Source organism: Haemaphysalis longicornis, unplaced genomic scaffold (genome assembly GCF_048455015.1).
Source record: "Haemaphysalis longicornis isolate Haplotype H1 unplaced genomic scaffold, Haemaphysalis longicornis Haplotype H1 scaffold_1, whole genome shotgun sequence".
Lineage (NCBI taxonomy): Eukaryota > Metazoa > Arthropoda > Arachnida > Ixodida > Ixodidae > Haemaphysalis > Haemaphysalis longicornis.
This window is the reverse complement of record NW_027526203.1, coordinates 166265165-166553522: the sequence shown is the minus strand read 5'-3', so window position 1 is coordinate 166553522 and position 288358 is coordinate 166265165. Positions and strand designations below refer to the sequence as shown.

Here is a 288358-nt window from a genome sequence, read left to right as displayed (position 1 = left end):
AGATGAGATCAAGAAGTTTGCGGGGATAAATTGGTCACAGTTGGCGCAGGACGGAGGTAATTGGAGAATAATGGGAGAGGCCTTTGCCCTGCAGTGGGCGTAGATAGACTGGTGGTGATGATGATGATGATGATGCATGCGGAAGTCAATTTCGAGGATCTCCTCCACTGGAAGCTCGAGTAGAGGAAGGATTCAGAATACCAGGGTTAGCCTTCTTGGACCACGCAGCCGTTTCTTACGGCAAAATATATGGGTGCAGTTCAGAACCTCGACAAATGGAGGTATGTTTATCGGTGCTTCATCTCGAAGCCTTCTTCTAATGGAATAAATACCAACCATGAAGACAGTCTAGTCCCAACTTAAGGTTTACACCTAATCACTCAATTCGTGTGGTTTTTTCTACTTGAAGACACTATGAAACAAGCTATGGACGCTAGAGTAGTATTAAGCTGAATATGCTGCCATGTATTTACCCGAAGTCTCGGAAAATGGCAAAGCGACGTAAGCTCAAGGGTTCCTTTCTTACCGGCAAACATCATGCTGAAAACTTAGCGGCGTTGCAGGTACCGCATTATACGAAGAAACATGCATGGGATTCATAATGAAAACTTTACATCTTAATTTTCTCTCTGTGCGTGTGTGTGTATACCTGCGAAACGATGCGGTTGTTCAGGTTCACTCCAGTGCAATCGAGATAGCAATTCAGGACGCCCATAAAGCAAATATGCCGGATGACATGCATACGTACAATATTACCGGCAGTCTGCCGTGGCATCGCACCAAGCAAGCCTGACGTTCACCATGGCCACTTGCCAAAGAGAAAGACACATCCACAACGAATGCGGATTTTGCATCAGCGTGGCCATGTTAATGCATTAGAGCTATTAGATGTCTGTATCAAAGCCAGCCACAAAGAAATAAAACTTCGCACAAGCATATGAACTTCGATGCAAATGTTTGACATTGCTTTCTGCATCCCTCAAATGTATGCGCGGTTGTTATATCACCCGGTGCCGTCGTCGTAGCCCGTGAAAACCTGCCCAACCCACGCTGGTATTTTACCACTATGAAGTACATACCATACTGTTCGCGTTTCATTTGTTACTGTCTGTACTCGTACAAAGAGGGGGAATGCCAGAGTAGGCAATGCTGGCATTAGGCGTGTTGAGCTCGAACCCTGTGTACTCACCTCGGCTGAATGGCCAGTGCGGCGTTTTCGAAGCTCGTGCCGACGGGGGCCGTCGCAGTGTCCTCGGCACGCTCGCCGACGAGGAAATACACGGCGCTTTTCCCGTGCTGGGCGCCGCGAGCCCACGTGTCGCGGATGGCGATGCGTTCGGGCGTGTGGTCCGGCGGCGAGCACACCACTACGGCCAGGAAGCTCGGGCACGGCGAGCGTGGCAGCGCGAGGAAGGCACCCGGGACTTCTACGAGCGGGCGCAGGTCCGGCGCCGCCGTGGGTGCCTTGGGCGAATCCTCCTCCCAGTGCATTCTGTTCGACCGCGCACGTTATGACGAAAAACTGAAAACTTTTCGGGACAAAAAACTGACTTCGCTAAAAGAGGTACTTTGTTAAAAGTGGGATAACTTGCCTCCCTTACACTGCAGTTGGGACGATGAAAACTTCGAGCAAGCGGCAATTCGAATAAAGCGATTTTGTAAAATGAGGGTTCACTGCAGCTCGGTTTTCACTAGGATCACTAGGGCGAGGCCTGTAACGCGGAGTCCTCGCACACGTTTTTAGCTTCCCTGGTGTTAGCGTTGACTAAAGTACACGGTTTTTCCGTTAGTGCTTCCTTAAGTTATAGAATTACAAACGCTACGGCCATTGTCCGTTCATTATCTGTGAGACCATGACAAGCTGTGCGTGATAGTCTTCGCAGAAAATTTGTTCGACATATATCAGGTATGATAAGGTATTGCGAGATACCTTTTGACTATTCCTTCGGAATAAGAAAGCGAGGGAATATTTTATTTGAAATTGCTGACTCGTCACTTGGAAAGACGAATGCCGAACCAATCTGGTACTATAAAAAGTGTGCTGAAAGCCTTTCAGAATAATACAGCACGTAAGATAAGAATAGTTTGACAACAGCTCATACCTTACGTCTAATGCGGGGGCCCGTGAATCTGGCTACTGCGAATTACATGCGATCGAAGTGCGGTACAGTTATAATCAAATTTACTGTTAAAATAAATTATTCGGTGCGATGTATTTACGCCTTTTTAAAGCAAAAAGGAAGTGTATTAACCAGATTTCAGAGCGCATCTGCATATGGCTAGGAGGAAGGAAACTCCGGCAGTCCCTTGTACGCAGACAACTGCTCCGGCGCAACCTCATGCGCATGCGCGAAAAAAAAAAAAACATGTTGGAGAGGAGTTAGAAGTAAGGAAAGAAAGATTGCCCGTGTTTGTAAATGACGTAGCTACTCTCGCATCTCCCGACACTGGTAACTAGGAATGGCGGATCAGAGTGAGTGGAAGTCTCTACCAGCACAGCGCCCTCGCAGCGAGATGCTGAATGAAGCACAGCTCAAGCGACAACGTAGGGCAGGAACAGCGGCGGTGAGGGCGGAGCAGTGTCAACGTGGCGACGGTAAACACCGGCCTCACGTTAGTTCGAAGTTGGTAGGCCACGCTTCATACGTAAAGCACCGGTCACACGTTATGGCTTCGCCGGTTCAACATCTGTACGGAGAGCTCGGGTGCAGAATTTTCTTTTTACTTCAGGCTGCGGTTGGGGTAACACGGCCCCGATAAAACCACTGACGTGTCGACGGCGGTACGGCCACGTGGGAGTTAAGGGCTTCAACGGACCCTGCGACACTTCTTTCAACCTTTTTTTTTTCGAAATCTTAAATGCTTGCAGAACGTGGTCAACCAACAGATCAGTACTTAGATGAAGATGTCGCAAAGTACCTCAGCCAAAAATGCTGCTAGGTGCCCATCAGCTTTAAACTTGATAGAAAGTTTTTCTCTCTTTTCGTGTCATGGCGTTCTACGACCGCTGGAATTAGGCCATTACGGCGATGTAGCGGCTACTGGCCGGTTTTCCTCCAGTTGCAGCAATGAACGCATTCGGTAGCCACATTAAAAAGAAAGCCACAGAAGATAAGCGGAAAGGGACTCTGCAACACTTTCGATAAACGATTTCACTCTTTCCTTCGCGTCTGGAAGCACTGCGAAAACTACACCACTGCGTTGTTTGCTCGTCGCAGCAGATCCACCTTCCCTTTCTACTTTTCTTTTGTGGCTTTTTTTATCAATTGGCTATCGAGGGCGTTTATTACTACGACGAAAGGAAAGCCGGCCAATAGCCGCAACATCGCTCTAATGACATAATTCGAGCGATTGGTTGATTGATTGATTGATTGATTGATTGATTGATTGATTGATTGATTGATTGATTGATTGATTGATTGATTGATTGATTGATTGATTGATTGATTGATTGATTGATTGTAGGGTTTAACGCCCCGACACAACGCAGGCGATGAGGTGCGCCGTAGTGGAGGGCTCGGGATTTATTTTGACCACCTAGGGATCTTTAACGTGCGCCGAAATCTCGTACACACGGGCGATTTTTCTTTTCGCCTCCATCAGAAAAGCGGACGCCGCGGCCGGGAAGCGAACCCGCGAACTCGTGCTCAGCAGCGCAACGCCTTAGCCACTGAGCCACTGCGGCGGGTAATTCTAGCTGTCGAAGATTGTGGAGATCCGGAAAGAGAGAAAAACCGTTTTAGAAATATTCTGTTATCTGATGGGCATCGAGCAGAAATGTTTGGCTGAGGCACTTTGCGAATTCGTATTCCAAGCACTGGGTGTGTTGGTTGATTACGTTCTGAAAGCCTTTAATATTTAGAAAAAAAAGTTGAGAAAAGTGTTGCAGGATCGCGTTCGTTCAGCATGACTAGAACGCGCCCACTGCGATAGTCCGTGTAACTACACCAGCGATTACCTTCCTGATGTGTCAGGTTGTTAGCTTCACGTTTTCGGAGGGACCGATATTTCTGGTTTATGAAATGCTGCCATGAGGAATTCTGCTTTAACATCGGCAACACACGGGCACGCTTGAGACCGCAACGGACTATGCGAATCCCCTCGCTCAAACCGTGCCTCTTTTCCATTGCTCTTGAAAAATAATGAGCATCCACAGGACGCGTTTGGGGCAGGTAGGCTGTTGTTCTACATTCAGTGTTGTGTATTCTACTTGTGGTATTTTCGTGCATGGTGGCGGTTGGTTGCGGGCTGGCAGTCACACTTTTCCAGTTTTGTACAAACAGCCCTGTGGGCAGGGTTATAAAACCCGGAGACAGCCTGTTAAGGTCCTTTTTTTGTTAGGCGACGGACAGCCTCCTCACTCGAGTAACGACTCGAGTGAGGAGGCTGTCCATCGTGTTTTTTTTTTGTTTTCGCACCCTTTTCCACTGGGCAGGATACAACACTACTGCCACCATTTTTCTTTAGAGAGAGAAGATGCCTCTTTAAGGGGTCTGAGATACACCGAGAAGATCACCCGGTACAGCCATCCACTTGACCAGAGCAAGGCCATAAGTTAGAATAAGCTGGTATGGGGCAATTTGGATTACGCGACTTGCACCCCACTTGTATCGCAAGCGTCAGGTGTTCAAACATGAACGAAGTGAGGGCAGTGTTTATTAAAGATAAGATGAACTAGAAGAGAAGAGCACGAAGGTCGGAAGCATCTACCACGAGAAATGTATTTCAGTCTGTATGTGCAGCAATAGTATGCCTGGGTATAATGTATACATGGTACCGGGGATGTGCGTCCGGTTCCACTTCGCCGAGCCCACTCCGCCTAGATGGCTGCGCAGCACGATCAGGGCCGAACCGGTCGGAACTGACCAGAGTTCACACTCACCTGTCTGCCAGCATTTCGTACAGCATCAGCGACGTTAGGCTGAACCAGACTGCTATGAAGATACGCCGCAACACAGCGACCAACAGTGTGCCCATGAAGAGTTCCCCACGCAGGCCAGCTGAAAACGCTTGTTGTTGTTGTTGTTGTTGTTCCTTTGAATATTGGCGCATACCCAATCAGGGGATCGGCCAAACATCAGTCGTTAATTCGAATGAGATTCAAAGGAAATTAGAAAATTAGAATGATTCTAAGAAAAATATAAAAATTTGGAAGCTTTTCTTGTGTTGGAGGAATTGAGTTTGGAATTTGGTTAATATTGAAACAAAAAAAGGAAATAAGTAAATAAATAATTAAATAAAGAAAAATAAGAAGAGGAGGAAGAAGAAGGAGGGAGAGGAGGAGAATTAAAAAAAAAAATTAGAAATGGATGCTTGTGGAGGGCTTGTGCCCCGATCCTCTTCTTTCTGTAACACCGCGCGTGTGAGCTCCCTGCAGTGCTTCGGAGATTGACAATCCGACGCAGCAGCAATGCTCATGTTCTAAAAGCGACAAAGGCAACTAAATTGAACAAACATGTTTTTGCTGATTAATATTTTTATTGCTTTGGGTTTTATAACAACATTGTTTCCACTTTTTTCTTTTTATTTCCCTTTCACGTGTCTCGTGCGGTTGCCGTACCTATGTTCTACGTGGATGTTACTTCAATCTTTCCAAGCCATGGCCAATGTTCCTCCAGGAGTAGGCACTGTTTAGGAAGCAGAGCGCGAACAGAAGAGCTGCCTAAAGCTGTCGAAGTATACGGTTTGACAGGTTACCAAGGCCGTTTAGAGCGACCAAGGGGCATTGGTAGTCAGATCTTTAGAGCGACGTTTTTTTGTTATATTCTTTTTACTTACGTTACTTTTAAGATTCATGTATTTTAGGAGAGAAGATTTACACAGCGATGATGAATCTTTCCCAGCTGGTACGAGGTGATTCCTCTTCCACCGCACCATCATTATCATCAAATACCAGCTTCATCAATGGTGCGACCATAGAGTTTCATACTAATATATACTAGAGGGAAATCTGGCACTGCATTCGCGTGCCGCCGTGGGCGGCGCCATTGCAGCTAGCGACGTTCCTCACCTTCTTGGCTTGGTTAGCCACATGGCTTCTTTTTCGTCTCGAAGCCAAAAGGGGTAACATTGTTTTTCTGTTCATCTTCCATGAAGCTTCTAAATAATCCCTGGCAAATCAATCTTTATGGAGCTTTTATTTTTTAATAACAGAACAAATTCGATTAATTTTCTGCAGTAATATTGTTTCATTTTTGCAGCCAAAGCCAACTTTTCAGCCTGTTCGTGAGCCATGCCAAGAACAAGTGGAACGTGCCTGCCCGATACATGACGGCACGCTCACCGAAGCGCGGCTCCCCTAGACGGTGGCGCCACATTTCCCTCTAGTGTATATTAGTATGAAACTCTATGGGTGCGACATTCCGCTCCCAGATTGGCACAAGCCCGGCATTTCCGGTGCGGGGCAGAACATTAATTAAACGTGTTGACATGCTGAGCACCCTCCTAAACCAATTAAAAATGATTAAATCACTCTTATTTACGAAAACAATGCGTAGATTCGACTAAGAGAACAATTTACAAAAGAAAGGAATCACGGGTCTTACGAAAAAGTTTAGAATTGCATGGGCTAGAGCCCTGGCCGTTTGCGCTGAAACCCGCGATTTTACCTCCAGGCTACACAGGCGGGAGCGCTGAGCCGGTTTAGCAGCTGCCTAAAGGAATAGAAGGAATGTTCCAAACGAGTCGACCCAGTATATGGCGCGGCATGCGCACATGATGTGCCGGGCTTGCACTTATCTTGGAAAGGAATGCCGCCACCGTGGTGGCTCAGTGGCTACTTCGCACTGCCACGGATCACTTCGTCGAAGGTTTGATTCACTGTCGTTGCGACTGCTATTTGGAGTAAAATGGCGCAAATACCATGCCACGTTCGGTGTTAACTGTGAACGTAAGACTTAATGTGCCGATATCACATACACGACACGTGTTGAACCAACACGCAATTTTGACAGTGCAAACTTTTTGCTGTCGTTTGTACCAGGCATGTCCCCTCTCTAAGTCGTGAACCCCCGCTGCCAGATCTTGTCGGCGTGGCATTTTCAATTCTGCATTTTCTCTCTCAGGTTCGGGCCAACGCGGATGATCTCTACCTTCATGTCCAGGAGATTTTCGACGGCGTTCTGGCCTGTTATAAAGACAGTGATGCCCAAGCCTCAGCTTCCACCTCTTAGCTGACCTGGGCCTTGAATCACTGACTGGGTAATAAAGAGAGAGTTTCTCTCTCTCTCTCTATCTCTCTCTCTCGCTCTTTCACACACACACTCACACACACACACACGCACGGAGAGATCATAGTTGTTCGTGTCACCACCATGCTTGCTTCCGTACTCGTACAGTCGCAGATAAAATATCGGCGCCTCACGTGATAATGGGGGCTACTGGCACTGTAACTTTACCAACGCTTCGTTTGGCCGTGAATTTTTCAAACTTCCAATTTTAGATGCGAAGCATCTCTTGCTCTCGGCTCCGTCGTCCGTCTTCCGTCGTCCGACCATCCGCACCTCTCCCCCTACACTATAAAAAAAGAAATAGTTAGCGGCACCTGGTTTTGATCTCACGACTCTCTGGCCGCAACGGTAGGTACGTGGTGCTCTTCCCACTGCGCTACAAAACCGAGACAGGAGCAAGTGCTACGAACGCGCCTTATGTCCTTGACTCATTCAAACTACGTCAAGAAGCTACTGATACAACGAAGGCACGTCAAGCTGAACGTCAACGGAAACGACGAACTGAAAACTTTAGAGGACGATGTTGAATTTCCCGTGGGAAAGCTGTGGCGGGAAGCGCCACGCGCCTTGCAGCTCAACCAGAGAAGAGGCCGAAGAGGGCGGGCAGCGGGGTAGGAGCGTGAGTACGCAATAAAGAAAGACGAGAACCAGGAGGTGTTCGATCAGGTAACGCCGGTGTCGGTCTCTTCGCTGTCTCTACATTTCTCTACATTTCTCTGTCTGTACATGGGGGTTCACACTGAGGTCCCATTCGTGCTCCGATAAATGAAACAAAAGAACGGCAACACAATGGAACCTACACGGAACCCCTATGATTCTTCGCATCCTCCTCATGGTTCCCCACGGGAAGATGGTGTAATTTTTTCATGAACCCAATACTCGAGCAAGCTCATGCCGCGTCCGCGTTACTTGAACAGGACAAAGAGCGACATCTGGCCAATACCCAGGTGCCTAGTTACTATGGTAACGCGCTGGACTGACTCTGCTGAATTCGCCGGGGGAGCCGCCAATTAGCACCAGGTGATTCTGCGTACCATCAATGTGGTCCCTAAGCATAGTCCAGCCGCCAAACTTCAAGCCGCGGTTTCTCTCCCCCCGCTTGAAAGCATCATCCAGGGACAGACCATCACGTCAGCTTTAAACAACCACCTTACGCAGTAAGGTCTTCAGATCATTCCATGGGATGCTGAGTTACCGCTATCAGCATCCACCCTCCCATCCCCATTGCCTCCATGGTAATAAAACCTCTTCACTGACTCCACAGTGCCTGGTCCCATACATGGTATGGGACCAGGCTGGGACGATGCGCCAGCATCATAGCCGTTGCCTCTCTTTCTCAAAACAAGCGCTCAGAAGAAATAGACGTTTTCAGCGATGCTAGCCCCAATTCATCCTACATCGGCACCGCCTGATAATCCCCTGAACTCTTTCTGATTTCTGACTCCAACACCCTTCATAATCCTCATGCAACACCCCTTAAAGCTTAGTTCTACGCCATCATGCACGCTTTAGATTTACTCATGCGAGATACCACCTCCAGCATTCCGTCTCGCATATCATTCTCTCTGACTCATTTTAAGCCCTTCAGATTATCAGGCAACCCTCTTCAACACATCCCCTTGTTCATCAAACCTTAAACTGGCTGTCGGCCCTCCTCCAAACAGCAGTTAACACTCGCATCGACTGCATGCTTGGGTCGGGAACGTTTTCTGGCCCCAGGCTTCCTTCTTTGCCGGAGGACCAGGAAGCCCATATGGCTGCGCAGTGAAGTTTGTGCTAACACATCTCTACTGCTTTCCTCTCGACAAGGCATCCCCCTTCATCCTCAACATCACCCCCTACTTCGTTCTCCCCACCTCCTCCGGTGATGCACTTGTTCACTACAAAAAATGCAAAAATACCCGGTTCGAACCCCTCACTCCACCGCCCCCGCCGTTTAAAATACCTTCCTCTCTCCGCACGATCTGCGGTAGTTTTTAACAAGTTCCTAGCCGATGACTCCCATTCCTGTGTAGCACTCCGCAAATGGTACGCCCGCGGCGGCCGCTTTTCTGATGGAGGCGAAAAGCAAAAACGCCCGTGTGTGCGAGATTTCGGCGCACATTAAAGATCCCCAGGTGGTAAAAAATAATCCGGAGCCCTCCACTACGGGGTGCCTCATCAGCTGCATTTTGTTGGCGCGTTAAACCCTGCAGTCAATCAAAGCAAATGCTATACGCCTTTCTCGACACCGAAATATCCTTACTGCTTCTCCCAAACAGCAAATATCCCGCCTCTTGTCTGGTGCTGTCCCGAATTCTTTCAATACCTTACTTCTTACACCCCCTCATGATCCCATTTCCCCTAGCGACCCACATTTTTAGGCAATAACCGACTGACCCTCATCGCTCATCTTTCATTAAAAGCGCCATAGCTACTCCTGCATAACATCTGGCCGTCAACATCGCATTCTTCGACTACTCAAGCACCTTTTGCAAGTTTCTGCGGCACGAACCTCCGCTCTTCAAGGCGACTACTGCCTACAATGTGCTATACCACCCCTCCCTCCTTCTAACTGGACTAGAGCCATCGTAAGCAATAAAAGTTGCAACAACCAATTAGCGCACGCCGCGACTGGCCACGTCATTAGTAGAAACTACAATGTGTGTGTATGTGGCGCTCGCGTTGACATCGCCATCATCTTGAGGCCCTTCCTCACCTATCCGCGATGAACAGTCCCTCGTATCAGTGACGCCATGGTTCCACAGTTCAAAATATAAAGTGGCGGCTCATCCTTCTGCTCACATCAGTGCGGGATGATAAGGACTGTCATCCCGCATCCTATCAGAGGCAGTGGTCGGTGGATAAAGCATAATGTCACGCCGTTGTCTCTCCACAGGAACGGGAACACGGTAACGTGGAACGACGGTCCTTGCGCGGGTGAAGGGCAAAAGTGTCTGTCTGCTGAAGTCCTCATTCTGGTGAGGGGTTATTTATGAGTACACCAGTGGGTCAGACCTTTTCAGTTTACAAACCAGTCTATGGAAAATGTATTACTTTTTAGACAGGACGCTATCGGCCCTACTAAGAAAGCTTTCGCTTTAATAAAGTGTTGTCGCGTAGATATTAGGATAACCTCCTTCTTGGGGCGTGTACCACAAGGGATGTCTGACGGCATCGTGCAACCCCCCGGGTGAGGGTACGTGCCATGTGCGGTAGGCAGGGACTGAAGACGACGGGGTTAACGTACCCGTATCTTGCGCTCGCGTGCCTGAGTTAATCAGCCATCTTCGCTGAGACCAGCCGCCCGCGTACCCCTGCTACCTGGCCTCACCAGCTAAGCGCCACACCTAATAAATAGGTGCATTGCCACCCTGTTTTTACTCCTCCGTGTACGAAGAAGCAACGGTATAACATTGAGAATATCATTACTGATAAGTCTTTGAGGGCTTTCCTTGTAAACAAAACAAATACATTAGCCGATCTCCAAGACCACGACGGATTGACGCTCAGAAGTACAGGCTACTGTAAAGTTTGCAACTTGTCAGGAACTGGAGTGCGAAAGAAAATTTATGAGGCAGAATGGAGGTGGGAGGGATGGACAGGGGCACTAACTGTGGCTAACATCAAATAACTAACTACCCATATTCGTTTTGATTTTGCAAGCTCCAAAGCAAGACTTCGATGTCGGTTCTCACACGACAGTGAGGAATTTGCTATTTCCACGGGGGAAAATGAACAAGACAACTGGAAGGTCGTGTAGAGTACCGCACGGCACCGCGAAGTTTTACAGCGTAGCTGGTTGAGCTAGGCTCTGACCGAAATGGCGCTTGTCTATGAAGTCACGTCCACAAAGAATAGTACGCGCTCGCTCGCGAGCTATTGGAAAATGCTGTTCAGCTCTCCATCTAATATAGGTACCTTTGGAAAAATATGACTAAAAAAACCGCTGAGACGACAATATTCTTCCGCCAAGTTTTATTTTATTGTCATAATTAGTTTACGCGAACGTTACAAAACTGCCGCCTGCTGTCAATACATAGCCGTATACAGCTGTAATTCCTGTTTACAGCTGTACAGCTAACAGCTGTAACTCCTCTTTTATCGAAACTATGCCGAAACAAATTACCTGACAACTGGTTGCGAAGACGAATTTATCCTTACGCCGGCTTTAATTCACTTTTAATAATGACTCAGTTAACAGGGAAGTTGCAAAAGTTAGAGACTTCCTGTCTGCTGTCAGTACATAGCCGTCTACAGAGGCAGCGTGTTTACAGAAAAGAGCTGTAACGCTGGTTTTGTCGAAACTGTCCAGAAATAAATTGTATCATGCAGAAATATACTGAATCAGTTCTAAGGAAATTATGTGTCTGTTTTTATTCGCTCAATATAGTAAATCACCGCACATAACTCAACGTGGTTAGCATTTACGAATACAACTTCGCTGGTCTTCCATGTTCACAGTAGTGGGAAGGCAGCATTCTTTTTGTTTTAAAGGTGAATTTATTCCGTTCCCGCACTTTTATTTATGTTTTATGCTTGCGTTCTTATCTGAGATTCTCTCTTTATTACATAACTTTTCCTTATTGTCCAGTCACCGTTCACCCTCCAGCGATGTTAAATCCTGCATACACCGTTATTGGGCAGCAATTGTGCCTTCTCATGTCGTTTTAAAAACATTTCGGGAGAAAAAAAATTAAGATTAAAAGCCCTAGTAAAGCTTCTGTCCTCGTGTTTCGGTGGTCTTTATGGGCATACGAAACTACTGAAACGACCACTGAAGCACATTCAGGAACACGCACGCAATTGACACAAATGCTGCTGCGGCCGGCTCTAAGTATTTGCGTGAATGCGTGAATGCTAACTCTTTAATGTAAGGCGCTACCTTCAGGCATGGAAGCCACCGGTAAGGCACAACTCCTGCGGCTTTCTCTTCTCAGCGTCGCCCAACTTTTCCGCGCCCTTTCTGCTGGTGTGCTTAATTTAACGATAATGAATGCATGGAATCGCAAAGAAGTACGGAATTACGTTGGCTATGCGCGATTGCGAGCGCGTGGCGTGGTGCAGAAGTCTGCTAGGTTTCGACGCAACCACCATGCTAAAAAAAGAGACTGACAAACTCGTGCTCAGGCAAAACTGCGAAGTAGGCGCAACAGATGGGGCAATTGACGCAGTCTCTAACAGGGCCGAACGCGGCGCGTTGTTGTTCTCATCCTGTTTGCTGTTCTTCTCGTTGATCTCGAAAGATTCGTTGTTCTCTTTGTGCAACGTACAAATGATAAGACTAAACTAATGCATTGTCTGCTAAAGTCCTACATCCGCCGAAACCGTGGAAGGGCTGCCAACATTGTTTTTCATCTTTGCACCTGGCTTGACGCTTTCCCCATCGACTACTACACTCTCGTAACTGGGTGTGAATATGTATTCACGGCGAAGTCGCGGCATCTAAAAGAGAACTAAGTTGGGCGCCATCCCAATGAACTAGCTTTGTTACTTGCACGTGCACAGTCAATGAACTATATTTTATACTTCGTCAGCTTTAATTCAAGGCCGCTCGCCTAAACATACGTCTTCGTAGGCGCAAAATGCCACCAGTCGTCTAAATGTCCTCTTAACAAGTCCGACATGACGAAATGCTGGTATTACAGTCGAGCGCAGAAGAGGCGTTTGGAGGGATTCTTGGACATCGTCATGTTCATTAACAGTTCTTGGCGTACGCTTGACGTTCCGCAGCCGTTCCCCGGTTGCCACCTCCGGTCAGGTAACCATAAAGGTAGCATCGAGAGAGGCAGCTACATGTGAGGAACCACGTAGCAGTAGGGAGAAAATAGCCTTGGAAGCACAATTCGCCGAAAGACTTTTTGTTCGCTAATGTGCACGTTCGTCGACTTGGTTGACAGTGCTGGTGCCCCGCGGTGCGGGGCACTCCTGAGATTCCGTGGTTAGCCACGCGCTGGCGTCAGCAGGACCAAGTCGTACCAGACACCACTCTTTCCCTCGTCGTCTTCGTACCTGACCAGTCGGAAGTTCCGCACCACCAGGCAACCGAAGACGATCCAGACAGCCACAGCCAGCACGAGAAGCACCCTGGTACGGAAACGCGCCATCAGTTGTCTCGAGATGAACACCAGATCTCGCGGCGACGCGAGGATATCGTGTAGTCGTACAGTGCCGCTGCGCCGCCCATTAATTACAGCGATGGCGATAGATATTCCGGGAAAGGGGGCATAACTACTGAAAGCAACTAACCATTGATCATGATGATAATTGCATGAGAATGAAAATCAGTGATTTTTTTGCTAAAGATTGCCCTACGGCACAAGAAAATGTTTTCATAGGTACAACACTGCACCCGTAATGCGTAAAAATCCAAGAAGAGACCGGTGCTGGGGCCCCCATATCCAGCGCTTGAGATCTGGGGGTCTGCCAGGATGGAGCCCTGTGCCTCGAAGGTGTTGCGTTAGGCGTCTCTAAGGCCTGGGCAATTCCACAGCAGATGTTCAACGTCAGCATCTCACGCAGGAAGCACACAGAAGGGACAAGTGTCCGCAAACGGCGTGTGATAGCGGGCAGGCCAAGCACGTGTAACTTCTGGGGATAACCTCACCCCCAACCCAACCCGAAGCCTCCGCAGCACGACCTCCTCACAACGAGCGAGCGAGCGAGCGAGCGAGCGAGAGAGAGAGAGAGAGAGAGAGAGAGAGAGAGAGAGAGAGAGAGAGAGAGAGAGAGAGAGAGAGAGAGAGAGAGAGAGAGAGAGAGAGAGATGAAACGTTTATTTGAAATGAAAGGTCTTGGTTGAACTAGGGTAGGTTCCCTCCTTCCAGGGCCCTGTTTCCTCTGCCCCAGTCTTGGCCCTAAAGATCAGATACTTCTGAACCCCAGGGTCAGAGCTGGCCAGAGCTGCCTCCCATAGCTCATATAACTTGGTGTTGGTGTTTACTGAGGGCCATATAGTACGAGAACCCCAGGATACATGGAATAGGGTGGATATTTCACCGCACTTATTACATGCGTTTGAGAATTTCTAGGGGAATATCTTCGATAGCCTGAGGATGTTGCGATAGGTGTCCGTCTGTATTTGTCTGAGAGACTGATGCTCTGCAGCTGTTAAGCTTTTATCTGGTGGAGGAAAGAGAGCTCTGGCTTTTCTTTGAATGTTGAGTCGCTCACCAAAGGTATTGGGGAGAGGGGTGAGTAAGCAAGGACTACTGGTTGAGCGGTTAGTAAGTTCTCGCGCAGCTCAGTCTGCTCTTTCATTACCCTCAAGCTCCTCATGTCCCGGTGTCCAAATGATATTTTGGAACTTACACGCAGCTTGGTCTGCTCTTTCATTACCTTCAAGCTCCTCATGTCCCGGTGTCCAAATGATATTTTGGAACTTAGTGATATTTAGAGGCAAAATTTTGTGAGCCTTTTGTGGATTGGGCCATTTATAATGTTTTGTACGGTTTTCTTATAGTCCGTAATTATTTGGAGGCTTTTTTCTTGGAATTCTGCAAAACACGTTTACTCTCTCTCTCTCTACCTTACGGCCAATAGAAGGGCGCCAGTTTCGGCCTCCTCTGTGCTGGTGTTCGTTACAACGAGCGAGCCCACTGGGGAGGTTAGTTCCACGCGGTGGAAGTAAAGCACGCGTGGCACGACGGAGGGTTTCCTTTTCCACCAGCAGTTCTTCTATCGTAGATACTGGAAGAAATGGTAGTGGCTGTGGGATGTCCCTGTGACAGGCGCGATCCGCCGCTGTGTGGGCAGAAAGCATGTCCTGGCGAATCCACGAAACGCGGACAGGGCATAGATAAGTGTCCATAATCTCGTGAATGCGTGCGGCCAGCTTGTACAACGCGCAACGCGTCGCAAAACCCGAATCGCTACCGTTGAGACCGTGTAAAGTAGTCAAAGTCGATGCAAGCGCCTGAAGGCCATCCCTAATGGCAGTAGGTTCTGCTAGTAGGCTTGGGAGTGCACGGAGTGACTCGTACGCGCAGCTTTGATTTAGGGCAGGGTAGGAGGGACACGTCAAGGCCGCGGTAACTAAGCAGTCGTATGCCCCGGCGTCCACAAAAGCCTGGACAACCAGCGGTTGCGTCTCAAGCGCCTAGTCAGGGACATGAAGGACGGCATGTGGAGGCTGGTGAAGGCCCGAAGTACGAACGTGTAGCCTTGTCAGAGGCTTGTTGTCCGTCACCTGATAGAACAGCCAGAGCGGCTTTGCGGCGGAAAAGGCTGGCATCGTATTCGGCGGCTGGCCCATGTACACGACGAGAGCTGCTGCTTCTGGAACCAGTCCACGCTGATGAATGAGTTCATCTGGCGCGTTTAGCTGGGCTTTTGCTTGGAGCTGTGGAATTAGTGTTACTCGGTGGAGGCCAGTAATAGTGCTAATGGTGGCCCTCTTAATAGCCTCCAGCCGGTCCCAGTCCCATTGCGTCATGTGCTGGAACTGTGCCTGGTACACGAGCCTTGGCTGCAGTACGGAGCCCACTAGGAGGCGGACAATCATCCAGCGGGCCCCGCCAGACTTCTGGGAGATGCAGCGAACAAGGTGGAGCATTTGTCCGGCTTTCTGTCGAGCAGATCGGAGCCGCTGAGCCGCTGAACCTGAAGCCGATATCTCCAATCCCAGAACCCGAAGGTGTCCAATAGCGGGAATGGCGGGCCCATTCAGCTGCACTGCGATCGGAGATAATGCAAGGGAGCGACGGCCCCAAGCGTTTGCGACTGGAAGCGCAGCAGTCTTCTCTTGAGAGAGGGTAAGGCCCGCATACTCGCACCATTTCTGGCAGTCTGTTAAGGCTTGCTGGAGGCACTCTGCTTGCCGGGACAGGTCTGTATGAACTGACCATACAGTAATGTCATCCGCGTACATGAGGAAATACAAGTCTTGGGTGGTGGAAAGGTGCCAAGCTAGCGGCAACAAGACAATGTTAAAAAGTAGCGGAGACAGAACAGTGGCTTGTGGTACGCCGCGTACTGGTGTAAACGAGCCGAAGCTTCCACCATTGATGCGTATAGAAAAAGACCGATGTTGAACAAAGTGTCGGATAAAGTCACAGACTTTGTCTGGGAGGCCAAGACAATTTAGGATTTGTAATATTGCATCGTTGTCATACTCCCTGCACATGTCCATAGCTAGTTCAGTCCTCACACGGCAAGAACGGCCTCCCACCAAGACCATAGATGACAAGTATTACAAGCCATCTTCAGTACCAAGATGAGGCCTGAATCCGATTTGCGCCGGGTGATACCATTGAAAAGTATCAAACCACCACTGAAGACATGTGGCAAGCATCCGCTCTAACAGATTGAACAGCGTAGCTGTCAAAGCGATTGGCCGTAAGTTGTGAAGTTCGCGCGGTGGGTTCCCGAGCTTTGGTATTGGAAGAATATCAGCCCGAAGCAAGGATTCAGGGAGTTGACCAGATAGCCACACCTGATTTACGGAGTCCAGAAGCATCGTGAGAACTGGGTCAATATCTTTGTATACCTCTTAAGTAATGCCATCGGGACCTGCAGCAATCCTCAGTTTAGCTCGATCGATCGCCGCCAAGAATTCAGCCATTGTGAACGGCAACTGAATTCCAGAAATGGCATCATGAGCTGGCGGTAAGCCCACACTGCTCGGAAGGGGGAACGGAACCGGCATTGCCACTGCACAGCATCCAAGGCAGGAAACAAGGCCCTGGCAACGCCGGGGGCCAATTGTGCGGGATCCTTGTTTGATGCAAGGCAAGGATTGGCTGCTGCTTCCGGAGGGCGACTACCATATTCCATGGCGCGAAAGGTGCGCCAGACATACGCCGCAGAAGATGACGGACCAAGATAAGCGCCCCAGTCAATCCAGCGCTGCCTGGATAGTCTTTTCTCGTGCCGTCTAGCAGCAGCGGTGAGGCGCTGATACTGCAGCTTGGCAGGTATCGACGAAGGGTCCCGGGTGGCAGTTACTTCAGCTTGTTTACGTTTGGCCCAGAGATTCAGGAGACCAGAATCAGGCTTTGGGCGGGTCTCCTTCACCCGCTTAGAGGGATAGGGTTTTTAAGGAAACCGAGATAGAACGTGATTCAAAACTGCGCTTTTCAGAACAAAATCAACTTCATTAAAGTTTCTTGAACTTCGAATTTGAATCGAAAATTTGGTTTAATATGTCGAAGGTACACCGGGACAAGGATTTATGAGGCAGTTAAATCCCATGTAAAACGTGCACCAAAATCTTGGGTGTATTTGTTAAGATTGGATTTACCCACCGAAATTGAAATAATTCCTGAATTGTCGTTCAGGCCTGGCGCAGGCGCAGGCAGGCAGGCAGGCGCGCGCGCACGCACGCACGCACGCACGCACGCACGCACGCACGCACGCACGCACGCACGCACGCACGCACGCACACACGCACGCACGCACGCATGCACAGGGCTATCGAGATACTTGTTATATTAGGAGCTGCATATCGCCTTTAAAGTACGTGGATAAGAATTATTCGACCCACAAAAACAAAAAAGTATAGAGATTATAATCCAGGAGATTTTTCAGTCTGTGAAGATGAATGGCCAGCGAAGCTGTATGGACATACCGCAAACCTTTGACTGCCAATTAATTTGGAGAGCAGAGAACAGTGCCACTAACTGTGGGAATGTATCTAATGACTATGCAAGAGACGGAATCTTAATTTGCGGTATACATATACATATCCCCTGACACCCCAAAGCGGACATCGATAAGTCGTTTTCACGCACTTTGCATGGTCTAAATGTGATGAACACTTTCCGGTGTTAGTCGTCGGTGGCTTCAATGCGAATGGCGCCAAGCCAAGCGATAAGCGGTTCATTTAGTTCATGTTGGAAGAGTTTAGACCGGAGGAGGCCGGCATTCCTATTTTGCCTATAGCCTTCATTAATATTTGGTCAATTCCCGGTACATAAGTGGGTATGAGCCTTTACACTGTTCTGTTTGTTTACCACTTATTCAAGAGGTCGCGGCTACGAAATATTGTAACAGCAGACATCTATGGCTTTAGTACCCTCAGCCTTTTTCCCTCCAGTCGTGCCAAGAAATAAAATTCATGTTGAATGGAAGAAAACTGAAACGTCTGTTTGTGCAATTACTGAGAAACGTGTGCGCCCCCGTGGCCTAATGGATAAGGCATCGGTCTCCTAAACCGGGGATTGTGGGTTCGAGTCCCACCGGGGGTGAGCAGGAATTTTTTTTTTTGCTCTTGACATTTCCACGCTTTGAGATCATAACCCTACGGCTTTTAGGGAGCCGAGAGAAGAGCGCCTCCGTGTGCTTATGATTCTGATTACGGTCACAGTGAGTTGAGGACGCAGATGTCGAGCGCTGTTGAAGGTGCAGTTTGCGGCGCGGTGGGGCGGTGATAGCAAAAATCAGATTGCTGAATTTGAAGTTTATCAAGTCATTCCGACCCAATTGCCAACTGGCTTTACCGCTACCCTTTTTCTCATGCTGACCCAATTGCAAGGCAATACCGTAGCCAGGACTCCAGAGACACGCTGGTTCTTTTGGGGCTGCGTCCAGATGTTCTAGCACTAGGTGCGTACCAAATTAATCAAATGTGGGTGGCAACGTTGGCAATAAAATGTGGATGGCAACGTGGCAACAACGACGGTGTGAATAAGTTGGTGGCCACCATAGGCGTACTGTGCCGGAATATCGGTGCTTCGTGGACGGAATAAGAACAAGACAGGAGGGGAAACGACACTCCCTACGGCAGCCAGACAACGTCGCAAGCTCTTGGCGTAGGTTATGTTGCCGGAATCTATTGCGGGAGAAGAGAGAGCGCGGTCGCCGCAATCGGTATTTCACTGCGCAGCCGCGGAATCAATTTTGGCCACTATCATTTCGTCCATCAGGTTCCAATACCCTCATCTTCGCTGTAGCAGCTACGAAGCTTTATAGTTCGCGTTGGTTTTCATTGTGACATTATCTGGTCGCTCCCCCAAGCTTGCCTCAATGGGCCGTTAGCCTCCTGTATATATTCTTGCTCCGTGGTCTCTTGGTACACCCCGGTAACTACTTAAGACGTTCGTTTGAACTTACACCGGTTCTTGTGAAACGTTCCGAACAACGACGTAAACGGGGGTATCGATAAGAAAGTGCCGAGCACTGGGCTAGGCCGAGAGAGACTCGAGAACACGCACCGTGTCGTTGAAGCTTAAAGCTGGGGTCTATATCGAAAACGTGCCCCACCAGTTCGATGTCGCTGCGGACATTGTCATTGCTTTACTATGTAGGACATTGCGCCTGCATTCCTTACTGAAAAGGTTCGATGAGAATGTCATGGGCCGCAATGCACCGTGTGTCGCTGGTACGGGCACAACGAAAGCGCGTGATTGAAAACATACGGAAGTGTTGCAGGGCCCTTGGGGAGCAACGATATTTCGCACCAGCTCATGGCGAGGTGGACGCCGAGGAAGCCGCCAACAGTGGAGGTTGGGAGCCGGAAACCATGACAATTACCATAACACGCAAAACTGGTGATGGAATTTCTGAGGAAACAAACTGGAGCTGAGGTGCACGGTCAGGATGCTCTACAAACAGTCGGAGGGACGAAGCCCAACAGTATCCGGAAAAACCTTCGGTTCAAGAAATGTGCTACCCTGTTCTGCGGGCCTTTCTCCCTTCAAGGAGAATGCCGAAGCCGTGAACATTACCAATACTGATAATACCAGGAGCATACCGAAGCGGCAGCATCAACACAGTGCCGGCCAGGCCATAACCACTCAATTGCCCAGGTCTAAACTACACCGGCGGCACTTTGACCGTATACTCCACGCATCGAAGTACCGCTAGAGTGGGACGATACGCTACAAACATTTGCCTGCTGGAAGAACCTTTACAGAGAGGTAAGTGCTACGTTCCTACATACAGGGGCCACGGCTCTGTCCTGTTTGTGGGTAATGACGGCACCGTAGGCGAGCACAAATACGTTAAAAGGAAACCCGCGAAGGGGGTGGTCATCGCTCACCGCGAGAGTTTCGGCGCAGACCACGTAACAAGAGCGTCAGGCGGCTCTGAATTTCTCACTGCTGGAAAGGCGACGACGGCGACAAGAAGCGGGCTCGCCCGCAACTCTGAAAAAAGAGTGATGATACGAAAGGAAAAACTGCAGCGGGCTCATAGATGGCCTCCCATGGTATCGTTTAAATGTTTCGCTTTTACAGCTACTGTAAAGCCACGGCTCAAAGAGGAAGGATTAAGCATACCTTAGAACATAACCTGTAGCATAGGCTGAAAGCCCGAGACCATCGACCAAATTTTTCTACACGGCTCGGACAGTGTTTCACTGGGACATCCTGCAGCGCAGTGTAACAAAATCAAGGAGGCTCACATTAACTCGTAAGACTTGAAGGCAGCGAAGCTGTACGCAACCTTCACAACCATCACGAAAGTGTAAGTCCACGATTGAAGCCGACTTGTTTCTTCTTCGCGACCGTAACTACATTTACTCCATCTTTGTTGCCAGACGAGCGAACGCAACGCGCACACTTAAACTAGGCGAGCAGGTGCAATGTGTACTCTATCACGTGTTCTATGTCGAGCAGGTGGCATGATTCCTCTCCCCGCCGTCACGGCCCAGTGAGAAAGCCGTTTGACTCTCGGGTAGTAATTCACGGTCGTAGCCTAGTGGGTAAGACGGCTGACTCTTCCTTCATTGATCAACCAGACACAGGTTGGTGTCCCGCCAGTTCCAATGATTTCTTTTCTTTATTGTTATACGGAGTTTGTGAAACGCCGGATTCAATAAATTGCTAAACAGCTTCGCTGTTAAATGGATTTGCCCGCAGATCTCTTGGAATTTGTTCCCGTTTTGTAGGAGACAAGGGGTGTGCTTTATGACATGTTTCTGTCTATCACTATGCACAGCTCATTGCCCACGAGGACGGCTGACAGGAATGCCGACCCCAGCGAGCGCCCTGCCTTAAATTATCTTATTGAAAGCAGGGCATATATACCATAAGTATACAGGACTCTAAGTGAATCACCTGAATGGCTTCTGTGCCACAATTAGTTCTGAAAAGGGGTTACTTCCTCCGTACGCTTTGATGACCGTAAAGCTTCAATCTCCGAGCACTCGTTATATGGGCTCGTCATATTCTCTATTGCGGAACACGAAGGTGCTCTGTCCTCAGTTCAGGAAGCGTCCTATCCAAACCCAGACGGGTTCAGTCATGAGGTATATGCAATCTAGGTGTCAATGCGTAGCGGCGGCTCCCTACAATGTTCAACCGTTCCTGGTAGCCTGGTTGACTTACACCAGAGTGGAAATGTGCTCCATCGTGCCAGTTTTAAATCCTGGCGAAGACACCACACATATCGATTTTGTAATGGCCTATTGCACTTCTCAGCTGCTTTGACAAGCTAATTAGGGAATATGGCACTGGTGCGCTTAGATTAAGATCAGACTGAAAGAAGCGTTTATTCATCGCATGTCTGCCTTCCTCACGGAACAGGTCAGGATTGACAATATGATAGCCCTTGCGAGTCGACACATGCGAAGCACACAAAGATTCGACGGCACATAACCATCGCAGCCATCATTGATATCAAATCTGCGTATGACTGGGTGCTCTATTGGCCTATTCGCATAGCAATAGGATCTGCAGGAATTTCTGGACGATGTACAACTGGATGTTTGATTACCTTCATCTACATGTCTGTAGCAGATGGAAAGACATCCCTGCATACGTCATCAACTGTGTCCCTCCTCGGGGCGTAGTGAGCCCGACTCTTTTTCACATTTCCGTGGCCGGCCTTGACAGATGCCTCCCGCAATTATTAGAAATATACGTGTACGCATATGACATCTCATCATGGGCTCAGACATTAAAGGCGTGCACTCCGCCTCAGGTTTGCGCTTGCAGTAAGCTAGATTGTGAAATTTTTCGGGAGATCTGTATTCAATATCCCGACAAAATACAGCGTGATTGCCACCACGAAGCAGAATGCCACCAACTACCAGCTAACAGGCGCGTATGGCTACCTTACGATAATAACACAAGCTTCTCGGTGTCATCTTCCACTGACATCTGACAGAAAATCGCCTATCCGCAGATTTAAAGAGAAGCTACCATAACTAGGCATGCACAGTAACTCCTCGGGAATTCGGTCTCCAATAATTCAAAAATCCGGATAATTCGTTGTTTCTACTTCCTCCCTTCAAAAATGTCCCGGATCTATGGACGCGGACGTTTGTTGTTTCAACGAAAATTTACGCGCGCACCACTCAAAAATCGCACAGACCCTTTCTCGAAACGTGAGCCGCCACGTGCCGCCCTTCACTCATCTCCGCTCCCCCCCGTGCAGTAGGGAAGATGCAAGCGTACATCGCGGGCCGTAAACTGCCTTACTCTCATGTCGGCGGCCGGCAAGCTCATGGAAAGCACTGTCCTGGCCCACCTGCAGTGGATAGCTGACGAGCGCGACGTCTTCCCAAAGCAGCACAGTGGTTTCCGGCGGCACTGCTGCACCGCTGGCTTACTGGGGGACGTCGTCTCCCTGTTGGAGCAGGCGCTCCACGACGACGAGGTGGCCTACCTCGTCTTCCTTGACATTAGTTAGACGTTCAACTCTGTCCCCCACATCCCCATCCTGGAATCCTTGGATGGGATGGTCGTCGTGGGACATCTGAGAAGGTATATACGGGTGTTTCAGTCTGGCCGGACCCTTCGGGTAAAGGTCGGCAGGGCGACCAGTAGCCCACGAGACGTCCGCTCTGGGGTGTCCCAGGGGTGCGTGCTGAGCCCGTTCCTGTTCAACTTGGTGCTCTCTCCCCGGCCAGACTGCCTTCCCGCTGGGCTCCGGTATCCAGTGGGAGTTGCAGGCTACGCGGACGACGTCGCAATCTGGATGCACGGGCCAACAAGACAGCTGTCCAAGGTGAAGGCGTGCCTCCAGGAGGTGCTGCGGGTGGTCGCAGACTTCCTGAGAAGCCGTGGCCTGCAGCTCTCCGAGACCAAGACAAAGGCCATGCTGTACCACCCACGCGGCTACGAGACACGCAGTTAATGCTTGCGGGAATGAAGCAGAAACGAAACGAATATGCTAGACATCAGTGATGCTGCACTCACCCTTGTTCAAGGATATATTTCACACTGAAAAACTGCGTGATTGGCGCCTGCTGCTACTACACGGCCCCAGAATTCACAAACGTAACTGAGTATCACTTTTGCTTTTTGATACTTTTCGGTGCCTTAACGCGTTTCAAGAACCAAACTTCTGCTGAAAGGGCGCTTTTTTCGCGAACTTCATGCTCTTTCCTGCGGTGAAAATTGTTGAAGGGATGTTAGCTGGGACACTGTTCCGGGCGGTGACGTTCTTCTTTCTTGCCGGCGGAGACGGCATTTAAAATTGCGTGCTTGTCTTGAAAAGACAAATATTTTCGTATTCAGGTACCAGAACTCATCACCCAGGAACCAATACCACAGAAATCATGGGACACACGCGACTACACGCCGACAGGTAGGCCTATAGCACCTAACCGACGCCGCACTCACACGTGGAAACGCACGAGATTGCGGTGCGGGCGAAATTCGCTAAATTACTGCATTTCGCCATCCGATTTTTCAGAAAAAAGGGCAGGAAACCTTGACTCATCAGGGTAGCGAATTCGTTACATCCAGGTTAATCGTCGCAACTCCTTCGTTACATAGAGGTCGCCAACACATGCGCTTCAATGAAGGTGGAAATGGGGAATTGAAAAACTTCGTTAAATCCAGGAATTCGTTACATAGAGGTTCGTTACATCCAGGTTTAACTGTACCTCCGAATGACTAGAAAGAAACACCCTTTGGAATTTACTTATTGTATTAGTGACCAACCGCTAAAGCAAGTATATGAACACAAATATCTCGGCGTAACATTAACCAGTACTTTAAGTTGGAACTAGCACATTACTAACATATGCGCTGCAGCTTTCCGAAACTTTGTTTATTACGACACAAACTCAAGGATGCTCCATCTCAAGTTAAATACTTAGCGTATACTTCAATAATTAGACCGAAACTCGAATATGCTTGCGTTATTTGGGATCCCCACATGAAAACCAATATCTATTGCCTCGAGAGAATTCAAAGAAGAGCCATCCGCTTTATTTATGGTATGTACGGGCGAACAGACTCCGTTTCTGCCCTCATGGAAAGACATGGTATCCCAACATTAGAATCCCGACGTAAATCAGTTCGGCTAAAATTACTCTATCAATTAGTTATCCGGAAGCTCTTATTTGATTACAGCCCCTAAATTAGTCTCCTGGCAACACGGCGCGGTCGTAATTTACATGCTCTTGCCTTAACTCCATATTTCGCCAAAACTAATCTTTTCAAATTTTCGTTTTTTCCACGCACGATCAGTGAGTGGAACACGCTACCGCTTGCCGCCCTTCTTTCGACAGATTCTATCGACGCGCATGTCTTCATGGGGACGTGAAAATGATTTGCTGTTGTCTTACCCACTGTTTCATTGTGTTGTTGCATTGCTTTACTTCAGTGACATGTTTCTCTTCCACACCCCCCCCTTTTTTTTCAAAATGCAAGTCATGTAATCCCGCTTAAATTGGTTGTTGTATGTATGTGATGTTAGGATTGATGCCTTTTCATATTCGTTTTTTTCCTGTTTATTGCCTGTACCACTCCTGCTTGGGCTTCATGCCTGCAGTATCTTGTAAATAAATAAATAAATAAATAAATCACCACCTGGCACCGGACGAGCTCTTCGCAACAGAACCACGCTCCCGGGTATTCGTAGCAAGCGGTCAACACCAACAAAGCTATCCATAAGGAGGTTGGTGGCCTGCTGCAGGACGAGACGACCGACCTCCTGAGCTCTACACAGACGGGTCCGTACAACGGTACATGGGCAGAGCTGGAGCCGCCAGCACGGCCATGGAGCTTGGCACCAATCGAGTGTACTGCCTGCCTTTCCCCACCTTCTCCACTCATGCAGAGCTGGCCGAGCTGTACCTTGCTGCAGACCTGCTCCTGGAGAAGGGCAACCAGATTCAGGGGCCGTCACCACCACCGACTTCAGGCTCGCTCTCTTGCGGCTGCGAGCGGCGGGACAGCCATCGAGCTCCAGCGGCTACGTGGAGCGGTCGTTGGCTGCGAAGCTTCACCTGGTTGAGTCCCGTGTTTGTGACCGACGGCTACACTAGTTGCCATCTCATGTCGGCATCATCGGCAATGAAGTGGCTGACGCCCTGACCAGAGGTGCTTGTCGCCAGGAGGGGATCCCTGCTTGTCGCGACCTCAAGCCCTTCGACGCCGCACAACCCATCCTGGCGCGGGAGGTGGAGACGACGCACCCGGTTTCCAGGGTCATCAGCGGCCAAGCTCCACAGGTCCTGCCTGGCCGCATTAGCAGGGACGCCCGCTCCATACTCCTCCGCATGCGGCTCGATTGCTGCAATGTGGCAGCCCGCTTGCACCGTTAAGGCCGCCGGTCGTCGCCCACATGTGCTGACTGTCCAGTGCCCGAGGCCCCGGAGCACCTGCTGTGCTTCAGACGCCAGCACGACGCCCCGAGAGCAGAGCTTGGGGCCGCACTCAAGCGTCTTGGGCTGCCCAACCACACCCTGATGGACCTTCTTTTCCCGACGGGCCCCAACTCCATCAGGCGGGAGGCATTCCGACTTGTCCTGGCCTTCTTCGAGGTTACCGACCTCATCAAACGGCTGTAGCCCAATGCCTGCTGGCCATCCTTACGCACTCTTTATCTCTTTCTTTCTCTCCCTCTTTCTCTGTCCCCATTTGTTCTAACCTATCGCCCTTCATTTCCCCTCTCCCCTTCCCTCGGACTGGGCTGCATGCTGAACTCCCAAATGAGTTCAAAATATCCCCAGTCCATTCCTTTTCCGCTTTCTATTTCAATAAATCCCTTACGTTACCTTACTGTAAACAGCCGGGGCGGGTCCTACTGTGTAAGAAGGTAGGAATGCTCTCGCTGTTCAGGAATATTTCTGCTATGATGCTCAATGCAATACTCTTACTCTGCACGGATTGTCGCACGTCCCAACACTTGTTCTTTACGCCCAGCTATCCGCCAGAAGACAAACTAGCATCACCGACTTCCCCGCAAAGTAAAGGGCTAATCGACCAGATTTAGGAGAAATCCCCAAGGTGGAGTAAGTTTCTGTGAAGGAAAGTTTGACATCCACCTAAATGCAGCCATACGGCAACAAAGGAAAGCTATACAGCTTTCTCAGAAACTTCGCAGTTGAAGAAAAATTCGTCCTGGTCCAGGATTTGAACCCGGGACCACTGCTTATGGCTGCATTTGCACTTGCCGTATGGCTGCATTTAGGTGGATGTCAAACTTTCCTTCACAGAAACTTACTCCACCTTGGGGATTTCTCCTAAATCTGGTCGATTAACACCTGTCCTTCACTTCGAGTTGTTGATCAATTCGCTTTCGCGCTACTAACGACTAGCCTCCTGGTTAGCTCAGTTGGTAGAGCGACTGCTCCGGTTAAGCAGTGGTCCCGGGTTCGAATCCTGGACCAGGACGAATTTTTCTTCAACTGCGAAGTTTCTGAGAAAGCTGTATAGCTTTCCTTTGTTGCCGTATGGCTGCATTTAGGTGGATGTCAAACTTTCCTTCAAAGTAAAGGGCTGCATGAAAGATGGGTAACTGAGCTGTTTTTACTGTTCATTCGATAATTAGGAATTCTGAAAATTCGTACATTTTTTACTCCCTAGATATCCGGATTAACGAGCTTTCACTGTATTTACGGCATGTTCCACAACAGCCCTAATGGATGGTGCGTCAGCTCTCTTTCAAGGTTATATGGCGCACTTTCCTATGACCTACTCCACTGCAACCTCAGTTCCTCGACTCCTCTATCTGAAGAAAATTTAAATCCTAGAGGGACTGCAGGGCGAAATAATACAAATCTGTCTTCATGTTCCGAAGAGTACCTCTACAGTAGGCACCATAAAAGAGAGCAGAAAACTTCCGTTCTCCGATTAGCAGACAATGAAACTACTTCGCACGTGACTGGACGCTGCGGCAAAGCAGTGTGAGTATCCTCTAACTGCCGTTTATGCCTTCGTGGTGTAGCAGAGCCTGCCTCTCCTCCTTCCGTCCGTGGATACTCCCTAGAAATGCTGTGCCTGGTTTTAGGTGGGAGGCATGCATACCGGCGTCGGTTCTAAATTTCTTCGCCTTGGAACACATTACCAACTATGGAGCGCACACTCACGTGTACTCTAATGGCTGAGTGACGGCTACATGACCGGCGGCAGCGAACTGGATCCCTTTGGCGTACACTACTGTCAGCGCTCGACTTAGCTTCAAGACATCTACGGCAGCTGGTGAGCTGGCCAGACTTCGCGCCGCTGTACAATATATTTTAAAGCAACCAGCCAATCAGTCGGCCGTCTTCACAGATTCCCGATCACCACTCGAGAGCTTGATATCGCTAGCAGTACAGCACATGACCTGGGAAATAATTTTTCTGCCACCTACAAGCAATACAAAGTGGGCACAGCGAGGAATTGCAGTGGCTTCCTGCCCACTGCGGAGCCTCCGGCCACATTGTAGCGGACAAAGTGGCCTTGTCTGCCCACAGCTTCTATTTTTAAGCGCTGTCAACCTCATTCACGACAAAAGATGCGGCAGTATTCGCAACTTTGATGGCCTGGAAAACACAACTATCCGTGCTGTCTGATGCAATACAGCAGTACGCACCTCTGCATCTCATCGACCCTAATTCAGCTTCGGGATGTCACCTAAGCTTTGCAAGCGTGAGGACGTCATCACACATTGACGGCGGTCGAATCGGGGTTTCACGGGCAGGACATAACCTGCGCGAAATCCAGCAGGAATATTCACCCTATTTTACAAATGCGACGCACGAAATATATCGAGCATGTCTTATGTGTGGGCTCAAAGGAACTGGGGCCCACGCAGACACTCGTATCATCTTAGGGCAGGCCGCTTAATGAGGCATTGATCTCAGGATTGTTTTGGGTCCTTGGTCGAGTCCTAGTCACGATACACGGGCAACGAAAGCTCTTTGGTGTTTCTGTGTAGTACAGGACTGGACAGATTTTGTGACAAAACATTGTAGATGTAATGAAGAATGTTGTAATGTTATCACTTTGTCCTGTCTTTTCTCTCGACATCTGGCGTAGCAAGCGAGACACAACGGCTCGGATAACATCATCGTCACCATTAAAGCCATTCACTTTCTTCTTCTTTGGATGCCTGCCATTTCTTGATGACCTTGTTGCACTTCATATATTTAAACCTGTGTCATCGCGAAGGTGATGAAGTCATTTAATATCATGAAACCCGTGTGTCCATGGACTTTACCTAGGATAATTGAAAATTTTAAAAATGACTTTTCGGCACGTAGGAACCGTCTGCCCCCGTGGCCTAATGGATAAGGCATCGGTCTCCTGAACCGGGGATTGTGGGTTCGAGTCCCACCGGGGGTGTAGTGTTTTTTTTTTTTGCTTCGCTCCTAATTCTTTTGCGGTGGTAGGAGAAACAACATTTCCGGGCTTGGAGACTAACCCTACGGTTTTTCGGGAGCCAGGAGCCACGCGCCTCTGTTGGCTAAAATTTCCACTACTGCAACAACACTGAACGAACGCGGTATCATGAGCTCTGATGCAGCGGCGATAGCGGACCTCCTTCGCGCGTAAGATGGGAACGAAGGACAGCTAGTACCAAGTTATTTTGCATCAACTGCCGACAAGTGCCATTGCTTTGAATACAGTTTTTCTTCACGGCAACGTGAAAGCCAAAGCGTTCCGCGTCGAGGATTTCAGGGGCATGCTCACCTGTGCTGGTATGCTCTCCGATGTGATTCCACGGAGTAGTACCACATCGATGGTGTGTGGGGGCGGTGACCTTCAAGAGTGCCGAGGTTACAAAAAAAGTCGCTGCAGGGGGAGAGGTAGTGAGGGGCGCCGTTGTGTATTGGTATACCACAGGACCAGGTCAGGCTGAAGTTGTTGCTGCCCGGTGTTGACGATGAAGAGGTCCGAAATGCACTTCTACGTTTGGCAGACATTGAAGTTGCCGAGAAATCATGGCGTGTTCTGGGAGTCCATGACGAGGGAAGGGGTTTACGACGTGGGCGGTGACGCTGGCGATGAAGACAGAAGTGAAAGTGGAGGACTTGACTCCTCTAATTCGCATGGCCAGCGAGTGGAGTGAAAGTGGAGGATTTCACTCCTATAATTCGCATGCCGCCTCTAAGTAGCGGCGGGCAGGGTGATGCAATGCTGGCGCTGTCTGGGAACAGGTAATGTACGCAAAAAGGGCAAAGTTCTCCGCTTTTCGAGGGGCCATAGTTTCGACCATTCAATCGCGCAATGCGTTCGCATGTGCGCAAACATTCACAGTGTCTATCGGCCGCCAAAAACTTACCGAGCACCTGCTGGATGTGGTCAAGGTGGAAGCAGCAGTTCAGGACACGGGACCTTAGGCAACAGCGGCGGCGACTGCAAGCACAGCAGTTCTCCCTCAAAGCTTCGAGGCAAGGGCCCAAGAAGACCAGGCCGCAGTGGAAAGAGGATTCCAAAATCCAGATGGCTGAGGATAGTGAGCTTCCACTACGAAACGGTCAGGAGGTGATGGAAAACGCCGCGTAAGTCGACACTGGACGCACCGCCGAGCGTTGTGTTGATATGTCGGACAAAGAATGTGGCAGGTGACGAACTGACTGCAGCCAGCAGCGATAAGCCACTCATAAGTTGAACTTGGTACAAATGGCGTTGTTCAAGCCGCGAACAAGCTTTTGCCACGACCGGGTGACCATAGGGACAACGTCTGCGTAGCAACCTCGGCCAGAGCCCTCAGCTGTGGTTGGAGGTAACTGGCATAGTCCTCAAGGAAGAAGGCAACAACTATGCGACTGGCTTTCAACCTTCATTCGTGAGTGCTACTGGGGGGGATATTTAATAGCAACGTTAAATATCAGGGTGCAGACGGCAAGTCCAAAGAGAAGCCATATCTACCGACTCCTAACAGAAGAAACATTGACATGTTAGATGCTCAGGCGACGAAGGTCGATGGAGAGGAGGCTACAAAGGGCATGTTGCTTTGTTTCAAGTCTAGGTATTACAATGATAAATTATGGGGTTTGACGTACCGAAGATACACCTGGCCCGGCTATGAGGCGCGCCGTATTTGGGGTCTCCGGGTGAATTTGGAGCCCATGGGGGTCTTTAACGTGCGCCGAAACATCAACCCACGGGCACTCTTGCTTTTCTCCTCCATCTAAAAAGCATCCACCGCGGCCAGGATAGAAGAGGAGACGACGCTTCGCTTTCAAAAGCACCTTCAATACGTACCTCAAGGACAATCTATTTTGAAGTAGGAAACATTAAACTGCACTTTCAATGCGGACACAATTCCACCTACTATTGCACCCTGGGAGCGGCCGGCCTTGGGCCACCTCAGAGGCCAACCCATTTCTCGGCGTAACCGCGCCGTGCAGGAACAACATGTTCGCACTGTCGCCAACGACAAATCTCAGGATGAAATCGACATTCTCACCGACGCCGCAATGAACGGCACAACAGCCTGGACCTGCCTGGACCTGCTTGTACCTGCTCTGACATCCCCCAGATGAATGGCTCTAGCAACATCACAAACGGATACGGCCTCACTAATGAAGTCAAGCCTTTCGGAATCCGCGCCGCCACTCAGGCCACACAAAATGCGTCCTCATTTATCACCACCAACACGTCCCGCGTCATCACTGACTCCAATGTCGCTCTACGAGAATGGAATAGGAACTTCTCACCCAATTCTACGGCCACCCGAGATCGCACTAACGATGGCTTCGAGATCTGGACTCCTGCTCGCACACATGGAGAGGACGGAAACCAGTCGGTGCATAATGCTGTCCGGGAGTGTTTACACAATCCCCCCATAGTTCTCGCGTCCACCCCGGAACAACCCTACCCACAACAGACATGCGAACTGGACTGGCAGCAAAAATACCGTCGAATTATGAACCTAAGCCGGCAACGGCTTTCCGACGCCTTACGACCTGGTTTTCTTGCTCCGCTGCAGTCCTTGCCATTGCAAGAACAGGAGAAATTTTCGCAAATAACGCCTACGTTGACTCGGCCTACACTCCGGATGCCACCTCCAAGTGGACAACACCCAGGCACCCTAATAGTCCTCGGTGCCCCTACTGTGGCAATAACAACACACCCAACCTTTTCCATCTCATCTGGGAATGTTCAGCTCACTCAACTGACCACGGCCAGTTCCTCACGGTGCAAGTACGCCCGACGACTTCTGCAGAACACGTTCAGTATGTCAGAAACAACCCCCAAATCTTACAGCAACTTACAGAATTCGTTCCAAAAACAGGTCTCTATAAAGTAGTATGATGGCGGATCGTCACCACCTCTTTAGATTACTTCTGAAGCGCACCTTTTGTGGCTTTCGAATGGCTCCTTACGGATACCCTGATGATCATGGTCTCAGACCACAACCATGCGTATGGTACCCCTATGGGCGTAACCAGACATAACGTGCTTAAGTGAACGCTCAAAGTGCAGTGAAAAAGCTTTATATGAACGATCTTCATACCCTTGTTCCTATATCCCACAACAGAGTCTCTTGGCCTCCTCCTTCTAATAAAGTAATCGATTCCATTCCATTGCTAAAGCCACTGCGTGTGCTAGGGACGGTCAGCGGTCACCGCGAGGAACGCGATTACGAGCGCTCGGCCTTTTAGATGCAGAGCATCTGATTCACTCGCCTTGTCCCTCCGGCGTCGTCGTCCTCGTCGTCGTCGGCGTTGTCCGCTCCTCCCCCATTCTCCTCGCCGCACCAGCTGCGCTCTCCTCCGCTCACCCCCTCTCCTCTCCGATAGCGAACACTCTCTCGCGAGGGGCATTGGATTGGATTGGATTGGCTTGGCTTGGCTTGGATTGGATTGGATTTGGATTGGATTGGATTAAAGTGGATTGTGTTGGATTGTGTTGCGTCATAGCCGCGGCACGTTGCGTCATAGCCGCGGCACACGCGCTGGGGCCGGCGCATGTGCAGTACTCTCTTTTCCGCGGTTTCCCCTCCTTCGGGCGCACTGCGCATATAACCGGTGTGCCGTTCTCCGGCGAAGCAACATCCACGCTTGGCTCAAACACCTAGAGTCCACGCCGCTTTACAAGTACGCCAACGTCGTCATCAACTGGGACCGGCTTACGCAGTCCCGTCAACGTTATGCGCGCTATAAAACGCGGTCCCTTCGCCGCTCCGCCTATGCGTCGCATCTACACAGGGGTTCCCGCGAGGGGAGGTGGGAGTTTTTCTTGGTATTATTAACGCGTTCCGCGTTCCGCGCCTCACATTACGGTCAGCTACAACAGCTCCGCTGTTAAAATATTCATTAGGGCAAGTCGCCACGCCCTGGCGGGTTAAGCCCAGCATTTTCTAACCCGTTCAGGTACGATATCACGCCCGTTCTGATGAATAGGTATCATGCAGAGTATGATATTAAAAAACTATCTCCATCATTTATTTATTTATTTATTTTCTTTATTATTTATTTATTAAATACTGCAGGCTTAGAAAGCCCAAGCAGGAGTGGCAAGAGAAGTATAAGTAAAACTCTACACAAGCCACTTTGCGGAGATGTAAAGTGAAAAGAAATACAAAAACTTGTACGACATCCTGCCCTGCGAAAGTGGATGTCCAGCGAAGCTGTTGTAAACCGGAACGCCTGCTGATGGGGAGGGTATGAAACGTCCCTCGTTGACTCTGCGGGCTTGTCGCTTGCACTGGGCTTCTCTGGCGGCAAATGCTGGGCCCTGACGCATGCGCTCGGTGTCTTGGGGGACAACTGCTGGGTCCTGCCTAGCCTCACGCATGCGCTAGCCGTGAAATGACGTCAAAGCAGCCTCCTCCCTTTCGAGGGCAGCTGCAAACCTAATCTTTAACAGCACACATTAGGGGAGGGAGGATTCCCATTGACCACTGGCACCTTATCATCCATCGTGCAGTTTCGATGCCTGCGTTGTGATTTTTTTTGTAAATGGCTAGGATCCAGCAGATCGTCTCCGGTCCCAGAGCGATGTAGACAGGAATCGCTAGCGAGCGTAGCGCCACGTTTCGGAGCGCACTCAAATCCCCGGAAGCGTAAAACTGCGCCCCACACCACCAGGGCATAGAAAAAAAACATACAAAATTGAAAAGGTCCTAGGGCCTTCATATTTTAATACAAGACGGCTTATATTTCGTTCAAAAAACTGGCTGGTGATTACGATACTCCCTAATGCGAAATTTGGGCGCAGCTGTTCGGGCAGCTCGTTTAGCAGCCGCGGCAGACGACGCAGTTCAACCCAAGTAACGTTGGTTCAACCAGTTGCGTAGCTCATTGCTCAGTAAGAACTGGCTGAGATCGCATGTGCGCGTTCCACAACATCCGCTTCAGGTGCGCACGACCGGTTGCGTCACTCGCAGTCAGCACTCACTCCTGATGGCTGCCGTGCGCTGCGGCCGCACTCACTCGTGGGTTCTCTCGACGGTGAGCCTCTGCGGCGGCGGTGGCAAGTGCGTCTCAGGAAGGGACCGCGAACTGCGTCTCAAAATTGCATGGTCCACAGTGAAGTTATAAATATTGTGGACTACTTGTTCACTGTCACTACATATGGGATGCCACGGGAGGGAAACGGGCAGCCCCATGCTTGTCCACGCGAACAAAACTCTGGTTCGTCAAACGTTCTTTCAGTTAATTAACCAGAAACTATGCTCAATGGCAAATTACAAACAAACGTGTTTTGCTTCGTGCACCCCTTGGACTACGACCCAGTCAAAGCTCACGTTGAGGCTCGGCACCGCAGCTTTGCTGGCCATCCTTCTTCACAGAGTGGAAGGGCACTAAATTTTTTGTTACACGAAGACTGAGCTTTATGCTGCACGCCTGCCTAGCCTGACGCATTCGCTCGGCGTCTTGGACGATAAATGCTGGGTCCTGCCCGGATTTCTGCCACGAGAAACTGAAACTTGAAAAGTCGTACCGGTCAATTTTACTAACTTACATATGCTACAAATCTTTATGAGGGCTCTTGAAAAGAGACTACACAGTGTGGTTCAGGAAATAGTGCAGAATCGTGCTTCAAATATGCGGAATTAGAGGCGGAACATTTTTTCCTGACATTTGTAAGGCGAGCTGTATACTCGAGTGCTGCGACGCCGTGTAGACTGGTGTGGCAGACATGCAGAAAGATCCGAAAAAGGACTATGACTGTGTCACACGTCACACGAGATAATGTTGTAATTTTATCGTGGGATCCGTTGTTAGCGGAGGCGTCGCCCCGGCGTAGCGGAATTGCACTACGCGGTGGATCGTGAACAAGAGCTTGACTGAATTTACGGTTTAACGTGCCAATGCTACATCCAGGCTATCAGGCGCACCGTAGTGGAGGGCTCCGGATTTCTTTTGACCACCTGGGGACCCTTCACGTGAACAAGAAATTAATCGCCGCAATTGAGGTGCAACGTTCAATGCGCCGGGGGTTCCCCTCAGTCGCATAATGTTTTGCATATACATCAAAGGTCCGTCTAGGTGTATTATCTGACATCATGCTAACGAACGATTCAGTCTGCATGAATCAGACGACACTTTTGGCTAATGCAGATGGCGTTGCTGTTTTTTGTATGTATGTACAGAGAAAGTGTTTAGGTGGTAGCTGAGACAGTTTCGCGGGGTAAAAGGTAGTTTTGTGAATTCGGGGAAGTGCCTGGAATGTTGGCATGGTGAAGGGATACCAACCCCCACAGCCTTCATTAATGTTACGTAGGACACCACTCCTGCATTGTGCTGGGAGCCAAACTAGGATACTACCCGGACAGCGAGCTATACAGTCAAACCCGGTTATAACGAACTGTAGTATGCACCACGATTAGTTCGATATATCCAATAGTTCGATATAGCCGAACCCATCTATAACGAATTTTTTGTTAAGAGTGCGCAATACGCGGGATCTCCCGTGCCATTCCCACAGAGAGAAACAAACGCATAAATTATGCTATTACATCACACAAAACAATCCATTTATTGCATGCACTAAAGCTACTTTCCGCCTTAACTGTCTATTTCACAAAAGAGCGTTGATTTTTGTTTTCACTTTCGTTTTGGCGGGGGCGTCGTTTGCTCCAGTTCAAGTCCGTGCCCTTCAATACCGAAGTAATATTGGCAGAGCACACCGACTGGCGAAACCGCTTCATTCACCTTCATTAAAGCACCGAAGAGACTAAGGATGCCCATTGGGACATTTTCAGTCTATGCAGTGGTTTCAGCAGCCCCAGCTGCCATGACATCAGTGGCGCTGTCTTTGCCTGAGGGGCTCACAGTGACGGCAAAGTCGACGTTGACACTCAGGAAATCCTCAAAGGACACTCCTTTCGGCACAGCCTCTGGAAGGTTGGCGAGCTCTTCGTGCTGTTCGCCAATGATGCCTTCTTGGTCCTGACTCGCTGACTGGATGTGCTCCGTCGTGAATCCCGTGCATCGAAAACAATTAGGGAAGGTATCTGGCATCACGTCGCTCCATGCGAGGCTCAACATCTGAAACATGGCCAGTCAGCATCTCAATCGCCGCTCCGAGACCATGGATTTCGGTGGCAATTATAGCCTCGCCGAGTTCGGTATATCCGATGTGAACTTCGTTATAAGGAATATGCTTCGCATGCATTTTCGTAACGGATTTGCTTTTGTTCGATATTTAGCATAATTCGTTCTATCCGGGTTTCGCTACAATCGGGTTTGACTGTATACTGGTGCAGTCATACGCGGGCCCCGAGGGAAAAGGCGGGGAAAAGTAAATGTGCTTGGCTCTCACTGTTTTCCATTTTGTGTTGCAAAGATCTGTTATGCTGTGCACTCAGTGCATTTTTTCGTAGGTTATATAAAGGGACATCTTGCAGGGTATATGTAATATTTCGGGGACCTGTTCGTTTTCCAACGTTTTGCGCTTCAATGACCCGTAAAGCCTCTAAAGTTTACCTTCGCTCGGAAAAGCTGTTTAAAGTTTTAGGAAACTTTCTTTTTAGTACCAAGTCGGTCTTGCGCCATTAAACTCTAAACATCATCATCATCTTTTTAGTACCATCCTAATTGTTTTGGCGCTGTCGAAGAGACGTTCCCGGGATTCGATGCCTACCGTACTGGGCGCCCCCGTGGGCTAATGGATAAGGCATCGGTCTCCTAAGCCGGGGATTGTGGGTTGGAGTCCCACCGGGGGTGAACGAGTCTTTTGTTGTTTTTTTTTTGCTCCCCACCTGAGTTTTTTGTCTATGTAAAGAGGAGGTGGAGGAGGAATAAACTTTATTGAACAGCAGGGCCCCCGCCCAGTGAGTGAAGACCTCAGTCCAGGATCCCTTGGAATAGATTTACCGGTCTTCTTCGCTTTCTCCACCAACGTTTGCTGGTCGGAGAGGTCAGGGCTGGTCAGCATCTCCACCCACTGCTGAAAGGAGGGATTGGGGTTTGGTGTGAGTTCCGGCGTGGGGGGGGGGCACTCCCGAACGATGTGGTATAGGGGGCCTGTCTGCGGGCAGTATTTGCAGTTGGCAGTGTATTGTGTCGGGTACATGGCGTGAAGTAGGCTGTTGTGAGGATAAGTGTTTGTTTCAAGGCAAGTCGCAGCCTGGGTATCCCGGAATAAGGATGCCATCCACCGGGCGAGTGCCCTGCCATCAGCACTTATGCTCAATAAATGTTTATTCTCCTTCTCCTCAAGTCTTCGTAGCCCGGTGGCGCCTTTGGCTAGTCGGTGGTCCGGCGCTGGGTATTTGCGACGAGCCTGTCTGTAGTGTGACAATATTTCTGCGTATGTGTGAAGAGGCATATGGACTTTGGAAATGAATCTCTCTATTGGTTTGGTTCCCTCTCTGATACGGCCCGATGTGAATGTTCTCGGGTTGCGGCGTTGTCGACTTCGTTTCCTTCAAGGGTGGTGTGTCCGGGTGACCATACGATTTCTATGCTTGGTAATTGGGGGTGTCGTGGCAGTATGTGCAGTGCGGGTTTTGAAATACTTTGTTAGGATGGTCGCTGCCGAAAGTTCTTTTCCTGTTGCGTCGGTTACACTGGCTGCGTGAGCCGGCTGGTCCTGGTCCTGGTCTGTGTTCCTGGTGGTCGGCAGGTGCTGGTGCCGTTTGCGGATGTATCCTGTTCGAGCTTGCTTTGTTGTATTCGGGGTAAGTACTACGGGGGATGAGTGCTACCCGTATATTCTGTCGGATGATGGGTGGGATGCGTGTTTTCTGGTCCTGCTTAGAAGGAACGGGGTAGCCAAGCTGAGACGAAGGGAAGCGGCCGGCGGTGGTCAGGCGTATTCGGCGGGATCGGGGAGTCTGATGGGCCTCACGTGTTTCTTCCCGGGTGTTAAATATTCCTAGTTGGAGGAGTTTCTCTGTCGAGGTTCTCGGGGGGAGTCCGAGGGCTGTTTTGAATGCTTGTCCTATTAGAACATTGCGCTTGGAAATTGAGCGGGTTTCAGACTTCGATAGGGTGCTCCATGAGCAATTCGACTTATGAGAATAGCCTGTATCATGCGGATACTATCCTTTTCTTTCAGCCCTGAGCCTCTTTGGCAAATCCTGTGTATGAGCTGCATTATTTAGGTAACAGTGCGCTGCAGTGGTAATATGGTCTGCGTAAAGAAATTTTATTTCCGCGCCGGGAGTTGGGGACGTAAATCTTCGAAAGTTTCCCTTCGCTCGGAAAAGGTGTTCAAAGCTTCAGAAAACTTTCTTTTTAGTACCCTCCTAATTGTTTTGGTGCGGTCGAATAGACGTTTCCGGGATTTCGGCCTCACTGTAAGCACCCCCGTGGCCTAATGGATAAGGCATCGGTCTCCTAAACCGGGGATTGTGGGTTCGAGTCCCACCGGGGGTGAGCGTTTTTTTTGCGCCCCACCCGAGTTTTTTGTCTGTGTACAGAAATAAAATTTCTTTACACGGACGCCGCTAGTTCACGAGCCCGGACGCGCGCACACCCGTTTTCTATGATTTATTTTCTTACAGCGAAGTCTGCATGCGCAGAACAACAAGATCGTTTCAAGCAGCAGTTCGGGCTGGCTTTGCGTCCCCGGTAGCAGTTCTTCTGTTTGGGACCGTAAAAATCAGGAATGGCTGCTCATCTGCCGTCAGGACCATCTGGCCACAACACGAGATTTTTTTTTGCACGCGGACGTCAAAGGAAGGCCGTACAAGGTAAATTTCCGTTCCACGCTGGTTAGTCTGGCGCTTTTTATTAATGTTGTCGGCTTGGAGGTGTACCATATGGACCATGTCTGGGTGGTGACGTTTAAGGACGCTAAAGGAGCGATGGAAGTTGTTGTTGCTACACAACCTCAAGTCAAAGGACGTCTGTTCCTCACCGTCAATCCCGCAATCTAGGACGCCCGTTTAAACCTCTAAAAGCTTTCAGACGAAGAAGTGCAAGGATGTTGGATTTCACGGGAAAAACTCGGAAATGGCCAGGGATTGATGACGTCTGCCAGGCTGCACTGCATGCAGTCTCTGCACAGGCTTCCCTGCAATGCGCCGCGACACGCCTGGCCGCTGCCCTGCAGAAGTAAGGTGCCACGATGACCCACGTGGACGACCTCCCCCGTGGACGACTTCCCCCTCCAGGTATGCGTCACCGCCGTGATGTCGTTTGTCGTGATGCACAGGGGGTGTCGTCAGTCGTGGTGCTGTCTTCGCTGCCGCCGGAAAGGTCAAATTTGCGCGAGTGCTGGTTTTTCGGCTGCGCACTTTGTGGTCGCTTTGGCCACGGCAAAGACCAGTGTGGGCGGGCGTACGCGAACGTCGTCGTACGAGTGGAGGACGACCGCCAGTCGGGGTCCGTAGTTGAAGCAGAGGACGCCTTGGCAAGGTAGGAGACGACGAGCCGCTCAACGGGTATGCTCTCCATGAGTTAGACTTGCTTGGCGCGGCGTCTGAGATTGCGCCCGACGTAACCATGACTACTGACGACGTGCTTTGAGCCCTGCGACATACTGCAGTGGTTAATAGTGTCTGTGATGCGGATGCTACCAACCTCGAAGGAGGAAAGGCGGTCTGCGTGGACCTTGAGGATAGCGGGGAGGAAGAAGCCATCCCCTTAGTCAGCAAGATACCTCTTAAAGATGAGCTTCCAGGCGTGCGCAGAAGCGCGTTCAGAAGCACATGGCCACGCTTGCCAAAAACCGCTGGGCCCAGTTTTGTTCTAAATTAGATCCACGCAAGCCACTGACACGCATATGGCAGGTATTCCGCAGCCTGAGAGCCCCACCCAGTCAGATTCACCCATTTTCTTCAGTAGCCCTCAAGCGTGGAGTCAGTGAAGTAGACGTCGCAGAAGAATTTTGCATAAAAGTCAGTACTCCCCAGAGCCCTTCTCTGATTCCCGCGCAGCTGACCGAGTGGCTTCCTACCACGAATGCTGTGATGATGGATGAGCCCTTTACCATCAATGAGCTATCTGCAGCGTTAAAATCTGTTAATTTGTCCACCTCGCCTGGGCCTGATGGAGTTAGCTATTCGGCTCTGCGACATCTCGGCAACAAGGCTCTTCTGCGGTTGCTGAGTATATACAACGCATCGTGGCAGACTGGCTGTGTTGAGGCAAGCTGCAAAATTGCCCGACTGGTACCGGTTCTCAAGCCGGGAAAATGTCCCACAGACATAAACTCTTACCGACCAATTGCTCTATTAAGCTGCATTGGTAAGGTAATGGAAAAAATGGTACTACAGCGGCTTGTCTGGGACCTCGAAAACAGGAATGTCTACCCGCCAGAGATGTCAGGATTCAGGCAAGGAAGGAGCAGCATTGACAATGTGATCGCCTTGGTAACAGATGTTCGTGCACAAAAGGCTGCGAAAAGGTTCACCATTGCTGTCTTCCTAGACATAAAGGCAGCATTTGACAGTGTTTCCCACGAAGCAATTAGAAGGGAGGTGGCCTTTATAGGACTTCGAGGCCGAATGCAAGCCTGGATCGGTGATTACCTAAAGTATCGGTATGTCTACATGACAACCAAAGACGGTGACACGACACGACATGCCATCACGCAGGGTGTCCCACAAGGTGGTGTTCTGAGCCCGACACTGTTCAGTATATGCCTCATCCGCATCACAAAGGTACTACCTCAAGGAATTCACATCTCGGTGTATGCTGATGACATCTGCATCTGGGCTTCGGGCAGGAACCGCAGACACATACGAGCAAAAGTGCAGAAGGCTCTGTTCGCCATTGAAAAATACCTCGGCAGCTGCGGGCTGCTTCTGTCTCCTGAGAAGTGCGCTGCCATGGCTTTCACCAAGCGCGATGTATCTCGATACCCACTGGAGATACACGGCGTGCAGATACCCTATGTTTGCAATCACAAATTTCTAGGCATTACAATTGACCGTTCGTTGTCCTGGGCTCCCCATATCAGGCGGCTAAAGGAGCGACTCCTTTCGTTCGTTCACGTTTTGCGGATGATGACAGGAAGCACCTGGGGCTGCTCAGTGTCAGCACTCTTGCGACTCTACAAAGCGCTTTTCGTAGGCCTCTTGCGATATAGCCTTCCAGCTTTACATGCTGTGTCCAGGACGAACTTGAAGGTTCTGGAAGGCTTGCAAGCTCGAGCACTGCGAACATGCCTGGGCCTTCCAAAATGCACTTCCACGATAGGAACCTTATGTGAGGCAAGGTGCTTTTCTGCGACCACTCTCCGTTCACAAGAATTGCTCCGTACTGGCCTTCGACATGTTTCTCGATGCTTTGCTCATCCACTGGCTGCCGCTTCTGCATCTCGCGTGGTGCACGTCCTGCCATCTAATTACCTCCGACCCAAGCTGCCTGCTACTCCACCGTGGTTGTACGCGGCATGGGCTGTGTGCACCACTGTACCTGGAATAGGCAAAAAGTCGTCTATGCCAGCATCTGCCTTGACATATTTCGTCTTGGAGCATATCCAAACCCGTTATCCAGACCACATCCAAGTGTACACGAATGGATCCGTGGCTTCGGCGTCTTCGGCAATCGGCGTATGGATTCCGTCAGCGGGACGGTCCATTAAAGAAAAGCTCAGCCACAGAACATCCTCCACGGCAACTGAGCTAGCAGCTGTTAGAGCAGCACTTCTTTACATAAGCGGAAGACCCGCTCGGCGGTGGGTAATTCTTTCCGATTCCCGTCCAGCCTTGCAACTACTAAATAAGCCGCCTGATTGTCGCAATCAACTTGTCTGCGATATGAACGATATATTTTCTAGTGCGGTGCGCGAAGGACATGAAATTTTCCTTCAGTGGATACCAGGTCATTCTGGTATAACGGGCAACAAGATCTCCGATGCGGTCGCCAGAGAAGCCCACGACCTCAACTTCACCGTTGGAATCCCGTTTTCCAACGAGGATAGCAAAGCAGCTGCAATCGACCTAGGATGGCAACTCCAGCTGCCGGCTTGGCAGGATCCTCTGAGCAGCTATGCGCCTCTTCATGCTATAGACCCTCAGTGCGATTTCCCCTATCCACGGGGTCTGCCAAAGCGCACTGAAGGCGTGTTACACCGGCTGCGACTTAATGTTGCATACACCCGAAGCTTCTTGTTTAAGCTGGGCTGGGTAGAGTCGCCATTGTGTACAGTGTGCTCTACTACCGACACCATCAGGCACATTTTAAGCCACTGCTCGCGATATGCCACTCAGCAGGCAACAGCGTCGAAGGCACTTGTGCGACTACGACGCGGAGGTACTCTAGAACTTTCACACTTCCTTGGACCCTGGCAAAATCGTGAGGAGGCAGTGCTCGGTACAAAAACACTGCTTACTTTTCTTGCGGAAACAGGGCTGGAAGAGGTTCTGTGAACTCTCTGAGCATGTACAATTTGTATATGTGTGCATTTCTCCTCTTACTCCCCTTTCTTTCTTTCCTTTTCTTTTTCTGTCTATTTTTCGCTGTCACCTCACTTTATTCACCCCATCTGGAGTAGCAAGCCCTACCGTTAGTGGGGCTGACCTCTTCAGCTTTCATTAAAGGCTTTCTCTCTCTCTCTCTTAAAGATGGGAACAACGTTGACAGCGGCGTGCTGGGCACCGTGGTATTACCGACGAAGGCGACCTCGTATGTTTGGCGTGCATTCTTTTGCGCAACCTCAATGTACCTCCGGATCGCAACAAAAACTGAGGCTGCGTTCCAATTCGTGGACAGCTTGGTAGGTTGGTGAGGCGGCTCACAACGCTAACGCAGCTCAGCCGCAACTAGGCCTAACGTGACGCTTTGAGGCCTAACGTTGTCAACCAGTACCAATTATAATATTACTTATTGTCCTCACCACACTTAAAGTCGCGTCTACCATTTGACGTATAGATTAACTTCGAAGCTCCGGCACTGCGCCGCATACCCGACAGTTGCTGTCGCTAAACTAGCAAAGGGATACATGCCTATAGAGCTACACATGCCTGCAGTGGAGTACTAGTGGACAAAGCTTCAAAAGTAGGAATGTATGCTGCGGCAAAGGCGTTGCTACAGGCGCGTGTGGGTCATGCACGAAAACACCAACCAATCAATCTTAATTACCTAATCGTCGGCCACAAGAAACTTGTGCCGGTACTGTGAATCCTGTGTGCGTACTCCCAAGCCTAGCAAAGGGTTACGTGCACACAGAGAAGTCAATACGCTTGGCATTGGACAACACATTACAGTGGAACCCCGATAATACGACTTTCAAGGGACCGCGAGAAAGCGTCGTATGACCGGGGTGTCGTACGACCGGGGTGTAGGTAAATGCCGGCATAGTAGACGGTCTCACGCGACAGGTGAGCAAAGAACTTATTTAAACTACTATATCTAGCGCCTTCTCGCGTGATTTCCGAACCTTTAGCTGAATTCGCAAGTTAAAAATATTAGCCCCATCTTCCCGAAGGGAACGCTGAGTAGATGCGGAGCATCTCGGGGTTCCGTTGTGTTTCCGTTGTGTTCGTAGAACTTCATCGGAAGAACGGAGTGAAGTGGAGTCAACCGCAGCAAGCGCTGAACTGAACGCGCGGAGCACGCTACCCGATTTACATTCAAGGTTGAACGAGAGGAGACGAGAGGAGGAGAGATGCGCAAGCGCCGAGCATTCGCGCCGACGAAGCTCAGGGTCCGCCGCTTGCTTCAAGCGTTTGCGCTCATCGTCGCGTGCGCTTCGCTGCGCAGCTTTGTCTTCAGTGGACGTAGCGTTGCTATTAGTTTGTGGGGTGGTGCTGACGCTTGCTTGCTCCAACCCACTAACTGACGGGACTGTTGCTTCCATCACACTTCATCGGAAGAACGGAGTGAAGTGGAGTCAACCGCAGCAAGCGCTGAACTGAACGCGCGCAGCGCGCTATCCGATTTACATTCAAGGTTGAAGGAGAGGAGACGAGAGGAGGAGAGATGCGCAAGCGCCGAGCATGTGCCGCCAAAGCAGAAGCTAGAACGCGGGAGAAGCGAAAGCGGAGTGCACGCAGCTGGTACGAGAGAAGAAGTGGCGGGAGTATCGCGCAGCCGTGGGAGAGAGGGAAGGAGGAGAGTTGCGCATATGCAGTGTGAGTGCGGACGCCGACGCGGGACATGCCCAGACTATAAGATGCTCCGCATCTAAAAGGCAACTCCTATGTTGTGCCCCACTCCCATCTATGGCGTCTAGCTAGCCCGCCAGCCAAGCGCCGCGCGCTACGCGACACCTGTGACGTCCGGCGCTATTTATAGCCCGCCAGCCCCACGTCTTGCGCGCGTGAGATGAAACCGACGTGGTCGAGCAAATTGAGAGGAAAAAAAGCGAGTGCGAAACTGCCAAGGCCAAGCGAAACGAACGATAGTACGAGGCACAGATGAAAAAATTGGCCCACCTCCCCTCGCGGGAACCCTGGTGTGATGCGACGCTGAGGGGGGTTCAAGCGCAAAGGGAGAGCAACCGTCGACCGAAAGGCCGCCGGAAAGCGGCACACCGATTATATGCGCAGCGCGCCCGAAGGAGAGGAGACCGCGGAAGAGAGAGTACTGCACATGCGCCGGCGCAAGTGCGTCTGCCGCGGCTATGACGCAACACAATCCAACACAATCCACTTTAATCCAATCCAATCCAAATCCAATCCAATCCAATCGGTCTTGCTACAGTGACTTGCTGCGGCGGCCAGCGATTGACCCAAAATGGCCAACGCATGCGTGCCTCCACCCTTGCGGCGGACGTGCGTGAATTGAGACACTGTACCAAAGAAAGGAGCGGAGTGACAACGCGGCTCTGAAAGACACTGATAAGCAGAGAGCAGAGATATCGGTCGTCGCCGTGGGGTTGCGTCGTATGTGTTTTCGCGTTTGTCGGCGGCACCACGTGAGTTTCAAATTCGGTCCACCTGCCACCTGATTGATTGATTGATTGATTGATTGATTGATTGTAGGGTTTAACGCGCCGACGCAACGCAGGCGATGAGGCGCGCCGTAGTGGAGGGCTCCGGATTAATTTTGACCACCTGGGGATCTTTATCGTGCGCCGAAATCTCGTACACACGGCCGTTTTTGCTTTTCGCCTCCATCAGAAAAGCGGCCGCCGCGGCCGGGAATCGAACCCGTGACCTCGTGCTCAGCAGCGCAAGCCTGCCACCTGAACTTAGACTTCTCGCGGTTGGCGCGTTGACGTACTGCTGCCGCATGGGGCCGTCTAAGGTTATCTCCTGCTCACGAGTGCCCGCGTGCTTGCTTGTGTCCCTTTAGCAAGTGGTCTGGCCCGCCTGTAGACCTTTGCACATCAAGCAGCGTCAAACGGGGGTTAAGAATAACTAAGGTCGTTACAAGGCGGCGAAGCGGTGTAAAATGTGGGAAAAACGCAGGTTTATCCGCTCCAGGGTCCGTCGTATGAAGCGGACCTCGTGCCCCCTAGCGTCGTATCATCGGGGGTTTTAATGCATTGTTTCTATGGGGAGTTTGCCGGGACCACAGTTATCCGTCGTAAGAAGCGGGTCGTCGTAAGTCCGGGGGACGTAACATCGGGGCTCCACTGAATAGGCAGTAAAGTGTGGCCCTTGTAGTCCGGTCAGCCAAACCGTTTATTCGAGTATTTATAGAACGCGCAGCGCGCGTGCGTCTAACCCGCGCTCACGAAGTTAAACTAACTTATAACAGCAGACCTGTTTAAACTTCAACTTGGTCCATTGGCGTTAGCAAAACAAATACCAAGAAAAAACCGGCGCGAGGCGCCCGGCACGCCCTTGGCGCAGTGGCTTTAGCAAAGAAATACCGATCGTACGCCAGCGTGCGCCTCGTGAGGAGCGCTGGGCGTCGTCCAGGTTTGCGGGTGTGCTTGCGCAACGTGAGGAGTACCCGCCTTCTTCGTTGTCGTCGTGCAGTGACGGGCACGCCACGGGTTCGCCGCGCCGAAGACGACGACGGCGAATCTCCAAGTCATCCATTCACAATCCACGCCTGCAGACGGCCACTGGACTAGCTGACGAAGAAGTGAAGGTCTACAGAGGTGAGGACGCCCTACAACAGGATTTGCCCTACGCGACTGTGCCGTTGGAAGGCGACGACGAAAGGGATGACGATTGCTACTGAATAAAACACTGTACATATATTAATGATCTTTGCTTTACAGTGCCGTCCAAAACGGCTTTGTACTACTGGGATACGCTGTCAGTGTGGGGAGAAGCTAGGTGGACCCTCAGCTCTGCTGTTTCTTAAGCCTTGCACTGTTAGTGCAAGCTGCACCATTTTTTTTTCGCTCCCCACTCAAATATCGTTTTGGGTGTGCCTGTGGGAGTACGCTGTTTCCGGAACTGAGGACACCACCCACACACATATATGTATATATTTGGCTCAATAAAATGTTTGCGTCCTTCTTGCTGCAGAAGAACTGGAATTTCCATGGTTGAAGACTAATCCTGCGATTTTTTTCCGGGTTTCGGGAGGCGTGCCACGTGCCGGTGGGAGGGGCCTGGATACTTGCGCCAATAGAAAGAAGCGTGCCTGTGGCGTTGGTTTCAATCAGTTTTGAAAGAGTTCGGAACAGTCAGCTTGACCGCGCAGAGACAATTTGTACTCCCGTGTTCATCCACATTGGCAGCTCCTCTCCCGACTGAGCAACTTAGTTTGCGCCTTTAGTTCGTTTTGGCGACCCGTAACAGGCTGTCTATGGGGCATAGTGGGGCTACCTACAACCCTTCACGGCCATGTTGTCGCTCCCGGCCGCCCCGCGCTCCACGCCGCTGGTGGGCTTTCTTGCGCACGGCGCGTTTTCGGGAGCAGGAAACGTTCCATGCACTTCGCGCTTAAGTGAATGATCAGTTTGGGTTGCCGGTGTGCTCGTCATGCGCATGCGCATTGTGATCAGATTTAGGGAATTATACCAAATTGATAACCTCATTGGCGGTTTTAGTTGTACCACTATTCAAATATCTGAAAATAGCAAATGTGTTGTTTACGGTTCAAGTTGACGGAATCATTTCTAGTTTGTAAACACAAGAAGCTAGACCAGAACTTTTGGGCGGTGAACTACGTCTATAGTTAGTGAATAAGTTACAAGAATACCTTCAGTGTCTGCGCAGCTGCATGGCACAAATGGCTGTGGTAACGGCATGCTCGGTTTTAACGAAAGTTGCCACACGCCCACTACGTGAGCATATCTCGGGGTAGAGAATGTGCAGTAGCCAGGATTAACCGTATTTCTGCCTGCTTACAGCGACGCAGCGGTCACGTCGAATGCTTGCTAGTTTGGTATGTTTTGCGTAAGATTTGTGATTCGCAAGTCAAGGTATTTTTCTGACAATCCAGACATTGAAATCAAAGTTTTAGGAGTGTGAACTTCCAGAAACTTTTTCAGCCCACTCGCAACCGCCGCCATAGATTGGTGCGCAAGTATTAAAGCCCTCTCTCCATGCCCGATGGCGGCTTTTTTTCTCATTGGGTACGCACGTAATACTTTTTTTTTAAATTTTAATCTTTGTGATAGGCTGGTGTGCATTATCTTGATTAACGCTAGTTTCCACTAGTGGTGCTCAGTTGTTGCGGACTGTTTAGTGGCAGCTACAATGTTGCTGCGGAATCGAAAGCACTATGGTTGACCTCCCCCAACCTAATTTTTTTTTTTTTTTTTGCTGGTCATCGGAATACTTCAATTCTCCCATTCGATAAGCTTTCCACAATATCGCCACTTGCGTAACCAGGCGTTGGATCTTTTTGCAAGTTTCCAATTCCCACTTTGATAGCAAGCTCCCCAAAGAATGCGCGTCTAAGAAGAACACCATTCTTCTCTTTGCCCGCTGACGCCTTAACAGCGCCGTGTGTGCCTTTTCTTTGGCCCCCAGGTATTCTGTAGAACGTTGTTCTAAGGAACCTCATCATTCAAAACTTTCAAAACGGTGTGGATTGCTTACGTAGATCTTTTGAAATCTAATAGCACTTAGGGGCTACAACTTTATTACATTGAATTGCAAAAACGTGCCACGTACCGTTAAACCGTCATCATTTTCAGCAGCGCGAAAGGAGGAGACGAGACAGAGAACACACAGGACCAGCGTTGACTAACAACTCCCAGCGCTGTTAGTCAGAAGTCAGTTGTTAGTCATTTATTAGTCTGCACTGGCCCTGTGTATTCTCCGTCTCGTCTCGTCCTTTCGCGCTGTCAAAAATGATGCCGAATCAGGTGTCCCAGATTTCCCTCCTGTTACCGTTAAACCGACTGAATGAGATCGTGCACTGCGAGGATCAGTGGTGGCCAGAAGCAGCGGCTTTTTCAAATGCGCCCAAGAAGATATTCCCCAATTTAATTTTTGTCAACGGCAACAACAGCTGCCATACGCTTATAGATCATAGTCGGGAAACGGTATCCTTCAAGGGAATCCTCTCAATCAGAAAGTCATTTAAAATGAGTGGGAAGGAAGAGTACCTTGTAACTAGGAAAACAACGTTTTCCGGGATATATGACGTCGCTTACAGCCGTACACAAAGCCCAATTTCAAGAAATGGGGAAGCCACACTGTATTGTTTCCTGGCAACCACTTGCCATTTCTGCACGCCAAAACAGTTTTCTTAAAACGGTTGCCGATAAGCTTTGATTTGGTTAGCTTCTAGGCTATTTGCACCTCCACGTTCTTTTCTGCCTTAACACAAACCGGTTAAGGCTTTCCAGACAATTTAACGACCCATTTGTTCTTTTATACGCAAACGTGAACTAACATATCAAGATAAGCTAAATTTTCCAACCTAACTATGCAAGGCCGAATCATGCACTAAATATTCAGTAGCCTCGCGTTTTCTTTTCAAACCGGTGTTTTGATTATGCTAATGACGTGTCCTGTCGCATACCACCTCCTTCAGTTCAGCAAAGGTGGTTGAAAACAACGAGGACACTTCGGAGAAGCGAAATGATGCTTTGGGTCTGCTTACAAGTTCGTGCTGTCACGAAGGATTCCAGCGCTCGGCCGCAGCTACTCCCATTACTGTCTTTAAATATCTTTATAAAGGCAATACAGGCGACATACAGGTAAATTATTGCGCCCAACTGTCGTCACCCAAGTACCTGTGTGGATGCGTAACATTAGTCGACAAAATGACTTATTAGGCCGCTTACAGTCGCGCTGTTCGACACGTCTTGTTCTTCACGCAGAAAGCTGTCGTTCAGTTCTTCTTTTCCTGGTGGTTCCTTGTCGATGGTCAGCGCTTTTTCGTGTTGAGTGGGATCTTCTGCCGGCAAACTGCATTTCCTGCTAGCAGGAGCGAACAGTATTTGAAGGGTCGGGTTTTGGCTGTCTTCTTATTCTTTTCTTTTCGTTCTTCTTTTTCGACTCGCGTCAAGATGACTTCTTTCGTATTGTCTACCGGCTGAATTTCCCACAGGAAGAATCCGCCCATGCAAATTATAACAATTTTGGCGTCGCGCGGCAGCCACTTTTGTGCGCGAAGTCAGCGTAATTCTTGTGTTTTGCTCTTTCGTGCGATGAAGCTCCACCCTTTTCCAAGTACATAGGCTTGTTCTAGTTCTTGGTTTCCTGTTTTTTCACTCTTAGATGTTCCACCTCAGTAAAGTTGTTTAAGTTATTTTCGGCTCCTAGGTAACGAACCTTGTCATATAAGAGTGATTACTTACTCACGCAGTTGTTCTTCGATCTTCATTTCATCTGCATACCCCGGATTCTTGCAGCAACGACGTCTTCCAGATCCCATGTGTAAATCAGAATAGATAGGTGGAAGCTGGGGTAAGAAGCTATTTTATAGAAGTGTCCCTTCCGTGAACAATTAATTTTTTTAATTAGTTGAAAGCCACTGAGGGTACAAGTATTAAATAAAGCGTCTACAGAATCCCTCCTTAGAAGTATGGGTCGTCACAACAGGGAAAACAAACGACTACAAAAATATTTTACTGTATTAAAATACGTTTCAGGTCCCCCATTGTTGCCCAACCATGTGAACAAGGTTACCGTGAGGGAGCAGAAATGTCTATTAGTTCAGCAATATGGCTTGGTCAACGTTTTAATTCTCTGTTGTCATAAACTAGCTAGCAGACCAGCCGCAGTGATGTCGCTTAATTAGTGGATCGTTTAGGAACCTGGTAAAACCGGTTTAAAACGAAATGCAGAACTTAGCTGTACCATTTTTAAAGAAGTCTTGTCTGTGGCTGCATTGGGCAGTTTAGGCCATGAAATTCGTTATTTAAGTATTTAAGTAAGGAACATCTGCGTATTTTTAATGCGCAAAAGAGCAGAAAACATTGCGGACGCCTCACCGACTAGTTTCAATTGCGTCATTTTTGCAATGGGGTTTTCGTTATTCCAGCATTCAAACTTTGATTGTCACTCATTTCATGGGGATTATTGACTTTTCTTATGGAGCAGACTTAAGGTTAAACGCGGTAACAATCCGTATATGTGGCCTCGCGGACTGGCCATTGTGACGTCCTAGCCGACGCCAGCACATCGGCGGGAAATATGAGTCAAGTGCGGCGACACTCTCGAACACTCTTCTTCTCGTTTAAATGCCTGTAAATTGGTTGAAAAAAAGTAAATAGGCCCATGCGTTCTAGTTGGACAATGTTTAAAATTCACTTTAAATTTCTTTAAGGAACGGGAATCACCTTTTGCTAGTAAGAGTCAGTACTAGGTAGAATTTCAGAGTTTGAAGACAACCACAAATATACAGACAAATCCATTTTGCTTTCTCTGAATCTGCGTCGTTTCATCAACCGCCATTCAAGGTTTCAGGCCGTGTAAATTGGCAGCACAACTCAGTTTGAGACTTATTTTGTAGGTAACAGATATGTTTAAACTGCGCAGGAATGGGCTAGATGATGTGCTGTTTCCCCCTCCAAGGTGTGACAATGGCTACGAATAATGAAATGAGAGCCACCTTTTGGGCATATTCTTACCTTTTATTTGACAACACTCAAGTTAAGTGGGGGAAGGTGACCGATTTCCAGGGCGTTGAAAGGCGCAAGGACAAACAAGAGAAAGCAAATAGCAATCTTTATTATAGCTTTCAAGGAACACCGGAAGCGAGACAAAACCTGCGGCGCGGTGCCATTTCTGTGCACGTCCGGTGTTCTAACGTACGCTGTAACACAACTTGCGAACAAAAACAAATGAAACCAACCTTGAACAGAACTAAAAACATTCCACGCTATTTCTAAGTGGAATTAAGCTAAAAACAAAGATTACAGCGTTACGAACTTAACTTCGGCCATCTTTTAATGGCCAATAAAACATTCATACCGAAAGTGGCGGCTAACACAAAAGCTCACAGTGTGTCCTAGCCCCAAAACAATAATATACGTATATCTGGACACGTATTATCAAGTCTCTTAACAATTCAGTGTGATGTTTCAACATTTAAGAAACTATCGCACGAAATAAACAATAATAGATACCGCCGTTGAAAGTTCCATACAGGTTGGACAATGCAGGATACCTATAGCTCACCTAGAGAAACTTTTAACGTAGAAATAAAAACATAACATTAATTTACAAATCGAATGCACAAGGCCCCCATGGCTATCGTGTCGCAACCGTAGGCTGCGAGCAAGTGAAAAGAACTGCTGTCTGTGTTCAGGGCAGAGCATAACCGTACTCTGGGATACAACGCTGACGCTTTCAATGCCGCATGGAAAATGCCCGGGACGAATGAGGAGTTCGATCCCGCCTCTTCGTGTGCAGCGTCGCGAGCGATGGAACCGAGACGATCACCAAATGACCAGGTGCGGAGCGATGTCTCCAACCCAGCGTCCAGGCCACAGACGAAAATGCGGATTGTCAAATGGGCGCCTCGATACTACAAAAACTCCGAAAAAATAGCCTGAAAAACGGCTAACTACATCTTAGGCAAGCGCGTTGAAGGGATTACTTTTCGCTTATGCAGGCCCTATTGCAATTACTTCCCTTGAGGCGCCTCAAACGAACCGTAAACGTCATGTTTGGTTCACCATTTTTGTGGCGCTTGCAGAGTGAAATTTTTATACAATAACAGTGCCGCGTCACTTCGTCGTACCCTCTCCCTCCAGAAATTAGGAAATGTCTGCGGATCGCTCATCTGACAACGCAATTGCGTTTCTGCGACCCCCTTTCCGTTTCTTGTCCGAATAAAACCACGAGAAAAGGGAAAATCAAGCCACCTGTTGATTTTCCCAAATTGTCCTCACTCTGCGAGCTGCACCCGCCTACGCTGCCTTGCCACCATCGCCTCGAGGGCTTTCCCAACGACTCCTATTCGCAACTGTTAGGCAAACGTAGGCAGATCGAACCTACAAACCTGTTGAGGTTGGTGTGCGCTATATAGCTAAGGCTTTAAGAATAATTCCGGCATGAAAGCCTGCTGTGCTATTCAGAGACGCCAAATACCCCCTTCATGCGCCCGGCCATACGAAGCACAGAAACATCGGCAGCGTCTACAGTGACTCTTTGGCTGGTGCCTGCTGTTCAGCAGCCTAGCGAATACAAGCCTTTACCTGCTGATAGGAGCAACAGATAAGCGCACCTATGCTTGAAGCAGCTTTTGTTACCAAGGCTGTCATCTGGCATCGCTCTACCTGCATGGTTGTAATTTTCAGGTCAAATGACTTGAGCAATTATTTGATTATGAGGTTTAACGCGCCGACGCTACACAGGCTATGAGGCGCGGCGTAGTGGAAGGCTCCGGATTAATTTGGACCACCTGGGGATCTTTAACATGCGCGAAAATCTCGAACACATGGGCGTTTCGCTTTTGGCCTCCACCAGAAAAGCGGCCGCCGCGGTCGGGAATCGAACAGGTATCCATGGGTTCAGCAGCACAACGCCTTAGCCACTGAGCCACCACGGCGGGTTGAGGCCAAATGATATCAGAACTCGTGAACCTCTAAGTCGGGATGATCTTGGCACTCGGCGTCATCGTGCGAATACCGTCTCCAGTCTGCTGTAGCGAAGAAAAAGCACCGAAGCGTTCATCTACCGCCGAACATTCTCGGCGTCCTTTGAACACTTGGTCGTGCTTCATGGGCCTCAAAATTCCCATGCAGGCACAAAATTGCCGTAGAGCAGCAGCCAGTCTAGAACAGGAACGAAGCAATTACGTTGCTTTCACCTACGATTAGGATACGTTTGTGAATGTACCAGAACATGAATAAATTAAAAGAAGACAAGTGGCACAACAAGCGTGCGTTGCAAAGACTAAAAACACTCCCGCAGGGAATAGACTAACAGCAAAACTAAAGGCATTCGGGAAGACAGTTGTGAGGCGTATTCAAGCAAGCCCTCTCTGACAAGCATGTGTGTTCTCAGTTTTTTGTAAACAAATTGCCTGCAATAAAAAATAGGAAAACACAAGCGAACACGTCACTGCGTCGGCAGTCTTCCTTCTCAGTTGCCGCAACGTAGAAATGTTTAGCTATGTATACTAAACAGGCCTGGCGAAAAGTGAAGGTCAGGGAGCAGCCGTGCACGCAAAATCAGCTGCACGAAGCTATATGAGCCGAGAACTGAGCAGCGCTAACAGATCTCGCCATTCTAGGGGTACAAAATATATTGCGTAAAAGATAATAAAAGAAAAGCTTGAGTAAAAGCGCCGGGTGTGGCAAGTTGTTCGCAAAGAGAGAGAAACAAGCTGAGACAGATAATAGGCAGCAACAGCAAGGTGGCTTTTAAAAAAAAGGCCCAGATTTCGTGGTACATCGCAGCCTTACAGTGACGTCAGGGGGATGACACTCTTAATAAAGGTCTCTTACATGAGTACAAAAATGGTGACTCTCCGAAATAACAGCAGGAATGTTCTCGTCCTCGAGAGTATCGTATCCGGAATGTTGAAGACCAATGTTTTACGAATATTGAGAAATGTCACCTCGGGTCAATGGCTTCTCGAAAAAAATGAGAGTCGTGGTAGCATTCATGAGAACGGAATACATTAACAGCGGATCAACAAGAACGGGGCAGGAATAGAAGGAGAACACTCGCGCTCAGTCGCCTTTTCTTCGTCCTTGTCTTACGCTGTCACTACCATATCTTAAGTCATACCGACTGAATCAGCTGCGAACTGCGTTCAGCTTCTGAGGATTCGTCAGCGCCTTCTTCTGCTAACACGATTTTTCGTGCGTGACCTACCGTTTCGTCTCTCCTTTATACTTCCTGTCACTCGAAGAGTGCCGCAAAAAATAATGTCTCTGGCTACGAACGTTCAACGAACCCATTTCACTTACGTTTGTATCTGATGAAGAGTTAAGCTTTTTTTTTTGGCCACAAGTTCATTCACACAGTAGGACCATTTCGTTTCTCCTGCAGCGTTGTAAACCAATGTTCCTAATCGACCTTGCGTAGTTCAGGCAGTGACTTGATGCATAAAGCATCTAAAAAAACGTTTTTACGTCACTTCCCTGGAATATTAACCTAATATGGTCAGTCGCAGAAGCCTCGGTAAAGCGGTTAGCGAAAACCTTCAAGATGAGAACACTGGAGAGATATTTTCTTTTTCTTAGGCAGCTTTAACCTGTGTCGAGGGATAGCAAGCCGCTTCGAGAGATTTCTGTGCATGGCAAGCTCAGTGGTTTTCACGACTGCTGGCATAGATTCTACCCTGACTCCTCAGTGGTGGTGGTGGTGGTGGTGGTGGTGGTGATACATTTATTCAAGTGAAAGTGAAGCGTAAAAAATACAGACGCACAAAAAACAAATAAACACCGGCCTACACCAATATAGAGCTGTATCAAGCAATTAAATTATTGGAAAGGCTTAATAACTCCTTTAGTGGCAAAATGCGATCATTATGCGTATTAAATTGACTCGAACTTAGTTGTTCATTTCAACAGACGCCGTTCTTTAGTTTAGCCCGTTCTGATAAATATTGGCCTCCGCATTTTTTGGCCATGGCTGTACTTCAAGAGCACGGTGTTCAGCACGTTGGTTCGTAAAGATCCCACGCCTTAATCGTGGGAGAACAACGAACTTAAAATAAATTGGTGGCGTTTAAAAGAACAACCATAAGAACAATGCAGCTATGATCAGGTCATAGATGCCCATGGAGTCATGTGGGCTGACTGAGACACGACCGTTCGTCGGCGGGTTGCATGTGTACTCACGGATGAAACACAGCGAGGATGCGTGTTTCAGTACGGGTTGTCGTGTCGGAATCTAGTTAATGAGAAGATGCCGCATTCCGCATTATGAAGCTGTCGGCGCTTGGATTCCTTTCCTGGCGTGACACAAACGCTCGAAGTCTACCACTCGTTCTTAGTCGGGCAGCTCGTTCCGAGTCATCCTTAAAAGAAAAGGATGCGCAGCGCGCACTTTTGGAAGCTCCCTCTCTGTAGTCCTACTCAAACTTTCAAGGCTCAGGCACCAAGAAAGGTTTAAGCATAAGACCGATGTCCAGAAAAAATTAGCGACCATGAATGTAATTACAGATAATGATCTATTCGGGCAGCAAATTAGCGAGGACTAGCTGTTGATTTTACGATAAAATAACAGGCCGAACATTCACTGATCCGCAGCACTAAAAAACCCGGCGACACCAAATATCTTACGTCCTAAATCCTACGTTCTACGTCTTAAAATATCCTACGTCTTAAAATCGAGTGGGGATATTTGCGTCACCTGCTTTCTTTGTTTTGTTTTACTACATTGCTGGGGACGTTTGCCCCAGGCGAATGTTGCAAACGCGGTAATTTTTAGACTGAAAAATTCTAGCGTTAAATAGCCAGGATCCGTAGAAGTTTTTATCAAGGATTGCTCAACTTTAAAGTTTACAAACACGCGTTTGCCAATTTGTTGTGTATTGCTGAGAAGCCAGCTATACGTGTCTGTGCAAGCCCAATTTCAGTTTTTTAATGCATCCAGTGGAAGAAACTATCGCGCACTGCGTTCCTTGAATAGATGGCGCGAAAGCCAAGTTCTCCGCGCCGTTTCCTGCGTACTCAGTGCAATACTACAACACTAAGGAGCCTGATATTATAATATACGAATGTATGAAGAAACGCGACCAGGGTAGCTGGTAGAATTTTGGGCTGAGTTTTTTGTACACGGCGATAATCTTATTTATGTTATTCTGCTTGCTTATCTTATTTGTGTTATTCTGCTTGCTTATGCTTATTTATGTTATTCGGCTTGTTTGTTTTACAGAGAAGACCTTCCGTAGCTTCAATTGGCCCATGAGGGGCAAATGCTATGCCTCAAAACTTCCTGTCTTAATAACATGTGGCGCCCCCTCGAGCCATAAGTGAAAAACTGTCCGGTAGAGGGAACTGGTACAAAAATAACCGCACGCGCGTCTGCGATGCCGGCAGCTTCGTAAGTGATGGTACCTATTCACAGAGGAAAATCAAAAAAATCTGACGGGCTCTGACACTGGAGCAATATGACATATTTCCACCCAACCGCGTACGCTTTGCGCTCAGTCGCTTCCACGGTGTTGTCACGAGGACGCCGTGTTTTCTACCACAATGCAGGAAGTGACAGAAGATGCAGTGGCGGGTGTTATGGAAAAGTCGCGTTTTTTTTTTTTTTTGATAAGGGCTTTTCCTGTGTGTCTCGCAGTCCCGCGCACTTTGATAGGCTTGCAAGTTTTTCCCACTGTACGAGCCGGGTACCAGAAACACTTGTATTGGCAGCTCTAAAACCGTTCATTTCAAGAACGAAATGCATAGCTTGTAAATTATACGGTCTTGTCGTGCTTACAGCGCTAAAGAAACCAAAACGAAGTGCTTCTGCAATACTGGATTCCCCAACGGCAGGCTTCCTGCAGCACTATAACGATCGCAGCGCCACCTGTTTTCTCAGCGCCGATGAGCGTAGAGGCAGTGCTCAGTTACCACGGCTGCGTCTTTAGTCACCGGGAATAGAGTGCCCCTCTAAGTGCAGTACCCCGCCTTTAATTTGGGATTTCCAACGCTACAGACAAACTCTTAAATCCAGATTCGGCTTTCGCTCCTGGGGTAATTACAACGTCATAGCAACACGACAGGTATTACTACATTTTTCGACGACCACAAAAATGTAGGTTTTTTGCACAACGACTTAACGCTACCGTTATGCAGACCATTTCTCGAGCGGATATGGGGACTCAGATATTTGATGGTAACATTACTAGCACAATAGACGCGCAACAACCGAGTGAATATGTTTTTGTATGGATCTATGCCACAAGCGGAGTATGAGCTCCGAGCGTTTACTTGACCCGAGTGTTCAACTGTTGCGATCGCGTACTACCAACCAGGAGATCATGTGAAACGTTGGCGGGTTCGTCAGTTGTCGTACACTTCAACGAGTGTGCACTTACCACTTACTTGCAGTCCGCAGAAATTCCGATACTCCCACGCCCATATGCAAATGCCACGCGATGTGTAAGGTCATGCGACTGATACGGGAATGGCATCATCGCTTCCCTCGTACACCCATTGCGTCAGCAAAACCTTTGGCCCAGTTCGTGAGTGCTAATATGAAACTCTCGTTATTTTCTTTGGTTTTGGGCGGTTTAAACAGAGCTTTACGTTTAACTAAAGCATACAACAGCAGCAGTTCAATGGGTAATACTGATCGACAACTTTATTATACGTGTAATAAAAATAAGATGAGTAAAAGCTTATTGAGGAAATCATGTGGGTTAGAAAAATGATGGCACTAATCGAATCGTCTGTTTTCTTGTGAGAAAAAAGAAAGAAAGTCACCCATTTCTACCGTGTTAGGAACATCTTTTATGCGCGTCTCTACATCTGAACTTTTTCTATTCTGGGGGACTACGCGTTTTATATTGACTGGTTTTCCATCACACTGAATTTCACCGTCTCTGAGCCCGGTTCAGCTTTGAGAGAACACCATAACCAGTGTTTACAAGCTAAGATGTGAAAATTGCTTGTTCTATTTTATTCGAAAATTTTCTTACATCGAATATTGTTCGCCTTGCGCCTATAAAATATCAACCCAGCATTCCCATTCCTTTAGATGATCCGAACTTTGCTGAAATTTAGTTTCTTTGCTTGAATTTGCTGTGGAGTACTCAGGGATCAGCGCTGTCCAATATATTATATTAAGAAGCGAAGTAGAGCTTAAGATTATCTTTCTAACGTGACTCGGCCGCTAAAAGAAAGAGATTACCCATTTACTATAAAGCAGGTTCATTGTGGACGGGACTTGTGAAAGTATGAACTCAAGAGAAGCATATGAGCAGTTTTTTGTTTTCGAACGTGTCAAATCCACAAACTGGAAGTAAGTCAGATAATACAGTAGTGAAAACAAAAAGTCCGAAGAGTTGAAACTTGGCCTGGTTGGAGCATATCTTAGCAAGAAAAGGGCAGCGCAATAGACGGAACGGACTGGACAGGAGAGAAACATATGCCCCTTCCTTACAAACAAAAACTCGGCAACCTTCTCCTATAAAAGTGGTTGCAACGAAGTAGGCCATATAACTCCCGGCAAACGTGCACTCAAATCCTATTTCGTATCGAAAATGGGCCAGATCCTTTTGTGGCACGAGTCAAAATGAGCCAAAACCATTTTCCCAATGGAAGGGAGCCTTTGGCGTTACGTTATGTAAGAAACATGAAAGCCTCCTTGTGAGATCCCTCCTATCAGCCCGAATCAAGACTCTGGAAATAGTAAATAAATAACTGGTAATTAATTATTTGCTTCAATTCTACATTACTTGTGCCTCTAAACATCCCCTAGCAGACATGAAAAATATCATGCAATAGGTTTGACAGCGCTGCATTTAGGAACGGAATTAAAGTTGCGCTTTTTTTTTCGCCAATTCTGTTTAGGTGGATTTGACTCATTTTCAAAAAAAAAAAAAAAAAAAAAAACTCCTCACTTTTTGTTCCTGCGTCAGTGCTGATCGGAAACAAAAGAGAAAGGTCTTCATGGTTAGTAAAAGAAATGTATTTTGATACACAACAACGCTCCAAAAATGACTAGACATTCTGCGCCTTACAACCAGCCCAAATTAAAAATTTCTGCGCTGTTTTTCTTAAATTTCATTTCTTTTCTCTCACCGCGGCTGTCGTTACTATTGGGAACACGTGTACACTAGACGAGTGGTAAGGGACCCAAAGAACCTTTTTGTCTCGCGGCGGTGGCTTGGATCTGTTTTGCCACTGTACATTTATGCGCGGAATTAAACACCGCCTATACACATAAAGCCCTGGGGTGGAAGTGCAGTTACTGACAGTGAATAAATTTCTCCGCGCCTCCTTCGTAGCGTAAACCGCTGGCCGAAGCTCCCGTTAGATTATAATCGGGTGGACGACCGATTTGATGCACAAAAACCGGTCACAAAAACGATCACTCTAAACTCTGATTTAGCCTTTGATTGATTGATTGATTGATTGATTGATTGATTGATTGATTGATTGATTGATTTGGCTTAGTTGAATTTGCCTTAGCAACAGCCCAAGTTAGCCATAGCTAGGTATCAGGAAACTACTGTTACAGCCGGTGTTTTGGCTAGACTGCGGAGCGCGGTGGCCTCGAGCTTAGATAAGCAGACTGTAGTGATGTCCACATGGTAGCTTTTACGGCCTCGTTACACTCAGTAACTGGACTTTCGGGGCGAACTGGAGCCACTCACCTTCGTTTGTGTCCTATCCAACATGGCTAAGTACGACGGAATCATCTGACGCTGCATTAAATATAGCGCTTGTTCCACTGTTAGCAATTCGAAATGAAAAGTAAAGCGGAAATACTGAGAGCGGCCGACGTATACGGGGCAACCACTGCGTGAGGCTGTTAAGCGTGAATAGGCTACTCCTGGCGTCAAATTGCACCATGCACTCAGTTCTGCACATTCCAAGGAGCAAGTCAGGAGGTTCCTTCCTGAGCTGCAGCTGGCAGCGGGTGTGCGGAAGATGTCAAGTCGAATCTCCCAGACACAATTACCTGTGAACGCTTACGAAACAAGCCACCAGTTGAAGCACAGAGATATTACGGAAGGAAAACATGGGCTGGTGAGAAATGGTGTAAACAGACAGCGAAAGGGCCGAAGTTTTTGGCGTCAGCAGTGACCATAAAGAAAAAATAAAACGGAACGTGAACCAACAACCTCTTGCGTGACAATTTCCAAGTGGAATGAGAGACTAGGTGCAAGATAGAGGGAGCATGGCATCGGTGCAATGTAGACCGCCGAGCTGGAAAGGGATCACCTCCATTCCAGTCGCCTGGTGTGCGAGTTGCCTTAAAGCCCCATCTTGCAATGGGGAGTGTTATTATTACGAGAATTTGGTCGCAACGGCCTTGTCTAGAGGGGTCGAGGCTGTGTTCCATATGGCGTGCTTCGGGCATCCATTGCAGAGCCAGTAAATCGCTCAAAGTGGTTAATTCGCATCTATCGTACATCCTTGGTGGTAGCAGGCGTAGGGTGATTGGGAAATGTCGTTTGGGGGCAATATTTTTCGAGATCTGATGAAGAATTCGTAGCCATGGACTACAAAATGACATTTAAATGGTAAAGGCTGCATAAAGGCATTCTGTAGCCAGGTCCCGTCCGGTGCGGGTTCCCACGCGAAAGTGTTGTGCTACAGTATTCGGCGGGAGCATAGTGCAGGGCAGTCGATGAGTGTGCACGGCGGCGGTGCTCGTGGCAGGGTGTGCGCAGGTCACCGGACGGCTGCCTCTTGCGGCGCCGAGCCAGGCCCCGCATACCGCCAGCCCAGGTATGGCGCTCGTAACGACCTGTACACCCAGGGCTTGGCGCGGGGCGATCCTTTCTCGCGGAAGGTCACTCGCTTCGGTATCACCAAATTCCTCCGGTCAGCCGGTAGTTGGTTCGCTGCTGCCTGCGGGAAAGGGAAGAAGAACCGACGGAAATAAATCGTAAAGCAAGCGCCGATTCCCAGAGGCCGAAATATGGCATATTGTGTATACGACCGACCAACCGCAGCCGCCACATTTTAAAGCCACTCCTGCGTAAGGGAGGGGTGTTTGGGGGACACCCGGTGAATTGGGATGTCACAAATATATTTACCATGGATGTATGAAAGACGTTCGAAACGGAAGTTTCGAATTTCTAATTTTGAAAAGATTGATTGATTGATTGATTGATTGATTGATTGATTGATTGATTGATTGATTGATTGATTGATTGATTGATTGATTGATTGATTGATTGATTGATTGATTGATTGATTGATTGATTGATTGATTGATTGATTGATTGATTGATTGATTGATTGATTGATTGATTGATTGATTGATTGATTGATTGTAGGGTTTAACGTGCCGACGCAACGTAGTCGATGAGGCACGCCGTAGTGGAGGGCTCTGTATTAATTTTGACCATCTGGGGATACTTAACGTGCGCCGAAATCCGCAGCCCCGTTTTAGTTGTTAATCGAACAGCCATCGAACCCGAAGGGCTGGAAAAACTGCGAACTGCGCGTAGTCAGATGCTGCCAAAAAGAAAATTTAAGCACGAATCGATAATGCCGCAAGGCGAAGTATACTTTTGGGCAATATAGCGCGGAAGCAACCGAATTTCTGCAAACTGCAGCTAAATATTTGTTCCAGTAAGCAACTTGTCGCAAGACTGTTGAATTTCCTCCTGGGCATTGGCTTTGTCTTCGTGACCTACATAGTCGGATCGGATAGCATATTCATGAATAGGATACAAATACCCTTCTGGAATTTTTAGTAATAAACACGGTCATACATTGCGGGGCACTGATTCAGTGCAGCATGTTGTTGGGCTAGTAGGTGCTTCATCTTATAAGCAGAAAAACTGCGCGTGTCCTGCGCCCGTACTGTCCCTTTTTCCCTAGTCCTGTCTTTTATGTGCAGTTTTTCTACTTATACGGGCACCGATTGTAAAAGCAGATGAACCAAGCTATAGTGCCTCTGATTTTGTTATTGTCAAGAACGTGCTTTAAATTCCACGCTATGTGTAAGGCCCTCACATTTAGGCTAAGAGGAGGGAACACTTGATGCAGTTGCAGATTTCCGCAGGTTCGCTTCTCCGAGTTTGTTCCCTCGGCTGACCTTTTTTACGTCCGTGTTCCGGCTGTCCCTCGGCTGCCAGCCCATGTGGGCGGTTATAAAGACTGAAAAATGAGTACAATCATGAGCAAATAAAACGCAAACATGAAAATATGAACCAGGACATGCAAAATTGCAAAAATACTGTTCGCTAAGGCCCAATAATTGCGCAATATGGCTATATTTGGGAAGGCCCATTTCCCGACTTTGCTTTTGCAACTTTTCCAGGCGTCGTTTGACTTGCGTGCAAAGAAACCGCGATATTTCTGCATTCTGGTTCATATATTTGTGTCCTCGCTTCATTTGCTCATGACTGTACCTTCGCAGAGCAGCCCTCGGTCACAAAATACGCGTACAGTGCGCTCTACCTAGTGACCACACAGGGGACAGGTATTCTTGCAATTTATTATATGGTAATGCCTCACCGAATAATGTGCGGTTGTTTAGGCGGCCACTGCTGTCCCCGTTATTATATGGATAGCGCAAGCATGCGTTGCTGCGGTCGTGTGCGCGAGTGAGCGGTTATGTATGTGCGATAACGTTTTCCCGTGGGTACTGGCTTGAATTTGGCCTCACTGCATGGACAGATTCACTGTGCTGTTTGCAGATTTAACAATCTAGCCACAGCTCACCTAATTCTATCGGGAATCCACTGGTTCACAGCTCTAACTCATTGTCAAACAAAACATTAACCCTTTCACCTGAAAACGGCAGGTTATATGCTTTGAGAATGACGTGCACTGCAAGACCGGCTTCCGGTTGGCTCAATGTCAATCCGAAGTAAAGAAAGTAAAATTTGTCCAAGAAACATGGTTGGTGGGTAAGGCGGCGCGAACTACACTCGGGAACGAGTTAAGAACGGCAATAGCATTTGTACGGTATCACTTCGCTTACTAAGCGACGGATCCGGATCTCAACGGGCGCGGGCGTTTCAAGAGGAGATTGCTATGAATGCGTGATATCGCCTGCCTTTTCTCCCGTAGTTTGTTTGTCGTCGCTGCGCTCATTTATAGGCATATTAAGTAAAAAAAAATCACGGAAACGGCTCGTGCCACGTTCAAAATACTCCCAGTAACGCACTACTTGCGCCGCGCACAGTGACATCGGGATGCGGTGATAAGGCACAGCGGCAACTTCCGTTGCGCTGTGCCGCTGAGGCTAGAGGAGGTTGCTTGCGAACTCAGAGCTTTGTAGGGAAGTATTCACAAAATGATGGGGTATGCGTGGTCTGCGGAAAAGAAAGAGAAACTATGGGGCACAGAATGCGAGGGTATCTATCCAAATCTACATGATGGAAATATTCAGCTTCCAGAAGCCCTAGGATTTAAGGGTAGCACAGAGGAAGTTAACTTGAAGGCTGTCGGGGCGACGAAAAGAAGATTAGAAAACTGGTGGACGAAAAGCAGAGAAGGGAATATTGCCTAGGACAGTTACCACCTGTAACAGGGGAAAAAATGTATTTTGTGCGTAATACGTTTTTTGTGCCTGCCCTAAGCAGAGCTACTTAACAAGAGTATAAAACGTAGGTTATTGGTCCTTTTTGGTAAGATGACACGTCATCACCCCGCTACAAAGGGGAACCAATAACAAAAACCATCCTCATCATCGTCATCAATCATCGTTGCCGTTCTTAACTGGTACCGGAGTATATTGTCAAAAACGCATGCCCCGACATGGTATCCACCATTCAGGCTGGGAAAGATGATATGGCCGCCAGCAGACCCCGTATACACACCAACCTGGACCTGGCCTCGGCGCGTCGCTTCGCCCGCGGGCGGCGCCCTCCACTTGGGCCACCCGCCTCCGGCGATGAGCCGGGCGCTGGCGTCCCCACTCCTCGGAGCGGGAGGTCGGTAGTACTGCAGGAACCACTCCGGCAGGTCCAGCTTCTGCAGGGCCTGCTGCACGCGTCTGCTGGCCTCGGTAGTGGTCAAGCCTCGACCGCCGCACTCGCCGCTCAGACCGGGGACCGGAGAGCGCATCAGAGCTGCGGAAGACGAAACCCTGACCCGGGACTCCGAGTCGGCGAACGCTGGCCGCGAAGGGAGCTCGCGGCCCACTCGTGGGCAGCCGGGCTGCTCTCGGGCTGACGCTGTGGGCGTCGGCAGCCGTCGGCTGTGCTGCGCTACCGGCACGGCAGCGGGGATGCCCTGGACCTGAGTGCGAGAACGAGAAGAATGTCAAGAACGGCGCAGGCCGGATGCCTCAGTGATGTGCAGAAATGCGATAAGATTGACAGAGAACGTCATCGGGGCGCATGTCAATTCTATCCATTGTCAGAATTGGCCCTAAAACAATTGCCGCACTGATCGCGATTCATGTGGCGGAAAATGAAAGACTAGGGCAAACGCACACCCATATCGAGTAATCGAGTTGGACAATTGAAACCCACATTTCAATTCGTCTCTTGACCAACTCGTTTTTTTTCTGCGGCAAGGGGAACTTCATTATGTGTTTGTCTGGGTTGGGGGGGGGGGGGTAATAAGAAATACATACAAGCGCAAAGATTAAGAGAAAAGCCCCAGCGCTTAGTTACGGCTGCTCAAAGTGAAATTCTATACCTATTACTTTTCCAGTGCGGGAATTACTGAGCCTCATTCTTGCGCAGATAACGACCACAAGGGGTAGGGAATCAGTAGCCACCCCGAAAACCGCACATACTATGCTCTCATGATGTGACATTTTCAGGATTACCACCTGGCACGACGTTTAAAGGCACTGATACATTTGTTCGGGTCTGCTTCCTGAATGGTCATTCAGGAACCGTGTTCCTGAATGACCAGTCGCTGCGCCCAATTGACGAAGGCTGAGGCGCTACATGTGATTTGACACAAAAGTGTCATCATTCGTTGTGACATCATGCAATGAAAAACGTGATGGTTGTATGCAGGGACCCCACTGGGCAAACTACATATTGCTACCCATTTTGGCTATAAAGGAACGGAAATTCAGACGTAAATATAGAGCCAGCTGTGCAGAGGGACATACGGACAAAATTAAGGGCTCTTACTATAATGGGGTATGAGGCGCAGTGCGGATACAGTCGCATCGGACCGGTATCGGGCCTATTTCTGTCACTGTGGACCCCATGTGGCCCTTCAGACACCCAGATCGAGGTTCGGCATTAAAAAAAAACACGTTTATCATTAAAAAAAAAGGTGCCGCGGAAAATTATTTTTCTTCTCACGAAAATATAAATAGAATTTCCGAAATACGTTATTAAAACAACAATTTTCTTGTACGTTACGACATTCAAAATAACATCTCATTTTGATCGCCCTGATTGGTGAAATTGTAGTACTCAAAAGTACAGTAGCCTAGGTATAGGCCGCCGTCCAAGGTACGTGTCCAACCCCCCCCCCCCCCCTTAATGAGACCACACTATCGGTTTCTGCATTCCCTGATGCCTTTTTTTTTTCAATGCGAAGGCATTCTTACGCCGGTTTCTCCGGTATCTATCCGTGCGTCTGTCCCTTTGCAACACGACACGCTCCCCAGGTATGCATGCACCGTGTGTGGTACTTAGTAAAAAGGGCGTTGTTTAATAAAACGCCCTTTTAAATTGCGCCCAAGTCACACATACATATGGGTGTCTGTACGGAGATGAGAACCTGGATAAAATGCTTACGCCTTACCTGACACTCGGGAGTGTCTACATTTTTTTCTGTGCAGTATTTAAAGACGTATTTTTCGGACACTTCGCCGCGTCAAGGGCCTTACCAATATTCCTATTTCTGGCATGCATCATGTGTTTTCTGATATTTCGGGAGTCATTACATTTTTTACCCAAAAAATCTGCAAGAAAACCGGAGGTGGGGTGGGTGGGGGCAGTGCGAGATATGTCTTGCTACACACTTCCCGGGTAACCTCCGTGCCTACAATGGCACGTAACGCGGCTGGATATATAGCCCGCTGTCGTTGGAACTTCCCAAAATCAGGGCGCCGTTGCAGGAAAACTCGGACAGCTGGTTAGGCTTCCTTTATGAACACAATTGAGCGTTAATGAGCCACAGCTGGTCGCTAGCACGAATCCGGAGTCTACGACGCTGCTATACAATAGCTGCAAGCCAAACGTTCGCAACTTGCGGATGATGGAAGCAATTGAAACAGAAACATTTCAGAGTGTTCAAAGACAGAAAGTGCATTCTTAACGCTCCGTCCACATTCACGGCCGTATCTAAATTAACTTTGCATTTTCAGCTAGCAAGTAAGCATATGTTAGTAAGCCCTGTCCAACAGAGTGATTCACTAGGAGGCGCGTAGCAGTTAAGGGGCACGTTTTGAGCTACAAGAGTTTGCTTAAAAGGCCTCATTCTAACGCATGATTTTAAAGCGTTACAGCACTGAAAGCTGTTGCTTATTGATTTCTCTGCTTACGGGTAAGTAAATGGACAGCGGTAAGCGGAAGTGAGCGCTGTGTGGAGTTTCACTACCCACGGCGAATGCTTAGAGCGAAGTTGAAATTCCTGACGTTTCTGCTTCGTTACCAGTGTCAACGGTGGCAGAAAAGCTGTGATCTTGCGTGTTCTGGCCACACGAAGGTGGAGCGCAACAAAAGGTCGTGTATATACATGATTTTCGCACATTTTAAACAGCTCAAACTGGCCTAAAATAATTTGAGGCCCTCCAGAGAAGGTATCCATGCTGTTCCGTGATCGTTCATAGACATGCTATCCCCCCTCTTCCCTGCACCGGTTACCTGCAGTGCAATCGTCGCACAGTTATGCCGTACAAATCATCCCCGAGGTGAAACGTAAGACCAGTATTTTATTAAAGACATACTGGTAAAATGTTTCTCTGAGCAATACGAGCTAGTTGGAAGCGGTCAGGAAATTGTTTCTCGTATTTCGTTCTGAACGTATCGTCCCAATGTACGACGGGAGGGGGAGCATGGCATTCACGCATTTTATCGATGGATGTGCTTGATTATGTCTTGTTTAGCAGTCGGGGTAAAATATTCGCTCCCTTACAATCAGACCCCCCCGCCAGCCTCCTGCCTCTCTCCTCAAATATTTCTTCGCAACATTTGCCTCAGCACTCACAAAAAGACGTTTCACTTTTCTGTTCCCGGTAATGCTGATGACGACGGAGGAAGAATGGAGCCTCAAGAACCAAACCCCAGTGATTAAAGCGGTTTGACTAAAGTCGTCGGGGCAAGATTACCATTCGTGCTATTTGATGAACTAACCGTCGTCGCACAGCAAACGTCACGTGAATACTGCAGGCACACGGGGTCCAAAGAAAAATGTGTGCATATGGCGAGCGAATTAAAAGGCATTTCATTCATTTAACACGATCGCCTTCCTTCCAGCAGGCATGTTTACATCACCGCAATCAGAGTGAAAATCACGCTCACGCATCAGTAATACCTGAGCTACACGGCCATTTCAACGGCCTTGTCGTGCCAAATTTGCTTTCGGTCGAATGCCCGTTCTGAATCTATAGGGTGCACTTGTGGGCCAGCGTTCAATTGTCAATTTCAAATTGCCGTGTAGCACAGGCATAAAACATTTCCAATCGCCACCAAGCGTGAGCCCGCAAAACAGCATTGACCTTGAGAACTCTGAAGAGGCGCGACGCGCGATAACTGCATTTCGGCTCTGTCCTATGCGTGCCTGCAGTACGTTCACGCCCTGCCCCTACTTGGTTCTCCCCCTGTCACGCGATTCCCCATCGCACCCATCCTCGCTCTTTCGTCCCCAAATAACTCCACCTCCGGAACACACTTCCGACGCACCCTACACGAGCGAGCAATAGAGTGGGCGTAGAAGGCGAAAGTGCGAGTTCTGCTGCGCGCGGAATTACCCGGATAGCGCACGCGTGGCATATTTCGAGCGCATGACTTACTGGTGCGTCGCCTCTCTTCCTTCCTTTACCACTACCGTGCCTGCTCTGGGCGCGCGCACACACACACTACACTCCCGGCGTCGGTCTCCCCAGAAGCGCACCTTGTCGCGCCTGGCGTAATCACGAGTCTCATTCTCGTGCGGCCGACTCGCTCACGCTCCGTCGCGCCGTCGTCGCCGCCAAAACGAAAACGAAAGCAAAACTCTCCGCTTTTCCTTTTACGCCGCGCTCACTTTTTGCTCTTTAGCTTCCTCCGCTTCCTTGTTTCGGTTCGCATTTTCTAACTATTTCGAACCAAAAGAAGCGACAGGCCGACGGCGTCGCGGCGCCAGTTCCGTCAGCGTTTCAGTGACTGTATGCGCTCTCGCCGGCTCACCATTTTGAAGGGGCTGTCACGACGGCCGACGGCTCGTGGAGCAGTGACGAGCCGAAAGCTCGCTGCCAACTTTTCGCCGGCTGCCCGAGTGCTTTGGTGGCGGGACATCGTGCATATGCGCTTCGCCTATTGCCGGTCCCTATTCAAAGCCCTGTATCGTCTATTTACGCCGCGGGGTTGCCTACAATCAGACGTATTTCGGAATGAGATAAGGCAAAAACGAATTTCGCTGCCACAATTCGGCCATATCATATAGGCTGTTCTTGCTCTCCTCTGTCGTTCCTGAAATGCGTTTAATTGTCACTTCAGTTCACTCGATTAAAAATGGATCTTTGTACCCGTTTTAACGCCCAGATAAGGTGGCAGCCCTGATAAAAAGCCGGTGCAACGCCAAATAATTGCCACCAGCCGCGTCGAGGGAGTGCTTGATAATGTTATCTGTAGTGACTGACCTCTCGCTCGTTTGATTTTCGTAGGTACGATTCAAGGACGTGTGACAACCAGCTAGCTGTTTGTAAGAGCTGTCGCGAACGCTGTCACGCCTCTACGCTCTAATATATATCTACAAAGTGCCAGTGGGGCGATGTGGATAGGGAAACAAGTTTTTTTTTTTAATCTGCAACTGTGTTTTCCAACGCAATTAAAAATGTTTTGAGCTACTTGTGCTTTATTCTTGAATTGTTATGAAAATTGCCGATGCTGTTTTACTTTCCTCTTTCAACATTCGTGTCGGGAAGTCCTGTATGGATTCAAAGAATGTTGCACACTAAAAAATAAAGTGCTAGTGGATTTCCCAAGAAAAAAATAATACTGTTGTTACTTGGCAGCAGGACAAATTACATTTCGTTTTTCGTCGTCATATCCATGACAATATTAACCAAACTAATACGAGAGCAAGTTCGCACTAGACCAGAAATAAATAACTCGTGAACTACGTGCTCATTTCGAACATTTGATTGCATTAATGGCCATTGAACGACGAAGGCGAAACAAAAAGGCGCTAGAGGAAACCGTAAATGTATATTCACACCGATATAGGCCACCTTGGAAGATCCCATCATCACGGACTCATCATGGACAGCAGCTGCTCAAGCATACACTTCCAAATACACTAAATCACTTGCACAGACAGGACGTTGACATTCTGACTGTTAATGATGCCCGCATATTGGATATGTTTTTGTAGGTGTTTTGCTTGTAGATTTTCACTGTTTTAATTATTTTGTATAATCGTTTTTTCAATGTACATCGTAAGTGACCGTAAATTGCTGTGTCGTCATTGCTGTCATTGCCGCGTCGGCGGACGGTGCCCTGTAAAGCTGCATTGTTGCAGCTTTTTCGCCGTCCGCTTTTTTCACCTGTGTAAAAACATTCGTGGAAATAAAACTTTGATTGATTGATTGATTGATTGATTGATTGATTGATTGATTGATTGATTGATTGATTGATTGATTGATTGATTGATTGATTGATTGATTGATTGAACAATGTACTCCCTCTATTTTCGACTAAATGGAGATTGTTGCGGTAAGTATAGTGCCTGGCTATGGATGCGGCCTGTATTCCCGCAGATTTCATTGTACTCACGTAGCGAAAGCCGCACATTCGCAGGAGTTCGCGGAATCTGTGTGAAGTTGGGCGTACAGGCCGCTGGGAAGGCATGCATGCATGCCACCCGAGTTCCACCTTCTCCAGCGGATTGGTTCCCACCAGAATTACTATCTTGTACACCTGCCTGTAATTTGTGCCTGTAATGGTAGCTACGTCCACATGCCAGAATTTGATGCAGTGGGGAATTATGCGTAAAATTTCGTGTAGCTGTCGATTGGGCGCGTCATTTCTCCAGTGCATGATTCCTTGTCTCCTTATTTTAGAGTTCTGTATTATACCCTGGCCTGTATTCGTTATTTGCAGGCGTGTCTGCCCAATCAATCAATCAATCAATCAATCAATCAATCAATCAATCAATCAATCAATCAATCAATCAATCAATCAATCAATCAATCAATCAATCAATCAATCAATCAATCAATCAATCAATCAATCAATCAATCAATCAATCAATTGATAAATTAACAATTCGTTAATTAAACCTTTTATAATCGATCCACATAACAAGTGTAATAAACCCTTCTACATAACATAGTATACGCTGAGAAAAAGTGCCTTAATCTGTAGGAACAACCGCCCAACTGCAAGCGTTCAAAGACCAGGAAATAGAGAGGAGACTTACAAAGAACTCTTTGAAGACATATGCGAGCGATGTACGGGCAGATAATCACCCACAGCAAGAGCGAAAAGTTCCCGATTAGAAAGTTAGTAAGACAAGGAGGCCCCGTCCTGCCAAAATTACTTTCAGCATGTCTGGAGCGGGCATCCAGGGAGCTTGGGGGGGACAAGGCATGATTATAGATAAATGGGGAATATATGAGCCATTTCAGATATGCGGACCACATAGTCTTGTTCAAAAGTCTAGAGAACACCAGCAAAAATTCTTTACGCTCCTGTACTCAGAAGGCGTGGTTGTAGTATTTATGATAAATGTGAGTAAATCGAAAGTCAGGCTAAATAAGCATGCAGGAAGCACCCTCTTCAGCCTGAGTAACAAAATGCTAGAGCATTAGGACGAAAATAACTTTCTTGGATGGATTGTCAGTGCTGATCTAAGCCACGGGAAGGAAATCCAACACAGAGTAGGCATGGACTGGGTTGCACTGGGCAAGCACTTTTGAATAGTGAATAGTAGGGTACCTCTATCACTAAAAAAATGGTGCACATATAATGTGTATTGCCAGTGGAGACATAAAAGGCAGATATTTGGAGCCTTAATAAACACCTGGAAAGAAAACTTAGGACAGCTAAATGAACCATGGGACGAAGGATGGAGGGGTAACTGTGGAACAGGAAGTGGCCGTCTTGAATGAGGGAAAAAAACGCGTGTAGAAGGTATCACAGTTCAAACTGAAGAATATAGTTAAAAGTTACATACAAATTCAAATTCATGTTTAAAAAAGAAATGATCTTGGGTTGGGCATGTGATGCGGCGAGTTGGCAGCGGGTGGACTCATAGACTAACAGGGTGGCTATCGAGAGACGGTACTAGAAGTAGGGAACGCAATTATTTCGGGAGATGGAAGAATTAAGAAAATTAGGGGTGAATAAAGGACTCGGGAGAGCACTGGGCTGGAATAGCTGCAGATAGTCCGCGGCCGGACTTTGATAGTCCACGCCGGCACTGACGACGACGATGATGATCATGATGATGATGTGCAAAGGTTTTCGCCTAGTTCGCTTGTTAAATGGATTACGTTAAATACACCTGTGGATTTCCAGGAACCTGTCCAAACCGGGGGCTCCAGCTACCCCAATGAACGCTAGTTTGGGGCAAAGTATTCATTGCGTAAGGCACGCATGTAATGGAAACTGTGCAGCAAACGCCGGGTGAGCTAGCCCGCGCCCCGTGGGCTATTCTGCACGATTAGGCCATAGAAAAGTTGTCCAACAACGCATTCCTGGGTTACTACTGTTTAATAGAAGCAAAATAGGGAAATTAGAAAGGGCGTTCAGTGTGAGCCGGTTACCATAAAGCTAATTCCGTCATAAACTGTGACGGATGCGCAGAGGAAAGTTGGCTTTTAGTAAACCGCACCAGGGCAATGAAAATAGCTTTAATGTCAGAAATTATTGTTCAAAACCGCCGAATTACAACGTACAGCTTCATCAGAGGTTCTGAAAAAAAAAAAAAAAACCCTCACCGTCTCACCGTCGCTCTGCATTTACGTAGTACGCCAACTACCGGCAAGACGCTCTAATAATTGTTAAAGCAACGAGCTTTATCGATTACAAGCTCTGTGCACAAGAAGAAATTATGGCCTATCCTCAGAAACTAATTGCTTGTAACGAAGATATCAACTGTACAATTCATATAGTGCATGTTGTCCAAGATGAAGCCTCTAATGTTTGTAGCGAACGCCTCTGTTTTTCAGGGCAATGCGTGGGATCGAATAATTTTGGCCACACTTCAGGCGCTCCGGTCTCGGAGACCTAGGTACACGAAGGTAGCGTTCAAGTTCTTGACCATATTGCTGATAATAGGAAGTTTTAGTTTCACGTGCGTGCAGAGTTCCCGTATGCAAACGTGAAAAGTATACGTAGCCCACAGGCATGTAGTTTGAAACCCTTTTAGTTACACGTACACGACGCACTCCGCGCGTAGGGCGTTTGGATGCACGCAATGCACGCGCTCTCAGCCCATAGTCGCGCGTTACTCCTATCGCCATCTACGAAGTGACACAGATACTGCTCGTAATCTCGCGAGCCCGTTGCTGTGACAACGACAAACGCTACTTCGTTAGTCTTAACAGCAGAAAAATCGCTCTGTTATCTGATAAACAAAAGCTGTTTGTTGATTAAAAGTTTAGTTGAGGGTTGGAAAGTGCAAACTGAAGGCGAAATCAACAGCTTAGAACAAGACATCGCACCGAGGCAGTAGCGACTGTTACGATTGAGCCCGCCGTTGGGCTTCGTTTCAATACTCCTCGGCTGTTCGGAGAAGTCTCCACTACGTGCGCCTTTCGGACAAGCCCCACCGTGTCGGTGACTCATGATTTCACGTCTCGACAAGCCCGGGTCAGACGCTTCGCTTTCGGCGCATTTCAAACTTCGACGGCTACCGGCGAAGCACGTCTCAACGCGCTTCAAGGACACAGAGGCCCCGCGATCGCAGCGGAGTCCTCCTCTCTTCCCTCTCTCGGGCTCAGAGTGCGCCGCTGCTACCGACTGCTCACGAACTCTGGAAAGAGTGTGGTGTGTGTCTGTGACGTTCGTGGCATGTGCACAATCTATAGGGAACGCTGTTTTGACCGTTGACCCTTTTGGGTATAAATACGACCCCCGCAAGCGCTATAACCCATTCCTGTTTGAGCAGTGAATCATTGCTGTCACTCTGCTCGAGTCCTGTACTGTTACCTCGCCCGTCGGGGCATTGTTCTTTGGCTTCGGCTCATCTCTCGCTATGAAGTAAACAGTTACGTTAGCCTACGGCTTCTGGACTTCTTCACGGCTGCAACAGCGGCTACCCGCTCGCTTCACACCACGCTACCAAACGTGTGTCGGAGGCGCGACAGAGCTCGGCTTGGGTCGGCCCACACGGTGGCAACACGATGAAGCTGTTTTCGCTGCGAAGTGGGAGGGCAGGGCGCCGCCGCCTTATTGGTCAACTCTACGTACGTAAGCAACGTGAACACCGCAACGTAAAAATTGGAATCTCACGTACGTCCGTGAGACTTACGTAGGCCATTTGCGTTCTGAGCATGTTCTGCGGACGTGGAGCTTCTACGTACGTGGAACTAAGACTATCTAATCAAAGAAGATGTTCTTCACATCTAGGGAGCAGCACAATGTGGGAGTTCAAATCCAATGTAAAAGATTTACCAGATAGCAATACCTAGTCTCAGGAGGTAAAATAGGGAGTCGAGGTGTCCAGATGAAGCGAGAGTTGATGTAGAGTGGGTGAGACAATGTCGCGAACAGAATATTTTCGTTTAACTTCTGTAAACAGAGGCGTAGGCTCGAAGTTCGGAGATGCTGCGTAACGCCAAATTGTGCCCTGTGTTGGCCAATCTATCAGCGATTTCATTCCCTGCGATGCCCACGTGACCGGGGATCTTCTGTACTTTTCCGCTTACGTGCAACAAAAAGCTCCACTGTATTTAGGAAGGTGGTTATTTGGTCGCTCCGTGATGGGGAACGAGAAACAATGCTTCCACGGTAGCTTGAGAACCAGAATAAGTAACAAAACCACGGATGTGTTCACTGCCGCTCATTGGAGGTGCGCCCGTCCACTTCAAGTGTTAGGAATAGTTCTTCCCTCTGCTGGGTAACGGAAGCTGCGGGCAACGTCGGGCACATTCCTTCGCAAGCCGAACGGCCGTGCTCGCGGCACCATATAGAATTGCTGAGGAACTTTTTAACCAGTTTGACAGAGCACCGTTTTGCTGCTGTCTGAATGGGCTCGTGGTGAAAGTATATCCCCGCAGCTCTGACCGAGGTGGCGTTTCGACTGGACGAATACGGGAGCAGGCCGGGCCCGGACTGCGAGCACAAAGAAGCCGCAGCGGGGCTTATCACAGTGGATGGCTCAGCGCCAGGCACGAGCCGTCCACTGCCACCCACACGTGACCCCTGTAATGTGAGATTAAGCCACAATAGGCGCGTCAACAGGGGGATTTTACGCGTGAAATGAAAGGACAGATCAGGTGACTCTGACGCGTCAAGGACAACAATGTGGGCTTGCGCACGGAGTGGGAACGCTAGAAAAACACAGCACTGCTCTCAGCTGCTTTCAACCAGGCATTGTACGCGCACGCACCTACGCCATGGACGGCGTAGGGTAGTAGTTCGGCGGCATTATTTTCGTGTGTAGAAATAGCAATTTTGCCACGTTTGAAAGGAAGAAATTGAAAAAAAAAAATGCGTCCCAGGTGGAACCCAAAATAACAATCTTCGGATTATGTGTGTGATTTTTTACCAACACGGCTACCTCATTATTATAAGTCTAACTGCATCTTACGCTTGAGGATGGTAGCCGGTGCCGCTCCGACATCTGGAAGTGCAGAAGGCTTTCCTTTTTATCCCCCCCCCCTCCTCCACCTCCCCCTTGCGTGAGTTGAGCGTCAACGACTTGTTAGGAGCAGTGGACTAGCGGTCTTGGTGGTGCTGGAGGTAGCGCTCTTATGCTACCTGTAACACCAAAACTGCCAGAACCGCGGCTCTCGTTATGCATGTAATTTATAGGGATTGGGAATGAGAGGCTCTTTGTATGAACGCAGGAAAGAAATCTCATTTGCAATTTCGCAATTTGCTGTTCGTGTGCAAATGGGAATTTCGAGATGTTTGAAGCATAAAATGTAGAGAAAACGTGCTCCCACGTGAACGCAGGACCTTCGAAATACGCGTCCGACAGTTTACAAATCCCACCCCCCCTCCCTCTCACGCACACACACACACGCGCACATGGATTTCCAACCGGCGTCCAGGGGCCCAATTCTCTAAACCGAGAGGCCGTCGTTCTGAAACGACGTGTTAGCGCCAAGCAAATGCAGGTGTTCTCGAGTTGGTGCCGTCGCTTTGAGGGGCCCAGAAGGACAAAAATCCCTGAGGGGAGCACTGTAACAAGGGCGCAAAGCGACATGGTGTCACTTTGCGCTCTTGTTACAGTGCTCCCCTTATTGATTTTTGTTCTTCTGGTCCCCTCAAAGTGCCGCCCCAACCCGAGAACACCTGTATTTGCCTGACGCTACCATGTCGTTTCAAAACGACAGCCTCTCGTTTTAGAGAATTGGGTCCGAGAAATACCTTGTTCAGAATATATATACATATAAGAGGCAAAACTTTGAACAAGGTAGTACCTTAGTTTGGTGCCAAGGCTTCGACACAAAGACTTGCCTTGTCAGGGTAAGGCAAGTTTTCTTGTCAAAACGTTGTGACTGAATGCCTGAAAACAAAGCAAACTCGCAAAGAACGCGGGAAGTACAAAAAGTAAAAAGTCGGACAGACAGTGAAACAACCGCAAAAAGGTTTACGTACTTATTGGCCAGCAGTCGACAGGCCGTCATCAGAGTCAGATAAAAACTGTATGTTACACCGATTGTATCGTACTCTAAAGGTCAGCCCACTGGCCGATACGTAAACTTTGTTGTTCTTTCAACGTCTGTCCGACTTTTTACTGATTACATGTGTGTGTGTGTGGGTGCGTGTGCATGTGCGTGCGTGTGCCCTTGCGTCTGTGTGTGTGCATGTGCAGATGTGTTTCTTCATTCCTGTTGCAGTGTGATGACTAAACATGTGATTTTATGTCGGTCACTTCATTTATGTTAACAGCAATGCTAAAAGAAGAATGCATTTTAACCTAACAAACAAGAACGTGTGTAGTTGCCTATAAATTCTCCGATGAGAACAAAAATATCAGTATAAAGAAAAAAGTCATGGAAAGTACGCTGAACAAAGAAAAACGGGAACTCTGAAACCTAGTCATACCAAATGAATTTTCACTGCGCATAATAACGTAGGTAGTAAGTCTAGTTTGATCTCGAGCAAGTTGCGCCTATAGGTGGAAGGACGAGCGTCAAAGGAAGGTATAAATGATTTCCAGCGTAACAAATCGAACACAGGTTTAAGCAAAACTTTCGGTAAAAATGGTCATTAAACGTTAGTGCCGAATTGAGGTTCCAAGGATGGACGCATGTACCCCACCATGCACTTATTTATTGTAAGATTTCGGGCAATTCGTAAAAATATAGTTTGAATATTAGAGCATGAACTACGTCGATGGTGACCTACAAAAGCTAATGCCATGATCACGCTAGTGCTGGGTGCCTTGGCGAACTCTTCACTACATGTGCAATCACCCACCATTGCGATAGCATCTGGCGTAGCATATCGACCACGATGACGGACCGACCTCTCCACGGCCCCAATTCAACAATGCTGTTGGCCCATAAGATATCAACGTTATTCGAGTTTGTTCTAGTAACGTTGGAAAAAACGGTGCACGATTGACCGGCGCCCGTGCGCTGTTGCATGGTTCCCTGCGACAAAGAAAGAGCGCCACGCCGCCTGCTAATCACAGATTCTTCGTACGGGCGAACAGCTTTGCGAATGTGGGCCCAGGTGATTCAGATATTTTCCAGTCACAGGCAATACTATGTTTGCAGATATATATATATATATATATATATATATATATATATATATATATATATATATATATATATATATATATATATATATATCAGGGTGTCGAACCGAAAAAAATACCGGTTCGGTTACGGTTCGGGTTCGGGTGAAATAATTTCGTTCCGGTTCAGTTCCGGTTCGACAAAATCACGTACCGAACCGGTTCGCGAACCGGTTCGGGAGCTTGAACCGGTTCGCGAACCGGTTCGATTAGTTGAATTATCACTAAAATTAGAAAAAAAACATTTACTAGTTTAAAACGACCGTCAAATCAAAACACAAACTGACATTCAAAATGGTGCTGCTCCCCAAGGGCAGTGGCGCAATTGCAAAGGAAACTTTAAACAATTAGGAGATATTAGAAAAACACATGAAGTGGCGACGATTTACCACCTTCTTTATCGCTCAGACTTTCTGTTGTCCTAGCAACTATTCATAAAGCCAACGCCAAGAGATATGATGGTGGGATATATTTTCTGTCCTTTCCTTTTTTGTTGAAATCGCAATTGTCGCTATGCAATCGCCCATCACGCTAACCTTGAGGCCTTAAATTTAGTCCTGCGTACGGGCGTGTTCAAATACCAGCGCTTAATAACAATGGCGCACATTTTTTATATTTGTAACAAAACAGAAAAATTCTACAACAGGCACATAAATACTACCAATGAATTATATTATTTGGTAACCCTGAATAATTTGTTAGCTGTCACCTTATCGAATGTGTTAGCCACACTTTTGTTAAAAGTAAGCTTTAGTTACGCTCAGTCACTGCATTATTGCTCTGACCACTGCAATTCCTTTTGCGATACCGAAAGTGTGCATTACAATCAGTATGTCATCGTACCGCCTGAACCCCTACCATCGTTCCGTGTGCTACATTGCGGAATCTTATAACAGGTAATGCGGTTACAAAATGAAAGGGAAATTTGACACGTGGAGCATGAGATGGGACTTTTTGGGTAGACGCTCTTTAATTCGTCCACAGCAGTACTCCCCTCCGGAACGAGTAGCAGTAGAAGCAATGTAGCGAGTTGGGCAAACGGCTTAGCAAACAGCTTAGCCACTGAGCAGCTCCTGCGGTCACACTTGTCAAGTATTAATAATTTGCAGGTGTCGGACCTTTTCAACAAATTATGAAATGCAAAAAGTTTGCACACATCGGGTGTGAGCTTTCGCTGTTGCGCAGTGGAGCACTCCTGCAGCCTGATTTCTCCAATGAAGTCGCAGCTAGGGAAGGGCAAAGTCGTTTTATATCACCTGCAAGCTGCCGAGAATGACATTTCGTTTGGTCAGCTTGCACTACGCTCGCGCCTCCAGCAGCAACAGACCAATGCTACATTGGTGCTCATTCATTTCCCCTGTTGTTACATAAAGCGTGATAGTGTTCAATTGTCTGGAGGGGAAAGTGCGCGAGCAAGTACGAAGTTGATGGTACGGGAAAGAAAAAAAGGCCTGAATTGCATTGACTGTGCAATATCAACAACAGAGGGTCGAACCGTTTCGGCATGAACCGGTAACCGTTATTTCTTTTTCCGGTTCAGTTCCGGTTCGGGTTCAGCGTGCTGAAAAAATAACGGTTCGGGTTCGGGTTCAGTTCCGGAAAAAATACCGGTTCGGTTCCGGTTTTCGGTTCGGTTCGGTTCCGGTTCGACACCCTGAATTATATATATGTATTGATAGATAGATAGAGTCTGGAAACATAAAAACTCACACAGAGCGCGAAAAAATTAGGTAATTAGAGACAGAGACACACGAGAAAAACATTAGAAAGTAAAAATAAAAGATTACTGACGTTTCAAGAAGAGGACTTAATTTCTTCAGGAAGGAAGGAAGAAAGGAAGTCCTCTTCCTAAAACGTCAGCAAACTTTTATTTTTATATTCTAATGTTTTTCTCGTGTGTCTCTGTCTCTACTTACCTTATATATATATATATATATATATATATATATATATATATATATATATATATATATATATATATATATATATATATATATATATATATATATATATAGGGAGTAGTCGAGAACGTCTACAGCCTGTCATGAGCGGATAACCGGCGGGAAGCCCTCTTATGCTACCTAGGCATCAAGGCTGCCAGAACCGAGGCCCTCGCTAGGCTTTCGCAGAATAATATAGATAGGAATTGAGGGGCTCACTGAGGAAATATAGAAAGATAGGTCGGCAGTCTAAAACGCCAATGGAGGCATAGGGTGTTGTTAAGCTCTTTTTTTTACTACGGTTAATGACGTTAACATTTTTTTAAATATACGAAAGAAAGAAAGAAAGCCTTGATGCCTAGGTAGCATAAGAGGGCTTCCCGCCGGTTATCCGCTCATGACAGGCTGTAGACGTTCGAGTCACGCCCCGGGGGTTGAAAAGAAGGTCCCCTTCTCCCCGTGCAGTCAGAGTGGCGCTGGCTACCACCCTCAAGTGTCAGATACAGTTCTGGTAAATATAAATACCCCAGAAAGTGAAGGAGAACACAGTCGCCCAGATAGCCGAATTGGTAAGGCATTCTAGATCTGATCGAAAGGCGTGGGTTCGGTCCCCACTCTGGGCGCGTGTTTTTCTTTCTTTCTTTCTTTCGTATATTTAAAAAAATGTTAACGTCATTAACCGTAGTAAAAAAAAGAGCCTAACAACACCCCTATGCCTCCTTTGGCGTTTTAGACTGCCGAACTATCTTTCTATATATATATATATATATATATATATATATATATATATATATATATATATATATATATATATATATATATATATATATATATATATATATAGTTGCAGCCGTTATTTCCAGTACTATTTGGTACTGCGCTCCTCCTGTCTCTTATTTTCGTTGTTCCGTCCGTATGCGCCGTTTTTTGTATAAGTACTATTTGGCTTTTTTATAGTGCCGAAGAATGAGGTCTAAATAAATGAAAATGCAATTCAGGAAAAAAATCCGCCGTTTTTCCGGAAGGCGGAAATCGAATATAACTAAATCAGACTGACAACACGCAACGCGTTGAAATGAGTTTGAAGCGACGTTTAGAAGCCTTGGGCACTGTACCTAGAATTATTTCTATAGGTGGCTGAACAAGTTCAATGTGCCAAGCTGAGTTTAAATTTTTAAGTGACTTTCTGAACCAAGAGAGCCAAGTGGGTTTCTGAAAGAAACTGACGTGATGGCGAAGAAGAAAGGAAATAAGACACGTGTGCACGGCTACCATGCCATGGACCCAAACAGAGATCTACGTTTGTTGCCGTGATTGTAGTCGTTTGTGTGTGGCTGGCGTTGGCCGTGAGCGATGGCCAGCGTCGATCTTGGGGGCGTGTCCGTTTGCTAATGCAGACAAAGCATAGAGCTAAAGCGCCTCCCCGTGCTGCCCTCTACTTTGAGACGGCGGCTGGATAAGTTATCCCTGTAGGAACTGGTGTGACAAAACGGACGGTCATCGCAATGCGGAGATGACGGATAATGGTACCCATGGAGGCGTCGTAGTCGGACGAATGTGGAAAGTGACTGTGAGAGGGTAGGCTGGCTGGCCTCGACGACAGCGGGCTTGGGGCAGTAAACTGAAAACTCATTGCCGTGCTCGTTAACGCGAACGGCAAATGTCTTGTCGCACCGTGAAATGACGATATAGGGGCCGCAGTATGCGGTGCGCGTGTTTGGAATGGACGTCGGGTACTGCCGACGCGTATGAAAACGTATTGCCTGTCAAGAAGACTGGGGAGAGTAAAGCCAAGTTAGTGGAACAGTGCCTGGGTGGTCGTGAACGGATATAAGTGTGACTAACCGGTCTAAGTCATTTCCGTAGGGGCCAGGGGGGGGAGGGTGTCTCAGGGTATGGAGGAACCAGGAAGTCAGCCGGTAAAACGCAACAACGTGCCGTAGGCCATGTGAAGTGCGATGCAACCAATATCTTCTTTGATGGCTGTACTCAACCCGAACACCACAAGAAGGTGAGTGATCCATCTATCAAGTGTTTCTTGTGGCATCAGCGAGGCCATTAACAGACAATAAAATCCTCCGACCATGCTGTGAGCTTGAGGACGTTAGGCAGTTGCTTTTAGATGGGTAACAGCAAGTATAAATAAAGTGAATAATATTAAAAACTGGTAAATAGAGAACAATAGTAAAGATGTGGTAAACGAAGTTTGTTTGCTTATTTATTTATTTATTTATGTATTTAGTTAATTAGTTAGTTAGTTATTTCGGAATACGGCCAATCCTTTTTCGAGATTTTCGCAGGAAGGGCATGGGAAAAACACACAATAAAAGCATCCGTAAACTTTACATCGTTTTGAATTCGCGTTACATGCATGGTTGCTTACCAATCGCTAAGAATACTTTGGCGTGTAATTTCGAGTTTCTCGATAGGGTAAACAAGGCAGTAATACAATTCAGGTACAAGCATATCACCGCATGCAGTGTACAAGGCGTCAAACAATAAAAAAATTTATATCAATCTATTTTTGCAAAAATGATTTCGCTAATGGTATGTTAGGGTTCCGAACGGAAGTATTCTTCAACGAGGGATGAAAATTTATTCAAAGAATAGATGTTAGTAATATAGGCTGCTAGGCTGTTCCGTTCTTTTGTTGTTGATGGAAAGAATGATTGTTTGAAACAGACCATTCGGAATGAGTATTCTTCTAGAGTTTCGGGGTTCTGCTTACGTATAGATCTTGATTGTTCGACTGTGACGTATTTGGAGGTGTCGATGTTGGCTTGGTTATGGCGTAACTGGTACATCAACCGCAGGCGTGCTAGATTTGCAGCGTAAGCTTACGCTGCAAAGCAGATATTCACGTAATCTGCTTTCTCAAGCCTTTCTGTTGGCGAATCCGTTTGTTTAAACTTGTTAAAAATTAATCGCACGGCTTTTCTGTGAACGCCTTCTAGTTTCGCAATATGGGTTTTTGTGTACGGGAGCCAAACAATGTTCGCATATTCAAGAATAGATCTCCCGTGCGTGTTTGAGGCTTACAATTTAGTTTCAGAAGTAGGTAGTCGTAGGCATTGTCTCAGAAAGCATAATCGTTTCAAAGCGGTTGATGTAAAATAAGTATTATGATTATCTCATCTGAGATCACTGGTGATGGTGAGGCCAAGGTACTCGTGATTACCGTAATTACCCGATTCTAACGCGCACCCGATTTTCCAGGCAAGAAACCGAAAAAACTTGCACCTAACGTGCAAGGAACTTTGTGAGCAAGAAAAACGAATGCGAGAGAAACGGGCGATTTATTTCCCGAAGTAATTTCACTCATCTCACATCTCGTCGCTCTCCGAGAGCTCCTTGTCGCCTTCCGCTGACCGCAACATCTCGTCATCGGTGCCGTCAAGCGCGTTCGCGATGCCACACTTCTGAACGAACGTTCAACTATGTTCGATGGGATCGTGGCCCACACCCCGCACGCCCATCCCGCGAGCTTCTCCAGAGGCGTACGCTTCAGCCAACCACACGTGAATGCGTGGGAGCCGCTCGTAAGCCGTGGAAGCGGCGCACCTTCATTGCCGCTGCTGCCATTGCTGTTATTAAGCGCGCAAGTGGAATAATATGACGATTTATGTGAACGCCGATAGTAAAGCCTAGGCGCCTAGATCCGAAAAATTGTTGCTAAAAGCTTTGGCGCCATCTTGAGATGGCGATGGCGATGGGTGGAACAAAATTTCAGCTGTTTCGCCAGTTTCGGTTTCGTATCCGATTCTAACGCGCATGCGATTTTTCGGCTTATTTTTCCGGAAAAAAGGTGCGCGTTAGAATCGGGTAATTACGGTACTTGCTCTAGGAAGGGGGTTGATATTAATGCTGTATGAAAACTTTGACCATTTCTTTTTTTTTGCTTTGTATTAATGCGGATTGTTTACAGACAGTAAAATTTGCCAATCAGAAGACCAGTTTAATGCTGTTTCTAAGGCTTTATAGATGGCAAGATTATCTTCTTGAGAGTTTTTCATGAGAAATTGTACACTCATCCGCAAAAAGTGTGACGTTGACGTGGGTCTGACAGGGTAAGTCAATGATAAAAATTATAAATAAGATCGGAGCAAGAACATAGCCCTGTGGAACACCTGATGTTACCGAAACTGTTGTCGATACTTGGCGATGAAAATGAACTAATCGTGTATGACCGGTAAGTTAGTTTTTGATCCACTGTGCAGTTAAGATGAAGCGGTAGCCCTTACATGTTGCTAGTGGTCTGGCCAGGTCGGTGTGGATTGTTGAGAACATAGAGTCTGTTAAGGGGAAAGTAGTTAAAGGTGATGTGGCTGGGCGACAGACCTTGCAATGCTGGTAGGCGAGATAGGCACGGGCCCAGTCACGCACCTGTGTATACATTCATGCCCAGCCAGGCGTACCTTTCTAAAACGAAATGCTTTTAACGCGTGACCCTTACGATGAGATATGGTGCATAGCGTGAAAAGCAGGAAGGCACGGCAGTTAGCACCATGAGACCGAGGAAACATCCCAGCGCGCGTCACTGAATCAGGAAAGACGACGTTAGCTGAAAGCAGGCGCTTTTCGAAAGACGGAAAGTACGGATCTAGTCACCATCCCTTGGAATTAAGCAAACTCCTGCAGGCTGAATAGGGCCGAGAGTGTTGGGCAAAATGTTGTTGGGACCCTTGACGGACTTGCTAAGACGTGCTTTTGCCAATGTCCGAATTTCTGCTAGAAGGCAATCATCATCATCATCATATCATAATCATCATCACCATCCTATCTACGCCCACTGCAGGGCAAAGGCCTTTCCCATTAATCTCCAATTATCCCGGTCCTGTGCGAACTGCGACAAATTTATCCCCGCAAACTTCTTGATTTCATCTTCCCATCTAACTTTCTGCCGCCCCCTGCCACGCTTGCCTTCTCTAGGTATCCACTCTGTTACCCTTAATGACCAACGGTTATCTTGCCTTCGCATTAAATGCCCGGCCTGCACCCATTTCTTCTTCATAATTTCTACTAATATACCCCTAACACGCGTTTGTTCCCTGACCCACTCCGCTCTCTTCTTGTTCCTTAATGTTACACCTATCATCTTCCGTTCCATTGCTCGCTGAGTCGTCCACGGTTTAAGTTGAACCCTCTTAGTGAGCCTCCAAATTTCTGCCCCATAAGTGAGTACCGGTAAGATGCAGCTGTCATGCACTTTCTTCTTCAGGGACAATGGTAGGCTGACATTCATTATCTGAGAATGCCTGCCGAATACATTCCACCCGATTCTTATCCTTCTTAATATCTCTGTCTTATGGTTGGGATCCGGGGTCACTACTTGGCCTAAGTAGATATATTCCCTTACCTCTTGCTCTGCCTCGCCACATATCTCAAACCGGTGTGCTGTCCCGAGGTTATTGATCACTACTTTAGTTTTCTGCATATTCATTTTCAGGCCCACGGTTCTACTCTGTTTGTCCAGTGCGGTAAGCATGCTTTGCAATTCGTCCCCCGAGTTAATTAGCAAGGCAACGTCATCTGCAAATCTGAGGTTACTGAGGTATTCTCCGTTAACCCTTACCCCCACCTGTTCCCAATCCAATTCTCTGAATACTTCTTGTAAACATGCTGTGAATAGCATTGGAGAGATTGTGTCGCCTTGTGTGACAGCCCTTTCTTATAGGTATTTTACTGCTCGCCTTATGGAGGGTGATGGTAGCTGTGGCCCCACTGTAAATATCATCTAGTATTCTTACATAATACTCGTCTGCACCCTGGTTCCGTAATGATTGAATGACTGCTGAGGTTTCGACAGAGTCAAATGCTTTCTCATAGTCTATGAAGGCAATATATAGGGGTTCAGTATACTTCGCGTACTTCTCTATCACCTGATTGATCGTGTGAATATGATCTATTGTTGAATAGCCTTTACGAAACCCTGCTCGTTCTTTAGGTTGACTGAAATCTAAGGTAGCAAAAATTCTGTTAGCGATTACCTCTGTAAATACCTTGTAAACGACTGACAGTAAGCTGATCGGCCTGTAATTTTTCAATTCGTTTATGTCACCTTTCTTTTGAGTTAGGATGATGTTCGCGTTCTTCCAAGATTCCGGTACACTCGCGGTCATTAGGCATTGCCTGTACAGGTTTGCCAGTTTTACTAGTACAATTTGCCGTCATCCTTCAAGAGGTCTGCTGTTATCTGATATTTCAAAGCCTTTCTTAGTTTTTTATCCTTACTGGTGAGATGTTTAACTCCTCTGAACTATTTTCTCTTTCGGCATTATCCTGGATGTCCCGGCTACTGTACATATCTTTGTAGAACTCCGCGGCTACTATGACTATTTTATCCCTATTTGTGATGACATTGCCTTGCTTGTCTTTAAGTGCATACATCTGATTTCTCCCCACGCCTAGACGCCGCCTCACTTCTTTCAGGCTGCCTCCGTTCTTTACAGCATATTTGATCCTCTCCCTGTTATACTTCCGTATGTGAGCTGTCTTACCCTTATTGATTAACTTCGAAAGCTCCGCTGGTTCTATTCTGTCAGCTGGGGTGGAGATTGTCATGCTTTGCCGTTTCCTAATTAGATCTTTTGTCTCTTGGGAAATTTTACCAACCGATGGACGGAAAGCAATGCTGTTTGAATATTTACACCGGCGTATATGTGCAAATCAGTTTTGGTGCTGGTACTCGGGGTTTGAAGCGTAGCCACTAGCCTCGGATGAGAGTGGCTGAGCCCCTACCTCGTTATTCCTTAATCACCAGGCCTACACCGCTCTTGTGTGAGTATTTATGGAATGGTCTAAAGTGTTTTTCTTCAAATTCATTCCCAGCGAAAAGGCATATTGCGCGGCGATGCGGCCTACTTTCCAATTGGCAACTTTCTCACGCCGTGCAAATGGGAGCCCATTTGAGACAGCCTGTGAGAGCTAGGAAAACCCGAAATGAGGAAAATGCGAGTGAAACAGCCGCACTGAGAAATTTCCCTACAACTTTCACGAGGCGGGCAAGGTTCGCCGCAAGGTTCGCTGCACAACTTCGTGCGCCTTTCGTACAGATACCTCAGAAGTTCTTAACCAAGTCTCTCTTCGTTAATTATGTCCCGCGTGCATATACAGAGTGTCTATTTGTAGCTGCAACACGTTTTTATGAAGGCTGTCCGCAATGAGGACGAGTACTGTTTGTTAACCTCAAAAGTAACTTTCGATTCGACAGTGCACGTGAACTGACGCTTTGCCTGCACAGGACCACCTTTCAAGACAAAGGCGTGGACAATGATGGTGTGGCTTCAACGCTCATCACACGATCTACATTAAAAATTCATATCCAAGACATGGGACGTCCAAGTCAGCTTTTGAACGGTGTGCGACTTCCATCGTTTTTCAACTCCTCACGATTGGCAGACACCTGGAGAGTTCCATTTATTTGTCGTAATTTATCCACAGGGAAGTTGTAAAGGTTAGAGATTCCCGTCTGCTGTCGATGCATGGCCGTCTACGGAAGGAGTATGGTTACAGAAAGTGACTGTAACTCTTCTATTACAAGTATCCCGAAACAAATTATATGAGAGTTAACCGCTAACGCCTCCTTAACGCGGAGTTTCCTCTACTTTTCATAATTGTGTATTTCATAAAGAAGTTGTAAATATTTTGGAATTCCTGTCTACTGTCAATACATGGGAATCTATGGTGAACGGAGAGCCCCATGTTTCTCCGTTAGAATATAACCCTACTTCTTCCAAGTTTCCTTCCGCTCATTAGCTAGAAAGGATCCTCAATCGCAAATTACAAACAAACGTGTTTTCACCAAGGTATAAGCTTGGCCGTGTTGGTCCACGTCTTTCTCGCGCCCTTCAAAGAAGAAAAACGTGTTTTTGTTTCGTGCACTCCTTAGACTGCGCCCAGCTTCGCTAATCCTCCTCCTTCACAGACTGGAAGGGCACTGGAGTTCTTTTTGTGTGTGTCATGTATTACGCGAGGCTTCGCCACTGGCACTATTTGCAGCTTTGTTCGCAATGATTCGTCGAAAAGTGGCGTTTTGGAGAAGCAGAACCAGAAGTGTGTTTCTGTTTTCGAGTACTACGATATCACCAAAAACGGGATTTGTTGTGCGACATCCGAAATTGCAAGAGCCTTACGCACCAGTCGTTTAATGTCGCAGCTTACAGTCCATTTTAATGCATGAGCATTCTTTCGTGACCCCCCACAAACTACTCCCATGTAAAAGAGTCAATGTCCCACTTGAGTAGCACTGGGGTGTATCCACCTCTTTCTCTCAACTGTCTTTTGGGCTGCTTTATTTTCCCGTCATGCATAAAAAAATCATTGCTTAAAGGCGTTAGGGCCCCTTCATATTTTCATACAAGACCACTTTTATTGTCCCAGGAAAGATGTCTTCTCCAGCTATGTATTTTTTGGGTCAGACAGACAGACAGACAGACAGACTATGCTCACACACAAACTTGTGACATCATCTACTTTTGTGCATTTAGTCACTCATGTCAATTTTTTTTTCATCAGCTCATTTTTATCGTGAACCATTTATGTGCAAGTCTTATGGTGTGTAACCAATAGCTTGATTGGCAGCTGGATAGCGTAGATGCACCTTCTGATTACATTCATGAACTAAGTTAAGTGTGGACTAAAGTAGACCACGCTTCTGAGCTCACATATACATTGATGTCAGGTTTGTCTGCAGACACACCGCAACAGCCCATTGATGCTACCGCTTTAAGGGCATGTTGCTTGAAGTTGAACAGCGTAGGGACGGGACTAAGAGCAGAGGCGACAAACACGGGCGCTGGTTTGTCCAGCGCCCGTGTTTGTCGCCTCTGCTCTTAGTCCCGTCTCTGCGCTGTTCAACTTCATGCGATGAACCAACTAGCCCAGTTACAAACCCTCCGGCATGTTGCTATCACAGGACCCAAATTCCACCAGTCGAATGGTGTGGCGGTGCAAGCGGAAGTTTATGTCCTGCGCAGTGACTGCGATCGTGGTTATTGAGGCACTTTAGAGCGATAACTATAAGTAAGATGCAAGGAATAGAAGAAAGGGGGAATATGACCGATTCACTGCAGAATATAATTGCCATCTGCCCCTTGCCCCAGTTTCTGTTGCGACAAATTCAAGCCCCGCATTCCAACGAAAAACTAGAAAAGATAATTTGGTGACGATAGACTCGGGAACTAAGGTGAATACTATAGAGTAAGGCAGCCCCTCCACTTGCAATGCAACTCACCTTCCTTGCACGGTGGACAGGGAAATGTATTCTCAGGGGTACATTCCGAACATGCGGATAACGCGGAGGCGTAAACGAACGTCTAAGTGTTCGCAGTAGGTGCGTTCCTTCAAGCAACGTCAGCGTCAACGGCTAGAGAAATGACAAGGTGCTTCGCCACACGTCCGAAGTGGCCGGAAGGCACTGAATAGCGGAGAGGAATAATCCTGGTCGTTGTCATGAAGCAGGAAGCTGCTGTGATGATCGGAGATGAATTCTCAAGCAGCTGACCAATTAGAGAAGAAATGAAGGACGGCTGTGATTAGGAAGAAGTGAAAGACGTGCCGGAGAGAAAGAATATGACTACCGAATCCGTAACAAGGGAAGACAAGACGAATAAGTCTGAAAGAAGCATTTGCGGAAGGGCCAGGCCTGAAGCTACCTAGATTAGAGAGAAAGCAACGACAGTGAGGGAAAAAATATAGTGCCTGCGGTAATAAAGTGACCTCACCCCGCCCCTTCTTCGCGAACGGCCGTGTGGGACCAGAGAAGGATTCGCATTGCCAGGAATTTCCCGGCGCACTTCTTTTGTCTGGTGCGCCAAGCGAGGCGAGACGGGGCTTCGTACGGAGAGCACACGCTCGGATCACAAGAGCGGGCCACAAAAAGAACGGCATGCATGTGGCGTTGTTTGACCACCACCGCACTTCTTTGTGGGGTCCGCGCAGAACAAGGGGGCCGTAAAAGAAAGAAAGGACGCCGTGCATAACACGAGGTGGCTGCGTGAAAAGCCACGCGCGCGCGTGCCACGGCCAACGACCCGAGAGGTGTGCGCCTCACGTCCGCAGGTTGCTGCTCTACTTTTGTTCCATGCTGCGGTTATGAGGACGTGGCTTGGAAGAGGCGTAATGGCTGCCCCTTGTCAAGGCCCTTGCGGCATGCTGGTATGTTCTGAGAGGCGTCATTAGAAGAAATCCCGAACCGTTTCGCTGAGAACCCGACGATAGGCCACCATGAGGCAGGCAGCTTGGCTTAGTACTTAGAACAATTGTTCAGTTTTTGACGTGATGTAGTTGTTTCGGAATGCACCCGATATTTCTGCTAAGCGTAAAACGGCAGCCATAACAACAAGAAAAAAAGGACAGATCATTAAGGGCCGGTGATGGGGGGGGGGGGGGGAGGGGGCGACAATATCCATCTCGTTAAAGAGATGGACGTTGAGTCGTTTACCTAATGACAATGCACATTCACGCTCATGGACGTCAATACTTTTTTCACGCTGACACGTTTTATCTCTCTAGCAAGCACATGGTTCCAGATACCAATAAAGATTGATCTCTCTCCCTAAATAAATAAATAAATAAATAAGTAAATAAATAAATAAATAAAAGGAAAACTGCAACCACAATTGTTGCCAACGTTTCACCAAAGACACTTCGCCCTGACGAAGGGTGACGAAGGCAAGTCTCTTTGTTGCTTTGTTGAAACATTGGAAACCGTCGAGGTCGCTGCGTTGCTCAAAGTCCTTTCTTCTGTTCCCTACAATCTTTCAAGTTTTATTTGCTCCCGATATATATATATATATATATATATATATATATATATATATATATATATATATATATATATATATATATATATACAGAAACAAGGGTTGGCAGTCAAGAAAACATCGGAAAGAAAAGGGGATAATGTGGTCGGTCATAGAAACAGATAAAGAATTTGCAAAGACAGAAAGAAAGTGGAGAAAAAATGCCCGCCGGGTGGGCTCCGAACCTGCGACTTCCAGAATACGCGTCTGGTGCGATGACCACTACGCTACAGAGGGGGCTATTTTCCCCTCCACTGTCTGGGGTATTTATGTTTCCTGCGCTTGGTGATGGTAGTGTGTGTATATATATATATATATATATATATATATATATATATATATATATATATATATATATATATATATATATATATATATATATATATATATATATATATATATATATATATATATATACAGTCGAACACGCATATATCGAACAGTCTGAACATCCCCTTCGAAATCCCATGCAAAAGCATAGTGCTGTTGTACACGTGTATCGAGCTCGCGATCACGGGCATATCCGACATAGCGAACGCTGCGCCGCAAGTTACCACTTGTCGCAACTTTGAAGAGCTCTGTGTGCAGAGCTTATCCTAGCAAAAAAGCAAAATATTCACACAGGCACAGACATTACACTGACAATGCCACCTTCTCCCTCAAACTGAACAACTCCCCGCGCTGCAACTTTTCACGCTCACATCTTTAACCATGCACAGAAGCACAAAGGGCCTCAGTATCTCCTGGGCCACAGCGATTAAATACCCTTGCTGCTAGTCTTTCTCTCTTCCCTGACCTTCAGTGCTTTGGAATCATAGATCGTAAATGCAACAATTCCGTTCCAACGCGCTCCCTGGGAGTCGAAGTAGCGCTATCGCGTCGTATGACATCTACGTACCCATACGTAGTACATGTCACCTGCAACTTTTTCGCATCTCCAGGAATGCGTGCACACAACATCGACAGCTTGCGGGGCGCTGAAAAAACGATCGGCACATCGTGCTTCCTCGCCACCTTCTTAAGGTTACCTGTCACCTTGTGGTAGTACGGTACCACCTCGGGCCTTGTGGCGCCCTTTGGCTTTATTTCTCCCTCCCCCTGACTTTTACTTTCTGCAGCAGGGACCCCGCAGTCGCCACCAGAATGGTATCCAGATAACCTGACGACCGGAATTTTTGTATCTGTTGATGATGAAAACTGGTGAGGAAGGGGGGGGGGGGCACATGGTCGCAAGCCTTTTGGAGGGCGTACCCTAAACATAGCGGAGCAATTTATCGCTTTACAGTTTTCCAATGGGCCGAATTGAACGGAAGCAACGGTTTGCGGGAGCGTGGGTTATAAGCCTAGCGTACATGAGATTGCGGGAAAGAAAGTTTATGATCGAAAGACTGCAAGTGCGCTTCGGCAGGAAGCTCGTGACAAGGACAAAGACAAGTCTCGTCCAATCTCATTAAAAGTGTCTAACTCGTCATTGAAACCAACACCAAAACCGCTAAAATCCTTCTTCTTAAGAACAACTAAGAATCATCTACAATCCAAACCCCTTAAGCCATTTGTTTTCATTAAGAGCACTGTCCAGGTGTGTCTACAGCCGACAAAAATATTGCAAAGCACCGGCACCACACATGACCCAATGCAGATACTGCTTTTCTGAACGTATAGCTTGCTGCCGAAGCACACGACGGTAGCCCCTCAATAAAACTCCAAGAGGGACATGATGTCATCCGCACATATTCCCCGCACCATTTTGAGACGGTATATCTCCATTCTCTTCAATGCCTCTCTTACAGGTACAAATAATTTGTTGTGCGGGATGGAGTAAAAAAGGTCTTCCACCCCCACCGAAAATAAATACCGTGTGGAATAATGGTCACGCAGTAAGTCAATCATATCGAGCGAAATTCTTGCTGACGATATCAAGAGCGAATAGCGAGATAGCAAAAGCGAATTTCTTTGACTTTTTAGGGAACAGAGCGAAAAACTTGGACAGAGAGAGGCAAACAGACACGAGCGCTCTCTGTCCAAGTCTCTCTGTGTCCAAGTTTTTCGCATGTTTCTTAAGTTGTCATGTGTACCCACCTAGCCCAAAGTCAAGCTTTAGTACAAATTTCTTGAAATCGCTCACAAGTGATCGACGTGTGCACCTTCCTGTGCACCGCGCAGTGTGTGGGTGTGTGCCTTTATTTTATGAGTTGAAGGTGCTGGGCCGCAGGGGAGATACTGTGGTTCGCAAACTTTTGGAGGCCTATCATATAATAAAACTCCCACCTCCCCTCGCGGGAACCCCTGTGTAGATGCGACGCATAGGCGGAGCGGCGAAGGGACCGCGTTTTATAGCGCGAATAACGTTGAGGGGACTGCGTAGGCCGGTCCCAGTCGATGACGACGTTGGCGTACTTGTAAAGCGGCGTGGACTCTAGGTGTTTCAGCCAAGCGTGGATGTTGCTTCGCCGGAGAACGGCACACCGGTTATATGCGCAGCGCGCCCGAAGGAGAGGAAACCGCGGAAGAGAGAGTACTGCACATGCGCCGGCCCCAGCGCGTCTGCCGCGGCTATGACGCAACGTTCCGCGGCTATGACGCAACACAATCCACTTTAATCCAATCCAATCCAATCCAATCCAATCCAATCCAATCCAAGCCAAGCCAAGCCAAGCCAAGCCAATCCAATCCAATCCAATCCAATCCAATTCAATGCCCCGCGCGAGAGAGTGTTCGCTATCGGAGAGGAGAGGGGGTGAGCGGCGGAGAGCGCAGCTGGCGCGGCAAGGAGAATGGGGGAGGGGCGGACAACGGCGACGACGACGGTGACGACGACGCCGGAGGGACAAGGCGAGTGAATCAGATGCTCTGCATCGAAAAAAGGAGGGGCACAGATTGTGTCGGAGTCGACCTCGGTGTGTTTGCGGGAGAGGGAGTTTCGCCTGTTATGCCGTAAATCCTGGCCCGAGTGGTGGAGGCCCTGCATCCAGATGCTCGTGTGGTCAGTGGTCAGGCCCCACGGGTCCTGCCCGGACGCATCAGCCGAGACACCCGTCGCTCGTGCTTCGCCTGCGGCTTAATTGCTGCAACGTGGGAGCCCGCCTGCACCACCAGGGCCGCCGGGCGTCCCCCACCTGCGCCGACTGCCCAGAGCCCGAGACGCTCGAGCACTTACTGTGCTCTTGCCGCCAGCACGACACCGCAAGGGAGGAACTCCGGGCCGCACTCCAGCGACTCGGTGCACCAAGCCACAAGCTGGGAGACTTCCCGTTCCCCACGAGATCGGACGCCTTACGACGGGAGGTCTTCCAGCACCTCCTCAACTTCCTGGTTGTGACAGGACTGGTGCAGCGTTTGTAGCCGTTGAGCCTCGGAAGAGACGAACGCGACATAGACTGTGCCCCACTCTCTTCCTTCCTTCCTCTTTCTCTCGTCCTATCCTTTGAAACCCCCCTTCCCTTCCCTGGACTTGGTTGTATGAGGGTGAACTCCCCGACTGAGTTCAACAATATCCCCAGTTCGTTTCTCTTCCCTGCCTTCTTAATAAATCCCCACCACCACCCATCAGTAGCAATGCATGTTGCTTGCTCTTCGGGTGGTTTGTGCGCAGGCGCGCCTGTGATGTACCGGCATTCATATGCTAGAAGTGTTTCGAAATAAAGTAGTTGGTAGTGGGAGCTTGTCCAGTCTACTTGTGTTTCTCTATCCTCGTCCATTGCGCTCTTCTTGCAATGGACCAACTCGCCCAACAAAGCATTTTATGAATATGTCGTTCCTTCGCGGAGTGAAAAAAATTCTGCAGAAATTCCGAAAATTGTCTACTAAATATTTAGCATTCTTATTCCGCTTGTCTTGAGTGTGAGTTCTTTACAGCCAAATTTCTTGGTTTTTATACATCCTGTTTGACCAATTATCTCCATTTACGCTAGTATAACGATTATATGTAAAACTTTTGCGAAATCTGCATTATTGTGGAAATGCAAGGCCTTGTACCGTTTGCTATTTCCTGTAATATTTTTATGTTTTTCCTCTTTTTTAATTTTTCCAAATTTTGTTGGACCATTTATCTTGGTTTACGCTATTATAACGATTACATTTATAACTTTCGCGAAACGCTATAGAGTGCCTTCCGACGGCACTCTAGCTGATCGTTGCAGTCACGGCTCGAATGCCGTCCGACGACATTAGAATATTTAACACTAGGCTAGGACCGGCCAGAGCGTCTGTCGTTGTAGTGTAGAGGATCCGTCTTGGCTTCTTAATCCTAAGGACGGTAGTTGGTGACCGGCTGTTGCCTCGGTTTCTTTTAAATGCAGAGCATTTCAGTAACTCACGATGTCACCCGCGTTGACGTCCGTAGTCGTAGTCCGCACCCCTGGACGTCCGCACCCCTCCCCCTACACTATATAAAAAAAAAATACTATCCGGCGCCTGGTTTCGATCCCTCGACCCTGCGGGCGGAACGCAATGTACATGGTGCTCTACCCACTGCGCCACAAAGCCGACACAGAATGGGAGGCTACGAACGCGCCTTATATCCTTGACTCATTCAAACTACGTCAAGAAGCTGCTGATACAACGCATTCACTACCACCAACTCCCCAAACACTAAACGTTAATGCAATACACCCACCCCCTATGCGACGCATTTACTCGAGTCCCCCTCGCGGGGAGATGGGCCCATTTTTTTTCATCTTTAATATAATTTTTATGCCTTGGGTTAATTTTGGTGTTTTAAATGCTTTCTTTGTGTGCGTGTTAGGTTATGTTATGTTATGTTTAGGTTAGGTTGGCCAGCTTTACGCTATCTAGAGCGATGTAGTGCCAAACGCGGCAATTTTGTCACAAAACGCCGGTAGACGTAGATGTTGTGGAGCGCTTATAATACTGTCGAACGGCACTCTACACACGGCCTTCGCGAAATCTGCAGTATTGTGGAAATCCAGGGCGTTACACGGTTCGCCATTTTCCGTAATTGTTTTTAATATTTTTCTTATTTTTCTAGTTTTCCAACATTTCGTTCAACTAATTATCTGCATTTACGCTATTAAAACAATCACAGGTGGAACTTTCGCGAAATCTCCATTACTGTGTAAATGCAGGACGTTATACGGTTGGCCATGTTCCGTAATTTGTTTCATATTTGTCTAATTGTCTTATCTTATCTTATCTTAATTATCTCCATTTACGCTATCAGATCGATTACATGTGCAACGTTTGCGAAATCTGCATTATTGTGGAAATGCAGAGCGTTACACATTTCGCCCTTTTCTTTATTTTTTTATATTTGGGTTATTTCTTTGTTTTTCGAAATTTCGTGCGAGCAGTTATCTCCCGTTACGCTATTACAACGATTGCAACCTAAACTTTCACGATATCAGCATTTTTGCAAAAATTCAGGGCGTTACAGGGTCCTGGCTATGGTGGTACTCGGCTACAATATACATGACCCCGCAGCTTCGAAACGGCTGCCAGAGATGCGCTAACCTCGTGCAAGCGGCGGAATCTCGTAACACCGCGAACGTTCGCTTAGTTTCAACGGCAGTTCCTATACCAGCGCCACTGCAAACCCAAATCGGAGTCATCGTAGTAGGTATCGACGGCAATGGTTCGCTTTCGCAAACGCGCTAAAACGGTCCGGGTGCTTCGCCTCGTGCACGCAAGGAGCCGCGAACCCTTCTCACTGCGCCAATCTCCTCGTAAAACGCCGATCGGCCCCTCGATCGTGCAGCGGCGTAGTGCGGCCGCGGTAGGAGAAATCGTGACCGCGAGCTCGTTTGCCCAGCCTCCCCCCGCCACTCGATCCCATTCTCTTGCGCGCGCGCCTTGCGAGACGCAGTAGCCGAGCACATAGCCGGGCGAGCGTGTTTTGCATAGCACTCCACAGACGCATAAACATCTAACCGCCATTGTGTCGGAGCATTCGGCCGCAGCTGCTGACGTGGCCTTGAAAGCAGAAAAAGTAAAGACGAGGGGAAACAAGAGCGGGCAGAAGATCGGTGGTAAACACACGAGGAAAAGGAGAATAATAAAGCGGCGCGCGTTTCCTCCTTCCTTTTGCACTTTTCTTCGTGCCATCGAAATGGCGCGCGCTCCCTCCCATCTTCTCCGCCCAGATGCAATTTCCACTCCCATTTATTTCTGGCTGTTTTTGCTTTCTCCAAGCAACGGCCGGAGAAGGAGCGCTTGTATGTATACGCTATCTCGCGATCGCTATCATTGTCTCCGTTCTCTCCCCAAGAATGCAGCCCGGAACGTCTTTCTTTTCGCTGCTCGCATCTCTTCTTCCCTGCGCAGCCGTTGCGTCGCAGGGGGCTCGCACCTTGTTTGATCAACGATGGCCCCCCTCGTGCGCGTGTACCACCGCATCGAGACTGCACGCGCGATCCGACGTCTCGAAAATGCGGAGTTGTTGTTTGGTCTTTCACGCAATTGATCGAGCACCAGCTACGCATATTGCACGCGTAAAAACGCTTGGTGCTGAATAGCTTGAGTTTGGAGGGGCTCAACTGAAATACACAGCCGAATCGGTTTAACAGGGCCGTCGCTTGCTGGTACGCTTTCTCCGCTGTTTCATTCACCGTTTAAAATTGTCCCTATAGTGTTCGAAGTTAGCGCCGAATCTACATATAAACTCCTGGTGCCTACAACGTGCCAAGTTAACACACAGGCGGCGCCGAGTCTATGGTTCTATCAAGCGCCACTCGTCGACACTCGACAGACTGGCACTCGTCCTGTAAAAAAGATCCACACGTATGAGAACCGTAAATAACATATACACACAGCACTGGAGATTGCCATGAGTGTAGGTAATAAAGACGCTCACGAAATATCCCCCCCTCCCGTTCCACACGCTACGCCAAGCATGGCCAGCCTAGGTACGTAGACTGCATTTATTTATTTATTTGAAGTGCTCACCAACAGCACAGGGCCTTCTCGGGTGATGCACCGCATACATAGGTACAAAGAATACGAACAGGCAACATACATAGATGCATGGATACAAGGCATACAAACAGTACAAATATGGGCAGCGTATAAATCAAAAATTGGTAAGTGTGGAAGTGCAGATAGATATATACAAAAGTGTAGTGTTATCGAAGCAGACCAAACATTTTTGAACGGTAAAGGCTCGGAGGACGTGTCTGGAGTATGCACAGGAGAACACGTACGAACATGGGCATGGTAGCGCTGTATGTGAGGAAACACGAGAGCAGGGAGAGAAGTGCAGGAGCGACCTCTCCACAGCATGCGTATTCAAAATATCATACATTTCAGAGAGCGCTTAAACAGTACCAAATCGCTGCAAAAAACGTCTATAGGAGATAGAAACAGACTGTTATAGGGGAGTTGGCACCGGCTGGCTGGTGCCAAACTCATTGATCTGTCAACATCAAAGCATCCATGCGGCCGTAGTGGTCTGCTTGGCACTCGCAGATGGACAGAGCTTACGAGGCAAGGGCAGTCGAACTTCGAGTGAATACAATTAAACAGAAAAGCCAGGTCGCGCCTGGAGCGCCTCGCTGATAGCTCATCTAAATTCAAGATCTTCAGAAGCCCACCGTGCTCATATCGGCTCATAGGTGAGTGGCGAGAAAATACGGTTCTAGTAAAGCGCTTCTGAATCCTTTCTAGTCGAAGGGAGGACGAAGGGCTTAAAGAATTCCAAATTGCACTAGCAAAGTCGAGCTTGGGCAAAATGAGAGCGCGATACAGTGAAACAAAGCATGATCGGTCGGTGAAATCCCTGGTCGCGCGGGAAATTACGCCAAGCGTACAGAGACAGGAGTTGGTCAGATAGTTCACATGCGCGTTAAAGAGCAGTTTCGCATCCATCATTACGCCCAAATCGCGCACTGCGGTAGCGCGTTTTACAGGTTCACCGAGCAGCAAGTACGTAAAAGTGAGCGGGGAAGACTTGCGAGTGTATGATATTACGATGGTTTTCGAGAGGTTAAGTTTTAAATAGTTGCAGTCACACCATGCAGAAACTGCGTTGATGTCATTTTGCAGCAGTACACGATCGTAAGGTGAAGAAATAGTGCGATAGAGCTTCATATCGTCGGCATACTGGGAGAGCGAACAGTGCTTAATAGCGGGGTGTATGTCATTAACAAAAATGTTAAAAAGGAGAGGGACCAGTGTCGAGCCTTGGGGCACCCCTGAGGTCATCGGGAAAGGCCGGGAAGAAGCGCCTTCGTAACTAACACAATTGGACCTGCCTCTTAAGTAGCTGCCGAACCACTGGCAGAACTCAAGGGAAAGACCGTATGCGGACAATTTGCGAAGTAGTAGATCGTGATTAACAATGTCGAAGGCCTTGCTACAGTCAAAATATACTCTATCTACTTGTTGGCGAGACAGTACTGGAGGGCCGATGTCGTTTAGAAAACAGGCAAGAATTGAATCTACCGACCTTCCGGGCATGAAGCCGTGTTGGCTGAAATGAATTAGTGGATGCATAGCTGATAAAAGGTATCGATGCAAGACCTTTTCGAAGACTTTGGAAAATGAAGGCAGAAGAGAGATTGGCCTATAGTTTGCTGGGATTGTGGCGCTTCCGGATTTGTGCAAAGGGAAGATGGAACCAATTTTCCAGTCAGTTGGAAAATGTTGCTCAACGAGTGACATACGTATGATGTGACAGAGCAAAGGGGCAAAAACAGTGCAACAACCCTTCACGATGAAGCAAGGGATGCTGTCAGAACCTGCCGACTTTTTCGATGGGAGTTTGCGGATGGCGGACACAACATCGTTTTCGGTTACGTTGGGGATTGGCAATACAGGACCGTGAGAATCGAAATCCAGTTCGCTGCCGCTGTCGTGAGAGGTCGAGTATGTCGAAGAAAAATGACGTGCGAAAAGTTCACACACGCCTTCAGGGTCAGACACAATCTTGTCACCATGCTTAAATCGCCGCCACGGCGTACATTCTCTTACTGACTTACCCTGTCGTGGGCGCGAGCTCATTGGCGTCCTGCGCTCCTCACAAGCGCGTTTCTGGCTTATGTCAGCACGTTCAGAAAATGGCTGCAATGGTAGGAGCCATGCCCTCCTACGTTTATTATTCCTGCTCAGTCATATTCCTGCTCAGTCATTTGTGGCACCTTTAATTTGTAATTTTCTAGAGCTGAGAGCCTTTCGAGAGCAGATACGTATTTTTTGCGCCAATAGAATTTCAATTGCGAGAGCAGCCCTGCATTGCCCACGGACTAAAAAAGACCACAACAGTTTCTCGTGCATGAGCGCTGCCACCCCTCGTTGCCACAAGCGCCGCTTGCCCAGAGGCCGTACTCCCATAAAGTGGAGCTGACCCCGCTTGGCTACCACATTGATATCTACACCCTAGGACAGTCCTGTTGTTCAGTGTCAACACAATGCAATGTATTTATTAATCCATGCAGCCAACAATAAAATTGCGGCGAATGACAGTGTAGAGCGGATGGTTTGACTCAAAAGTTGGAACTGCGCTGTGGCATCACGCAGTGCAAGCGTGACGTCCTGCAGAGCCCACGGCCACACGCAGACCACATTTTTGAGTGAAATGGTATGCACGCTGCATCCGTTTGTCCATTTTCATGCGTTGGCGCCATGAATTGGTCCCTTCGGGTGCATTGTAGGGAAGCTGAACCACGGCATTGCCTTAGTCGCGAACTTTTAATTTCTTAGGTCGCGACTTTGTAGTGTACCTTACAGCTCTTTTGTAATGCCTTTGTATCTGCGTTGTAGGAGTAATTACTCCTACAACGCAGATAAGCTCTCAAAGGTAATTTTATTACGAAATTCATAAATATTTACTATGGATTTGGTGTTTTGTTGGCCAACGACCGTGCAAGAAAGAGCGTTCAGTGTAAGAAATGACTCATGAACTATGAAAATATACATTTTTCAGCAATGAATGCCGCATTGCGTGTTCTTCACTGAGTGCACACAGCTCCATAGGCCAGGGGTTCCTTATCTCATGGTCCAACAAGCCTACTCATTTATAGCGTTCAACGAAATCGGGTCATTGAGACGCAACTCGCAGCCGGAAAATGTCGTACCCCAAATGTTCATTCATGCTCAAAAATTCAACTCGGTATACAACAGGAGTAGACGACGAACATACCTGCGTTGCTTAATGTAAATTGTTGCAGCGCAGCGCAGCCCTGCTACCGGGCAACTGAAGCATGGCTTCACCTCGGAGATGTATGATTTCGTTGAAATATGTCTGACAATTACAAAATGCTTTACTGTTTCCGTTCCTTTTCGTTGAGAATAAGCCGCTGCACAACCAGGGCATTTGCCCGTTGAACATTCTTACATTTTGTATTCGTAATGTAGAGAAAGCGGGTCGACCCTCGACCGTCGACAGGGGGGTCAATCCTCCTTCAGATTTTCTGATTGTTTTTCTTGCACGTATCCACTGTTTGTTTCAGGCGCGCTACCGGCAGTCTTGCGCCCCGTCCCTTTCACTCCCAAAGGTGTCGTTTCCTGCAAATGGCGTCACACACTTTCAATTGGCAGCGTGTGCGTAAGCATCGTTCTTGACAGCGGAACAGTCGGGTAATTCTTCAATAGGCAGGTCATTCGGCAATTCTTCGAGTGATTCACCGTCACTATGGATGGAAGACCCCATCGGTCTGGCTAGGCTGTGGGCGAGCGCCTGTGGTGCTTTGCACACTTCCGCACTTTTTTTGTACAAGAACAACCCCTTGCTGTATCCCCAAATGGGGTAGGCAGTTGGGGTAATCCCTAAACACTCTTGTTGTCGAACCTTTTCTTTCAGCCACCCACCCTCCCTTGAGACCCATTTTCAGGATGTGTCTAGTGCAGCAGCATGGCGTGCTGTTGGGACCCAGTCGTACATGTACAGCCTTGGACGAATGAAATGCGAACACGAAAATATAAACCAGAACACACAAACTGGGCTATTTATTTCGATGCAAGTCAAATTGACGCATCGCTTAATTACAGTAACAAAGTTTGGAAAGGTGGCTTTCCAAATATACCAATAGTGGGCCATTATTGCACCTTGATGAACAGCATTTTTCAATTTTGCGTGTTGTGCTTGATATTTTCGTGCTGGAATTTCATTTGTCCATCCCTGTACATCCCCATGAGCCGCCTTCTGTCTGCAGAGCCACTTGGGATTTCATGAAAAGTGAGTCCCGGTACTGTGTTTTTTCGAGTTCGATTCACACAATGGCCCATAGCATGGTGACATGATGATCCTCAAGGCCCCAGAGAGCATATGAGCAAAAAAAAAAGGTAAACATCATGGGCCGTTCCAATATTTGAACGTGAATAGCCAGAGAAGCTTTTTAGCTCACGACAATGAGATGACGCAAAATTTAAGCGAAAGGTGTAAGCGTTAACGGCGTTAACGGGGGTCATCCCTTAGGAGGGTACATACATGCAGGCACACACTTTTGTTTTGTCTCTATGATCTTGAAAATGGTGGCTATTGATAGCTGATCTACTCAAGATACCCATATAAGTGATGAAACGCATGAGCTTGATGTACAAGCTATGTTTCAAGCTCCGTGCGACTTTGGTGGAGACCGCGGGCTAATAGCCCACCTACTAGGACGTTTGTTTTCCAACACCTTGTGCTTCAAAAACATGTGGTGTCTCGGGAGTTTTTGTTCGCGGACGCAAAAAATACAGAGGACCGAAGTCATTTAAGCTCCGCTTAAAGCATCGCTTCATGGTCGCAGAACGTACCAACGTCCGGTAGAAGTTGTTCGTCGAACAAAACTATCGTCTGGTAACGTCTCTACCGCGTCGGTAATGTAGCGCGAGGTCGAAAACCGCGAGCAAGCAATGTATGAGAACTGGGGATCTCTAGTGGACAACGCCGGCATACGACGACAGCGCTTTTAGCATGAGTGGGTGGGCAGACATTGTTAAAATACGCGACATGTAGAAGCAGACCGGCAGGTCTCCTTCACCTGACCTTTAATAGCAGAGCGTCGGAACACCATGCTACGGCAGAGCGGCGAAAACACTGTTTGCTCCAATTCCCGCCTGCCGAGGCTCGAACTTCGAACGCTCTAGGGAGAACGTGGAACGCAGTTTCAACCCTTGGATAATGCCCTAGATAAAACCGGCGATAAAACGTACCAGGAAGCGGCTCCAGGTGGAACTGCGAACACTCGGTGCCCGAGGTATATTACATAGAGGGGTCTTTCGTGAGGAAAACGGTGACGAGCGAGCATATATAACCTGTTCTCCAAAGACGCGCGTATACGCACAAAACATCGACAACTACGACGTAAAACGTTGCTCTCGCCAAATCCTTTAAACGTACACAAAAGTGTGAAAACAAGTTGGCCTATTTCTGTAAATTAGAGTTTCGTGAATACAAATATTACCATGTCCATTTTTCTTCCTTTTCAATTCTGCGGGTTTAAAAAGTATTAAGTTTAACATTCTAAGTCAGTTTTCCTTAAATCAGGGTTCAGTAAGGTAATGATAACTCGCACTTTAGCTCGACGTTTCTTAATTCAATCAGATTTGAATGTGTCGCCGGGTAGAAAGGTGCGTATTTATTACGCCAGTAAATTCTCCATTTAATTCGATTTCCATGTTTAGCCTGGCCGGCGAATATGATGCTTCGTTCTTTTTTCTAATTTTTAAATAGAGAGGAAGAAAACTGTCACACGACACGGAGAACAGAGGGGACTACGCTCCCTCACAATTGCGTTTATTCTGCACAAAACGTTGGAGTATGTGTCAGGCACCCTATTACGACATCCTTCTTAATTAAACAATATCCAAACACTCTATCTCACTACCACGAAAACATGGCAGTTTGTCGCGGACACACTTATCACCTTCCTTTCTATTAGTTCCTTGCAGGGCCCGCCTCCATAAATTCGGCGGGGACCACGGGATAAAAAGTTTTCCTCACCGAACGCCACTCCTCTCAGTGACATTGGGCCCGAGTGAAGTAAGCCCCGCGATAGCACAGTTCCTCCTTTTAATTTGAGGTGATCCGGCGGCTGGCAGGCAAAGAGGTCACCCAGTTTTGTTGTGCGCCCTGGTTGCATCCTAAGCTCCAAATTAGGGCTTACTTAGTTAATGCGTGGTTTCCGCACTTCACGGATGGAGACGTGTAATCTTAAACTGGCAAGAGACTCCACGCTCCCGAGCACACCAAATGGCAGATGCTTTGATGTGGTCCTCAGTCGGCGTGGTCTGAATAGAAGTCTATGGTATCTTTACATATTTATTTTTGGTCATGAAGCCTCTATAACACAACGTGCGTGCAGTCAAATCTGTAATTACAGGCTGGTGCGTTGCTCGGAACTCTGTGGTTGCCTGCGTGAACTGTACGGTGCACCCTCGCACGATGACCGCTCATTCGCTAGGGAACCATGCATAGGCAAGTGCCTTCGTGTAACGGCGAGGTTAGTTAGCGACCCCCTAGTGGATACCTCTACCCCCTCAAAGGGGCACTATCATGGTGGGGCACCTTGCGTGTTGCCTAAGTGTTGCAAAATTATCTCTATTTTTTTCTGAAAAAGGCTACAGTCAGGTAAAATAAAAAAGAAGCAATGTAAAAATGTTAAGAAATGCTGGTGCACAGTGTTATGTAAATGCTACAATCGATAAAAAACAAAATTTTCTGTAAACCGTTAGAAAAGATAAATATTAAAACAACGTCTGGCTAACGCCGTGGAGATTGTTCCATAATTTTATCGCAGTGGGAAGACCCAGAAATTGTGCTCAGCTGTAGCCAACGGTACGCTTGAAACTTAGGGCGGCGTGCAATCCGTTGGATATGCCTCGAGCGGTTTCGAGTATCTCCAAAGAATGGCAACAGAAGAGCAAGTTTTTACGAATTTGAGCGAATTGTCATTCTTTTAGTTACAACAATGAAATGACGACTGTATTCTCGCGAGACGATACGGCGGGTTCGGTTCTGTATCGCTTCAATCCTGCAAATTAAATATTGTTCATACTGGGACCAGATTGTTTTTACTAGAACTGGTATCGTCCGTGTGTTAGGCTAGCTTGTGCATGTTAGTCCGCAAATTCGTAGATTTATTAGAAATGATCGAATTCTGGAGGTTCTGCACAGATATTGATGTCCGCGCACCAGAAAAGTCCGGGGGTTGGAGGAACGCCGAAATACAACACGAAATTTGACACCAGTATGTTATTTATGACGCAAGCAAAGTTAGAATTGTTTCATACAGGGCTGAAAGAGGTTAACCTGCATTTAGATCGGCTAGGTGACATACGCCACATGTGGCCGTAATTTGAAACTTGGTTGGCATCATTTTGAAGAAAAATGTGATCTTCACCAGTTTCCAGTGCGCGCTATATGATGCAATGATGCGCGAACAATGGCGTGCAAAATTTTATGGGACGGGGCCACTCACGGATGTAAATCGAGTACAGAAGAGGCTCAGATACGGTAACCTCAGATGTAACAAAAGAAACACAGCAACGTGAGAAGGAAAGTTTGTTAACAATAGTAAACCTCTTGTCAAGTACGGCTTTTAAATGAGGCTAATTACGCTGAACCGTCACGAAAAATTCCGGGGAAGGCGGCATGAGCGACTTCGCTTTAGAACAAGCAAGTTGAAGAAGCTCTGTTACGCTGCTCGCTCGGCCACGAACGCCGCGGAATCTCCACTCGCTCTCGGGGCATCACGGGTGAAATGCGAGCCGCATTTTAGTTCGCCATTAGCTCTCTTATCAAGCGCAGGGCATGCCCATGGCACCCTGGTAGCTAGCGGCAAGTCGTGCGGCCCGCTAGGTTATTTTTCTTCATCCCTGTCTTCTTTCCGCTCCCCACCGAACGCGTTTTCTCGGCGACGCTCGCGGTTGCTATTATATTCGGCCCCATTAGCTCTTTTTTTTTTCCCATTCTCTTTATCTGGGGAAAGGACGAGGTGCAAACCTGCAGGGAGGGGAGCAAAAAGAATAAGAGGCAAAGCTCACGGGTCCTCGCGTGCCTGAAATGACTGTTGGCTCTTTATAACCACTGGAGAGGAGCGAGCGTACCAGTTCACGATACGTTCTCATTTTGGTCGCGCAAAAACGGCGCTCGCACAAAACGTCTCAATCTATTCCTTTTACCGATCTTGCTTTTTTGAAGGACCACGACGGGGATCAGACATTCGCGTGGCTGGGCGCGGCAGTTATGGGTCCCATGAGTGGCCTTTCTTTCGAGACGCGGGGACGGAAGTGTCCGTTTATTGCGCTTCTTATTTTGTACTTTTTGCGGGGGAAAATGTACAAAAGAAAAAAAATATATCCCGCAACGAGAGAGAGAGAGAGAGAAAAAGCGTCGTCCGCGCGGTGACCATTAACCTCTGCCGCCTCGGAGGTCCGTTCCCGGCGAGGGAGGTCAGCAGTCGGCGCGCGGGGACACAAGCACCAAACCGCCGCATGCGTGGGCCTATTCCCTTCGGGAAAGACGAATTTACCGCACATCTTGCGGCTGTTTAGCGAAGGAGAGAGAGGGACGGGTGGAGAGGCCAGCAGAGAGGACCTGGAGGTGGTTTTTGGCGGGCGAAGCGTTTTAGCTTTTCAGGCAATGATGAAGCCATTGTTGTCCGCAGGCGACGACATCTCGACCCCCTCCCTGGCCACCCCTTTTTAACGTAGCGCCAAGACGCAGTGTAAGGGTCAACGTGACGAGGTCCCACTGAGTCGTGTTGCCGGCGCTCGGTGGGGCCGCAGCCTTGCTATGGTGCGCGGGACCCCCGTGAACTTTAGGCCGTGGCGCCGGCCAGTCAAGAGCGTTTCGCGCGCCCACTTTATTTATTTCCTTTTCGTACGTGAGTTTAGAGAAAGATGCGAGATGCGGGCAGTGATGACCGCGCCATCCGCGCCTTTATTTCCCCTCCAGCACTACTCCGTTCCGGCTGCGCCTTCTGCGAGCCTGCGGATGGCTGTCACCTCGCCGCGGGGTTAAAAGGTGATGGGCGAAGTGCGGGCAATGGCGGTGAGGGAGGCACGCTAGCATTAGCGACAATCGTCCAAGAGTCCGGGGCCACGTGTGCCTGCGACGCGACCCGGTGCGGCAGCTGTTAGACAAACATGGGTGACTGTCTTTTTTTGGACTGCTTCCCATGCGCTCAGAAGACTGGGCTCACTGACGAGATCGACCAGGCGATTGGGCCAGTTGTACTAGCACGATCCGGTGGGATAGGTGAGCTGCTCTGAGGCAACTGTATGCTGTGAGTTTGCACAATATTGGCCTAAGCACCTCACGCCTTTACCCACGTGAAGTATCACCACACAATTCAAACATCACATCGAAAGCGCATAAGCACGTGGTTATTTTGTTTTAAGGGGCAGAAAAACAGGGGGCGCAATTTTGTTTTGCTTTCAAGAAGTATATTTCTCAAAGCCGTCCAGGTTAGCGCTGGTCTTGGGACGGGGAAAAGGAGAGGAAACAGGTGGGAGGGCCGTGTCATGAGAATATTCGATGACACATCGTCGATCTCTAGTAAATTTTATAAGGCCCATTTGTAAAACTTCGCTCACGCGACACCACAAATGGCCATATAGTAAAGAAAAACTGTAAGTAAAAGTTTGGAAGATACTCCATAAAATCCCAATGCGGAATGAATTTGAGTAACTGTAATGCTCCCCATTCCTCCGCCTCTTCGAGATCAATCAGAATTCCCGCTATATTCAGAGGAATCGTCTTCAGTTGGAGAGTGTTGAGCAGATTCTTTATATGGGCCTGACTATTATACGCCCCCTTTCTGACAATGCCACATAGCTGGAAGTTCCCGCTGCGTTGAATTTGAAGAGAGCTACTTATGCTTCCAAGACTCACCTGCTCTTCATGTATAGTTGTAGTGTTCTTGAAGCCCTGTTGCATATGTTTAATGCCATTTCCACCAAAAGTCCATCGTACCATACTTGAAAGTCAATTTCAATAAAGTTTTCATAAGAATGCCGCAACGAATTGAATGTTTCAATTCAATACGAGCCAAACACGAGGTTACCTTTCGAAAATTGGTCAGATCCGCCGCCTAATTTTCAATTACCTGTGGCCGTAACCTTCGCCTAGCTGACATGTAAAACATTTCATATGATAGCTTTTAGATCGTTGCATTTAGGACCTGTAACAAACTTTCACTTCTGTCTCAAATTCTGTTCAGGTGGATTTGACCCATCTCGAAAGAAACCTGCTCATACAGGGTAGAGTAAAGGGATCCGCTTAGAAAGTGAAGAAAATGTAGATGAAAGATCTGCCACTGTTGCAATTGCCGCGCCGAAAACGTACCACCAACGCTGGTGCTACGGTCGTGCTGGCTCTTGAGGATGAGTCTCGATTGATTGACTGGTTGATTGTGGGGGCTTAACGCGCCGACGCAACGCAGGTGATGAGGCGCGCCGTAGTGGAGGGCTCCGGATTAATTTTGACCACCTGGGGATCTTTAACGTGCGCCGAAATCTCGTACACACGGGAGTTTTTGCTTTTCGCCTCCAGCATAAAAGCGGCCGCCGTGGCCGGGAATCGAACCCGCGACCTTAGCCACTGAGCCACCGCGGCGGGTTCTCGATGTGTCTCGATGAGCATGAGTCTCGACGGAAACGATTAAGCGACGAGGAGAGGTTGTGAGCCGTCCACCACGATTCCGAACCCCGGGAGGTGGCTGGGCGAGCACTCAAGCGTATGAGCGGGTACTGACTAGCGAGAGCTTGCAGTTGACGGCACCGCGCAGCAGAGCGCCCATCGCGAGAGGTCAGAGGCCACGGCTGAGGCCACGTGACCGGCTAATACCGCACATTGGAATCCCCCGCGAGCGGACGAAAGGTAAACATGTCGCCACAATTCGGCGGTGACGACCAAACTCATTGTGCACGAATTAGACGCCACTTGCCGCGTGGTACATATCCGAGCGGCGAGTGCGACTGCCGCGGTTGTGTAAGGCCATGCCCATTATTTGCTTGTTTTGTTTTCTGTGAAGAACTGCCTATTCAAGATTGCAGGGTGTATCCGCCCGCACTGCAGCTCACACAGATACCACTGAGTCTTACCTGGATACTAAGAAAAAGCTTCCGTGTCTCTATAAGCGCACCGTATACGCATAGCCAAGAGCGGTGCACACTGCGTACCCAGGCGCTTAGGCATACACAGCAATAGGTTAACCGGCCTTTTGAGATAACGTCGGAAGAAGCACCTCGAAAGAAAGAAACCAGAAAGGAAGAAAATGAATAAGAACCATAAATACTAGGCGAAGAGCCGAAGAAGAATATAGGCTCGGTAGAACATGTCACATTTTGAGGGAGATTTAGTAAAGCAACATCAAAACACAACCTCATGCGAATGTTGCGCTCTCTACTAGCGCGGTCGGCCCCGGTGGAGGAGTACTTCTGGAGCAGTTACAACAAGCGGTACGCAGGTGCATCTGCGAAACATTTTATTCACATCTCACGGGCGACGTGTGCAACGGTAATTTAATTTCAACTCAACCTTCCAAAGCACCTACAGACATTTAGCTTTGGTAAGGGCACCCTCCTAGAAATTTCCGTTTTTTTTTTCTTTTTTGTTTCCTAAGGTCAGCGCATAGTGCCACTGCAACGCCTTTCGCTTTTTGACGAATATTTCATTGTTTTTTGACCTCCCAGCTTCACCTGTTCCCCCCCACCCCGGCAGCTTCAACACGGGCCCCCACCCCCCGCTGCCCTGGTGACGTCACTGATGGCATGTAGTCTCATTGTCTGCTCGCGTTTGGGGCTCGTGTGATTTATTAACGAGGCGTCACTAAGAGGGATCAGGTGGCGCGGTTGAAAAGACAATACAGTGCACCACGAAGGGTAAGGGTCCTCACAGCTACTCAGACTGAGTCGGCGTGCGAGAGAGGGGTGATCCATATGAAAAAAGGATAAGAAAAACGGAGCGCGAAATTGTATACCACCATGCCGGAGACAAAAGAGCGCCACTCTTTCGGCCAGCGAGCAGCGCAACGCTGTGCACAACAGAAGCCGGCAGGTGTCAAAGGTTGCCCGTGCCAGCGCTGGCACGGTCACTCGGTTCGCACGTGACCTGGAACCAGCGTGTAGAGGGGTAAGCTGCAGAAACTCATTGTCTCACCGTTACGTCGTAACCTTTTGTCGGACAGGTTACGCTCACGGGAGGGGTTGTGCCCAAAGGGCGCGAACAGCGCGCTGCCTTCGGACGGCACGTGCAGGAGGGAGTCGCGGGGGTCGCGGGGGTCACTGCAGCTACGAACGGACCTCGGACACGCTGTGACGACGTGGACGCAGTGCTCTAGCACGCACTCACTGCGGAGCGCCCGAACATTAGGAATGATTTCTGCCGGGGAACTTCGGGGAATAAAGCCCCATCAATAACTGGCGGCGTCGTGTGTCGCTGAGTCGATGCCACATCTTTCATAACCCGCAGGCCGATGTTGGTGTGGCGAACATCAGTCATGCATACCAACTCGTTAAGGAACGCCAGCGTCACTCACGCGGCTACCATAGCGAACCATTCAATTTCCTACTTGCTCGAGCCCGCGGCTGTGCAACAATAGGCGCGTTGCCGGCACCTCGTGCGAAGTGAGGTGAACGGGTTGCACTGCGAGTTACTTGCTGGTTATGAACCTGTCAGTGATAAAGGCCCAGTGGCCGCTTCTATACAATGTAACTGCAAAAGACAGGCTTGTCGTCCTCAGTAAGGGAAAGAGCAGAGTTTATCAATGGAGAAATACTATATTCGAGAAATGCTACACTATATTCGGCGTTCAACGCGACGAAGCGTGGGCGATGCGACCCGCCGTATTGGACGGCTGTGTGTTAAGTTATACCAGCGGAGGCCAATTCTCACACCAGCTGACACCTCGTACACGCGAGCGCTTATGCTTTATACTCACAATAGAAAAAAAACGACCCCATTGAAAATTGAATCGCTTGGTGTTGACCAGTGCAACACCTTAGCCACTGTACCAGTAAGCAGTAATACTGCAACTTAAAAAAAATCTTATAAAGTCTTGACAAACGTGTGACAGGTTAACGACGACTAAACAGCTCGCTGCTATTCTTCTGCTGTCATGAATAGCAAGCGTCGTATTGGTTCAGCCTGGGATGCATGGTTTGTCTAAAAAATCAATTTCGCCTAAACGTCCGGAATGCGGCCACAGCATTGCTAAAAAATCTGTCTGAGATAACAATGACCTTTCTCTCGCCGGTGCTTATTAGCCAGGTCACGCGCTCAAACAACGAGCAGACAAAATAGCTCGCGCTGAAGTGTGTAATGAATATACGTCGCAAGTGTCGGATTGCTATCCGCTCGCAAAAGACACTGAGACAGGTTAAAGAGGTACACGCAGTAATCGGAGACGCGAGAGAGAAGCAAAGAAACGCGCTGCATTCACGCGCCAACCATTTACGAGCAGCTCCGTACAGCCATTTCATCGAAAGCGGCCGATCTGCGCAACGAGACGCCCTGGCTATTAACAGATGCCTGCCAGCCGAGCGTGACTGCACAGCCGTGCGCGCAGGTACTGCGTCTCTGAGCGCAGCTCGGCTCTTCGCCCTGCGCTTGCTTTTTGCTCGCTGGTCTGTTTGCTCTGCCAGTTCATCGTCGCTCAGTGCACCCGATTCACTCGGCGGCGGCGGCCCGCCCTTGGACAGCGTGGATGATTCATTGTTCCGATTGCGCGGTTCGTCCCCCGCTCGCGTGCGTGCGGCTCCAACAATGACGCGAGTCACGCGGACACTGAGCGCTGAGGACGTTCCTCGTGAGGCAGCCCTCCGCTATAAAGGCCCGCTGTCCATTTGAGGGCCGCGACACACGAGGTCGTCGTCTCTGGGGCCATTCTCCGTCGGCCCAACACCGAGCCAAACGAGGCGGCAGCAGCGAGTCAAAAGCGGAGTCCAGCGGCAACGAGCCAAACGAGGCTCTCTTTTGTCTCGCCATTTGCGTCGAACGCGCTGAGCGGCGCTCTATAAGCGGTGCGCCCTTTCGATCACTCCGCTGTTTTGTTGTGGCAGCGCTGCAGCGAGGCGTCGTCGTTCATTGTGCTCCGGCGTCGTCGTGACGCCCTGCGTGGCGCGGCTGAGACTGGGGCGGGCGTAGCGCCAGGCGACGCTGGGCGCGCTTTGCATTCTGCCGAGCGCCGGTCCTACGATGCATCCATCCTATCACACGCACCCAATGTCGAAAGAGAAAGGGTGGGAGACACCGCGAGCTGCAGCCGACTAACTCCGCATCGAGATGCATTTTTAACCACATCGTACAAACACAGAGCGGATGTCTGGAAACCATGCCAGCGAAGGGGGCCACCGTTGTCCCGCTAAGAAAATGCCTTTTCCCGAAATAGTAGCACTATTTGTACAGCCATATTTTCAGCAGACTGCACTGCTCTTTCGGCAGTTTCGCTGCCAAGAAAAGCGAATGGCATAAAGTAGTCGGGTTGTTGTCTCACAAGAATGTCCTTCGCAAGTATCCACTCGTCCGTCCCTCCCGAACAAGCTACCACTCGCCATTTCCATGCATTTTGCTGCAGCTACTATTTTATATTATACAATTGTTTTTTGACCATCGTTTGACAACGTGATTTATCGTGACGACATGAGACGACGACAGGAAACCCCGAAAGCCCGAGTCCCTGAGGTGCTTCGCCCCTAAAAGTTGAAGTAGCGGTCTCAGCGAGTGTGGGCCGGGGATCGCGCACCGCGAAAGGGAAACAGCAGCGCCAGAGGAGGGTGTGCCGCTGCCACACGTGCAATGCAAGCAGCCTTGAGAGGTGGAGGTACCGACTGGGGCAAACAGATGACTCCTGGCGATGGCGAGCGAGTGGAACGAGCCTCGGAGGGCGCTGGTCAAGTGGTGGCGGGCGGGGCCGCAAAGTTCAACACAAAGTTCAACAGCAGATGAACCGAAGGCCCAACTAGGCTTTCGCGTTCACATTCTTAGAAAGTTCTTCTAAGCAGTGGACCTGTTACTTTTGAGCTTCCAGCCGTAGTATTTAGCTTATAAACATGGCATCATTTAACATTAAATCAATACAGATCACATAACAAATAAAAGTGACCAATAACTTGACTAAAAGGACAATCACATGTACAATATGTGTGACACGCCTCGTTGGAGATGATTAGAACATCGTTTTTGAGCATGTAACATTTTTTTGCGGTCATTCCTTCCCAAAATACGTCAAGAATAGAAGAGCCCTTCAACAAGGATGTAGCACCTACTTACGAGAATCGTTCGTCTTGTGGATCATTGGCCAACATGGCTTTCAATAACGCTTTGTTGACAAGTTTACACTCGCTGCATTTTATTTTATAACAGTGATGCTGTTAGTGCGTCGCTGTCACTTGTGACTTGCCCATGTGCATCATTGGTCAATCCCGACTCAGGGGGTTAACCAATGACCACAGCTATTTGATAGAAGTTCAAGTTAACTGCTGCTCAGAAGCAGTTCACAGATGATTCAGCGATTTCTTACTAATGTGAAGCACCAACTACGCAGGGATGAACTTCTTGCTTGTCTACATAGATGACGGTCTCTAAAAATTCCACCTTCAAAATTGGCAATGCCCATTCGAGCCCTACTCATCTTATTGGGGAGGGTTTGAAATGACAGCAGTAACTTCAGTAATAGTAACAACAGTTAGTACAGTAACCACAGTAGCAGTAACAGCTCCTATCAGAGGCAAAAGTAAAAATTAGTGGTTCCAAGAATCGCTCACTGTCGCAAAAGATTCCTGCTCCCAGAGAGGTAGTGACGCTTCTCTACCGTCAGCAGCTAGTGAACGCAAATAAACGCCTATCCTGCGTAGTTCAGTGCACACGTAACCACTAAGGGGGATGGGCCAGTGACAATAAAATGAAGGTCAGTTTTGCTAGGCCACACACTACACTTTTAGATGCGGAGTACCTTAGGACCGAACAATGTCCATCCGCGTCCGCGCGCTTAGCATTTACAATCGCAAAAAAATCACACCGGCTACGGCAGGATTCGAGCCTGCGTCTGGTAGACCAGACAGAGTTAGTGCCAGTCGTCTTACCCATTGGGCTACAACAGTTTTTTTTTGTATTTATTGCCTGTCTTTGAAATTCGCAACAGATTACATCTCAGCATTGCAAATATGTACACATACAAGAGGTGTAGTTGCCAGCCACTACAGGGCTGACTTTGTCCATTTAAAATGCCCTCATATTGATTAGTTGCTCTATTTGCGGCAGCCAATCAGGTAGTTCCCGGTGGAACTTAATAACTTCAACAAATCGCCCAATGCTCTCTTTGAAATACTCCCTTGCACATCGCGCATCAACATCATTGTACAACCTTGCTGTACGAGAGCGCCATATACCAATGAGACCCAGTGCCGTGACTAAATCGTAAGCCACTCAATCCTCATTGTCTATTGCAAGGAAACGTATACCGTGAGGATCTAGTGGAAAATCTCTGTGTAATGTCCTCTGTAGCACTTCCCAAAAATATACTCCCTCCCAACAATGCAAAAATACATGATCTATTGTCTCGGGGGACTTACAACTAAAACAATCTGTCCCCCATGGTACGAATAACCCCCTTTCTTCCATAAACGTTCGTACTAATAATGTTCCTGTATGTAACCTAAACATAAAGGATGTGACCCCTGGTTGAATCTGCATTTTTTTAACCCTCTTAAGCACATCGCTACCGGCCCTTCCAAAGTACATAGCCCTGTACATGGGAACAGGGAACACAACATCGACAATATTATGGTACAATTTCTTACGCGCAACTGTACTTAAATACCCTTATGAAAATCTTGCGTTTAAAAACTTTACGCTGGCCACGACCTTCTTAAAATATCCAAAGATACCTCCCGTCATGTATTCAGTCGTAATCACAAAATCGGGGAGAACCCTGCCTAGCCTTAATTGACACACTGTACGAAGAAAAGGGTCCCTTACTTCTCTCAAAAAAAGAAATCTATTTACTAGTTGTCGCACAAATAAATGCTCTAGCCCCAGTCCTCCATCTTTCACACGCCTAAAAAGGTTGTTACGACTGCACCTCTCCCAATTCGAGGCCCAAACAAAAACAGCGAACACTCTATGCAACTTTTGCACGTTCGTGCGTGAGCAGTGCAACCCCTGCATCACATACCACAGTTTGCATACTAAGAACAAATTACACACGGTCGCCCTAGCAAACGTGGACAAATAAGCCCCTTTCCATTTGTCCGCTTTCGCGCGAGCTTCTTTTGTCTGTTCTCGCCAATATGGTCCGCTATCCCTATAAAACTGTAGGGGGGCTCCCAGATACCTAACTGGGGTTGTTGTCCAGGCTACGTTGGCAAAAACGCTGGGGGTGGATTGCATTCGCCATGGCAGAAACCAAGACATTTTCCCCAATTTACTAGGCTTCCAGTTGTGGTACTGAACCGTTTTGTGACCTGGACTACTCTATAAATGCTCTCTTTGTTTTCACAGAACACAGCAATGTCATCCGCATAAGACAGCAGTTTCACTTCGGTCTCCAGGAGGCGGAATCCACGAATCTCTATGTCTTTTTGGATACGCAAACACAAAGTGTCAATGTAAATAGAAAAAAATAGTGGGCTAAGTGGGCATCCCTGGCGCACCGAGCGTTGCACGTCAATGGGCGCTCCCAATGTCTTATTCACCACTAACCGCGTAGTGCAATTTCGGTACGACAGAACCACCCCATCTTTGATAACAGAACCTACATTGATATAATCCAGTATACAAAGCAACACTTCATGTGACACACAATCAAAAGCCTTCTCGAGATCCAGCTGAAGAACCGCGACACCTACTTTTGCGGCATCGCTACACTCAAGCACGCACATGGCCTTGTGAATGTTAGTACATATAGATCTTCCTCGTATACCGCAGGTTTGATGAGAGCCTACTATTTTATGGACCACTCCCTGGAGTCTACTTGCTAATATTTTCATAAAAATGTTATAATCAACATTCGTGAGTGAAATGGGCCTGTATGAAGTCACTTGTTGAAGTTTTTCCCCATCCTCTGTTTTTGGGATTAATATCATGTGAGCGGATCCATAAGAAGGTGGCAGGACATTCAAATTAAACGCTTGATTGAAAACGGCTGTTAGAACCGTAGCTATTTCACTTTTAAATTCTTTGTAGAATGCCGCACTTAAACCGTCCGGCCCTGGAGACTTCCCCGGGTTTAAATTGTCAATAGCCTCTTCAACTTCTCTTACTGTTATTGGCTGCTGTAACAGCTCCTTCGTTTCGTCATCCAGTCTTGGCATGTTGCCAAGGAATTCTTACTTGAAGTTTTCCATATCAACTTCCCGGAAAGCGAAAAGCGATTTGTAGTACTCGAGAACGCTCGCTCAATGTGGTTGTTATCGTCTGATGTAACGCCATTCCAATGAATCTCGCTTATATGGTTCCGACTAGCGTGCGCCTTCTCCAACCCCAAAGCTCTCTTTGTAGGCCTTTCACCCGCTATCACCTGTTCTGCTCTTGCTCGCACTAGCGCTCCTTGATAGCGTTCCTCATCTATTATTTATAGTTTTTGTTTTGTTTGTCTTATGTCGTCTCTGTAAGCCCCCGGCTGTTTGCATTCTTGTTCTGTTAATGTTTGCAGCAAAGCTCGTAGCGATGTTTCCTTCTTATTTTGTTCGTGCTTTATGCAGCTGCCCCTTTCGATAGCTTTAATTTTGACAGCTTATTTAGTTAGTTCCCACATTGCCGCCGCCGTATTTTGGCCGTCCTGTTCAATTTTACTAAGTTTGTCCGTGACTAAGCTAGTGAAAGAATCGTCTTTTAAAAGCTTTGCATTTAACTTCTATAGGTCCCATGTGAAACTATTACTCCGTTTTTTGCACCCAATCCTACACTTGACCATACAATGGTCAGAAAAGGACATTGGTCAGAAAAGGACATTGGCAGAACACTGTAGTTGCGGCACTTCAGAACCAGTTCTAAAGTTATGTATATCCGGTCCAGCCGGGCGTGGCTTGTACCCTGGAAGTGGGTGTATTGTACGCTTCTAGCTCCCTCCATACATTCAGCAACATCCTCCATCCCGTATTTTATGAGCTAGCACCCGAGAGTCAAACGGCTTACTCCCTCGACTGTAACGGTGGGGAGTACCCTAGGACCTCCAAATGTCCGTCCGCGTCCATCCTTGCGCACACCACCATCAAGCGAAAATCAGGCGAAATTCAATTTGAGCCGTGAGTTGCAGTTTCATTTAGGGAATAATCAAGGTGCAACCCACGGCTCAAATCGAATGACGGTCGGGGCGCAAATCGGACGTCACTCGGGGTGCAACTTCGACACCAGGGTGCAACTTGTGGGACCAGGAGCATTGACCATCTGCTCCGGGGGGAGTAGTAGGAGTTGGCGTACACTCCCCCTGCCCGCACCCGCTTCCATGTGGTGTCCCACGGGCAACGTCGGCGCTCACGAGCCCGACGGCTAAAGGGGTGCGTGGCAACCGGCCTAAGTGGCCGTGTGGTGGAAACAAGGGTTTCAATGTGTCAGGAGCGCCGGGCCAACTCAGCTCGGCGTCCAACCACCATACACCCGGGGTGCGGGTAATCCCGGACTTGACAACCACTTTGGCCTAGCCGGGGTGGCCACGGACTTTTTTTTATTTCGAGTCCCCGTACTCTGTACCCTCGCCATCATCCACGGAGTGGAGATGCTGCCATTTTTCACACCCTTTTTGGCCAAAAAGGGTGTAAAAATCTTGTCCCATGGCAGACACCTTTAAATGCTGTTTTGGCTAAAAGTGATGTAAATATAAAAACTTGGTGTGCTTGTGAACACCGTAACTTAGGGGTGTACGTCTGCTTAACAACAACAAAAAAAAGGGTGTGCGCCACGCAGCTACGCGTGACAATGCTGATGGGCTTTATGACAGATTCAACACGCACATGTCACACTTGGACCATAAATGAATTCGGAAAAAAAAACACCAGGATTCACGGGGAGAGCGGGTACATATTGCCACGGGGAACAGGTTATTAGAAAGGACATCACAGGACATGCAAAGGAAAGGACCCTATGCGAAAAGGACAATTAATTCCCCTTAAGGGGCACGCACCGTATCTGTGTGGGAAATTTCCCACTACCATCTCAGCTGAACATCGACGAAGGAGAACAAGCGTCATACTGGTTTGGAGCGCGAGATCCACCTAGACCTCCGAGCTGCGATTCTCTCCTACAGCCACTGCTTGTAAATAATTTGTAAATAGATTACTTGTGTGCGCAACTTGCAAATAGCGTGCCGTTCTTCTTACAACTGCATCTGCTCTTTTTTGCTTTTATAGCCAGCAGAGAAAATTCCTCTGATAGAGTTGGTTGTCTTGGCACAAAAATTAAATATTTTAGCTTGAATTTTAAAATTTTTCATAGTAATTTCAGTACATACAAGCCAGCATGCGAATTTCCAAAAACTTTCTAACCATGATGCGGAGTGGGAAAAGTGCTGTAGTTATTATGTTCAATAAGCCACGGAATTTCATTAAATACCAAACACCTTTCCTTCAACACCCTCCAAGAGGGGTCTTCATTATTTCATCACCCTTTTTGCCACATGGGTGCAAAGCTACAAATTAGGTTGTTATAACCCAAGAAAAATGGTGTAAAAAACATGCAAACTTGGAGATCTTTTCTACCCTTTTACAGGGGTGGACTTGAACGTTTTATACGAGCGGCTGGATTTGTAGTACCTCACGGTGTTTAAAACGATATGACTTGGCATAATTTATTAACAGCGGGGCTACCTAAGCTGGAGCTTGGTCCGGTGGCGTTAGCAAAAAATACCAGGAAAAAAACTGCGCTGCCAGTAAAGGGTGCACCATGGAAGATAGGATATTATAACAAGTGACGATGGCTTTATCGCCATTTTAAAGGTGATAGTCTTTTTGGGGTACTAAAAGGCAAAAAATAGGGTGCAGCTTTCACTAGTGGGGCAAGACTGGAGAAACAGCGGAGCTGGGGGTCGACCTAGCTTCCCTCCCCCCCGGGTCCCGCCGTCAGTGTGGGGGACTGACCAGAACGGCTTTGTAAAATCCGCCTAAACTTGGCCTCACGTTTAAGCCTTTAGCCTTGACTTGCAAAAGCATTACAAAACTTAACAAAGCTTAGAAATGTCTAGCAAAACCTAGCAAAACTTGACCAACCCGGTAGAAGTTGGGTCGACCCCCAGCTCTGCTGTTTCTTTTGCAATTGAACACCCATTTCACACCCTTTCAACACCCTACAGAAAACCGAGGGTGTTGCGGTCCGTCAACACCCTTTTTGCCACACAAAAAGGGTGCAAAGCTACAAATTACGATGTTGGAACCTAAGAAAAAGGGCGTAATGACTCTTCAACTCCTTTATTCCACTTACGCTACACCTTTTTTAGGCGATAAGGGTGTAAAATGTTCAGTGTGCATCCTTTGATCACGGATCAATGTCAATAATTTTCCCGGTTTGTTTCTTTCTTCTTTTCCTTTCTTTTAAATGCGACGCATCTCTTTAACTCGCCTTGTCCCTCCGGCGTCTTCCGTCGTCCGTAGTCCGCCTCCCTCCCCCATTCTCCTCGCCGCGCCAGCTGCGCGCTAACGCCGCTCTCACCACAGCGCCATCTGCGTGTTAGCGCTCGCTCCCGTCGCCGTGCCAGCTGTGCGTCAGCGCGCGATAGCGCTCGGTTAAACATCGAACACATGCGCATGCGCTGCTCTCTCTAATTCCCCTCACCGTTAACGCGCGGTACATATAAACGCGGTAACTGCGCCGCTCCGCTCAGTCGTTCCGCCGCTCCGATGACATCCGATGACCCCCGATGATTTGAATGGAGACTAACAGGCCTGCTATCGCGATGGTCGGCGCAACCGTACGTAATATAATGGAAACAACAACAAATTGACACGCTAAATGGAAACAACATAACGGAAACACAACGGAAACCCCACGATGCGTCGCATCTACCCGTGGGTCCCCTCGCGGGAAGATGGTGTAAATTTTTGTCTTTGTTTGTTTTTCTTTCTTTCTAAATCAATACAGATCACATGACAAATAAAGTTACAAATAACTTGACTAAAATGACAGTCAGATGTGTAATATATTTTTGTCATTTTTTCAGGTTGTGACGTTAGCAATTTATGGCAACCTGGTAAATCTCCAGTACCGAACATGAATATATCATAACCAGCAGACGTACTCTAATATACCTGTAGAAAGACGAATGAAACAGGGAAACAACGATAACGGTGGAGCTAGTGCTGTAATTTCGTTTTTTTTTTTACAGAACTCTGGTTGCAAGCACCTTCAGCAAAACTAGCTTGTGCTTCAAAAGAGTGTAAGATAAATTCCCTCCGGAATTCCGAATACGGAACAACAAAACCCTGGGAATGCGCGCTGCAGTAAACCCATTTTTATAAATGAACTTGCCCTGCGTGTGAAACTCTCAATAAACAAAAATTATTTAAGCTGAAGAAATTGTATTTTCCTGTTTCTGTTCCTTACACTTGAGATTATTTCACTACTTTGACTTGATGCACTTCGTTGTAGAAATTACTTTCACAGAGAGTTACGCTGCTATCAAACCCCACAGATTCATGGCAGGTTTTAAAAAAAACTGTGTTTTTCCAAAATTTGCAAAGTCGTTCAAAATTTTGCTGGGTTTCTTTTAGGGCTCAACTTTTGCCTGCTGTAATTTTGAAAAATACGTAGCTAGATGGGTTTGATGGCGCGGAAATTTATCTTGTACTGCCTCCAAATAATTACAATGAAATTGTTTTCGAAGGTACGTTATTATTCAGTTTTAAATCAGTAAACATAATATTCCCCTCTTTATGGTTAGTTGTGTAAAAGCAAAATATGTTCCCCGCCTTTCCGAAAACTATATATCAGATATCTTGGAAACTTCCGTCTTCACTTAGGCGCAAACCGCGTTCAGGCGGTAATATTAAGGACTAGAGCTAATAGGTTAGGTATTGATTAAAAGTTCCGAAATATTACCAGTTTGCAGGAGTGTTTAAAAACTATATTCAGTAATTGAATTAACGGACACTGTACCGGCTCATAGATGAGCACTGCCGTTTGGAGTCGCGCAATTTCTAGCTGTGCCACTACGGAGGCCCCAGAAGGTTTTATCGGGTCCGCGGGCTGGGGTTTAGAGACTATCGCGAAGGCGAATTTGTAGCCATTAGTGGGACGTTTAAAGCAGCGGGATGTTCGCGGTTTGTTTGATTGGTATCGCATGACAACAGAGGCATTTTTTATCATATAACCTGCCGTTCATGTATAAACATGAAAAGGTTGGTTAAATTTAATATATGGTAAACTAATCAAATCATTTTAACCACGAAGAGGAGTCGACACTAGTCGCCTATAAGTGGCGGTAAGCACTGTTTATTCCACATTTGACGGTTGTGTGCATTTATACACAGAACGATGCTAAAAGACTTATTCACCAACCTGACTGCATGAAATAAACACTACATTTAAAGGCGAAGGGATAAAATAATATTAATACAGCCTGTAACTAGCGGACATACACTTGTAAAGCATAGGAACTTATCCAGGAAAGCAGGATTTGTTTGGCAAATCCTTTTTTTTTTCGTCTTTCGTTTTAATGCTATGGAAATAAATACGGATTTCGAGGAAAAACCGCGCTAATGAAGAAGAAAAAAAACGCCTCCTGCGATACTTACGTCCTCCTTCAGGAATTTATCATGGCTACCGGAAGACTTATACGCTAGCTGATTCGTACAATCATTTATCTGGCCCCACCCCTAAGGAGCGTAGCTTTTTTATCCGTCACTAATTTCCACTTATAAAGAACACTTTTTTAAATAATTAGACAAACCTCAAGCCATGGCCAATCCTCCTGAGTGGGTACACGCCATTACCAAATAGAAAAGAAGAAGAAGAGGAAGAAGAGTGCACCCATACGGTTCTCCTCGATAATACGACGATACTTAGAAAGTACATGCAGCCGGCTAAACCTCCCGCTGTCTGCTGCAGTTATTTTGTCATTCGGGGCGAAGGAACTGGGATTCTGCCACGGGGATCTTTGCAGTGCGTTGCACTCATTCATCCTGGAATCAGGCCGTCTGCCGTGCTAGATGTCATTTAGCCCTACTAGATTCCCTTGTCAAGTATATGCGCGCCCAGCTCATTGTTTCGTCTGCGCTACTTTATTCGTGTTTCTTACTTCCAATTTTCATTAAATGGTGCTCGGTTTTACCTTTTTTTATTTCTTACTCTAATCTCCTTACTCTTCTCTAGTTATCTACTGCTAATCCATCCTAATATTTAAATATTTTTCTTTCCCTACAAAAATGACATAATTTCTTTCGGTAAGGCGCCCATTTCCTGGCCAATCCCCCTGAGTGGGTACGCGCCATTTTACTGGAACCACCAACACCACTACGCTGCCACGCACGGGCACGCGGAGAACGGGGCGAGGTAAAGACAACGAAGTGGTCGGCCCGACGCGAACGCCTGCTCCGAAGCACCCCTCCTCTCTATGCTCTGGCGCATTCCCCGAGGACCACGGCAGGCCGTCAACGGTGCCCCTACAAGCTGTTCTGAGCTCAGGTATGGCGACAAGCGACGACGATGGCCCGTCGGACGACGGCAGCGCCTACCGCGCTTGCTCAGCCGCTGTGCCTCACCGAAGCAAGATGTGCATCCTGTGCCAGAACACCTTGGCCATACCTAAGCTGCCGAACAGTCGGCGTACCTTCTGCCATCCGTGCCTCGAGAAGAAACGCTCAAGGAACAATTTGCAGTGCCACCAGGGCTGGGCTGGGCCCCAGTAGGGCACCGCTACGCCTCCATCAAGCCACGCCGCCTCCGACATCATGGCAACTGCCTGGCGTACTTGATGTTGCCAGCCTCGGCTGCACGGGTTTCAACGATCGAACAGTTCTTCTTGGACTGCGCCGGTTTGCTATGCCTCAGCGGAGGGATGGCCCATGAGCTTGTGCGTCTTTCTTTCGATACAGGCGGGTGGTCATTCTGGGTGGTGAATGCTTCTGCTACAGGACAAGAAGCCCGCAGTCTGCTCCGCCAACCACTTGGAGGCCTCGTGCTATTCCTGCTGCACGACCCACCGGTGTGAGCCAGGGCACGTTCAGCAGCAGCTCTTGGCGTTTTTCTTCTTGCCTTATTTCTTCTATTTTATAGTTTATTAAATATTCGAGGGAACTTTTTTCCCCAACATTTGTGTTTCATTTGATCTGAAGTTTTGAAGTTAGAAATATTCAATACAAGTACTGAATATACCTAGGCGCACAAGTATCGTACTACACCGGGAGGAGCATTTTTTCCGTAAAGTTACTTCCCCTGTCTTGAGTTTTCTTTTGTTTTTTCTTGCTCGCGCGCCTAGGTTTATTACGACGCTTCCTCGGCCTCAAGCTTCGAATGTTCGTTTACAGCTGTAAATAATAGCGTAACCTGTAGATTATCTTGCTTTCACCATGTTTAATCTAAGTTAAAGCATCCTTTCTTTTGGGTTCTAGCTGCTCGCATTCGTAGTGCGTGTGTGCATGTTTGGGATGCCTAACTTTATATATTAGGGCATTAATGCGGGCGCTTAGAGTTACGCATCGAATATCACACCATTGCATAACGTTCACAGCTTCACAATTTTGTAGAAAAGTGTTTCGTCTAGAAGTTGGCCCTACCAGATACTTGCCAAATGGTATCAATTCCGGGGTGCATTAGGGAAAGTTGGGAACCATTTTAGAACGAAAGCACTATTACTCCACCTGTGCCGACTCCGCGGGAAATTCATGAAGCTGGTTTCGTGGAGACTCATTAATGATTAATCCTCTTTTGTGAAGAGAATTTTCCAGTTAATAACTCGTTTGGCTAAGGTAGATGCGCAGCAGACGCAGGGGGCGCCTCGGTATGCGACGGTTCGATGTTACGCTTAATGTCCTATCTTGTGGCCTCACGTACTGAACCGGTACCCGTAGCTCGACCTACAATCAATATGACATTGCTTGGCGCGGTGTTTAGCTTCAATTTAAGGGTTATCTAACCTTAAGCCTAAACAGAGGACGTAAGACCTAACTTCACACTTTGCGGGCTCACGCGAAAAAAAGTAACCGTTGGAGAAAGTATTCATAGTACTCGTTTACGCCTTGCTGCGAGTATCGTTTCACGTTGTAAGACATCAAATCCGAACCTAAGGTCTAGGCGGGCGTGTACCCGACATTTGCTGCTGTTATTTTAGCAAAGTGATGCATACCCAGAATTTAGCGCATACCTGCAGAGGGGAATTAACCAATGCTTCATAATAAATATGGACCCGTTCCACGATTAGGACGATGATGATGACGATGATGATGACGAAAGCATTCTTTTTTAATCTAGAATTGGCGGTCGGTCCCCCTATTTCGGAAGTTCGTTGTTACTTCCGCTTTTACCCTTGCGATTAGCCCCTGCTAAACTTTTGGGTCTACGCTAGACAGCATTTCCTTCCACTGCTCCATCGTCGGGTCTTTGATCTTATGTATTTTTGCGTTCTTTTTGGCAAGCCCATACCACGTTGTATACGCAAGCCTCCATGCCACAGTGTACGCATTGAGGCTTATTGACGTCCGGCAATATTGCGTGCTTTTGGGACTTGAGTACGTGTTTGTTTGTTTTTTACTTCTCGTCCAGTTATTTATCACGTGGCGCGTGCTCCCTTCTACCTAGCCTGTAGTACTGCAGAAAAAAGTTCAAACCCTCTCAGTCTAACGACGGCATTAGTTAACACGCGAAGCTTTCTTCCATGCGAAAATCAAATGGCGAAGTGCCAAAGTCAAAGCCGCTGCAATCAAAGTCAAAGCGCCAACGCTCAACGTGCAAACCACCTGACAGTCAAAATCCAAGTGTCCACGATCAAAGTGCAAACTGCCTGCGAGTCAAAGTCCAAACTCAGATAACCGCAAACGAATCCCTCACAAGAGAGCTGAGCTCCTCTCTACCCCCCCCCCCCCCCAATCCATTGAAGTATTTATACCATCGTCGTCGCCCAAAATCCAAACTGCCCAAGTCCAAAGCCAAAGTTCACTTTACCTCAGCCAAAGTCCAAAGCCAACGCCCGCCGCGCAACGAACCCAAATGAACTGCTGACCGATCCGAATGCGATAATGACGCAGCCTGGTAGACATCGGCCTCATAACGCGAGCGTGTCAGGGGTTCAATTCCAACCACGGGAACCATTTTCTTCTTGTGTCGTCCTCGTCGTCATAATAATAATAATAATAATAATAATAATAATAATAATAATAATAATAATAATAATAATAATAATAATAATAATAATAATAATAATAATAATAATAATAATAATAATAATAATCATGTGCCCTCCCATCAATAGCGGTCCCAGAGATTGGTTTTTTTAAGTGCGAATGCACTTTATAAGCGACCCTGAATTCCGTTGACCGCCGTCCGTCCACATAGCAACAGCTGCGGGTGCGCGCGCTCCTCGTCTTCCTTGGCAACGGGGGGAGATGGCACATACCCACGTGGGGGATTGGCCAGGAATCTCCTCGTCTTCCTTGGCAACGGGGGGAGATGGGCGTGCGCTGCCTGGCCGCTGACATGGCACATACCCACGTGGGGGATTGGCCAGGAATCGGGCGTGAGAAGGGCTAATGCACCCGCTTAAAGGTCTACTGACACGAAATTTCAAAGCTGAGGTCCGCTCTAGCAATCAAGTACAACGACAACACAAATAGGTGTCTGTGCATGGCACATACCCACGTGGGGGATTGGCCAGGAATCGGGCGTGAGGAGGGCTAATGCACCCGCTTAAAGGAGTACTGACACGAAATTTCAAAGCTGAGATCCGCTCTAGCAATCAAGTACAACGACAACACAAATAGGTGTCTGTGAATAAATGCATCTTTCTTTCTTTGTAGTTGTGTGTGTGTGTGATCTCTCTTTCGCGAACATTACCGAACCGCGCAAATTCAACTCCTGCATTCGCACTTTCACATTCTTCCCCTCGGGGAAATGCGGGGAAATTTTTTTTTTTTTTGGGGGGGGGGCGAATTTTCTTTTGGGGGGGTGGTGGTTGGGGGGTGTGAATAAAGAACCGCTCCCCTCCTTGCACGAGTTCTGCGGAGGGGTTGCTAACCATGCCGGCGTGGGCGCGTATGCGGTGTAACCCGCTTGCGCACAAATCACTTAGCGGCACATTGGTTTTGGCGCCCCTTAGGCGGTGCAACGGCTGGCTCGAGCCCGCATTTCTGACGGTTGCAACACGTTTGCGACCTCGAACAAGTGGGATGCTTAAAAAAAACAAAAATAAGAAGCTGAGGACCTCTTCCGGGGGCCGATCGCCCCCCCCCCCCCCCCTTACCCCCTGAAACCGCCACTGCCTCCCATTGTGGAAAGTTACCTTTCCGGCAATGCGTTTTGGTTACGACACGCCATCACTGAGACCAAGAAAGCTTCACTTTAATATCTCAATAAGTGGCCAGCATGTTTGGGTAGCTGTGCTCATCCGTTTGTTGGGGTGCCCGGGTAGGAGTGCTCGGGCTGCGGCTCCGTATCCTGAATACTTACTGTGGAGCCTAGCAAAGTGTTGCCCACATTTGCCCACGTGCCCACGTACTCATAGTGAGGTATTGGACAGCGTTGTATGGGCACGAAGGTATGCTGCATTCGCAAGATATTTAGTGGTCCGCGCATTCAAACCATCTTAAGCCTCATCTGAGTCTAATGTTGAATGTATACGAGTTTTATTACGTGGGAATATTTTGTAATGAAGGTGTCAGTTTTTATTCTCGTCCCTATACACGATGCCACCCAAGTGGTTTCCCATGCTAAGTGCGAATGTGGTTTGCGACCCTGCCAACTTTCCACCTCCCATCACGGCGATGTTACGCAAGCCTGTGGCACGTACAGTCATGGACAAATGAAATGCGAGCACGAAAGTATAAAGCTGAACACGCAAAATTTAAAAATGCTGCTCGTGGAAGTCCAATAATGGCGCGCTATTGGTATATTTGGAAAGCCACGTTTCCCAACTTTGTTATTGTAATTCAGCGATGCGTCAACTTGACTTGGATGAAAACAGATCACACTATTTATGTGTTTTGGTTCATATTTTCATGATTGCGTTTCATTTGTCCATGACGGTACAACCGTGCCTTGCTGGGCTCGAATCTCGCGCCCCATATATAATCCTGGCTTGTCCAGAGTTGTCACTAACAGTTTGGAACAATCAGGAATGCCATGTTGGGCTTGTTCGCGTGTATTTTTTAATAATTGCCTGCCGGGTCCCACCCAGCGGGCATTTAAGATCCCACCCGGCGGGCATTTAAAAAATGCCCGCCGGGTGGGATCCGAACCCACGACCTCCAGAATACCGGTCAGGTGCGATAACCACTACGCTACTGGCGGGGCCGTTTCCCCAGCACTTTCTCGGGTATTTATGTTAAGGTATTTTTGTTTCCTGCACTTGGGGGTGGTAGCCAGCGCCACTCGGACTACTCGGGGTGAAGGGGACCTTCTTTTATAACCCCCGGGCCGTGACTCGAGTGTCTACGACATGTCGAGAGTGGTCGACCAGCGTTGAACCCTCTTAAGCTCCCTTTGGCACCAAGACTGCCAGAACAGAGGCCCTCGCTAAGCATGTAGCGAATCAGAAGATGGGAAATGAGGGGCTCCGTGAAATAAGACAGTCGTGGGTTCGGATCCCACCCGGCGGGCATTTTTTCACCACTTTCTTTTCGACTAAAAAAATTCTTCATCTCTTTCTATGACCCACCACAACCTCCCCTTTGCTTTCCGAGGTTTTCTTGACTACCAACCCTTATTTTCTGTCTTATTTCATGGAGCCCCTCATTTCCCATCTTCTGATTCGCTATATATATATATATATATATATATATATATATATATAGGACAGAAAATAAGCTCGGAAAGCAAAGGGGAGGTTGTGGTGGGTCATAGAAACAGATGAATTTTTTGAGTAAGAAAGAAAGAGGGTTCAACGCTGGTAGACCACTCTTGACATGTCGTAGACACTCGAGTCACGGCCCGGGGGTTAAAAAGAAGGTCCCCTTCACCCCGAGTAGTCCGAGTGGCGCTGGCTACCACCCTCAAGTGCAGGAAACAAAAAAATACCTTAACATAAATACCCGAGAAAGGGGTGGGGAAACAGCCCCGCCGGTAGCGTAGTGGTTACCGCACCAGACCGGTATTCTGGAGGTCGTGGGTTCGGATTCCACCTGGCGGGCATTTTTTCTCCACTTTCTTTCTTTCCAAATTCTTTATCTGTTTCAATGACCAACCACATCCTCCCCATTGCTTTCCGAGGTTTTCTTTACTGCCAACTCTTATTTCTGTGTTATTTTCAACGAGCCTCTCATTTCTCATTTTCTGTTTCGCTATATATATATATATATATATATATATATATATATATATATATATATATATATATATATATATATATATATATATATATATATATATATATATATATATATATATATAATGACGATATGTAACCATCCGCCAGCGGTTAGCCTTGCCCCTGATGTTATCCCACTTGCGCACAAGGCGCTGCGTTATGCGTGCTGACAGCGGCGCGAGACGGGCAGTTTCGCAATCGATGGGCCTGATCGCGCGTTCCTTCTCGGCGCACGCGCGCAGTCCGTGCTGCGGCATGCTCAAGGAGCTTCCACTTCTCCTGCTTCGCTCTTGTTCCTACTCTTCGGTAGCCAGCGGATCTTGAAACAGGTTTCGATTGCTATCGGCGCCATTGTTGACCCTTCGGGGGAGCGGCCCGACATCAGAGCGGTCCTGGCGATCTATCGCGCCGCGCTAAAGGGCGGCCCGCTCGTTGAGGGTCCGTGCGAACGCCTGCGCCTCTCGTTCATGCGGGGGCCAATTTCATGCTTCGCGGACTCGATACCAGAGACAGCAGGGGCGTATGCAGATGAGCACGGCTGATTCCGTTTGAAATGTAAACTCCACTATGATCGACCCTGTGGCTGCGCAGCGCAGTTCCGGATCAATTTAGAACACAGCGGGCGCTCCTTCGCGCGGAGTAAAACGCAGAGTCGAGGACGGATCGTCGAGCCTCCCGTCGAGACCAAGGTCACTAGCAGCTGAAGCCTTGCTCGTACACGGCCTGTGACGTTACGCTGGTTGGGAAACCGGGGGATTAGCTTGGGAAAGGGGATCATTCGGACGAACAGTCCGTATGCGGCCACCCGCTTTCCTGACGCCCAGCGGGGCAATGGTTCAATGAAAACTCGAGGCTTCCGGCAGCCACGAAGTGTTTATTATGAGCGAACAGCTTTGCGAACCTGGTGTTGAATAGAATGATTTAGTTACATCAAAATGGATTCTGCCAGGGTGGGAGCAAGCCGTAAGACAGTGTCGTACGTAGGTCGGGGGTGGGGTGAGAAGGGTGGCAGCTGCGGCCCGTCCCGAAATTTTCGATGTCAGAAGGTGGGTAAATCGGGGAGAATGAAAACAGATCACAGTGCACAATCTCTGCCTAGCATCAAATGAAGAGTACTGATGACTACTGTTGTGTCGCAGACTCGGCACTACGCCTAAACGGCTTGGATGCTTACTTTCAACCCGACGATAATCCGTTTTTGCAATGCCTCTGAAGAGGCGGAGGAATAAACATTTATTTAAGCAACAGGGTGTGGTGTCGGGGATATGTCCCCAGCCTCCCATGTCCAGAAGGGCGCCAGCCTGTGCCGAATCCAGCGCTCGTTGCACCAGGGCTCGTTGAATCTCCGGTGCCGAGCTGCTCAGCGCAGACTGACGGGCTGACGTCACGCGGGCGGGGCGAGACGAGGTGGTACATTGTAAGGGGTGATTTGCAGTGTTGCCTGTCGGGTGGAAAGAGTAATGGTGGGATTTTCGAGAGGACTGTGTGTTTGTAAAATGTGCCTCTTTGCAGCCTTCGGAGTATGCATGCATGCTTCGTAATTGGGGAGTGAGGGTATGGAGGAGGACATAAAAAAAAAAAATCTGCCAAACAATACGAAGGTCCCGTAGAGCACGCTCACCGCAGCTTGATGTTTGGAATTGAAGTTTTAATTGGTTTCGTCTTTAATTTCTATTTTTTCTCCTTTCATGTTCTCTTTCTCTCTTTGTGGGGGTTGCCCTTTCCTCCACCCCAAAAATAAATCCTGCGTACGCCACGGCAATAAGGCGTTCCAAAACAATGGATAGACGCTTGCCGTAGCTGTGTTTTTGTAATCTAATGAGTGTGCTTGTATGCAAGTAATGGGCGCCTAAGTTGTCCCAAGGTGAGGATGATGTACCAAAACCAGGCTTAGCGCCAACTTTGAAAACCAGTGGCTACACCATTGCCGGTGCGCATTCCCTGGGCTTGGACACGTGGAGCTAAGTCCCCAGTACACCTTGACCGCAGTTTACTCTGATAGCATTCGGAAGAACGCCAGAGCCCTGCAACTGTCGTAGTATCATTGAGGGACAGCAATGCCTCCTCGCTCAGACTTCCACCACGGCCTATAGTTGTTTTGGAACGTGAATCGGTGCAAATATCCTACGTCATTGCTTAGAACCGCTACGCCACTTACAGCAGTAGTACGACGCGTTCAGTGCGAGGCCTCTGTTAGAGGACGGAAACCTATCTGCGCCTTCTGTCGAGGTCCTCCGCTCCGACCGCCTTCTAATCAGCCTTGGTTGTTCGCAGTGTCAGCAGCCTTTGCTGTGCCTACAGGCCGGTTGCGGGTTGCTTGACTTACGATACAGAAAGTTAATGCCTGCTTGCGCAACAAAATCTGGTATGGAAAGACGAATTGTGTTCAGCGATATTATTCAAAGTACTCCGATATTTCGTCAACAAAAATAGATCTCACAACTCGGGTGTGTTGTGGTTGTTAATTACGGGATAACAGGAAACAAATATTGTTTATTTATTCTCGCAACCCATGCAGCCAGTCATGACGGCCACTGGGTGGGGGGGGGGGGGGGGGCAAGAATAGAGAAGACATTTAAAATATAGCATGGGTGTTCTATGTGCGCTCCCTAATCGACATCTCGGCTCACAGCGGTACATAGATAGAAATGACTCATCCTGCACACGGCGTAACGCAGAATGGGAGGAAAAGTGTTGTCGAAAGCCACTCGTTGAATCTTGGATGGTTAGCGAAAATCGGCACCCAGCAACAGATTGATTGATTGATTGATTGATTGATTGATTGATTGATTGATTGATTGATCGATCGATTGTGCAGTTTAACGTGCCGAGGCAGGCGCGCCGTATTGGAGGGCTCCGGATTAAATTTGACCACGTGGGGATCTTTAACGTGTGCCGAAATCTCAAACATACAGGCATTTTCACTTTTTCCTCTCCATCAGAAAAGCGGCAGCAGCGCCCGGGAATCGAAACCGCTTCCTTGGTCACCCAGCAACAGCATACATCTTTAGTACAAAAGCGGCAAAAGAAAAGAAGAAATTTCCGCCGACGCTCAGCGAGCATTTCCACTGTTCCGTGCGACAGCATTTAAAAAACACAAAACGGTGAGAACTTTCTACTTAACTGAGGAATCCCATCTTCTGCCGTTCTTTCAAGTTTTTTACAAGGGCAAAAAAACAAAAACGCTTATTTTCGTGTTCGGCAACACATAATTAAAGCCAGCATTTCTAATTTTACATGACATGTACTGCCTATAAATGACATTTTATATGATATGTACTGCTTTTATCAAGCCGAACAGAACATGCGCCGAGCGAGACCCAACAAGTCGACCAAAGCTTAGGGCAGAGGGGCATGTATACAGAACTTCATTGGAACATGCCAAAACTGCCCTCCCTCCTCCCACCAACACACCCAAGAAAAAAAAAAAGGGATAGCGAGAACATGAAAGGAGAAAAAGGCAAACAAAACAACATTCAACAAACCAAAAATCAGTACTATTCCACTCTGTGAAGGTGGATGACCAGTACAGAGGTATGCAGTGCGTGACGTCGCCAGCCAAAGAGGCACACAGGCTTTTTTCAGTAGTTTATGATTTCGTTCGAACAGTTGGCAAAGCGCTTGTCCGCAACACTAGAGCAGCCTGCTCCAGACTGCATGGGCTACATCTGCTGATAACGACTGGTTTGAGACCGGCAGCATGTGACATGCATGTGCGGCGTAATGAACGCGCTTGCCGCATCTTTCCTCGCTCTGCTCTTCGTCTTGGCTGCGACATCTGTGCTTGCAGTAGGAAGCGCTGTCTGCGGAGCCGGGCCGGTACAGAGAGAGAGAGAGAGAGAGAGAGAGAGAGAGAGAGAGAGAGAGAGAGAGAGAGAGAGAGAGAGAGAGAGAGAGAGAGAGAGAGAGAGAGAGAGAGAGAGAGAGAGAGAGAATACAACTATTTAGTTGCCAACTGGAGCTCCTAGGCGTTGGCCAGGGGCCCCTGGGCTCTGCCAGCGTGTCCGGCTAGTTAGACGGCCGGGCCGGGAAACAAAATATAACCCGCCTCAGCGCGCCCTGCTCGAATTCTTGGCCTGCATCCCCTTTGATGCGCAGCCAGTTGTTGCGTCATCGTCCTGCTAATCGGCGTGCACCGAGCACAGATTTCTGCCCAGGGCCTGGCTGCTTCTTCCGTCAAGCGAATACCATGGAATTCTTGGCATTCTACTAGCTGTCATTATGCTCATTTATTAACGCACAAACAGCGTCAGCAATGGTTTACGAGGATTGTTGTTGCTGTTTCTACCAGCAAAAAAAAAACAAAACTCTGGGATTGGAATTGCCCCTTAAAACTCTCTTGTGTCTATCTATAAACACGTCGGAAAACCGGAGAAAAAATATGAGAAAATGTGGCATATATATCCACGACAAACAAAAATTAGTGGGTCTTTGTTTAATTATTTGCGCGTCCAAGTAACACTATTTTCATCCCAGGATCCTTGAAGGCGGCAAGTCCTGGCCCTGAACGCGGATTGTGCGCGTTATGCAGCATACACATTCCGCTCTAAACATCCGTTATCTACACCTGACCAGAATGGGAGCCCTCTACGCGCGCGAACAGGCATGGACACACGCCCACAAAAGCGCCGACAGGACGGGCTGTTTCATAAACGACACCAAGAGCTGTAGCCGAACGTGGCTATGAGAGCGTACGTCTAATTAGGCCGTAGTAATCCTAACCTTCGCGCAAGATTTAAGGGGGTGTCACGGTGCGTAAGGGAAACAGGTACACACGGAGAAGGCGGGAAAAGGTTGAAGCTGCCATGTGATCTAGTATTACTACCCCTCCAGGATCTACGACCCCCCCCCCCTCCCCCCCCCCTTCCCCAACTGCAACCACTACCCCCCAATGCTCTTTCTATTCTTCTTTAGGCCTTTCCTCTGTCCACTCCAGCTAGAGATCCGCATTCTATCCTGTGCCCTCCAGACCACTGCAGCTGCAGCCCGGTGAGTGATTCTGCCTGTAATCGCTACCTCCGGGCGAGATTAGGGCATGTGCGACCGGCCGCGCAGATTGAGTTGAAGTGCCTTGGGCGAGTGGCTCGCAGATTTCTGTCGACCCTCATCTGAACAGACACCCATTTAGCAATGCTGCCAACGTTGCCACGAGATCTGGTTTGTAGACAAGCAAAGGAATCGCTGTAGCAGAAGGAGAACTATAAGAGAACTCGTTGGGCGCACCTCTAATTTAATCGGCAAAAACAACGGAATTGGGATTAACGTTCTCAGTACTAACGTGTGGCGTTTGGCTCGGGCAGGCGAAACTGGTAGGAGAGACAATGTATTTTTTTCCCCCAAGCGACAGCCCCCCATGAATATGTATCTTTTCGTACGCGGAAAAGCATCCGGTAATGAATTGTTTTAAGGAGCTTTCTGAGTCAATATTACCGCTTGTTCGATTTTTCCGATCAGCCTTCCGATCAGTGGAATTCGAAAACATTAAGCACTACTGAAGTAGTCGCCTCGTGCTATAAGGGCTTTTCTCTGTAACAGCATGGGTTTTGTTCTGTGCTATAAGGGCTTTTCTCTGTAACAGCATGGGTTTTGTTCCTAGATGTTTAAAGTTTCATTCATTATAATTGAATTACGAACTCACTGTTTATACTCAAGTCCATGGTTCATCTTCATCACATACACTGGAGCGACCAATTTCATGGCGCGAACACACAAAGAAGTCCCCGTAGGGCGTCTTCACCACAACGCTCCAGAACGACCAAGCTAAATGGCCACGTTTGCAAACTTGACGAGTGATTATTCCCAGGACATTGCGAAATGCAAACCGCCATGCATGCCTTGTGCCTACGCACATTTTGTTTTAAATTTAAATCATATGTTGGGCCTCCTCATTTGTCGATTATGCGCGCTCTATCACTTCGACTGGTCATTCTCGAGCACTGTGGTGAAGACGACCTACGACGAATTCGGTGAATGACGGTGCCCAGTATACGATTCGACTCAAATATGCGCTGTGACAGCACGCAACGCAAACATGGCTTTGAACGTTTGCACAGCGCAAATCACATTCTGAGTGAAATTGCAGGCATGCTGCTGTCATTCGCCGAGTGTACTGCGATGGACGCACGCATTTTTTTTTACTCAAGTGCCTTGTGGTAAAGCTTAACCACGGGATTTCCTCGACTTGAAGAAATGTGTAAAGCATCTTTTACCCCCTCCCCCCCCCCTTTTTTTCCACCAGCAACACTGCCGTTAGACACGTTCCTTCTCCCCTTAGAGCCTAAAAGCACTTCGAAAGCTATGGTGCTTGCGGTATAAAGCGGCACTGCACATTTTGTCCGTCGTAGGAATTACGTCTTCGAGTCTCTGCTTTGCTTTTGATCAATTTTTTTTTTAGGTGACTGTCCAATGAGTTCATGGCTGCATCTGAAAGGAGGCAGCAGCGGAATAACTGAGGTATGGATTTACGGATGTCGCTCAAGCATGGAAAGAATACCCAGATCGAGAAATGGGGAAAATATTTTGAACCTTTTTTTTTATTTACCTTACGTGCAGAGTATTTGGCCAAGGGCCCCCAGGCGGTCAAATTAATATGGAGCCCTCCACTACGGCGCGCGCGTCATAGCCCAGGTTAAATTCCGCAATCAATTAGCAATATTTGGCGACCTAATCAATGAAGTGGACGCACTTGTTGTCTACGTGCTAGGAGTATTAAGGATTTTGATAAAAAGTTGGAGAAAATGTTGCAGGAGGCATTTAAGGGTTTTGGGACAAAACGGGAACCCAATGCTACCCCCCTTCCCTCCCCCCCCCCCCCTGCACACACACATAAAAAAAAAGCAACAACGTTATTGGTGGGTGTTTTACGATTGAGAATAATTTAGAGGACTGTCGCGAAATTCATGTCCCTCCTTGACGGGTTTTCTTGCCGCTCGCCATTTTCGGGCCGAGAGGAGCCGTACCGCGTAGCGGAGGAATGTTCTCGCCGCCATTGTCGCACCCGGGTCGGCTGGCCATGTGTTTCGGGGAGAGAGTTGGGCGAGAGTGCCGCGGCCTGCAGAAGGCTGCGCCCCGGGAATTCTTGGAAGACGCGCGGCCCGGTGGACTGTGTGCGCGGTGCAGTGCGGGGTTTCCAGGGAGAATGGGCTGAGAACTGGTGGTGGCCGGACGTACGGCCGGGACGCGGCGTCGGCCTTGAGGGCTGTGCTGGGGAGGCCGAGCGACGACGGCGGTGAACTTCGGGCCCCCGAAGATTCCTCAAGGAGGCGACCGTGCGCGGCCGGAGTTCACCCAAATTGCGTCGCTGATCAGCGGTGCCCTACCACAGACGACCGACAGCCTCCGTCACCCCGGCGAGACCATCAGCCGGACCGCAGCTAAGATGTTCTCCCCTTCTCCATCTTTCTTCGGACTCTTCCTATTCATCTTCTGTGTTGTATTTCCCTAAGCGGACTGCACGGGCTTATCCGCCTCCTTCAGTGCACCACGCGGTATGTGTTTCTAGCGGGCCTATTGTTAGTAGTTGGGGGAAGCCTCCAACCCCGCCTATTGTATACTCTACTGTCCCCTTCATTTACTGTCGTCTTCTCCTCGGGCTCGTAACGGCGTGTACTTTTTCTTTCATTGTAATTAATGTACTTCGTGTCGGTGTCTAGGCAGCTCTGACCCCAACGGGGTGCCAACTGCAGTGTGTATTAACTCGTCAACCCTCCTGTCTGTCTGTTTCGAATTTCTTGTGAATGTGAAGTAAATGCCCGTTGTTTTGAAACTGTTTTCCCGTGCCCCGTCTCGTGCCTCACGCCAGCGGCCAATCAGGCGTGGACCTATCGCCGGTTAGCAGGTCCGAACCACATTCTCGAATTCGCACGTAAGGGGAGTTGTTTGTCGCTCCTCCCGTCCGAGCCATCGGCCACTAAATTATTACTTCGCTCAATTCTGTGACAAGGACTTCGTACGAAGGGGACGATGTTTTAAAAAAGATTAAAAGATTAAACACATAAAAACGGGTGAAAATTCTTTCGAAACACTGTTGTCGCTGAGCACTCCCAAGTGACTCCCGAAAGCTGTAGCTGGCATATAAGCAAGCCGTTGTTATGAATAGCCTGTTTTGGATTACTTAGACCGCCTAAATCGATTGAATATGTTTGTAACAATGCTCAAGGTTTGCATTATAGCCTTCGCGCTTGAACGTTTGGATTGGATTGGAAAACGTTCATTGAGCATAAAAGTGGGTGGCTTTCAACGATGGCATTATAAAAGGAAATATGATTGTATATATTTACAATACTGCTCCCAAGCTTTAGTACTTACATATGGCCCCCACACATCAGGATTAAGCGGTAATTTTCCCGGCGCTGTTGTAAAATATTGCAGGTGTGGAAGCGGTTGGCTTCATCTAGCGTAAAACGTACTGATTAGGTGGCTAAGACCAACTTACGCTAAAGTCAGGGCCTAACACGCGTTCGAGGATAGTCGCTCGAGTGCATAAAAAGTTTTCTGCAGCATGCCGGTCAGCTAACCAGCCGGCTTCCGCCCACGTGGAACTCGTTAATTTTCTGTCCTTCGCTCTAACCCTCAAATTTCCCACCGCTTACCATCCTGAACCAAAGGGAACGCAAGCGATGGTGTTTCGGTACCGCCCGGAGATAATCACGACGTGTCCGAGGCCGGCCAGCAGGAGGACCCGTGCTCCCGCTGTTTCTGATTCAGGACAGGTCCGCTTCGGCCGGAGAAAAACAAGCTCAAGAGGGCAGGAAGCTCACCGATAACCGCACTATAATCGCAAATTTGAATCTACACGGCCATATTCCTCGCCACTGCGCGTTACACGACCACGCTTTTCTTTCTATACCGCCCGTTGGCTTATGGAACCGCTACATCACGCTTCCCTCCTGCCGCCGCCCCGCTGGCGCTCGTGGGGCCGCGGCCGTACTAAAATCGCGCCTACTGTTATTGCTCTTTTTCTTGGGAAATCGTGGTGACCTGAAAAACCGCGGTTGACCCTACGTTTCGCTTCATTTCCTCCTCCGGCGCCGCATTGTCCTTCCTAACGGCGCCAGAAAAAAAGAGTTGGCGTCCTCTTCGCGGTTGTGGGTGACGCTTGACTTTCAGAGTTGGTATAGCAGTTTTATATTTGCGGTCTCATTGAAGTGTGCGCTTTTCTGGTAAGCACCCATAAACCGAACTGCCGGGGCGATACTTCCTTCGGGATGTACAACCACTCCCCCTGCAAACGGAATGGGGCTGCACTAGGAGGGCAGCTTATGGCGAGCGCGGGGGTGTACTTGGTGTGGGGCCTCATTCTCCATCTTCTATTATTTTTCACCGCTCCTTTCAGCCGAGGTATGATAGCTTTTAGAGGACCCCCCCCAGAAGTTTGCCTTCGTATCTGTTTAAGTAGGACACCCTCCAAATACGCACGGAAGAGGTGTAGTTGAAACTGCTTAAAAATATCTGCCCATTTCTTCTGAATTCGGTAGTCCGACCGTCCCTGCCACATTGTCCCATTCAGTCTCACTCAAAACCGCGCACAGAATCTCGTAAACTTCATGCAAGCAACAAACTGGCAGGTTCCACTACAAAAGACGGAAAAGAAGGAATGAAGGATAAATAAATAAATAAATAAATAAATAAATAAATAAATAAATAAATAAATAAATAAATAAATAAATAAATAAATAAATAAATAAATAAACACAAAGGACAGAAAGAAAGAATGGAAGGAAGGAAGGAGGGAAAGAAAAATAAAGCAGGAATTGAAAAAAAGAAAGAAAAAGATAATAAATAAAATGAAAGAAAGGAAGGAAGGAAGGAAGAGCGGGAGGCAAAAAGATAATGCGAGAAATGAAGTAAAAAAAGCAACAAGGAAAGAAAGAATACTCTAAAGTAACAATGCGCGGGAAAATACCCGTCACATATTGAAGCACGGTGTCTATGCAATTGAATCCCTCGAAATAAAAACAACAAAAAATATCTCCACAGCGTGTGTTTGCCTTTCCGAAATTTTAAGATTCGATGAATGTATAAACCGAATTTAAGTATGTTAACTGTGGGTTCATTCATTTAGGGTACTTCCTTTCCGAAAAAAACTCCATTTGGTCATGTAGTTCTTTGCCGCCGCGCAATATTTATACGAATCGCGTTAAATCCAATTTATACCAGATGATTTCCATTCATCTTATATTAGGGGTCACGACATATGGCTGTAATTAGGCTGAAAGAAGAACAACCATTTGATACACAAAGCTTGGAAGCAATCCTAAGTTTATACAGAAAATGTAAGCAACAATTCTTTCGACGTCAGGAACAAAATCCTTTATTTGATTCACGGCCCTAATTGACTCCCGTAAAAGTAAGGTTCACGTGTGCATGCTCAGGGAGAGTTGCGAGGACAGCGCAGCAGAAAGCTCAGACGGAATGAATAAAAAGTTTGATTCACAAGAAGCACTCCCCTGCCATTGCTCTCAGCAATGAAACGAAGCAGCCACGCTTCCGTTTTTCGCATCCTTCTTCATCCGTCATTAGTTTCTTTTTTGCGTGAAAAAATCCACCATAACACTAAAGTGGCTCTCAGACGTAACATGGCTAAAGACAACGTCTTTGGCTCTGTCAAGTGGCACAAACATGGGGTCACTATTTAAGACGAGAACCTGCATCATGCAATTCTAGGTTGCCTAGCCACAAATCATTTACTTTTTCGCTCAAAATTCCCTTATTTAGTGCACAACTTCATGAAGCCATCAAACTGCCGTATTTATGCCTTCATACATAAAAGAGTAGCGCAGATGGATGCACCCAACAGGTGACACAACAACGCAAAAAAAATCGCGCTCCTTTGACGCTGCTTTGACGCTGCTTTGACGCTGCCGACGAATAAGGGTTTCTGCAGGCAAATTCCCCGATCCCTCCGACCCAGCGGACTAAAGCGTGTAATAGCATGGGCTGTAATGGCTCAATCACGATGGGGAAAAAAGTGGCGGTTAATTTTTCCCCGCATCGGCCATCGCGGTGCAACATACCACGGAGGAGAACACGCGGTCTAAGAGGGTATACACGTAACGACTCGGGCGGGAAAATTTGATCACCGCTGAAGTTTTTGTGCTATTTTCAATGTAACGTGTGTACGTGACGGCCGGAAAACGTGTCGTCATTTTCCTGCGTTGGCGTGGGCTCTCTCGGCCGGTTTCACGGAGCTCCAAACCATGCTGCCGTTGCTAGTGCGTGCGTACTGCTTCCTGAATGAGTGCGCACATCGCGAAACCTGGAAGCAATGCTCGCACCATCAAACCCATTCTCGTCCGCACAAGGAGATCCAGTCTGTAGGTGCCGCTGTTTTCACCTCGGAACGAATCTGCTTGCACGCACTGTTAACATCTGCATTGCAGATTCCGACCGACTCGATGAACCCAGGACGCTCAGCGCCCATGTAGACGAAGATTCTGCCCTTCGCGTGGCATTACTGGCCGATAGACCGAAATATACAAAGAAGGAAGGAAGTTGCGTCTGGGGGAATAAACCGAAAGATAAGCTAGTCTGTTGTCGCTGCGCAGGCGTCTTTCTTTTCTGTTCCCGGCACTGATCGGCAAAGCGCGAGGGCGTGAAGGCCCCAAGAGTAATGAGGCACCGTTGCGGCTGGTCACGTAATTCCACCCACAAGTTGCGTGCACCAGCCTGGAGGATGCGGCAGTTTTTCACAAGGAACGGACAAACGAAAGCGGCTTGATAATGCAGCAAACTAGTAACCGTTATGCACGGAGAGCGCACAGAGCCGATGTTGGAAGTAAACGGTCACACGTAACTCTGAGTGCTGTCGGCTCTTCTCCCTAATGTGTGTGTCGTACGAAGTATGTGTTAATCCTTCCGCTGTTATTTAAATTCGCCTGTGTGAAAGGAATTGGGCCTGTATACGACACCGGCTATCATTGCTTAGTACTTTATTTCGTCATATCGCGGTCCATCCTTCTAGGGCTCGGGGGGAAGTGCCCAAAGGGTCCTAAGAGGACACGAAGGCAAGTGTCCACTCACTGGACGAGAAATCCTTCGGAGTACTATGAAGCTGATATGACCTTTTTTGCGCCTAAAAGGGAAGTATCCGAACAAGGTGGAAATCAAGCAGCCTAGAACTATTCACCTGCGTTTAATTATCCCCACAATTAACCCGCTTACACTTTGCCGCTCAGTGGCGATCGGCCATTGCGGCAAAGATCGTCTCCCTTACTAATGAGACGCGCACAACATTTAAAGTCAAAGCTTGAAGACGTCGCATCGTCACTCCCGGACTCCGGCAAGCCCACCTAATAATTATTAATCTCTAGCCTTTTCAGTAGTTATTCTGCTCGTCGTGATGAAACAGCATGTAAGGCAGGCTGACTCCGCTGTTTGCGACTGAGAGATTCAGAAGCTGTTAACACATTGCCATTTTCACGTACGAACTTTAAATGGCGCAAGTGGGTCACTTGAGGCAACGAAAGCCACACCTTTTAATGGACGATCGAACTGAAGGCGGTACACTTTGCTAAGAGACAACATCTAGGCCGCGATCGGCGTTCTGCTCTTGCCGCTGTAATCCTATTACTGGCCCTGTGATACAGCTTCAAAATAAAGTACACCTCATCACGCCCTTAAAGAAAAGGGAATTTTACGAATTTCACAGCGACGTTTCACTAAGTGGCCGAAACAAACGGCTTCTTTGGGCCCGAAAAACAGGTGGAAGTCCCCTAACAAGGCACGCAACCACTTCCATGGCCCCTCACCACATGTTAGTACTCACTCTACACTAAAATAGGTTTGAGCGTTACCACGGGTATATTAAGTAGCCGTGGCTTCACGTCAAGGTATTACGTCGATCATTACGGGGGTCATATGAAATGACGAGTGCAACCTGTACCTTCCAACTCCGTGTTTTAGTGCCAACCGGGAGTTTGATTAAGGGCTAATATAGGGAAACAATTGGAAGTCACTGAGGATGATTGAAAATCAACGCTCGATTCTAGAGGCTCTGTATTGACAACACTGTATTATTGACCTCCAACGTCAACCTGAAACTTTCTCCGCAAATATTTCAGCGCACATTTGCAATCAAGCCCTATTGCCCGCTTTGAAAAATCAACTCCCAAATTATAAAGCTTCACAGGCCGCAAAAGTTGGCAGAAATTACAATGAAACTTGGGATAAGAAGGTACAATAAAATAGTCTGAGGACTGCCATGCACATCATCATTACAGAGAGTATTCAACGACTGACAGCCAAAAGGTGTGTGTGTGTGTGTGTGTGTGTGTGTGTGTGTGTGTGTGTGTGTGTGTGTGTGTGTGCGTGTGTGTGTGCGTGTGTGCGTGTGTGTGTGCGTGTGTGCGTGTGTGCGTGCGTGCGTGCGTGCGTGCGTGCGTGCGTGCGTTCCTTCGCAGGTGTGTTTGTGTTTTTAGCGTGACTCTGAGGCTTTGAGGGAGGGGGGAATGGGGTGCAGCGGTTCTGCAATAGAGTGACTGGGCGCTTTCACAGCCCCCTCTGTCCACTATTGGGGCAGCAGAGGAGTAAGCTGGGGGCGCCGTATGGCCCGCCGTGTGCGCACCAAGGCGTTCGCTGCACGCAAAGAGAGCCGCGGCGAGACGGAAGGTATCGTCACTCGTGCGCGCGGAAGCTGATAGGGGTCCCCGCTTGCCGCCTGCTCACGATTCATGCGTTTTCTCGCTGCATCGTGATGGAGTTCGAAGGTCGCCGAAAAGGAGCCCGGGGGTGCTCCGCGCTGCGCCACCGCTCCTGTCGCCGCTCAGGTGAGCAAGGGGCGCTATTACGTGGCTGCGCCGCATAAGAAAGCAGGGTCCCCAGCGCGTGACCCTATCTTTCGAGAGCACGCTCTAGCAGCGGGTGCGATGCCGCTGGGACCACCTCGTCGTCGCCGTGGCCGTCTGGTGCGCAATCGGAAGCATGGCCCTAGCTTATTCGTCCCGAGCGATGGCCTAATATGTGCCTCCAGTGTGAAGCCCATGCACGGTGCACATATTTATGATGACCACGCAGACAAATCTACGATCTCACTTCTGAGCCAGTCAGTGCCTCCCTGGCTTCAGACTTATCCCTTCCATGGTGCCTGCAAAGCCACCTTCGCTTGCGGTGGTTTGGGTTCGTCTTCTGAACCGGGAGGGGAGTGAAGGCATGCTGGCGACACGGCTCTGGGCTACTGTGCTTCAGCGGCATTATCTCCGCTACGTGTAGAAACAGCGAGGAAGACATGTAGAAAACACGTAGAAAACGTGTAGAAAAAAATGTCTCTAGAAAACGCTTAGAAACATTTCCCCGCAAGCCCCATCGCCGAGCTCCTCTGGTTGGAGCACTCTGACAGCACCCGCTACTTCCTCTTTATAAGACACGGGACCTTAGTAATCCTTTATAATTATACCCATATCCGCGAGACTGCAAAAACCACCCTCCACAGAATTCCCGGGTTCGAACGATTCCTCTCGCAAATACGATTATAGTCTATGTTCCAGCGTCTCCACACAGCGTATACATAAGGAAACACAATCAGCGACTCCGCATCATGCGGCTTCATTAATCGGAGATGCGGTTACTGAACACTTGCCGGCACGCGGGCGAATGACAGCTTATAATGCATCCACAGAGCCACACGGTGAGCTTCGAATATGCGCCTCCAAAATTCTAGTGCCTCTAAAACATGTGCAAAAAATAAGGATGGCAAAGTATGCAGTGGCTGGTGTGTTGCTGGGCCATTGGGCATGCACGTCTAGATGTTCGGAAGACTCCACGGCCGAGAATGGAATCCGCTGCACACTGGCCCATGCTGTGAAATCGGCCGCCTAATTTATTCCCGTTGGAATAAACACTCATATGCGAGGTTAATACTACGTTAGATATGCACCTATCAATTGCAGAACAAGAAGAGGATTAAGCTACTTAAATGTGCGCAACCAGTCTTGATTAAGCCACAGCCAATGCGAAACGGAGCACAGTTCAAGCAGCATGCCGGGACGGACGCTGCTTCAGTTGGAGCTCATCAGTCGCATGCCACGACGCCCTGAGGTAATCTTCATTTTTCCTGCGTCCAACTGCGCCGCGGACCTAACCACGATCGGTGATCACGACTTTCCTCCAAGAAGCGTCGCAGTGGCATCTGATCGCCCTGCCTTCTGCGCAGGCATTCTGCGCGGGCCGAATATACCGGACTACTTGTCTGGCGGCTTTGCATGTATACCAGGAAGACGTACAGGATAAACGGCCAGTCTCGCATTTGTCAGATTCTCTTTTTCTCCCTATCATTTTACCGAGCGATTCGGGCGGGAAAGGTTGCGTTAATTGCTGCTGAATTTCCCGCTTTGCGACGCCTATATATATATATACGCGAGCACAGGTACGCCCGCGACGCACGTGGGCCGTCCGGATCGCGCATGACTGAAGCCGTGGCATGCAGCCGCTGCCGTGTAAAGGGTACACGTTCACAGGCAGATAGGCCGTTTGCTGGGTCTCGTTCCGGGCTCGGATTTTTGTTATCTTAGCTGGCTCTCGGGGTGGTTTCTGCCACAATTTTTAACCTGGTGTAGGCAAAGATTCCAAAGGGCCGCTCAGGTAGAAAAGCTGTGACGGAGGGAGGAGCGGGACTTTTGAGAAAGAACAAGGGTCCCGTTACTGGGCGTAGTAACAATGGTCGAGGAAAAACCAGAAAAGCGGAGGAAAGAAAATTCGTTGTGCAGTTTAGAGCCGTTTGATACGGGCATTCCTAGGTTCGGAGGTTTGTAAGCACGCAACTGCAAACAACAATGTAAGGTTTCAGTAGCTCCACCGTGCAAAAGCGCCGACCCAACCGGCATCTGGCGGGAACCCCGGTATGCCATTTATGCCGGTATGCCGGTATTCCGGTACGTCACTTGGAAGATATACCATTTAGCTCAGGAGGGGCTCATCACTTCTCCCCGCATGCATTGCGTAGGTGAAATGTTTTTCGTGTGTTTTAAACGGTTTTCGGGATACAACGAATACATGGCACTATCTATGGCCAAAGTTCGATTGCGCTTGTATATGTTTCTTGACAACAATCACCGCAACGAGGGTGGCGTTTGGTATCAAGTCTGGGAAACATAATGAGCAAACTGGCAGAGAGAGAAAGATGCCGAGTCATGCTCTTCCCTTCACTGCCCTTGTGGTTGCCTGACGCGGATTTCAGCTGCGTAGCAAGGGCAAGCAAAAAGCTCCGGCGTAGGTTATCGGCTGCTGTGCACCATATCATCGGTTCGATTCTTAGCCGCGGCCGCAGTACTCTGATAAGGGCCATACACAAAAATAGTCAACTTACCCCGTCAAGTCCACTTCGGGCGACTCAAAATTTCGTAAACTGGAGAGCTTTTTCCACATACCAAGCTGAGGTCGTATAGGCTATGTATTTGTCGCCGCTTACCTCGAATTTCTTTCGGTGTTCTGCCTACAAATCCGACAGCATAAGGTTCCGAGAATCGCCATCTTTTGCACATGACCGCGGCGTAGGTGATTGGAGAGGTGATAACCGTCGCGTCAAGGCAGAAGCTGAGAAAATACATGGGCAGCAAGCAACTGGTTCAAGCTTCATTCCAAAGCTCCGTTCCCCGCTCCCCTCTTCGCTATTGCCCCTTCCCCTTCTTGAGTCCTCTCACATCGCATTCTTGAGGAGTGGAAATGAGAGAGGGTGGCGTTGAAAGTAAGACATGCTGCAGAGCATGCACCGTAGATGCTTCTTTGTGAAATGTTGCCTACACCGCTGAAAGGGACGGAGCTTGGAGTTAAAAACGCACCCTAGGGGGGGGGGGGGGGCACAGTCAAACACGCCGTCAGGAGGGTGGCTTTGGAAAACAAGGACTATGTTGCTTTTCGGTCTACACATTTGTTCCCTCCTTCCCCTTTTTATCATACGATTTTCCTGGCGGTTTTGTGTTCACGTCACGTTAGTTAGTTACTTAGTTGGTTAGTTAGTTGGTTCACGTCGCGTTAGTTAGTTAGTTAGTTCTTTTCTGAAGTGTTAATCGTCCAAGCTGAACAAAACAAAATGACGCAGGAACGCTTTAGGTAACGCCCCACCGACCCTTTTGTCCCCTCTTCCGCTCTTCGACTCGGCGAAACAACGCCTCCAGCCGTTCTACCTGCTGAGTGCCGCACATCTCGAAATCTGTTCGGGGACTAATCCGGTTAATCCAATTAGAAGGAGGGAAGGGGGGGGGGGGGGAGTCGCCCCTTAGCACGAATGGTGCTGTAGGTGCTTCAAAGCTCCTGAATACAATTCAAGTATCCTCGTGCAATGAGGTGCACGAAGACACTTCAAGATGAATTCCTGGCGCCAGATATGATTGCCAAAAAACAAACTCAGACACTGTGTAAAGCAATGTGACTTGTAGTGATTAACAACCCCATTTTTTTAGTCAAATAAAATATTGCCGGCTCGCAAATCCCTTGAAAGCCGGGTACGTGAAACAATATTTTGATTTTAAATTGACCTCAACTTTGCTTCGGCACAAAGCAGATTGGCTATTGTTGGAGGGCCTGTAAAAGTAAAATATGCCGTAAAGTTCCGGGATAATGCCCTCCCCAGAAATACCGCCCACCCCCTTCAGGGGAGAAATATTCAGTTTACTAAAAGACCCCAAAGGTCGCCGACCCCTTCAAATCGATGGCTTCAGCGCCGATGAGTGAGAAAAATAAACGCGACTCATCTATTTATGTGTTGATGCGGTCACTTACATGTCCGTCCCGCACTTGAGCCCAAAAAATCGCCCATCTCGTGTTTTTTTTTTATATATATATCTTCGCAATATACGTTGGCGGTGCGGCCACTTTTTTCTAGTTTTTCGCACCTGAACTTTACGGTAGTCGAAAGACACTGCACCGGTTTCTTTTAAAATGTTTTGTTTCAGTTTTGCTGCACTCAAAAACCCGGTTGGCTCGAATTTGTTTCTTGTTTTTGCCACTTCGAGTTAACAGGATTTTAAGGCACTCATATTTAGAACTTGTGGAAGAGCCACAGGTAATCCCCCCTCCCCCCACATTTTTCACAAGGGGAAAGAGAAAAAAAGAAACTTTGCAACTCTTTTTTTTTTTTTTTTGTACACGGTGTAAACGCCCTCGTACTGCAACCGCAAGGACGGCCGAATACGGCTCATCTCTTAACCCCTTCGGCGTTGGCGGCCCCACGGCGCTTCAGTCCCGCCGCTACAGATGAGGTTCCCACGGAGCCTGTTATAGCTGTGCTTCGAACGCCCCTTCCCCGCCTGGCGTACACAGCTATGGAGGCTGCACGCTGTGTTTCGGCCGGCGAAAACCCCCTGCTCTTACAACTTCCTGCCCGAGAAAGAGAACGGGGAATCGGGCCCGCCCAATTCATAGCACGGCAGGAGTCGCTCCCGGTGATGGCAGCAGTCCGAGCAAGCTGCCGTAGAATCCATTACGTCTTTACGACCAATTAGGCCTGAGAAGCCAACACCACTTAGAAAGCAGACGTCAGTACGGTGTGTGTGTGTGTGTGTGTGTGTGTGTGTGTGTGTGTGTGTGTGTGTGTGTGTGTGTGTGTGTGTGTGTGTGTGTGTGTGTGTGTGTGTGTGTGTGTGTGTGTGTGTGTGTGTGTGTGTGTGTGTGTGTGTGTGTGTGTGTGTGTGTGTGTGTGTGTGTGTGTGTGTGTGTGTGTGTGTGTGTGTGTGTGTGTGTGTGTGTGTGTGTGTGTGTGTGTGTGTGTGTGTGTGTGTGTGTGTGTGTGTGTGTGTGTGTGTGTGTGTGTGTGTGTGTGTGTGTGTGTGTGTGTGTGTGTGTGTGTGTGTGTGTGTGTGTGTGTGTGTGTGTGTGTGTGTGTGTGTGTGTGTGTGTGTGTGTGTGTGTGTGTGTGTGTGTGTGTGTGTGTGTGTGTGTGTGTGTGTGTGTGTGTGTGTGTGTGTGTGTGTGTGTGTGTGTGTGTGTGTGTGTGTGTGTGTGTGTGTGTGTGTGTGTGTGTGTGTGTGTGTGTGTGTGTGTGTGTGTGTGTGTGTGTGTGTGTGTGTGTGTGTGTGTGTGTGTGTGTGTGTGTGTGTGTGTGTGTGTGTGTGTGTGTGTGTGTGTGTGTGTGTGTGTGTGTGTGTGTGTGTGTGTGTGTGTGTGTGTGTGTGTGTGTGTGTGTGTGTGTGTGTGTGTGTGTGTGTGTGTGTGTGTGTGTGTGTGTGTGTGTGTGTGTGTGTGTGTGTGTGTGTGTGTGTGTGTGTGTGTGTGTGTGTGTGTGTGTGTGTGTGTGTGTGTGTGTGTGTGTGTGTGTGTGTGTGTGTGTGTGTGTGTGTGTGTGTGTGTGTGTGTGTGTGTGTGTGTGTGTGTGTGTGTGTGTGTGTGTGTGTGTGTGTGTGTGTGTGTGTGTGTGTGTGTGTGTGTGTGTGTGTGTGTGTGTGTGTGTGTGTGTGTGTGTGTGTGTGTGTGTGTGTGTGTGTGTGTGTGTGTGTGTGTGTGTGTGTGTGTGTGTGTGTGTGTGTGTGTGTGTGTGTGTGTGTGTGTGTGTGTGTGTGTGTGTGTGTGTGTGTGTGTGTGTGTGTGTGTGTGTGTGTGTGTGTGTGTGTGTGTGTGTGTGTGTGTGTGTGTGTGTGTGTGTGTGTGTGTGTGTGTGTGTGTGTGTGTGTGTGTGTGTGTGTGTGTGTGTGTGTGTGTGTGTGTGTGTGTGTGTGTGTGTGTGTGTGTGTGTGTGTGTGTGTGTGTGTGTGTGTGTGTGTGTGTGTGTGTGTGTGTGTGTGTGTGTGTGTGTGTGTGTGTGTGTGTGTGTGTGTGTGTGTGTGTGTGTGTGTGTGTGTGTGTGTGTGTGTGTGTGTGTGTGTGTGTGTGTGTGTGTGTGTGTGTGTGTGTGTGTGTGTGTGTGTGTGTGTGTGTGTGTGTGTGTGTGTGTGTGTGTGTGTGTGTGTGTGTGTGTGTGTGTGTGTGTGTGTGTGTGTGTGTGTGTGTGTGTGTGTGTGTGTGTGTGTGTGTGTGTGTGTGTGTGTGTGTGTGTGTGTGTGTGTGTGTGTGTGTGTGTGTGTGTGTGTGTGTGTGTGTGTGTGTGTGTGTGTGTGTGTGTGTGTGTGTGTGTGTGTGTGTGTGTGTGTGTGTGTGTGTGTGTGTGTGTGTGTGTGTGTGTGTGTGTGTGTGTGTGTGTGTGTGTGTGTGTGTGTGTGTGTGTGTGTGTGTGTGTGTGTGTGTGTGTGTGTGTGTGTGTGTGTGTGTGTGTGTGTGTGTGTGTGTGTGTGTGTGTGTGTGTGTGTGTGTGTGTGTGTGTGTGTGTGTGTGTGTGTGTGTGTGTGTGTGTGTGTGTGTGTGTGTGTGTGTGTGTGTGTGTGTGTGTGTGTGTGTGTGTGTGTGTGTGTGTGTGTGTGTGTGTGTGTGTGTGTGTGTGTGTGTGTGTGTGTGTGTGTGTGTGTGTGTGTGTGTGTGTGTGTGTGTGTGTGTGTGTGTGTGTGTGTGTGTGTGTGTGTGTGTGTGTGTGTGTGTGTGTGTGTGTGTGTGTGTGTGTGTGTGTGTGTGTGTGTGTGTGTGTGTGTGTGTGTGTGTGTGTGTGTGTGTGTGTGTGTGTGTGTGTGTGTGTGTGTGTGTGTGTGTGTGTGTGTGTGTGTGTGTGTGTGTGTGTGTGTGTGTGTGTGTGTGTGTGTGTGTGTGTGTGTGTGTGTGTGTGTGTGTGTGTGTGTGTGTGTGTGTGTGTGTGTGTGTGTGTGTGTGTGTGTGTGTGTGTGTGTGTGTGTGTGTGTGTGTGTGTGTGTGTGTGTGTGTGTGTGTGTGTGTGTGTGTGTGTGTGTGTGTGTGTGTGTGTGTGTGTGTGTGTGTGTGTGTGTGTGTGTGTGTGTGTGTGTGTGTGTGTGTGTGTGTGTGTGTGTGTGTGTGTGTGTGTGTGTGTGTGTGTGTGTGTGTGTGTGTGTGTGTGTGTGTGTGTGTGTGTGTGTGTGTGTGTGTGTGTGTGTGTGTGTGTGTGTGTGTGTGTGTGTGTGTGTGTGTGTGTGTGTGTGTGTGTGTGTGTGTGTGTGTGTGTGTGTGTGTGTGTGTGTGTGTGTGTGTGTGTGTGTGTGTGTGTGTGTGTGTGTGTGTGTGTGTGTGTGTGTGTGTGTGTGTGTGTGTGTGTGTGTGTGTGTGTGTGTGTGTGTGTGTGTGTGTGTGTGTGTGTGTGTGTGTGTGTGTGTGTGTGTGTGTGTGTGTGTGTGTGTGTGTGTGTGTGTGTGTGTGTGTGTGTGTGTGTGTGTGTGTGTGTGTGTGTGTGTGTGTGTGTGTGTGTGTGTGTGTGTGTGTGTGTGTGTGTGTGTGTGTGTGTGTGTGTGTGTGTGTGTGTGTGTGTGTGTGTGTGTGTGTGTGTGTGTGTGTGTGTGTGTGTGTGTGTGTGTGTGTGTGTGTGTGTGTGTGTGTGTGTGTGTGTGTGTGTGTGTGTGTGTGTGTGTGTGTGTGTGTGTGTGTGTGTGTGTGTGTGTGTGTGTGTGTGTGTGTGTGTGTGTGTGTGTGTGTGTGTGTGTGTGTGTGTGTGTGTGTGTGTGTGTGTGTGTGTGTGTGTGTGTGTGTGTGTGTGTGTGTGTGTGTGTGTGTGTGTGTGTGTGTGTGTGTGTGTGTGTGTGTGTGTGTGTGTGTGTGTGTGTGTGTGTGTGTGTGTGTGTGTGTGTGTGTGTGTGTGTGTGTGTGTGTGTGTGTGTGTGTGTGTGTGTGTGTGTGTGTGTGTGTGTGTGTGTGTGTGTGTGTGTGTGTGTGTGTGTGTGTGTGTGTGTGTGTGTGTGTGTGTGTGTGTGTGTGTGTGTGTGTGTGTGTGTGTGTGTGTGTGTGTGTGTGTGTGTGTGTGTGTGTGTGTGTGTGTGTGTGTGTGTGTGTGTGTGTGTGTGTGTGTGTGTGTGTGTGTGTGTGTGTGTGTGTGTGTGTGTGTGTGTGTGTGTGTGTGTGTGTGTGTGTGTGTGTGTGTGTGTGTGTGTGTGTGTGTGTGTGTGTGTGTGTGTGTGTGTGTGTGTGTGTGTGTGTGTGTGTGTGTGTGTGTGTGTGTGTGTGTGTGTGTGTGTGTGTGTGTGTGTGTGTGTGTGTGTGTGTGTGTGTGTGTGTGTGTGTGTGTGTGTGTGTGTGTGTGTGTGTGTGTGTGTGTGTGTGTGTGTGTGTGTGTGTGTGTGTGTGTGTGTGTGTGTGTGTGTGTGTGTGTGTGTGTGTGTGTGTGTGTGTGTGTGTGTGTGTGTGTGTGTGTGTGTGTGTGTGTGTGTGTGTGTGTGTGTGTGTGTGTGTGTGTGTGTGTGTGTGTGTGTGTGTGTGTGTGTGTGTGTGTGTGTGTGTGTGTGTGTGTGTGTGTGTGTGTGTGTGTGTGTGTGTGTGTGTGTGTGTGTGTGTGTGTGTGTGTGTGTGTGTGTGTGTGTGTGTGTGTGTGTGTGTGTGTGTGTGTGTGTGTGTGTGTGTGTGTGTGTGTGTGTGTGTGTGTGTGTGTGTGTGTGTGTGTGTGTGTGTGTGTGTGTGTGTGTGTGTGTGTGTGTGTGTGTGTGTGTGTGTGTGTGTGTGTGTGTGTGTGTGTGTGTGTGTGTGTGTGTGTGTGTGTGTGTGTGTGTGTGTGTGTGTGTGTGTGTGTGTGTGTGTGTGTGTGTGTGTGTGTGTGTGTGTGTGTGTGTGTGCACCCCGACAAATTGCGTCCACGACGCGTGGAGAGAGTATGGGAGGGCGTTATCGCTTCCGCGGGTGCGGCGAGACAACCTTGACCCGCCTGGGCTGAAGTGATCCGGAACGAGATTAATTCCCCCAGATTGGCCGGCCGACTGATCGTTCGCCTCCGTGCCGGCTGTGTGCTCGAGCATGCATTGTACAGCCGCGGGCGCTGCTGTTCTGACGAGGGGGATGCGTGCACCATCTCGCGCCCATCGCGTCGGCGCTTGCGTGCACAACGGACGGTGGGTGCTGAGAGCTTTCTTTGCGCGCGAAGCAGGCCCGTTACGGCGGTTAGGATGTCTTCATGCGGCCGAGGAAGGCGAGTGGTATATGCCCATGTCGCGTCTTTTGCTAAGAGGCACCTGCATCATATCCATGCCTGCAGCGAGCGGTGTGAAAGGCCGCCATCTACGGCGTTGTGTCATATTCAGAGTTTGAAAGTTCGAATTGAGATTTTTCGCACCTGTGCTACATCTGAGCTGTGGTGCAGCGTACTAGGATGGTATGAAGTATATTGTAGTGAGCTTATGGGAACGTTTCTAGGACTGATAAGAAGGAATTGAGTGTGTGCCCGTCTCCGCTGCTTTTTCCTCTATTTTAGTTGCTATCTCTCTAACCTACTTAAATCCCTTTCCCAATGAAACTACCGTATGAATCCGGGTTCTGCACTTGGTTAACCTTCGAACATTTGCTTTACCCTTTACCCTTACAGCTCCAGTTCGTTCAAGCAGTTTCTTTCGCTCACTCATCTCCTCCAAGAGTAGTTTAGGGTTAGCCAAATTTATTAAATTATGAACGTGCAGATATTTTTTTATCGCCACCATCAGCGAAAACCGAGTAGCTACATCCTTTAATCGTACCCTTAATATTCTGTGGAATACTCCCAACTGAGCCTCCCGAAAGGATATGCTTACTAAACTTAGAAGCTGTCGTTTCTGTCAACGACCGATACTAACATGCATGAACGCCTGCATATGGGGGCACTTCGAGGTGCACGTCACAATAAAACCAGCGACACAATGTTGGTACATTGTATGCACTACTCGCTTCATACCTGTGCCAAAAAGGCACAATGATGCGGGATATTGGTATGTACATCGTATTTGTGGCCCCTTCAATGACCTTCATGCATTACGTATGCAGGTAATGAAAGCTGCAGTAAACAATGCACGTTGGGAAAGCACGGACCATGGCCGACAGCTCGATCCAACGTGCATTGTTTCCCCATTCACTGATATAAATCGCGGAAGCAGTTACTAAGTACTTGGAGGTTTCCTTGCTTTGTCAGCGCTTCACTGGAGCCATTATCTGAGGGACATCGAATTAACTCATTAGCTACTGACCCCGTGTACAGGCCCCTCTGGATGACGACAATGTGTTGCCGTGTCGATGTGTTGTTATTGCACCGTCTACTTAACATCGAGCGTGGTGTGTACTTCCTTCTTGAAGGGTGTTGCAAAGCCACGCAACTTGCAAAAAATTCAAAAGAAAAAAAGGTCGTTATAACACTAGATAACGTTTTCTGCACCATGTTACCGCACCAAAGTTCAGATTTCATAAAAGTGTACGTGAAGTCATGTATCTCGCTTCTTTATGCTGCCTTCATCCTACGAGGCTATCGTGAGAGTATGTTCGCCTCGGCTAGAGTATAATGCCATTCAAAAACACGGTGTCTAGTGTGCCCTGTGACAACCCTATTGCTTGGAGTACTATCCGACGGTGCCGCAAGCGTACGTTCTAGTGCCGTCCGACGGCTATTTAACTGAGCGTTGGAGGGCCCCGTTCCAGACGACGTTGCGAGTATACGTCGCAGGCTCATATACCTTCGCGCATGTTCAGGTACCATCCGACGGCTCCGTTTATACGCCCGTCCCGCGAGAACAAGCTGTGATTAATGTGAAAGTTGGGTTAGCTGGTCCCTCGTTAAATGAGGCATAATTGCTTAGCGCAAATAGGCCGCAGCGCAAGAAAAAACAAGGGCTGGCGCTAGTGCGAATTATCTTCTTGTGCTCCCGTCTTTTTGCGCTGAGTAATTGTGGACAAGCTGCAGGACGCCGGTCCAGTCTGAAGTACTGTTATTTGCGGCGCACCGTCTTCCGTTGCGCTGTTGGCGTTGAGTCCGCACACTTGGTCCGAAAATGAGTAGCGACCTCCGAAGTCCCAATGTCATTATGAAGGTCGGGGACAAGTTTATCACGCTCTAGAAACCCCTTTTCACGGGTATAGAGAAGACGATTTCGTGCAATTTTTGGAAGCGGGTTGTTAGAACAGCGTCGAAAAAAAAAAAAAGCATGGTCTTGCAAGGTATGTTTTCGTGATTTTTTTTTTTTCAATTCGCGCACACATCACTCGCGGCAGCGTTGAGGGTCTAAAATCATACCCCTCACGATCCCCCCAACTAATGTTTGCGCATAACAAAAGTTTCTTCACGGAGAATTTTTCTCGCCTTTTTTAGCCCTCTGGTAACAGGGCAGATTTAAAACAGAATTGATGTTGTCGACGCAACCCACGACACCCAGTAGCATATACCGTGCCATAGGTAGCCATTCATGGTCATTCGCTTTTCCTCCAGTGCCAGGTGAGCTCACCCAGCCGTTCTGCCTTAGACATGTGATCGACTTTACCACGGCACGAATTGTATGCCCTTCTCTAGATGCCCAGTGTTTCATTGCTACCAACTAGATTATCAACACGGCCCGTAGCGAAGAACGTGCGCGCACGCAGCCGCTCCGTGTCGATCCACAGCCCCTGCCCGCAGAGAAACGCGGACGTGTAACAGGTCATCAAAAGGCGACCACTGAGCTTGCCAAAGATGCTGTACGCCATGTCCAGCGAACCGCCCATCTCAAGTTCGCTAACATGCAGCCTAACGAGCCGGCTTGTCCACCTCAAAGACGCTTCATCAGTTTGCGAAAAGCTAATGAGGGGACTCCACTTCACATTAACGAGGCGGCGCGGTCCAGCGGCGCTGTAACTACTAGTTAACGAATGCGAGGATGAATGAGTTTATTCCGAAAGATGATGACCTATGCCTCGTGTAGTCGAGGGGGAAAGGGGGAATAACATCCAGTGTGAGGGTTTCTTAAACTGGTCAGCGTCTTAAACAGTTGGCCGCCGTCGCAGTGGACACTAGTAACGCGTCTGAGTGTAAGACGGTCAGAGTGTGACGAGGCACAGCGAAAACGAGCGAAGACATGGCAGCGGGTGCGGCGTGATGACGCCTGTGGTTATAGTGCTCGTGAGATCTAGTCACAACGGGGATGCCTCGAGTTTCCCATTCCCCTAGTTGTCGAAAAAAAAGAAGAATGAATGAATGAATGAATGAAAAGTTTATCGTCGTCAGGAAATAAAGGTATGATGTGGAAAGCGTATCAAAGTGTGAAATACTTCTGCGAGACCAACAACCGGAGCTCAAATTCCCAGCGGAGACGTGTGGTCGTCCCTCATATTTTAAGGCGAAAGCATGTGACTTCATGGTTTGCTGGAATGCGTTGTGAGGTACAATAAACCAGTGGCACATAAAATGGGAGCGCGAGCCAAGGGGTGCGTGCCGGGGAATTGAAAAAGAAGGGCCCCGGAGGGTACTGAGAAAGGGCGAAGGGCCGCAGAACATTCTGGACGCGCCTTGTGTACGTCGCCGCGTGGTCTCAGAGCTCCAATCCACATTCCTATGGATGGCGACGCAATAGGCCCATGGGCGGGGAAGACCGAGAATGTACACCATGGCGGAAGAAACTAGAAGCTATCTAAATGCCACTCATCGTAACCGCCGCTGGGAGGAAGCGGCAATGGATGAAGCTGCGGTAGCGGCCCGACGAGAGCAACTTGAAAGTCCAACAGAAAATTTATAACAGCAGATCAACAGATGGCCCAACTAAGCTTCCGCCTTCACACTCTTAGAAAGTTGTAAGCACAACCCACAACTTTTATTCCTGGGGGGGAGGGGGGGGGAGAGATAAACGTTTAGGCTATAAGTGGGTCTCTATGTCTTACCTTTCGCCATCACATAGACCTACCATGTTTGCCAACTCTGCACGATGTCTAGCAGGTCCATGCCAACGAATATCAAGCAGTGCAAATACTTTCAAATATCGTTAGTGGATTGGCCTAAAGTTCTTCAAATGAATCCTTGTGACTGAACAGCCTTAATAATGGATGATTATTTTTCACTTTCACCCAAACTGGAGCTTTAGTTGTGGGACCAGACTGAGGCAGCTTCGGCGTCACTGATGTAGCTACAAAGAATGGTTATTACTTTTGCAAGGTGTTCTTGAGAATCCTGACATATATATATATATATATATATATATATATATATATATATATATATATATATATATATATATATATATATATATATATATATATATATATATATATATATATATATATATAGTTTGGACCCCTGGACACGAGTCCCTCGCCAGAAATGAGGTGGCGCACGCCGCTGCCCGAATACACACATCTTCCCGGATACACACCCGAATACACACCCTCCGAAGAGAGTGACGACCAGAAGAAGACCCCTCACACACTCAATGATTGTAATGCTGTAAGCTCGCCCCGAAGGGTGCCGTTCCTGTATCGTCACTGTTCATCTCTCGTCATTCAGTAAAGCAGTTAAGTTTGGCATTAAGGTCTTTGTCGTCAACACCAAGGCAGCTGTTTTTACTCGCCGCTCTTACACCCCACTACCACTACATGATGGAGTTGATGGAGCCCGGTTTGAGGACACCTTCGCCAATGTAACACTAGGCAGTTCACAGACGATGAGAGGTGTCGTTGGTACAGTGTGGCATCTGAACAGGCCCTCTGCTTTTAGTTTGCACTAGTTTCGGCAGGCTCCCTGTGTCATATGGTGATGTTTCGAAGAAGCGTCGAGCCGCGGATGCATCTTGCCCTATAAACGCGTGCCTACATGGTTTACGGGCGCTCATTTCAGAACAGGGCGATCCAGCATAATGTTTTTTCGTCTGCTGACCCCCGAGTGTAATTTTGTATTATCTACCGGGCTTCTTTCGTAGAATGTTCGTGAAATTTAAGCCATATTGGCTTGTCCACGGCGGTGACCCATATCTGAGGTATGATATGGCAAGCATAACTGGCGTGCTGCCAGGTATGAGCGCTCTGCTATATGGTGTAAGCGCATAAAACCGATTTACATCATAGTGTATAGTCACAGCATGACCATCTGAGGAAACGCTGCTTACGGAGACACTGTTAGTAAATTTCAGAGCAGTGGAATTACAATCAGCTTCACGCATATGCCGGTTTCGCGATGCTGGTTTTAAAGCAAAGCTTTTTACCTCTACCCCCCAAGGGTTCTTTCGCGACCGTTGGTGTGACCAGAAAACTCCCGCGAACAAATAAAAGAACTTACTGGCGCCGCCAGGAATCGAACCCGGAACTAATAGAGTACCAAAGTGAGAGCCCGTTGTCTTACCGATTAAGCTACGAGCCCACGCGGAGACGGGGAAGGGAGGTGGTGCATTCACCAAGCGCATCTACGGGTTTACCCCCTGATTTCTCAATGAATGCCACGTGATAGCGTCACGTGACCTCTCGCGCCACTGTGCGCTCCGCCCACGGCACGTCTACCGGCCCTGCGCACGCCTTGCGGGTGTGCTAGAAATTACAAAAATAAGGACTCTCACAACAATGCATGGCATCTCACTTCTAGTACGCCAATGTCCTAAAGCCTGTGGCCTCCAGTGTTCACGTAAAAAATCACAGCTCCTTGTCGTCCGCCCTCACACCAAACGACATATCAAGGAACACATTCAAATACTCCTTGATGGCTAGCACAGAATGCAACTCCGCTTGATGTACTCCCGGACTCTTGGCGACAAGAACTAAGGATTCTCCCTTTGCTTAAAAATATGAACCCCTCACACGACAGGGGTCGCCGACAAGGACGGGCTCAAGCGCTCGATCCCATCCTCGGTGGGGATCATGAAGTTGTCTACACAGACGCCTCACAACATCGACAGCAGCAGTACGCCATCATCGTGGCTGCCTCCAGAACCAACCTCCTTGCGTGTGCCTCACTCAAGACCCAAGACATGACGGCAGCAGAAGAGGCAGCCATCTCCTTGGCTCTCACTCAAACAGAGGATCGGAAGGTAGTCACCGCTTCCTAAAGCCTACCGGCATTACCAGTCGGGTTGGGTGATCCGACTTGCACTGCGTGGGTTAAAAACCCACTCTTCAAACAGTTCAATTCAGCTCATCTGGACACCTGCTCACGCTTCAATGGAGGGCACCGAACACGCCCACCAACAAGCCTGCGCTTTTGCCCCCCGTGCTATGGAGCTGCACGATGACAGTCACCTGCTTGACTCGTTCAGGGACATAACACAGCATTACCTCCATCAGAGACAGACCCTACCTTAGCCTTACCCTGAACATTCCAGAGAACAACAAACTACCCTGCGGCTCATACAATCCGGCTCCTTCCCACACACGACGCGTCTTTACTTAATGCACCCGAATCGCTACGTCACTGAATGTAAATTTTGCTCAGAAGTAGGAACACTCCGCCACATAACCGGGGTGTGCGACTTTAGCCCTGAGCACCCTCCTCTCTTTCCGTCAACTACCCAGCCCAACACTACCCAACAAGAGCAATGGGAGATACTGCTGTCCAGCCCCTCTCCGCCTACCCAGCTTCAGCTGGTGGACAGGCGGCGCGCACTGCATATGGGCTCCAGTGAAGAAGGAACCACTCCCATGGGCCGCACACTGGGCCGTTCAGAAATCTGAGTAGAAGTATTTCCTCCTCCTTCTCCTCCTCCGTCTCTGCCAACGATCTCGTCGCCTCCGTCCGCGGCGGCAGAGGCGGAGAAGTGAGATCGTCTAACACCGGGTTTGAGCTTCCTTTAATTTTATAAAAAAAAGCTTCCACTCATGTGCTACACCAATACAACTCATCCAACCACCGTTCATACATCATGTATTGATTTAACCCTTACCAAGAATATCTCTTTGAAGTAACAACGGGTGTGGTTAAGTGCATTTCACTTCTCTCTGGTTTCACTATTTGTAGAACGACGTGGGGGAATTTAAGTGACGCCGCATGGGTAATCGTTGTAGGTGCCCTTTACAGCTTTGCTTTCCAACCACATTCACATGGTGGATTGGTCAGATTTTTTTAAACATGTACCTGGTACTTATATAGACCGAATGTACCAAACTAAGATCCCGTAAGAAATTTTTACACTCGTAAATACAACACATTTGCGAACAGAGTAGGTGCTGCACATAAATAGGTATTTCCAACGCCCACAAACGGTAAATCTCAGTCGTGAACGTTCCCCAAATGCAACGGTGACAGTGGGGAGCGGGTCGGAGCGTCCCGCGGCTGCTTTCGAAACGGGCCGCTAGGGGGATTTCGGTGGGGTCCCTACAGGCAGCGCTCGAGGCGTATAGTTTACAAGATATATCTGAAAGTCATCTGCCCTACAGTAAGCCCACCGCACATATCCAGTGCCCGATTTCTTTTCTCTTTTTTTTTTGCCTTTCGAATCGAGAACATTGCGATGTATCATACCGAATATAGAACTTGAAAAATCATGATCTCTGCATGGTGCACAGACTTCTCCCCAGGTCATCTCCTTTTTGGCGATTGTCTGTTATGTTTTTTTTTGTAGGAGCATGGGAATAGAAATATTTCTTTTGCTCCAAGAAATGACCTGCTTTTTGTTTCTTGTTATCATTTAAATAACAAGTCTTCTTAAGCCTTCAACTAATATAAATATTCTCTAATTTCTGCCTCATCCAACCCCCGAAAAAAAAACCCCGAAACCTCAGCGAATATTAGGATGTGTTCACGAAGGGCTAGACGAGTTGTATCAGTGTGACCTGTCGAGTAGTTCACGAGTTCAGCCCCGCCGTACACCGTACATTAAGCCGTACACTGAAGCGTGAATCGACCGAACACGCGTCCGCTTTGAAAGCACCACGGCTTCACCGTGTGCTGCGTGTAACTTTCTGCCCGCGGAACCTGAGCGCACTTATAATAGGCGAATAATGAACCGTCCTGCAATTCTGATCCGGAACATGCTGTTTTTGTGCGTGCAGTTTTTGCCAAATTGTTATTTTTGCTTTTATTAAAAATATATATATATAAAACGCACCAACCAACTCAGTACACTTCATTGCAAGAGAAAGATGCGCCGAAAGCACCGCCTCACGCTTGAGAACGGCCCATTAGCGACGCTCTCACGGCTTCGCACTGTACGCAGCGATTCCGGTTGCTGACGAAGAGGGGAGCACCGACGATCTGCATGAACCCGTGCTCAACGACGATTTCTATCGCAGTTAACGTCAGAAACAAAGTGAGGGCATAGGGCCCCATAAACAAGAAGGGGCACGTTAAACTTCCTGTGTAGATCTATTGATCCACCTCATGTTTCAAAACAAAGCGGAGAGACTGCATCGGTCGCCGCCGCGATGCCTACACTTCGGGAAGCGCCGGAAACGGAGCGGTTGTCGCTTTCGTACTGCGCACAGCGTCATTTTTGTTGTTACGTCCATTTTGTTGCGTCTTGTTGCCGTCACGTTGCTCGAGCGAGTTCTTTGTTATTGTTGTTGATGTTGATGTAGCTGTTGGTATTAATATTATGCGCTTTTGATTTTTTAACGGCAGTCACTGCCGGCACCAGCGCAACCACATGTTTCTGCCGTAGGCCTGTGAACTACGTCGGTGACACTTCCATAAACTTGTCATCTTGTGTGATGCTTCGGTTTCTAAGTCTCCTTATTTGGGTACGCACGCAACATTTAAAAACGTATGTTTGGTTAAATGCCATGTAAATTTGGCTGTATAAAAAGGCGGCCCCATACGAATAGAACCGCGAATCATGAAATACGCGTCCTTTATTACAGAATGTTTTTACTGATAAAGGCGACCGATTTATTTAACCCTTCCCAATGGCATGTGGACATTTAAACTTTGATTACAATTGTTATCCTGGGGAGTGGAGCATAGGCGCTACGCGTGAGCAACTAGAGCTTATGGTGCCGGTCCCGACCGCGGCTGCAGTTGGTAAATGTTGCAGAAATGGAAATGAAAAAAATTCAAATATAAGAAATTTCTGGAAAAACGTCATTGCTCTCATTCATGTTTAAACTTGTACTTTGTAATTTCTGAGATTCTATTGATCACTGTGAGTGAGTGAGTGAGTGAGTGAGTGAGTGAGTGAGTGAGTGAGTGAGTGAGTGAGTGAGTGAGTGAGTGAGTGAGTGAGTGAGTGAGTGAGTGAGTGAGTGAGTGAGTGAGTGAGTGAGCGAGCGAGCGAGCGAGCGAGCGAGCGAGTGAATCAGTGAGTGAGTGAGTGAGCGAGCGAGCGAGGAAAATGTGTATTTGAACAAGAAAAATAAAACAAACATAATGCTTATTTGCACACAAATTCGCCTCTCCCTTGCGGGAGTGTTATATGGCGCGTAGCATTCAAAGTGGAATCGTCTTCTTCCCCTTGTTTTTGCATGTGTTATTTGCTGTTTATGCCTTGGACGTTCTTGCCGTCGATTTGTAGCGTCGATATCAGGAGTCTGTGCAGATTGAAGTAAGAAACATTTGTAAGTATGCACGACAACTCCCCTGGTAAAGAACCGGTCGATTACGCTCCCATCGTCCATAGCATTGGTGACTTCATCACCGTGACGTACTACAGGCCCACGATGCTTGTTGTTCGGGAGGAGGCAACGTAACCGAGCAGTTGCTTCCCGACGGCGTTTCTTTTCTATCAATATCTTTCTTCGTTCTGTCTTGAGTTAATCGCGGGAGAGAGGTAGATTGAATGGACCTTCGCGATTTTGTTAGTTAATTGGCAGGTTTCTCAATTTCGTATTTAAAATTCTTATTTTTTTATTGTCACTTTAATTTTTTATAGTTTATATACTGTAGACTTTCGATATACGGAAATTCTCAAGGGACCGAAAAAATTAGTTCCGTTTAACAGGAGTTCCGTTTACTGAGATAGATGTGTGAAAGTGCAAATTTATGTGCGTACACACCCTTAATATATAATTTCATGGAACTCTAAGGACTAGAAGGGGAATGTAGCGGATAGTTTTTCAGAAAGCAAGGAAACTACAAGAGGTTTAAGCACAGCATTCACAAAGTTAATTTGGCAACAATGACTCGCTGTGCCTGACAAAATGCATCAATTAATTTTTGTTTAAGTCCTTGCAACTGCTTTTCACTGAGGCCAGAAGCCTCAACTTCGCGAGTTCTTAGAAGCGCGAGTTTAGAACCGAATTTAGAAGCGCGAATAGCACCATGGTAGCACGAACGAGGCGGCAAGAGCTGAGCCCTGTAACGTTGGCGTCTTGAATCGCGACCGAACGAATGGAACAAGAACTGCGATGTTACATTCGTTGCGCTAACACGGCTGACCGTTAACGACACGAGGCTTACGAGGCCAACGAGGCTAAATAAACGTGGAGGAAGAAAGAACAAAAACAAAACAGCCGGAACCATAAAAAGCTGATTCTCATGCCAGTGGGTTTCACAAGAAGTTCTATTTCTGGTTCCGTTCAAGATGACGCGAAAATTTTATAGTTCCGATTACCGAGAGTTTTTTTACATTATCTGAATACAAAACCAACCAACTTACAGGCTATTGTTCCGTTGAAGCGGCAATTCCGTTTAAGCGATTTTCGTTTATCGAAATTCTACTGTAATTCGATTTAATGGTCACAATAACCGCGTATACGAAGTCTCACGACGTCGCCTACAAAAAGAGGCCAGGTTTTGTAGGCGCCGTTGTTTCTTGACGGCGACGCTCGGCGGCCGCCCGACACAGTGTCTACTCGCGAGGCCTCGCCTTCTCTCACACGACGAGTAGCTCTTCAAGACTGGGAGTTATAAACAACCTTTAATTCAAGCATCGATGTCAGCGCAACTGGAGCGCACCACTTCGAAATCGGTTTTGAGAGGTCGATTGACAGCCTCGGTGCGTGTGTGAAGACGTTCGTGCTGCCGCTCCTCCGTGCACGCTCTGCACGGCTGTTTAGCTGCTGGCATCATAGTGTTTCTCTATATTAGCTAGAGTGGAAACTGTCGCTGCAATCACACGCCACCACAGGAATTGTGGGTAGTGTGAGAATTGGGTTGGCAGCAAGTGGCTAGTGCAAAGTGCTTCGGATTAGACTTCTTGGCTCGGAAGTATTCGCTAGTCCTGTTTCGGCATGCTTTTCCGTTTTTGGCATGACTTGCACTCAACGTATGTGCTCGCGTTAGCGGGTGGTTTCTTAAGATGAAGGGGTAACCACATGTAGCGACGGCGACAAGCGACGCGAAAAACGCAACTCAATGCATGGGTAAAACAAACCGATAGTGTGGGCGACAGCGACAAGCGAAATAAATTAATACACTGCCGCCAATGCCCTCCGTCTTTGTCGCTGCCGCTGGCTTGTGGGCTGCTTCTGGCCGGCCAAAAAGCGAGCGATGGCGGCGGCCCTGGCGGCCTGTGTATAAATTTCTTCGCTTGTCGCTGTCGCCCACACTATCTGTTTGCATTGAGTTACGATTTTCGCGTCGTTCGTTGCCGTCGCTGCATGTGGTTACCCCCTCGAAGCATGCATGGCCTCAGACAGGCGCCATGAGGCAACTTTCATGGCGACTCGACAAGCCGGGGTTTATTTACAATTTAAAGCATTCATGCAATTTCATAATGCTTTGCGCGCGTGCTTTAAGTCTTACTTGCCGTAGTAGGTTTCTCCTCTAGGTTTATTTATATCTGCTCGGGCCGAACAAATAAATGCAACCGAAGACATCACTCTTGCGTCTCTATAGCTGTTGCATCTGTTGCAGCTGTTGCTTTGCTTGCCAAAGCGCGTAGCAGACGATAATAAAACAGACTTGAGGGGAAGCAGCAACACAGTTTAAGACAATGAAATTAGTTTATTTTCTGCTAAATATTACCAAAAAACGAACAAAACAGTTTATACTCCGGAGTATGTAATAACTGATAAATATATCCGAGACGGCCCTCTGTATCTGGCGGCGTGACCCAAATAGGAGACGCCTACTTATTTGTCTTTCTAACCGCGAAATTTATTTCTCAGCCTAAGCACTCTAACACAGTATTTTTCTACGAAGTAAAGTTGAATAATGGCCGCACGTTTGTCAGCAATTGTTTTAACAAAAGAGCAATTTTCGTAGCCACAAAGACGTTGCCGGACATGCCACGCCACACTTCCGGCTGAAACACACACTACGGCGACGCCCGTGGAGTCATGGAGCGCTTTCGCAGAATTGCGTTGGCACTAGCGCCAGATTCCACTCTAGGTAAGCTAGTGAGAAACTCTAAGGCTGCCACCGCAGCCAGTCGGGTGGGGTAGAGGCAAGACGGATCAGGATCCGTCGGATACGTAGTCATGGAAAAGTGAAATGCGAACACCCAAAAATATGAACCAGAACACGCAAAATTGAAAAAATACTGTTTGCGGAGGTCCAATAACGGCGCGCTGTTGATATATTTGGAGAGCCGCACTTTCCATATTTGTAATTGAGCCGTGCGTCAATTTGACCTGCATGGAAACGAATCACGCTATTTGTGTGTTTCGGTTCATATTTTCGTGATCACGTTTCAGGTCTCCAATACTGTACCTGTAGGACCTAAATAATGCTAAGAATAAAAAAAAAATGCCGGTGGCTCTGTTTCGCCACGACATGCACCTAAATGACTACTCGCTGCGTTTAGGGGAGCAAATTCGACGTATAAGGATGCCTGCATAATATTTTATTCGAAGATAATATCTGCGCTGTGACAGAAACGTCATACTTGCATTGCGTGATATCAAAGCGCGGACTACATTTTTCGAGTGAAATCGCATACTGAGCCCATTTCATAGCAATGACTGATTGCTTAGGTGCGTTCTGATGAAGCGGACCTACGAGTCATTTTGAGAGGGGACGTTATACGCAGAAACTTCTGTAAAAGTGGGATTGTCGTAAAGTGTCGCTTGGTGTTTAATTTTCCCTACTCTGCCGCAGCATCATGAAACGGGGTGGTCCTAATGACCCTCCCCCTTTTTTTGCATCTGCGACCACTCTCAATGCTATAGCCATTCTCATTCCCGAGCTGTACTTCTTTATTCTCCTTAGAAAGATATTTTTTGTGTAATTCCTTTCTTGCTTATGTCACAGTGTTCTTGAAAAGTCTAATTGAATTCCTCCATTGCAGCAGCACAAAAGGAAACTGGGTAATAGTTGGGAAACTTTTTTGACGTGACATTGGGCAACAATTCTTACGACCTAATTAATAAGTTCTCTGTTTTGAGTGGAGTTATTTAACTTGCATGTTTCACGGCTACATCAACGACCGGTCCCGGTTATTCTTCCCCATGTTTTAAACAGATTTCAGATGTGTAATCAATGTTTTGGCTTGGTTTCAAATGTTTTATTCCACGTTTGTCCATATAGGGTCAGCGCACATCAAATAACGTTTGTCTGTAAAATATGTTAATGTGTTAACGCTCGCGCAGTGCGACAAGTTCGTATCGCAATCCTTGGTCAGATATGCTTGGTTATTTACGAGACCTGATAACACCATGTTTTATTTTTGTTGCTACAGCGGTCCACTTCCAAAGATTTAATTTCTCCGCAAGTGGAGGCACTGGGGCGTCTTCTGGCTACATAAGAGTACGCGACAGAAACTGGGGTGATCTGACACTATACCGCGTGTGTAATGGTTCTGACTCCATCATTTCCACCTGCCAATTTATCGATCATTTCTCCTCTCCTTACCTTCCACCCCCAAATTTACGCCGGAATTATCCGTGCTCCCTAAACGCCTCAGTGATTGACCACTTTGTTCATTTCGGCTCTTCGGTCAGATTGCGCTATGTACTACGCCTCTTACGGACGGAAGTACGCCTGTAACAAGACGCGCGCGCGCGCGCGCGCGCGAGAGAGAGAGAGAGAGAGAGAGAGAGAGAGAGAGAGAGAGAGAGAGAGAGAGAGAGAGAGAGAGAGAGAGAGAGAGAGAGAGAGAGAGAGAGAGAGAGAGAGAGAGAGAGAGGGGGGGGGGGGGGGGAAGTTGCCAGAGGAGTTCCCCTCAAGAGGAGTTGCCAGAATCGCATACACGTCACTACATTTACCCTAGAGCAAGAGCAGACATACGACCTCCCCAGAACGCTGCCTAAAACCCTTTTAGTTAGTCATTCGCTTCGAAAGGAAATATGTAGGAAATGTAAATACCATGGAAATTACGGTGTTTCGTTCTGTGCTGACGATAACTACGGCCTTCGGATGTGCTTGCAGGCACGAAGTGGAGAGTGAAGGCATCAACCCACACTTCACTTCACTTCCCTTCCCTTCACTTCACTTCACTTAACTTTACGGTGGCTCAGAGGCTAGGGCTTCTGAGCACAAGGACGCGGTTTCGATCTCGGTCGCGGCAACTTTTTGCCTGATAGAGGCGGAAAAGGAAACCACCCATGAGTCGCCATTTCGGCGCACATTAAAGATTACCATTCGGTCTAAATCAGCGCGTAGTCCTCCACTACGGTGCGTCATATAGGCCAAGTGTAGATCCGGCACGCATCTCGCGATGCATATCAAAGGCTTTGGGTGCTCGTCAATTCTCCAAAAGGTAATAAGTGATAGACAATCACTCATAAGTAACAGGTAATAAGTAAATAGGTATGAGGTGCCAGTGCCTATAAGCTACCACCCTGTATAGACACTGTCAGCTAACATGGTAAGTGATAAAGGCGTTTTAAATAAGGAAAGAAGGAGCAAAGGGTGTAAGCCGCCTGTTTCTGTTCATCACACGGAAATGTTTTTTTTTTTTACACGCGTTAAACCTGGATTGCAGCCCCATCGAGCTTACCAGTTCTCGTCTCGTGCTTTATTTCTGACCCGCATATTTTGCCTACCTACTTATAAACTTATTAAAATTACATTAATTTGAAATGCCTGCCTATTTATAAATTGCCTGCATATTTTTCCGCCGTGCCGCCTTCTGAGAACTGTATAATCGGGGTTCATCAAACAAAAATTCAGCAGTTTCCCGGTCCAGTGATTCGGCAGTCTTTTTGCTATTCTTCCGTGTTAATCATCGCGCCCCATTTTACAATATGCCTATAGATCAACTCGCCTGCAGATTTTAAACGTAGCTTGATATCTTGAACGACAACAACAAAAAAAGAACCCAGGAGGCCAGCTTATTAGCGAAGTGTGCACCGTGTCTTTGTTTCTTCGTGTCGTCCCCGAATGCCGAACAAACTGGTGAGAGTATCTCGAATTTATCCGTAATCATTGAGAAAGTGCAGGCAATGCACTGCTTGCACTAGTGACATACTCCTTCTTTGAAGCCAGACAACTAAATTTTCAGGTAACATATATGCTAATGGCAGCGTTGGTTGAACTTTCAAACATGTCATAAGCAAGCCAGTCAACCGTGAATGAAGCTGCTACGCAAAGGGCCCTTGTTACTGTTTCCAGAGGCTTCACGCACGGCTATCACAGCTGTTTTCCACATGCCATTAGCACCATTTACGAATACGTACTCGCAAGTGCCATTGCACTGAGTATCGAGCTTCGCTTCAAAAAAATATCGCAGCCAATGAACGGTCATGTCAAGCTGCCGTGTGACCATCTATACTTGACAACAGGTGGCAAAAGTGAACAGCACCCGCCGCGGTGGCTCAGTGGCTAAGGCGTTGCGCTGCTGAGCACGATGTCGCGGGTTCGATTCCCGGCCGGGGCGGCCGCTTTTCTGATGGAGGCGAAAAGCAAAAACACCCGTGTGTACGAGATTTCGGCGCACGTTAAAGATCCCCAGGTGGTCGAAATTAATCCGGAGCCCTCCACTACGGCGCGCCTCATCGCCTGCGTTGCGTCGGCGCATTAAACCCCCACAATCAATCAATCAAAAGTGAACAGCGCCAACAAAATGAAAACGAAACAGCCGAAGCGTGCAGATGTAACTTACTTTCCTGACCTGTTTTCTCGTGTAAAACTGCTTGGGCGCATTGTTTGCAAAAAATTTCTGACTCGATGACGAGAAAACCTTGTTAGCACCATGCCACGACTAATATTTGTCTATTTACTTAACGTAACTTATCAAATAAACTAGAGGAAGTTTTTCAGCTAGGCCATAGCATTTGTGGTATGTTTGAGATTTCACGGCCCCGACATTTTACGTCGTGCTATAAAAGGTAATTTCTGTAACCAAATTTCGTCACGATTGCGTAGTGAACTTGTTCAGACCCGCAACTACGGCCCGGAACCAGTGCGGTAAAAAAAAAAAAAAAGCATCACTAAAAATGGGTACGCAAATTGGCGAGTGCAATACAAAAAAATAATAAACAGGGGGCAGCGGGAACTGCACAAGAACGCCGAGGAGTCTAAAGGAGAAAAACACAACAGGAAGAAAGTAGACCGTATGGGCAATCACCGTTTGGCCCGTTAACTTCTGCCCGATTTTGTTCGTGTCTTTTCCGTCAGTACACCATTTTCAGCGATGCTATACTAACACTTGTCCTTTCAGGAACAGAAATGGTTATGCTGTTCTACATAACGCCATCGAAGGCGTTAGCGAGAAAAAATCAATACTACTCCCGGAGCGCCAACTGGCCAATTGTCATCTCTGGAAGCAGACTATGTTCTCCAGCCGCCCAACGAGTGTTTCCATTCCTAGAAATGCCTATTAGCACGACTCCGCATTACGCCCGAACGACAAATAACTGCGGTCAACGGGGTGAATTCAGAGAATTATGAGCCCTGGGGCACCATTTGGCTACAACAAAATGTCGGGTGTAGATTCCTATTTCGATGAAATCAACTAACATGCTCATCTCATAGCCCGTAATCTTTTGTTCTTGACTGCACGTACGTACGTATATGACGAAAGGCTGGGGATGTTGCATAAAGCAAACAGTCATGATATTCTGTGTTGCGCAATGTTGCTTGCCTCTCAGGTGTCGAATCGCGTGCATGACTAGCCCCGCTTTTCGCCGAAGTGATTCCTGCAGTTCCCGTCATTTGTTACGGCGGGGGGTTGTGGTTCAGAATACCCACTGATAATTAATAAAAAAAAACGTAGCAATGTGGTTTCAGCCCGACGTGAAGAGCAGTTAACGAGCCGTAACTGTCACGACGCCCGCGATTTTGTTTCGTTTTCCCACTCACAGGACTCTGATGGGTGGTGCCGGTTGAGCGCTCAAAGCAAATGCAATACGTTGCGGCCGAAACGACAAGCTATAGAGTTCTCCATTCAGTTAAGTCGCCTGCTGCAACCACTTCATGTCTCCGAAGCACCATCAAACGGAGTTCATGTGGTTTACGACAGCACAGCACGTCGTTATGCAAAGCCGGCACGGGCTGTTAGAGAAAATAAAACTGGTAGGATGTCGTTAGAGCCATCAAAGTAGGCGCGGTGGCAATTTTAATGTGGCAATTGGGGATTGATTGTGGGGTTTAACGCGCCGACGCAACGCAGGCGATGAGGCGCGCCGCAGTGGAGGTCACCAGGTTAATTTTGACCACCAGGGGATCTTTAACGTGCGCCGAAATCTCGTACACACGGGCGTTTTTGCTTTTCGCCTCCATCAGAAAAGCGGCCGCGGCGGCCGGGAATCGAACCCGCGACATCCTGCTCAGCCGCAGAACGCCTTAGCCACTGGGCCACCGCAGCGGGTATTTTAGTGGGGCAAACATATTACGTGAATATTTCTTCGAGATGTATATCCTGCTTCGCCCGCTCAGTCGGTCTCTTCACCGTGTCCGTAAACTATTAAGAGGTGACAGTGGGGCACCGGAATAAAATAAATGGCGTGTTGCGAAGTTGCATCGCGAGCTTCTTGGGCCCACTGCGAGTTTTAAAGGAGGCAGCAAAGCAAAAACAATGCTGTGCAGGCGATTGAATATGCGGAAAACGAAAAGAACCCAGCGGGCGGGCAACGGGCAGGACGGGGCCAGCGTCATTAATCCTTAAGATACCTCATTACAAAATTGTGCCTCCGGGCTGATGGAGTGCATAGTCGTGCAGAGCAGGACTGCGAAGAGGCGCTAGCCCGCATCTGCTCCCGCCAAATGGCGTGGGACCACGAGCAATGTTTATTATGTCAAGGTGCGGAAATGATGCAATGTGCAGCTGCGATCCTTTAAGCATTCCGACCGATTCGCAGGACAAGAAGAGCAGAAACGAGGACGAGGACGCAGCTTTTACGTTTAGAATAATATAACGTGCGACTGCACGACATCTAACAAGTACAGAGGGCCAAAACACCCTTCGTTGTCATTTTTGTAGCGGAATGCAAGCGACGGGCACAGTTCAAAACAATGCCGGACCTGACAAGCGCGGCGGCCCTGACGGGTAGGCCCTCGCCTCACCGTCAGCTGTTGGCCGTGTTTGATCCCACCACCTGCAGTTTTCGTTTCTATCCCCCCCCCCCCCCCTTTTTTTTTAACCTGCGGTATGCCGCACAGCACTGGTATAGTGCCGCACTGCGTGGGCTTGCCTGTAGCCCCGCTTTTGTCGTCCGCCCACGCGCGTTCTTCCTTACGTCACGACGATCCGCTTGTTAGTCGATTACGCAGCACGCGCGTCAATATGCTATTCTTCGGCCCTCGCCGCGGTGGACTTTGTCGGCGCCTCCCCGCTTTGTTTGCGTCGCGGGCTCCGGCGGCCAAGCGAGACCCCAAAAGAGGGCCATTCGCTTGCGCAGGAACCGCGTGGGGTTAACTGGCAGTTGTGCCGCCTGCGATTACGTCACGAGCGCCTTTGTTCCGCAGCGCTGCGCTACGGCACAACTTACTACCTGAATTCTGAAGATGGCGACGCAGCCTTTCTTTCTTGTTCGGCGCGGCTCTACATTTGTTCTAGCTCTACGTTTTACAATAGCCTACGTTGTACCCTACGACCTACGTAGCACGGCCTCCACTTTTACCATAGACTGTTTGCCTACGAACAATCAATTCTCTGCGCGTACGCACGTACGGCTCGACGCATCGTCGCCGTCCTCTTCGCCACCGCCTCTTCGGTAACACGGGGGCGATGGATTTGTACTTGACGAATAGAATACTGAGCCTGATGCCGATCCGACTTAGTATGAGATGAAGTATTGGTGGACTGCGGAGAAGAATGGGATGCCACTCTTGGAGGAATGACTCCTCTCCTCGTCCCTGGATGGAGTCCGGCAGAATAATGAGGCAGAGAACTATGATTGACTCCGCATGCGAACGAAGAGTGGAATAATGAAGAGTCAGGGGTCCCGCCGCTACGTTCTGCGCCTTCTTCATTCTAGGGACTCGAGAAGAAAAATGAAATTGCCATCAGTCGTTGCTCGCTCACCCAAAGCATTCCAGCGCGCGTGCAATGCGTATACGTTAACATCTCTGACAGAACTTTGCCAACATTGCCTCTAAGAGAAGGTCACAGACATTGCGAACACCGTTTAGGCAACTGTTTTGACATGCTTGGTTTCGGCATTCGCGTGGCGACGCCGTCAGGTGGCTTTTAAACTTCGCCACTCGCACGAGTATTTTGGCCTCCAGGGGATAACTCTACAATAGAGCTTCTTGCGCGCTCAAAAGTGGCCGGAATAACCCCAATAATGTGCTACCGAACGCCGCTCCCATGCATCAAGTTGTCCAGTTTAACCGGTAGTTCGGCTAATCTCTGATCGATTCTTTTATCTCTGTCCAAGTTATGATGCTTGTCTTGCGTACACTTCTTGCACCTCGATCCTCGCTGCCCTGGGTTTAATAATTTTGAGCCCGGTAATTTCTTTTTCAGAGCGGAAACCCCATGGCTTGACGACAGATTTAATCAGCGACGGTCCTATAAAAAATGCGGCCCCAATTTTGAAACTGGGTGCCTACGGCTAATCTTCGCGAAGCAAGAGCTGATCACCTGACCCTGCAAAGTTAACGTAATAACAGTGCAAAATGCTATTAATATCCGCTACGCCTTTCGCACCCCACAGCGAACACTGTCCCACCAAGAAACAAGAAATAGGGTAAAAACGCATCTACGAAACATATCGCACTGTTTGCTCGCAGTGTTTGATTAGCATGGTGGACTCGGAGAACTGAACTGGAGTATAGGATTTTGGGCATTCGACGTCACGGTTCAAAGCATCGAAAAGCGTCAGTCTTAATTTTTCATGTACACGGCAAAGAAATGAAGAATCTGTTAAAAATATTTTCCAAGCTGTGTAAAAGTTGACGAGTACTACGGTCACATCGTCTAAATATCTCGGGTTTCATATGACAGCATCATTGTCGTGGCACTGCATGTCTGCGTCATTTGCTCAGAAGCTACAAGGATAGATGGCTACTTTCGCTGCAGTATAAAGCAGGCAGACACCCTCTCCCTCATTGTAATAATAATAATAAAACCACATTACCTCTCCCCCGTTCCTCCAAAGCTACAGTATGCTGCATCGACCCGACATCCGTCCCAACCTTATTTGGCAATTGACTTGGAAGACATTTATTTATTTATTTATTTATTTAAGACATACTGCAGTCCGAAGACCAAGCAGGTGGGCAGAGATTAATTACATAAAAAAAGCATCAATCCGCATGGTAAATTGGTACATATTTTGAAAACAGTCAAACAAGTGTGAAAAAACAGAAAGAAAAAATAAGGAACTGGCAAAAAACAGGAATGATAGCAGTACACAAAGAAAAGTAGCGGCACAGTGAATGTTTAAAATATTGCAGAAAGTACACGCTTTTCAAAATCCGACACATCACGCGCCGAAAACACATCAACAGGCAATCTATTCCACTGCTCGCTCAGCTGTCTCAGCTGTCTCAGCTGTCTTCCTAACCTCACCACACCTGCCCCAAAACCACATCAAAATACTTACACTGCTTAGTTTTTCTTCTTCTCACATGATTTTTTACAGCGCTTGCTGCGATCCAAAACTACAGCACACATCATTAAATCCACCACACCGAACGTCATCGCACTTGTTACCACACCCGCCCAGTAGAGCTTATATCTGATCAAATATCAGCATACTAGAAATCCTTTTTGTCGGCGCAATCGCATCTTTGGAGTTTGCTACCTGTCGATGTAGCGTCATCCACAGTCCGCACATCGCTCTGATTACAGCTCTTCGTTTATTCTTCACAAATACAAAGCGGAGTCCCAGCACAGGAGCGGGGGCTGTGGTTACTGACGTTTGTAATATACACCTTTTTTTTTCTTAAACTGGTATGCTTCTTGTGTGTTGCTTAGTTTTCTCGAACATCTGGCCATCAATGCCCAACATTACGTACTACTTAAACTTTTTTAACTCCTATTTTCTGCTGCCATGCCTTATGCAAAACTTATTACCCTTGTTAAATATTGTTCACGGAAAGGAACACAAGTGTGAAATCAAGTTGGCACACATTGTAGACTGCAGTGCCGAGATCAAAAGTAAAACATTCGCGGCATCAACGGTTGTTTAAAAACACCAAAGAAGTCAAATCCGTGAAGGCAGGTGCCTCCACCGCATATATTTTTCCGCACTACGATTTGTGACGTCACAAATCGTGAACGCTGAAATGAGATTGGTGGAGCTTGTTCGGAAATTTTTGTGAAAGCGCAGTAAGGCAAGAAACAATATAAAAACCAGAAATGAATACACGTGAAAACATTTGTTGTGCATGTTTTTAAAAAGACACGAACTCAAGTTGTTAAACATTAGCCAGACATCCCGTTACTGCTATGGTCGGGAAGCTTCGTGTCAGTTTCTATTTCAGTCAAACGTTTTGCCTAGGTGCACATATGCAGCCAAAGTTTCACGCACATGAGTGAGAAAGTTATTGCTCTCTCTTAGTGATAGCGTATGCTTAAACAACGATTCGCGGCAAAAGTAGGTGTTTATTCGTGGAATCTACTCATCGTAGAAATCAGGCGTCAGCGTGGTTGTTCACCACAAACTCTGGCTAAGTGCACGTGTGTTTTCAACACCTTCTCCTGGGTAAGCCCATTCAGTAACGCGTTCTATTCCGTCTTGAAAAAGACGGTGACAAGTGGAACAGAAATCTATTTCCAAGCAAAAGAGCGCCGTTGCGGACAAGGAAAAGCAGAAAAAGTTGCGAAACGTGTGACCTTTCAGTGGAGACAAAATGTTATTCAGTTTTAATGCTCCTTTAACAGGTATTTTGCACCATCGCCGCCCTCATATGTAATATGTACAACCTTAGTACAAGCTCAGTAGCTTTTGCCTCAGACCATGGGCTGTGCCTACTAAACGACGGAAGCCCCACTTATTTACGTGGAATGAACTACGGCAGTTGTTTAGACTTGACGTTTGTGTCACGATGTTTATCGGCCCGTGCACAGTGGTTCCCAGACATAGAAACTCGTGGAAGCGACCACAGTCCAACCTATTTAAAGATAAATGGATTACGAAGTTCCTCCGATCCTAATGTTATTCTGGTAACCGAGTGGTCGAAATTACAATCAAGGATGGACGAAATTTGCCGGAGCGATGAGCTTGAATATCTAGAGTCCGTCATTGAAAGCACACTCCAAGCCTGCAAGCGTTCCGTCCGGCTGTCTCCAAAAGTGACCGAGTTTGACGTGGAGCTGGAGCGCCTTCGTGCTGTTCGTCGCCGCGCCGTACGCAGATACCGCCGAACGAAATGTCTCGAAGATTTGAGAATTTGCAGACGAACGCAAAAGAAGATCCAGCGACGCATTGCCCAAGTGCAAGCACAACGTTGGAAATATTTTTGTGACACGCTGGACCCTCGCAAGCCTTTGTCGATGATATGGAAAACTGTGCAAGGGCTAATGACTCCTGTAGAGCAGCGCTCCCAATTGAAGGCCCTGGCTATTCCCCAGAACCGCCGAGAGCTCGAAGTGGCCGAGGACTTCTGCGTGAGGATAGCCAGTAGAGCAGGCTCTTCTGGACTACTGCTCGCCAGTGACATCCCTGCATCGCGGGATTCAATGATGGACGTTCCATTTAGCATGGAAGAACTGCAGGTGGCATTGGCTGCATGCAAGTGATCTTCGTCTCCTGGGCCTGATGGAGTCACATATGCTGCTCTCCGTCACCTTGCCAAGGATGCCCGACAAGCCTTGCTGGAATATTTCAACGACCTATGGTGGGATGGTTCCGTTCCTCAAAAATGGAAGACCAGCCGCCTCGTTCCGCTCCTGAAGCCCGGAAAATCTATGCTGGATCCAATGGCATACCGACCAGTTGCACTTGCAAGTTGCGTTTGAAAGCTGATGAAGCGAATCATTCTCGCACGTCTGGAGTGGTTCCTGGAGCGTTACAATGTCTACCCTGATGTCATGGCTGGATTCCGTCGTGGACGCTCAACCATTGACTGCGTTATTGATTTGGTGACTTTTGTGCAGCAGCGCAAAAGTGCGAAGCGGTTATGTGCTGCGTTGTTCCTCGACGTTAAAGGGGGCTACGATAACGTGGAGCACGATGCGATTCTTAAAGTACTGCAGGCTGTGGGGCTCCGTGGCCGGGTCTACCAGTGGATACGGAACTACCTAACAGAGAGGTCATTCTTTGTTATGACTGCAGATGGGCCGACATCAGCTCACTATACTCACCATGGTGTTCCCCAAGGAGGCGTCCTGAGCCCTACACTGTTGAACCTTGCACTTATTGGCCTGATTTCTCGCCTTCCAAGGAGGGTTCACGTGTCGATATACGCCTACGATATATGTGTTTGGGCAGATGGCGTGACTCGTCGGCATGTGCGCGCCTGACTGCAAAATGCCGCAGACTTGACGACCTCATATCTACACGGACAAGGGTTGGAAATATCCAGCAGCAAATGCGCCGTGCTTCCGTTTACACGAAAGCCTATGTATGCATACCCTTTGTATATTAATGGTGAAAGCGTGTCTTATGTGAGAAATCACAAGTTTCTCGGCATAGTTGTCGACAGAGGCCTTTCTTGGAGCGCTCATGTTAACGTTCTAAAGAAGAGGCTCTCTGCAGTGGTGCATGTGCGCAAACTCATCGGCGGCAAGACGTGGGGAACACCACTGAAGTCGATGTTACAGCTCTACAACGCGCTGTTCTTGAGCTGTCTGCGATACAGTGCCCCTGTCCTTTCTGGAGCGTGCCGCACAACTACTCGGTCACTTCCGGGTATACAAGCTCAGGCCCTGCGAACCTGTCTTGGCCTACCACGATGTACGTCCACAGCAGCGACCATTGCCCTCGCTCGAAATCACCCTTTGGCAACCTCTGTGGACGTTGAAATACTCAGGACACATATCAGGCACCTCGCCCGTCTACCTGGTCATCACCTAGCGGGAATACCAGCGACCCGTCCCCGGGCGTCGTTCGCAAGGGTAGCAGCTGCCCACAACAGCAGCATTCCATCGAACTACACTCCGGCGATGAGACCGCTCGTTCCGCTGTGGTGTGTGATGCAGCCCCGAGTGTGCCTAGATATCCCAGGAGTGACAAAAAACGTGATCTTCCAATTCCGGCCCTGCAACAGCTCGCTTTAACTTACATGCACGAGGCATACAGTGACCGAACCCATGTATACACTGTTGGCTCGGTAACATCGTCGGGTTCTGAAAGGAGCTGTTGTTATACCACGACTGTCACTGTGCCGCAAATTCAAGATAGCCAATCTTACAACATCCATGGCTACAGAACTTACGGCCATCCATAGCGCTCTTCACACCATCGAGCAAAGTTCGTGCCGCAGATGGGCTATCTTCTGTGATTCGAAGCCTGCACTTCAGTCACTCCAGTCAGCGCTGTGCCGGGGACCTCACGAACAGCTCCTGACAGAAATAAGAATGGTGTACGACCGTGCTGCCCAGGCGGGTCATGATGTCACCTTACAGTGGCTTCCTAGCCACTGCGGCATTGTCGGCAACGAAAGTGCGGACGCTGCCGCCCGGCTGGCGCATCAAACAGCGACAACTGTACTCATCCCATTGTCTAGGACGGACGCAGCTAGGACCCTCCGCATTCTTGCCCGGGAAACAGCTATCTCCCAATGGTCTCCAGAAGATTTCACATGTGCACGCATTGGTGCCTTTGACCCGCACCTGCAACGTCCCCTTCCACTAGGCCTCCCACGGTCTGACGCAACTCTTCTTTGCCGTCTCTGGCTGGGGGTGGCATTCACAAATGCTTACTCGTACTTAATAGGAATGGCAGCAAGGGCGGAATGCGAAACGTGCGGCAGATCGGAGACGATACGCCACGTATTATGCGAGTGCCCACGCTACTCGCCTGCAAGGAAGAAGCTGTCATCAGCACTGAGGAACTTAGACTCTCGGCGGCCATTTTCGGAGAAGATTCTGTGCCACTGGCCTTCTCAGTCATCAGCTCAGAAGGCGACTAAGGAACTATTACGTTTTCTACGGGCGAGGAACTTGAACACTAGGCTATAGACTGAGAGCCTCCAGTGTCAATCACTGTCAGTGTTTCAGTGCTGGGCATACGTGTCTGGTCCAACTTTTCCTCTTTTTTTCCTCTCTCTTTTTTGCCCATTTCCCCTTTCCCACATGCAGGATAGCAAACTAGGCTCTAGCCAGGTTAACTTTCCTGCCTTTCTTCTACATTCTTCCTTCCTTGCTCTTAAGGAATAAATAAAATAATTAAACCACATAGAATGAACCCTTCTGGATAAAGCAACCCAGAGAACTGCTTTTTTCCTCTGATTTTGTGCCCCCGCTTCGATGAAATCCAGCTTTTATTATCAGCCTGTACGCATGTAATGGGTTAAAAACTTGTACCCTAAGGCATTACCGTGGTTCAACTTAACCACAGCACGTTCGAGTGACCAATACATGCCTCCAAAAAAGGAAATATGGCGAACGACAGCAACTTGCTATCAAAACATTTGACCGAAACACGTTGTCTGCGCTGTGGAATTGAACTAATTAAGGCATGAACGACACGCTCCCGTTCAGTGCTGCCACAGTGCCCACTGAAATTTTGAGTCCAATGATTTTCTGAACATCGCCATTAACCATTTTTTTTTGTTTAGTGCGTAGATTGATAAATCGAGTGCATTGTTGTGAAGATGAACCGCATGATTGTCTTAGAGTCACAGCGCTCTTAACTGCCTTGCGCCACCATAGAAATACAAGCGCCAAAGCGAAAGCAGCCATTTAACGAATGATGCATTCAGACAAGGCCAAACTGCTTTGCTTAAATCTATCGTTTTCGGTGTGATTACTTCGCTATGGCAGCTATAGCCCTATTGCAGCTTTCCGAGCGAGAATGAAATATTCGCAGCATCTTGTAAACAAGTAGGAATGCACCCCTGCTGCCCGTACCCCTCATAATCCTTTTTACGTATCTGTTTTTCAGTACTTAATTAACCGAACAATAAATCCAGCAGGCAAGTTGTCTGTATCAATATATCAACGTGACGAGTGCAAAAATACCGCAGCCGGCATAATAGTACTTAGTTCGATCGAGAGAGAAACTTAGAAGCAAGAATCGCCGTCACGGGCTATTTCCGGCTCGCAATGTGACGTCAAATTTGTAACTTCACACTGTGGCGTAAAAAATTGTGAATGCGAATTCTGTTAGTCTATTCTTTATACCATGACGGAAAACGCTGGTACACCTGTTCACAAAGACTAAAAAAATATATGTGCAACTTTGGTTAGCTCCTTTTGTGATTGTTCCGATAGAGTACACCCCTCCGTTGCTCCCCATTTGTGACGTCAAGGAAAATTAATCGGGAATGTGATGGAGGACTCTTCATTACTTGCCGATTTATTAACAAGGAATGCACCATTATTAACGAGTAACCAAATAAAGCTGGAGAGATAGATAGATAGATAGATAGATAGATAGATAGATAGATAGATAGATAGATAGATAGATAGATAGATAGATAGATAGATAGATGATAGATAGATAGATAGATAGATAGATAGATAGATAGATAGATAGATAGATAGATAGATAGATAGATAGATAGATAGATAGATAGATAGATAGATAGATAGATAGAAGAAAGGGGGAAACCAAATTTCAACGGCAAGAGGGAATTCTGAGAGGGAATTTGGGCTGTTAAGAAGGAGGGATGAGTTCAAGGTCGAGGCCGGCCCCGCTTAAACCATCCTTTCCGGGCCGCTATTACTAAAAAGTAGTCCTATTGTATGTAGTAAGCTATAAAATGTCGAATCATTCTGTTAATGCGAAGCCGGAAGCTTTGTTTTAGCGCCACACCTGAAACCATCGTGGAGATCTATAATGGGTGACGGCTGACACTGGCATAATGCTTTCCAGCAAATTCGCCTTCCGAATAAGAGTGCGTGGTACAAATGCCGGCGTGTGAGGCGAGGCTCCTGTAAGCAGATAAGTTGATTCGGGCACTTATTCTTCTCATTCTCGGCGCCTGTGCAGATGATTGCCTTCGACTCTTTAATTTGAAATGATAATTCCCAAGACACCGTGCCCCCTTTTCGACCATACAGGTTGTAGGTGTATGAATTTCAGCCCCGACCACATTTTGTCGCTATGGGCTTTAGCAAAACAACAAAACACAAACACATCACTAGAATTCACCAAGGTGTAGCGGGAATAGATTAATGCCTGATTAATCGATCCCCGGTTCCTCCTTTCCCATCCTCAATCATGCGTGCTATTGCATCGGTATTCTCAGCTGGTTTCTTCCACCTTTCAATCGAATAACTTGTTGGGCTTCATTGAATTTAAGCGGGCAGACCATAGCCATGCGAACGAGATCTTACTGCTTTAAGCTCCCAATGACGTCACCGCTATTCGACTAACTGCCAGTTTTACGCGCGCTCGTAGGCACCCGAGTATGAACGGTGACGTCACACTTGACAGGCGCAAAGACTTGTCTCGGCTACCGGCAGTGTTCGGCGGGGAACATGACTGGCTAAGAATGGGCGTTATCTCAGGAGAATTTACAAGCGGGCCGCGTATGGGTGTAGTTCCGAAAGCTCACTTTGACGTCGGACGGCGCCGCCTGGCATTGGCTGTGGTTTCCGGGGCCCCCCTGGTGGTTTCTGCAGCGAAAGGCGCGCCGACTGAAGGCGTCGCGAGAGCTCAGGTAGTAGTGGTCCGGCCGCTCGTGGCGCTCTTGCCGAGCCTCGTGGCGATGTTCGGACGGTTTCGGGTTGCCGAACCAGGACGCACTGCCGTTGGCGTTGACGTCAGAACGGCTCGTGCTCGGGCCGCCATGGCTGCCGCAGGCCTGTATCATGCCCGCGCGCGCCAGGTGGGACGGGGCGTGCGCAGACACCCAAGTCACAGGACCGTATGCACGTCCGCGAACTCGCGCGCACAAAGTGGCAACGCGCGTCCTTCAGGCCAGGCTCCGACGCGGGGTTGCCGCACACAGATGCGGCACGGCCGTGCACTGCACGGCCAGAAGAACAGGGGTGCGCGCGAAGACTTGAGCGCGTGCGGCTCCTGGCGCTGGTTAACTGCACGCGCAGCCCGCAGCGAGGGACACGCGTTCGCAGGCGCACTCGTCGCGTGATCGCGCCTTGTTCCTTTGCGCGCCAGTGTCGGCGCGCGCGTCACGGCCGAGACAACAGCGGTGGCGGCCACGCGGCACAGGCAGCGGGGAGCTTCGGCGCCGCGCCATGATGGCAGCGACGTCGCTACGGGCCCAGAAGGAGGGAAAGAGACAATAATAAAGCGGGCTGAATGAAGGAATAGGGAGAGCGCCGCTAACGCCGACACAATGCGTCCGGCAGCAGCTGCCAGCGGACTTGTGAGCCGCCCAAGTCAGGGCCGCCGCGCGCTTCTTTCCCACAGGTGTTCCTCTCCCGCCTTCGCCTCTGCCTCGCTCGCAAAGGCAATTAATCGGCGAAGGCCGATTGTCCCCTAATAATCTTTGCTCACCGGCTTCGCGATTAGCTCTGAGGATTGTGGCAGAGGCAAGGGAGTGGGGCTTACGCGGTGAGGCGAGGCTCGGCAACCTCATATTTTTGTATTGGCGTGGCTTTTCACAATAATGTTATGACATTTATCATTTCATTCGGAACCTAACGTCTGACTTATTTTCAAAATTTCTGTGATATCGGGAATGTTAAGCGATGCAGCAAAATTCATGCGCACCTGTCTGGAAATGCCCCTGACCTCAACACGAGCGCCAACTGGAAAAAGCATTTTTTTCCCTTTGAAAGCATCCCTGGCTTTTCATTATTAGTTATCCACGTCCCCTAATGAGCCAACATGTTTTATATAGAAAAAAAATACATGGTTGTCGTTGTTGTAGCAGCCCTTCTATCAGCTGATAGATTAAATGTAATAAAATAAAATAAATGCGGGTGGTCGCTTCTTGGTTCAGGAATCCGCCGGCAAACATTTTCCGAGTATCCAGCTGAGAACTGGTCAGCCCGCACTCCCACTTCTCCAGGGTGGGGAAAAAGAGTGGATTCAGGTGGTCGGAGCATACCCATACGGTATGATAGGTTGTATTGTGAGTATGGCGGATTGGGCAGTTGTAAGGGTATGTAGTGGGAGATGCGTGATCAACGACAGGGAGGCCTGGGCGATGAGGGACGTGTGAGGGGGTTGGTAATGGAGGCAGCTCTGGCGGTAGTAGTGGAGGATATCGGTGTAGCGAGGGTGAAGGGGATGGCTGCCCAGGGTATGATTTCCTTAATTTCCTGGGAGGAAGACGTGACATGGGGTCCACCCGATTGGGATGTGGGGCAGGGACTTGATCGTCAGGCGTACCTTGAGGTAGGGAAGGGGGTGAAATGCAGCCGGGGTGAAAGATGCAAGAGGCCTGCTTGCATTTGGTAAAGATGTTGCTGTGGCCAGTGGGGCATGTGGCGGCGGCGAGGGCTATGCCTGTCTGTCTCTTCGACGGAGAGAGAGGAGAGCGGGCTGGCCGACTTTATCTGCTTGTAGGAGTTCCGACAGCGAATTTTGGAGGAGGGGTTTGACCGTTTCAGTATACGTACGTGGTAGAAGCGAATGCAGGGAGTCCAGGAGCAATGTTTTGTGATTTGCGATTGAGTGAGTCGAGTTTGAGGTGTCCTTCCGGTTTAGGTTGAGCGTACGGTGCACTATATATGATGCGACCTTTGAGTCTCAGACAAATGGTGGCTTCTGATCCAAAGGCTCGTCCGAAGTTGAAAGTAGCCGCACCACTGTTATTAGTTTGCAGACCTCACAGCGGAGCCTCGTGCGTGACGTTGTCGGCGTTCCCTTGGACGGTGCTCACTTATTTGCTCTTTCGGTTGGAGGAGAACGTCTTGACTGGATGGGTGGGTACGGAAGCAGACCGTGGTATGCGGATAGAGGTCGTTGTCTTTGAGTTGCGTTGCTAAGCGATAGTGCACCATATGTTCGAATAGCTTGCCCAGGCGGCCTGGCATGGGTCTCGAGATTGGCAGCGGGTCTCCCCAAAGTATTCAGAAGGTTAGGGAAGGTTCGAAGGCTGCCAAGGAGGGCGCGACCGTTGCCGTCGTGCTTGAATTACAACAATTACACCAATGGGTAGGGGTAATTCTGCACAGGTCTTGAAATTCTTCCTTTTACTAGGACGACCGCCTTCCACATTAGAGGTTACACTTTGACAACAACAACAGCAAAAAAGACAGGATATATGCTATTTTTTTCAGCCATGCCCTCCCCAGCCCCCGTGAAAGCGTCGTCCGAAGTTGGGTCCAAAAGACTGGCCGTGGAAACAATCACCCCCCGTGTTCATGGCTCTCGTCGTAATACCGTTTACGGACATACACAAAAACGGTGTTTCGTAAAATATGAAAACTTACCCCCTCCTCCAATAAGCACGAAACAAGGGTCTCTAATATCCCAATGATACATGCATAATTGTGATAGATGTGAGCAAAAGTTCTTGCTGATTTTACTCAGCGTCACAATATCAGTGTTAATCGTTTCAACGCGTTACAATTAGCGAGCTTACCTCTAAGTACACCCTTTTAATAGTAAAAATAGAAAAAGAAATGGCAGGATCCTCATGGGCATGAAAGAATGTTTTAGCAATAAGAGGAGAAATCACCTTCCAAACTCTGGCAAGGTGTCAGCTTATTTTGTTGTTTTCGTTATAAAACTCCGGATGCGGTGCGCTGTACGGAACGCGTCGAGGCTCAGTTCTCAACAACGAGGAAGAACTTAAGTACATGGCCCCGGGTTGACATTTCTTGCCCTGCCCATCGGGGTTAAAAACGCTAACTGTCCCAAAAATACTGAGCCTTGTGGAAATTGCAGTCATTGATCGGCGTCACTGTGAGTATCAGCGCATCAGTGTTTGGCACTTTTCGTCCCGTCTCTGATGCGATCAATGCGGCAATTTGTAAGCAATATCCTCGCCGCTCTGATGCTCACATGTCGCAGCAAATGGAAAATATTATCCTGCATGTAACCTGCCAAAAAGTGAAGGGCACTACGATCGAGGAGGGAAAACGTCTCTGACGGCTACGCTGGTGAACGCGACTAACTGGAGGTCACTGACAGGGAATCACTGGTCATTGAACGCTATGACAGGGGGCGTCTGATCCAGGTGGCTGACCTGCAGGAATGACTGACGGTGAGCGTCATCCGATAGCGAATTTCGGGAAAAAAAAACAACCACCCGCACAGTCAGCTGTGTGCGCCTACGCAGGAATAAATAAATAAATAAATAAATAAATAAATAAATAAATAAATAAATAAATAAATAAAACCTGTTTATGCCGTTTTCGTGGTTCGGGAATCTGTTTAAATAAACTGACCCACTCTTCAACGCGTGAACCTAAGAAAAAAATTTCGATTGAAATGGTGCAGAGCATTCAAAAATATGCCTAATACCGATGTGTAAAAAAGCACGATCGAGGCCAAACTGCAGACTGGTGGCACAATTAACGATGCTTATATATTCGGAGAGCATGCTTAGCAGTGCAACATTTGAATCTCGGATGCCTTACCAATTTGGATATCTGGGTGACTGTTTCCTCCGTCACTTTCTGGGGTATTTATATATATATATATATATATATATATATATATATATATATATATATATATATATATATATATATATATATATATATATATATATATATATATATATATATATATATATATATATATATATATATAGCAGACAAGGAATTCTTGGCTACTGTTTAAATATTCAAAAACTTGGGTGCGACCACTTGGAAAACACTAACAAATACTTAAAAAAAACACTAAAAATACAAATATATATATATATATATATATATATATATATATATATATATATATATACGATGGCGCTACGATGACGCACTTTCATTACAGAGTTTCGTGTTCGAGGTGAGTATGCAGGTTGCTAAGTGTTGATTGCGATTCATGAACGCCTCATGGCAACAGTTTCGGTAGCTTTAATGGGTAAGAAAAAACAAGTAACCACAGCGTAACGGGCGTTACTTTCGTTTGATAACGGTAGCGGGTTGCTTTCATTCAAGAGTAACGTGGGGCCGTAACGCACTCATTTTATTTGCAAGTAACCAGTGTCACCTTTAGTAGCTAATAATGTTACCTTTTCCGGTAACGACTAGAACAGTCATTCAAACTAGTTAACACCCCCCAGGATTTGCTAGCGTGTCCCGAAGACTCTTATGCACCCGGCCATGTTTGCATGCCGCCTCCATCGAGAAAAGCAGTCACCCCGACGGCGAATCGAATCCGCCACGTCATGTTCAGCAACAGGGCACCTTAAGCCTTTTTCCTTCTCTCTCTGTGCTGAAACTCGGGTGCGAACTGAAGGGTCCTGTTCTCCCAAAAATCTTTTCTTCCCAAACTCGCTACAGAAGGGGACTTTTTCCGAAACCACTACCTTGGGGGCCCATTTTTGCAGCACTAAGGAAAAGAAACTACGTTTTAGTCACTGGCCACCGTGGCTGATTTTTGGTGACGCAGCTGTTTTTGCACAACGTTTTCTCAACGAGCCTTATTTTCAACAAAGTCACCACTTTGTGTTTTTTTTTTTTTTTTTTTTGGCACGCCCCAACGCTTTTGCGGAATCCATATTAACCCGCGAATGCGATGGCTTTGCAAGAATGCGACTGCGCGAAAAACAAGTGGATCGGACAGATGGCCAGCGTTGCTACTCGGATCGCAGGTATTTGTTTCGCTCGCGCTGCCCGCAGCGCGATTCACGTCACACTGACACGCGAGGTCGTCGAGCTCGGAAAAATATTGACCTCTACGCGTCGTCCCCAGCCCCTTCGCTGGAAGGCCCGCGCTGCTGTCGTCCCCGTCGTCGACCCAACCCACTCGCTTTTCAGCGACAAAGCTATTTTGCTGAGCCGCCGAAAAGGGAAATCTAATCCGGCGGGACAGTGTGGTATGGGAGACAACGACCACGGGTTTTAAAATATTTTTTTTTCCGGAAGCCAGAAATTAGAATTTACTGAGGGTTACGAGAGAAAACTGGTGGGGGGTAAAGTGACATTTGGGTAGGGCTGTTAAACAAGGCGCCTCGACTCGACAAACAAGCACTAACCAATCTAATGCACAGCAAACTTGCGAAAGATCGAAGCAACACAAGTAGCTGCGACAGACGCATCACGAAGAAATCTTTATCCATCTCTCTATCTTTCTCTTTCGGTATTGATTCGTCGTACTTCCACATGCGCTTGTTGGTAAAATACGCAGGTTGCAGGGGACATTAGTCTTCGGAAGAAAAAAAAAAAGACGACATTCAAGTCGGCGCTGTTCTGCTATGCGTTCCTCATCTTGTGATTGTTCTCTCCCGAGAGCAGCTGCGACTTTATGGCAACCGCCGCTGAACCTTTAGGAATGCTCTGTGGCATTAAAACAGCAGCTGACAACAACGGGTGACGTCCGATCGGGACAGGAGTGCCTTGCGTGCCTTCTGCCAGGAGAATGCAGGCCAGTAGTGTCCCGGCACTCGTAGCATTCTACGATCGTTGTGTTCGTTTTTTTTTTCGCTTCCTTCAATTTGTATGTGACATGCAAGCTGCATTTGATAGTGGTGGACGTGGCTCAGTTTTCACGCGATATTTTGCAATTTACGCTGCACAAAACAACATCCGCATTCCGTAGCGAAGCGCTGTAGAATTAAGGCAGTTGGTAACATAACGTGTCGAATAGCGAACCATCGCTCAGGCTATTACGTACTAATACAGCCACACGGACAGCGGCAGCTGACATTCTACACGATCGCCACAGCTGTGTACAGTCACACGTTGAACCAGTCGTAGTCATACAGAGTTGTGTGACCTTTATTTGATAAGTCGCATATATTTCCTCTTCCGTTACTACACGACGCCGGCCGGGGAGAGCGGAGAGAACCAACAGTATGCCCAATTCACAAAATATATTCTGAAACGTGCGAAAGGGTCAACTTTATAATTCAGGGTGGCACTGAGGAAAAGAATCGAACCTGTTGTCGCGCATTGTACGAGATTTTTCGTTCCGCTATGTGGGTTGTCCATTGTCCCTGAAAATAAAAGTGTATAACAGCTGCATCTTAACGGTACTGACCTACGGGGCAGAAACTTGGAGGCTCACTAAAAGGGTTCAACTTAAATTGAGGACGACTCAGCGGGCAATGGAAGGGAAGATGATAAGTGTAACGTTAAGGGACAAGAAGAGAGCGGAGTTGGTCAGGGAACAAACTCGTGTTAAGGACATATTAGTAGAAATTAAGAAGAAGAAATGGGCGTGGGCAGGGGATGTAATGCGAAGGCAAGATAACCGTTGGTCCTTAAGGGCGACAGAGTGGATCCCTAGACAAGGCAAGCGTGGCAGGGGGCGGGAGAAAGTTATATGGCCAGATGAGCTCAAGAAGTTTGCGGGGATAAATTGGCCGCAGTTCGCACAGGACCGAGGTAAGTGGAGATCTATGGTAGAGGCCTTTGCCCAGCAGTGGGCGTAGATAGGGTGATGACGATGATTAGGATGTGCGTTGCATGGTTATCGTTCACAATTAAGAAGAATAAAGATAAAACCCTCTTATTTCATCATTGCGAAATTACATTGCGTATTTAGCCAGTTGGGGATCGGGGTGGTGGATGCTTGCGTACGATGAGAAAATGCAAGGAATTGAAAACGGCGGTTCTGGGGAAAGTGGCCGAGGTTGGCCCGGCGCGAAAATTCCTCCATGTGGGTTGATAAGAGTTTTCCTGCCTCTGCTGCGCGTGGCCTACGGCCGTAGAGAAAAAGGTACAAAACAGTGAAACGCTCGTTCTCTCTGGTCTTGGAAAAAGTACCCGCCGTTTAGCTTGACCAGAACGCAGCTGAAGGGTCTGCACTTTCGACACAACGGGCAAAGTAGATCAACTAGAAGCCCGGCATGTGAACTGATTAAAAAGATGATGTGGTTTGCCCTGTTACATATTGCAATGCAGTCCTATGTTTCGCACTGCGTGACTGGAGCCGTACGCAGAGGCCAAATTTCTGTGTGAAGTCAAGCATGTCTGATCTTGTTCAATTCAATTCACTTCACTTCAATTCAATTAGTCCTTTTCCCAGTGGTACCTGAGAAGGCTTCCTGGGCTAAAAAGCTGTTGTATACAGTTTGACGGGGCCCAAGAAGCCACTCAAGACAGCAAAGGCAGAGCCGCAAACAAACAAACAAAAAAATAACAATGTGCACAATATACCAGAGAAAAATTTTCCATTCCTTCCTAAGGAAAGTCGAGAGAGGCGCGAAAGCTTTCGGACATCAAAACTGCGTCAAAAGTGCGTAAAAACCTTCGGTAAAATTGCGTCCAACCTTAGCTGAAAGGGCGCCCAATTGATCGTCAACCTAAAAACGAACCCAAGCGACGATCTTTCGCGCACTAATTAAACGCATGTACGAATGATCTAAATGTATACCGAAACGTGGTTAATGGGATAAAGGTGTATTACTGTGGTCCTCCTTCATGATCGAAGCGCGTATTGTTTTATTTAAAACCGTTCCTTTTTCTCGATTTTCAAGTAACCCTTTTGACACAATGGAAGCCCAGTTTCATGTGTGCGCCGGGTCTCCAGAGAGCTTTCGGTTGACCAACCGTTCTATGGGGAAATGCGCGCGAGGGTTTTGACAGGACCCAATCGGTCCCACTAAGAAAGCTTTAGCTTTAAAAGCCACTACACAACACAGCCTGACAGCGGTAGCTTCAGAAGCAGCTTTTCATACAACTTTATTTATATAAATACTACTATCTGCTAATAAAAAGAGAAAAAAAGCAACGCACAAAGATGTATAAGCCATATTACACAAGCTGAAAACGCGAGGAACAACAACTTCCAGGTTTAAAAAGTATTGTCGCATTTTTTTGAATGTCAAATATTGTAGCTGTTTAGAAAGAATGGAAGATTGTGCTGGATCATTTGAAACTCGAACTTTGTGAGATTCGCTGCTGTGGACGCAGGTTTTGATAATTCAAGTATTATGGCGAGGCTGACCCACATACTCTTTTGACAGTTTATGGCCATGTGTTTGTAGAACCGCAAGCTTTGATCTACACAGTACGACGGTATTGTGGTCTAACTTTGCCACCATTCCCTCGATAGCCCAATCAGTGCAGCCATCAATAAACTTTAATTCGGCTAAGGAAGTTGTCGAACATGCCATTTGATTGAAAAGCTCGCTCTGGGAATAAAAAGAAAGTCTCCACACGTTCCCCTATCTTTTCAATATTGCCCTGCTGGGCCTGCCACCGCTCCTCGACAACATCTCGGGGATCCGGCACGCCTATACGCTGACGACATAACCATGAGGTCACCCACAGGGTCAGTCGGAGAATTAGAGAGCCGCGTGAAAGAAGGAGCCGAAGTGGTGGCAGCTTATGTGAAGTCATGTGGTCTCGGCCGCTCCCCCCAGAAGACCGAGTTACACTCCTGGGGCGGTATTCTCGAGTTTTGTCCCTTTTGCATCCCTTTCAAAAGTGTCCCTTTTGGCGAGCCCTGATTGGCTAAAAGCAAACAACCGGAAGTGACGTAGAGCAAGCGCCGCAACCTACTGCTAACGCTCACTGCTTAACCGGAAGTACGTCACGATGAAAGGGACGCAAAAGGGACGTTTTCAAAAGGGACAGTTAGGAGAATACCGCCCCAGGTCTTTCCGCGAAAAACACCCTGCGCGTTCGCCCACTATCAGCCTACACATAGAGATCGCCCCATGTCTGAGGGTGAATATCCTGAGCATGATATTCCAGGCAGACAACCCGAACACCCTTCTCATCAACAAGGTAAAAATCACAACAGAGGACGCGATCCATACGAAAGCACGAGTCACTACCAAACCCGGGGGCCTCGTGGAAGCGGACACACTTCGCCTTCTCCAGACCTTCGCCGTGTCTAGAATTATTTACATCCAGTCTTAAGCTCTGCTAAAAGCCACAGAGCTCCTTAAAAAAAAATTGGGGGTCATCCCGCCCTGCGAAAGTGGATATCCTGCAAAGCTGGTGTAAACCACTACAAATGCCGATGAAGAAGGGCATGAAATGTTTCTCGTCGTCTTGGCGGGCTTGTTGCTTGCGCTCGGTTAGTGTGGCTAGATAAGGGTACAGAGTATCTGCACTCATTTTTCCTATTTTTCCGTACCGCCGCCATGACCATCGGTCAGTTCGCATTACGTGACATTTGTTTATACTGCGACGGTTCATGGAAGCCGCCATGTTGTTTATGCGTTTTAGTCGGCCAAGTCTGCTCGGCTTAGCTTGTCCTACCTGCCCTGTGGCTGCGCGCGACTGACGTCGTTCCGAATGCGAATCAAAGATAATGCGTGTAACATCATTTCAGCAGCAGAAGTGTGTCCAAAGATGCCGTTTTGCATATCTTCTGTAGTGTTGTTAGCAAACGACCCGGTCAAAGTTAACGGTGAGGACGTAGATACGCCAATTTCGCAACAATGATGGACACCAATATGACCACCGTTGCTGACTTGCATGCCTCAGGGGCGGTACTCTAATACCTTACCTACTGATACTACGCTCAGCTTCTCTGGCGGCAAATGCTGGGTCCTGCCTAGCCTGACGCAAGCGCTCGGCGTCTTGGGCAATAACTGCTCTATTTAGTGACACCACCTCTGCGTAGCCGTCAAAGATAATCTGCCGACGTAATCTTTACCAGGAACACATGGTTGGGGGGAGGGGGGTTCCGCTGTTCAGAGGAGCCTTATCATCCATAATGCGGTTTCCATGCTTGTTTTCTGGTTTTTTTAAACGATTTTTCAGCTCTATGCTGTATGCCTGATTAGCCTGATGCATGCGCTCGGCGTCTTAGGCCTTGACGCCTTGGAGGTTTTGCCCACGGCGATGAAACCGTTGAGGGGAAGAGGTATACAGCTTGGCCACCATGACCAGGTAGGCGAGTGTGCAAGCCAAGGGCCTCCAGGAAAGCACAACTGCCGAACGGCTAAAGTTATTTTTAAAGCGAAGCTTTGTATGCCTCAGTGGTGCCGACCATCGTTACGCCAAAATAAAGTACAGGAAAGCCAACTTACGCAAGCGGCGAACGCTTCCAGTCGCTGTAATCGAACCTGGGTCCGTCGAGTTATGAAGCCGACATCGATCCGATTGCCCCATTGGTCGAAGCAGTTTGTATTTTGGACGTACTTTGGGTTTGACTCAGGCTGCATGGGGGAAAGCTTCGCGTTTCGACCATCGTTCTCTTGAGAAAGGGGCTTTGATTTTTTCCATTCGTTTTCGAACCCATCTCCAATCCCTCCATTCAACAGTGGACGGCGCGGTTGGCCAGCAAGGACCCTACGATCCAGCTTGACCTGGTGAAAAGGGCCGGCGCAGCCAGCCTCAGCCAGGGGATCCTGGACTGCAGGTTCCCTCCACCCAGCGGGGGCCTTAACAGAACCACCTGCTGTTGAATAAAGATTTTACTCATTCATTCAGTCGCGCATTCAATGGCTGCACTGCTTAGACTGCTCAGTTTCTATACTACGGTAAGTTCTGATACTATGCGAATTACTATCTAATTTTGCGATAAACTTACCCTTGCTTACTAGCTTGTTTTTATTGTGTCCATTCGGCATGGACCACAGATGAAAAATTGCCCTCCTCTCCTCTTATTTTGTGAGGGGAAGGGGGGGGGGGGGCTGGTTGTTCCCACTTTACTGTACATAAATGGAAACTTAGAAATCTTCGCTAAGTGGGCAACCTAATGATGGCTAACCACGAGGCCCCTTGGTTCTTTGCTTTTCATTTTGGCCCTTTGGCTACGGTGTATTTTCTTTTTGTCGTTTGGCATTGTTGCACTTGAACTGCTAACAATTGCACTTGTTACTCGCTATCTGCTTGCACCTCGTACGGATGTTTTATTCTTGTTTTTTATTTGTTCTGCCATGTTCGCTTACCTCCTTAAGTAACACTTGAATTCTGTGCGTGGGGTGTTGTACAATATGGTCCCGAATGAAATGCCCTAAGTGGAAACCCGGACAAAATGGCCCCAAGTCAATCCTTCGACCCCGTAAAAAGTCGTCGATATCCGTAGTGATAACCTTTTAGGTGAGTAATTGACATAGCGGAATCTCGCGAAGGTTTTAGCAATATTTTTTTAAGTTTCAAGTTGTAATTGAAGAGGCAAGATGATGGCAAGGCATTCAGCATACACATACTGCGTGTTTTCATGCGAATGTAGGCCCGTTCGTTACATGGATTTTTCTCATGGATCGATTTGTAATAGGTCATTTGGCCACGTAGGAATCTTCGTCATAAGGGCGCAAAAAAATTTTGTTTTTATGTCCTCTTTATCTTTTTTTTTTCAGACGACAGAATATGGTCTTTAGTGAGGTAAAATGAGCCGTGATCCGACGTCGCTCATATTCGATTACACTGCACTGCCATGTACTATTGCTGAGAAAAACATTTTCTGTTAATAATTGCTACTGCAGTCTTGTTAATTAATGTGAACACCTCTCGTAAATGGACGTGGAATGGCTCGTGATTACGCTTCAAAAAACTCTTTATTAGTCAAAACCGTCTTGCGAACGTCCCTTTGGATGCAGGCTTAATGCAGCGTCCATTCGTTGACGTTGATACGAGTGTAGGAATAAACGTCGTGCCGAAGCATAGAGCTACCTCTGTTGGTGGTGATTAACTAGAAATCAATATCAAGATTAAAATCATACACAAAAATGACCTCTTCCTATAAGCAAGAGAGAAATCAGCCTGCCCAAACAGGCGGGCAGGGGGATCAATCCTCACTTCCCTTGCAACACGTTTACTCGGGGATATCAGTACCCTCTTGAGCAACCTCCCCTGCCTGTATTCCCGCTTCCCTCTCTTGCTAGTTCTTTCTTCAACATTTCATCCCTTCACACCAACAGGCCTATGCCAAAACGCTATGTGACGAACAGGCTTGCATGAAAAAATAAAATAATAATAACAGAAAAGGATAAATACACGGAAACGTGCCATCAGTTACCAACTTATGTGGGCGAACTAATTAACCCGCGATAATTTACACCGAAATGACTTGCACGCTTCAAGTTGACTTGGTACCATTTTGTCCCTGTTTCCACATGGGTCCATACTGTCTGGGTTTTCATTAAGGCCATTTTGTCTGGACCATATTGTACGGATTCTGTATTGTGACCAGGAATAGTCTGATTGCTGAGCGGTGGAACCTCGTGAGAATTAGCCCTTACGAGGCCATCCAAATCTCAAGTACTTGTCAGGTTCAAAAGAGTTCAAAATGAAGACAGCTCCGAGGTTGCCAACCGTTGCGTGAGAAAAGTGCGAGCTTCTGACCATAGTGGTCAAAGTCGGGGCTGACTATGGCGCCTCTTTAATTAGGTTTCACACCATCGATTGCGCCACAATTGACGCTGGGCGCCGTTGACTTCGGAATTCACTTGCTGTGGCTGGCAAAGGCCCACGCTGTTCCCCCCGTCACGCTACATTCTGCCCTCGGAGTCCCGGTAGACACGAGGAGCGACCACGCGCCTTCGTTTGGTCGATGAGGGCGCCCCTAACGACTGAGATGCGAATTCCTACACCAGCCGTTGACTCTGCGCTGTCAGGTTCCCTTACAGGAGTTACTAAACCACTGAACTACCATCAGTTCGTATCGTCACTGCCTGTCAAGAGGCAGCCGAGGGCACATTTTGCGAACTCCTACAAACTACGCCCCGCTTAATGAAGATTTACGCTAAATACTCCAGAGACCTCGTCCTACGCAGCCAGATGACAGCTCTCCAAGATCTGCCTTCAACTCGTCACGCACGGTGAACAACAACTTTCTACTCGGTGAACGACTTCCCGAAAGGTCTCCGCCCGCGCGGAAAGCGAGTGCCCGCGAGTGCGAAGACTAGCACTCACAGGCACATTTGTTTTGTGCTCCGAATCAATTCGTCGTAAACAATTCCACGCCGTGTCTCCCTCCCCGCCTTTGCCTCGCGCGTGTCGCGGGTCGTCATCCCCAGCGGAACTTGCTTGTGTTTTTCCCTCCTGCTCGGCAGGCTTTATCGTTGAAGGAAGCACGTGCGTAGTGGCGCGTGTTTGGCGTGCCTTGCCCTTCTCGCCTCTTTCGGCACACTCGGGACGCACGTCGCGGAGCGGCGACAGCGCACGACCGCAGTCGACATGCCAGTCTCGAGAAGAGAAATCCCCATTGTTTGCGATTCGGACCGAAGAAGCCCGCTTTTGTGACAGCACCAGTGTGCCGGCTGCGCCTCGGGAACGGCTCCAAACTCGATTTATTCCATCGCGAGTTCACGACGGTTCAGCGTCAGGTGTCCTCTGCTTTTGGAAAGCTTGTCTTACAGGGCGCACAGCCTGCACTACAATAAGGGGACACGTGCTCGGCGGACCATGACAGACGAGCGAGAAGAGACACGCCACTTTCCGCTCAGCGGCGCCGTCATCCACGGTGCGCTATCGGATATGACCCCCACTGGCAAGATCTCCCGGAAAATGCGACGAACGCGGCACTGAGCACGCGTGGATCTTCGCCTGGTGCGCGATAAACCAGTTGGTGCATTTTCTCAGCGTGCTTTGAGGCGCTGATATTTCTTGTCGAACATGCTTTGGTGTGAGAATGTAGAATACATTATGAAATGTTGTAAGGCATGTACTAAGAACTAGTCAGCGCCTGACCAGTAGTCGAGATTGTCAAGTGTGCATGGTAGTACTCTCCGAACCATCCTTGCAGGAGTTATCTAATAGGTTGCCCTATACCACAATCTGTACATGTTTGTCCGATCACCACCACGTCGAAATTGACGCGGTTGTACTGTATTAACCAATGGTTCCCGCAGCATTAAAAACTTAGAGAACTGTAAGCACTTCTTACAAGTTGCATATGCAGAAGCACTATTGTCCTGTGGAACGCTCTGGGGATGGCGTGGCTTCGATGGAATAGGCGGGTACTGTAGGCGCCGGAATGGAAAAGAAGCAGGCGCTGCCCCTGCAGTGAGTTCGGTGGTGTCACTACAGCGGTGTGTCGCGCAAAGCGCCCTGACTCCCAGGTGAGTCCTGTGCCGTGGGGAGAGGCCAGTGGTTACCGCCCTCCTGTCCCCACTGCGCAGGCGTGGCACCCCCGCTGGCTTCACTCCTCCCATGACGAAGCAGCGGCATTGCTGTGCTTTTCTTTGTGTTTAATTACTCATGCGTGTCAGCTTTTAGCCTGAGCGGCGCCTCCTTGCTCAGCCACATGACGCGCCCGAGCCAATGAAATTTTCCAAGCCGGTACAGATGCCGACGCCGGCTCTTTCACTCAGCGGGCCATTTATTCCTGTAGCATTAAAAATACCAATCCCTGCGCCGTGCATTCACCTTTAGTCCAACAATGGCCCCGATAGAACCAAGAACGGACAACACACGCTCTTGTTTTTCTCCTTTTCTCTTCCCGCTTTTTCATTGCCTTCCCTTGTTCTGCGACCCTCCATCCGCCCCATACCTCAACCCTAGCCTCGTACCCGTGGGCCTTTCGTGATGTTCTCGCGCGACAGTAATGGTTCCTACTTTGTTGCCTTAACACGTTATTGTCTCGCTCTTTATCCACATCTTCATATAACAATATCTGAGCTTTGTATCAATTCCCGTGTTTACATAACAAGTATTGCAACATGTAATTTGGAGGCCGGCTCGAGGACGTCGAGGACGAGATACTTTTGATCAGTTTGGCTGCTGGCTTCTGAACAACGACAAAGGAGAAGCTCTGAGCTCGGCTGGGCGAACTGTCTGCTACTACCCAACCCTCGAGTCTCTTATCAGTTTTGTACTTTTGTAAATACATCTGCACTCTTACGTAACGTCTCCGCGTCGCCTCTAAACAGAATCATTTTGAGGATGAGTAAATGTAAGAGTGAGACCATGTGTCTTTCTCCGCGGATGTTGATTTAAAAGTAAATGCAAAGGTGTTGTTTTTAAGCCTCTCACCTTCAATAGTTTCACAGGGAATTGATAGTTAAGGGGGCAATATTACTAGCTTCGCTATCAATAGGTTTATTGGGAACTGAAACTTCAAGATGAAACCACATTAATTTAGTTGCGCCAATTTAGTTAACGCTAATTTCGTTAATGCGACACATGTTACAGGAGCAGCAAACTGCTTTTGTGGAGTCTATGTCCTCGAGCTCATATGAAAGCCAGCGTTTTTTATAGTGGGGTGATTACAAGAAATTTTTAAATAAGTTGGCGGAAATAATTCTAATTTGGCACCAAATTTCCTGAAATATGCAAGTTGGCGCCATGTCATGTCTAAACATGACACTACCGTACGTATACAAACAACTCTGCATGTTTCAATACAGGATTCAAAACCACATAAAGAACTGGTAAAAACTGAATTTTATTATTGTGTTAGTTAGGGACAAGTTTTCAAATACCTCTTTACATATCAAGTATAGCTAAAAGCATGTTGCCGCGCATCTCACTGTCATATATTAGCCAGAATTCGTTTTGGCAGCATACGTAAGGCTGTAGGTCTAAAGATTCCGCTTTGAAATGTTCTAGGGCCCTATCAGGAAGACCGCTTCTGTTCAAGGTGTTTATGTTGCTCTTACTTAAATTTGGAACAGAGAGTGTGCAGTCCATAAAAATCGGTTGTCTGTCCCTTTAAACGGACATTTATCACTGCAATCGCGTTGTTCAGCTTCACCACGGTGTACTGGAGTGACCAACCTATGCCGCTAACAAAAGAAATTCGGCGAATGCGACGCGCTTACCGCTTGTCTCAACAGTAGGATCTGCGCTGTGGCCGTGCGCAATGCAGAATGTAACGCTTGCATTGCGTGATGTCGTCTAGAGCAATGAACTTAGGAGCCAAACCATATGCTTGACATCTTCATCGGCCGGAATTTCATTGTTGGCTACACCAATTTGTTCGGTCGAGTGCTTTGCTGTGAAGCTGAACATCATGATTGTCTTACTACTCTAAGACAACCCCGTGGGTAAGCTTCACCGCAGTGCGCTTTGGTGATCAAACCGGGTTTTCAACATGAAGTTTCGGCGAATGACGATGTCGAGCATATCATTTCACTCAGAGGTTCAGTCTGCGCTGCGACACCAAACAACGCAAGAGTGACGTTCTGCATTGCGCAGGGCCACAAGTGGTATGCGCGTTGTTGTCATCCGTCGAATACGCTCTGTTGGCAGCATGTATTGGTCACTCGAGTGTATTGTGGTGAAGCAGTTGCTAAGGAGAAAGGCGGTTGCCCAAAGCGAGTATATGGCGCTAGGTGAATACAGGAGGGCCCAGGATTGTATACCTTTAAACGGAACGTCGTCCCCCATCGCTCTAGCTTCGGACAACTTTTATTTTATTGTATAGTAATTACATACCCAACGGCCTATCGTCTTCAAAATGTATTTTCTGGACTGGCGACACGAATGTCCTTACCTTTTCGAAAAGTGCTACACCAATGATTTAGAAATTAAATTCTGGTCTAAATAACTTAAGTAAACGCGTTATAACGGCACACTGCCAAAAACCTGGCAAAGCTTGCACTAAGTCGCGAAAGGCTTGAACCATAGTGAAGCTGCAGGATGCCTTTCTACGTGAGCACTGAAGGACACATCACCATGCAATTGCACAAGTTTGAAATTATTTATTTGCATGTTCCATCGTCGTTTTGAACTGTGCTAGCATAGTCATCGTCATATGCATCGATATCGTCGTGTTCCTCATGCCAAGCATTACATGAGCGGTAGGGCTTGACGAAAGCTGGGGCGCAGCGGCGGCGCGTACGTGCACGACGCATACGCGGCGTTCCTGGAGTAGCGTCGAGGTTCCGTGGAGCAGATGTTGCGCCAACTGTGGCGTTGTTGGTTACTAAGCAATGCGAGGCGCTCCTCGGGGTTGTCGCCAGTGCTTTTTAAAGACGATAGTCTTTCTTTGGCTACTTAAACCCAGAAATTTTGGTCTGTCTGTCTGTCTGTCTGTCTGTCTGTCCGTCTGTCTGTCTGTCTGTAACTCGATTCAGCCACCCGGCAAAAGTAAAATGCTTACTGCGCAATAGTCTAATATACTCACAGCCAAATGGAAACGTCTAAGCCCGGTTTATATGTTCATACTTGTCAACTTTGTCGAACAAGAACAAGACATTATGCAAATATAAGACAGAAAATTAGTACAAAAGGGATATTTACAGTGCTCCTTTATTAAAAAATTCATGGATGCTTGGTTTTTAGATAGCAAATGATATTCTACATCTACTGCAGAAAACCGGCGCCTCCTGGCGGCGTATGCAAAATCACGCGGCAACAGCAAAAAAAGGTTCCACTAGCTAGGTTCCACGTTCTGCTTGGAACGCACGTGGAGCACGGCCACGCGGTCCTATAAACCTTGTAGTCGGCCGCCTCCATTCACGCGCGTCTCCGCCGTACTGCAGCGATCGAGGAACCCGGCCTGTAGCAGTGGAACTCGGTAAATTCAAATCGCCTGCGCAAACCTTTAGTGTGTTTACCTTGGGATGAGCGCGACGGTACAGGAACAGCATGAAAGGTGAGCGAAAAAGCAAAGGGGGGCATTTTCTTGGCAAATGTCTACAAAGACTATCGTCTTTTGACGACATTCGCAAAGAAAGGAGCAGATACGCGGCCAATTTTTCTTCTTTGTTAAAGCCACTGCGCGTGGCGTCCCTTGCGAGGCACGCGCTCACGGCACGCTCGGAATTTTTTTGCTCCTCCGGTTTTTCGCCAGATTTTTTCCGCTAAAGCCGCTGTGCCTGCCGGTCGCCTTGAGGCGGTCGCCGCGAGGCAGACGCTCACGAGCGTTCGGCATATTCTTCGTATTTTTAACGCGTTACGCACCCAGCATTACGGCCAGCCACAACAGCTCCACTGTTACTATTTTCACAAAACAAAATTTGTTGCATTCTCTTCTCATCAACTAGGCCCCGCTGTAATTACCGCTGTTTTGCTCGCGAGGCACCCGATTCAGGTACCTTATCATTCACGCTCTTACGTGTTCAACGAGGCCTGAAGTATAATAATGTATAATAATCCCATTGCTTATATAAAAAACGAACTGCAGTATTTACTGGCTCCGCTTCATTTGACGTCGTAAGTGCTCTTTAATACCCTCCCAGGTGACATCTCAACACCTTTAAGGAGGGGAACGACGCAAGAAAAGAACAAAATTGATCGAAGACGTTTATTAGGTCCCCAGTGCGTGTTGCATTTGTTCCGCTGGGTCACTCCGGTGATTGGTTCGTGTGCGCTGAAGTATGACGCATAGCCGAGCACTTCGGAGAGGCGAGATGGTCGACGTGTACTCAAGGTTCCTGAGCGGTGGGGCGAGCCCGCCCTGCCTTCGATTTCCTCCTCTGCTTCCCACTGACCCCCGTCATAGTGGTCCCAAATTTCTCTTTCGGCTCATCTCCTAATCTAAACCTGCCACGAGAAGACCAGCTTGTTTTGAGGCAGCCGCGCAACTTCCACGCTTTTACAGCGAAGGTGTAAACAGCTACCATCCGAATGGCCCAAATATTTCCGGTGTCAGCACACAAAAAAGCTTTGCGTTAAAGCCCGCTTTGTTGGCACTACTGCGTACCTCTCAGTGTACTGTAAATTTCTGAAAAAAAAAAAGGCCACTAAAACGAATTGAACATTACGCCGAGTTTCGTTTACTTGCCACAATCAGTTCACCATTGAGATGTAAACAATTGGAAATTCCCGTCTGCTGTCAATACACGACCTTCTACGGGCGGAGTATATGTTTACAGAAAACACAGCTCTGTAACTTCTGTTTTATTGCAACCATTCCGAAACTAACCAGAGTGAATCCCTGTTATAAGCGAAATCATTATAAACGAAATCGCTTTATTCGGAGCTTTTCGCTGCACGTCCACTGCAGGGCAAGGAGAGCGAATAATCCCCGCTTTTAACAAAGTATCGCTTATAGCGAAGTCAGTTTCCTGTCCAGCGGATTTTTTTATAATGAAGGTTTACTGTGTATGACGTCGGATAGCTCAAGCTACTACATAGCCTGGGGAAGTTTTATCTCATCAGGTGTCATGGATCGCTATCAGCCGCAATTGTATAACTAATGACATGAAGGCCCCCGCTCATAAGCCATTCCAACCTCGTCAAGAAGCTACCGTGAAACGGACGGCCACACGTTTGTTTGCTAAGGTTAAACTGCAATGCCTCCCAGTTTCAATGAGATGACTGACAGGTATGTTAAGTCTCCTACAATCGTGTTATGCTTACTGCACTCCTGTGAATTGCGCCCCATTTAATCATATTGTCTGTGCTTCGGCGTTCAACCCCGTTTACACTGTTGACTGCAGGGACAGTTTTGTTCCCGGCTGCGCGGCGCACGCCAGCGACGGACGCGTGCTTACTTGCTGGTCTGCATTTATAATTGGCGGGAGGAGGAAACGACGAAGTGTGTTAAAAGCTTGCGCTCAAAGATGACGAGATGGGGCCACGTCATTGGCGTTGACTTTCTCTGCCTCCGAATCCTCTGGAGCCCCGTCGGTCTAGGGCGCGCATTTGTTTTACGACCTGAGCAATTACAAAAAATTGCATCTCAATGCACACCGGTGGCTCTTTCAACGACACTCTTTCAACGACACATTTTATCGCTTGTGAACTGCCTACCCTATCCTTCAAAAAATGCGTCCGCCGAGTGAACAGCTGTTCGTTGAAGCCGAAAACCAAAAGGGAAATGAACGTGGAGCTTCTGCGTGTGACTACTAAAACGTTCATTTCTTGATTTCACTTCGCATTCGTACACAACAATAGTTAAGCGTCCCTTCCCCCCCTACCCCATTTCCGCCGGTGTAGCAGTGCATTTCGCATCTAATTGGTCTGGTTATTCCTACCTGGCTTACGTTTAGGCAAACGTCCTTAGCATTTCGGAAGCTTCACTGGGTTTTGCATTCCCGTACGAGCTATTCTGTTTCTTCCCGACTAGCAGATAATTAATTATTCTGTGGTTTCATTAATTTTACTTAAATCTTTCTACAGGGTCTGAGTGTGCCCATACGTAACAACGCAGCGCCTTGGAATATACTTAACATTTCCGTGTGGCTAATATTCCTATAAAAGGCGCAAGATATTCTCAGGTTTTGGGTAATCACATCCACGAAACATGTTTTTCTACGACGTATATATTCGAAAACCAGCCGCATTTATTGCCGGCGCTGCAAAACAAAATCAACCCCTCACTGTGCCAGTATCAGGTCTAAACGAGGATACAATTGAATTCACTTTGGCTGCGTATTCGCAGGTGACAGTGGCGATATGCTGCTGCCGTCATCGACGCCCGTAACAGCGGCCAAGAAGCGCACAGTACCGCGTCTCCGGATAGCTCTTGTCGGCGTTAGCTGTCAGTGCTGGTGAATTCAGTATGGTGAATTCAGTGTAAAAAATGGTAAGTTCAGTATATAAAACATTACCTAAGTACGGAAAATAAACCCAAACGAAAGAATGAAGTGAAATCGGGGATTGGAACTTGCTAACTGCGTCACACTGCCCCCAGTCTTTCCCACCACTCAGCCATATGTTTCCAGCGCTGTCGGGTTAAAAATATAAGGTATATATCGTATAGCCTGTTTATTTCTTTTTTAGTTTTGGCATCCCCAGCAGCTTAGATGGCTATTTCTTGACTAACGCTTGTGCAGTAAGTGTCTCCCAAATTCCCACGAATATCTTATCTCGAGGGGCTGCAGATCTCCTAAGGCAGGAAAAGCGATCGCAAAAGTGTGGTCGTGCTGCTGACCGCTGTGCTAGTTCACGCAGCGCAAAAAGTGCTTCCCGCACCTTAGTTTTGCGCCTTATAAGTTCCTGATAATTTTAATTCCTTAATACCTATATTAACTTCTGATTCTTCTCCCGCTTTTAATTGGCGTTAGATTGTGTACAAGCGTACCAGTCAGCGAAGCGTCGCATGGGCGCCTGGCTGGAGCTTTTTTTAATCATAGACTTTACTGAGCTTGATACAGTCTACAAACTAACAAAGGTAAGGCACATTCTTCTAGGCACAAATCGTATTGTGGCTTAGTTTTGGCTGAGTGAAGGAATTGCGGCGACCCGCCGGCGCCCGGCCGGCGAGCCGCGAAGTATCGCACTCAAGTCAAGCCTGGCTCGAGTAAGCGTCATACGAAACATCGTAAGACATCGGCAAGGAGGATGCAGAGAGGAGGACAGCACTTTCGAATTGATTGTTGTAATAAATAAAGTCGCACAAACGCACTACGAGTGGTCTAAACATCGGTACTCCTGACTACAATTTGCGCAAGTAATCCCACAGTGTTTACAAATCACTTCAGTGTCCATTTAACGCGAGTAAACACGTATACCGTGTAATGTTACGCCGGCTCCTTCGGTTGCAAGCGTAAGTGTGTCCAAAACTACAGCTCTCGAAACGCACTGGATGTCGAAAGTGCACTTTCCTTTGTGATCACGGACCATATGGGCATCTTGCTTGGTAATTAACCGAATTTCACACCCAAAACTCGTTATTCGAACTATGATTATTGTTACAGTTGTCATTGCCACACTGAGGAATATCCCCCCTCCAAAACGAACGGCGGCAATGACGGGCGATCCATGGGGCCGATGGTGGCTTCTTCGTGGCAGTGTGCGATCGCGTTGCTGGTGTCTCGGAGGCTGGAATCCGACCACTGGTCACGCGACTCGTGCTCCCTGGCTCGTAACTCGAACTAGAGTCACGGGGCGCGCTGTTCCGGCGCCACGAATTTTTCCGGAAGCCGCGGTTGGGCTGCTACAAAATCATTCGGCCCTGAGCTTTGACTGCTGTCAGGGCACAAAAAATCGAGTCTTAGGCCGCGTTTTGTCCGCTCGGCCATTCTGGAGTTTCTAATCTTGCTATCTGCAGAATTACGTATTAAATCATAGGTTCGAGGACGTTGCTACAATGGAGACACGTTTTCTTAAATCATGACGCTTCCTGCGCTGTGTAGAGCCTGCAGGTAATGTCGACGGCAACAAGATGGTGGGAGGCCATTATGAATGAAATTAATAAATCAATTATTTAGGCTCCACGACGTCACCCGCGTCGTTGTTCTTACAACATAAAACGTTAAATGCAGCACTGCGCCAACAAGATTCTGGTTACTCGCGCTGTTGGCGCTAAGCGGAAAACTTAGTTTTGGTTGCAGAGCACGTTCGTGTAAGGGAGATTATCGTTTCGCATAAAGCCCACAGATGCACCTTGGCAGTGCCATTTACAAACGCTCCCTACTTCTGGCCAGCAAATAGCGCAAAACGGATTGAGGAGAAACCTAGTTTCGGGGTCGAAGGCCGTGTGATCGTTGTCACGGGACGGACGGCAGCGTAAAGCACCCGAGTAGCTCGATACGACCGTCGTCGGGCTGACACGAGTTTCCTCGTGCGAAGAAAGCAACCTCCTGCGCGCGTGAGACGGCGCATCTCGTCTGCGGCGGGTGTGAGATGTTCGCCTCACATCGGCGCTTTGATCGAACCTTGTACGCGTGTTCCTATCAACGGCACGTCTTCAAGTTGTCGCCCGTGAAACGGGAACGATTCGATGCTGCTACCGTTTCAGCGCCACTTGTTCGCGTGCGAGTGAAGTAGAAGCGCGCCTGGAAATAAACCCGCACTGTCCTATATACTGGATCGGAGAAAGCACTGGAAAATGAAATAATAAGAATGGCCAGCAAGCAAGTTGAAACGGCAAAAATGAATGGAAAAAATTTACGCCTTTGACTCGCCAGCGGTGGAGAAGATGAGGAGCAGATGGCCCCTTCTGGTGTCTGGGTAACACCCCCTGTCTATTCGCAGTGCACAGGTTCAAGACCTCGACACCGCGCTGCCTGTGCGTGCAACGCGCTGCTCGCCTTTTTCTATAAAGGTCAGATGGGGACGTATACGACGGACCCCTCTATACGTGCACTGCAGAGAACGTTCGGTCGCGATATTCGGGCTCAACAGATGGCGGTCACTAAAGCAGAAAAAAAAAAAAAAAACCCAGAATGAAATTGCCTCACGCACCGACATTATATGAACACAGTTAGCAAAGGAATAACACGTGGCAAAGCGTATTGGCATTCTTTTAAAACGAGGTGGTTCCAGCAGCTCAATATGAGAACCGTCATAATTTCCGCGGAACGTGCAATTTTCGAATACTATTTCGGCGCTGAATTGAAGCTGGTCACTAATAGTCTGCCGTATTGCTTTAGCCCTTCATGCGAGCCGTTAGACCACGGGCTAACGTGTATAACCCCTCCTCCCCTCCTCCCCCTTCCCCCAGCAGGCAGGGTTGTAGACGTCGTAATAGTATTGTTTTATGGTGCAACGGCGTCTGAAGCAATAAAGCGCCAGGTCTATTTCGCGTGCTGTTTAAGTGTTTATGCGCTTGAAATAGTGATTGGGTAAGTGTGAAGTACATTAAAAGCAGCTAATAGATACCTGTAAAGGGCCCTTAATCTAAAACTTGAAGATGGGTGCAGTGAGAAGTGAAAATGAGTATGTTAAGGTAGACTTCACTGAACAGCCATGCCGCATCACGTAACTGGGTCTGAGCTTCAAACGTATTCCACTGGGTTAGCATATCCTTCTGATGCCTCTTCATCATGCGTCTAGGCAAGCTTGTTTCAGTTAGATTTGACTTCTTTGTTCTATTTTTATCCCCTCCGCACAGTCCACGCTGAACGTAGGGATCGGAGGGCTTAAGATCTTAGCATTTTCCCTTCATTTGGCCCTCAAATCACTAATTCTCGGCAAGAACGACTCAGAAGATCTGAATGATTACCCCGGCTATAGACATTTACTGTCTGAGAGTATAACTACGGGGCCGCCACTCCTTCCCCTAGGATAAGATACGGTGAGATCGGCCCAGGGAATGATACCTGCTTAATGGCCCGTATAAGCAGAACACACACGAACATAACCTAGCCCTCCATGGGACAGCGCTAGAACTGCAGCCACCATAAAATGACACACAAAAAAGGGAAACGACCACCGTGGTGCCTGCGGCAAACGCGTGGTGAATGAGAAATACAGACGCACAGCAATGCCGGAACCTCCAGCCAGCCGTGAGTTTGCTTTGCAATCAATTAACGAAAAGTTGCTCACTCAAACATCAGTAAAGCATGTTGTTGGGCTAGTTGGCTTATCGTACTTATACTTAAAACTGCGCATACGGACGGGACAAGAAAAAGAAGACACAGGACGAGCGCTCGTCCTGTGTCTTCTTTTCCTTGTCCCGTGGTATACGCAATTTTAAGTATAGGTGCTCCCTTAAAGACTTTTCTAAAATTTGCATTTGTGAATTTCGCTGCCAATAATGCAACGGAAATATCGCAGAAGAACAGGCGCATTTCCCCATTTTTAAGTGAATTAACTGCGTTCATGAATGTCATGCAGAGCGTCGAGCAGTTGCGTGTAATTGAAGCGCGGTTCACTTCGTATATTTGTATCTGAAAAGGAGACAGTTCTTACACCTTGCTGGGTATTCGAGCTCCGTTATAAACACCTTTCATGATGCGCCTCAGTGACTACTCCCCCCGTCGTGCATAATGTGGCGCCGGTGTGACAGGAGTATTCGTGCCGAAACATTTTCTCCAACCCTGGCATTGAGGCCCCGTGTTCCAGGTGGTCGCCACCTCCATGCAGGCGCGTTTCGCCGAACCTGGTAGCACCACGCACTCACGTGTTCTCCAAAAAGCTACCTCCGATGACGTCAGTGTGTCTGCTTTCATGCCGTATTAAGAATACCACAACGCAGACCACCCGAAACTTATACTTATATTACGGCTCTCCAAGTGAACAGGGTCGTTCAGCTGCGCCTCTACTCTTTAAACAAAAATTAGGCATGTACAAAAAAAAAAACCAATGCAACATACGATAACAACCAAATCAGTTTTTGATTCCTGATAAAGATGCTGGCTATTACAGCAATTCATTAAAAGAGCATTTTCCGGTGACATGTAGCTGCCTTACGGATAGAAACCCGAAGGCAGCGTTCCTACCGCTTAGCGCATAAATCGTAATTATGGAGTTACAATGTTTTTAAGCATCTATCGATCGCACTTCCATAACCTGCCCCACTTCCCTCACCATGCGCCCTGCAGATATTAAAACTGCTTAGAATGTAACTGTCGTGCTTCGATTTGCCATTGCATCCGATACCATTCGAGTTACGTGACAACGTGCCTGTCCAAGCAGTGCTCATTCCCTGCATTAGACTGGCACTGCCCAGTGTTGAGGGAAGGAGCTCGTGCGCCACACACGCGCTCCCAACTGCGGAGCTTGAATTATGCATTTCACGCCGGGTCAGCTCGCGCGTTCAAACAAGCTATTTGGTCCATCCTTCCGCCCATCCTCATTTGCAAGGCGTGTGACCTCGTGCGGTATTGGACGATGTCTCGGGACTTTCTCCCCGTTTCGCCCATGCGTTAAGCGGCGCGTTCCCATTCCCAGCCCATAGCTCCGTTGATTGAGTCACAGCCCCGCAGCCTTAGCCCACACTGAGCGACCCGCCCATGCAGCGGCCGCTGAAACTACTTAACAGACCACCCGACCACCCGCGTGAACTCGCATCATGTTTACCGCGAACATCCACCAGCAGCATTGCGCGCCGCTTTCGATCAAGCATTGGACTCACGTGTAAGGAACCATTCTCTAACTTCTACACCACTCTCCTTCCGTTTCCTCTCCCCCTAACCTACCATACGGCATTTCACCGCTCGACGCACGTGCGTGCACGCGCGCGCGTCCAACGCCTACATTTCTCTTCCTTCAATATATATGCAAAGCGCCCGCAGCACATTTGCTAGTTCACGTATGCGCTGTCCGCGAGAGCTGACAGCGGAAAGTTGTTCGCGCCCTCTTCATGCTGCGAACCCCCGCCGCTAATGGCTTCTGGCCGGAGAAGGCGACACACGCAGCGTCGGACATCCAGGCTCGCCCGCTCCCGCGCGTGACGACGTGGCCAGCATAGCTTGCGCGTCCGTTGCGGACGACGAGGACGAACATGTTGTAAAATGTTTATTCGGCTTCTTTCCTTTTCTTTGCCGACGTCGATAGAGACGGGAAGGGATGGACAACACGGGCAGCGCAGCACGGAGCTGCGTTCATCTGCGCGGACGTTGGCTGTCGGTTAACGCTTGAGATGCTATAATCCGCATACATGAGTCGTAGGAACAGCGCTGCACGGCTCATTTATTCTCGTGACGAGCGCCCGTTTGAGGTCGAGGAACTCGCCTCGGTGCTGGCAGTACGAGCAGCTCGGATTGATGCGTTCCGTCTTGCAAATGAGATGTTTCTCGTCGTTTTTGCGCGTTCATTTATGCCACGCATAATGCTTTCTCCTGTCGCTCTTCTGCCTGCCATGAATTCCGTCGTGAAGATTGAAGCAAACGTCTCCTACGTTGAACGACATGTATATGACTTACATCTATGCATACTAATGCGGAAATCTCATGCATTCGGCCTGCGCCTTTTTAAATTTAAAATGGTTTAATTTGTCGCGCATTGAGGACACGCGTCAGGCTTGGCGCTTGAGCCATTAAACGGGATTGTCTGAGCAACGGAAGGATGGTTAGCGCAAATTGAAGCGAGAATAAGGCAGATATGCATTTCGAATCATTAAGTAAGTCTTGAAACAGCGCGACACTCTAGACCTGTCCGGTTCATACTTCTTACACAGCTTCTACAATTTAGGTGAGTATTCCGCCTTGTATATCTGCCCCCCAAACTTTTTTCTTCGACATCGATTGTTTGCGCAAACTCAGCTTGATAGCTGACACATGAACGATAAAAAGCACTGAATACATCTTCGCATTACTTCGGGCGGCAGCCCGGCGCTGTTTGCATGTGAGCAGGTTCGGAGGGCCCCTCCGCAATAGCGTGGAAGTAACAATATAGTGAGTTGTAAAACCGGCTAGCTCAGGTTTTGTGGCAAGCGATAAGCCGGCGTCCTTCTCGCTCTGAAAATAACATTGTTAAATAAATATGACATTTTGAATGTGTTTCGTGAGCCAGCGGTGTAGGGGCAATAATGACAGGAAGCTTGCGAGGCATATTCCCAACTGGTGGATTTTTCGTTCAGCTTCAGTGCAGGATACCCTTGGTACAAGTTTAGATTCGTAGTTTATTTATTTATTTATTTATTTATTTATTTATTTATTTATTTATTTATTTATTTATTTAAAAAATACTGCAGGCATGAAGCCCAAGCAGGAAGGTAATAATAAGCAAAAAGGGTACACATCAGCCTTAAAGGGACACTTTGCAGACAAAACCGACGTTGGTCTAAATAGATAGATTGCCGCCCCCAGAAAATCAATATACCAGTCTCTGGGGCAGTTCCTTGAAAATAATCGCGTAAATAATCAAAAAGTGAAGCTATCGGTCGCCCAGCAGAGATGACGTAAACGGCGACTGAGCGGATGTGCCAAGGGTCGCGTGACTAACACCAGAACGAGAAGAACGCACAGAAGCGCCCGAAGAAACAACTAAAATCTCTTTGCACGTTAACTTTCATAAGTCATAAACAATTATACACGTGCAGGTATAATTCAAGCCGTGGAGACATCCGCAAGCTGCCAAGCCGCGGCGCCGGTGGCGTTTGCGGTGGTTATTGCACGTTCGGCGTAGTCACATCTGTCACATGCCTGCTATCTCCTTGTTTACGTAATGGCGGCAAGTAACGAGTCGGCCTTCCATGATTCCGCTCTTCATTGGTCAGTAATTTGCGTCTGAAAGTACAAGTTTTTTGCACCCTCATGTCGCGCTGTCTGCCCGAACGAAGTTTTGCACCCAGGCCGGCGGCCGAAGCTGTGTGTGTTGTGGTCGCGTTCGCTTCGCGATGTTTCGCGATGAAATGCGACGGCGTGCTCCTGCGATTGCACTGTGCTTGCTATGCTGTAATTACCATTAGCTACGATTCAACCCCGCACCGGGTATGTAGAGTGTGCGCGATTTCTTTAAAAACCTTCTCGGCATGCACCGGACTGAAATGACTTGTTCACCCTCGTAAATCTCGAGAAGCGAGTGCTACATTCACGACGAACAGGAGGCAATCGATCGCCTGTTAATTTCGTACTTCGGCCTGAAAGCGCATGCCATGACGATGTGTTTGTTCGAAAGCATTTCTTGATTGTCTTAAAGTTGAATAAAATGTGTGCGTCAAACCGGGTGGTCTTCAAATTTATGGCATTGTGTGCTGCTATGCTTCCACTACGGTGAGAGTACTTAGGTGAAAGTATATTTGTATCATGTTATGCACGTTTTTCATTCTATACTGGCACCATAGCATTTGTTAGCAGTGGTTTGGGCGCACGTAAAAGCTGTAGGTACACTTCTGGCAGATGGGCTTGTAGGTAACTCACTTCGCAAACATTCATCAGATGGCGCAATAAGCGTTAACATATCGCGACGGAAAACTGATGAAACGTTCCACTATCTAGGCACCATGATTCTACTACAACTGGTGCAACTCAGGTCATGGTGCTGACGTTGTGGGCCGCAAAATTTTAACGTTGCACGCTGTTACAATTTAAACTAACAGATGACGCCACACTGCTAGGAAGAGTGCATGTAAGCGACTAAAATCTGACCATCCGTAACGACAATGCAAATCAAAAGAGCATCTCAGTCGTCATTCCCGCTGCGGTTGCGCTGTCCTCTGGACCTTTTGTAGGTAAAGTAAAAGTCCGCGCGGTGCAATCATATTGTTTAACCACCACCTCACGTCCCGTGTGGCAACAAGATTGACGCACAGAAAGTGCCAGGTAACGGAAGTGTAGGAGGGGCAAGTTGCTTTGCCGTATGCGCCGAGGGCGCGACCAGCGGCTCCTGCGGCCACGAGGGTTCCCTCGATAGGTTTTAGTTTTCCGGCTGGGCCACAGCGCTGTCTCGCTCGCTTCCGGACTCCGTTTACGTCACGAGAAACGTCATGAAAGAGCGCGAGGAATGAAATGCGTTTTTCAATCGGTAATTTCTCGGCAATTGAAGCATCTTTCGCCGCAGAATAAATCACTGAGAGGGATTCGGGCCAGTTGAACTTTCGCCTGAGCCCAACTTGCTATTTGCCTCCAGTGTCCCCTTAACGATGACGATACGATTCTCCGAGAGGGCCCATAAGAACGTGGGCGAATAGTCTAAGACCTTACGTGTACAGACAGCGCTTCCGTTAACCAGCTTTAAGGCATGTAGACTTTAAGAGGGCACCAAGGGGTGGGCACAGGAGGAAATCGTGGCAGCCTTGCGCGCCCAACGTATACTATAACCTTGAGTCTTCTGACACTACCAAGGCCGAGAACATCAAGTACTTGTGCTGCAAAGGTTAAGACACTGTCGCCTCCTCCTAGTAGCTAACCCTCTACAGAATCTTAAAATTTTTGTGACAGCCTGTTCGGAAGGAATCATTTCTCCGGTTCAAAATACTGTAGATTGATTTCAAGCAGTTTGGCTCCTTGTGTCATTTTGCCAGTGGCGGAATGAAGGTGTTTCCGTTTCGCCTTTTCTCCGTCTATTGTTTCTTGCTGTAGAAATTACGCCGTAGAACTTGTCGGGGTTTCAGATTCTGAGTTTAAACACAAATGGGCGAATTTGTGCACGATATTTTTCACAAGCGTGTACTCACGCCCACAGACGCCCACATACGCACACATATACACACACTCATGCGCGCGCACACACACACACATCGTTTTCAGTCGATTTGGGTTTATCATACGCATGTTTCTCTTCGAATGGACTTTTGACTTGACCAGGAAATTGTGTGCTGGGTGATGCAACAACCAGTTCTTGATACTCCTGCGATGTCAGCCTGATGCGGAGGAGCAAACGCCGCGCGCGATATTGAGCGGGAGATGGAGTATGACTGAGTCCCGTAGAGACGTCTATCGCATTATAATGCGTGCGACGGATGCTAAACAATTCAAAGGACCGCCTGCTCAGGAAAGATGCACGGGATTTAAAGATCGCATTGGTGTCCACGTACGTACGATGAACACATTCTGTACGCTGATATTCCTAACGGGATAACCAGAACAACAAAAAAGAAAATTGACTTTCATTACTGTGAAAGGTCGCGGACATAGTAAAAACGCGCTATGAACAAATCGATGTGCAGTAAGTTGAAACGAAAATTACAAACTCTAGAAGCACCCCTCAGCTGACCTTGTATTCTGTACTTCGAGACGGCCTGAATTTATCTCGACCTCTGCTACCCTTCATTTAAATGGTTCTGGTCACAAAACTCTAGATTAATTTCACAAGGGGTGCATCACAAAACAGGGGTCAGTGCGCTCTAAAGGACGGCGCATTTAGGAACAAAATGAGATAGTCATTCTTGTCCCTCTGATTCGAATTCAAGCCTCAATAGCAGACTACCGCGTGCGGCTTCTTAGCCTATGGTTGAGGCTTAGACGAGGTTCACGTGATGCTTTTGTTTAGTTTTTGATGCGTAGGTGAAGCAAATGGTGGTTCTGCCCAGCGGACCTCATTTGCAAGATCAAAGTGAAAGCCGATGTCAGGACCTTTGCCATATTTTCAATCTTATAGAATAAGGTAACTGAAAAGTTTCGGCGTTTGAGATGTCATGAATACGCTACATGTCGCCCAACCTTTACAGATGCTCTCTGAATCGCCCGGATCTACAGTAGTTACGCCACTGATCTCTCCCGGCTGACATCACCCGTCAGAGAACGAGGGCAGCCGCAATTTCGGCAGGACGTGTTCGTTGATCAGCGTTCGCGGCCCTGCAGATTCCGTGAGCGATCCGCAACCTACGGAGCCCCCGCCCCGTTGTACTGCTAGGCGCTCGTGACTTACGCGTCTCTGCTTTTCTTTCCCGCGTTGTATACACGCGCGCGACGCGTCCTTTCTTCGACAAAATCAAGAATAAAAAGGCACGTAAACGCGGCGTTCCAGAACACCGCGCAGCCGCACAACGAAGCGAGCGTCCCGACGGCTCCGCGGCGAGCACTATAATCGACCGCCGACATAAATCATTTACTCATCAAGTGCGCGTCGCCTCAACCCGTTATTACTGTACTCAGCGGATACTCGCAGTCCGCTGTACGGTCAGCGCTCGCCCAGAACCTGCGGAAAAGCTACGTATAGGTAGGCTTCGGCGTCGAGCACGAATGCCTGTGGTAAGCTACGACGCGACGTGCGGAGCAGAGTGACGCGTAATACACGAGTATCCAGCGTGCGCTCCGAGTGTATACACGGCGGGCAACCGAACGCGCGTATACATGGCCGTAGCCGAACCCGCCATCCGCTGTTGACGAGATCGGGTCATGGCACCCGCGCGCGTCAGAAACGGCTGCGCGGTCACGAAGCGTCGTCCACTGCGCGTTTCTCCCGGTGGCCCGGGCTGAGTAGTTTCAGTTTTTGCCCGTGCTGCAGTGGTGCGCGTAAACTCGTTTCTTCGCACTTAGCCCCAATCTGTCTTCTCTCCGGAGAGGCACTGCGGGCGTGGAGCAGTCGGAATGACGACAAGCTGAATTCGGGGGTCCTGCTGGCCGCGCGGGAGGGATCAAAGGCTGACCTGCAGAAACGGAGGCCAATGATTAGCGGTCGCTTGTTTTGCGCGCGGGGAAGCAAATACGTACGCGAGAACATCATCGTTGCGGTGGAGACCTTCCAGTGCACGTGACCGCCCCAGTTTTGGCGCAACGTTTCGCGCTCTGCTGCTTGACAGGAGGCATCCGCCATCGGTAATATGGACGGATGAGGCCAAACGTGCAGGACGCGCCGAATCCAGCGAGGGGGCATCGAACGCAACTTCGTCCGTTTCGACGAACAGTGGGATGAAATGAGAACGCTGGCGCTCAGCCAAAAAAAGAAAAAAAAACTCGGCTAATATAAAAACAACCTACATAGGTAAAATCTCATCTCGTAATTACTCGTCAAAAAGCGCTGAAAGGTTCGTAAAAAAGTTCTATTGGCGGTACGTTGGTATACAAACGATGCACATGCACTCATGCTGGGGCAGTCACTCTGGAATTGGAGAAACCGACCCCGTTAAGCTAGGGATCATTCGAGCCCAATGAAATCTGCTCGGCTAGCTTAGGGATCGAGGGTCACTGCGAGACTAATTTTTCACCGGCACTTACAGTATTACCGATCTTTGAACAAAACGCTTGAGGCAGTTCAGAAGCAAATAAAAAAAATTGAGGACACAAGAAGTTCTCATGAGCTGTGAATGCGAAGGCCATAATGTACATTTGAACGCGGCAGAGCTCGTCGAGTGCGCATGTTCATCTCGCAGACAGTGGCAATTTGTGAATTTGCCGTGAGCCAGGGATGGCAGTTATGATCGTCACTGACCAATTTCCCCGAGTACCTATGTCAGAATTTTGGTTGGTTAAGTTGACGTGGCAGCCAAATTGGAATTGGTAAATCGACCGCGAGTTTCTGGCGACAGCGGTCATTGTCACTGGCCAATTTATCCAACTGAGCGGGTCTGCTGCTACACAGCCCTAACATGTTGTCACCTGAACGTAGAGACTAACCGCGTGACAAGCAACGTCAAATGCTTTGCACGTCCGGCTGCGTGCACCTGTCGTCGACGTTTTACAGAGAAGCTAGCTTCTGAATATTTCTGCGTCTGCGGACAGAGTCGCGACGACAAAGAATTTTTATCTTGCGGCAGAGCCGACTTTCTGGAGAATGCTCTGTAGCCCTCAATCCAATGTAGATATCTTGAAAAAAAATAATGCCTAAATTGGCCGCTAAGATGACTCTATCATTACGTTGAGTTTCATCATTTACTTGTGATTAGTTAGTTCGCTGTGATGTTGTAAACGTACCAGAATTCACGTCTTCTGCCAAAACATGGCCATCCATGGCCAGGGTATGGCTAGAGAAAACGGCTGTAACTCTTGGTTAATCAAAACTATTCTGAAAGAAATGATATAAGAATTAGCCACTAAGGCGACCATAACATTACACCGAGTTTCACCTGCTTTTTATAGTTGCGTAGATCGCAGTGAAGTTGCAAATATTGTGGAATTCCGGTGTGCTATCAATACGTGGGCTTACACGGGAGGGAAACCTGCCGCCCCATGTTCGCCCGCTAGAATAAAGCTCTAGTCCTACGATCTTTAATTCAGCTAATTAACTGGAAAGTATGATGAATCGCAAATTACGAACACGCATGTTTTGTTTCATCCACTCTTTGGACTTACCTCAGTTTCGGTGGTCATTCTTCTTCACAGAATTGCAGGGCACTGATGTTTTTTTTTTAAGTCGGAGAACACAATGCATTCTCCAGGTCTCCCTTTAATCAGGTAGATCCATTGAGCCGTAGTCGTGTCGGGGATGCGCGCTCAATTCGCCTTCTGGAGGCCCCAGATTCGATTCCCGTTCGGTCCCAAATTTAGCCAGTTATCATCCCTACTAAATCACTTCACGTTTTTCTCTATGCCCTGTCGGCCGTTTAGCTGGTACAGGCACCGGGCGACGGCTTCTCTGCTGAGTGGGCATGGAGCGCTTCCACATTAAAACATCCAAACATCTGGTCTACACAAAACCGCATTAGCGAGCAACAGCAGAAGTGCACCGATGTTAAGACAAAATGTTACGCAGGGAGCAGTAAGAAGAAACAAGCGGTGAAAGTTGCATTGAATTGATTACACTTACACCCTGCCATGCTTTGAAATGTAATTAGATAGCAGAAGCTGTACTAGTAGGCAATAGTGCATCCTTCGCCATAGATGTTCCTCTCATTGTTTTCCCCCTGAATTTACATGCATATGCGCTGTGGCGAAGTTGGAATTGAAAGAACGCTGAACTAGCAACAACTGCGGCGTAATTCATACCTTACACTAAGCAGGAAATATGTGAGGGCAGCTCTCCCCCTTTTTTTATAGTTACATGCATTCGTTTTCACGGGAACAGTTGGTCAAAAAATTTGACGCGTATCTGTCACTTCCCCGCAAATTTTGTCGGAAGACAATAGTCGTATGCTGCCCCTGCAGCGTAGATGCCTCTCTTATCTTTCCCGCTCACTTCTCATGCTCTTCCCGTCTCCTCTCCCTCCTCCCACGATAAACACAACGGAGGTTTCCTGAGTGAATTTAATTTTACTGTTTTCCACTGCTCGCGCGCCATCTACTGCAACCTTTCGTTACGGTTGGGCTTCTCGGAATGCCGCCACGAAATGCCGCCAGCTGGTCGCGCGAGATTTTTTGTATTTTTGGATCACAACATTGCTTTGAACGCGCATTTTTTTTTTTTATTTCGTATGACCAAAATCGAGCAGCCGTGTATTTTTAAATAAAATAACACTGCAAATATCGTTTATGTTTTGATGTTTTGCTTCAAATATGCCGAATGTTTTCTTTTTGGTGAGCAGTGTTGACAAGTATGACGTGTGTTTCCATATTTCGTGGCTTGGAAAAGTTTTGCATATATAAACTTCTCGTTCAAGGATTCGCTTTAAATTTTGGCCGGGCAGCTGAATCGAGCCACAGACAGACAGACAGACCAACATATACACAGATAAAAATTTTCGCGTTTAAGTAGCCCGCTGCCGGAGAAAGGCTATTGCCTTTAAAGCTGCTTTCTCCTCGCAGTATGCTACTCGCCGACGACCCAGTGAGATGTCCGCAGCGTAGAATGTCGGCAGTTGTGAGCGCGGTTGACGTACATAAACCGGGCGTGAACAAAGAGAGACTTGAAGTCAACAATAAACGACGTGAAAACCCAAACCTGAAATGCTGGGGCAGCATGAAACCAAACTGGGAAGCGGGCCTAACGTCATAGTGCTAGTCTGTGAAGCCTCTGTGGTTTAAGTCTGGGGCTCAGTGCTATCGTCGTGGGTTTTATTTATTTATACCGATACGCGCATCGCCCTCACGCGCATTAGTCTAGGAGGCAGGGGAAACAAGGAAGAATACAGAAGTGTCGTACAATTGGCATACAAATACTTTGTGTTCATGAACCCGTAATTTCGGAACGACAAACATGTGTGAATAAAGGTTCGGTGCAGCACTTCACAAATAAGCTATAAAGAAGACATGCGCAGATAACAGGCGAAAAATTCAACAATGGCAAGGGCCAGTGAAGGAAACTGTCTACTATTACCTTAACAAAAAATTTCGAGGGATGCTTATAAGTCTCTAAGAATTTGAAGGCGAAAGCCAAGTTAGACCTTCCGTTTATCTGCAGTTGGACCTTCTGTTGAGCTTTGTGTCAGCGCCCGTCACCGCTTGACCATACCTCTGGACAGCACCCTGCAAAGCTCGTTCCGCTGGCTAACCATTGTTGAGAACTAGACCTACGCCATGGCTCTGCTGAGAACACCCGTTTAATCTTCCTTCTCTACTAGCTCATGATGATGATCTGTACATTGGCAAGCGGTCTGCTTCCTTTTCCGCAACATCCTCCCGCACGCGACAGTGATGCATCTGTATAGTATACGGATAAAAAGGACTTGAGGAGAAAAAAAAAAACATGCCAGAAAAATAAAACTATAGTCAGTTCAGCAGCCTGGTTTGAATCCGTCTAGCCGTTCGGTCACCGTTCGTCAGCACCCTAATTTTCCATCGGTGCTTTGACGTCCGATGCTGCTCTCTAATGACGGTACTCGTTAGGATCGGCGAAGGACGTACATCAGCACTCTGTTGTGTTGCAGGGAAGAAAATTCGGGCTGTCTCGCGTCCAGCTGGTCTCTCACATCGTCTTGGTCGGGATCGCACTTGCCTCGACCGAACCTCCTTTGTCTGAACACGCCTTGTAAATGCGGAGGAACTAGTTCTACTCCGCCTGACGGAATGGGTTCGTAGCTTCGGCGAATGTACACAAATTGTACGACTCGGCTTTAGCTTGGCACTCCTTTTCTGTTTGCTATAGGCCTGTCCCGAAGTCTTTGCCTCTTGCGCCGGTCTATGTCGGTGTTCATGGCATCACTGCTCGTGATCAGATCCATTGAAACAACGGACTTCTGATGATCGGGATGGGACTCGGGAGGTTGTGTTGAGAGTTCTTCACTATCGATCCGTGACCCCAGCGTAGCATTTGTGGAAGCGCTCAAGTCACCTTCTGGCAGTGGGATGATTTCCGCCGTTGTAGTCGTTATGAGTAATGGGTCTGCGCGCTCAGATACCTAATTTCGGGCAGCTGTAGAGGTAACAAACGAGCTCCATGATGTTTGGACGGGTGCGACTTGAGTGGTTGCCGAAGGTCTCCGTGAAAGATAGTCCTTCGTGACATGCTGCGTGATTCTCTTTTTATGGATCAAGCTTACCTTCGATATCTTATCACTAAGCAGCCACTTTACGCTGAAAGTCATATATAAGTATTTGTCAGATTCTTCGTAATCCTTTTCGTAATCTTCGATATCTAGGAGATCTCGTATCTGTATGTTAAGATTATTTTTGTCGTCCAGCACTTCGATAAGAGATTCAAGAAGGATTTTGAGACTACTTATTCGCGGACTTGGCGATTCCACAAGGCTGTCGTGTTTTGACGAGTTCGGATATCTTCGCCCGGAGAGTGTCCCTCAGCCCTTTCAGTTCACTCATGGTTTCCCTGTCCTCAGTAGGATGCATGTCCACAGGGAGGGTGTCCTGGATACGGTGCTGCTGCTGGACACTTCCTGGTTCCAAGTGGTCGGTGCGCTGCATCGTGCAGCCAGCCATGGGGGGCGCCGTTCAAGGGCAAGGCCCACAGGATCAGGACATCTAACTGTTTTACGGGCCTCGCGTGCCTCGAAGTCGCTGTGCGCCGTCATCTTGTGTCAACCAGGCCGTTCCTCCCGGGTTTCACGGCACCAAACATGTTGAAGGAACTAGACCCGCGCCATGGCTCTGCTGAGAACACCCGTTTAATCTTCCTTCTCTACTAGCTCGTGATGATGATCTCTAGATTAGCAAGCGGTCTTCTTCCTTTTCCGCAACAGCCATGGTCAGGAGCCTTAAAATTTTGCAAATGATTGGCAAAAGACTAGGGAAGCGCGGAAACAATTTTCTTTGTTCAGGTATTCCAGTACTGTATCATTCTTAAAAAGAAAGAATTTTTAATCCTAGAGATTCGCAGTTTCTTAGGGACGAAGCCCCTTAGCGGCTCGGGCTGCCGACGTCGCATGTCGTCGTCATATCTTGTCGTCGTAGCATCATGTAGTCACGGTACCAAAACACCAGGACACCCGTTTTCCAACGCCTCGAGCTAGAACGCTTCGTGCGTCAAAGACAAGAATTTTTTACAGCAAAACTATACCTCTACCCCCTACGGTTTCATGTCCGTGTGCAAAACGCCAAAGCGCCAAGAATAGACTTATACGCTGCATTATTCGCCCCTCCCAGGTTTCACGTTAGTGGAGATGGCCCGGGATTTTTTTAGTAATGATCAGTTCCAGGGGCTATTTCGGTTGTTTTAAAGAGACTATGCAACACTCCCGATAAATGCTTTCACTCTTTGCTTCACGTCTGGAAGCATTGCGAAAGTTGCAGTTATGACCAGCCTGGAGCGGGACCTGCGTTGTTTGCTCGTGGCAGCACATGCTCCTTCCGTTTTTGCTTTGCTACGGGGCATTTTTATTAAGTGGCTATCGAATTCGTTAATTGCTGCAACTGAAGGAAAACCGGCCAATAGCCATTAAACAGCTGTAATGACGTAATTCGAGCGCTCAAACAACGCCGAGACCAGGAAAGAGGGAAAATTCTTTTGAGCAAGTTTCCAATTTATCTGATGGGCACCGAACAGTAATTTTGGGCTGAGGTACTTGCGTTTGTGTTTGTTGATTGATGAGTCTGTTTGTTGAGTGTGTTTGTTGAATACGTTCTGAAAGCATTTAAGAATAAAAAAAAAAACTCGACAAAGTGTTTCAGGGCCCCTTTAGGAACGTTTCTTCGTGGATGCCAAAGCTCTCGATCTGGATAAATATATTTTTTACAAAGCGTGCGTACGATGTATTTCCGCTTTTCTGCGAACAGAGACCTTCCTAATCTTTCAGAACTGACATTTGTAACAGAAAGCGTAGTCGGCGACAAGTGCCTGCATACATGAGAAAAGTACTTTTGAAATGTAAATGAATTAAATTCTTAATACTATTCGGTAACTAAGTAAGAGTAACTAGGTTACATTCGAAACAATGCAATAACTGGGAAAGAACAATGGGAACGCAATAATACTGGCCTCTCCTTCTGCTCACATTCCTTATGAAACACCAAAATCGCTCAAAGCAACAGTAAAGCTCCCGCTGTGTTCATAGGCGGGCACCCGCTTCATGGCGGTTCTGAACAGTTTTATTTTAGAGTCTGCTCTTGCTGCCGTCATGTTACGTAACAATCATTGTGTTATTTTCAATTGTGTTTCGCGCAATGATTCCGCGCCAGACTTGAGAACGTATCGAAGGAGCGGTGCGCGCGCGGTTTACTGGTGAACCGGACGTGATTCGCGACCTAGCACGCCTCGGCAAAGCCGAGTCGATCGCTCTCCCTGTCGAACACGGTGAAGTAGCGGCCGATAAACGGGTCGCCGAGGTTCCAGAGCGGCCTTTGGTCCGGTCCCAAGTCGTGGGCAGTGATGAAGATTACACAGGACGTCTTAAAGTTTCGTTTCACCTGCAAGAAGTGTCACAGGAAATCAATCAATCAATCAATCAATCAATCAATCAATCAATCAATCAATCAATCAATCAATCAATCAATCAATCAATCAATCAATCAATCAATCAATCAATCAATCAATCAATCAATCAAACAAACAAACAAACAAACAAACAAGCAAGCAAGCAAGCAAGCAAGCAAGCAAGCAAACAAACAAACAAACAAACCTCATGAAAGCTATAGTATTTAAACTTCAGCCGGTTGACAGTTATAATAACTGCCAATGCACGTCACGTGTAGAAATCATACTGGTGTTCCACATAAAGCGTTATCGCTACTATGCTTCACTTAGCTGTCATCGCAGATGGCTTTCCACTTCATGACATCTCTTAGACGGCGATGGTACCTCCACCGCAGCTCACGTTCCGCCGCTTCAAAGTGGAAACTACTATCAAGTAAGGTAGTACCTTGACAACGTAGTCTTGAGGTCGCACGACCAGTTCTCTTCCGGCCACTGTGAAGGTAAGATTGGGAAGCGCTGGGATGCGGCCACAGGCGACTTGGCTCTGGAAGAAGAAAATTTAGAAGACGCCCCTCTTAGGTCCCCTTCATGTTACGCGAAGTGTATATTTACTCATTCGCGTAAAGCAGGGGTTATCTTTAGTTTCCTTAGAGAAAACCAGCATATATGACTCTCGCTTAAAAAAACAACGCAGGAAAGACTGACGAAGTAGAAAACAATCACAAGCACTGGTTGTATTCTACTTCCTCCAAGTTTTCCGCGCTGTTTTTCGAGGGATAATGTGTGCCAAACTACTCCATCGTGAAGTTTTAGTCTATATTATATGACTGATTTTATGCACTATATTTCGCCAACTCTTTTCCACCTTTACCTTGGTTCCCTAGACTGATTGTATGTACAGTCTCTGCAAAAATTTTCTAGACCATGCCATAAGTGCGTAGGCAATAAAAAATTCTAAGCAGAAGCTTACCTCTCGTGCGAGGATGGCAATATTTCCGATAGTAAGCCGGAGAAAACACTTTTTTTTTACTTTCATAAAATAATTTTGTCACGCTTAAAAATTAAGTGTTTGTTTTAAATTCTTTGTGGCTGAGAAGCCTTTGGTGTGGCCCAGAAAATTTTGACAAGAACTGTGCGAATTGTTTATTAAATAAGCGCTTGTTTCCAAAAGCTTGAACTTATGTCGGGAGGACGACCTGAGCAGGTGAAATCCGATAAGGTCTGTTTTTTTTTTCTCAGTAAAGGTCCACGTGACAGACTTTACCAAACCTATGCGGTCAAAACTTCGTGAACGGCGCCACTTACACCGGCTGTGCATTGCAGACCCTTTTTAAAGCGAAGCTTTCGTGCTCTCGGTGATGGCATCTGTAACGTGCAAAGGCCGAAATGAAAGAAAAAAACCTTTACAGCGCGTTTGCTCCCTTCGTTACAATATCGTTGAAAGACGATAGTCGTATGGTGCCCTGCTAAGTAAAAGCCTCCCTTCTCAAGCTGTTCCTCTCCCGTTTCGCTCCTCGCAAGATAAATACGGTAGAGGTTTGCTCAAGCCATTTTAAATTTACCGCGTTCCACGGTTCCACGCTGGGAGCGCCTGTGCTATAGCGCCGCCGTAAGACGGAGAGAGAGACAGAGATAAAACTGTAACCAAGGGCTAGCGCAGCTTGGTGGCCGAAGAACGTAGTGCTTCGGCGACTGTGGCTGCCTGACCCGTGAGCGACTCCTGGAGATCCAGGTTTGAGCAACCCAGCGCTGCTTCCCACTGGTCGAGGGAGGTGATGAGAGGGAAGGGGTCAGATTTGCAGGCCCACATAGGATGATGTAATGTGGCCCGTTCTTTTCAGTGCTGGCAGAATGCTGTGGGATACAGTGAGGGACGCGCGTGTATCGAGGTTCTAGGGACCGTAATACAACCAACGGTTATAAAACTCCAGGCCTTTACTTCATGCGCGTTCGACGCTCCAGTTATTGAAACATTTCGTTACTGTTGCGGTTTGACTTCTATGAATGCCGCCAGGGGTACCACGGGTAGCAGCTTTTGTATTTCTCTGGGCGTATTTTTTAATTAAGCATCCATGCGTTTTAGGGGCGAAGCTTTCTAGGGGCTCAGGATGTTGGAGTCTCCTGTCGGCGTGGTACTTTCATGTCGTCATGGTACTAAAAGACTGGGACACTCGTCCAACGCCTCGCGATAGAACGCTTCTTGCTTCAAATACACGAGACTTTTACAGCAAGGCTGCATACCTCTACTCCCGACGGTTTCACTCACGTGGGCAAGAACACCAAGGTGCCAAGGATACACTTATACAATGCATGCTTCGCCCCTCCCCAGGTTTCACGTTAGTGGAGATGGCCCGGTTTCTTTCGTGACTTAAACTGCAAAACTTTCTCTGGCACTTCGCTATTCATTCAGGTGTTTGAACGGGTTCGGGAACCGGTTCAAGCTTCTGAACCGGTTCTGAACCGGTTCGGTGCGTGCTTTTGTCGAACCGGAAGTGAACCGGAATGAAAGGAATTTACCTAATCCCGAGCCGCAACCGAACCCGTATTTTAGGAGCGAAGCACCTTAAAGGCTCGGGCTGTCGGCGTCTCATGTCGTCGTTGTCGTTCGTCGTCGTATTCTTATGGGGTCACGGTGCTAAAACACCGGGACACACGTTTTCCAACTCCTCGCACTAGAATGTAACGCGTACTAAAAACAAACAAACCGGGACACACTTTTTCCAACGCCTCGCGCTAGAACGTTTCATCTATATGGGCAAAAACGCGTACTCGTTCGAGCTTGCTTGCTTGCTACGATTTCACTCCGAACTCGCTTTAACTTTAAAATTTGGAGTTCTCCGTTTCGAATTTCATTTTTACTCCGTCCTCGTAATTGGCATCTATCGTATATCACGCGCCCCATGTGGCAAGAGAGACTTACAATCTTTGAATACATGTATGCACTGCGGGCTTCGCCCCTCCTCAAGTTTCACGTTAGTGGAGATGGCCAGATTTTTGCCCGGTTAGGCACACAAATATATATATATATATATATATATATATATATATATATATATATATATATATATATATATATATATATATATATATATAGACAGAATAAGGGTTGGCAGTCAAGAAAACCTCGGAACCCAAAGGGGGAATGCGGTAGGTCATAGAAACAGATGAAGAATTTTTTGAGTTAGAAAGAAAGTGGTGAAAAAATGCCCGCCGGGTGGGATCCGAACCCACGACCTCCAGAATAGCGGTCTGGTGCGATGACCACTACGCTACCGGCGGGGCAGTTTCCCCGCCCCTTTCTCGGGTATTTATGTTAAGGTATTTTTTGTTTCCTGCACTTTGGGGTGGTAGCCAGCGCCACTCGGACTACTCGGGGTGACAGAGACCTTATATATATATATATATATATATATATATATATATATATATATATATATATATATATATATATATATATATATATATATATATAGTAAAAGAGAAGACTAAAGGGTAACGAACGAACATGTATTAACGTTTCGGCTTGGGGCAAGCCTTCGTCAGAATAAAATACAGAAGGCAAGTAGACTGCCTTATAAAGCAGCACAAGCCAATCACGGTAAACATGGTGACACGTGTTGTGTCGGGCAGGACGACAACAGTTCATGAACGTTTGATTAACATTTGACTTCAGATCAAGGCTAACAGGATTTCTAAATGCCCGGTCACTTACACTGGCAAGGAACAATGACAGGTGTACAAAAAATGCAGATACAGTAACGGGAAATGGGTCTGGGAAAAGGGCAGTGGATGAAAAACAAACGTTCTAATGAACAGCAGAGTCAACATAAAATATATACAATGCAGAGCGGCAAAATTGCCAGCCCCAGGATTGCGTGCTTTCAAGCCCCCAGTCACGTGTCTCGAAACCGAGCCCGTGAAGTGCCCCATCCCATGTTATGCCTCCCAGGTTGCCCACGCACCACCAACCCACCACCTGGTCACGCTGAAGAACCGGTGTCAGCCAACGAGTCTTCCCCCAATGGAGGGATAGTCCACCCACAGGAACGACTGCGTTCGAGCCCCCAATCTGTACCAGCCCACCCAGGAACCCATCATCCGACACGTGCCAGCCACTCGGACTCATCTGCAGCCGCCCCGGCTTCACCTACGCATCCGACTGGCAACCCGGCAGAACCATCGTCTGACCGTGGTTCGAGCCTTCAAGGATGTGCGACTCCCCCCGGTCTACCCACTTCCAGCGCTCCCTCCGTCACTTCTAGCGCCACCGAGGCCCCCAGATACCAACTCCGCAAGTACGCCGACGTCGCCAAACCTTCGTTGCAAAAGTGACTACCCAGGCCAGCATCAAACGGTGCTGTTTCCCGGCAAGTTTCTAAAACATTTCTCAATTTAAGAAAAATTGCCGACAAACGCATTCGTTCCCAGATGCATGACTCCTCCCTCAAAAGTTACGTCAGAGCATCTAAAGCTCCTAAGGGCCTACAAATTATGTTAAAGCCAGCTACGTCGAAAATGTCCGCCCATCATAGGTGGGAGAGTGTTTTAAAAAATGCTTTACTTGAACTCGCACGAATTCTTATTGATCACTATGAGTCTTCCGAAAAATCGCTCCGCAACACTGAAAAACAGATGAAGATGTCATCCGAACTGTCCTCACGCGAAATAGGCCTATTACAGGAATACGAACATAAAAAGAGTAATGAAATCGGTTTAGTAAAATCTAAGAAATTTCGCCGTGATGGAATTGTACAGCCCGATACGGTTCAACAGCGGTTAGATGTTGGAGTCAGCAAAGAATACGAGCCAACACTGCAGTCCGCTAGTCCTGAAAATTCTTGCATTGTAAATTTGTCCTGCGCTACCCTCTCTCCTGCTGAATTGAGTCTGTTATCTCGTGGCTTAAGTTTTTCACCGGCAACCGGTGGTTTTAACGAATTTTCCCTCTTTAAAGACCTGGATAACTTTTGCCGCAATTTACGACTTCAAGAGAATTTCCACAATCGCCCCAGCCCTAATGAGACGCATGACCCTTTACCCTCTCATAAGCATTGGACCCCCCCCCCCCCCCCGACACAGCGTGACAAGTGTCTAGACATGTATATATCTGCCGTCACGCGGGACATTCTTGACGCCTACAAAAAACAGGCCCCATATCGTAAGAATCTTTCGGCGGATGAAAGCAACGCGCTCAAGTTGTTAGCGACACATCCTGAAATCATCATTAAGACAGCAGACAAAGGAGGCGCAATAGTTGTCATGAATAAAACTGACTATATAAATGAAGCCTTGCGACAATTAACCGACAGTTCTTTTTATAAACGTGTCGATGCCGATCCCACAGGAGAATTTAATGCCACTATCAAGGACACCCTACAAACTTTGGTACAGGCTAATAAGGTAGCACCAGACGCAATAAAATCCCTTGTTCCACTCAGTCCGGTAGCAGGTAGATTCTATCTGCTGCCAAAAATACATAAAAAAGATAATCTAGGTCGTCCCATCGTATCCGGGATTGGCACAGTGACAGAAAAACTATCCCTTTATGTAGACTCGCTCATAAACAATATCCCACCTAGGTTCCCTTCATTTGTAAAAGACACAAACCATTTTTTAAACGATATCATGGAACTCTGCATTCCGCCCAGTTCGCTGCTCGTGACTTTGGACGCAGCCTCATTGTACACTAACATACCTCACGGCGATGGCATACGAGCTGTCGTTGAAACTTATGAAGCCTTCTGCGAATCATGTCCGGTTGATGGTGACACACTGGCAACGTTGTTAAAACTGATTCTCGAACTAAATAACGTTGAATTCGATAGTGCGCACTATATTCAGATAAACGGTACTTCAATGGGAACGAGGGTGGGACCAAGCTATGCTAATATTTTCATGTGTTCTCTCGAAACAGCATACCTGGATAACTGCGCTCTTAAGCCCTTCTATTACAAACGCTTCATAGACGACGTTTTTCTAATTTGGCAACATGGCGAACATGACCTTTTCTCCTTCATTTCTGGTTTTAACAACTGCCACCCCCGTATCTCCTTTTCGCACCACTACTCGGCTGAAGTAATCAACTTTCTTGACGTCACAGTGACCGTTAAGGATGCAAAACTAACTACAAATCTTTATAGAAAGCCCACAGACCGCCATCAGTACCTCCACTTCGAAAGCAGTCACGCGTAAAACATAATAAAACTAGTATACCTTTCAGCCAAGCGGTTCGTTTTAAAAGGATATGCTCGCAAGAATCCGACTTCAATCAAAATTGCGCAGTACTCCGTGCCGCCCTGACTAGACAAAAATACCCCACGCAGATTATTGACGAAGCAGTGACACGAGCAAGCATGCTTGATCGCAACGCACTTTTACTCCCGACGACACAGCCTCGCACTCAGCAAACCACTAATCTGGTACTCAGTTATTCATCCTCAGCCCCTAAAGTAACATCAATTCTTAAGAAGCATAACATACTTATGCAAAGCCAGAGGCTCCAACGAAATTTTCAAGATCCGCCTCGCGTAGTCTATCGACGATCAGCGAACCTACGGGATTCACTAACTTCGTCTAAGACAACTCGCCAATCTATCTTGCATTGGCTGCCAACCCTGCCAAAAACCGCGATGTCAAATTTGTCCCGAAATGACGACAACTGCCACAGCCAGCAGTACAGCTTCCAATTTCACACTAAACATAAAAGGCAATTTCATTTGCGAAACCGAAAACGTGATTTATCTTCTCGAGTGTACCGAATGCCGGCTTCAGTATATTGGCCAGACCCGCAAGTCTTTTCGACTTCGTTTTAATAATCACAAGTCGCATATTAAGACCCTCCCGAACCTGCCGTTGTCCCAACATGTCAACGTAGTTGGTCATTCATTTAACAAAATAAAAGCAACAATCCTTGAATCTGGTTTCCGCTCACATCATGATAGAGAAGTCAGGGAATCGTATCTCATTCACAAATTCAAATCTATGAAATCGGGTTTAAATGAAAGCGTTGGCGTGCTGGCTTTCTTGTCGCACTGATCGCGTCTGTGTAACCTTTTTACTGCTGTTTACGTAGATATATTTGTGTTTGCATTGGCCCGCGTGTATGTGGGTGTGCAGGTGCCCCAAATAAGCATTTTTTACAATTTTTTCCTTGTTAGCTTCGGCATTAGTCTCACAAGTGATGCTATCTATACTGTATTCCTTACGACCGGCTGACTGTTCAGATGTTACTGTTTTATCTTTTTTTGCCGCTCTGCATTGTATATATTTTATGCTGACTCTGCTGTTCAGTAGAACGTTTGTTTTTCATCTACTGCCCTTTTCCCAAACCCATTTCCCGTTACTCTATCTACATTTTTTGTACACCTGTCATTGTTTCTTACCGGGCATTTAGAAATCCTGTTAGCCTTGATCTGAAGTCAAATGTTAATCAAACGTTCATGAACTGTTGTCGTCCTGCCCGACACAACACGTGTCACCATGTTTACCGTGATTGGCTTGTGCTGCTTTATAAGGCAGGCTACTTGCCTTCTGTATTTTATTCTGACGAAGGCTTGCCCCAAGCCGAAACGTTAATACATGTTCATTCGTTACCCTTTAGTCTTCTCTTTTACTGTACATTTCTACCGGCCCCATTGTACTTTAACACTAATGGGCAGTTGTTCCGCTGTAGGACCTTTCTGTATGTCGTGGCCAATCGCGGTCAGTTGGTAGGGCCAATCTCTCATCTGTGCATACCCATTCTAATCATCATCTGTACACAATCATCCTCTAGAGTGGCTTGTTCTGTCTAGTAACCGACGGGCTGATTAAAACAAAGACCACTGTTACTGCTGCCGACTTGCTTCGTAGGTCTCGTAGGTCAAGTGGTCGAGGGCTGCGAGGGTGGCATGTAGCTCAGCGTCTATAATAGAATTAGTGGATGTTTGTCGAGGGCGAGCGCCGTCTAAACTAGGCAAACCTAAACATCGCCAAGCCAGTCGCATGCGCCTAGCAGACAGGCTCGCGCCTGTGTAAATGTCTTGTCTATCAGGGAGTTTAGCTACCAGAGTGCGAGAGTAGCCCGCTGGGAGTGGTTCCTTGTTCACTGGAGCTCATATGACGTCATCGCCGCCTGCTCCCTGTCGACCAGAGCAAGCTGTGTCACCAGTGAGGAGCTGTACATCAAAATATCTGATAGAGTACCTGCAACACACAGGTCTAGACCAGTCGCTGTAAATAACTCGCCGTATCTGTACGCATCAACTTCTTGAACATCATCGCCATCATCTTCATCCCGTCATCAACTGGCGTAGCAAGTTAGGCATTTTAGCCCAGCTAACATCGCCAGACTTCATTAAAGATCGCTCTCTCTCTCTCTCTCAAAATATACTAATTTCTCTCTGAAATAGGGGGTGGGAGAAGGGGGAGGGGTGGATTTTCTGAGCTGAAGTCGCACTCCCCAATCCCAAATGTGGCGGAGTGATGCTAGTTTTTTACAAAATTTGCATTCGACAGAGTATTGCTCCGGGAACATGAGGTGTAGCCTTGTTTGGTGGGGGAAGGATCCAGATTGAAGCTTCCTGGGCCAAAAGATAAGCAGCAGTCTCTCGCCTTCTTCAGTTTGGCCTTGGAAACCTTTACAGCGAAGCTGTTCACGTGTGACCCCTGTGTCCACGCCCCGCATGCCTTCACAGCGGCGCTTAGGGGGTGTGAATTTCACGCGCTCAAGATACCAAATTGGACGCCTCACGACCCGATGCGACCTGACTGCGGTCCTCCACTGTCTAGCAATTTGGGTTGGTGTGTTACACAGACAGTAAGATGCCTACGTCGCGGTAGGCCAACAGACAGCCGCGTGTTTGTCCGTTAGGATAAAACCCTTGTACAGTAGACTCGGGATACTTCAAACTCGAAGGGACCCCAGAATTTTGCTTAAATTATCTGAAATTTGAATTGTCAGTTCTCCCAAATATGACCTAAAACAAAGAATTTCACCGCTCGGAAGGCCAGTTTGAGACAATACGGAGCTTCGGAGCGGGCGTTACATTCACTGCATGATGCCGCCCACCGGTGAGCCTGGATCCACTACGCCGCTAGTCATCATTTCCCGCCATCGTGATACGGGTGATTTTTCTGGCACTGATAACGTCGACGCTGATGAATGGCTCATCATGTATGAACGCGTCAGTGGCCACAACCGGTGGTACGAAAGAGTAATGATGGCGAATGTCCTATTCCATCTCAAAGGGAAGGTCACGTCACCCGTTATTGCCGGCAATGCTGGACGTCCCCGCCCTACTCCAGGTTTCCGGGCACCACCTACCTTGACGATAGGCCTAATCAATTCCCGCTTGGCACCAAACAACCAGTACGTTACCGACAGCCCCCGAAGCAACCGCTCTAGCCGCTCCCCATCCCCACAACGTCACCAGTCTGGTTCACCGCAGCCTCGTCGCCCTTCGCCGCCGGCTTCTTACGCACGAACTTCTAAGGGAAACTAGCCGATGCAGCTCCCGGAGGTGATGATGCATGTCCGACCCGACCTGAAAATCCATTGTTTACTAAGACAACGAGATTTGCTTGACGTTGATGTTGACGGTGTTCGCGTGGACGCTCTTATAGATACTGGTGCCAATATCTCGGTCATGAGCTCAAGTCTTCGCCGCATAAGGTTCTGACGCCTGCTCCATCTCCTGTAGTAAGAGTCGCCGACGGGCGTACGCCCACCGTTGAAGGGCTGTGCACCGCTCGGGTTGGTGTTGGCGAGCAGCAAATTCCTGTCGTGTTCACTGTCTTGGACGCATGCCCGCATGACATTATTCTCGGACTTGACTTTCTTACGGACAATGCCGCGCTCATTGGCAGTGCCACCGCTATTCTTCGTCTTGACCTGCCGACCGGTCTTGTTGACGACTCCACGTGCCCAACCGCCTCTGCTCCACAGAACATGTTCGCTTGCTTCCTTTGTCACCATGGCCACCAGTTCCGCACGCGCGACTACATCGTTTCACCTGTTACGACGTCCTCCTGCGCACCACGTGGCTCTTCTTACACTGTTCGATAAAAAAGCCCTGCGAATATCACATATGTACTGATGTTATGCCTCAGATACGCGTAACGTTTTGTTTGGCTCAGCGATGTTGACAACTATGAACATTGCCGCCGGATTGGATGCTTAGACATGGCTGTGGGTATATAAGCGTACCGTTCAAACTCTGCAATAACTTTGGCCGAACGGCTGAATCGAAGGACAGACAGACAGACAGACAGACAGACAGACAGACAGACAGACAGACAGACAGACAGACAGACAGACAGACAGACAGACAGACAGACAGACAGACAGACAGACAGACAGACAGACAGACAGACAGACAGACAGACAGACAGACAGACAGAACGAAATTCCTGTGTTCGAGAAGCTCAAGAGAAACATTCGTCTTTAAAAAAATGCGCGCCAATCCACCTTGTGAAGGGGGTGGGAAAGCGACGCTGTAAACGGCACTCACAACGATTACCCATGCAACGTTACTTGCGTTCACAGACATGGCTCTACAAAGAGTGGAACCAGGGAAAAGTGCAAAAGCACATAACCACATCCCTTATTTCTCCAAAGACATATTCTTTGCTAATGTTAAATCAATGCACGATTCATCTACGGTGGTTGCTGAGTTGTATTGGTGAAGCTCATGAGTCGGAACTCTTTTTAAATAAAATTAAAGCTCAAACTCGGTGTTAGACGATCTCATTTCTCCGTCTCTGCCACCGCCTACGGATACGACGATATCGGCGGCAGATACAAAGGAGAAGTGAGATGCCATGCGTTGCTGTGAGCTTCCTTTATTTATATAACTCCTAGCGCATGCTCAAGGCGCGCACACGGCCGCTACACGTGTCGTGCGTGGAGCGCACAGGGGCGCGAGAGGTCACGTCACGCTATCACTTGGTATTCAGCGAAAACCCAGAGGGTAAACCCGCAGATTAGCTTGGTGAGTGCACCGTCTGTTTCCCACGTCTCCGGGTGGACTCGTAGCTCAATCGTTAATAGAACGGGCTCTCGCTCCGTTTCTCTATTCATTTCAGGTTCGATTCCTGGTGGCGCAAGTAACTTTTTTTTGTTTGTTCGCGGGAGTACGTTTTTTCTTGACACCAACGGTCGCGGCAGAATCCTCGAGGGGTAGAGGTAAAAAGGTTCGCCTTAAAACGCTTCCTGTGGCCGGAATCGAAACTGGGTCCCTCGCGTTATGAAGCCGGCGTCCATCCGATTGTTCCATTTCGACATGGTCGGAACGGTTTGGAAAACTTAGACGACAACCAAAGAACCCGTCACGAGAAAGCTTCGCGTTCAACGATCCTGGTCGTTTGAAGGAGGGGTGCCTGTTTTTTCTTTGTTTAGTTATGTTTTGGCATTTTCTATTTTCTTGAGGCTTTACATAGGGTTTTTCTCCGCATTTCTTTACCTGGTATGGTGGTTTAGATTTGTTTGTAAAAGCAAAATTAAAAAAATCCAATTCAATGGGCACCATCGTTTGAAAGAACACTGTTACCCTCGGGTATGTACAGACGTTTTGTTTCAAATGTCCCCAAGCTTTCCTTGTGCTAAACAATGTGACACGCATGAACCATGCACCAGCGCAACTTCACGAAGCTGTTTGCCCATATATCTTGTGTTCATGCACACTGCTTTGACAGAACTTTTCTTTGCTACAAAAGGGTACCCGAGAGCTGAAATCGGCTTAAAAAAAAGCGGTTGCGGCTTAGCTAAGCTAACCTTGAATATGCAAAGCGAAAGCTTGGCTTAGTCTGGTTGAGTCTTGGTTTCGCTTGGTTAACCTTTGATGTATCTGTGTTGCCGACCACGGCGCAAAGCCGTTCGGTTCCGTGCAACGCTCACAGGAGGGGGCCCGGCCTCGCTTTCATGCACGGCGAACGCGGCGTTCCTCTTCGCCGGGCGCAGGACGAGTCACGTAGCCCGAGACGACCCAGCAGCGCATGCGTGTGAGGTGGCGGGGTTGGTCAGCTGTCAACCAGCTGAGCGCCCGCAACCGCGGCTGCTGCCGCCGCTAGTTGAGCATAACGACTGAAAACGGGGCTTTGTACGCAGCGCCGAAAGCGGGCATGGCGAATCACGCGATGGGCTTCGAGGGGTGTGTCGCGGGGAGTGTATTTGCGGTGAAAAGGTGAACTTGCGCATCCGCGGCGAAACCGCTGGACGAAAGCAGTACAGTGAGTGACGGCATAACTTTATTGGGCCCGAGACGGGGGTGAGGGAAGAAGCGAAGTCGGAGTCCCCGTCATTCTTCCCCCCTCAGACGGCCGCCAGAGGTCTTTGGGCCCTGGCGGCGTCTTCGGCCATCTGGACGGCCCGGAGTTGAGCGTCCGGGTCTGAACTGAGCAGCACGGCCTCCCACTGTTCCAAGTAAGTGATGTCTAGTGTTTTAAGTGTGGTATTGACTTTAAGGGGGCAGGTCCGTAAAATGTGTTCAAGGTCGGCCCTTGCTGAACATAATTTACACCTTTTTTTCATAGAGTACGGGATAACAATGACTGTACGTGACCAGGTTCGGAAAAGTGTTGTATTCAAGTAGACTCCATGCTACTGACTGCCAATTTACCAAGGTGAAATGAGCTGCGGGATACCTGGCCCTCCCTAATCTATAATGATCAGTTATATCCCTATAGGTCACCATGAGGTCCCTACCCGCGATGGAACGATGTCGTTGGTTTTTCTGGGCAGCCTCGGAAGCTCAGACCTCGAGCTGCCTCGTGAGCGCTTTCGTTCCCCGGAAGTGCAGAGCGCGCCAGTGTCCATATAATTCGGACCCCTGGGAGTTTTAATTGTTTGAATTCACTAAAGATTCCGTGGGCGTCGGTTGAGATCATTCCCTTTGCGAAGTTTATGATCGCAGATTTGGAATCGCTTACTATGAATTTTGCTCTTGTAGAAAAAAAGAGCTAAGGCAATGGCTGCCTCTTCTCCTTTTTTGCAATTCGGATTTTTGTGGCGAGCAGCTAAGGCCCTTGGGGGTCACATATCCCACTACAACGTCTATCGCCTGTCGTAGTTTTTCTTCAATTTCTCCTTCACTGCCACCGGCGACCCACAGTGTGACGTCTTCAGCATATATGCTGTGGTGCAGTCCCTTTATGTTGTTTAGCTGCTGTGGCAGATTAATCATGGCGACATTAAACAGAAAGGGAGAGAGAACGGATCCTTTCGGTGTCCCTCTGCTACCAATTTGCATCTCGCCAGATTCTAATCCTCCAATACGTAGTTGGGCATTGCACCCCGAGAGAAAATCTTTGACAGAGTCATACACTTTTCGTCCTACCTTTGCTGTGACATCACGCAATGCAAGTACGACGATCTTCTGGATCGCGGAGTGCTACAGCGTACATCACATTTTTGAATAAATGGTACACACGTTGCTATAATTCACCGATTTTGTTATGGTGGCAGCATGGATGGGTCACTCGAGTGCCCTGAGGTGAATGTGAACCACGGGAACATCTTGGAGAGCAGCTACAGTAGTAGTAGTAGTAGTAGTAGTAGTAGTAGTAGTAGTAGTAGTAGTAGTAGTAGTAGAGCGTTGGTGGTGGTGGCGGTGGTGGTGGTAGTATTAGTGATAGTAGTAATTTTTATTTGATTGTAGGGTTTAACGCGCCGACGCAACGAAGGCGGTAAGGCGCGCCGTAATGGCGGGCTCCGGATTAATTTTGACCACCTGGGGATCTTTAACGTGCGCAGAAATCTCGTACACACGGGAGTTTTTTTTCGCCTCCATCAGAAAAGCGGCCGCCGCGGCCTGGAATCGAACCCGCGTCCTCGTGCTCAGCATCGCAACGCCTTAGCTACTGAGCCACCACGGCGGGTATTAGTTATAGTAGTAGTTGTAGTAGTAGTAATAGTGGCAGTAGTAGTAAGGAGTAGTAGTAATAGTAGTAAGCAGTAGAAGGGATAGTAGTAGTAGTTTCAATAAATAATGGGAGATGCCCGTTCCACGTGGGCCTTGTGTAATAACCAAACATCACCGCATATATTCTCCTGCCCTCGATTCTGCCTGTGGACCGGGGAATAGCGATAAACAGCAGTCATAACGCCTGCAGTCTTAATAAGATGTCTGTAGTTCTACTTTGTCACAATGCACGTAAATGACCAATCGCTGCTCTCGGGGGAGCCAATAGGACGAACAATGAGAGCAGTGATGCGATTAGGCTAAAGAAATAGGATCTTAAGCGTGACATCACGCAATGCAAAACGTTCTGTAGAGTCACAGAGCAGAATTTTTTGGTGTGCTGGGCCTCGTATTTGGACTATGGGCCTACTTTCACCACCGGATCACTTTGATTGCTCATTCAGCAGCGTTGTGGCGAAGCAGAGCCACGGATATTTTTAAGTGTTTCTGCTGCTTACTCTAGAGCCCGAACCAGGGCGGCGGCTGCACGACAAGGGGGCAATACGTGAAAAGTACCATTCTCGATGCAAGGGGCACGGCCCCAAGCAGCCTGATGATACGGTGTACGTCCACCGTAGGCCCGGTGATGGCCGTAGTGCCCGTGTCCACAATGGCTTCGCAACCACTCTGGCAGAATTCTTCGTTGCCAAGCTTGATGCTGCATAAGGGGCAGGAAACACAAGGGAAATAAAAATTCCCGGAAATTTTGCTGCCTGTTGCTGTGATTTAGAAAATAAGTGAGGGGAGTGTGGCATACCAAGTTTTGTGCTGTGTAGTTATTAGCAGGTAATAACGTGATTAACATATTGGTTCCTTATTTATTTTTAATGAGGGCGGAAACGAAACAACATAATGGCAGGCAGCAGGAAAGCAAGGACACTCCACAAAACGGAGCGTGTGAGTCAGCAGAGAACAGGTTCATGACATCGCACCTCTGCTGGGCGCAGTCATATGCACATTTTGAACGGAATTAGTGCGCGACATAGTACGCCGTCCGCGAATTATTATTGCATATACGCATTGGCAAGAAACGGTTTTTATTCAACTCCGTACAAATATTGGTCTAGCGAGGTTGAGCACGTGATGGCAGAATCCCAACAATTCAATCATCCAAATGTACTGACGATGATACCACTTGTCCAAAACCTCACTCCTCCTTTTATTTTGAGATAAGTAATCGCAGCACATCATGCTCTCAAAAACGCAATGCCATGTCACCCACCCCTCCCCATCTCACATAAAAACCTATTGTGGTGAGAAATGACAATCCCCTTGCTCAAGGAGGGACAAAGACGTAATGAACTGATGAGGGATGCAGTTAATTTCTTTTTTTTTCGGTTGACGTAGACGACGACAACGTCAACGGACACAAAAAATCCCGACTAAAGCGACACTAACGGCTCTGCCGTAATGACTTACGTGGACCATCGTTATCACCAGTAAGTACTTTTCAGTTGCTTGACGAAGATCTCTCTCATTCCGTCAGTATCCAAATCTTATCCATGAGCCAACTCGTTGTTTTTTTTTTCTTCCGAATCTAATTTGTATCACTGTTTTAAAAGCTGCTACTGTAAAATCCCATAATTTGACTCTGCCTATTGTTCCCGAAACGGGAAATATGGACATATTTCCTACTAACCATGGGGATGTGAACTTTTGGTTGTGACCTTCATCGGGGTTGCAAACTACTTGGGCACCCTTACATTTCGCGACACAGTAATATCTGGAAAATTGGAAAAAATTATGGCGCGCGAATACAAAAGATTTTCTGTCGTATAAGTAAACATGGACATTTTTGCTTTGAGCGTGTAAACCCTGCAGGGGCGTGAAACAAGTGAAATAGGACCTCAAAAAATGTTGAAAATATCTTCATTGGAAAGGGCATTCCCTGACGTTTCTAGAAATACGCTATTCAAAAATATACGGTATTCATTCACTTGAACTGATATAAAATTTCAGGTTGACCAGCTGTTCTGAAATCCTCGGCCGACCGAAATCAGACGGCACGCTGAATGTTTGGCTTCGGCAATATCGTTCATACGAAAACGCCCCCACAAGAACATCTGTGTTGTCTCTAGAGACTTTGGCAACGCGGCAATGAGGCTGCACTGGAGTTTTGGCAAGTGCGCATTTCACTTCCCATCATTCCTCGCAGAGCCCCCTGTCATGGTCCGGACTAGGAGCTAAGATACAAGCATTAAACACATCCACCCTCCACCCAAACACCTCCACACCACCACCCCTTCAAGGTACCTTAGGGCCTTCCCTCTAGCGCAAAGGTGTTCATGGTGAAAGCACGAACGAGCTTGACTGTCGCCAAGGGCGTGGTCACAAGGTGGAACTCCGACACTCAACGCCATAGAGGGGCCACCAATTTAGCTGCAAACACCCGAGCATTGGGCCAGCGTAATTAAAAAAAAGAACTTAGAGGCGCCAGCGGCAGATATCACCGCCGTCTTGGTGATCAAGCGGTGGGAAGGATGCGCCCTATAATAGAACAACACTTTAAACCGGACTTTGTTCACCGACATACGCATGCTCAGGCCTGTCACCGTATTCTGAGCCAGCGCGACCACATCTACAAACGCCTGAGAAGAAAGAGATAGACGAGTGCTACTTATGTGCGTTCGTCATGCGCGATACCTCGATTAGCACTGGACCTTATTGGCAAAATACTTGCAGGTGAACACAACTTGAAATTCAGGACCTTTGATGTCTTGAGTATTTCACCGTTTGTTCTGCTTGACGTGGGTCGTCTCCTTTGTTGACAGGCATGGACTTCTCAGAATGCGCTATTTCTTTCCTTTCTTTTGTCTCCTGACCATTATATGATGTCCCATCATATCTTTGTATGCATTCGTGCCGTACTTCAGAGAGCGATCCTGGCGATGCGAAAGTACCTGATATGCTGCGGGTTGATCTTTTCCACTCAGAAGTGTGCAGCGATTGCGTTCATTCGGCGTGACGTCTCACGATATACGCTCAGTGTAGAAGGTATGCAGATACCATATGTCAAATGCCACAAATTTCTCGGCGTCTTCTTTGACCACTCAATGTCTTGGACTCAATGTCTTGGACAATGTCTTGGTTTCAATATTCGGCAGTTGAAAGAAAGGCTTTTGTCTTTTGTGCGCGTTTTGCGCATGCTGAGTGGACAATCTTGGGGATGCTCCGTGTCCTCTCTTCTTGGACTCTATCAAGCACTCTTTCTCGGCCTTTTACGCTACAGCCTGCCGGCCCTGGATCAACTGTCACAAATTTGAAGGTCATAGATTCAGTGCTGGCGAGAGCTCTACGCGCGTGCCTGGGTCTTCCCAAATGTACGTCGACAATTGGAACACTGCGGGAAGCTCGGTGCCTCTCTGCGTCAGTGCTTCAATATGAAGAGCGCCTTCGAACGTCTCTACGCCACGTCACTCGGTGCCATGCGCATCATCTGGCAGCCATCACTGCATCGCATGTAAAAGACTTGCTTCCAGCGAATTTCCGGCGACCTGTGAAGCCAGCATTGCCACTGTGGATACTTGCATCATGGAATATAATAACGACAATTCCCGGAATAAGCAAAAGGTCGTCCATGCCCGCACCTGCACTGAAGTTTTTCACACTTGAGTATTTATTTACCGCGTACGCAAGCCACACCCACGTTTATGCGGATGGCTCAGTGACCGCAGAATCATCTGCCATTGGCGTGTGGATTCCGTCGGTCCAGTGCACAATCAGGAAAAAACTGAGCCATAAAACATCATCCGCTGCTACTGAGCTAGCGGCTGTAAGGGCTGCCCTTCATTCCAATGGTGCACAGCAAGCTCGACGATGGGTGATCTTCTTAGACTCACGGGGTGCTTTGCAAGCTCTGAGAAGGCTGTCCAACCACTGCAGTCAGCTTGTGTGTGGAATCAGTGAAATCCACACAGCGGTAGTGCGCGCGGGCCATCACATCGTGCTTCAATGGCTTCCTGGTCATTCGGGAATAGAAGGAAATATAATATCTGATGCAGCCGCCAGCGCTGGCCACTCTCTGCGTAACACGACACAGCTTCCTTTCTCTCGAGAGGATGGTTGTGCCCTTATCTATCGAACTGGTTGGAGACAGCAAATGTTGAAGTGGCAGCACCCTCACAGCGGATATCCACCTCTACATGGAATTGACCCTTTCTGTAAATTCCGTGTTCCACCCGACCTAAGCAAAGCGTCTGAAGGTGTACTGCATCGTTTGCGTCTCAACGTGGCTTACACCGGAAGCTTCAAGTTCAAAATAGGGTGGGAGGATTCACCACTGTGCCCCACGTGCGCTGTGCGCGAGACTACCGAGCACTTGTTTTGTATATGCCCGCGATTTTCCGCTGTGCGAGTTACAGCGGCGAGCTGCCTGTCTCGTGTTCGACGTGGAGCAAGCCTTCAGTTGTGTCACTTTCTTGGACCCTGGGACAACAACAATGACTCATATTTAGGGACAAACATTCTTCTGCGTTTTTTGCGAGATTCAGGACTAGACAAAACTTTGTAATTCTTCCATTGTGCGCATGGCTACGTCTGTACGCGTTTGCGTCGTCATGTACGCTTTGACTCTTTTTTTTTTGTTAGGCGCTCTGCGCTTCCTGGGCTCCATTCGCTCAATTTTTTTTCTTTTCCTTAACTTTATTTCGAGTTTTTTCCTTGCACTACATTCCGTGCCATTTTTATTTACCTTTGTTTTCTCTCTATTGCTGCTTTCCCGATCTCTCACATTCACTTCACTGCATTGTAATCATCCCCATCTGGCGTAGCAAGCCCTGCCGCTAGCAGAGCTGACCTCTCCAGCCAACATTAAAGAGTTCTCTCTTCTCTCTTCTCTCTCTCTTCTACCGCACACTACTTGAAAAATACCACTGGACATGCTTTTATGTCTGCCAGTCGAAAGAATTTGCTGTGATTGCCGGAAGAAATACTATCATATAATGCTTGTTACGTATTTTTATTATATATGCAACGGGGATTGAAGTTTCGCATTTATAGAATGATCCCTTGAGCTGCCAGCTAGCCTGTCTAACACATAAGTGTCAGCGATAGCCATTCATGATATCGTTCTTTATCTGAACATCTTTCCGACAATGGTTGTGTCTACACAAACACAAAATTGACGTAAGGAATGCATAGCTTACGCCAGCACGTTCGGTGTACTTGAAGCTAGAATTATTTTTCGCCGAAATGGAAGCACACGGAATACCTAAAAACGCTAGCTGGTGATAAAGTGACGAGGTATCCCCAACATAACTCCTGAACAGGGCACAAGGGACATTTCCAAAAGCCTTTGTGATTTTAGCAAACATGACGGACACAGTCTAGCGTACCTTTCAGCCGTGAGTTGCCAGTAGCCTCTCTCGGACACGGGCACATAAAAGAGCTCCCCAGTGTAGTGGTCGGCGTCGATACCTCCGAAATAGACCTCCCCGCCATCGACGGCGTAAGGTTTTCCCGTCGCTCCAGCCCCGCGCCTGAGGAACACAGAGAAGACGGGGCTGCGAATGACGCCTTGCTCGATCATGCTGTCGAACACTGGAGAGGCGCCCAGTAGGGACATTGACGGGTAAGCCAGGCCCAGGATGCCGTCGAACTTCGCCGTAGCGAACGCTGTTCCAGGCCTGCTGTCAACCTGCACCGGGCAGGGCGAGGGCAGCAGTGTCAATGAAATCACGCAGGGAATCATTGTAGTCATGGTGAAATATTTATGCTCGTGTAAAAAACCAAGCGACATCAGATACATTTGTCCATACATCGTTAAACAGGGGTGTGATGTGTCTTTATAAACTGCAGTGGCGATCATGAGACGATTCGAATACAACAATATTGTGAAGAAAACGACTTCGTTATTACCAGGGATTGCTGTTTTTAAATAAATAATACGCCATGTGTGCGTATCGAAGGAGACCTTTCCTATTAAAAGTGTGTCCAACACCATTCTCAACGCAGAGGCTCGTGGAATATACGTGCATAACGTGCCCAGTTGCTCGAAAGCATCGTTTTCACTTTTAAAGCGAAAGCTTGGTTGGTCGACCGAAAAGCTCTGATAAGATCTCTGGACACACTGCGTGTGCGTGAAGCCGGGCTTTCATTGTGTGAAACGGTTACTTGAAAATCGCGAAAAAGGAATGGTTATAGAAAAGGCAATACAAGCATCGATCATGAAGAGCGTCGATCATAGATGCGTTTATGGATTTTACGGCTCGTCAAGCTGCCTAGAGCACCTTTTTTACCGACAAATCCAACATAAAATTGTGTATATTTAATGGAAATAAAACAATTTCAATTTTAATTTTAACTACAAAGGAGGAGTACAAAAGTATACCTTCATCTATATACCACGAATCGGTATACATTTAGATCGTTCGTAGATGCGTTTACTCCCTGCGCGAAAAATCGTCGCATGGATTCGTTCTTCGATTGCGATCTGGGACTTTGAAGGTTTAACGATTGATCGGACACAATTGCAGCCAAGTTTGGATGCAGTTTTAGCCAAGGTTTTGACTCACTTTTGACGCCGCTTTGATGTCATAAAGCTTTCACGCTTCCATCAACTGCCGTTAGGAAGGAACAGTACAGTTTTTTAAATGAAACAGGAGCGGGAGCTCATCGAACACTGAATGCGATGCCAATAAACGCCGAATTCCGAAGGCTGGGAGGTGGGATTTGGGTTAGCAATTTTTACGACGGCAATTGTTTATGAGACCTTCCTTATCGCTAGACCCTGAGGGCGGCAGCTCCGCCTTGCGAAACCGTGACGTCACAGAAGACGGAGTGGGGTTGAGTATCTCTATCCCACCGCCGCTATGCGACGCCGCCGCGCCACTTATAAGTAATCCGTCTCTTCCCGCCTGCCGCAAAGCTAGTTGGTGTGTGTGTGTGTGTGTGTCTGTGTAGCGAGGGGGGGGGGGGTTGTAAGCTAAGTGTTACTCCATCGGAGCCAACCTGGATGCCAGTGGCTGGCCTTACCGCGTATCAATAATCGCCTCCTGCCCGTCATGTCAAAACAGCCGCTGCACGTGCGATGGCGCGAATAGCTAAGTTTAGCCGGCGCCATAGATGAGGTGTGGTTGCATGATTAAAGCACAGGTCAAAGGAGTTCCACCAAACATGGGAGACAAGAAAGCTCACCGTCGCGAAGAACGCCCTGCAAAGTCACTGCAACTTACTCTGCATCCTATGTCAAATTACAGAGCGAATGCCCGTTGTTTTTTTGAATGACGTTAATTTCACACGGGGTGAGTATAGGTGCTCGTCGCTGCCTCGTGAACGTCGGAATCTTCCCGTGCTTCTAATATTGCACTCCATAAGAACGCGTCTATAGCTTAAGCATTCAGTAAATAATTTTAGAAGCCCACAGATGATGATATTCTATCGCTTCGTGTTGTGCCGACGTGGAGGCAACCGGTGTTAAGTTATCTGTTTCAAAAGTGTTTATCGGCCTTGACGAAGAACAATGTGAAGTTTCGATACAGGTTTGCTGAATTAACGAACAGATATGTAATTTACAATTGCGAACGTAGTGTTCTGACCCCGTTCCCTAATCCGTTGAAAACCGGAGCGCAGTACGTGCATGTAACTCAATTCCATGCCACATGCAAGTAAAACCCCGTATGTCCGAACCATGCGCATCAATGCTTAGATGCACCATTGCGAGGATGAATTGTTTATTTGAAGCTAGAGTTTAGTGTTTTTCATGAGTATATAAAGTCAGTAATACAGGCTTGCGGCTAGACATTTCGCCCAAACCGCGATATGCCTATGCAGGCAACAATCTTAGAGCGCGGCTACAGAAGCAGGTGCTCCTAATTCATACATTCCCGTTGTGTGCCTCATCAAATCATCTGGGAAAGGCGGTACTTTGATGATTTCACACATTCGTTACGTTGCTTGACGCATATGCGGCCCCTCCGCTTTTTGCAGGAAAGCCGCCAGCGGTTTCAGCGGCTTAATACGCGGGCTGCGTGTTCGGCGTCCGCATCTGCTCGGGTCCATGAAACAGCCGTGTAGCAAACGGCTTAAAATTCTTGCGGTCTCCTGGCTGCAATGTGTCGCGTACGCACTGGGCAGGTGCATACGTGGATTGGCGACCGCCGCAGTTGTAGCAAATGAAGGCCTTTCGCACGCGTGCTGTCTACGGCGGAAGTAATTTTCGGGCTTGGAAGTATGGAAGCCACAGGTGAAAATTACGAAAGCCAAGTCTGGTAATAGCCATAAGTTTGTAAAGGACTTCCGCCTGTGGGGGCTGGAATGAAAAGAGACGAGCCAATGGTTTCTCAAAGATAAAGTGGTGGACTGTCACCAAAGGCCTTCTAATACTGTGTCGGGAAAGCAAATACCGGAATTATTTGAGTCGATGCCATCAAACTGCTTTACAAAGACGTTTATTCCTCCTCATCCTCCTCCTTGTCCTCGTCCTCTGAGTAATATGTGTACCTACCCGCCGCCTCAGTGTCTTATACTTCACAGTCCTGGTTAGTAAAGAGTTAGTACGAGGCCCCACCCCGTATACGGTAGAAGTTCCACATAGCAGTACATGCTAATGCCGAATCCCGTTCCAAGTAATGTGCCTTTAGTCTTTACTGCCGACCGGAGGGGCCCCATAAAGTAAGCAAACAGTCCTAGCAGCTGAAGCAAAAACCTCCATGCTTACCTCAGTGTGAAAGCATCGGTGAAGTGAAAGGCAAGAAACAGCCGTTAAAATGGGGTACAAGCATGTTCACGTTAATTTCGGTGCAAAATAAATATAATGATCCGAAGTCAGAAGGAAGGAAGAATGTAGAAAAAAGGCAGGAAAGTTAACCTGGCTAGAGCCTAGTTTGCTATCCTGCACGTGGGAAAGGGGAAATGGGCAAAAAAGAGAGAGGAAAAAAAAGAGGAAAAGTTGGACCAGACACGTATTCCCAGCACTGAGGCACTGACAGTGATTGACACTGGAGGCTCTCAGTCTATAGCCTAGTGTTCAAGTTCGTCGCCCGTAGAAAACGTAATAGTTCCTTAGTCGCCTTCTGAGCGGATGACTGAGAAGGCCAGTGGCACAGAATCTTCTCCTCCGAAAATGGCCGCCGAGAGTCTAAGTTCCTCAGTGCTGATGACAACTTCTTTCTTGCAGGCGAGTAGCGTGGGCACTCGCATAAAACGTGGCGTATTGTCTCCGATGTGCAGCACGTTTCGCACTCCGCCCTTGCTGCCATTCCTATTATGTACGAGTAAGCATTTGTGAATGCCACCCCCAGCCAGAGACGGCAAAGAAGAGTTGCGTCAGACCGTGGGAGGCCTAGTGGAAGGGGACGTTGCAGGTGCGGGTCAAAGGCACCAATGCGTGCACATGTGAAATCTTCTGGAGACCATTGGGAGATAGCTGCTTCCCGGACAAGAATGCGGAGGGCCCTAGCTGCGTCCGTCCTAGACAATGGGATGAGTACAGTTGTCGCTGTTTGATGCGCTAGCCGGGCGGCAGCGTTCGCACTTTCGTTGCCGACAATGCCGCAGTGGCTAGGAAGCCACTGTAGGGTGACATCATGACCCGCCTGGGCAACACGGTCGTACACCATTCTTATTTCTGTCAGGAGATGTTCGTGAGGTCCCCGGCACAGCGCTGACTGGAGTGACTGAAGTGCAGGCTTCAAAAAGCTGTTTTGTACACGCGGCTGCTGTTCTCTGCTACAGGGTTTGTTTCAAAGGGCTATTATATTTCTGAGCGATCGTGCCCACCCCCTAGAACCTTCACACTGTATAGGGATGCGACTCCGCGCATATTCTTTCGGTGAGAAGTATAACCAAAGATTATATTCTGCACGTATATCGTGTTCTGAGATTGAGATTCCTTGCGTGTTCGTAGGTGAGCCCAAGTCCAGGCCAAAGAGCCTGACAAACTTCTTTTTGCAGACGTAACCAGCGCCTCCATTTGAACTGAAGTAGGTGTGGATGCCGTGTAGGTACAACCGAATCTCTAACGGTTATCGCAATTCCATTAGTCAACTCCGCTTTGCGCTTTACAAACCAATACCTAACTACTAGCACAGTATACTAACAGCACAACACGTAACTCCAACGCAATATTATGCGATGGCGGTAAGCAAAAATTGAACTTTTGCCCTTTGGACCTCCGCTTTGACCTCTAAATTTGGGGAGGAAAGCTTCGTTTTACATGCGCCGGCTCCGGAGCAGCTGTAAGAGCGCGCCAAGTTCCTTGGCACTCCCGCGCTCGGTTGAAGTTGTTCCCAATCTGAAAACCAGATTTCTGTTCTATGCATGCGCATAAGGATGCGCTTATTACTTACAGGGAACAGTTTCGGCCAGCTCTTCTAAAGCTAAGCTATATGACGTCCGGTACGTCCCGTATGCACAGCGAGAAGACTGTATGGAAGGTAACACTGAACTTTCTTTAATTCAATTTGTGCTGGTCCTATACGCCTAAACACTGATCATAGCCTGATATTATAACTAAACCCTTCTTCTTTCGGTCCCCAGTCAAACACTTGAGCCGCGATGGTGTACGTAACTCTGTCGCGTGATATCCCAATTTGAACACTGAACGGACATTTTGGGCATAGATCGGTATAAGGATTCTTCTGGTGGAAGACTACCAATGGGCTTTCGTCTTACCGCAAATAAAGTATCTCTCTCCCTCTCCCCCCTCTCTCTCTAACTCTCTCCCACTCCCTCTTTCCCTTGGAAAGTGGCAGTGCAACCTTAGTCGGACCCTTTCGCATCCGTCGTGAGCGTAGGCAGAAAACTCAAAGCTGCCAAATACATTCCGCGTCTCAGTCATCGGAGGAGCTGGGTGACCCGTTATCTGGTGTGGGGAGCAAGATCAGGATGGTACACCTAACCGAACAGATAATTCGCATAAACGATGCGCCACAAAATCGCAGCTACGCTTGTCAACGCCATCTTTCTCCGAATTTTTTACCTCATTGTGCAACCAGTGGGGAACTCGTTTCCTACAGGAATGTGTCACCCCAATTTACCTTCCATATCACCATTCAAGGGTCATGTGCATCACTTTTCTCGACTTTTTTCTAAATCTTATATGCTTTCAGAGCGTAGTCAACAAACACACTCAGTACTTAAAATAGGGGGTCACAAAGTACCTCAGCCAAAAATTACTGATCTAGGCCAATCAGATAACTTAGAAACCTGCTCAAAAGAGGTATTCTCTTTCCCGGTCTTGGCGTTCTTCGAGCGCTCGAATAACGTCATTACAGCGGTGTAACGGCTATTGGTTGCCTTTCTTTCAGTTGCAGCAATCAATGCATTTGATAGTCACTTAAAGAGACCCTGCAACACTTTCGATAAGCGTTTTCACTCTTTCCTTCGCGTTTGGAACCACTGCGAAAGCTATAGTTATCGCATGCACGGAGCGACACTGAGTGAGTTGCTCGTCGCATCAGATACGCCTTTCATTTCTGCTTTGTTTTTGTGGCTTTATTTTTAAAGTTGCTATCGAAAAGCGTTCATTGCTGTGACTGAAGGAAAAGCGGCCAACAGCCGCTACATGGCCTCAGTGACGTAATTCTCGCCGTCGAAGAACGTCAAGACCGGAAAAGATAGAAAACTCTTTTGAGCGAGTTTACAAGTTATCTGATGGACATAGAGCAGTAATTTTTGGCTGGGGTACTTTGCGACCCCCTAGTGTAAGTACTGAGTGTGTTGGGTGACTACGTTCTGCAAGCATTTAAGATTTTAAAAAAGGTTGGAAAGAAGTGTTACAGGGTCCCTTTAATAAAATGCCACCAAAGCAAAGCAGAAACGGAAGCCGCATCTGCTGCGACGAGCAAATCACGCAGTGCCGCTCAGTGCTGGCGATAACTGTAGCTTTCGCAGTACTTCCAGACAAAGGGGAAAGAGTGAAAGCGTTTATCGGCAGTGTTGCAGAGTCCTTTTCTGTATACTTTAACTTCCTTGTTCCTATGCGAAAAGTTCAATTTTGATTCATTCAGTGTTGTTGAATGGGATCGCTTTAACGCGCCCGAGTATCTTAATTTAAACAAGGCCGATGCACTAAAAAATGAGATCACTTGTACGATGGTCGGCGTTTATTACCCACAAAAGAATACGGAATACAAACAGAGAAGCCCAAAAGATATTTCCGATATCCGTAAGGCAACACTGCACGTGGTGGGTTCAGGTTAATGAACTAGGGCATATTTCTCCTTTATGGAATTTCCAACGGTATCAACTATGTAGCCTTAGCTGTACCACAGGTCAACAATCTGAAAGCGCGCTGCGGTTTACCTGCAAATAATTTTCGCGGGATTTAGTGCCTAATTCATATTCAAAGCCACCAGGCGATTATTTAGAGTAGAACAATAGGATCTAAAACCCATAATTGCCAATAACTTACACAGCATACTTATCAAAGGAATGTTCACAAAAGAAGGGCATTCGATTATGTAGCACGTAGGTGAAAATCTAGTGAATAGTGACGTTCTCACAACCTTGTTCAAAATTGTGTACATAATGCCATTCTAAATTTCAGTTCTGTGCTAATATAAGAGGGTGGCGTGTCTTAAAAAAAAGTGCAGCGGAAAGGGGGCATTATTTTCCATAAAATTAAAAGAGAAAGTACAGAATGAGGGGTATGCATCGTCGGTTGTTAGGAAGAAATTTAGTTTAAAAATAGCAGTTTGAGAATTGATCTTAAATTCCGGCAATTGTCAACTTTAGCAGAAGGTGCCGACCCAGTCACAAGTAATTGTAATTATTGATTGATTGTTCGACTGACTGATTGAGTCTCACCTGGAGGAATCTCTGGTTCTTAACGGTACAGTTTCCAATCGTGACGGCGTCAGTGGCGACCTCGCCGTAGACGGTACCACCTGCGTAGCTGATGTTCACGTGCGTGCCGTTGCTCACGTGAGTGCTCGACTTGGCAGAGTCATACTGCTGGTGAAGGCCTTGGGAAAGACAGAAACGGGAAACCACCTTTCCAAAGCCGCCAATGGTGATTTGCGAAAAGTTCACCACACTATCAATGCGTAGCATTCTTTGCCGAGTACCCCAACATCCAGGACCGTTAACACCCTGTATTTTCACAAAAAGGCAGATATCGCGGAAGTTCCACCTGTAATCACTATAATAGCGTAAATAGAGATAACTGGTCGCACAAAATTTTGACAACTAAAAAATAAGAAAAATACACAAAATTAGGCAAAATGGCGAAACGTGTAACGCCGTGCATTTCCACAATGAGCAGATTAAGCTAAAATTCTACCTGTAATCGTTATAATAGCGTAAATGGAGATACTTGGCCGAGCGAAAATTTGAAAAACTAAAAAACTAACAAAAATATAAAATAATTACGAAAACCGGAAAACCGTGTAACGCCCTGCGAAAAGCAAAAAAGCCCGCGTGTACGAGATTTCGGCGCACGTTAAAGATCCCCAGCTGGTGAAAATTAATCCGGATCCCCCCGACTACAGCGCACCTCATCGCCTGCTTTGCGTCAGCGCGTTAAACCCTGCAATCGATCGATCGATCAATCAATCAATCAATCAATCAATCAATCAATCAATCAATCAATCAATCAATCAATCAATCAATCAATCAATCAATCAATCAATCAATCAATCAATCAATCAATCAATCAATCAATCAATCAATCAATCAATCAATCAATCAATCAATCAATCAGTAATGCAGATTTCGCGAGTGTTCCACTTCAAATCGTTACAATAGCGTAAATGGAGATAAGTGATCGGACAGGATTTAGAAAAACCCAAAAAATTTGGCTGTAAAAACTCACACTCAAGACAAGCGACATGAGAATGCTACGAATTTGTCGATTATTCTCTGAATTTCTGCAGAATTTCGGGCCGCTAGTTGCAGACACATGGCCTGATCCACGGAGTGATTTTTGGCACAAAATTTAGCGTAAGACTTGAAAAATCCACACAGCGAAAAAAAAAAAAAAGCGTCGCAAGAGCAGCGTGGCTCCCCCGCTGCTTCGAAATGCTACGCTGAGGTAGCAGGGGCGCACGCATATTCGTCTGTACCGTCTATTGCAAAATACAATGCCTAAGGGGGGATACCACAGAACCGAAAACGCGCATTCGTAAAAAGGAATTCCTCAGTAAGGCATGAGCAAGGCGGAAGCAAGTACGAGCAACGTGCCGATGAATTTGGTTGGCATGTTCCCCTCAAAGCTGTCGAGAAAAGGGATGATGAATGGCGCCGCCCGCTGCGTTCGCCGAAACGGCACGCTTTATTCGCAACTATAATTGCGCTATTTCGAAGCACCGGGCTTTATTTCGGATCTTTTCGAAGGAATTGTCGGACGTTCACTCGTGATTAACAGTGCCGGAGGCCACGTAGGCGAGTCATTAGCGAAAATTAGGCGTGGTTTCTGCTTGCGCGAACGCGTTTATTGGACCGCTACGTGAGGTATTCCATGTTTCCAGCATGTTGTTGTAGCAGTGGACAAGTGCTGCAAGCATCCATTCCGCGGCCAACCTTCCGAAATTCTGCAGCCGGTTTTTATTTGACATAAAACGTTGTTTCTGAGCTTTATTAATTTCTCCGCAGGTTAAAAATCACCAGGTGGTAAAAATTAATCCCGAAACCTCGACAACGGCGTGCCTCATAGCCTAGGTGCAGCTTTCGTGCGTAAAACTCCCCTAAATGTGAGTTTTACTTGACCATCGCAAGAGTGTTGCGCATTTTATCCTGGAGTCAATTTTCGCCGTAAACAACACCGCTTTCTCGTCTTGGTGCAAACAAAAGTATTCTGCGGAAATTCCAGCAGCATTTACCTCTGCTCTACAGAAAACCAGCTAATAGTTAGTTATAAGGGTCCTAAACACATCCCGCCGGCTCGGAGCGCGCGCGTGTGATCTTTGTCGTCGAGTGCAGGATGCATACGCTCCAATCAGGAGCGTATGCATCCTGAGGAGGAGCGGCCCTTTATCAAGTTCCCAGCAGTTTTGCAATGTTGTTTTGCAGAAGTTTTGCAATCCTATGAAACGGTATTCACACCAGAGATACTGCCTACGGATCCCCGCGTGACTCCAGCAACAGAAGACAGAACGGTGCACCACCACGTTGTTTGGGACTCACTACAGCCCAAGAAAACATTCGTTTCTTTACTGCGGGTGGACGATGTCGCAGGCCGCTATCCCAGAGCATGACGCCTGAACAACGTTGGTGGGGGATTCATTCGTAGTGCTGCAGACACCGCCTTAGTGGGGAGAATCCTCTTTTGATCACGCTTCGCCTACATGGCCTTTCCTCGTGACCCTCGACTACGACGATTACGGGGGTAACAGCAGTCGCTTCTTAACGGAGCGTATCGCACTAGAAGGTATCGTGTCAGTACGTCAAAACTTTCGTGAATCCGGCCCCAATGCACAGGTCCTGAATAATACAACCGCACTTCCCCGGGACTGTTCCTCGTGCGCAAGAAAGCTTCCCTGTGTGGCAAAACTGCACTGACACTGTAAGAGAGTTATGTTCTATACAAAACAATACAATACAGTACCATACTACGGTATAGTATACTATACTATACCATATCATATAATACTATACTATACCATACTATTATACTACACTACACTACGCTATACTACACATACTATCTATACTATGTTATCTATCTAACCATCTAAGCAGGCGAAGGGGACCTCCGGACACCTTTTCCAACACACCTCCATCCCATTCCTGTTGTATTGAAAACAATTAGTCCACAGTCCACCGCACCGCGATGCGACTCGTTGTTTTGTCACTTTAAGCGATTAGCGACGCTGAGCTGTGGTCAAGTGCAGCACCCGCCATGCTTGTCTTAAAGACAAGTGCCTGTGCTTCTGGCTTCTTCCCGCCTTTATTATTGACACCATAATCATCACCAACCTATTGAGGTCCACTGCAGGACGAAGGCTTTTTCCGTAGACTTGCAATCGCTCCTATCATACTTTGTCCAAACCCATCTTTTGCCACCAAATTTTCCCACTCCCTCACTCGCTCAATCGCTCACTCACACATCCCTCCATCAAATTGTCAGTCTTCTACTCACAGTTGCAACCTCTATGACGTGCGCTAAAAGCTTCGCTGGCCATCCACCTTCACAAAATGGAACGGCTTATGATTTTTGAAAGTGAAGCTTTCTTTTCCTCGCTGACGGCGACCGTCCACACCAAAGCGCAGCGGAGGAAAGCCGATTTCCTCTGCAGATGATGACGATTTAGGCTGAAGTGAAAGATTGTCGAACCGTGAAGCTTTCTTTGGTTGAAAGCCAATGTATTCAAAGTCCAAACCCAAAGCTCCAACTCCGAATCGTTACGCCCGAAACGCAATGCAAGAAAGTCCACTCACACAATTGGGTTCCACAAGTACCTCAAGAAAAAACTGCTTCGCGTGGTTGCAATTGGAGCTGTAACCTACGCGTTATAAAGCCGACGTCTATCAGATTGCACCATTCCGGCCATTCGGAGTTTTGGCTTTGACTTTGGCTCAGGTTGCATGGGAGAAAGCTTCGCGTTTTAACTATGTTTCTTTGAGAAATGGGCCTTGATTTTTTTTTCGTTGCTTGTTTGGCCGACAGCGGCCTAAGTTCTATTAGCCTGATGTAATTTCAATACACATTTTGCTTAAATCTGTAGTCCGAAGTGACTACTGCAGTCCTCATAATTTACTGGAACAGTTTGCGCCAGCATTTTCCTGATGTGGCCCACTCAAGCGAAATCTGCTGCTCTAATCAAGCCTGTCGGAGACTGGACATACGGCGTTCTTTTTAGCCAGTCCATTGCGTGTAGTTTAATCCTAACTTTGTATATGAATGCAGCATAAGAATTGTATATGAATGCATATGAATGCAATTGTATATGAATGCAGCAAATGAATTTGGCATAAGCCAGATATATTGCAACCAGAGATTATATATCACCAATCTACTTTTAGAAACGTATTGTTCGCTAATGTCGGTTCATTAATTGGGTCCGTTTTGGAGTTGCTTTTCGGGAGGGGTTCGCTGTACGTGTCGCAGGTTGCTACTTTACTACCAATGAAGGGATACGTGCATAAAGGAAGGGGTATAGCGAGAATCGAGGGAATGAATCTCACTGCAGATGCTCTCCCTGCCGGCGCACATGACCGACGGAACCCACAGGTCCGACGATCCGGTGTCGAACACCACGCGGAAGCTCTGTGGCGGGGTACCTATTGTGATGTCGCCGTAGTACTGTACCTGCAAAAATGACAGGACACCATCTCTGGCGGCAGCCTTTGCACCAGGCGGTAACTAGCAAGCGGCATTAGCGCTCACTTGCATATAGCGCCATTTTCAATTCTTTCTCCTCACGATGAAATAACAACCGGTTGTTTTTACTGTGGCAAGGTTCCGTTTTATGACAGGTCCAAGAATGAATTTTACATTTCCGTTAGTATTGCTTGCTGCTTAATCCGAAATACCGATACCACGTAGCCCACCTTCTGAGGACCCTGCTTGAATGAACGTAAGCGCATGAGTACTTCACCGCTCTTCAGCTGTCATAAAACGAAATCCTTAAGTGCCCCATCCTTCGAAATTCTGCTGTTTTAGTTGTCTGGCATTGAAAATGGCCGTCGCTGAAAAAGTAAATCAAAAGTACATTTGTTCGAACCGGGGCCCACAGAGTAGAAGCCGAGTGTGTTACGATCGCGGTGTACCACTTTTTTTTCTTTCTTACATGGTATTCATACTAATTTTATGCGCTTAAAAGGCGCACTCAATAAGGAGTCTAAGATATTTCCTGTTTAAGAATGGGATTAAGTCAAAATTTCTAACTAAGAGTCCGGAATGCACACACACGCATCAAGTAGGTAGAGCCATTGCGGGGGCTCACTTTGGGAAGCATAGACGCTTCGTACCCGCGCACATTGCTCCCGAAAAAGCGATGTGCTTGAACGAGGAGGTCCGCATGATGATCGATCATTCGTCACTTCCACAAACTTAGCAGCCCCATAAGTAGGAAGAGATCATATGGAACTGCACTGTCTCTGTCCACCACAAGAAATCGGATAACATGCGGGGTGATGCCTATGTCCTTCTTTAGTGCCCATTGTAGAATGTCCCAGACGAACACTGCGTCTGCCCATATCACAAAAGAATGGTCGACAGTTCCAGGTTGATTACACAACCGACAGTTCAAAGACCATGACAAAAAATCCCTAAGAATGTAGCCACGTTTTAACAGGCGGGGTACACGTATGCAATTTAAAGTAGAATGTTTTGGCAGCCGGCTGAACACGTGATAAAAACACGTGATAACACGTGATAAAACAGTGTCATCCCTTACATTCAAATATGGCTGACGATACATAGGCACAGGGAACAAGTTTTCCAGTTATACACGGGTTATCTGTTTCCTGCAGAGGTCAAACAAATATTCCAATGAGAAACGTACTTTCAGAAAATTGAATGTTCCCCCTACTGGAAGAAATCCCCAGGGAGCCCTATAGCCATCATTGGTCCTACGGAGCAAATAAATACGGCAAATGCGCACCCAACCGACGTTGAAGCACTACTCGTAAGAATGGGTGGCTTATATTTCTAACGAAAAGAAAGAGGGAAACCAGTTGGTGTACAAACATGTGGATAAGTCCAAGACCTCCAGATTTTAAGAGAACGAACAGACCATCTCTAAGAAGGGGCTCAAAGCGTGAACTCCACGCAAAAGTAGCGAGCACCCTATGCAGTGCTTGCACTTTATTCCTAGCGCAGTGGAGTGCTTGCCGGACATAGGTAGGCTTTGCAAAAAGAAAACCATTGCGCACTTGAGCACGGGCAAGTATAGATAATTCCCTCCCCATCCATGATTACGTCTTACGCTTAATTCTCGAAAGCGCTGGCTCCCAATGAGGTCCACTGTTACGTATATGGCTAACAGGAACTCCGCTGTACTGTAGCTACTCACAACTCCATGTAATTCCTCCAAAAAACCTGTCCGAGTACCCCACATGCCAAGCCGAAATCCCTTGAACTTTTCGAGATTTAAGGCAGCGCCAGGAACTTCACAAAACTGCCTGGTTAACCTGAGCGTTTCCAAAACACTTTTTTTTTGTGTCGTTACAAAAGTAGGCAGTCATCAGCGTAAGCTAGGATCTCGACCTCGCACTGTGCCAGTGAGGAACCTGTAACGTTCTTATTCAGGATTATACTAAGACATAGTGGTTGGAGGTATAAGCCGAATAATAATGGGCACAATGGGCACCCCTCCGGACGGAAGATTGCATATGAACAGCACCAGCTTTATGGTACAGTTGTTAGAAGATACAGTCATGGAAAATTGAAATATGAACCGCGGACGCGCGGCCGAAGATACCGGTGCCGTCACCTGGCAGCGGCCGTCGAAAAGAGACGGACATGCGCAGTAGAGGTGTCGGGAGCGAGAGTACGTATCCCACTGCGATATCTTGCCCTCACCTCACTCGCACGCTTGCCTTGTCGCCATGCCACAAGAGCGCTGCAAGCACGGTAATACTACGCCTGCGCAGTGAGGGTATTCGTCGTACTGACAGCAATGAAGCACGGAATTGCTTGCCGCTGCGGCCAGTTCTAACGCGGGAAGCGCGTGCATGCTCTCGGAAAGCATTCTATTGCGTTCATCATACGTTATTGAAGAAAATCAGCGCACAGAAATGGAGACAAAAAAAGCATATCGCCTAACCTCTGATGGCATTGCAATGTTTTGCGTTCGTGGTACTTGCGCTCCGGAATTGAACAATTGAGCTGGCTGCCACGAACACGCCTTTGAAGCAGTCATGGCTGAGTCACTTCGCGCATTCGATGCTTGTAGAAAACAATAAATATACCACCACAATTTGTCTCCAATAATATATTGACTGCACGCACTGTGTGCGCTGTGATAATTACTAACAGAACTCAAATATTCATTAAAATTAAGAAGTTAGGCAGCTTCGATTATTCTATAGGCCAGTTGCCCTTGCACAACAATGTTGGCGGCGCCATTTTTTGTTGTTGTTTGTTTTTCGCAGTCACCTCAGTGCTTCTAGAACCCGAGCGGGCAGCACTGAACATGGTTTTGGGCGTGAACCAGGTGTTAATAGCCATTTGCTCAAGTTACTGCACCACAAATGCAAAGATATGTCGGCTATGTGACGCCGGCACAGACCGGGAGCAGGCGCTCGCGTGCCCCGAGAACGCAGTGTCCGCAGTTATTAGTTTTAGCTGATCGTTTCTGGCGGTCCGCTCCGCTCCGATAGCAAGCGGGAGTGCCATTGCGCGTGAGTGGCACGCTAGGGCGCTAGCGGCGATACCGGAGCGGGGCCCACTCCGCTAGCCGGGGCCTCTTAGCGGACCGTCGCGGCCGCTTACGCTACCGAAGGATTCACACATAGCCGCCCCCCGCCCCCCGAGAGGCGAGCGCGCTACGGCGAACTCCATTTCTTCAGTTGAAACACGAGCGACAAAACTGCGAAAGCACTTCCGAATAGGCAAACATGTCCCACACCTCAACGAGCTTTAGAACGGAAGCGAAAAACGTCGGCCGAAGCGCGAGCCTTCATCTATGCAGCGCCGAGAAAGACAGCCTTGTCTTGGCTATTCCAAGGTTGAAAGGCTTTTTTTAAGTATTTAGGACCATTATAACGTATCAGCGACTAAAGTATATTAAAAAAGGTTAAATAAGACACTAAACACGGCATTTTACTTTATTTGAGCGACCAAAATACCAATTCTTACCTTTACTTTGGGATGACGTTTTGGTTTACACACGCACAGGACACGACCAGGGACGCGAATGATTCCCCATCGAGGGAGAAACGGTTATCGCTTAGCTAAAATCCTTTCTATGACGCTCCGGTTGTGCTTAGCGGGCCGTCGTGGATGGAGCGGTCTGTCAAAAATGGTCAGCTAAAACTCTGTGTTATCTCGCGCCGCATCGCTAACACAACTGTTTTCGGCTCTCTTGCGGCATGGCGACAAGGCAAACGTGGGAGAGAGGAGAGGGCAACATATGGCATCGAGTAAATGGAGCTTTCAATAGCTCCCCGGTACCACACGAAGTACAACCGGTTATACCCAATTGCAACAGTACAAAAACAGGCCAACCGGCAAAGAGAATTTTGTCCACACGAAGGTGGAGAGAAATTAACGGGAAAGACTTTCTTGCGACCCACCGCCAGGGGGACGAGCCCGGGGGGACCCCTCTTGTCCCCCCTAGGAAAAAGCCGGATAGGGTGGGTTGCTGGGAACGGGAACTTGGACATCGGGTTGGGTTATGGGAAAAAGGGTGGGAATGAGGGAAGCAATTTTGCTCCAATCCTTTTGTCTGACTCTCTTCCAAGACTGATTGCTCAGCGAGGGCATCAGACAGTGCCAATTGCCAAATATGCGGTCCCTGCCACGGGTTACCGCTCACCCATAGGGTCCGATAACTGGGCCCCAACTGTCGGAGACAGGAAGTACCCTATTTAGTGGCGACGGTCAGGTCCTTCCCGACCCCCAGCTCTGCGGCCGATGCGTACTAACGTCCTCGATCAACTGTCCCGCACAAGGTACTCATGAATCACCAGTGAAGCTTTCCACTATACACGGGTACTTGCAACACCTGCTTTTCACGGTCTCCGGACACATGGCAGTGGGACACGCACCCTGGCTCCCGATACCTCTACTGCGCATGCCCAGCTCTTTTCCCCGACCACTGCCAGGTGCCGGCAGCAGCGGCCGTGCGTTTCGCGGTTCGTATTTCAATTGTCCATGACTGTACCTTAATCCCCCCCCCCCCCCGTAAAACATCCCCAATGCTGCGTGCCTTACTACCCACTACAGAAAACAATCATGTCGAACTCTGTCAAACGCTTTTGCAAGGTCAATTTGCACAAGAGCCACCTATCCTGAAAGAGCAATGTGTATGTTGGTGTAAATACTTCCGCCTCCAATTCCACATGGTTGATATGCTCCAATTAGGCTAATAATGAAAAGCTGCAGCCTACGTGACAAATATTTTGGCAAAAATTTTGTAATTAACTTTACACAGAGAGATTGGATGGTACCCTTCGACAGTTTTCAAATGTTGTCTTCCGAGGTACTTTATACCATCTGGGGGATTTATCGGGAATCTGGAGCTTTGAGGGCCTGACGTGCCCGCTTCACAAAAGTGCAAATTGGAAGCGTAAAAGTTATCGAATAGTGCGTGCCGCGCATGTCAAAAATTTTGAATGCTTGAGAAAGTCCGTGATTGCAGACTGTATTTCGTCCATGAAGTCGACAGCCGGTACTTTTTGCTGTAACAAGCGAAGGTGGCGGAAGTCCTTCTTTTGCCACCTTCACAACTGGAGGATATACGGGTGGCATTCGACCAGGCAATGACTTCCGAAGCTTAGAGCTACCCGCCGCGGTGGCTCGGTGGCTAGGGCGTTGCGCTGCTGAGCACTAGGTCGCGGGTTCAATTCCCGGCCGTGGCGGCCGCTTTTCTGATGGAGGCGAAAAGCAAAAACGCCCGTGTGTACGAGATTTCGGCGCACGTTAAAGATCCCCAGGGGGTCAAAATTAATCCGGAGCCCTCCACTACGGCGCGCCTCATCGCCTGCGTTGCGTCGGCGCGTTAAACACTACAATCAATCAAATCAATCGAAGCTTAGAGCTGCCCTGGTGCTTGATGTTCCTCCCCTTCCTCGTCGTCACAGACAGCAATAGCCTCAGCGCTTCTGACCTGAGAAATGACGTCCTCATATGTCAGCGCACCCCACACTACAGCAAACGCGTCTACATCGACATAGTACCAAAGGAGACGTCTTCCAAAATGTCCTCCTTGGGGGAGCTGACGTCATCTTGGGGCGCAAGCTTCCTTGCAGAGCTTGCGTGGCGAAGCTGCAATGGCGATAGCAAATGGCTATCGTAACCACAGTCACTTGCTCCCAAATACGCACTCTTGTCAGCGGGTGCGTTTCTGTGGCTGTGTGCAGGCGCCCAGCCACCGGGGCGGTAGCGCTTAGTTCGAATTATCTGTAGTGCATACTTGCGTTCGAATTAGCGGGCTTTTTTAAACGTAGGCTTCTATGGAGCTTGGCTAGACCAAATCATGCAGTTCGAATTTTACATAGATGTGAATTACTAAATTTAAAATTAGCGAGTTTTCACTGCATTCAAATAAAACATCCGGTAGATCAAGAAGCCATCGTTCATGACGTAATCGTTTGGCCCCCACCTATCGCTGGCTGACTTTTTCGCATTGTTTTCCGCCTCAATGCTACTGCTTCTTTACTCCGAGCCTATAACGTAGTACACTTTTTGTCAAAGGTATCGAGCCCACCGGGTGCGCAGCGGGAGCCGGCAGTGCAAGGTAGGGCGCAGCTAAGGCTTGGTGTTCCTTCGTCCGTGCCTCGGAGCTTTGAGGGAGAACTGCTGCGCTTGCGGCCACCACCATTGTTGGCTTGAGTGTCGTGCCCTGTGCTTCTGGTTCCCTCTCGAGCGCATCCATCAGGTGCTCGGTGTGTTCTTGGTGGCCGGTGCGCCCTTTGACGTTGGAGTACGTGCCAACTAAATGCGCATCCGGAAGGCCAAAACAACGGCACCGCGAACAGCGGGACGCGTTGTACTCACTGCGAACATGGCCTGTTCTGTGACAGCGCCAGCATTGCATCAGCGTGATGGGTGCTACCGAGAGGGCCAAATCGCCAGCCAAATGAACTTGATAAAGCAAATATACAGTGTAATTCGAATCTTAATCTCCGGCGTCACCGTCCGCGTCGTAGATTCCTTCCCTTGTCTTGCAGTCCTGGAGCACGCCATAGTTCCTCGGCAACTCCAACGTCCGGACCTCCTCGTCGTCAACGCCGTGCAGCAACCAGTGAAGCTTCAGCCCCATCTGGTTCTGCGGGTGTGCAACGAGATAACTGCATTCCTTCACTTCTTGCTCGGCACTCTTGAAAGTCACCGCCCACACATGGTTAATCTGGCACTCCTTCAATGCAATCCCGTCGGAGGGCATAACAACACGGAGAGAATGTCTTTCAAATTCTCGATGAGGAACTCCCGTCGCCTTGAAGAAACACTGTGTTCATAGAAATACATTCGGTCGACAGTTGAGGCAAAATGACTTCGCCTTTCTTACGTTCTTTCGTTTCCATCCCATTACAAGTACAAGAGGTGCCGCTATCGTCGCTAGATCAGAGCTCATGATTCCCCGTCCGTCCACTGCGGTGGCAGGAAGTAGAAATTTTAGGTCACTGCGGTACGCACATTGTGGCTCGTGAAGAGACCGTACCGTGAGTCTCCAAGCGCGGCAATGTCATTTATTGCACAGCAAAAAAAAAAAAAAAAAGAGAGAGAGAGAGAGAAAGAAAAGAACGAGGGGATGCTAAAAAAAACAAAATCACCCCCGGTGGGACTCGAACCCACAATCCCCGGTTTAGGAGACCGATGCCTTATCCATTAGGCCACGGGGGCGAACGGACTCTCCTTGCCTGAAAGTCTTTTTTATATTTTTGCTTGGCTTGAAAAACCACGGAATCACTGATTAGTTAAAGGCAAAAATCCTTTCTAGCCTTCGCTATGGCACAGGTTGTAAGTCTAGTCAGTGCGCCAAGGTCATCGAGCAATAGTAGCAATTCAGGTGATCTACTTAGCGTCCTGTATCCTCTGGCATATTACCATGCTTTCAATAAGATATTCTCTGGCGGAACGCGCGTTTGGGTCGCCATACCTGTCAGCCATCTTCGTGCGCCATAAGCTGCGCATAATCATAAACATGTCATATAGCACGCCTCCTCCTCCCTACGACATGGAAAGGGATTCCAAGGGGAGTGTGGGCAAATTCTTTTTGCAGGGTTTTGTTATCGGTAGGCGAGCGAGTGCACCCATTGCTCGATCCATCTTCATCACTCCATTCACAAAGCGAGCGTCGACGATAACCACTCCGTTGACGGCACCGCAGCCGTTCCAGTCACACCGGGAGGGGTCACGGGGCTGGATATTTTTTATTGACAAATGCTGTACCTGTGTCCGTGTTTAGTCCACTCATCAAAAAAACAAGTGCAGTGCGAAACAACATGAATGAACAATCGAAGCTCTGACTATCAATAGGCAATATTTACGAACAGAGCCAAGCGTAAGAAATGAAAAACGAAACAATCACAGCTGATAAGTGAAATGGCTGCATATAACCGCGCATAAAATGAACTCCCTAACAATGCAGAGAGAGGGAAGTACTACTGACGCAAACAACAGCACCAGCAAATTGTAGGTTTCCAAAATTTCCCACGCGTTCTCATCATAATTACGGCAATTGATGTGGGATTCTTTAAAGATGGGTTCACATCTACACATTTAAAAATGCTCTCCCAAGTGGGCTAACAGTAGTTTGCTTTAAACTGCGCATGCTCTTTCAACTGGCCATTGAAACCTCGTCGGTGTTGTGGCCGCTCTTTATTCACTGAAAAATTAATCTAACTTGAAATTTTGATTCTCCCGCCAAATCATGTGTTTCGTGACATCTGCCATGACGTAACAAGGACAGGTCTTCAAACCAACGTTAGTGCGCTGTTTACTCTGCAGCGGACTGCAGAACACTTTTGTTACCGTTAGTCCTCCTAGATGGCGCCACCATACTGCGCTGGGCTGCTGTCTGCCTTTGCTTTGTTTCTGCCGTTTTTGTTGCGGTAGGTAGTAATCGTTTCGTAAAACATGGGATATGCTAGACAAACAGAATCACGTAAGACAATGTAGCTTACGCCAATCGGCCTGTGTCGTGTGAGACAACTCCAAAGCGCCAGACTGCTGCGCATTGATAACAAGCATAGTGCGCCCACTACCAACAACCGTACGCACTGGTACTTCTATGTTTACGTGTACTCTCGTAACTTCCATTGTTTACCCCAACATTCTTACGGCTATAAAATGAATATGCATTACATTTCAGAAAAAAGAACTCGTTCTGCAAGCTTATGAGCCCTGCCTTAACTTTCGTTTTCTTTTCTCGGCCTCAGGCAATTGCACAGCTTTGCATATTACTTCATAGCTTCTAGTGCGGGAAATGAGCTAGTGAGACGCATGGCCATTCCATTTTTCCCATACCTTATTTGAGCTAAGTTTATGTTATAAGTGGGCTCAGTGTGATTCTAACGGGGCAATCTTTCAAATGAACCAAACTTGTGTTTTTTTCCACATGGCTCCTTTAAGTGAAATATTATATACAACTCGTGAGTGAGACCATATCCTTGAGTTGTACATAAAATTATAATGATATGCTTTCACTGAGCCCTAGCTACACCGAATGCTGACTAAAAGATACTTGCATCCAAGTAGTCCTTTAAGGGCTGGACTACGACTTGGGTTCCTCGTGATGTTCGAGGAGGAGTCAAAGGTATTCCGAGGGCTTCGTGAGTTTCCCGAACAGATCTCATACGTCTCAAGGGCACTCTGAAAACGGCAAAAGAATTGAATACGTGTTGGGACCGCGCAGCTCCCCTCGCAATATTTTGCGCACAGCACTGTTAGATGTTGTTATTTATTTTCATCCTCTCTACGCACACGCTGCGTTTGCAGGTTGTGCTGACTGAACATGATGAGCCTATAGAGAAGGCTAAGAGATACATGGGTGTAATATATCCGCATATAGTGACGCATACACATGTACAGTAGACACCCGTTAAGAGGAACTCGGTTATAACGAATTTCATGGTTAATACGAATAACCCGTCCGCTCTCTTGTAACATGCAAAATGCAAAACAACGCACGCTGAAGAGGAATTTCTGATAATACGTACAAATTATCGCGGTCCTTTTGAATTCTTTTTAACGGAAGTTTGTTTGTATATGCACCAAGTAAAATTGAAATGCCCCTCACAAAATTACAATTTCGCGCGATTAACTGTCTGGTTTTTAGTGCGAGAATAGCTTAATGCCGCACCTCCCCAGTGCAGTCCAACTCATTCATGTGAGCGTAGCCAATAAAACCGAGATAAACCTTGGTCATCCGACAACGACACAGGTGTTCAATCGCTGGTACCCTTGCGGCTAGACGCGCTCATCAATTTCAATTTCGTTACCCGTGATGATCGCGCCAGCGCAGATGGTCTGAACCCCGTTCGGCTCGTATTCGCCACTAAACAGGTCTAGGAGAACGCTACGGGAAGACCGTCATAGACGACGTACGTGCGTCGTCACAGTCAAATTCAAAATCACACCATGAGTAAACGCAATCTGAACAATCTCCATCAATTGTTGCCCAGTCATCTCTCAGTGTGGGATCCATTTCAACATCGTTTTGTAGCGTAAGCTACACTGGCCGAGGTTGAGAAGTTTCGCGTGGGCCTTGAAGTGCCGTGCTGCGCAAGCGCCAGGAGCATTGGATTGGATTGGCTTGGCTTAGATTGGCTTGGATTGGATTGGATTTGCATCGGATTGGCATGGATTGGATTGGATTAAACTGGATTGTATTGAATTGGATTGGAAATCCAATCCAATTGTAGTACGGGTGTGTAGAAAATTGGGTCTGCACATTCGCCGGTCTGCGCGTTCCATAGGAGTGATGTCATAGCCACGGCAGATACACTGGCGCCGGCGCGTGCCCAGCTGTGCCCCTCCGTTGCGGAGTAGCCAAGTCTGACGGTGCGCCGGAGCCGCTTGATAGCCGTTTCACGTGGCTCCTCGAGAGCCGTGCTGCGCATGCGCCAAGAGCAGTGACTGGACTGGACTGGACTGGATTGGATTGGAAATCGTTTTAGCAGCAGAAAGCATGATACCCAGCTAATCCTAGACAATCAGGAAACCTAAGAATAACCAGCTGAACCTTAGCTCACGCTGCGTATATCCTGGCATAGCCGAGCTAATCCACTGCTAATTTTTTTCAACAGATCCTAATACGGTGGAATTGTTTGGCTGCTGTTACAATCTGCACTCGTAAATCTCCATTTCGTGTTGATCGTTAGGTCAAGAGGACGAATGTCTTTTTTAGAAAGTTGATGGTTGCGGGGACGGGTACGTCTCCGCCATCTCATTATAGGAAAGATTCTTCGGTAGAACTGTCTGAAATGCGAGGAGAGAGGAATCCCGTGGAAACCCACGTGACTGAAAAAACAAGAAAGCCAGCTGTTAAGCTCTCAACGTACCAGTATATCTCTTCAAGGCCGCACACATATCAACATTGGCTGCACAAGTATGGCTGGACAAGTACCTTCTATGACAACTTTTCCGCACTAAAGCGCCGTCGATGCGCCAACAACAAACACACGCAAGTCCAATGGGGCACCAGGCAGGTCTGATGCTGTAACATGGTGACAGAACCAACAAGCCGTGCGGAACAAAAGTACATGGACGTTGGATCAATGGGGATGGCGAGGATGGAAGCTCGGGATAAAGTTGCGGTCACTCTATGATGTCGGACGGATGCCCACCATATGAAACGTTTAAGGCAGTGGAGCTGTACAAAACTGTCGCTATAGGCTTGCGTGAACATAGGGAAACAATTACACAAGACACACGATATCTCAACATTCGGGACGAACAGTTTAGCATCAACTTTTTGTAATACTGCAGGAGACGCTGACAATAGTACAAGCAAACCTTGTTAGATGCCTATAAGCACAAAAAATATCATCAGAACTTTCAGTCAGAGCTGAAAAACCAGGCATCGACCAAGAAAAATACTATTTTGTCAACAAAATAATTGTATACCCTATCAAACACGAAACATGCTCACACTTACAAGCCTAATGTCTCCACAATAACCCATGATGAAACAATTGGCGTATTCCTGTTAAAGGTTAAAATGTAATCACAAAGGTCCATTGGCAGGGCGACCTTTCAACTCCCGTAATTTCTACTTTTTCCAAAATGAACATCCGGCCGATTTATTATTCCGCATAAAAAAAAATTGTATGACTCATTCAACAAAACCCCTCTCATTGCGGAAGATTCTAATTGAAGAAATCTGGTATGGGGCGGAAGAACTCTCGAACATAAATGCGTAATAACACTGGACTTCTTGAACAAGTTTTCTTAAACACGCCTAACAGAATTGATAGGTTACAAATAATGGAACAACTTAGCTTTACATTACATAAGTATTTTCCAAATTGGAAACTACAGTCCGAAAATTCAGATATTTTAGAAAAAGTTAACAGTACTGACCTCCGGTATATATAAAAAGAACTTAAAACATCTGACCACAATAGGCTAGCTGAAATGGGTGAACGAAAACTTCTTGAATTATTGGAAAACAAGTGGATTCATGAAACTTCGATTAAACAAAAAAAAATTCAACGAGGATCAGCTTGAATACATAGTAACTTGCTTTTCTAAATTACTCAGAAAACGTAAATGATCACAGTACAAAAAGTAAAACATGGTATGTAAAACTAAAAGTAAAACTACCGTATGTACTCAATTGTAACGCGAGTTTTTTCCCTAATTTTTGCTACCTGAAGTCGGCCCTCGCGCTACAGTCGAATGCCGAAGTTCAATTTGCCTAAAAAGTGCAATGCTGCTCCCAATTCTCATCGACGACTGCAGTACCGGCCATTTCCCGACCTATGTAGTCAACATGTGCCAGAACCGTTTGGATCCACAACAATCCAACATCGGCTCCCTTCATTTTCTTGTTCCTTTGTCTTTTACGCTGGTAGTGACGGCTTTGACGGCGTGCGCACCCCTCGGTGGTTTTCGTTGCCCTCAAGTGTTCAAGTCTCCCCTTCGGTTCCCATTGAGATGGCAACGTGTCGCGTACAGTACGATGCCCGTTACAAGAGACGCGCTATTTCGATGGCTGAAGAAATGGGCAGTTAAGCTGCTGCCCGAAGACCTGACGTGAACGAGTCGACCACCCACGGATGGCGGTTCCGGCGGGAGCGCAAGCGAACCCGGCCAAAAAAATGTTTCCCCGGGCCTCGCCGCAGCCGCCACGTCGAATTAGAGAAGCGTGTTGATTTCGGCGCAGAACAGCGCGACCACCCCATGACGGTGTGTAGAACTGACACAGCTCAAAGCAATCGATGTCAATCGGCAGATAGTCATCCCGCCAACGAAGTTGTAAGCGACACAGGCGGTCGTTTAGTCGCATTGTTTGAGAAATAAATATGCTTTCCGTGCTTCCGCTGCCTGGTGTGAGTATTTCTGCGCTTCTTTCTTTCTTTCTTTCTCCTTTTGCTTGACGCGAGTCATCCCTCGCGTTACCTACGGGTTTTTTATTCCTTTTTGGATGCAATGAAAAGTCCCTCCTCGCGTTACAATCGTGGTCGCGTTACGATCGAATAAATACGGCAAGTTACAGGGACGGGGTGGAAAGGAGATACGAATGGTATCTTCTTCAGCAATCTAGATCTCCTTCCCCGTGTAGTTCACCTCCGCTACGAAAGTGTCTCGCTGCAGCCTCTCTGCCCCCCCCCCCCCCCCCCAGCAACTCCGACCACCGAACACATGAATGGTATGTCAAACTTAAGTTTACTTTCACATTGCTCACGAGTGTGGGACGAGTTAGCGGTTATTTTCACTGTGAAAGCCGTTCTCTTACCTTATTTGTGCGTGCGCCGTTCCTAAAATGGTAATCAGCAGAACCGCTGCCACCCTTATTGTCATTCCAAAAGGTCGTACTGAAGTTTCCCACATTGAGGCAGTCCAAAACGCCGCCGTACGGCTGAATGGCGACACATGAACTCGACGGGTCCGTGAACGCAAAAGCGGTCGGGCCCCGATTATCACTGCTGCCTCAGCGCTCGTACACTAAGAAGCCGACTTACGGCTTCGGTTTCCTATGCTCAGCGCTAGCCGCGCTCGCCAACGATGACTTCTTTTCATCCACGTCACAAAAACCAACTGGTTGCCTCACAGAGCAGGAGCAGCTGGGACGGCTTAACTTCGCTTTCTGAGTATGCGCTTTGGATAAAGCGTGATACATTCGGCATCACCCGTTTGACAAAAACGTACCTGTCAACAGTTCGCTAACGTCCGCTGCAAGACGAAGGCCTCTCCCACAGAGTACACCAATTTTTCTGTACTGTGTCTTCCTGATGCATGCTTTGCACCACAAATTTCCCTTATCCTCCCACAATGGATCGAGCTGTCATCCCGCCTAGACTGTTTCATCGGGCCGAGAGAAACCTCGTCGCACCCTGGCGATGCGTCCCGTGGTCGGCCTTTCGTTCTGTCTGACAGGAGCCAGGGGGCGCGTCCCCGCTTTGGCTGTGCTATCTACGCGGATCGTGTGAATGAGTTTGCCGAGATTTCGTGCGTTTCATTGCCCCTTATTTAATGGAGAGAAACAAATGGGCAATTATTATACTTTTAACTTTGCAGAATAAAAGCTTTTTGTGTTTCGGCCAGCTGAACTACTCTCCCTCAAGCCCAGTGTGGAGTGGCAGCAAAAAACTATTAAATAACAAACCCAAATTTTAATGTTTTCTCTTCGTGGCAGCAGAGTTCATCACTCCAGTTGGGCATTCAATTGTGTAGGGGTAAGGAACTAAAACATAATCGTTTAACCTGTGCCCTTGGGAGGGGGGAGACGCATAGCCGTAACTGCATGGTTAATTGACGCAGTTTACAGAACCTTGCTTCACGATTCACAGCGACATCATTTCTGGAAGGTCGCCTGCCTTACTGGTAAGAGGGCTCCAAAAGGTGTGTATTTGCCAGACTGTCCAACAATCTGCAGGAATCATAGCATCGCTTCGTAGTCGTCCTGGACAACGTGTAGCGGAGGTAGTAAGGCTCTCAACACTATCGACAGTCGACTCACAACCCGACTGACGATCCATAAGGATATATCTATATTCGTTAGTAGACGGTGTCCCTGCCATCTAGCGCGAAACTTGCTCGTTTTGATAAAACGTTTATTCTCTCAGTCTCCGTCTCTCTCCCTCATAGACTTATCGGTGGTCGATTATCGACAGGCTATTGATAGCACGCTACAATCAAACTCTTGGTGCGAAGCTGCTTGTATTACGCTATTTAGAGTTGCGTATATAATGTCTGTGCACAGATCAAAATTGGAAGTCAGTTCGCTTATCTGGCCCGGTTATTCTTATAATTTTCCGCCCCTTCTAGGAAGCGATGCGTTATTGATCTTCATTGTGGCAAAGAAGAAATGTGGAAGCTCTGGAATACAATAGACTTTCAACACGCTTCAAAGAAATGCCTTTTTCAGTGAAACCCCCTTTGTTCAGCATAGAAAACGCATTATTTCTAAAATTGAACACAAAAAGTGAATGCTAGCTCTCTTCATGAATTTTCCAGAGGCCTTTGACAGCAAATGGCACGCCCTTGCTGATAAGGCTGTGAACTATGTCGTTCTTCGTTCTCGCAAGCACGTAGGACACAGCTCCTTCAGCGTTAGTCAGCGTGCTCCGACAACTGCTCTTGGTTTATCATTGGGCCGGCCAGCCCTGGTTCCGGGCACCAGGACGGCCGAATGGACCAGGAGCGTGGTGACCATGGCCTCTCCGGGTGGCGGAGGGCATCGGCCAAAGAGCCGGTCACCACACTGCCTGGAGCGCCTAAATTTCAGTTCACGCCGCCCCTTGAATCTTTCCGGTTGGACAGTTTTGCAGGTGTTGTAGCGTCAATGGGAAGCACCCGACCAGATGTTGTGGCATGAGTTGCTGCCCGTTGAATGCACGCGTGGGCACGCGCTTAAAAGCTCCGACGATAGGTGAGACAGTTCTTACGGGCTTTCGGCAGTTCCGCTTCTAAAGCTCACCTCCAGGTTCGCTTGCAAAAGCGGCAGGAAGCACTCACTACAGTTTCCGGTAGCTCAAACAATTTGTCAGGACGGCCAAAACATGGGCATGATCTGTAAATTACTAGGTGCAAATCATCGCTCATTAAATATATCCTAATTAATCGTGTTTGATGCACGAGTAAGGCGTTAGGGCATGAGAAGCTTTGATCCCGTCACTGTCTTGTCAAGCCGCAAAATGACTATTCTAAGCTGATAAGCGAGTGGGCCGTCTTATATCTTCTTCTGTCGTAGTTTTTAAAGCAAAGCTTTCTACCTATACCAGCCAACGGTTTCGTCGTGGCGTGCGCTACGAGAAACTCCCAACCAGGCTAAATAAAAACTACTGGCACCGCCAGAGATCGAAACTGGGCAAGAAGAGAAGCGGAGCGAGAGCCCGTCGTCTTAGCGACTAAGCTGCGCTCACACGTGGAGACGGGGAGACAGACGGTGGTTTTGATTCAGCACCCGGAGAGGAGGAGGGAACTTTTTGGAGGCTACACTTAAACACTTTGGAGGCAGTGAGAGCGGTGATGCAGTAGCCGCGCGTGCCGCCGTCCTCCTGAAGCTTCGAAATGCGCTCCTGTTTGTTTTCTTTCTGCCGAAGCACGGCCGGGCTAGAGCGGTCGGCGTCCGACGCTCTAGCCCGGCCGTTGACGACGCTGCTGCGTTCAAAACGCCGCCCCCGCGAATAGCAGGTAGAACCTGGGCCTGAAGAGAAGCGGGGCGATAGCCCGTCGTCTCTGTTATGCCTGAATACCAGGGAAGGGTACTCTTCACCACCTGTTGCAATTTATCGCCGTTTATGCTCTTGTAATGTCCGCGTGTCTGCTTCGTAACATTTCCAGCTGAATCTGTTGTCACTGTCATCTAGAGGTCAAAGTAGGACAGTAACGAAGCGCAGAATATCACTCTGCTTGAAAAGCGTGGTCTCCTTCGGGCCATCACTTAAGGCATAATGTCACGCTCCTATTGCGTAATGTCTCAGCACAGATCAAGATTTCGAGGCAGTTTGCATGTATGTCCTGGTTATTCGTAAAATTTCCCCCTTCAGCGCCGAAGAGGGTTATTAACGTCCATTATTGCAAAGAAGCACGGAAATTCATATGAATTATGTAGCATAATTTCCAGCTTTCAGTATACACTTGAAATCTTCTCATAAAAACCGCGTTTGTTCAGCACCGAAGGCGTATTTTCTTTCTAAAATTAACCCAAAAAGTGAGTGCTAGCTCTCTTAATGAATTTTACAAAGGTCTTTGACAGCAAATGGCATACCATTGCTAATAGGGCTGTGAACTATGTCGTTCTCGCAAGCACGTACGACACAGCTCCTTCAGCGTTAGTCAGCCTGACCCGACAACTGCTCTTGGTTTATCATTGGGTCGGCCAGCCCTGGTTCCGGGCACCAGGACGGCCGAATGAACCAGGAGCGTGGTGACCATGGCCTCTCCGGGTGGCGGAGGGCATCGGTCAAAAGAGCCGGCCACCACACTGCCTGGCGCGCCTAAGTTTCAGTTCACGCCGCCCCTTGAATCTTTCCGGTTGGACAGTTTTGCCGGTGTCTGAGCGTGAATGGGCAGCACCCGACCCGATGTTGTGGCACGACCTGCGGCACGTGGAATGCGCGCGTGGGCGCGCGCTTTAAAGCTCCGAAGATAGGTGAGACAGTTCGCACGGGCTTTCGGCAGTTCCACTTCTAAGCTCACATCCAGGTTCACGTGCGAAAAGGGGCAGGAGAAGGGAGCAAGCATACTGGCACACGCCACATATTCCCCCAAATCACGGTTTTGTGCGGCTGGTGTGTACCTATTCTACTCACTTAGGTGTCCCTTGGCACGCACTATTTTACAACTTTTAAGTTTCCGATTAATAGTGTTGTGAATTTTGTGAAGCGGGCACATTGCGACCTAAAGCTCCCGATTCCTGGACAATTTCCCAGGTGTGTATGAGCCGTGAAGGAAGGAATAACAACGACAAATTTTTTTTTCATCACTGGGAACGTGCGGAGATAGCACATTAATCAAGAAAATAACAAAAACCGACAGCGAAGTTGTTAGAGCACTATAGACGCTGCTACTGCACAGACCAGGGTTCACATACTGTGAGATCATGGATGTCTTTTTATTCACTCTTTACTGCGGCGGACATTTTCTTGGCCGGAGAAGGGCTTTTTGCCTTAATATCCAGGTTTGATGTAAACGCTTTCGAGAGAGTACTCATGTCAGCCAGAGTGCTTCTCCGATTCTCCGACTTCCCCCCGTGGTTTTTTTCGAGACACCCAAAATCTTTTTTCCGAGATTTACTTCTGCATTTTCATCAAACCTAGGCCGATTGTGCAAGCGCACCTTTTGAGGTCACTCCAGTCTTTTTAACTCAGAAGTTCTCGAGTAATCTGCAGAATGTCTGTTCACATTTTTTACTGAAGATGAAAGGTAGCCTTGTGTGCAACCTAACCTTTCCGATGTCGTTCCAACAGGTTTTAGAAAGATGGGCGTTACTAGGCCTACAAACCAGGGGTCCACCATTTTTGACGACGAAGTATGCTAAAATTCCAGAGCGTTCTGCAAAGCATTTTGCACTGTTTGTGATCACCGTGGAACGCACCTGTGTGCAAAGTGTAAAGTGTTTGTATAGCCCTACTAGCGTCCTCGTGTGTTTTTGTCGATCTTGTTCAACTTGGTGATCGTCTGAAAAACGGGTTTAATAGCAGTCGTATAAGCCCATTTGTTTTCCGGCTATTTAATTCGTGCATTTGGTTTGGTCAACCGAGTTCTTAATGTACTCAGGGCTGTTCTGTTGTGAAGTTTATTCGAACAAAGCAAACTTTGCAGGAGTACGGCGCTGATAATGGCTGCATTGCGCATATAGGTGGGAGTAAAGTTTTAAGGCTTTCGTAGTCATCGTCGTCGATGTCGTCCTCCGGTCAAGAAAATGGCTGCCGCTGTAAAGAGTAAATAAAAAAAAACGCGTGTGATTCGTGGGATTTGCACCCGGGCCTGCACAGTAGAAGCCTGGTACCGTAACAACTGTGCTATCTCTCTTTCTTTACTGCACAGGAGAATTGGCTCAAACATAACGACAGTACAAAGATATGGCACAGTCAAGCAGACAGGAGAATATACGAAAATTGGGGCGAGCACAAATAGATCAAAATACGGGCAAACACACACATGCATTCCAGAGAGGGAACCAGTCAGGTGGTTGGGGGAAAGAATTATACACACTATGTACAAACGCCACAGTTTCTCGGAAACGCGACTTGGTTGATCTAGGTGGCTAGGCATGCCTATCACATAAGCGACATCGCCACAGACTACATATACAAACCTATTAAAACAAACATGTCGCTGGGGGGCTCGGCTCACCAGGACACCCGAAGGGCAAAAAATGGATTGAGAATGGAGTGATGAGCATATTCTAGTGTTCGCTGCAAAACGTCCCAGAAAAAGAGAGCACCTGCTCACATTGACAGCGATGAACAAAAGTAGTAGTTGTTGTTTCTTTTTTCGTGGCATATACATGCACTCTTGCGGGATTGACGAGGGATCAAGAGCTTTGAGGAGCAGTGTGCCCGCTTCGCACTATTCATAAAACTATGAATTGGAAACGTAAAAGCTGTAGAACAGTGCGTGGCATGTGAAACGTGAACGTGATTGTACGTGAGTAGTACAGGTGCAGACCGGCCGCGCAGAACCCTGATCTTGGAGAAGTTGGGGCGTGTGCTTGCTGGCGTAATTCGCGCAGTAAGACGAAGAGACGACAGCGATTAAGGAGACACGTTTAAGGTGTAGCATAAAAGAAGCGAGTGGAAGTAATTAGCGCCAAAGGACAAAGAAACGAAAGTGAAGAAAGATATGCAAATATGATTTAGCAGAAATAAGCTGTGAATAACTATCTCCAGGACTTCGCCTTAAAAGCAGTTACGGAGAGTTAAGTGTCCCGAGGCATTCTCTAAACATCGTCTGCGGGCCGGGGGACTGTCAATTAATCTTTGCAATTGCATATTATGTTGGAGTCCGCTCGTTTCTGTTGAGGCTGGAAACCATTCGCGTAAACTTACTTCAAATCACTTGCATCAGTGGGAGAGGAGTAATACCCGCCTATGGCCTCAATTACGCTGGATCCCCTTTCACTTTACTGGCTTAGTAATGAAGAAACAGCAGTACTGGACGTCCACAGCAACGTCCGTCCGTCATTCTCACTCGCTAAGCTTTGGGCTTCTGGAGCGCTTGTTGTGTCCTGGACCGCAAACATTCGGCTGGGCACTCACGCCGGCCTTCAATCTGCGCTCTTCGTGCGGCATGCGCGTATGGCATGCACGGCGCGTAGTACAGTGCCCGGCGCTCGTCCGGCCGGTCGCTCGGCGGGTCGTTCAACTTGGAGGCCGCTGTCGCCGCACCAGCGTGAGCAGCGGCCGCCGCTGGCGTGGTCAGCACGGGCGACCCGCGTTTCCCACTGAGCGAGCCCGGGCAGGCCGGAAGCCGCGAGGTGTGCGAACACGCATCGCCCGCTCGGTCTCTCCTGGTTTGTGTCGCGAGGGAAAGGGTACGACGCGGTGGCTTCGCGAGAGTAGCGGCCAGGGAGGCTTCTCGGGGCACGCTGCTGATTGCAGGCAGCCTCCAAACATCACAGGCTGCTGATCACCGGACGCTGGGCCATTTCCGCATCACCCGGTCCCTTTTGTTCGACAAAAACTGTCACCAGCTCATGCTTCTCCGCACAGACTCTGCGAGCTGGCGAGAACAGCGTTTTAGAGGGTATTTCCAGCAGAAGGAAAGAAGTAACGAAAACACGGCGACATCTCGCTCCTGTTCCGCGATAACAACAGTGCATAGGAGTCGACATCAAATTAGGGAACACTTAAGCTCACCATCTACTCACTTGTTCGCTGCTGTTTGACTTAGTCTTCAAGGAATTCCTTGCATCATGCCCAACTAGCATCTTCTGACTTTTTTTGGATTTGGAATGTTTTGAATAACAAAATTCTACGTGTGGCGCAATTCGATGGTCAGCGGTGAAAGCTACCTCCTCCATCCATCGCGTACTGATGCAAATAGGTAGAGTATATCACGCTCCAATGTCAAATTTTTGACCTTGAGGTCCCCTTTGTGTTGATTCACTTTTTTAGACCATGCTTTTTGTTCGCATTCAGCGTTTTAGTCCATCTTGTGGAAGATTTCTGGTTAAGGTATTGTTCTGTTTACGAACAACATCACCGCCAAATTTTCAAGTTTGAAAACTCTTAGAAACATTAATGTGGTTATCCAACATCTTTGCAAATCCCCTAGGGAGGCTAAATTCCAACGGAGTGCTGTTTACAAACAACGCCGCTCTGTCCTCTCCCCGAGTCCAACCCCACGCTCACTAAGTCATTATCTCGCACCCACCAATTTTAACTTCAGCTCTCTCACCCTCATGCATTGTGAATAGCGACAATTATACGATTGTTTGCACTTCGTTTTTCTTTCCGATTCCCTGAGAAAACGAAGACAATGACGATAATGACGGTGGTTCTTTCCGACTAATACAGGCAACAGCTTGGTGGAAACACTGGATATTTACTATTGCCATGCGTCAACGAAAATTAACGCATGGAAAAATATACCTGCCACTTTCTGGAAATTCGCCCCACGTACACATTAAGAAATTGCGCCGCAGGTGGGTGTCACCACAACGTCACAAAACGAACATTTATAGGGACCAAATGTCCGAATTTGGGGAATGACGAGGCCAAGCATGCGATTAGGGTGAAAAGTAGAGCAGCAAGGGCAACCGCGCACGCACACGCCGTGCGCTGTTGTCCCAGAGCAGATTCTAATTTTAATGCGATAGCATTAATGGGTTCATTTTTTAATTTTTCCGTGGGCGCAGGCCGTCCGCCACCCGCCGTTCTCCTCGAGCGTCAGCGGAAATACGTCATCGCTGTAACCAACCGGAAGACGTGACTAAGGCAGCAAAATGCCAGGGTTCGCCTAAATCTAGAATACGACGCTGCGGAAATAGGATTGTGGAAAGGAGGACAATGATACTGTAGTGGAGACGAAAGGAAGGATGATTGATTTCAGCAGGCACCGTGCCTGCATGCGCACTGAAGTTTGTTCTATGCCCTGTCGGTGATATCGTGTTCGGCAGACACGGGGGCCAGCCGTACCCGCACCTGACGCCATCGCACGCCATGTGTCTTAATAAGAAATAAAACCCAGCATTTGGCGCCTAATTATGCTAATGATGAAATTTATTTCCCAATTTCCCGCTGCTCTGTCCCCGCCACAAGCTCTGTCTGGCAAACGTGGATGGCGCCACGCGGCCGAGTTACGAAATCGCTGAACAGTAAGTAGGGAATAGGGATGCCAATCCAGAGAACAGTCACGTAAGAATCCTGGGCACAGTCCCGCTGAAAGCGACAGAGCCGATGTGAAAATCGCCAAAATACAGAAAATCTTTAAACAATTGGCCCACACGGTAAGATGCTTAATCAGTGGGAGGGCAGGATGAGAGAAGAAGAAACGATAAGACTCGTGCGGGCACTGACCATTACCCGGATATAGTACAGACTTCAATACCCAAAACTTTCCCACACCGAAGAAAATCAAGTAAACACCACCCTTCAACCTCCAACTTTCCACGGTCACCGAAAAGGCCATGAAATTCGGTCGTTATAAAACCTCAGAAAAATCAGAGGAGCTACTCTCCTAACACAAAAGGAGCGGCCGGAAAAAAGATAATCGGGACGGGCCATCGTATGGAAGATTGACACCCTTCCGGCAGGAGGAGGAGGAGGAGAAAAGCGAAAGGAAAGGCCGAGAGGTTATCCAGGCTTAGAGCCCGGATTGCTACTCGGCACTGGGGAAGGGGTGTTCAGGGGATAAAAGAGATGGCAGGCGAAAAATGGGGGATAGGAGCGGGGTTGCGCACACACTTTAGTCCCTTCGTGGGCACTAGAGTCTCTCAGCTAAACCTGTGTCCTTCATAAAACGCAGAAGGGCTTTTGTTGCCTTCTGCGAAGTCGATTGTAGGGGTCTTTGTCCTAGAATAGTCTCTAGCTTGAACTGTTGATTGTCCAATCTTCTGAGCTCGGCCGCCAAAACGCGTCTTTCCGATGAATACTCGGGGCAACAACAAAGCACATGGTCGATTGTCCATTCAACCTCGCAGGCGTCGCACTGAGCACTACTGGCCATCCCGATGAGGAAGGAGTAGGCTTTCGTGAAGGCCACTCCCAACCACAGCCTACAAAGTAAAGTAGACTGTGATCGAGTCAGCCCACACGGAAGACGACGCTGGAGTAGAGGGTCCTGGTTGTGGAGGCGCGGAGAAACGAATGGACGCCATGATGGACATGTCAGCGATTCAGCGACTCCCCATAAAACCTCTCCCCTACCGTAAAACATGGATCCAAACCTAAACTAGGACAGGCGACAAGCCAAGTTCAAATTGTTTCGAAAAACTTCCAAAACCACAAAAACACAGTATACTCCCAGGCAGGGATATACGAAAGTAGGAATGCAACAATTATCGTATTGTACTACCCTGGATATCTTTGTGACAGCATGACCCTACTACACACAGGAACGGAAGGAGTGGTAACTGGGGAAATCTTTTTTGTAGTCCAAGTAGCGGAACTATCCAATAGAAGAACAAATATCACCCATTACAGACTCTGGCAGTTCGCCTGTGGACTGCAAGCAGAATACCTACACGCTTCGGAAAAATTATCGCATCCACAATTGAACAAAGTTTACATAATCACATGGACTTCCCGACACCAGGGTCTGGAAGAAAACAAGGCAGCCGAACAAGAAGCCCGAGAACTCACAAATACACCGTACTATATATGCGACCACAACTACCTCCTCCGCGCTCCCCCTAAGCAAAAATAAAGGAAAACGTCTTCCCTTCCCGTACCTAGGAACACGATCCTTCCCCGTGCCACAAAGGGGTCTCAACACCAAAGAATCGCAAACCCTGTGCATGCTACATCAAAACATATATGTACAGCCGGTAAAAGGCTTGTCTATAACACAGAGTTCGTACTCTCAGCCCTATCCTGCACCGCCGGAGCGGGATTTGAATAAAACTACTGCGGAATTCTGAAGTGTTAGCCCTTCGCTTTTGCCTCCGACATGTTTGGAACGAGTATGTTTCGGCAGTTTTCGGATGTAGCTGGTTGAAGTTGAAATCGCTGTTATAGACAAGCGTTTTACCGGCTGTACACATCTAGATGGGCGAGGTGTTGAGCAGGAGACATCAGACAATAACTAAAACTATGCTAATGCCGGGAAACATGCACTGTTTTCCACGCAACCTGGCCAAACATCGCATACTCCACGGCTATCGAGACAAGGAAGGCCGCTTTGACCAGCTCGTTACCTTAAAGGGGCACTGACACAAAACGTTTGCATCTTGTTTTTTTTGTTGCGATAAGTAGCTAGTGACCTACTTATAACCTGTAGAAACCTCATTTGCTTCAGCGTGCAACGGTTGTTTAATTAGAGGCATTTTCAATGCGGCCAGTCGCAGTTTCGGTTTCAGCGAGTGCCGCGAAACGATGGATTTTGTGGATTTTGTGTGAACAAAGCTGACCACGTGACCGTCGGAGGGATATCACAGAGCAGAGCCGCCGTAGCACTGTCGAATCCGCATCGACGGCAGTTTCTGCGAATGCCCCCACGTACTGATCTCGTGAGGCGCTTAATTAAAAAGCGACCGTGGATGTGACACAGCCGCTGCGAGTGCAAATGCTACCGCGGCTAAAGAACGACGCGCGACGCTCGAGACGGTGGGTGGCAAGACGCGCGCTGGGAGCAGCCGGCCGGTCTGCCTACAGGTCCGCCTACAGATGTGTTCGGCTTAGCACTGCGGCGGATATTCGAGTGCCGCTCTCGTAAGCGGTGCAGATGACAATTTTTAATGCAACCCGCCATCGCATCATTAACTCCTTTCTCATGCAAGCCACCATGGTCGGGACTTGGGGACAATTTCGTGCAGCGGTAACAAGCTCGAGCTACCACTCGAGCTACCTGCGCCGGCCTGGGCCATTTCGCGGCCGTGGCCGCCGCCTGCACAGCGACCGTGCGGCTAGCTCAGTGGGCTTTTCGTGCCTCCGGCGCGTTTTCGCATCCCATGGTAATAAACAGTAATAGAAACAGAGTGCCTGGAATCGCTGTAGAACTTCGGTCGCGGCCAGCTGCCCGATTAGCTGACGAAATCACGGCGCCTCCGCCGCCAACGATCGGGTCGTTCGTTCTCGAGAGCAGAAGCTCCGCCCTCCGGCCCTCCGATTGGAGCGGCGAGCCGGGTGAGCCGACGAAAAACGCCGGCAGTGCGGAAGCGGCAAACACAAACTCGTGACGTTCTTTATTTACATAATATCCTCGGGATGTCGATTGCGCGTGGTCCTCTCCTGGCTGCTCGGTTGAGTTTCGCACACTTTAAAATTGATTTTAAATATGTTCTAGGCGGTGTTCGCCGCTGATATTTTGCAGATGATGTATATGTGTTCCCACCAATCTATCTCCGAAGTTATCTCGTCTTCAAAATTTTGTGTCAGTGCCCCTTTAAAACCAACGCGATCTGATTGAGAGGCGCAGGGGAAGGAGCTGCTGCGTCTCGGGTCCTGGACTTCAGGTTCCACCCTTGTTCCCCTACCATCCGTGCACTCCCTTTTCACAAACTTTTACTGTTTTTGACTAAACAAAAGTATTCTCTTTATATCTCTGTTATCGAAAATCCAGTACGCTGAGTCGAACCACAACATTAGAGAATAAACTATTTGAAACACTGACATTGTCACGTCCTCACTCAACTTGACTAAATCCTCGCCGCCGCAACATTTCGCGCCCACATCTTAAGCCGCACAAGAAAAGGTGGTCTGTCTTTCCTGTGCCATGAGGATGGAAAACCATTGCGGCTAGTCTTGCTCTCTTCGCTTATTTTCAGTGCTTGGAAAGCATAAATTTGATTGCCGCAACTCCATTACAAGGCGCTCCCTCGGCGTCGAAGTGATGCTATCGCGCCTTACATCTTAAAGGGACACTGAAGTGATTTGTAAACAATGCAGGATTACTAGCGCAAACTGTAGTCCGGAGTCCATAGGCCATGTTTAGACAATTCTGAGTGCGTTTACGCGAATTTATTTAGTAGAAAAATCAATTCGAAAATGCTGTCCTCCTTTCTGCATCCTCGCCCATTTTCTGTGGCGTTTTCGTGTGACGTCAGGAGGAAATGACTTGGCTTGACTGCGCTACTGCACGGCTCGCCGACCTTCCGACAGAGTCAGTCGGCCCAGCGTTTAGTCCGCCGGCCGCCGACGGGTTGTCGCCATTCGTTCGCTTAGTTGAAACTGAGCCACGGCACGTTTCTGAATGGAAGAATGTGCCTTTCTTTAGTTTTTTAGTTTGTACACTGTATCAAGCTCCAAGTCCAGGTTGCTCCACACAAGCGCTGCACAAGCGCACATGCGACGCTTCGCTGACTGGTACGCTAGTAGGAAAATCTAAGGCCACTTGAAGGCGAGAGAAGAATCAGGGAAGTCAATATAGGTACTAAGAAAATGAAATCAACTGAAACTTTTACCGTACAGCGTAAAACTAGGGAGCAGGAAGCACTTTTTTGCTGGGTGAACGCGCACAGCGGTCAGCAGCGCGACCACACATCTGCGAACGCTTTTTCGTCTAAGAAATGAAATTGCTAGACGTTAGATATTGTAGAAATTGGGGGACGCTTACTACACGAACGCTATACAACAAATAGTCACCTAAGCTGCTTAAAATGCTAAAACTAAATACTAGTGTAAACTGGTTATGCATTATATACCTTATATTTCCATCGGCGCTAGCGCTATCCCTTGGCCGAGTGATCTGGAGCGCAAAGTGCGTTGTTTTGCAAGTCGCAAGTTCGAATCCCCGTGGGTACATTCTCTTTCTTTTTTGTAAGTTGATTGTTTCGTTTTCGGCCGATGTTTTCTATACTGAGTTCACCATTTTTGGGCCGTAACGTTCACTGCTCCACAAGCGAGTTCGCAGAACGCGCGCAGACTGACACTGACGCGCTAGCGAGTTCTCGTTGGCGTGCTGTTGCCATTAGCACCGACTGCTTGCGGGCAGTGGGCGCAGGCCATAATCAGCAGGCCCTTGGCGTTCTGCAAACATGATTTTTAGGATACAGGCATGAGTGAGGCAAGCTCCAAATAAAGGTGGAAAAGCGCATGGCATTTGAGCATCTGCGGAGATGCGGAGGGCGTGTGGAGGATCCAAGAGAGAAGCACGACCCAGCACCCGTTCTCGTAAGGTGATGGAACAAACTGTGAGCGAGGCAGTGGGCGCAGCTTCGTCTTCTTTACCCCAGCTATCGCCCTCTGCCTGCGCCAATCTCATTTATTTACAACACACTCCCCCCCGGACAGAAAGCCAAGGACTGGCCTTCAAGCTGACCCTTCGTATGGGGCGACTGAATATTGTCCCAGGGATCAGGATGATGTCGGACTGTTGGTGCGGGCGGTGCTTAAAGCGATTATTCTCATCTGATGCTGCGTCCCCCAGTTGCTGTGGCTCCCTGTGCAACAGGATCACGCGCTTCGCACCACAGTTCTTGGGGTAGCCGCCGGGGTCGTAAGGGAATCCGATAAGTTTGGGTATCTTTATGTGATTCTTGATAACGAGCCCGTTCCAGAAGGTACACTGCTTGGTCGGCGGGCAAACGACTGTAGCTGGGGCAAACAGAAGACGTTTAGTATAATTCATGGTGTTCGTATGACTGTCACCTCCGGTTCTCAAGCTGTATAGTTGAAGTGACGGTGATTCCGCGCTGTGCCGTATTCGACACGGTCGGGGGAGGCGCCAGATTCGGAAGCGGGATGCTGGCTGGAGCTTCAAAACTTGCGAAGGAGACGATTTGGGCAGGCATCTGTAGACTTGGTGAAATGTCCGGCGTCTAGCTGGGATGTGGTTGCGGTTATCCACGACGTGACGCAAGGTGTGGCTACTCATCTTCCTTCGGGTTGGTGGGCGTCGGTTCGCTTCCTCCCGTCGTGACTCCAAATGGGTGGTTTCCTGACCTCTAGGAGCGTGATCTAAGTGCGTGCTGAGGGTCGTGTCACCAGGCGACGATATCTTGTGCTCGCAAGCAAGCCCGCTGTGCTTGCTGTTACCAGAATCACTGAGCTCCTTGCTCTGTTGCGTGTGGGACCTCTGTTAAAGGTCCCTGGTTCGTTCCCGGGTTTCGGCACCAGCGTGTGGAGGATCCAAGAGAGAAGCACGACCCAGCACCCGTTCTCGTAAGGTGATGGAACAAACTGTGAGCGAGGCAGTGGGCGCAGCTTCGTCTTCTTTACCCCAGCTATCGCCCTCTGCCTGCGCCAATCTCATTTATTTACAACAGGGCGTTCATCCACTGCGTATACGTATCGGCTAGTGATTGCTACGATTCCAAGCCGTCCTGGGAGGCTTATGTTAGGCATTTTAAGCTGACAACGTGGCAGAAGCGCGGTATGGCGATTATTGAGATATAGAGAATGACGATAACGTCGGATGTCAAGCATGATGTTTTACAGAACGGAAACCGAAACTTGTTTGCATGCTAATATTGGGCATCGTCCAATCACAGTGCACCTCCTCCTGACGTCACAGCCTTTAGTTGGTGCGGCCGCCGCAGACCGCGCCTGGTAGTTTTTCTTCTTTCCGGCTTTATAAAATAATTACCGACTTATCTACCGGATAAACGATGAAAAATGTGTTAATTTGAGCCAGTCTACGCAGTGCAAGCAAGAACGGGAGCTTGACAAATTCACTTCAGTGTCCCTTTAAGGCCTAAACGTGTATGTCATCTGCCACTTTTTTACTGGGATCGCATTTTTGGCCTCATCAGTCCCTAAATTCCAGCAGTTCGTCACACTGATTGGTCGTTTTGGGACGTTGTGGTGAAGCACACCTGCGGTAATTTCTTAGAGAGTACTGTCCATCCATGTGCTTGACGTCAGAGATGGCAAAATTACTTATAAAAAGTAATTAAATTACATTACTCATTACTTCCACAGAATTTTCTAAAATGTAATTAAATTACATTAAAAATACAGGTGGCCGAAAGTAATGACATTACATTACTATTCCTTTTCAAATGTAATGAAATTACCTTGAAATTAATTTAACAAAAATTCATCACTCATACACTACCAACTCATATACACTTTATTTACACTCATGAAAAAACGCGCCTTCCTAGCAGCGAGCTTACACCAGTGACAGGTGTAACGAAGCCTTGAACACAATCTGCACGTGTTTGTTTAACCCGACTGGCTGTCGCCACGGCATTCCCGGAACGCATGAAAAGGGAACGAAGAGGCACGAGAAAGCAGCCAGAGCTCTCATCGAAGCGTTGTTTCCTTCGCGTTCGTAGAGTTTCATTGCCCAGAGACTTTCTGGGCATTGGAACCCTACTTGGTCAACTTTTCTTGCTCGACTTTTTGTGCCGTAAGAGAAGCGGACAGGCTAAATCGTACTCAAAAGTAATTGGGAAGTAACGAGTAATTTCCATGAAATTACTGGCCCGAAGTAATTTATTACATTACTAAATTACCAACGCCCAAAAGTAATTAATTACATTACTCATTACAGCAAAATGCAATTTAATTACTGTAATTTAATTACTGCCAAGTCTGCTTGACATCGAAAGGTACAAACAAATGTGCCAGAAATTTGTGTGCTTTTGATGGGTCAATCGCGCCATACTACATAACGTGAGAAGAAAAATTAATTTTGAGCTTCAGTGTTTTCGTATTTTTACTTGCGTATTTACATGTCTTATTTTTTATAACAAGAGAACTGCGCCACTCCTTTTTTTTTTTCAAATTCTATATTTGTCAGTCGACTCCACTACATGGGAGGAACCCTTGTATCGACCTTGGGTATCATCCTGGGCAAGTGCTTTTTGGAGGACATTTCGCACCTGATTGCGTTGGACGTGACGACGACGTCCCTCGTAGTGGTTTTTCCCCGTGCCGGGGATTTTACAAGTTTATTTAATTAAACGAAGCCGTCCAGATAAGATGCTTCATTGCGTCTGAGGTATGACATGCTTGGATCAGCACTGGAAAGTTGTGAGGGCTCATCCAACCCTCAGAAGAAACTTCGCTGTAGAATTACCATGGGTAATGAACTCTCAAGTAATGACCGGTAGGCTTCTTCTGTCATTGAAAGGAATGGTGTAAAAACAGTGTGCACTGCCGGTGGTGACTATGGGAGATATACTTGGCCCCCGATTAAACGGCATGAAAGAAAGATTGGGTCAGCCGAAAAAGCCATGGAAAGAAGGAATAGAGGAGTGAGGCTTAGGGTTAGTAAACAAGCGTTTCGGATTGGCAAGTGAACTCGGGTGGAAGATGTCCTAGCTCGAATTAAGAGGAAGAAGTTGTCTTGGGCCGGGCATGCAGTGCGGAAAGCTGACAACGGACGCAGCATGTAATGGAGCGGCTACGGAGAGACGGGTGAGACAATAAACTCGATGGAATTGTGAAAAAAGCAAGCTTTTGTGCAAATGATAGCTGCAAAAGCTCGTTCCTCGACGCAGGAGAAAGGAAATCAGTACCCTTCCGCTCTGTGAAGGATGACCAGCGAAACTGTGGAGCGTAATGTTAGAGTCGTGTATGCAGCTAATATTCATATATTTTTTTCCCGGATAGTTCCGATAAAACAACAGTAACGGCCGCTTTCTGTGATCATAGTCTATGCGTAGCTGGCCATATACTGACAGGAGGCACTACTTCTGTAAAATTAACAACTTCAATCTAATTCACTAATTACGAAACGTGAATGAACCTCCGCGTAATGGTCGAGTGACTTAGCGACTGATTGCAATATAATTTCTTTCGGGATACTTACGGTATCAGGAGACTTAGGGCCGTTTTCTGTAATCATACTGCTGCCGTAGGTGGCCATGCTTCACTGCGCAATGATCGATGTCGGAATGCCAGCTTACAAAAACCAAGTTTGCACTGATCCCCGTGTAGTCGGCTTCACCTCTAAACAAAAGTGCTTTACTGAGGACACGTCTTTCCCGGGAGCAATATAGGCCGCGGCTTATATCAAACTATGAAGGCCCTGGGACATTTGTTTATTTATTTGCGTTTTTCGCCAATATACGCTAAGGTGTGGCGCCCAGTTGTAGGATCCCGGGGATTTGAGTGGGCGTCACAAGGTGGCGCTACGCTCGCGTCCGGTTCTTGTCTACATCGCTCGGTTGTCGGAGATAATCTAGCCGTACGTCCTAGCCATAGGAAGCTCCGCTGTAAATGTAGCCCAGTAGGTCGTTCCTGTGATGCCGCCGAACTAGTCGAGAAATACCTTCCCGCCTACTTCACTCGATCGGCAATATAGGAGAAAGGGTCGTATACATAATAGGGGCTCGTCGGTGTAAAAAGTGGAAAGAAGCGAAAATTTAACGAATGCGTCGCGCTGCTTAAAAGCCCACGGCACAGACACATTAAAACAGTTAGGACGCGGGGCCTCAAAATATAAGCGCTTTCTTTTTTTTCGCTAAGTAGCCATCCGACTGCTTTTAAAGTGGACATAAAGAGGCAAGGCACCCACAATGCCTAGAAATTAGTGTACACTCTTGAGCTTGCACGCTAATTGCTCTTGGAAGCAACGGGCTTTTACACCAATCGATGCATGATTGGTGTAAAGGGTGGGTAAAAAAGCCCGCTGAGAGATGGTTCGAGGCCAGTGCGTAATGGTTCTCTCTTCAAGCTGTTCTCTATTGACAAATTTATGAGAATAAAGAAGCACCTTCGCCTTTTTTACGGTAACTTCGGCGTCTAAATAAAAGAGCGAATGTTGCGGATCACGACGGTAAATAACCCCAAAACATATCAATGCGTTGTACGGATCCCCTGCATTTTACAAATACGCTCATCGGTGTCGATAGGGAAGTAAACGACATAAAAAGACACCAACAAAAAAGCAGACGTGAACGGGGTAGTGGTGGGAGAAAAGTTGTGCGCGTAACTGCCAATGCAGCGGTCAGCAAGCCGGGGCGAGACTTCTTCGATGCAGGGGCTTTAAGGTGCCTGGCCGCCCTGCAAGCACGTCCGCTGCGTTTGCGGACGCAAGCGGGAGGGGGGGGGTAACAAAGCGGAAATGAAAACACAAGCACCGGAGCCTCCCCTCCTCTTTCAGCTCCGTTAATCTGGGCGGTTTGTTGTTCTTGTTGCTGCCGGTGCCGCATACCTCTGCTGGCTCCCTTTATGTGGAAAGAGCGGGCCGCGCCGTACACGGGCCGAGCGCGACCGTGGCTGTTTCCCGAACAAGCACCATTATGGCGATGGCGATGATGCACTCTGCGGTGTATGGGACGGCCGAGAGCCGACGCCGCGGACTTTAAAGAGGAAGTCAGCCGTGTGCTGCGAGCACCTCCTCGTTCATTTTTTTTTTTTATCATTTTGCGAGTTTATTTCGCCGCGTCTCCCTTTATTTTATATCCGAGTTTGTTTCGGTGACGGGGGACCGGAGTGTGCGCTCACGACCGCGACGCCGCGACCGCTGCAGCAGGAAGGAAGCGGCGCTGCTCCAGCGAACAAAGCCGCGCCGTGCGGACTTTGAAAGAAAGCAAAAAGCGTTGCGCTAGTGGCGACAGTGCGATCTGCGGCCGCCGCTTCCGCGCTCTGTGCGCAATGCGTGTGCGCCTTGTGCTCGGCCGGATGCGCGCGTGCACGCATGCGCCGACGAGGGTGCTGCCCTCCGAGCTTTAATGAAGTATACTGTTAGTCTAAAATTCTGCGCCACCTGGCGGACACGGGCTGCCAGAAATCAGACTGGACGGTGGCAGCCTGTATCTATAGTGTACTGTATCGGTGGCGCCTTGCGTGACGGAAAAAAAAAAAAAAGAAACGGTCGTTGCTTCGCCACCGAAACAACGAATACAGAGGCCTCAAGGCTCACCTCACGCAACGAAGAGGGTTCTGAACAGTTTTATTTTGTGATGGCTGGATCAATTTCCATCTATATTTGAATGACGCTGCAATCACCGCCGCAAATGAAAAAAAAAAATTAAGGCCGGAGCAGTGGGAGTGTGGGCTGACCAGCTCTCAGCTCGGGACTCGAGAAAGCCTGGTCTCCCGGGCTAGAGCAGCAGCAGCCGCTCGCGGATTTCTGAACTGTGAAGAGGCCACCCACCTTTATTATTTTCTTTTTTTGTCGGCTCAAATAAAAATGTTTCTCCACCACCAGCACCACCAATAAGCGACACGAGCACATTTTAGTAAATAGAATCCAATCCCACAGGGCTTCCGGGTATAAATTCCGAAATACACTTGAGACTGCTTATCTCTGTCAATGTGAAAACATCTCGCGGCTGCCGCTGAAGAGGCTGGAGGATCCATTACGCACACTCACACGCGCGTTGCGAGCACACTGAGAAGGAGGGAGACAGTTCCCCCTCTTTCAACGTATGGAAGTAAGCCGGCCACGTCTACGCCAATTCAATGATGCAGTAAGCTTTTAGCCCCAACAAAATTTTAAGTGATAACGTAGAGGCAACTCTGAAGAAATGTCGACTGGTAATGGCATTTGTAATGACACTTCGGGGAGTAGGGGGCCCAGGGATCAGCAGCGCCGGGGAGGGGGGGGGGGGGGGCAGAGCCCCACCCCGGGAAATACTAGAGAGTGCTCGGGCCCCCAAGCCCCCAAGCCCCCCTTCCCCCTCATTGTCCTCGCCTATGATAAGAGTTGTTTCATTAGGAAGCGTAGTAGGAAGCGTATACTAGGAAGCGTACACAATGCCAATGGATTTGACTAGATTGTGGGGCCAGACCTCCAGTAGCCAACAGGCACCCGGTAATCATCGCTACCACTAGAGCGTATCGGGGGGAAACCCCTGAGTTTCGTACGATCATGTATACTAGAGGCAAAACTGTCGCTCAAGTGCCGTGCCGCCACGGGGGCTACCATAACAACAGACAGTGTTCCATACTTACTTGGCCTGGTGGGTGCAAAACGGCTGCTTTTCGATCCTGACAAGAAAACCGAAAGGGCACGAATTTTTACCTTGTTCATCTTGCTTGAAGGTTTGAAAAGTCGCTGATAAATAGCTATGCTATTTGAATTGATAAACAATTTTCGGTATTTTTAATAACAATATTTTTTTTTTCCTTCGTGGGTCACTTTCGATCTTGTTCATCAGGCATGCCAATAAAAATGGAACGCTTCTATACGGACCCGGTACGTGACAGCATGCTCGTTGAAGCGCGGCTCGGGAAGACACTAGACCTAGATAGCTCTCTAGCATATTAGTATGAATCTTTTTGGAGGAAACAAATGTAACGCGGAGCACTCACCAAAAAGAAAAAAAAAAGGTGCGTGGAGCATGGAACATTGTGTTGGAGCACTAAAAAAGCATACAACACGTCATTTAAATGAAGTCAGAGTGCAGTTGCAAGAAATTTTGAACGAAGCAGCTAATGCACGTGGTTTCTTGGCGGGTAGGCGCTATCGCTCTAAATAGCGGAAAGAGAGCGCCGTCTCTCGGCGGGTCTAGCAAACGCCAGTTACGCGCAACACGCATGCCATCCCGCCGGAAGCGATCGTATTCCAAGGTCTGCGTCGGGAGAAAACACGGAGTGACAAAGGAGAAGCGAAAGGGAAAGCGGATAGCGTCAACAGTCACGCGGACAGAGAATGCGAGCCCCCATCGGCGGGGGGAAGGAAACAGCTGCGCAAACGGCCGTTCTCGTTCCTGCGAAAGTAAACGCTGCAGTGCGCGCTTACCGCGTGCGCGCACGCGATGATCGTGTTTGCGTACTTTCCTTTCGCGTACTACGCGAGGCACGAATAAATCTTGTTCAGAGCATTTCGAATTTCACGCCCTCTGCGCAAACTTGGTCTACAACGCTTTTACTGCTTTGTTGCAAAGTGGAATGCTTTCAGAATGCGCAGACAGATGTGCGCTTATTTCACGTCCGGAATTTTAATTTTGTAAAAACGTCTGGGTCTATGGGCATTCCCAACTTCTGAACAGGACACCCGGAGTGGCACGCAATTTTCAGCCAGCAGTCTAGCACCTATATAGACCCCACTTTCAACTTAATACTCACCCCCCCTACACGCACTTGAGAAGAACACAATCATCCTCCACACACCTCACTATCAAACTACCAAGCGTACATACTCCTAAAACTGCAAACAAGAACCTTTTAAAATCCCATAATTCCCTCGACGATCTCACCATCCCTCTTCTCGCCACACTGCCCAAACTGCAACTTACCCCTTACGACGTATCACCTCGCATTCCTCCTCCCCACATAACCTCACCCCCACTGACAACCCATCCCTTGAGCAGTGGAAGTCTGCGCTGAGTAGCTGCCACCGGAAGTTCAAGAAGCTCTGGTGTAACCAGCCCAAGATTCGGTGCAAGCTTGCGGCCTCCTGTACATAGGAGGCTGACCACATCCCCGTCCCAATATCCTCTTGCTGAAATAAATGTTTATTCCTACTCCTTATGGAACACAAGTTCATCCGGGTTTCAGTAAACGTGCGCCAAAATCTCGCATGAAGGAGCGGTATTGTCTTCCGTCTCCCGCAGAAAAACAGCCCCCACTATTTGGGAATCGAGCCTGGTCCTCGTGTCCCGTAATGCGAACGACTTCACTGATGAGCTACCGCGGCGGGTGACCTGCGCGCTGTTCAACTGCGAGGGAAGCCTGGGGAAGAAATTAAAATAAAGCTACAGAGGGCGGAGTTCCTGGTGCGATCTATAGGGTGCCCGCCCTCTGTAAAGAGATATTGCGCTCTACTCCAACCTCCTGACACGTGTGAATAAATGCCGGCAGAGGGATCTATCGACCTTGCGGCATTTTGCTGGGAAGTTTTGGGCTAGAGCTCTCGTAACATCCTTGGTAGAAACTGCGGTCGACAAACGTTTAACGGTGTACTCACGGTTGAACGCTGTGAAGCGCTTGCGGGGCCATCTATTTAGCTTTAATTGGCAATCAAACATAGCTCAGTAGGTTGACCCTGTGGATTTTTTTCGACCTCATTCACCATTCAGTTTTAATTGATTTCGGGGAGTTATTTTTCGCCTCTCCTTTCCTGAACCCGGAAAAAAAAATCCGTACACAACTATAACAATACTTCGCTGCAATTTAACCCCTAGGACAGCTGCCGTGCCTCATCTATATTTTGGGGCACGGACGGATTAACCACGGTTCAAAGGGTTCAAATGAACTGGGCCCTCTGGGCTTAGAGGGCCTCCAGAGGGCTGAAAAAAAAAAGCGGCAGACTTCGTGGCTTGGCTCGAAAAAGTTTAATCCTCCTGCTGATTTCCTTGATTGAAACAGAGATTATCTGTTTCAGTAATGAATGCTTCGAAAAGGCTGTTCGTTGCATGATGTACATAATCCTAAAGTCAGCTCAGTCTGAGGCATGCTGTAGGTTCTTGTGTGCAAGCCGTTAGTTTATTCGGGCTAGTACAGCGTATAACGTTTTCTTTGCAGTCTCTACTCATCGCTGCGCTGTACACCAGGTTCACTTGTAACAAAAAACGACAGCGGTAATCCCAAAGTAAGTCTCAGACCAAGGGTTTATCCAAAGTTCGATTTGGGGGGAGGCGGTGTGTGTGTGAGGGGGGGGGAGGGGGGGGAGAGCTGTTGGGGTGTGTGTATAAGTTCCTGGGCGGAGTGCTCGTGATTGTGGAATTTTTTTTGGAGGGTGTCGAAATCGTTCGGCGGGGGGGGGGGGGGGGGGGGGTTAGCGAGAGCGAATGCAACGAGGGCTCTCGTGGCAGATTCTAAAGAAATCAAAGCCCTGTAGCTTGACACAAAGATCATGATGAACGAGTAGAAGCGAAACAAGAGGAAAATTCTTTGCCGAACGCAATGACAACGTTGGAAACCACGATCATGGTCAAGTTTTGCGATAGGTTTTTGCAGCACATCAAGGCCAGCAGCAAGGCACTTCGGTTCTCAACACTTTCAATGAATGTCGCTGTAAGCCTGATGAAATCGTTGTGTGATTATGCATGTGGTTTAAGAGAGAGGTTCGACGAAATTAAAAAAAAAAAACTTGCGATGGCAGCGTCGGATGGTGCTTCGTAAGGCAAGCACACAGAGAAAGCAGAAACAATCGACACGATATGACAGCACTGAAGGCTGCAGAATGGCAGGGCCATAAGATCCTTCAATTAAGTTCCGCTGTGAAACCTTCGTCATGTTTGACAATCTGCTGCGCGCTCTCAGCTCGCTTCAGTTCTTAAATTGATGTCTACCAAAAGTTTGCTGTTATTAAAGATTGGAACTGCATTTCCCAAGCGCAGAGGCACCTGCAGGGAATGGAGCTCGTGAAAAGTATCTTTCTGATCTGGCTGGCACATTTCCCGATGAGCTTGAACAGTTTATTTCATTTGCGAGCAACCAAGACTGTTCTTCTGCAGTAGACATATTTTTTTTGCTTTTTGTTTCCTTGTTTCTTGAAGCGGGTCCTCAGCACTGATAATCCGGGCCTGTTTTGGGGGTACCGACTGCAAAGCCTTTAGAATCGTTGCGAGCATCCGGCACACAGGCGCGCCGGTAAGTTAGCAGTTAGCAGTCGCGCACGCCGTGGAGCAGGTACGTTGTCAAGCGGTCACGCTGTTAAGTTGGCACGCTGTAGGAAACAATCACACCTTGTAATTATGGCTGCCCCAATAATGAAAAAAAAAAACTGGATACGTCAGTCTTCAGCTTTCCTTCCAGACAGCAAAATTTATTTGACACTTAATGAGCACGCACAAAAGGGGAGAAGGCAGGAAAACACGGACAAGCGCTTCCGTGTTTTTAAAGCGAAGTTTTCTTAGCTTCACTGGTGGCGACTCCGCAGAAAAGCGAACTTTCTCTGACGATGATGATGATCGTGGGTGGAGTGAAAGGCGGTTGAAATGCGAAGCTTTCTCTGGTAGAAAGCCAATGTATTCAAAGTCCAAAGTCAATGTCCAAAATTCAAATCTTTACGCCCAAGCACATTGCAGGAAAGCCAACTTACACAATGGGTTTCCACAAAGGCACATCAAGCGCCTCAAGAAAAAAATCAAAGCCCCTTTCTTAAGAGGAAAATGGGCGTCAAAAACACACACGGCGCGTATCAGTACAGCACTCGACCCCACATTGCATTGCACTGGTTACAGATGATGATGATGCATGAAATTCAGCTGGTCATTGAAAAGGCGCAAGCTCACCCCATTGAGTTTCTTACAATATACACTAGAGATGAATCTGGCGCTAGCGTCTATGCGGCTCACATCAAGGCCGTTTGTGTCGTCATGGGCCGCCATTATACATCGCGCTCGCCTTAGTTTCATCATTGGCTTGGATTGAAACGTTTGAAACAAAGTGCCACAAAAACGCGAAGAATAGTGTGCAACTATGTAAGTGGAAAATAAAAACAGGCTGTTTTGAAACTAAGGAAAAAGGAAGTAAAGCGTATTTTTTGCCGGAACGGTTGTGCCTGTTATTCCGCAGGACAAGGTTGTAGCAGAGTCCCTCAATGTTTAAAGCATTGAAGGAATCTGGTTGCAGTTACGAACATGATTAATATTTGGGGGGAAACTCATTAGAGACTCTGATTTTAATAATTTTACCATTATTGCAGCAAAGCTGTAAATGGCTACGATCCAGCAGATCTTCTCCGGTCCCAGAGCGATGTAGACAGGAATCGCTAGCGAGCGTTGCGCCACGTGGCGGAGCCCATTAAAATCCCCGGAATCGTAAAACTGCGCGCCACACCCCCGGGGCATGGAAAAAATCATACAAAATTAAAAAGGTCCTAGGGCCTTCATAGAGCATGCGCCGTGATTAGCATACCCGCACTATAATAAATTTCTACCCACGATTCCTGTGTGTTTTGTAGCGTAAGCTACACTGGTCGAGGTTGAGCAGTTTCGCGTGTGCCGGGAAGGGCCGTTCTGCGCAACGTTGTTCTGCGCAAGCGCGAGGGGCATTGGATTGGATTCGGTTGGCTTGGCTTGGATTGGATTATAGGGGATTGTGTTTGATTGTGTTGCGTCATAGCCGCGGCAGACGCACTGGCGCCGGCGCGTGCTCAGGTGTGCTCCTCGATTGCGCAGTAGCCAAGTCTGACGCTGCGTCGGAGCCGCTTGATAGCCGTTTCACGTGGCTCGTGAAGAGGCGTGCTGAGCATGCGCGAGGAGCAGTGATTGGACAGTACGGGACTTTCAGTTAATAACCAGGAACAATGCTCAATCGCAAATTACAAACAAACGTGTTTTGCTTCGTGCACCCCTTGGACTACGACCCAGTCAAACCTCACGTGGAGGATCGGCACCGCAGCTTTGCTGGCCATCCCTCTTCACGGGGTGGAAGGGCTCTGAATTTTTTCAAATAATAAGTTACTTTAAGAGTTTGGAATGTTTTTTGAGAGTTTGGAATGTTTGGAATGTTTTATTAAAACGTTGCCTTCGTGGTGAACCGGTGTACCGACCGCCAACTAGTTTAACAAGAAAATAGAAAACGTGGCGTTAAAGAGTCATGCACGATAACAAGATAGGACGCATACAAGCGCCCGTATCTGTCGTATCTTGTCTTCGTCGAAGTACGTTTTGTTTCTTCTTTTCGTCGGCTACAAATTTCGCCGCGGCATATTACCCGCTCAGTCATGCGTCCTTCGAATGCAGCATGAGCAACGTCAGGTGCGATCACGCACTGCCTGCTCTTTCACCGAACACGGCTATCACAGAACAGGGAGGATCTCGGCTTCCTTGTAGTTCGTAAACGTGTTAATGCATAGTGAAGAAAGTAAATCTCCAAAACAACTTAAGAATCCAATTGTCATGCCAAGCGCAAGCCAAAAAGGGGAGTCTTCCCATGAACCCCCACGACGACATGGCTTACAAGGCGCAGTTTCCTCTCTAGTATACTTACTAAGAAACTCTATGGCTCACTCCACATCCGCGGCCAGGGACTTAGATGCGGCTCGGTATGCGGCGGAAGCAAGCTTCGCGTTTCAGCCACCTTTGTCGTTAGACGAAGGACCTCTTCAACTTTCCTTTCTTGGCCCCGTTAGTGTGCGCTAAATGTCAAAGATGAATCAATTACAACCAGGCCGGCTGGCCGTGAAGCAAAATTTCATATGGCATATTTTTTTTTTTGCCGAGAATTGTCTTAAAACAATTTATAATTTTCATATGGTTCCGAAAAAAAGTTTGGCTTGTTGGGGGCACTAAACTTGGACATCCATTCCAGGCATGATTTCATTCCTGTTAATACGACCAGCTCAGATAATTGAAGCTTGTGAGTGTTCAAGAAAGCGCAACATCCCCCGCAGATATTCTCACGACGCGTAGCTGGGAATTACGGGCGATTATGTTCGGGGGATTATGCTAGTCAGTAGACAATCGTTAAGCGAACAGGCAAGAGGCATCGACCGGGGAAGCAGCCGATTTGAATTTTTATATAAATTTATTTATTTTGGTTCTGGTTATTTTGACTTTAATTTTGCTTTATTTGTCAAAAATCTCAGAAGTAATTGCAAACGTTTCAACTCTTCTCCCTGAAAGTGGCTGTAGGTCTGAACGGTCTTACACAACCAAAGACAATGGACGCCATTCCGCCCTGCCGAAGTGGATTTCCAGATCAACTGTTGTAAACCACTACACATACTGGTGGGCGAGGGTATGAAATGTTCCTCGGTGTCTCGGGGGTCTTGCCGCTTGCATTCGGCTTCTCTGGCGGCAAATGCTGGGTCCTGACGCATGCGTTCGGTGTCTTGAGAGTGTACTGGGTCCTGACTAGCCTGATGCATTCGCTAGCCCTCGAATGACGTCAACCCCCCTCCCCTTTCGAGAGCAGCTGCAAACCTAATTTTTAGCAGAACACATAGGAGGAAGGTTCCCATTGTTCACCGGCGCCTTATCATCCATCATGCAGTTTAGATGATTGTTTTGTGGTTTTTTCTTTACACTAATACTGAGCTCTATGCTGCACGCCTGCGCTCGGCGTCTTGGGCGAGAACTTCTAGGTCCTACATGGTTTTTTTGTTTGCGACACGAAATTTTCCGACCAACGAGAGGCTAACAGCTTCGCTCTAAAATAAAAACGAAAACGTTGCAAAATATTGGCTGTACATCTACCTGAGAACTTCTTAGTGCTGCCTCTAACTCTCCTTCCTTTCTCCTCGAGTGGTGCTAACATGGGACAGCTCGTGTGGTGGTGCGGTATACGCTTCCCCTTTCTTATTCAATGATGCTCGGTTCGGATCCTAGCAAGTTTTCTTATTTTAGCTACACCTCTGTGCCTATTGGACGCCGTTAGAGATGGTTGGTATTAAAACCCTAGGGAGATTTTGACGGGCCCGGCAGCGGACTGACCTAAAGCTTTATGCCTTTCATGCGTGTGAATGAAAGCAATGCGAGGACTAATAGCTATCGCTAGCACAAAACAGCACTCCTGTTATTTGCTCGTCGTATAACAGGTAGCCTTTTATTCTGTGTTTCGCTTTTACTGTCGTTTTCTTTAAAGCGGCTATCGAGTGCTTCATCTCTGAAATTGAAAGCCATCCAAAAAAATGCGGGACAATCCATCCCTCTGAAGGTGGTTGGAAAGAGAAGCTGTAAACGACCCCCACAACGATTTCCCACGGGACGTCACTTGAATTCACGCACGTGGCTCTACAAAGAGTGAAACCAGAGACAAGTGAAATGCACTTAACCCCACCCTTTATTATTCCAAAGAGCTATTCTTTT

The 288358-nt window shown here is 48.0% G+C and overlaps 3 protein-coding genes and 5 non-coding genes across 10 annotated transcripts in view; 3 read left to right on the top strand and 5 right to left on the bottom strand.

The window, feature by feature from the left end:
• The window catches only part of LOC144167144 (beta-1,3-galactosyltransferase 5-like), a 10309-nt gene extending 8484 nt beyond the window's left edge, over positions 1-1825 (bottom strand). Inside the window, exon 1 of the mRNA XM_077696515.1 lies at positions 1190-1825. Within this exon, the coding sequence (XP_077552641.1) occupies positions 1190-1491 (302 nt within the window). The 5' untranslated portion in view covers positions 1492-1825. The remainder of the gene's footprint in view (positions 1-1189) is intronic.
• A 16496-nt stretch (positions 1826-18321) lies between these two features.
• Positions 18322-18394, top strand: Trnar-ccu (transfer RNA arginine (anticodon CCU)). The gene has a single exon. It is a non-coding gene; the product is annotated as a tRNA-Arg (tRNA).
• A 10190-nt stretch (positions 18395-28584) lies between these two features.
• On the top strand, positions 28585-28657 carry Trnar-ccu (transfer RNA arginine (anticodon CCU)). Its single transcript has one exon. It is a non-coding gene; the product is annotated as a tRNA-Arg (tRNA).
• Positions 28658-38021: 9364 nt separating this feature from the next.
• On the top strand, positions 38022-38094 carry Trnar-ccu (transfer RNA arginine (anticodon CCU)). Its single transcript has one exon. It is a non-coding gene; the product is annotated as a tRNA-Arg (tRNA).
• Positions 38095-50630: 12536 nt separating this feature from the next.
• LOC144139011 (uncharacterized) lies at positions 50631-177794 on the bottom strand. 2 transcript variants are annotated; one of them, XM_077671513.1, is made up of 3 exons: positions 177111-177794; positions 63338-63754; positions 50631-60403 (listed from the first exon to the last, which is right to left on the bottom strand). In XM_077671513.1, exons 1-3 carry the CDS (start codon positions 177366-177368, stop codon positions 60224-60226), a joined length of 855 nt encoding a protein of 284 aa, XP_077527639.1. In that variant the 5' UTR covers positions 177369-177794; the 3' UTR covers positions 50631-60223. The 2 variants fall into 2 exon arrangements, with proteins under 2 accessions (XP_077527639.1, XP_077527644.1); XM_077671518.1 differs by lacking the exon at positions 177111-177794 and adding an exon at positions 67822-68068.
• A 37914-nt stretch (positions 177795-215708) lies between these two features.
• On the bottom strand, positions 215709-260600 carry LOC144138996 (lysosomal aspartic protease-like). 2 transcript variants are annotated; one of them, XM_077671501.1, is made up of 8 exons: positions 260441-260600; positions 256227-256350; positions 247053-247176; positions 242736-242893; positions 235322-235623; positions 230505-230646; positions 216497-216595; positions 215709-216044 (listed from the first exon to the last, which is right to left on the bottom strand). In XM_077671501.1, exons 1-8 carry the CDS (start codon positions 260533-260535, stop codon positions 215883-215885), a joined length of 1206 nt encoding a protein of 401 aa, XP_077527627.1. In that variant the 5' UTR covers positions 260536-260600; the 3' UTR covers positions 215709-215882. The 2 variants fall into 2 exon arrangements, with proteins under 2 accessions (XP_077527627.1, XP_077527631.1); XM_077671505.1 differs by lacking the exons at positions 215709-216044; positions 216497-216595; positions 230505-230646 and adding an exon at positions 231456-231711.
• On the bottom strand, positions 219258-219330 carry Trnas-gcu (transfer RNA serine (anticodon GCU)). The gene has a single exon. It is a non-coding gene; the product is annotated as a tRNA-Ser (tRNA).
• Positions 254307-254379, bottom strand: Trnar-ccu (transfer RNA arginine (anticodon CCU)). The gene has a single exon. It is a non-coding gene; the product is annotated as a tRNA-Arg (tRNA).
• Positions 260601-288358: the final 27758 nt, after the last annotated feature.

Coding starts and splice junctions, on each gene's coding strand:
- LOC144139011 (XM_077671513.1), bottom strand. CDS start 177,368: ATGATACAGGCCTGCGGCAGCCATGGCGGCCCGAGCACGAGCCGTTCT. Junction 63,755..177,110: donor CGGCGCCGTCCGACGTCAAA/GTGAGCTTTCGG, acceptor TCTCGCACTCAG/GTCCAGGGCATCCCCGCTGC. Junction 60,404..63,337: donor CGCGCCGAGGCCAGGTCCAG/GTTGGTGTGTAT, acceptor CCTTTCCCGCAG/GCAGCAGCGAACCAACTACC.
- LOC144138996 (XM_077671501.1), bottom strand. CDS start 260,535: ATGTGGGAAACTTCAGTACGACCTTTTGGAATGACAATAAGGGTGGCA. Junction 247,177..256,226: donor CCTTAAAGGACTACTTGGAT/GCAAGTATCTTT, acceptor TCATTTTTGCAG/GTACAGTACTACGGCGACAT. Junction 230,647..235,321: donor TGGCAACTCACGGCTGAAAG/GTACGCTAGACT, acceptor CCCCTTATGCAG/CATCAAGCTTGGCAACGAAG.